The following is a 288,358-nucleotide window of genomic DNA, read 5'->3' as shown; positions in this document are numbered from 1 at the left end:
GATGTTTCTGGAGGTAATCATGGAACATCACAGCCAGAGTGCGAGTGACACAGATTTTACATTCATCTATAACAAACAACCTAGTTTCACGTCATATAGGGTAATAACAATGAAACATGGTTCAAACGTTGTAGAAATAAGTTATTCTACATGACCAAAAGTATGTGAACACCTGCTCATCAAACATCTCATTCCAAAATCATGGGCATTAATATGAGGGTAGGACTTGCTTCCATTCAACCAGAAGAGCATTAGGGAGGTTGGGCAACGTCGGTGTTCCAATTCATCCCAAAGATGTTCGATGGGGATGACGTCAGGGCTCTGTGCAGGCCAGTCAAGTTCTTCCACATCGATCTCGACTAACCATTTCTGTATGGACCTCGCTTTATGCACGGGGGATTTGTCATGCTGAAAGAGGTAAGGGCCTTCCCCAAACTGTTGCCACAAAGTTGGAAGCACAGAATTGTCTAGAACGTCATTGTATGCTGTAGTGTTAAGATTTTCCTTCACTAGAACTAAGGGGCCTAGCCCGAACCATGAAAAACAGCCCCAGACAATTATTCCTCCTCCACCAAACTGTACAGTTGGCACTATGCATTGGGGCAGGTAGCGTTCTCGTGGCATCCGCCAAACCCAGATCCATCGGACTGCCAGATGGTGAAGCGTGATTTATCACTCCAGCAAACGCGTTTCCACTGTTCCAGAGTCCAATGGTAGTGAGCTTTACACCACTCCAGCCGACGCTTGGCATTGCACATGGTGATCATAGGCTTGTGTGCAGCTGCTCGGCCATGGAAACCCATTTCATGAAGCTCCTGACTAACAGTTCTTGTGCTGATGTTGCTTCCAGTGGCAGTTTGGAACTTGTTAGTGAGTGTGCTACGCTCTTCAGCACTGTGAGCTAGTGTTGCCTACCACTGTTGTTGCTCCTAGATGTTTCCACTTCACAATAACAGCACTTATAGTTGACCGGGGCAGATCTAGCAGGGCAGAAATTTCACGAACTGACTTGTTGGAAAGGTTGCATCCCATGATGGTGCCACGTTGAAAGTCAATGAGCTCTTCAGTAAGGCCATTCTACTGCCAATGTTTGAATATGGAGATTGCATGGCTGTGTGCTTGATTTTATCCACCTGTCAGCAACGAGTGTGGCTGAAATAGCCAAATCCACTAATTTGAAGGGGTGTCCACAAACTTTTGTATATGTATTGTATATAAGATGAAGATCACTTTATTGGTCAATTAAACACAAGGTCCAACCAAAATTTGACTTCCCTTTTTAACCCAACCGAAAGACACACATAGGTTTTGGAGAGGTGCGCTGCTTTTGTGAGGGGATTAAGTGCCTTTGCAGGCAATGGCATCTAGGATTTGATACCAGCAACCCTACTGTTGCCAACTGACTTCCCTCCAGATCTTTCCCGTCGGACCCGTGATTCAACCTGCCAACCCTCTAGCTCCTGACTCGCCGCTCTAACCTCTACTCACCTGCCGCCCCTGCGAGAGAGAGAGTGAGAGTGTAAGAGAGATAACGGTTTAGTACTTTAAGATTTTTTTTTATACTCAAGCCACTTCATTTCCCTGTACCTGTAAAATTCTAATTCAAAATGTGAATATCATTAGTGCCACCAGACAATAGGCCCTCCCTGTGGATGTTAGGACCCTCCCCTTTAAGTAGTCTCTCTGGCTATTGGTAAGGTCACAGGTCAAGATCCCTGTCACTGTCTCTGCCTCCTCTCCTGTCCTGAAGCTGGAATGGATTAAGTCTTAAAGGGGAGGAGGTCTAGCAATAATTACTGTCTGACCCCTGCACTCGGCACTGGGAGATGGCTCTCTGGAGGGCCCCAGGTCTTAATGAAGGGAGTGGGGGACTGGACTGGTGTTGGTATGGGGGAGGGGAGATGCCTGGTGAGGCAGCAGCACAATGGTTCTCTCTCTATTTCTCTTTTTCTCTCATTTTCTCTCTCTCTCCGTCTCTCTCAGTCTGGAGAGACTCAGTCTGGTCTGGGTATAGGAAGAGCAAGACATCCAGGCTGAGGATCATGATAGCTATGAACACTAGGGCTCATTGTCCTTGACGCCCCCTACCCCTCTGCCCCCATCCCCTTACTTCCTTCATCATAACATACCACACCACCACCACCACCACTCCCAAACACACACACACACACCACCCTCCAATCCCCACACACATCCTCCCCAACCCACGCCGTGCCGCTCTCCTCCTGATCGGATGACATCATTAACAATCATTACGTGGACACCAGGAAGTGGAGAGATCTCCGGCTGGGGCTGGATCAGGTTAGCCTGCTGGAGATGAGAGATTTGGAAATTAAATGAAAGCTGGGAAGACCATTTTCAATACCTGGGCAGAAAATCACTTCAGGCCTGTGTGAATTGTGTTGTTATTCTGACAACCTACCATGACAATTAACATCAAGGCTATACTTTAGTTGGAAAGGAGCATAAGGGTTACTGATTGAACAAAAATCTGTAATCTTAAAGATGCTCTATGCAGAAATAGCGGCGCTAGTTGCTAAAAATCTAATAGTTTGGTGAATTTCAGTTTATGTAAAAACCAAGCAATGTGTAGTGTAGATAATTATTGTACCATCTAAACCGCTGTGAAATATATTTTCCATAACCCAATTTTTTTTTTCAGCTTTTTGAAGCTGGTGTACAAAACCGAAAGTAAAACACGCAAAAACTAAACTTAAAAACGGGAAGCATAGAAATAGTGCAAAGAGAATAGATCAACCGCTTCTTAGACTTGCTTTCAATGAGAAAGACAGATCTATACATTTTACATTTTGTCGGCTCGTCAAAAAAGTTACGTATTGCAACTTTAAGTCTCAACTGTGACATCGCCTGGAGGCATCAAGATGATAAGGATGCCTAATCAAATATTAAAGGCCATACATTAACATTACACCCCCACCCTATATTAAGTTGAGGGTTTTGACGGTGAATACCTCATGGCCGGGACTTAGGTCAGTGGGGATGGGCTTGATCCTTGTTTTCTAGCAGGCCTATTTGAACTGGATACTGGCCTGTGGCTTTGTGGCCATGCCTTTTTTTGTGTGTGTGTGTGTGTGTGTGCGTGTGTGTGTGTGTGTGTGTGTGTGTGTGTGTGTGTGTGTGTGTGTGTGTGTGTGTGTGTGTGTGTGTGTGTGTGTGTGTGTGTGCGTGCGTGATTTGGGTTGGAGTGTGTGTGCCTGAGCTATGGTGTTCAAGATGAAAGGCTTTCACTTTCAGGCTGGGGGAAAGCCGACACCCAGAAGTGAAGTCAGTCAGTCAGTTACAGGCCTGGCCTGGTCCATTGACGTTTCAATAACTGTCGTTCTTGTATGACACTAACCACAACTATTGCAGGACTGCTGCTGCTGTTACTGCTGTCACAGAGCATGCTGCCGTGCAGAGGGCTTTCTTAGAGCTACCATTCAAGTGTAGTCAGTGAGGCGTAAGGATGTGTGTGTGTGTGTGTGTGTGTGTGTGTGTGTGTGTGTGTGTGTGTGTGTGTGTGCCTGTGTGCCTCTGTGCGTGTGCCTGTGCCTGTGTGCTTGTGTACGTGTTTAATAGCATCCTGACAGGGTAGGGTATATGTAAGCTATAGAGCTCAGTGCTCTCTGAGAGAGGGGAGGAGAGAAGAGTGACACCTACTGTAAGAGTGAGGCCAGTCCTAGTGTACAGGACATCAGCTCCCTGACTATACTGTACATACAGTATGTACTGGCCCGGGATTACTACGTTAGAACACATGCTGTATATCGGTGCTCCTTATTAAGTAATAAGGCTTGGGGGGGTGTGGTATATGGCCAATATACTACGGCTAAGGGCTGTTCTTATGCACGACGCAAGTGGAGTGCCTGGATACATCCCTTAGCCGTGGTATGTTGGCCATCTATCACAAACACCCGAGGTGCCTTATTGCTATTGTAAACTGGTTACCAACATAATTAGAGCAGTAAAAATAAATGTTTGTCATAGCCAATCAGCATCCAGGGTTTGAACCACCCAGTTTATAATACTGTTTAACACATGTAGTACAGTGAAGTCCTGTGTGATACCACAATATATTGTCAAACCTTACATTACAGCAATCATATGTCATTCATACTAGCTATTATTCACATCTATCACATGAGAATCAAGGACAACATTACAGGTAATTGCAGTTGATGACATTAGCAATGTATGTTGTGTTAAAATCACTGTACATATGCTCCTAAATTGCATTCAACACAGCATATTATTTGAATAGGGTTTGACAGAAGGTGGTCCTCATTGATGAATAGGAGCCAGGTCTTGATTGGAGAAGGCTGTGCTGCACAGTGGAAGCCCTTTGAAAAGAGAAACAAAAGCTTCCCAGCTACAGTACTATGATACAGCCATCTCCAGAGACCAGGCTTGGGTGTGCTGAGCCTTTCAAACAATCAGCTCACTATACATACTAACTCTGGCCCTTCCCCTGCCAGCCATACCATTCACCTGTCCCAGCTGTACGTCATCACACTCAGGTGTCACCCCAACTAATGTTTTTTATAATTGCAATAATAGTATTAGCTCATGTTTCCCCTTTAAGAGTTGATGTCTCCCCCTGTGTCTTTTGTTGGTGAGGTCGCACTGATGTCTCTCTGGCGTCCTCCTAATTGACTGAGCGTGTCTCGTGAAGGGGTTCAGACTGAGCTGGGTTTCTTAAATCTGTGTGTTTTGGTTTGCCTTACAATGGAGACTGACTGAGGCAGTACATTACTCTTTGTTCTCCCTCAGGTGTTGAGTGGGGTGAGGGAGCTGGTCGTTGGTCGTCTCGCCTCCGGACGAGTGAGGTTTGTGTGTTTGTGTGTGTGTCCTCAGCACATTCTTTGATTCATTGTATAGACTTTAGTTACCCTTGCTGAATTTACGCTGTTGGATCTTCCAGCCAAGGAAATGTATAATGTACGTTACTTTTAATAATGTGTTTCAGTTCTTTTTTTCTTGTACTTATAATGCAATTTATTCCCTATATTTAACACCATCAGACTGAAAAACCACCACAGCAAGAAGGTAAATGACAGAATTAGTCTTCAGTGAATCATTGTGTGCTCTAAACAATAGGACTTTTGGTTCCCAAGTGGCGCAGCGGTCTAAGGCACTGCGTCTCAGTTCTAGAGGTGTCACTACAGACCCTGGTTCAATCCTGGGCTGTATCACAACTGGCCGTGATTGGGAGTCCCATAGGGCGGCGCACAATTGGCCCAGCGTCGTCCGGGTTAGGGTTTGGCCGGGGTAGGTCGTCATTGTAAATAAGAATTTGTTCTTAACTGGCTTGCGTAGTTAAATAAAGGTTAAATTTTTAAAAATCCCAGATTATTTATGACTTGTTTATTAATTGTAAATTTATGAAATCATAGCAGATGTGACAAAACAAACAAATCAGCCACAATATGGTGTTTTGAATGCTCAGGTCTTTATCTTTACAGAAATATTTTGTTTTGTTTATGAATGTAACAGCAGGATTAAATTATTTCAAATATATGACAAGAAATTGATCGGTGTTACATTTCTTTCAATTTCAATATTTTGAAAGGGGCTCAACTTCTTGAGAAGGAAACTGATTCCTTTGGGCTTCAATAAGTACCTGAGTTTTTAATCTCTCCAAAATCTGAAAAACAAGATTACTGGTCATCTATTGCATCAAAGACACAGAATCCCTTTTCTAATATTGGATCTTAACACAGGATTAAAACAATTTACTGTCACTATACAGGTCAGAGGCTCCCGAGTGGCGCAGCGGTCTAAGGCACTACATCTCAGTGCAAGAGGTGTCACTGTCGTCCCAGGTTCCATACCAGACTGCATTGCATCTGGCTGTGATTGGGAGTTCCATGAAGTGGTGCACAATTGGCTGGGGTAGGCAGTCATTGTAAATAAGAATTTGTTCTTAACTGACTTGCCTAGTTAAATAAAGGTTTAACATATATATTTTTTTTAAGACGCAGCACTGGAAGGAACATTTCAGATTCCGTACAGGAGAGAAAAATAAAAACTTGAATATTGGTATCCTTTTGGCTATCGAACCTCCTCCCTCAAATGTAAATTCTGAATATATTCATCAATTTACTGTATTCCATTTATATTGTAAATGTATAGCAAAGACAATCATTTCAGACTCATTGAGGCTAAAACTGAAATGACTCTTGCTGATAATAACTCAACCACACATGCACATGAACTCACATACAGCATAATGAATAGACAGTTCTGATTTCAAAAAATTGGGTTTAAAATTTCAGGTTTCAGAGTGTTGACTGGAGCAACAAAGAAACCAGCCTCAAATTGCTATATGTCTTGTCTTGTCACACTGAAGGAACAGCTGCTTGAAGCCACACTGATCAGTGTCAGTCCAGGATTAAACATGTGTTGAAGGGATTGTGAACAGAGCTAAAAATCAGAACGATAGGACGCAAGATTACAAATATAGATAAAATGCGGACAGTGCTACAGTTGTGAGATAATCCGGCAGTGTGCCGTGGCATAAATATCCTGGATGTGAGAACCGATTTAAGCCGAAGGGGAGTCAAAGGACCTGAGGCAGGGTAGGAAAGAAAAGATGGCTGATTTCATGACTACTCTGTATCTAACACTACTGTGTGTGTTTCTGATGTTACTCATATTCCCAATACAGTAGGTGCAGTATGGGTTTCTCCAATTCATAATGGGCTCAGTCTGGTAGTGTATATACAACAGTGAGAGCCTCAGAGGTGAATGGTTTGGAGAGAATTCATTAGCGTGTAGACAGGTGGCTAGTGTTACACTCCTCAAGTGAAAGTCTGCAGCTCAGACCCTGTCCTAGTCTCTCTCTGGCCTAATGCGGTAAGCAATACTGCAGGATGACATTTCCAAAGACAGCAGGCTGCTGATTAGAAAATGGTCTGCCCTGAAACAACAGACCCTGATCTTTATCAAAGTTTAACATCCCCTTTCTTTTTGTCTTTCTCTCTCTCTCTCTCTCTCTCTCTCTCTCTCTCTCTCTCTCTTTCTTTCTCTCTTTCTCTCTCTCTCTCTCTCTCTCTCTCTCTCTCTCTCTCTCTCCCTCTGTCTCTCCATCGCTCTCCCTCCCTCCTCCCTCCCTGTTATCTATCCATTTCAGAGACCTGTGTCTCCTGGGAGACGACTATAAGTACTCCATCAGGCAAACCGCATTAGTGTAATTTTGTCCCAGGAAATTAGCAGAGCAGAGCGGCGCCAATTAGAAGTCAATAGCTGGCTTTATTAATCGAGCTAGCCATCGCACTTGATTAGATTAGGCTGGGGTGGGCTGTGTGTGTGTGTGTGTGTGTGTGTGTGTGTGTGTGTGTGTGTGTGTGTGTGTGTGTGTGTGTGTGTGTGTGTGTGTGTGTGTGTGTGTGTGTGTGTGTGTGTGTGTGTGTGTGTGTGTGTTCGTGTGTGGACTGAGAAAAGCAGGTGCAGCTGACTTGCTGATCCTGTCTCATTGCTGCCTGTCTGCGGGTCTGTCTGTCAGAGCTCAGTAATATGTTGATATTGACCTCTTCGACTGGAGGCACTTTGCAGAGACTGCAGAGAGGACGAGAGTTAGCCTCAACAGCTATGCAGACTGACCACTCAATCAGACAAATACACTGATTGATCACCACTGCCTAGAGAGCAGCAGGTAGCCTAGTGGTAAGCGCGTTGGGCCAGTAACCGAAAGGTTGCTAGTTTGAATACCCGAGCCAACTAAGTGAGAAATCAGTGAATCTGCCCTTGAGCAAGACACTTAACCCTAATTGCTCTAGGGTCTCTGTCAATAATGGCTTGGATGTGCAAAAATCACATTTCCATTTCACACCATGCACACAGTATATGAATAAGGTGTGTACAGCAGTAGTCATATAGGATGAGCCATGACTAGAATACAGTACATGTGGGTAAAACAATACGTAAAGAACAGGAAAGCCTGCACACTGTTTAAGCTGCCAATTTATTGACTATGTTTCGATTCGAGACAGATCTTTATCTAGTCAAACAGATTGATTGCTAGTGCTCACTTCCCAAAATATATACATTTCACTGCACATGACACATGGTGGGTGTGGAAACAATTCACTTTTGCACATAGTCAAACAATAGAGAATGACATTTACTGCAGAACGGAAAACCCTTTTCGAGCAAAATCCCCCTTTTGTCTGCCCAGATACAGAAATCCCTCCCTAGAAACATACTGCAGATTGGTGGAATCAGATTCTGAATTAGAAACAAGACTATAGATTCTAAAATAATCTCCCTAAAGAACAGAGGCAAGCATTGGATGAATAAAAATGACTCCACTTGGAGTGTGTAATGCTGTTAAGGCCGGAGCTGTAGTGTTGGTAAACCTTGATGACTATGTGAATGAGATCCGGGGACAACTGAACAACACCATTTTCTATCAGAAACTGTCACGTGACCCCACACCACTGTTCAAAGATGAGATTCACTGCAAGCTGAAGTCTCTTGTTGGAAGTGGAGACATTATGCAAAAAGAATGAGTTCATGAGTAGACAATCCAATCTCAAGCGTTATCCATGCCTTACCAAAAATCCACAAACGATTGGATAAGCCACCAGGTAGACCTACTGTGGCCTACATTGGCTCATTGACTGAAAATATTTATTTCTAAAAACCCAGTGTGGCAATTCTATGGGCATGATTAACACCCTTAAGACAATGCACAATTGAGAGATGGAGAGATGCTTATGGCTTGCTTTGATGTTGAATTCCTGTATAAAAATATCACCCACCAGGGAGGCCTAGAAGCTGTGGCACACTGTCTTCGTCAATGACCCACTGGTACACTCCCTAGCACTAACTGTAATGTTGCTGAGATTCTTCTAACAACATGTTCATGTTTGAACATGACACGTTCATTCAACAGAAGGGAACTGCTATGGGAAGTAAAATGGCACCGAATTATGCCAATCTGTATGTGGGGTTGTTTGAATGGATTTGAATGGATTTCTGCAAATATGTAAACACCACAGGAGTCCTCTTACATTTGGGAACTTTATTGTCCTATTGATCAAACAACAATGAAAAGGTAGGCTCCCTCTCCCTCAGTTATGCACATCAACAACAACAAGATCAACAACTAATGCTAGCCAGGGCAAGATGAAAAACGATATGTTGGGAAAAAGTCAGTCTCTCACCTACTCCTCCAATGGCATGACATGACATCCTCGTAGCCGCTAGCTAGCTACAGTAGCTATCTAGCTAATGTTAGGCTTTGTGTTTTTAGCTTGCTACATAAACAGATACGCTAGCCAATTAACCACGTTATGCCTGACTTGGGATCATTGCCCTTGCTAGTTTGATTGTATTGACATTTCCAGCCTTAGTTACATTCGTCAGTTATGGTCCAGAATATTGAGTTATTGAAACTAAAACAGTGCATCCCAAATGGAGGCAGCAAACAATGTACCAGGACAGCTGTAATCTACCACCTGATAGCAATATTTTTACACTACCAAGAAATGTATTGGTGAATTATATGAATCATGCATTGAACTGCATCCATCTATTCTGCCAACAATGCCTTAGTGTATGCCACGGAACGCTGAGTCAAATAGAACCTATTTTTAGGCCTATTTTTAAACCTCTTATAAGGTTGGTTTTGTAGCATACACGTGGAATTTTATATGTTTTACTGATATTATGATTGTCTGTTTGTTTCATATCTGCAAAGTAGTTAAAACCCTGTCAGTTCCACTTTAAACGTTAAGTCACTGGTTACTTTGTGTGCTAAACATGAAGTGGTTTTTGCAATGGAACATAATAGTTGTAAATTGGGAAATGCTTAATGGTTGTGTTTTTATATTCTTATGATTGGAATCTACTGGCTTATTATGTCCGAGTTTATGGACTGCTTATCCTTTAACGTCATGCTGTGTGTGACTTCTGTCTTTCTATCGGCCCTCTGCAGTGGTGTAGTGGTGCCTGGAGAAGTGAGTATACTGTAATTTTGCAAATGAACTCCCAAACGGCCCCCCAGCGAAGGAAAGTCACCCTGTGTGAAAAATCCTGTTTGCTTAAGTTTTTATGAGTTTTCCTTGATATTTTTCAGATTTTCACTCTCAAAATCACACTGCGCCCCTGATGCAAACAGGAATGATGACAATTGCGCGTCACAAATACCTACGAACCAACACTTCGGACTAAACTTTTTAAATACCTGGTTTGTATACCCATTGTTACCTTAGTTAGCATTTACTGGTAGATATCATAAGTTGAATCATATTTCCTACCCTATTCCACTGAAACTAGGCTGTGTGTGGTACGCATGTGAATATATTTCACATGCTTTGCGATTGTGTAGGCTACTTTGTGCATGATTTCTCTATTGTACTAACTACATAATTGATAAGTCGTATAACTCGACTAGACAACTTTGATACGTATCAGTAGGGATTAAGAAATGAGTATAAGCAATCCCCAATGGAAAAAAGTGGATATACGGTTTATACCTGCGTATACCCTCCACTACACCACTGACCCTTTGTGTGTTACAAAAAGTGCACTCTCCTACATGAGTGCGCTGGTTTTATGGTTGCTGTCCTTTCAGAATCACAAACCTGTCACACACTGAAGACCTATAGGTTCATCACTGGACTAACCTGTAGAGTTTCTCCCATTCTTCTCTACAGATCCTCTCAAGCTCTGTCCGGTTGGATGGCAGCTTTGCTGCACAGCCATTTTCAGGTCTCTCCAGAGATGTTCGATCATGTTCAAGTCTGGACTCTGGCTGGGCCACTCAAGGATATTCAAAGGCTTGTCCCAAAGCCACTCCTGCGTTGTCTTGGCTGTGTACTTAGGGTTGTTGTCCTGTTGGAAGGTGAACCTTCGCCCCAGTCTGAGGTCCTGAGCGCTCTGGAGCAAGTTTTCACCAAGGATCTCTCTGTACTTTGCTCCATTAGTCTTTGCCTCAATTCTGACTAGTCTCCCAGTCCCTGACCCTGAAAAACATCCCCACAGCATGATGCTGCCACCACCATGCTTCACTGTAGGGATGGTGCCAAATTTCCTCCAGACGTGACGCTTGGCATTCAGGCCAAAGAGTTCAATCTTGGTTTCATCAGACCAGAGAATCTTGTTTCTCATGGTCTGAGAGTCTTTAGGTCCATGATGTTCTTCTTGGCCTTCCTTTGACACTGGGTGCTGCAGATGTCCTGGAGGGCACACACTGTGCCCCTGGTGATGCGTTGAGCTGACCGCACCACCCTCTGGGTGCAGGCGGTGAAGTTGCCATACCAGGCGGTGATACAGCCCAACAGAATGCTCTCAATAGTGCATCTGTAGAAGTTTGTGAAGGACTTAGAGGACAAGACAAATTTCTTCAGCCTCCTGAGGTTAAAGAGGCGCTGTTGCGCCTTCTTTACCACGCTGTCTGTGTGGAGGGACATTTCAGGTCCTCAGTGATGTGCACGCTGAGGAATTTGAAGCTTTTGGCCCTCTCCACTGTGGCCCTGTCGATGTCTCCTGTAGTCCACGATCAGCTCCTTCGTTTTGTTGACATTGAGGGAGAAGTTATTTTCCTGGCACCACTCTGCCAGGGCTCTCACCTCCTCACTGTACGCTGTCTCATTGTTGGTGGTAACCAGGCCTACCACTGTTCTATTGTCAGCAACTTGATGATTGAGATGGAGACATGCGTAACCACGCAGTTAAGGGTGAACAGGGAGCACAGGAGAGAGCTGAGCATGCACCCCTGTGGAGATCAGCATGGCTGATTGCCTACCTTCACCACCTGGAAGTCAGGAAGTCTAGGACCCCAGTTTCCCTGGGTTCAGTTTCCTTTGCTTCCTTGGGTAGAGGAACAATGGTGGACATCTTGAAGCAAGTGGGGACAACAGACTGGGATAGGGAGAAATTGAATATGTCCGTTAACACTCCATCCAGGTGTTGTACATATGCTCTGAGGACGCGGCTTGGGATGCTGTCTGGGCCGACAGCCTTGCGGAAGTTATCCCACAACCTGTTTGGGCTAGGGGGCAGTATTGAGAATTTTGGAAAAAATATGTGCCCATTTTTAACTGCCTCCTACACCAACTCAGAAGCTAGAATATGCATATTATTGTTCAGGTTTGGATAGAAAACACCCTAAAGTTTCTAAAACTGTTTGAATGGTGTCTGTGAGTATAACAGAACTCCTATGGCAGGCAAAAACCTGACAAGGTTTCATGCAGGAAGTGGCCTGTCTGACAAGGAGTCGTGCGTCTTGCATCTGTTTATTGAAAAGTAAGGATCTTAGCTGTAACGTGACAATTCCTAGGGCTCCAATAGGCTCTCAGAACCCGGGAAAAACCTGAAGGATGACGAGGCGGCCTCTGGCTGAAACAGATTATCGCCTTTGGTAAGTGGCCGATCAGAGGACCATTGAATGAGGCGCGTGCACGATTCGCCCCCGTGGAGAAATTTCATTCGGCTGTTTAGGCTCATTGCAGATTCCCGGTCGGAATATTATCGCTTTTCTACGAGATAAATGGCATAAAAATTGGTTTTAAACAGCGGTTGACATGCTTCGAAGTACGGTAATGGAATATTTAGACATTTTTTGTCACGCCATGCGCCATTCTCGTGACCGTGATGTAGCATTCTGATAGTGTCTAGAACTCACGAACAAAACGTTGCAGTTTGGATATAACGATGGATTATTTGGGACCAAACCTACATTTGTTATTGAAGAAGAAGTCCTGGGAGTGCATTCTGACAAAGAACAAGAAAGGTAAGAACATTTTTCTTATAGGAAATGGGATTTTGGTGAAGGCTGAACTGCGTGGGTGTCTAAATAGCTAGCCCGTGATGGCTGGGCTATGTACTTAGAATATTGCAAAATGTGCTTCATCCGAAAAGCTATTTTAAAATCGGACATATCGAGTGCATAGAGGAGTAATGTATCTATAATTCTTAAAATAATTGTTATGCTTTTTGTGAACGTTTATCGTGAGTAATTTAGCAAACTGTTAGTAAATTCCCCGGAAGTTTGCGGGGGGTATGCTTTTTCTGAACGTCACATGCTAATGCAAAAAGCTGTTTTTTGATATAAATATGAACTTGATTGAACAGACATGCATTTATTGTATAACATAATGTCCTAGGTGTGTCATCTGATGAAGATCATAAAAGGTTAGTGCTGCATTTAGCTGTGGTTTGGGTTTTTGTGACATCATATGCTAGCTTGAAAAATGGGTGTCTGATTATTTCTGGCTGGGCACTCTCCTGACATAATCTAATGTTTTGCTTTCGTTGTAAAGCCTTTTTGAAATCGGACAGTGTGGTTAGATTAAGGAGAGTCTTGTCTTTAAATAGCTGTAAAATAGTCATATGTTTGAGAAATTGAAGTAATAGTATTTCAAACGATTCAAAAATCGCGCCACTGAATTCAGGTGGCTGTTACGTAGGTGGGACGAATTCGTCCCACATGCGCCAGAGAGGTTAAATGTCTTACTCACGTTGGACATGGAGATGTGTTGATAGAATATCGGGAGCGTTTTCCTCAGGATATGCGGTTTCCAGTTTGCACAAAGTCCAGTGTGTCTCCTCTGGGATCTAGGATGCATGCTCCTGCACCTGTTCTGCAAGGAAGACATTAAGAGATAAGGAAGGAGTGGAATACAGAAGCATTGGAGGTGACAACATGTCACATGTGCAACTAGAGTTAAAAAACTCTAGATCACCTTTACTCCACACACAGAAATGCATACAAATCTCTCCCTTTCCCTCCATTTGGCAAATCTGACCATTACTATATCCTCTTGATTCCTGATTACAAGTAAAAACTCAATCAGGAAGTACCAGTGATGCACCCAATAAGGAAGTGGTCCGATGAAATGGATGCTAAGATACAGGACTGTTTCGCTAGCACAGATTGGAAAATGTTTCGGGACTCATCCAAAGGCATTGAGGAATTTACCACATCAGTCATGGCTTCATTAATAAGTTAATCAATGACGTTGTCCCTACAGTGACCGTACGTACATATCCCAACCAGAAGTCATGGATTACAGGCAACATCCCCACTGAGCTAAAGACTAGAACTTTAAGGACACTAATCCGGATGTTAATAAGAAGTCCCCCTACAACCTCCTACAAGCCATCAAACTGTAAAAGCGCCAATACAAGACTAATATTGAATCCTACTATGCTCATCAGATGAGGCAGGGCTTGCAAACTATCATGGATTACAAAGGGAAACTCAGCTGCGAGCTGCCCAGTGAAGCTATCCAACCAGCTGAGCTAAATGCCTTCTTTGCTCACTTTGAGGCAAGCAACACTGAACCATGCATAAGAGCACCAGCTGTTCTGGACGACTTTATGATCACGCTCTCTATAGCAGATGTGAGCAAAATCTTTAAATAGGTTAACATTCACAAAGCTGCAAGGCCAGACGGATTGCCAGGACGCATACTCAGAGCATGCGCTGACCAGCTGGCAAGTGTCTTCACTGATATTTTCAACCTCTCCCTGACCCAGTGTTTAATACCTACATGTTTCAAGCAGACCACCATAGTCCCTGTGCCCAAGAACGTCAAGGTAACCTGTCTAAATGATTATCACCCTGTAGCACTCACATCTGTAGTCATGAAATGCTTTGAAAGGCTGGTTTACATCAACACCTCCCTCTGCAACTGGATCCTGGAGTTCCTGACGGGCCACCCCCAGGTGGTGAGGGTAGTCAACAACACATTTGCCATGCTGACCCTCAACACAGGAGCCCCTCACGGGTGCGTACTTAGTCCCCTCCTGTACTCGCTGTTCACCCATGACTGCATGACTCCAACACATCATTACATTTGCTGATGACACGACTGTGGTAGGCCTGATCACTGACGACGATGAGACAGCCTACCGGGAGGAGGTCAGAGACCTGGCAGTGTGGTGCCAGAACAACAACCTCTCCCTCTACGTCAGCAAGACAAAGGAGCTGATCGTGGACTACAGGAAACAAAGGGTCGAGCATTGCCCCCATTCACATCGACGGGGCTGTAGTGAGGCGGGTCGAGAGCTTCAAGTTCCTTGGTGTCCACGTCACTAAGGAGCTATCATGGTCCACACACACCAACACAATCGTGAAGAGGGCTGAAAAGATTTGACATGGGCCCTGAGCTCCTCAAAATGTTAAATGTTCTTGATGTGCTGTATCACTGTTTGGTGTGGCAACTGCTTGACATCCAACAGCAATGCACTACAGAGGGTAGTGCGTGCATCCCAGTACATTACTGGGGCTGAGCTCTCTGCCATCCAGGACTTCTATACCAGGCGGTGTCTGAGGAATGCCCTAAAAATAATCAAAGACTCCAGCCACCCAAGTCATATACTTTTTCTCTGCTACCGCATGGCAAGCAGTACCGATGCACCAAGTCTGGAACCAACAGGTCCCTGAACAACTTCTACCCCCAAGGCATAAGACTGCTAAGTAGTTAATGAAATAGTTAACCAAATAGCTACCCAGACTATCTGCATTTACCCTTTTCGCACTATCTGTTTTTGACTCTTTACATACACTGCTTCTACTCTTTATTATCTATCCTGTTGCCTAGTCACTTTATTCCTAGTTATATGTTCGTACATATCTACCTCAATTACTTTGTACCCCCACACATTGAGTCAGTATTGGTACCCCGTGTATATAGCCAAGTTATCATTACTCATTGTTTATTTATTATTATTTCTCTAATTCCTTTCTCTCTGCGTTGTTGGGAAAGGCCCGTAAGTAAGCATATTACTGTTAGTATACAATTGTTGTTTACGATTTGATTTGATGGAATGAAACTGATGGTATTCCTTTGGTGCCTCTTTTCTCTTCTCTCTCTCTCTCTCTCTCTCTCTCTCTCTCTCTCTCTCTCTCTCTCTCTCTCTCTCTCACTCTCTCACTCTCTCACTCTCTCACTCGGAGACAGCGACATAGGGACAGACGTGGCGGGCTTAGTGAGATTAAGACACCGAGCCCCGGTCCTCCATTATGAGCATACTACTCGCCAATATTCAATCATTAATAAATAAACTTGACAAACTCAGAGCGAGGATTTCCTTCCAGAGGGACATCAGATTCTGCAACTTACTCTGTTTTTCTGAGACTTGACATCCAAGCAGATTATGTATCAACAGCGGGTTTTACAGTTTTTTGAGCGGGCACTCTCTGGCAAGGACAAAGGTGGTGAGCTCTGTTTTATGACCAGCAACATAAGGTGCGACCGGGGAAACGTTCAGGAACTCGCAAACTTCTGCTCTCCCGACTTGGAATGCTTGGTAATCTAATGTCGCCCTTTATACCTTCCGAGAGAGTTCTCAGGGATTATAGCCATGGCTGTGTACATCCCACCCCAAGTCGACACCTAAAATGTTCTCAAAGATCTTAATTGTTGTGGGGGACTTTAACAAAAGTAATTTGACCCTTTTCGACACGTGGGTAAGGCCCTCTCTCACCCTCCTTTCGGCAAATCTGACCACGACTCCATTTTTCTTCGCCCCACCTACAAAAAGAATACTGAAAATAGAAGTTCCGGTAGTCAGGTCTGCACAGTGTTGGTCCGACCAATCAGAATCCACTCTCCAAGAATGTTTTGATCACGTGGACAGGAATATGTTCCGGTTTGCCTCTGGGAATAGCAAATAAAATAAAATAAAATTGTATTTGTCACATGCTTACTTACAAGCCCTTAAAACCAACAATGCAGTGTTAAGAAAAAAAACGTTTAAAAAGTAAGAGATGAGAAAAACAATTAATTAAAGAGCAGCAGTAAATAACAATAGCGGGGCTATATACAAGGGGTACCGGTACAGAGACAATGTGTCAATGTGCGGGGGCACCGGTGTCGAGGTAATTGTGGTAATTATGTACATGCAGGAAGGATTATTAAAGTGACTATGCATAGATAATAACAGAGTAGCAGCAGCATATGGGGGGGGGGGTGCAAATAGTCTGGGTAGCCATTTGATTATCTGTTCAGGACTCTTATAGCTTGGTGATAAAAGCTGTTAAAGCCTCTTGGACCTAGACTTGGTGCTCCGGTACTGCTTGCCGTGCAGTAGCAGAGAGAACAGTCTATGACTAGGGTGGCTGGAGTCTTTGACACCGCCTGGTATCGAGGTCCTGGATGGCAGGAAGCTTGGCCCCGGTGATGTACTGGGCCGTACGTACTACCCTCTGTAGTGCCTTGCGGACGGAGGCCGAGTAGTTGCCATACCAGGCAGTGATGCAACCTGTCAGGATGCTCTCGATGGTGCAGCTGTAAAACCTTTTGAGGATCTGAGGACCCATGCAAAATCTTTTCAGTCTCCTGATGGTGAATAGGTTTTGTCGTGCCCTCTTCACGATTGTCTTGGTGTGCTTTGACCATGTTTGTGGTGCTTGTTTGTTGGTGATGTGGACGCCAAGGATATTGGAGCTCTAAACCTGCTCCACTACAGCCCTGTCTTTTCCTGTAGTGCACAATCATCTCCTTTGTGTTGATCACATTGATAAAGAGGTTGTTGTCCTTACACCACACGGTCAGGTCTCTGACCTCCTCCCTATAGGCTGTCTCATCATTGTCGGTGATCAGGCCTACCACTGTTGTGTCATCAGCAAACTTAATGATGGTGTTGGAGTCGTGCCTGGCCGTGCAGTCATGAGTGAACAGGGAGTACAGGAGGGGACTGAGCACGCAACCCTGAGGGTCCCCCGTGTTGAGGATCAGCGTGGCAGATGTGTTGTTACCTACTCTTACCACCTGGGGGCGGCCCGTCAGGAAGTCTTGGATCCAGTTGCAGAGGGAGGTGTTTAGTCCCAGGGTCCTTAGATTAGTGATGAGCTTTGAGGGCTCTATGGTGTTGAACACTGAGCTGTAGTCAATGAATAGCATTCTCACATAGGTGTTCCTTTTGTCCAGGTGGGAAAGGGCAGTGTGGAGTGCAATAGAGATTGCTTCATCTGTGGATTTGTTGGTGCGGTATGCAAATTGGAGTGGGTCTAAGGTTCCTGGGATAATGGTGTTGATGTGAACCATGACCAGCATTTCAAAGCCTTTCATAGCTACAGACGTGTGTGCAACGGGTCAGTAGTCATTTAGGCAGGTTACCTTAGTGTTCTTGGGCACAGGGACTACGGTGGTCTGCTTGAAACATGTTGGTATTACAGACTCAGACAGGGAGAGGTTGAAAATGTCAGTGAAGACACTTGCCAGTTGGTCAGCGCATGCTCGGAGTACACATCCTGGTAATCCGTCTGGCCCAGCGGCCTTATGAATGTTGACCTGTTTAAAGGTCTTAGTCACATCGGCTGCAGAGAGCATGATCACACAGAACAGCTGATGCTCTCACGCATGTTTCAGTGTTACTTGCCTCGAAACAAGCATAGAGGTTATTTAGCTTGTCTGGTAGGCTTGTGTCACTGGGGAACTCTCGGCTGTGCTTCCCTTTGTAGTCTATGATAGTTTGCAAGCCCTGCCACATCTGACGAGCGTCGGAGCTGGTGTAGTACGATTCGATATTAGTCCTGTATTGACCCTTTGCCTGTTTGATGATTCGTCAGAGGGCATTGCGGGATTGAATATGCCATCAGTGAACATCCGTGAATAACATCAGTGAATATGCCGAATATGCCAAAAATGCATGGCTGATGTGATACCGGCAAGGTGACCAGGGACAATAGTATGGTAAACATGTTTCTATTTATTTATATTCTTTATTATTACATACATTTATTTTAATATCACTTTGACCTGCATTGTTGGTGCTCGGAGCTTAAGATTTTCAGTATACCCTGTAATTACACCGGCAACTAATCACTCTCTCTCTCTCTCTCTCTCTCTTGCTCAAAAACCCAAAACAAATAAGCACCCAATAAAGTGTAGACAAAGGGACATAAATGCACACAAAGATACACACAGGCTGTGTACAAGATTCCTTTACAAGGAACTTACTGTACTGTATAAAGGGTTGTAATACTACAGTTTTCCCTTAGATTTGGTCTTTTGGATCAAGATGCAAGTTTTAATCACTAGTCAAGTTCCAATACCACTTAGTACAGGCCCTTCAGTACTGAGTTTCTCTTAGTGAAATCAATTTGAAATCATAGGCCCCTGGGTCTTACCAAAACATGGTGTTGAAGAACCACAACAGGGTCAACACAGCCCGCCAGCACTGAACCACAGAAACCCCACTGACTGGAATAGAAACACACACAGAAATATCTCCAGCAAGTCTCCCTCCCTCTGCAACCCAACACTGGGGCGCCATGAGAATGAAAAGCCAGTTGTACATCAGGGTGTGAATTCTCAGAGAAACCTGTTAGGGAACATGGTGGAGTTGGTCTTTTAACACCATGCATCAAGCTATCCAGCCACCAGTGTAGTGGAGGCTCCAGACGGCACCAGCAGTCTTTATTGGGCTCCACTGGCCCAGAAATGACAGCTCCCGCTGGGCCTCATCCACAGGCGTGGCTAAGCTGCTATGACAGCTACATCCTTTAACAGTTGCATTTCTCATTGACCATCCTCCTGGGCCCAGATCAGTGAGAGGGACTCTGGAGGGACAGAGCACTGCTGGGGAGCCCAGTGAACAATGCTGGCTGCTGGCAAAACATTGCCCTAGGTGATGGGTCTCAAATACAGGATGGCTGCTGACGTTAGTGACATTATTGTTCTTACAATAATTGATCAATTATATGTATTTATTATTTAGAGTCTAAAGCATATTTCAGTGTGCTTCAGTACATTTTAAGTGAAAAACAGATGATGAATACTGTATGTGAGTGATACTTCGAAGCCATACAGGTGGCAACCATTTTAAACATGGAGAGTGAACTTTGATTTGGTCATGTACAAGTATTCTTTTCAACTTCGACGTGTTGCTCGAGGTAATTAGATGGCCAAACCCCATAAACACACCATCTATATAAATCAATGTTACTGTCTCAATACATGTGCCAAAATATCTCTCTGCACACTTCTGACTCTGAAGTAGTGAGTTGAATAGGCAATGCAAACCCCATATAGTAAGGGCTCTACTCAATCTGTATCGCTGAAGCGTTACAGATTCTGGGATCGAAATGTTAAGGTAATTTCCGATTGAGCCGACATAAGCAGTGTTTACCGTGAATGCAATCTCTGCTAAAGTGGGAACATTATCTTTAAATTTCAATCACGCTGTATAGCTGAATTTCCATGATGCGGATTGAATAGAGCCCTAATACTCTAAATCTGTTTAGCGATGCTTGATAAAAATCTATTCAAGGATTTACAGCTTTTGGACTTTGTTGATAATTTCAATATGACTCCATTGTTTCCAACTCCACTCAGTGCTTTGCAAATAAATCAAATGGTCTACATGCAATCTCATTGAGCAAAATGGCCCAGTGCACTCAGCCAGCTGGACAGCTATACAGCTCCAGCCTCTGTGATCTACTGTGGGGCTGTAGCCTGCCAAGGTTACTTCTCAGGACCTGTAACCTTACACCCAATCAAAAGATCTGGAAACACCACTTCCAACCAAAATTGAATCATCGGACAACAATGCAAGTGTTGGAAAACAAAACAAGACACACTTCATATGGATCTCCCCTGTGCCCACTGGCACTGCCCAGTAAAACACATGTCTAAAAATCACTACTGCTCTGTATCAGCCTTTGTAAATCATGAAATTGTTGTTGCTTCAATAAATGTAATATGTTCTCACCCTAGTTTAAAAATACATAGAAAAATCCCCTTAAAGCTCCATCCCTGACCCATCCCAACAATGACCCCTATTCACATTGGAAAAATCATGTGAGACGTACCGCCAGTTAACACGAGGACATGGCCTACTCCTAACCCCTGTGATGTTGACTCCAATGTGCCTAGAGACACGTAGAATGTGAATAAATAAAACGCAGCGTAAACAAACAAAGCCATAATCCTGGGGTTTGAACATGATACACACTGAGTTGTGGATCTTCATAATGCTGGTTCTGTATATGTAAACTGTATATAAATCAACCAGTGATGGGTGAAGACACAAAACATACGAGGAAAGAAAAGACGTGGTCAAAAGAGAAGTAATCTTTGGGTCTCCTAAATGTTTAGAAGTCATCTAAACATGCAAGAGAAAACAACCTACCACCACAACCACAACCACAGTCAAAGCATTGGCCTACAATCCAGGGCCAGGAAGAGAGGAGATACTTTTTCTGCTGTGTTCTACTTGACTATTCTCCCTTTGAGTAACTGCCCTGTTTAGTCACCGAAAAGTCTCCCCTTTTGTGTTTGGAGTGGCTTGTTTTTGGAGTGTCTACACGCCTATGTGTGTTTTTCGCGTCCGCAACGCCACTTCTTCTCCATCAAGTGTCATGGTGTGTGAAAAGATTGTGTGTGAAGAGTTGTGACCTGCCGGGGCTAGTCGTCCTGCCTTATCTGTCACCATGCAGTCTGTCTGCTGTCTGTGGGAGGCTTGGCCCCCTCACCCTCAATACACATAGCTGCAGTTCAAGCAGGGAGAGAACAGCCGGGGTCAGCCATTAGATGACCCTGATTGAGCTGGTTGGAGGTTCCACAAAAAGACATTCTAGAAGCCCTCTAGCCTCCAGTCTAAACGAACAGAACGACACGCTTCCTTCTCCACCAATTACCAGGGAGTTTAGGAGGGGGAGGGTGGAGCTGAGGTCGTAATTGGTTAGGATTACCAGGGGATTATTCTACCAATAGAAACAGTAAAACATACAAATTGCACCAGGTTAGGGAGTTTAGGGAGGTGTAATTAATCACAGAGCAGGTATGTCAACATGAGAGCAGTGAGAGGGAGATTTCTACCAGCGTCTGCTGAAGTTGGCCATTCTTCTATAAATCATGTGATGGGGTGAAGTTTGCGTTGGAATGCGAGTGCGTGACAGTGATGAAAGCGAGTTGCCAGACGGGCGGCGGTTGAGCTGACATGTAGCGTTGCAGCCCTGTGACATGAGGAGAGCGAGGCCGCTAGCGATGAGGAGAGTCAAACAGGTTATGAAGGCAGGCAGAACAGCTGGGAGGTGACAGAAACCAGAAGCTGTCAGAGGTAGTACAAGACGTAATGTCGTCAACACGGGCGCCACCCCTTTGATGTATTCCTCCCAGACAGCTCAGGACAGCTCAGGACAGCCACAGCCCACGATCTGATGTACGACGTGTGTATTCTTTACACTGTCAAGAGTATTTACACACAACAGAAGCACTGAAGCCATGATGTTTAATAATCTTTACCAATAACATAGAACGTAGAAATACTTGTTTTGGTATTTCTGATAGACTACACCTTTGTTTTTTTATTGTTTTTTTATTTAACCTTTATTTAACTAGGCAAGTCAGTTAGGAACAGTGGGTTAACTGCCTTGTTCAGGGGCAGAACGACAGATTTATACCTTGTCAGCTCGGGGATTCGATCTTTCGGATACGGGCCCAACGCTCTAACCACTAGGCTACCTGCCGACCCAAAAATATCCTCCTTCGAGACAGATTTGTTGTAGTATTTTTCATGACAATTTCTCCACAATGTTATTTTGCTGTTTTCACTTGTTGGATAACAAAAAGTACATTGGAGAATTAATAATGACGTATCATGCTACGAGAGCAAACCCAGATCAGGCAAGGTACAGAGTGGAAAGTCTTGGTACAGTATTTGGCAGCACGTTGTTGATTCCATCATCTTCTCTGACAGTCTGTTACCATGCCTGAGGTACCATTGACGTTAATAGATAGATTGGTGGCTAACCATCGTTCATGCTGATTAGCAGATTGTTTTAGCTGTCCAGGGTTAACAGACTTGTTCTGCTCTGAAAAATGTGTTTCTTATAAGAGCTTCTCATGACAGTGGGCGATTGCAAAATATGCCTTTGTAACTTGGCCTCTAATTTCAAAGAGGGTATTGAAATCCTTTGTTTAGATGGCTTACCAAAAACCTATCATGGCTCAAATCATTTTTTTTGGTCTTTCATTGGAAATGGCAGGACTACAAATTGCTGTTATTGTGTGTTCTGTTGAGAGATGATTAGGGCTTCGTGATGAGCTGAGGTCTCTGTAGGGCAGTGGTTAGGGTCTGGAGAGAGGTTGTGTAGAGGTAAAGGACAACTATTTGGTTTAGGACCCACTCATTATCAGTGAATAACAATGACATGACATTTGGTATATTTTAATATACTTTAGATTACATTTTCCAATGTTTTCTTCCCTTTCAGATAAGATTACCACTATCTGAAATTGCAAACAATTGTATTAAGAAGAAGGAAATAATCTTAGATACATAAAAACCAGTGATGTAAAGTACTTTATTAAAAATACTTTGAAGTACTACGTAAGTTGTTCTTTGGGGTATCTGTACTTTCAATTACTATGTATATATTAACTTTTACTTTAATTCCATTACAATTCTAAAGAAAAGGTGTACTTTTTACTCACATACATTTTCCCTGACACCAAAAAGTACTTTTCGAATGCTCAGGCAGGACAGAATTATGGTCCAGTTCACACACCTATAAATATAACGCCTTGTCATTCCTACTGTCTCTGATCTGGCGGACTCACTAAAGACAAATACTTTGTTTGTAAATTCTTTCTGAGTGTTGGAGTGTGTCACGACTTCTGCCGAAGTCGGTCCCTCTCCTTGTTCGGGCGGTGTTCGGCGGTCGACGTCACCGGTCTTCTAGCCATCGCCGATTCATTTTTCATTTTCCATTTGTTTTGTCTTGTCTTGTTTTCCCACACACCTGGTTTTCATTCTCTCATTACGTGTTGTGTATTTAACCCTCTGTTCCCCCCATGTCTTTGTGTGGTATTGTTTGTTTGTAAGTGCTTGTGCACATGTTGACTGGTGCGCGTCGGGTTTTGTACCCAAGTTGTTATTTTTTTGATGCCGTTGGTTTTGGTATTAAACTACTCCGGCTACTACCTAGTTCTGCTCTCCTGCGTCTGACTTCCCTGCCACCAGTTACGCAACCCATACAGAGTGTGCTCCTGTCTGTCTGAATATAAAACAAGAAAAACAAGAAAATCATGGCGTCTGGTTTGCTTATTATAAGGAATTTGATGTGTAGCATTTACTTGTACTTTTTACTTTTACTCAAGTATGACAATTGAGTACTTTTTCCACTTTTTCCACCACTGTACTGAAGTACATTTTAAACCAAATACTTTTAGAGTTTTACTCAAGTAGACTTTTACTTGAGTCATTTTCTATTAAGGTGTTTTACTTTTACTCAAGTACGACAATTGAGTACTTTTTACACCACGGATAAAAACCTTTCAAAAAAGCAGAAACTGTATGTACAGTATCAGGATATCAGGACTTGCGAAAGACCATGGCCATCTCAAATCATCATGACACCTGTCAATCACATACTGCTTACTAGATTATAAAAGGTAGTAGAATATCATTTCAATATAAGTATCATAATGATTATAGACAGATCACTGGTTTGTTTGACCTATTCACTTTACGTAGACTGTAACTAGAGCGGTAAGGCAAAGCTTCACGCCTCCAGAGTGTCAAAAAGTTGTGTGCTGTGAGCTTTCTGCCTCAAACCAGGCAATTCACCTCTTGGGAAAGACAAGCCACGCAATCAGGAACATCTGTTGAACACTCTCCAGAGGCTGTAACAGTCTCTCAATTGATCAGGCCGCAGTGTCTTAGGGCCGCTTCACGTTGAGTGTGAACTTGGAGGAGTTCGCCCTCTCCGAGTCATGTCCCCACCATGCCCTTCCTTTCTGACACACACACACACTCCCCCGCAAGCACATACATGCAAGCACACACACACACCCACACAAACACACACACACACACACACACATGGAAACATGCATGCCTGTAGGCGCACACACACATGCACATGCACGGCATGTACACACCCCGAAATGTAAGCGCATGCACACACACACACGCACACACACACACACACACACACACACACACACACACACACACACACACACACACGCACACACACACGCACACACACACACACACACACACACACACACACACACACACACACACACACACACACAGCGCCCTTACCCTTTCCCCTCTCCGTGCATGACTATTTATCTAAGTCTCCATCCATGGTTTAATGGCAGTCTTTGTTGGTGACTGAAAAGTTTAATGATAGCTGCAGGCCTGATGCATTTGTATCTGTCACTGGAAGACATTCTTCTCAAGCTGAGAGTCTTCCCCATCCTGGCTTGTAGGGGAAAAGGGTTGAAGTTACGGTCAAGCCCCAAATGGGGCTGCCGTCGGTGCATTTTGACCAATCACAACGTCTCTTTCGCCCATATATCAACCGGTGTTGGTATCAGGTCAGCTGACACCAAGGGATGACACCACACTTTCAAATACACACACACACACAGACCGCACTGTACACATGTACTCTACATCTACATGTTGAGCAGTCTAGCATCTTGTCATGTGCACCAATGATCAAGTTTTATATTTGTCTGAGTGCTGACAGTTTACCATGTACTGTGACCCAAATAGAAATGCGGAAAGATTCCTTGTACTGTATGTGTTCATGCAGAAGCACCCATTGGCTGAGCTGTTAACATTCAGTAAACAGTATATACTTTAGTAGCTGTAGTTTGTCATCTCCAATTATACTGCCTTGTGAACCCTACTCTGTAGACACTGCCATGTCTTTGAACTCTTGCATACGGTATGATTCAACTCACTCACGTTGACTACATATGAACTGCCCTTAGTGATGGTAAACTCTGTTAGATGATCAACAGCAACCCAAGAATAGGGTGATAGCAAAGGGAAGGAAGAAGCAAAAAAGTGTAAGGGTGAATGAATGCGTCAGTAGGAGAGTGTACGTCATGCAGTTAGTCAATATTTACTGGGGCTCTTTTGCATCAGACAGACACCTTTCATCCAAAAACGAACAAGCATCCGTATAGAACACAACAGGTAATGTGTTAGTGCCTCCACACAGCCACGCTCACACTCCTATGGCCCAGCCCCAGACAAAGTAAAGGTATCTATCTCTGTTGATCTAAAGTCACAGGAACCATTGCCTTCACCCGCCCAGCCATTATCGTGCTATAGATCTAACCCTGTGAGTTAAGTGCCCTGCTAAAAGCATATGTACACAAACATCCCTGAGTGGAATGTGGTGCAAGGCCTTTATCTCCAAGTGAATAACCTATGAAAGAATTTGAATAGAGACAATAAGTTACAGTTGACAGTTTAGGAGGAAATTGGGGAATCGTTTCAACCAACCAGGGGTGTTGTTCAACGGAAAGTGCTTGAAGACAAAAATATCTGGAGAAATGAAAACACCAACAGAGTTTTGAGTGGTTAAATACATAGACGACAGCTGGGGATGGTAGTGGCTCCAGAGTCCCATTCTGTTGATGGCTGGCTGGGCTGGGAGCTAGGCTGGGAGCTGGGCAGGGAGCTGGGCTGGGAGCTGGGCTGGGAGCTGGGCTGGGAGCTGGGCTGGGCTGGGAGCTAGGCTGGGAGCTGGGCTGGGAGCTGGGCTGGGAGCTGGGCTGGGAGCTGGGCTGGGCTGGGAGCTAGGCTGGGAGCTGGGCAGGGAGCTGGGCTGGGAGCTGGGCTGGGAGCTGGGCTGGGAGCTAGGCTGGGAGCTAGGCTGGGAGCTGGGCTGGGAGCTGGGCTGGGAGCTGGGCTGGGAGCTGGGCTGGGAGCTGGGCTGGGAGCTGGGCTGGGAGCTGGGCTGGACGCTGGGCTGGACGCTGGGCTGGACGCTGGGCTGGGAGCTGGGCTGGGAGCTGGGCTGGACGCTGGGCTGGACGCTGGGCTGGACGCTGGGCTGGACGCTGGGCTGGACTGGGAGCTGGGCTGGGAGCTGGGCTGGACGCTGGACTGGACGCTGGGCTGGACGCTGGGCTGGACGCTGGGCTGGGCTGGGAGCTGGGCTGGGCGCTGGGCTGGACGCTGGGCTGGGCACTGGGCTCGGCGCTGGGCTGGGAGCTGGGCCAGGAGCTGGACGCTGGGCTGGGTGCTGGGCTGGGAGCTGGGCTGGGCCATGGGCTGGGCTGGGCCGTGGGCTGGGCCGGGTGCTGGGCCGGGAGCTGGGCTGGGTGCTGGGCTGGGCTGGGCTGGAGCTGGGCTGGGCCGTGGGCTGGGCTGGGAGCTGGGCTGGGAGCTGGGCTGGGAGCTGGGCTGGTGTTGGGGTGGGGTGAAAAGAAATAGAAGCATAGGGGAGATAGGTAACATGAGCCAGTGTGAATGGAGTCATTGTTTCTGCAGCTTAATTAGGCGTGACAAGTGAGGCGTGAACAGATTCCCATCATTAGGGCCCTAAAAAGCCCATTAGAATCAATGCCACGCTCCGGTCAGACTCAATGTCTGCCATAGCAGCCCGGGCCAAGCAGGCCACTGGATACGATTACAGCCGCGCGGCTAAAACAAGGCAACTCTATAGCCACACTAACACCCGAGGTAATGCAATTGACGCCGCGTTCTGGAAAAGGGATGAGAGGTGTGTGTGTGGTGCGTGGGTGTCTGCATGTGCGTGCATGTGTGTGTGCGCACATGCATGTCTGCATCTGTGTGTGTGTGTGTGTGTGCGTGTGCGTGTGCGTGTGCGTGTGCGTGTGCGTGTGTGTGTGTGTGTGTGTGTGTGTGTGTGTGTGTGTGTGTGTGTGCAAGTGGGTAGCTGCCTGTGTGTCTGTTTGTGTAGATGTGTCTAGATTGTAGCCGGCAGGGTCCTGCGGCTGATAAACTGCTGGGATTAATGGCCACTTCTGGAGCCCAAGTGGCTCTATCAATACAGGGAAGAGCTGCCCAATCGGCCCATTGATCTGTTGTCTCGCTGGGTGCTGGGTGTAATTCCGGCACCCTGGGCCTGAGTGTTCCACAGAGGGTAGGGGATGGGGGAGATTGGACTAATGGTGGCGCCATCCATAGACTCTCCTGGATTTGAGTACTCAGCGCATACTGCCTCTACTGCTATATGTGCAGTAACTGACTAGCTGATCCCGTACTGTTGGCTACAGCACAGTAAAGCCTGATCAAACTACAGCACATAGAGCTATGGAATTAATATCAATTAATACCAGTTAAACTTGCCCATGAAGGTGATATCCTTTGGGGTAAAGAGGTGTAGTTATCCATAAAGAAATTGAGGTTGTGATCCCTGTACATTATACTACATACATGGCAAATATGTTTGAGTCTAAAGAATCAATGTGGTCTCAGGGCAATTCGTATCATTCTGTATGTAAATCTGTAACACTCCATTGAGTATGATATGTTACGTTATGTTAGGTTACATTATGAATGGAATAGCGGTCGTACAACATCATACCAATTAGAGGACGTATAGTATTATACATCTTACCCTGTCGTACAATAGCATATGAATTGGAGACCAGGTTGCTTGTTGCCGTAATAACAAATAAGAATTATGGGGAAAATTACGTTGGCCGTTAGTGGAACTAATGACAAAGGTTAGGAGAATTAAAACAACAAAGATTAGATCAATTTACATAGCAGGTGGAACATGTTAGACGGTAGTGGATTACACCAACCCATCCTCCCGACCATCCTCCCTACTTTAATTTTTAATAGTAACTAGACTATTACATAAAGTACATATTGTATGTCTCTGAGGCCAGGCTGAAAGAATGAGTCTGTACAATTTTATCTGTCTGTTTTTTCCATGTGAAATATGCCAGGATTTTGTGTGAGACTAACTGACAACAAGAATATGGCTTCTGTCATAACAACAGTAGCACTTCTCTAATCCCCATTTGTCAGAGCTAAGCCTCATACCTTTCTATATGAGGTAGTCCCCAGTAAAATCCCAATTTTATGTTCCATGGTGCATGACAGTCATGCATAGATACCATCACAGACAACAAGGGAGGGATGGAGAGGGAGAGAAATGGAGGGAGGTAGAGAAAAGGCGAGAGAGATAGAGAGGGGGGAACGAAAGAGAGGGAGGGAGAGAGGGAGGAGGGAGGCTGCCTTTATCTGCTCACCTCAGGCTGTTGTTTTTGCTCCGTGGTGGCGGTCTGTGGTGGAGGGATCTCACACACTGCCTGACTGAATGGGCCCTGGCCACACACACACACACTCATGGTTTGCAAGATACCACAGACACACACACAAGTGCACACACACACAAAACCACATCTCTCCTAATGCCCTGAAGCCACACAAGGAGAAAGAGAGTGAAAGAGAGAAGAGGGTGAGATAGGGGCAAAGAGAGTGAAAGAGAGAGGAGGGTGAGATAGGGGCAAAGAGAGTGAAAGAGAGAGGAGGGTGAGATAGGGGTAAGGAGGGTGAAAGCGAGATGAGGGTGAGATAGGGGCAAAGAGAGTGAAAGAGAGAGGAGGGTGAGATAGGGGCAAAGAGAGTGAAAGAGAGGAGGGTGGGATAGGGGTAAGGAGGGTGAAAGTGAGATGAGGGTGAGATAGGGGCAAAGAGAGTGAAAGAGAGGAGGGTGAGATAGGGGTAAGGAGGGTGAAAGCGAGATGAGGGTGAGATAGGGGCAAAGAGAGTGAAAGAGAGAGGAGGGTGAGATAGGGGCAAAGAGAGTGAAAGAGAGGAGGGTGAGATAGGGGCAAAGAGAGTGAAAGAGAGAGGAGGGTGAGATAGGGGCAAAGAGAGTGAAAGAGAGGAGGGTGAGATAGGGGTAAAGAGAGTGAAAGAGAGAGGAGGGTGGGATAGGGGTAAAAAGAGTGAAAGAGAGAGTAGGGTGAGATCGGGGTACAGAGAGTGAAAGAGAGAGGAGGGTGAGATCGGGGTACAGAGAGTGAAAGAGAGAGGAGGGTGAGATCGGGGTAAAGAGAGTGAAAGAGAGAGGAGGGTGAGATAGGGGTACAGAGAGTGAAAGAGAGAGGAGGGTGAGATAGGGGTACAGAGAGTGAAAGAGAGAGGAGGGTGAGATCGGGGTACAGAGAGTGAAAGAGAGAGGAGGGTGAGATCGGGGTAAAATGACTAAAAAGACAAGAAGTAGAGAAATAGAGACAAAAATAGGTATTAAGAGAGACTGACAGAGAGAAAAGACAGAGAACAATGAGGTAGAAAGAGATAAACAGATTGAGAGAGAGCGAGAGAGAGAGAGGTAGGTAGGTAGTTTGGCGCCTTCACTCTGCCCAGTGCCCCCCGGTGAAGGAGATAAGGGCCTGCTGAATATTTCATGTCTTTGACTGACAGCTCCTCAGGGTCTTAGGAGAGCCATGGCGCCCACTTTACAGCCCAGAGGAATCTCCCAGACAACCTCAACACACATCATGTGACAACACACACACACACACACACAAAGACAGGCATGCACACACACACAATAACGCAGACACATACACGGCAGACACACACATGCACGGATGCGCATGCAGATGACACACACACACACAATTCTCTCCAGGCCCTGTCACCCCACCGCTATGTCTGTGGCTTAGGTGTACCAGCGGTCATCAGGTTCCAGGTATGTTTGGCAATGTATGACTTTCAAATGCTCTTACAATTTTAAGCACATCCTTTGTAACTTGAATTGTTCCCACTCGTTAAAAGTACATCTGGTTAATCAATTCATTATTAATGCAGGAAAGAGTAGACAATATGAAATCAAGTCAAATAATTATTTGTCACATGCGCCAAATACAACAGGTGCAGACCTTACCGTGAAATACTTACTCACAAGCCCATAACCATCAATGCAGAGTTCAGGAGCCCGTAAAACGGTGGCCATCCCCACTGGCCCCGTTCTCTAAAATCAATAGGAACTGTTATGTTAACTATAAGTCACATGCTGGTTCTCTTGGTCTCTGATCAACATGTTGTCAAAACTACAAGCAGGTGCCTTCATCTTCACATTCCCTAAAACCACGTCTTCAACAATGTGCTATATTTACCAAGCTATCTCAACATTACCCTGCACTACAGTACGTCACCGCTCATGTTATACTTAGTAAATCACCTCAAAATACTTTCTCACCTTAAAAATCTTTCCATCGGTTACCTCCTGAGTCTTTCAGAGGTGAATGAAATTCCTTTTTGATTAAAGTTTGACCAGGAATGACAGTTATGTCTTATATAATCGCAGTTAGTGTGATCATGTGGGCTTTTGAAGGGCTAACGGCAGAGCCATGCTACAGTAGTGTGTTGTAGTGAAATTACACTTGGCAGCCATGACACATTTTCCAAAAATCTCTCTGTGATTCTCTGACAAAAAGTGTGCTCCTGAGACATTAGATCCTTTTCTTTCTTCCATATTAGGAGGGAGCTTGGGTCAAGGTAATTTTCTGACAGTACTGGCAGCACTACTCACTAGCAGGGAATCTGCAGTAAATCAAAGAGAAATCCCTCCTAACTCTCCCTCCTTGGCCTCTCCATACACTTCCCAGGATCCATCTCTTCTCCCATTAGGATGCATGGAGAGGCTCCTAAGCCTGAATCCCAAGGAACCTTTTCCCCGCCCCGCTGTCACATCTGACCACTCGGCTCCTGATGAGATCATTGTCTGCAGATTGCTTCCCCGTGAGGCCCCTTGGCACCCGGCTGTGTCTGGTGTGTGTGATGTGTGCTGCGTCTGGGGACCAGGCAGGCGGTTCCTCTAATCATCCCTGACACCAGTGGCCCCGCCCCTCCTGCCTGCCCTGGCCCAGTCTAGCCAGCCCAGCTAACTCCAAACACACCTTCCTCTTCCATCCTCTGCCCAATTGGTCTGACTGACAGATCAGCCACTCATGGGCCACAACCAGGTCCAATCACTCTCGCTCATTGATGGAAAATGGCTTCCAGAGCTGCATGTTCCCAGTGAGAGCTCATCCAGAGGTCAGATAAAATTGGTGAGGCTGAGAGGGGGTCATCCTGTACTATACACCCCCTCCCCCTCTCCCATCATCCCTCCTTCTTTACAGGAAGAGGAAGTCAGGGGTCTGGTCTAAACAAACTCAGGATGTTGAGCAGCGTGGGGCTTCAGAGCTTTGCTTCCACTGAGGATCAAATCAGTCCTGATGATGGGCTGTAGTTAGGGGGTTGGGTGCCACGCTGAAGTGGATCCATATTGAACAGGTAGACACAAGGTGAAGTAGGATGACTCTGCAATGCTACACACTGCACTAACATTTGAGGACTTTTACTTCCAATTTTTGATAATAATTTAATGGGGGAAATCATTCAAATAATGTATGTGTTAGAAAGCTAAAACATAATGACTGCCTCAAATGTTTAAATTCAGTACTGCTTAAATATCTTCCCTGGAGATCAGTGTAGCGGACTCAAGCCCAGATCAGTCACATTACAGACAAGCTCTCCTTTTTACGTAATAACAGTTGAGCTCATTGCTCTCCTGAAACGCTACAGCTACTCTGCCATGAATGGCGCCGGAGGATATGGCTTCCGTTTTACGGGCTCTTAAACAATGCTATTGTGTGTGTTTTTTCGCGTTACTTGTAACTTATTTTGTACATAATGTTTCTGCCACCATCTCTTATGACCGAAAAGAGCTTCTGGATATCAGAACAGCAATTATTCACCTTGTACTGGATGAAGATTTTTTCTTTAGGATTTACTTCGAAGGATTTACTTCAGACACCCGACAAGGCCCACATCCCCATCATTCCCAGGAGAAAGAGACAGCGATATCGGGGATGTAGGTCGGGGTGCCTTGTAAGGATCCGAAGGCGAGTGGGCAATCTGCCTCTACCATCAGTCCTATTAGCCAACGTACAATCATTGGATAACAAAATAGACGAGCTACGATCACGAATATCCTACCAACGGGACATTAAAAACTGTAATTTCTTATGTTTCACAGAGTCGTGGCTGAACGACGAGATGGATAAAATACAGTTGCCAGGGTTTACGCTGCACCAGCAAGATAGAACAGCAGCCTCTGGTAAGAAAGGGGTGGCGGTCTGTGTATATTTGTAGACAACAGCTAGTGCACAAAATTGTATATTAACCTCTTACATCTAGACGTTCCGCTAGCGGAACACCTGCTCCAATATCCAATGATAGGCGTGGCGCGAAATACAAAGTCCGAAAATAGAAAATCCGAAAACTTCCATTTTTCAAACATGACTATTTTACACCATTTTAAAGACAAGACTCTCCTTTATCTAACCACACTGTCCGATTTCAAAAAGGCTTTACAGCAAAAACAAAACATTAGATTATGTCAGCAGAGTACCCAGCCAGAAATAATCAGACACCCATTTTTCAAGCTAGCATATAATGTCACAAAAAACAAAACCACAGCTAAATGCAGCACTAACCTTTGATGATCTTCATCAGATGACAATCCTAGGACATTATGTTATACAATACATGCATGTTTTGTTCAATCAAGTTCATATTTATATCAAAAACCAGCTTTTTACATTAGCATGTGACGTTCAGAACTAGCATTCCCACCGAACACTTCCGGTGAATTTACTAAATTACTCACGATAAACGTTCACAAAAAACATAACAATTATTTTAAGAATTATAGATACAGACCTCCTTTATGCAATCGCGGTGTCCGATTTTAAAATAGCTTTTCGGTGAAAGCACATTTTGCAATATTCTGAGTAGATAGCCCGGCCATCATGGCTAGCTATTTTGACACCCACCAAGTTTGGTACTCACCAAACTCAGATTTACTATAAGAAAAATTGGATTACCTTTGCTGTTCTTCATTAGAATGCACTCCCAGGGCTTCTACTTCAATAACAAATGTTGGTTTGGTTCCAAATAATCCATAGTTATATCCAAATAGCGGCGTTTTTTTGTGTGTTCAAGACACTATCCGAAGGGTAAAGAAGTGTGATGCGCCCGGCGTGTTTCGTGACAAAAAAATTCAAAATATTCCATTACCGTACTTCGAAGCATGTCAAACACTGTTTAAAATCAATTTTTATGCGATTTTTCTCGTAAAAAAGCGATAATATTCCGACCGGGAAACCCTGTTTTCGTTCAAAGACTGAAAATAAAAACATGGAGTCTTCTCGTGCACGCACGCCCCAGTCTCATTGTTCTCAGATTGACCACTATCCAAATGCGCTACTGTTTTTCAGCCATGGCCTGCAAAGTCATCATTCAACGTTCTGGCGCCTTCTGAGAGCCTATGGGAGCGTTAGAAAATGTCACGTTACAGCAGAGATCCCCTGTTTTGGATAGAGATGATCAAAGGCCAAGAAATAGTCAGAGAGGGCGCTTCCTGTTTGGAATCTTCTCAGGTTTTGGCCTGCCAAATGAGTTCTGTTATACTCACAGACACCATTCAAACAGTTTTAGAAACTTTGGAGTGTTTTCTATCCAAAGCTAATAATTATATGCATATTCTAGTTTCTGGGCAGGAGTAATAATCAGATTAAATCGGGTACGTTTTTTATCCGGCCGTGAAAATACTGCCCCCTATCCATAACAAGTTAAGGAAGTGTTGAGGTTTTGCTCGCCTGAGTTAGAGTATCTTATGATAAGCTGTAGACCACACTATTTACCAAGAGAGTTTTCATCTATATTATTCGTAGCTGTCTATTTACCACGACAAACTGATGCTGGCACTAAGACCGCACTCAACGAGCTGTATAAGGCCATAAGCAAACAGGAAAATGCTCATCCAGAGGCAGCGCTCCTAGTGGCCAGGGAATTGAATGCAGGGAAACTTAAATCCGTTTTACCTCATTTCTACAAGCATGTTAAATGTGCAACAAGAGGGAAAGAAACTCTAGACCACCTTTACTCCACACACAGAGACACGTACAAAGCTCTCCCTCGCCCTCCATTTGGCAAATCTGACCATAAATCTATCCTCCTGATTCCTGCTTGCAACAAAAACTAAAGCAGGGAGCACCGGTGACTCGGTCAATAAAGAAGCGGTCAGATGACGCAGATGCTAAGCTACAGGACTGTTTTGCTATCACAGACAGGAATATGTTCCGGGATACACCACATCAATCACTGGCTTCATCAATAAGTGCATCGATGATGTCGTCCCCACAGTGACCGTAAGTACAGTACATACCCCAACCAGAAGCCATGGATTACAGGCAATATCCACACTGAGCTAAAGGGTAGAGCTGCCGCTTACATGGAGAGGTACTCTAACATTCACAAGGACGATTACCAGGACGTGTACTCCAAGCATGCGCTGACCAACTGGCAAGTGTCTTCACTGACATTTTCAACCTAATATTAATAATATGCATGTCAATCTCTCCTGGCTGAAAGTGGAGGAGAGATTGACTTCATCACTACTTTTTTATGAGAGGTATTGACATATTGAAAGCACCGAGCTGTCTGTCTAAACTACTGGCATACAACTCGGACACCCATGCATACCCCACAAGACATGCCACCAGAGGTCTCTTCACAGTCCCCAAGTCCAGAACAGACTACGGGAGGCACATAGTACAACATAGAGCCATGACTACATGGAACTCTATTCCACATCAAGTAACTGACGCAAGCAATAAAATTTGATTTAAAAAAAAACGGATTAAAAAAACACCTTATGGAACAGCGGGGACTGTGAAGCAACACAAACATTGGTGCATATGCACACACACACACACACGTACGATAACATACGCACTATACATACACATGGATTTAGTACTGTAGATATGTGGTCGTGGTGGATTAGGGGCCTGAAGGCACACAGTGTGTTGTGAAATCTGTGAATGTATTATAATGTTTTAAAATTGTATAAACTGCCTTCATTTTGCTGGACCCCAGAAAGAGTAGCTGCTGCTTTGGCAGAAGCTAATGGGGATCCACAATAAATACAAATACAAATACAAACCTGTCCCTTACTGAGTCTATAATACCAACATGTTTCAAGCAGACCTCCATAGACCCTGTGCCCAAGAACACTAAGGTAACCTGCCTAAATGACTACTGACCCGTAGCACTCACGTCTGTAGCCAAGAAGTGCTTTGAAAGGCTGGTCATGGCTCACATCAACACCATTATCCCAGAAACCCTAGACCCACCCAAATTTGCATACCGCACCAACAAATCCACAGAGGATGCAATCTCTATTGCACTCCACACTGCCCTTTCCCATCTGGACAAAAGGAACTCCTATGTGAAAATGCTATTCATTGACTCTGCGTTCAACACCATAGTGCCCTCAAAGCTCATCACACATCTAAGGACCCTGGGACTAAACACCTCCCTCTGCAACTGGATCCTGGACTTCCTGACGGGCTGCCCCCAGGTGGTAAGGGTAGGTAACAACACATATGCCACGCTGATCCTCAACACGGTGGCCCCTCAGCATGCTCAACTCCCTCCTGTACTCCCTGTTCACTCATGACTGCACGGCCAGGCACGACTCCAACACAATAAATTAAGTTTGCAGACGACACAACAGTGGTAGGCCTGATCACCGACAACGATGAGACAGCCTACAGGGAGGAGGTCAGAGACCTAGCCGTGTGATGCCAGGATAACATCCTCTCTCTCAACGTGATCAAGACAAAGGATATGATTGTGGAATACAGGAAAAGGAGGACCAAGCACCCCCCATTCTCATCAACAGGGCTGTAGTGGAGCAGGTTGAGAGCTTCATGTTCCTTGGTGTCCACATCACCAACAAACTATCATGGTCCAAACACACCAAGACAGTCGTGAAGGGGGCATGACAAAGCCTATTCCCCCTCAGGAGACTGAAAAGATTTGGCATGGGTCCTCAGATCCTCAAAAAGTTCTACAGCTGCACCATTGAGAGCATCCTGATAGGTTGCATCACTGACTGGTATGGCAACTGCTTGGCCTCCAACCACAAGGCACTACAGAGGGTAGTGCGTACGGCCCAGTACATCACTGGGGCCAAGCTTCCTGCGATCTAAACCTCAATACCAGGCGGTGTCAGAGGAAGGCCCTAAAAATTGTCGAAGACCCCATCCACCCTACTCATAGACTGTTCTCTCTGATACCACACGGCAAGCGGTACCCGAGCCTAAGTCTAGGTCCAAAAGGCTTCTTAACAGCTTCTACCCCGAAGCCATTAGACTCCTGAACAGCTAATCAAATGGCCACCCAGACTATTTGCATTGTCCCCCACCCAATATTTTACGCTGCTGCTACTCTCCGGTTATTATCTGTGCATAGTCACTAACTCTACCTGCATGTACAGATGAAGTCGGAAGTTTACATACACTTAGGTTGGAGTCATTAAAACTCATTTTTCAACCACTCCACAAATTTCTTGTTAACAAACTATAGTTTTGGCAAGTTGGTTAGGAAATCTACATTTTGCATGACACACGTCATTTTTCCAACAATTGTTTACAGACAGATTATTTCACTTATAATTCACTCTATCACAATTCCAGTGGGTCAGAAGTTTACATACACTAAATTGACAGTGTCTTTAAACAGCAATTCCAGAAAATGATTTCATGCTTTAGAAGCTTCTGATAGGCTAATTGACATAATTTGAGTCAATTGGAGGTGTACCTGTGGATGTATTTCAAGGCCTACCTTCAAACTCAGTGCCTCTTTGCTTGACATCATGGGAAAATCAAAAGAAATCAGCCAAGACCTCAGAAAAAATTCTGGTTCATCCTTGGGAGCAATTTCCAAACACCTGAAGGTACCATGTTCATCTGTACAAACAATAGCACGCAAGTATAAACACCATGGGACCGCGCAGCCGTCATACCACTCAGGAAGGAGACGCGTTCTGTCTCCTAGTGATGAACGTACTTTGGTGCAAAAAGTGCAAATCAATCCCAGAATAACAGAAAAAGACCTTGTGAAGATGCTGGAGAAAACGGGTACAAAAGTATCTATATCCACAGTAAAATGAGTCCTATATCGACATAACCTGAAAGGCCGCTCAGCAAGGAAAAAGCCACTGCTCCAATACTGCCATAAAAAAACTGACTACGGTTTGCAACTGCACATGGGGACAAAGATTGTACTTTTAGGAGAAATGTCCTCTGGTCTGATGAAACAAAAATAGAACTGTTTGTCCATAATGACCATCGTTATGTTTGGAGGAAAAAGGGGGAGGCTTGCAAGCCGAAGAACACCATCCCAACCGTGAAGCACGGGGGTGGCAGCATCATGTTGTGGGGGTGCTTTGCTGCAGGAGGGACTGGTGCACTTCACAAAATAGATGGCATCATGAGGACGGAAAATTATGTGGATATATTAAATCTCAAGACATCAGTCAAGAAGTTAAAGCTTGGTCGCAAATGGGTCTTCCAAATGGACAATACCCCAAGCATACTTCCAAAGTTGTGGCAAAATGGCTTACTGACAACAAAGTCAATGTATTGGAGTGGCCATCACAAAGCCCTGACCTCAATCCTATAGAACATTTGTGGGCAGAACTGAAAAAGTGTGTGCGAGCAAGGAGGCCTACAAACATGACTCAGTTACACCAACTCTGTCAGGAGGAATGAGACAAAATTCACCCAGCTTATTGTGGGAAGCTTGTGGAAGGCTACCCGAAATGTTTGACACAAGTTAAACAATTTAAAGGCAATGCTACCAAATACTAATTGAGTGTATGTAAACTTCTGACCCACTGGTAATGTGATGAAATAAATGTAAAGCTGAAATAAATCATTCTCTCTAATATCATTCTGACATTTCACATTCTTAAAATAAAGTGGTGATCCTAACTGACCTAAAACAGGACATTTTTACTAGGATTAAATGTCAGGAATTGTGAAAAACTGAGTTTAAATGTATTTGGCTAAGGTGTATGTAAACTTCCGACTTCAGCTGTACATATTACCTCAATAACCTCGACTAACCTGTGCCCCCGCTCATTGACTCTGTACTGGTACCCCCGGTATATAGCCTCGCTACTGATATATTACTGCTGCTCTTTAACTATTTGTAATATTTTTAATTTTTTACTTATCCATTCTTTACTTTACACTTATTTATTAAAACTGCATTGTTGGTTAATGTTATAGCCTCTTGTGTGCCTCAAGTTATTGTATATATTTGTCCTGTGTATCCTATAATCATCACCCTGTTAAAGTGCTAAATCATTACTCCTGTCAAAAATCATTGTTATTTACAGAAGTCAGAAAACGTAGTTTTTCGCTGCGTAAATCCTTTTCTAATTGAAATATCTAACACCTGAGTTCACTGCGCCCCTAGAGAGATTTGATTGGCTGCAAAGGGATTAACCTCTCTTCCCCTAATTCCTGGCCTCCATGTTCTGTCTGTTGGAGATGATGTTGATGGTGAATTATGTGTTGTTTGTTTTAGTTTGGGGCGAGAACATATTCCGCGCTGTGAAGGTGACATGGCAGGGTGAGTTATGTGTCGTGAGGGGAGGAAATGTGAGCCTTTAAACCTTTTGAAGTGATTCCCTCACTGTCCTGCTGGCCTCAGGCAAGGCTTGTTTGAACACACTATAGAGGGGCAAAGGGAAGACATGGAAACAAAGTGATTTGTGTGGTGTACGGTGAGACATGTGGCCGTAACCTTAACTTGTAAACCCAAATTGCATTTAACTAAACGCTTAACGTGTAGTTCTAGTGCATCGCAGTCAAGCTAAGAGATTTATCCACTAGCATGCCCTTTAATTTGGGAAGGTATAATAAAAAATGTCATGTAAATTCCTCACATATGTTAATGTTATATTGTCATTAATTGCTTGTTCTACAGTGATAACCCAAATAAACCCAAAGTAATTATTCACCTGCTATAACCTGACCATATTGTGAGAATTGCCTTGAGATATGAGTCTGGGTTAAACTAGCAGATGTCACTTGCGTAACAACAATAGTATTTTAACTAGCTGTACGCCGCTTGTGAGTACAGTAGCTTATTAACTAAGTGTACATGCTGTCTGGTGAATAACCTGACTGTACTTCCACCGATTCAAAGTTCACATTGGGGACATGACCTCAGAGGTAAATCGTGTGCACACTCTCCTCTCTGAGACAAAAGCTAATGATGCAGAAAACAGACCAGGGACTTTCCTGCCAAGCAGCCTGAGTATCTCCCAATGCTGTGGCTTGTTGGAGGGTCTGGTAAAAAGGAATAATAATAAAATAATCCATCATGCACATGGGACTGGGAAAACACCCAGTGAAGTGGTGCTAGGCTAGAGAAACAATCATGTGCACTATGGGCTCTCAGGCAGTCCCAGGGCCGGGCTGTGCTGTCTGCTGGCTGAGGATCTTGTGCCTGTCTTGGAGCCTCTCCAGAGTGAAGAAGAACCCCGGTAATTACAATGGGAGGCATGAGGAGTCATTACAAGTCATGTCCCAGGCATGGTAGACAGTGACCTCTCCCAAAACGCACCAAACAGGAACCATACATCACCCCTTCATCCCCACACCCTCTCATTTGGAACATTTAGAAGCCCTGGGGTTTTGGCATGGAGAGATGGAGCTACATGTGAGTATGTGGATGTAAAAGTACCTTGTGCTCTGTCTCTCTGTGTACCGTGGAGGGAGCCACATGAGTAAGCATCAGCATGTGTGTGGAGCGGAGCGGCACGATTCTCCCCTCCTCTCTCTGCTCTCTGTCTCCTTCACCTCATCACCCCTCTCTCTCTTTCTCTCTCATCGGAGGGAAGGTAAGGAAGCGGATGGAGCATCGCAGCCTGGTTTATTTAGCGGACAGGGGTTCAGAGTTGAAAGGGAAGTGGGTGTGTGGTGGGGAGATGGAGGGAGGAAGGGAGGAGGGGTGATGTGTGAGCAGGGGAGTGTGTGGTGTGGTGGGCGTGGGAGAGAGGGATGAGATGGGACCACATATCTCTACTGGAACGTTATGTTTGACATGGGGGCTGGCTGATGTAGGAGGAGGATGGTGGGGATTCCTGGAGTTTGGCTGACACACACACACACACTCACACACATCCCCCTGAAGTGTGCCCCTCCGTGTCAGCCGAGTGGCGCTGTGCTTTGATCTCAGCTCCGCGGGTCAGAAATATATCTCTCTCTCTCTCCCTCCAGCCATCTGCCTGCCAGGGAAGAGGCTCGACTGCCTCAGGGTGTTTAGGTTTAGGAGGATCCTAATTTCCTCTTCTAATCATGACATCATCCTGCCTGAATAGGTTAAAGATGTTGCCAGGATATTCTCCGCTTCCTCACTCCAGCAGGGCCCAAATTAGACACATTACATACTTCCCCAGTGTGAGATAATATTTAGCCCATTTCCTCGCTGAAAAACAGTAAGTGTGTGTGTGTGTGTGTGTGTGTGTGTGTGTGTGTGTGTGTGTGTGTGTGTGTGTGTTGCGAGTGTGCATATGCACGTGTATATCAGTGGAGGCTGCTGAGGGGAGGACGGGATCATAATAATGGCTGGAAGGGAGCAAATGGAATGACATCAAACCACATGGAAACCATGTGTTTGATACCATTCCACTAATTTGTCTCCAGCCATTATTATGAGCCCGTCCTCCCCAATTAAGGTGCCACCAACCTCCTGTGCTGTGTATATGACTGTGTTTGTCGTATGTGGCCACAAACTAGCATGCCCCATATGGTGGGATCAGAACCTGAGGTAATTCAATAGTGGAGAATAAGTTGAGTTGAGCTGCTCCCCCATCACAGACATGATTAAAGACTTGACTGATTAGAGGTGAAGAGTGGCCATGGCCCACTCAGCTTGTCAATAACAGTTAGACTCACCTCAATGCTGCTCTGACCAGCCTGTCTCTCTGTCCCCACCACCCACTAAACATTTTCCATCTGAAACACAACGCCTAGCTGTCATTCATTTGACAGTTTACAGTTGATACGCATATCAATAGTTCACATTTTATAATCATGTTAAGTACAGTATTTGCTAAATGTGAATACTAGTATTTTGCAACAAAACATTTTTTTTAAATGCATTGAATTGATAGGTTTTCACCAAACTTGACAGTGTGCAATCAGCCCTTCTCAGTCCAGCGTGTGTGGCACAGGTTCAAAACCCAGCGGCTTTGTTTCGACCAGAACCTCTCCAGGGCCTTGTGAGTAATGAGAGGCCTAGATTAGAATCCTAACTCTTCATTTCAGCTGCGTCTGTGCTCAGCCATCAACTAAACAATACAACAATGACACTTACATAATTCCAGCCCTGAGAAATGTGTCCTTATTGCCACAATGAGTGTGGTTCAAGAAGTAGCAAGGCCACAAGATATGTCTGTCTTTCATCCCAGATCTCATACACAATTGACTCCTGATAAATGCAAGGTCTCTGGTCGTAAATGCCTGTACGAAACCGGAGCATGCCGTTTTCCAAAGCAAGCCAAGCATACGTGATTTATTTCATTTAGCACTGATGAACTGCAATGTACTCGCATCACAATGATGATGACACGATAAAGAGATCATTGGAAATGATACATACCGATCATCATAACATATGTATAGACTCTACATCTCCTACTACGTTATCTAGATGTTGCATGAAAAGGTGTTTACGTATGGAGGAGTGGGATGAAGAATAGTACATCCATAAAGATTCTCAGCTCAAACAACCATGTGTTTTCCATAAAATCATACTTCACAGGATTTTTATGACAGGGGTGTTGCTTCGAGATCTCTCTGAGGCAGTATCTGTAGTCCGTCCCTGAAGGCAACACACAATACTCGAGGTCTGAAAGACAGCATGACATAGCAGCACCAGCTAAGGAGAGGAATGTTCTGGCTTCTTCTGCCAAACTACATGGGGAGAATCCAGTCCAGTTCTTTTTTGTAGTTCTGGTGTTTTGTGTGAGGAGAAAACACGCTTGACAACAGGAATAAATTAGAAATGGAACTAAATGAAAATGTAATGATATTTGAACGTTTGTGGTTTGTTTGATATTAATACTAGTCGATCCCAATGCGCTGCATTGAGTTCTGTGACTTCGTAATATGTTCTTTCACAAAATGGCACTTTTTGTATCATAGTTTTTTAAACACATAATTATGGACAGCATGTAGAATGCAGATCAAGTAGACTATATTCCCTAAATATTCTATATATATATATATATATATATACATACTATATTCCCTAAATATACTATATATATATATATATATATATATATATATATACACTATATTCCCTAAATATACTATATACATACTATATTCCCTCTTGGGCTAAAGATTTTCTCGTACATTATAATAAACTAGTCCAAATAGAATTACTTGTGTGCGTGTCTTGTGCCTGACAGCATTGAGAATGCTGTCTACAAATGAAGAGTTTATTTCTCAAATGGTATATCCACCAATTTTTCACATTTGGGTTTTTTGCATCAGAAATGATTGCTTATGGGTACCTTTACGTGCATGTAATATATTACTGTTCTCAGATTTGGAATTCATAGCTTTTAGAAGTGTATTAAAATCGGTTGCAAAACGCTATATCCATTTTTTAGCTGGAATGGGATGTTGTATATGCTGTATATTTATCATATAAATGAAACCCATCATAAATCCAGCCTCATGCTATCGTGCAGGGGTATTCAACTCTTACCCTACGAGGTCCGGAGCCTGTTGGTTTTATGTTCTACCTGAAAGTAGATTTCACCCACCTGGTGTGTCAGGTCCAAATCAGTCCCTAATTAGAGGGGAACAATGAAAAAAAAGCAGTAGAACTGGCTTCGAGGTCCAGAGTTGAGTTTGAGGGCTATACTGTTTAGTTAGAGATAGACCTTGTCCCAAATGACACCCTATTCCCTATATATTGCACTACTTTTGGCCAGACCCCAGATATCATATTACTGTATAGATTTTTTTTTAAATATAGATTTTTATATTGATGTCACAAATGTGAATCATTTGTCCAGTTATTTAATAAAAGAGTAATTATTTTTCAAATTTGACTGTGTGAAACCTTGCAGTGCTACTTTTTTCTCTGAGAGTGAGGTAGATATATCTTGTTTTGCAACTAAATTCGATTGTTTTTCCCTCTGAAATGAAATCATCTAGTGGTAGGTTTCAAACGAATACATGTGTCATTTAACAACTGCATGCCATGATTAGATGGGGGGAAAACACACCAATCTCTTTCATAAGTTCTTTAAACAAAAAAGAGCAAATTTCCCAAATGGATATATAGCGTTTTGGAAAGAAACTTCAAATATTTTCCAGTCATATGTGTGGCCTGATCCATTTATGTTGGAAACACACATATATATATGTGTGTTTCCAACATAAATATATATATATATATATATATATATATGTGTGTGTGTGTGTGTGTGTAATTTAGTCATGTCACATACAGCGGAAGACACTCATTCATTAGCATTGAGCAGGAGAGATAGTTTTATTGAGAAAAGCAGAGGGAAGCTTCAGTAGCATTTAGCATGTACAGTACATAACCTTTCAAGTTTGTTTTACATTAGGAAATAGGAGAATGATAGTGTGCATGAACTCTGCATGTACTAACCTTTATAGGGGGATCACAGAGAGGTACAGTGAACATACAGCCGTTTCTCAGTCTCGTCGTCTTTCACTCACTACGGAACCTCTGGAGTTTACACTCCATATGCTTTAGGAAACAGATAATCCCAAAATAACATCCAAAATGACAAACTGCTGGTAAGACCAGCCTGTTGAGCAAGTTAACATGATTCATCTATGCTAGTAAGCCGTAGTACCCACTACACATAACTTTTTTACATGCCGTCATCTAGAATCTATCGCATATACCAAACAAACCATTTATTTTGTTCCACTATCTATTTGTGTGTTTACCTTTGACTGTCGTGTGTACCCTTTGAGTGAAAGATGAGAGAAAAGGTCGGAGGGAATTGAATTCTTTGTAGCCTGCTGTTCCCGGTCTCTATGGCGTAGACAGCTGGGCGCCCTGTACAGTTAAGATCACAGGCCTTGATAACCTGGCCCTTGATTTATGGACAGCATGAGCTTTTGCAATCACCTAATGAGGGAAACTAGAGTGTTTACATGTTTATTAAATACCTAGAACCAGCTGGGACTGGTCGGGCAGACAGCATCTATAATAATATTTCTGTGTCCGTCACAGCCCACCTTAACCCCATGCTGGACAGTTTGGTCTCACTCAATCAGATGGCTTTGAATGAAGAGAGAAAGCGAGGCTGTTTGGCTGTTAGCTGTGTGGACTGGACAGAGAGGATGGTTGACTTGGAGAACACGTCACAGTCAATGTGGCACCATGAGTAATTGAGTGATGGCGTGGCCACTTTGGTGCTGAAAATACCTGTTTCCCTGTTTCATAGTTGGGGTTATTGTAAGCAGCTACAATGTCGCTATTGAAGTCACTGTTGCGAAGAGGTACTTCTGTTTACAACTGTCATCTAATTGGAGGGCTTTGCATCAAGAATGACCTCAATGTATTAGAAATAGAAATGGCAAGCAGTTTGTGCGTAATTTGTTCACTACTTTTTGTTCCAAGTAACCTTGCAGTGTTGTGTTAAAGGCTGTAGCCCCTTGTTTTCCTGCCAAAGGTACTATAAGGAAAGGGTAATGGTTCTAGGAACAGCGATAATACCAGTGATACTAAATTGGATTTTCCTGAAAACAGAATGCCCTTTGATGGGGTCAGCCTGGAAAAAAAGAACGCCCCATATCTCTGTTTTCACATGCTTAAAAAAAAAAGAAAGAAGCACAAATCGATAGAGGGGAAAAGAACACAAACCTGCAAATTTGCTTTCTTCCTCCTTGGCCTGGCATACATATTTTACGATCTCCAACAGTCCTGTTGTCGGTTTCCCCCCCCTGAACGAAATACTTTGCCGTTCTCATTACAGGAGGTCATGTAAAGTTTTCTCAGTAGGGGCCTGTCTACCCCGAGGCTGTTCTCAGCCAGAGAAGCCTGGAACTCACATGGTACTGTACTCACAGCCAGCCCTTGGCTTCAGTTACCGGGACTTAAATGTTTAACAGCTCTCAGTCGACTAACATAAACAAGCTACTTGCAGGCTCTTTTTTGGGACACGTAAAGACACTTTCAGGAACAGTGCTCGCTGGAAATGAGATCTTGTAATCCCTGCTCTTCGTGCCTCTCTTAAAAGTGCGAGTAGGAACAAGTGGGGGTCATGCTTTTTACTGCAGTGGCGACAGGGGGGCTTTCGCTGCACTCGTATCAACCCTCTCCCTCTCTCTCTTGCCTTTGTCTGTTCCCCCGGCCTGCCGAGATGAAGACGAGACCCCACCCTAGCCCTCCACCTCATCCTCCACCCCTTCTCTCCTCCTGGCCCTTCCCATCACAGTCTCTGGAATACCTCAGCACCTGGGAAAGATTCCCTGCAATCCAAAAAAGTTAATGCACAACAGACGCCCTTTCTCCATTTGGCCTTGTAAAACCTTTGCACACCAATTCCTCTTTCCATCAGAGCGATGTAATTGTCCGTTTTCTTTAAAGAAACGGGGGTAGCAGCCGAGTGGTCATGAAGGCTTCCAGAGCAGCATGTCTGTCAACCAGCCAGAACCACTGACCTACAACCACCGGCTCTGGGGGGGTTATAGAGTACGTTAGTCCACTGGCTCTCGGGGGTTATAGAGTATGTTAAACCACTGGCTCTCAGGGGTTATAGAGTATGTTAAACCACTGGCTCTTGGGGGTTAAAGAGTATGTTAGTCCACTGGCTCCTGGGGGTTATAGAGTATGTTTAACCACTGGCTCTGGGGGGGGGGTTATAGAGTATGTTAAACCACTGGCTATGGGGGTGGGGGGTTATAGAGTATGTTAAACCACTGGCTCTGGGGGGGGGGGGGTATAGAGTATGTTGAAACACTGGCTCTCTGGGGTTATAGAGTATGTTAAACCACTGGCTCATGGGGGTTAAAGAGTATGTTAGTCCACTGGCTCTCGGGGGTTATAGAGTATGTTAAACCACTGACTCTGGGGGGGGGGGGGGTATACAGTATGTTAAACCACTGGCTCTGGGGGGGGGGGGTATAGAGTATGTTAAACCACTGGCTCTGTGGGGGGGGGGGTTATAGAGTATGTTAAACCACTGGCTCTGGGGGGGGGGGGGGGGGTTATAGAGTATGTTAAAACACTGGCTCTGGGGGGGGGGGTTATAGAGTATGGAGTATGTTAAACCACTGGCTCTGGGGGGGGAGGGGGTTATAACGTATGTTAAACCACTGGCTATGGGGGGGGGTTATAGAGTATGTTAAAACACTGGCTCTCTGGGGCTATAGAGTATGTTAAACCACTGGCTATGGGGGGGGGGGTTATAGAGTATGTTAAAACACTGGCTCTCTGGGGTTATAGAGTATGGAGTATGTTAAACCACTGGCTCTGGAGGAGGGGGTGGGTATAGAGTATGTTAAAACACTGGCTCTGGGGGGGGGTTATAGAGTGTGTTAAAACACTGGCTATGGGGGGGGGTTATAGAGTACGTTAAAACACTGGCTATGGGGGGGTTATAGAGTATGGCGTAAGTTAAACCACTGGCTATGGGGGGGGTTATAGAGTATGTTAAACCACTGGCTCTGGGGGGGGGTTATAGAGTATGTTAAACCACTGGCTCTCTGGGGTTATACGTAGGCATGGCCTTCAATATGAGAGTACATTGTTACATTGATTTGACAACGTTCTTTTGTATTCCTTTGTACACAAAATACTATTGTACAATTTCACATAACTAGTTCATCTCATACTCATCCTTGAGATCTTTGTTTGACCAAATATTCCCTCTTACAGCAAAAACAGAAACATGAAAGAAATCCACTCCACATTCATCACAACTCAGTTACTTACTCAGTTAGTTTAGAAACTATAGTCACAGACCTTCACTGTCCTGCTGTGTTTTGGGTAGTCACTTTCCCTCTTAGGGATTAGCACCTAGAGCTACACTGGCTCGCTGGGGTTATAGAGTATGTTAAACCACTGGCTCTGGGGGGGGGTTATAGAGTATGTTAAACCACTGGCAATGGGGGGGGGGGGGGGGGGTTATAGAGTATGGAGTATGTTAAACAACTGGCTCTGGGGGGGGGTTATAAAGTATGTTAAACCAGTGGCTATGGGGGGGGTTATAGAGTATGTTAAAACACTGGCTCTCTGGGGCTATAGATTGTGTTAAACCACTGGCTATGGGGGGGTTATAGAGTATGTTAAAACACTGGCTCTCTGGGGTTATAGAGTATGGAGTATGTTAAACCACTGGCTCTGGAGGAGGGGGTGGGTATAGAGTATGTTAAAACACTGGCTCTGGGGGGGGGGGGTTATAGAGTGTGTTAAAACACTGGCTCTCTGGGGTTATAGAGTATGTTAAACCACTGGCTCTCTGAGGTTATAGAGTAGGGAGTATGTCAAACCACTGGCTCTGGGGGGGGGGGTTATAGAGTATGTTAAACCACTGGCTCTGGGGGGGTTATAGAGTATGTTAAAACACTGGCTATGGGGGGGGTTATAGAGTATGTTAAACCACTGGCTATGGGGGGGGGGGTTAGAGAGTATGTTAAAACACTGGCTATGGGGGGGGTTATAGAGTATGGAGTAAGTTAAACCACTGGCTATGGGGGGGGGTTATAGAGTATGTTAAACCACTGGCTCTGGGGGGGGGGCTATAGAGTATGTTAAACCACTGACTAAAGGGGGGGGGGTTATAGAGTATGTTAAAACACTGGCTCTCTGGGGTTATAGAGTATGGAGTATGTTAACCACTGGCTCTGGAGGAGGGGGTGGGTATAGAGTATGTTAAACACTGGCTCTGGGGGGGGTGTTAAAGAGTGTGTTAAAACACTGGCTCTCTGGGGTTATAGAGTATGGAGTATGTTAAACCACTGGCTCTGGGGGGGGGGGTTATAGAGTATGGAGTCTGTTAAACCGCTGGCTATGAGGGGGAGGTTATAGAGTATGTTAAAACACTGGCTCTCTGGGGTTATAGAGTATGGAGTATGTTAAACCACTGGCTCTGGGGGGGGGGGGTTATAGAGTATGGAGTATGTTAAACCACTGGCTATGAGGGGGAGGTTATAGAGTATATTAAAACACTGGCTCTCTGGGGTTATAGAGTATGTTAAACCACTGGCTCTGGGGGTGGGGTATAGAGTATGTTAAAACACTGGCTCTCTGGGGTTAGAGAGTATGGAGTATGTTAAACCACTGGCTCTGGGGGGGTATAGAGTATGTTAAACCACTGGCTCTGGGGGGGGGGGGGTTAAAGAGTATGTTAAACCCCTGGCTCTGGGAGGGGGGGATATAGAGTATGTTAAACCACTGGCTCTCGGGGGGAGGTTATAGAGTATGTTAAACCACTGGTTCTGGGGGGGTTATAGAGTATGTTAAAACACTGGCTCTCTGGAGTTATAGAGTATGTTAAACCACTGGCTATGGAGTTATAGTGTATGTTAAACCACTGGCTATGGGGGGGGGGAGTATAGAGTATGTTAAACCACTGGCTCTCTGGGGTTATAGAGTATGGAGTATGTTAAACCACTGGCTCTGGGGGGGGAGGTGATAAAGTATGGAGTATGTTAAACCACTGGCTCTGGAGGATGGGGTGGGTATAGAGTATGTTAAAACACTGGCTCTGGGGGGGGGGGGGTTTTAGAGTATGGAGTATGTTAAACCACTGGCTCTGGGGGGGGGTTATAAAGTATGTTAAACCACTGGCTATGTGGGGGGGGTTATAGAGTATGTTAAAACACTGGCTCTCTGGGGCTTTAGAGTATGTTAAACCACTGGCTATGGGGGGGGGTTATAGAGTATGTTAAAACACTGGCTCTGGGGGGGGGTTATAGAGTATGTTCACCATTGGCTCTGGGGGGGGGGTTATGGAGTATGTTCACCACTGGCTCTGGGGGGGGGGGGTTATAGAGTATGTTAAAACACTGGCTCTCTGGGGTTATAGAGTATGTTAAACCACTGGCTCTGGGGGGGGGGGGGTTATAGAGTATGGAGTATGTTAAAACCACTGGCTCTGGGGGGGGTTATAAAGTATGTTAAACCACTGGCTATGGGGGGGGGTTATAGAGTATGTTAAAACACTGGCTCTCTGGGGCTTTAGAGTATGTTAAACCACTGGCTATGGGGGGGGGGGTTATAGAGTATGTTAAAACACTGGCTCTGGGGTGGGGGTTATAGAGTATGTTCACCATTGGCTCTGGGGGGGGGTTATAGAGTATGTTCACCACTGGCTCTGGGGGGGGTTATAGAGTATGTTAAAACACTGGCTCTCCGGGGTTATAGAGTATGTTAAACCACTGGCTCTGGGGGGGGGGGGGGGTTATAGACTATGTTAAACCACTGGCTCTGGGGGGGGGTTATAGAGTATGTTAAAACACTGGCTCTCTGGGGTTATAGAGTATGTTAACCACTGGTTCTGGGGGGGGGGGGTATAGAGTATGTTAAAACACTGGCTCTGGGGGGGGGGTTATGCAGTATGTTAAAACACTGGCTCTCTGGGGTTATAGAGTATGTTAAAACACTGGCTCTCTGGGGTTATCGAGTATGTTAAACCACTGGCTCTGGGGGGGGTTATAGAGTATGTTAAACCACTGGCTCTCTGGGGTTATAGAGTATGTTAAAACACTGGCAATGGGGGGGGTTATAGAGTATGGAGTATGTTAAACCACTGGCTCGGGGGGGGGGGGGGGTTATAGAGTATGTTAAAACACTGGCTCTCTGGGGTTATAGAGTATGTTAAACCACTGGTTCTGGGGGGGGGGGTATAGAGTATGTTCAAACACTTGCTCTCTGGGGTTATAGAGTATGTTAAAACACTGGCTCTGGGGGAGGGGGTGGGTATAGAGTATGTTAAAACACTGGCTCTCTGGGGTTATAGAGTATGTTAAAACACTGGCTCTGGGGGGGTATAGAGAATGTTAAAACACTGGCTCTCTGGGGTTATAGAGTATGTTAAAACACTGGCTCTGGGGAGGGGGGGTTATAGAGTATGTTAAAACACTGGCTCTCTGGGGTTATAGAGTATGTTAAAACACTGGCTCTGGGGGGGGGTTATAGAGTATGTTAAACCACTGGCTCTCTGGGGTTATAGAGTATGATAAAACACTAGCTATTGGGGGGGTTATAGAGTATGGAGTATGTTAAAACACTGGCTCTGGGGGGGGGTTATAGAGTATGTTAAAACACTGGCTCTGTGGGGTTATAGAGTATGTTAAACCACTGGCTCTGGAGGGGGGGGGTTGTATAGTATGTTAAAACACTGGCTCTCTGGGGTTATACAGTATGTTAAAACACTGGCTCTGGGGGAGGGGGTGGATATAGAGTTTGTTAAAACACTGGCTCTGGGGGGGAGGTTATAGAGTATGTTAAAACACTGGCTCTCTGGGGTAATCGAGTATGTTAAACCACTGGCTCTGGGGGGGGGGGGGGGGTTATAGAGTATGTTAAAACACTGGCTCTCTGGGGTTAGAGAGTTTGGAGTATGTTAAACCCCTGGCTCTGGGGGGGGGGGGTTATAGAGTATGTTAAAACACTGGCTCTGGGGGGGAGGTTATAGAGTATGTTAAAACACTGGCTCTCTGTGGTTATAGAGTATGTTAAACACTGGCTCTGGGGGGGTTATAGAGTATGTTAAAACACTGGCTCTCTGGGGTTATTGAGTATGTTAAACAACTGGCTCTTGGGGGGGGTATAGAGTATGTTAAAACACTGGCTCTCTGGGGTTAGAGAGTATGGAGTATGTTAAACCACTGGCTCTGGGGGGGATATAGAGTATGTTAAACCACTGGCTCTGGGGGGGGTTATAGAGTATGTTAAAACACTGGCTCTCTGGAGTTATAAAGTATGTTAAACCACTGGCTCTGGAGTTATAGAGTATGTTAAACGACTGGCTATGGGGGGGGGGGGTTATAGACTATGGAGTATGTTAAACTACTGGCTCTGGGCGGAGGGGGGGTTATAGAGTATGTTAAACCACTGGCTCTCTGGGGTTATAGAGTATGGAGTATGTTAACCACTGGCTCTGGGGGGGGGGGGGGTTATAGAGTATGGAGTATGTTAAACCACTGGCTCTGGGGGGGGTTATAGAGTATGTTAAACCACTGGCTATGGGGGGGGGGGGGGGTTATAGAGTATGGAGTATGTTAAACCACTGGCTCTGTGGGGGGGGGTTATAAAGTATGTTAAACCACTGGCTCTGGGGGGGTTATAGAGTGTGTTAAAACACTGGCTCTGGGGGGGTTATAGAGTATGTTAAAACACTGGCTCTCTGGGGTTATTGAGTATGTTAAACCACTGGCTCTTGGGGGGGGTATAGAGTATGTTAAAACACTGGCTCTCTGGGGTTAGAGAGTATGGAGTATGTTAAACCACTGGCTCTGGGGGGGGGGGGTTATAGAGTATGGAGTATGTTAAACCACTGGCTCTGGGGGGGGGGTTATAGAGTATGTTAAACCACTGGCTATGGGGGGGGGGGTTATAGAGTATGGAGTATGTTAAACCACTGGCTCTGGGGGGGGGGTTATAAAGTATGTTAAACCACTGGCTATGGGGGGGTTATAGAGTATGTTAAACACTGGCTCTCAGGGGTTGTAGAGTATGTTAAACCACTGGCTATGGGGGGGGGGGTTATAGAGTATGGAGTATGTTAAACCACTGGCTCTGGAGGAGGGGGTGGGTATAGAGTATGTTAAAACACTGGCTCTGGGGGGGGGTTATAGAGTGTGTTAAAACACTGGCTCTCTGGGGTTATAGAGTATGTTAAACACTGGCTCTCAGGGGTTGTAGAGTATGTTAAACCACTGGCTATGGGGGGGGGGGGGTTATAGAGTATGGAGTATGTTAAACCACTGGCTCTGGAGGAGGGGGTGGGTATAGAGTATGTTAAAACACTGGCTCTGGGGGGGGGTTATAGAGTGTGTTAAAACACTGGCTCTCTGCGGTTATAGACTATGGAGTATGTTAAACTACTGGGTCTGGGGGGGGGTTATAGAGTATGTTAAACCACTGGCTCTCTGGGGTTATAGAGTATGGAGTATGTTAAACAACTGGCTCTGGGGGGGGGGGTTATAGAGTATGGAGTATGTTAAACCACTGGCTCTGGGGGGGGGGGTTATTGAGTATGTTAAACCACTTGCAATGGGGGGGGGGGGGTTATAGAGTATGGAGTATGTTAAACCACTGGCTCTGGGGGGGGGGTTATAGAGTATGTTAAAACACTGGCTCTCTGGGGCTATAGATTGTGTTAAACCACTGGCTATGGGGGGGGTTATAGAGTATGTTAAAACACTGGCTCTCTGGGGTTATAGAGTATGGAGTATGTTAAACCACTGGCTCTGGAGGAGGGGGTGGGTATAGAGTATGTTAAAACACTGGCTCTGGGGGGGGGTTATAGAGTGTGTTAAAACACTGGCTCTCTGGGGTTATAGAGTATGTTAAACCACTGGCTCTCTGAGGTTATAGAGTAGGGAGTATGTTAAACCACTGGCTCTGGGGGGGGTTATAGAGTATGTTAAACCACTGGCTCTGGGGGGGTTATAGAGTATGTTAAAACACTGGCTATGGGGGGGTTATAGAGTATGTTAAACCACTGGCTATGGGGGGGGTTAGAGAGTATGTTAAAACACTGGCTATGGGGGGGGTTATAGAGTATGGAGTAAGTTAAACCACTGGCTATGGGGGGGGGTTATAGAGTATGTTAAACCACTGGCTCTCTGGGGTTATACGTAGGCATGGCCTTCAATATGAGAGTACATTGTTACATTGATTTGACAACGTTCTTTTGTATTCCTTTGTACACAAAATACTATTGTACAATTTCACATAACTAGTTCATCTCATACTCATCCTTGAGATCTTTGTTTGACCAAATATTCCCTCTTACAGCAAAAACAGAAACATGAAAGAAATCCACTCCACATTCATCACAACTCAGTTACTTACTCAGTTAGTTTAGAAACTATAGTCACAGACCTTCACTGTCCTGCTGTGTTTTGGGTAGTCACTTTCCCTCTTAGGGATTAGCACCTAGAGCTACAGGCACATTTATGTCTCATCCAATCACCAACGGCGCTTAATATATCCAGACCTTGGGTGTACTGAATCCAGAAATACACTCCCCCTATGGATCTAACACTAATGGTTCCTACAGGCCCCCACCCCCTATTCACACACACACACACACACACACACACACACACACACACACACACACACACACACACACACACACACACACACACACACACACACACACACACACACACACATAACACACACACACACACACACACACACAGCAGCCATGGCAGCAGATTAACACAGGCTCTGTTCACGGCAGTGCGACCTTGGGACACCACCAGCGCCAGACCTAGTCTCCAGCTACTCCCTCAGAGGTGGCGTGGAAAGGCAGCCGGCGCTCCCAACAAGTCTCTGCCCCAGCAAATCACTCATTTTCATACAATTACCTCCCTCTCCCTTCCTGCGCATGGCTGGGTGCGAGTGTCGCCCGTCTGCCTGCCATTGTGTGCTAATTTTAGGCCCATTATTTGAAGTAACAAATGTGTGCCGGGCAGAGTCACTTTCACATTAATACATTGCACTCGAGGGGAAGTCTTCCCCCAGCTATGGATCAAAGGTCCCCTCTATTGTATGCAACTTCCTGTTTCCCTTTTTAGTTGCAGGTTGTTGTTTTTTCTCGCCCTGCTCCTCCTGTTGGTTCACAGCCCACAGCACTGAACCTCCTCAGACGACGCCATGACGGACAAGCGTGAGAATCTGACCTTTCACCCCTCGGCGGCGTGAAGGAACAGGTGATTTGTGGGAAGAAGAACAGGAGGTGACAAGAGGAGAGCTCATGATCCTCACATATATCTTGGGTCGCAGGTTAAAATCTGTTTTCCATTGTCTTATTCTCAGTGGAGGAGGTCATTTATGACAAAACACCTCATCATACTGTATATCTGTGGTTCATCGGCTGGCCGCAGTGTTTTGTGTTAGATGATTTAAGACAAAGTTGCCTTGGCCTTATGCGGAAGTCTTTTCCAAGTGAGTTTAATCTCATAAATTGAACAAGGTATGTTAGATTTATTTCTCAGTTAGTGTAAACGTTTTGTATGATCATGCGCATCATTTGCAAAGTGGTGTAGTTAGGGCAGCAGTGTGGATTTTGACAGGGCCACAATATCTTGTACAGTGCCTTTGGAAAGTATTCAGACCCCTTGACTTTTCCACATTTTGTTAGGTTACAGCCTTATTCTAAAATGGATTAAATATACAAATTCCTTAGCAATCTACACATAATACCCCATAATGACAAGGCGAAAACAGGTTTTTAGACATTTTTGCAAATGTATTAAATTTGTCCGTAGAGCTCCGAGACAGGATTCTGTCGAGGCACAGGTTTGTGGAAAGGTACCAGAACATTTCTGCAGCATTGAAGGTCCCCAAGAACACAGTGGCCTCCATAATTCTGAAATTGAACAAGTTTGGAACCACAAAGACTCTTCCTACAGCTGGGCACCCGGCCAAACTGAGCATTCGAGTGAGAAGGGCCTTGGTCAGGGAGGTGACCAAGAACCCGATGGTCACTCTGACAGAGCTCTAGAGCTCTTCTGTGGAGATGGAAGAACCTTCCAGAAGGACAGCCATCTCTGCAGCAGTCCACCAATCAGGCCTTTATGGTAGAGTGGCAAGACAGAAGCCACTCCTCAGTAAAAGGCACATGACAGCCCACTCTCTCACCATGAGAAACAAGATTCTCTGGTCTGTGAAAACCTGGCGCCATCCCTACGGTGAAGCATGGTGGTGGCAGCAACATGCTGTGGGGAGGTTTTTCAGCGGCAGGGACTGGGAGACTAGTCAGGATCAAGGCAAAGATGAACGGAGCAAATTACAGAAAAACCTGCTCCAGAGCTCTCAGGACCTCAGACTGGGGGCGAAGGTTCACCTTCCAACAGGACAACAATCCTAAGCACACAGTGGCTTCAGGACAAGTCTCTGAATGTCCTTGAGTGGCCCAGCCAGAGCCCGAACTTAAACCTGATCAAACGTGTCTGGAGAGACCTGAAAAAGCTGTGCAGCAACGCTCCCCATCCAACCTGACAGAGCTTGAGAGGATCTGCAGAGAAGAATAGGAGGAACTCCCCAAATACAGGTGTGCCAAGCTTGTAGTGTCATACCCAAGAAATCGCTGCCAAAGGGGATTCAACAAAATACTGAGTAAAGGGTCTGAATACTTGTGTAAATGTAATACTGAGTGTTTTACATTTTTTATAAATTAGCAAACATTTCTAAAAACCTGTTTTTGCTTTGTCATTATGGGGTATTGTGTGTAGATTGATGAGGCGGGGAAAACAATTTAATCCATTTTAAAATAAGTCTTTAATTATAACCTAACAAAATGTGAAAAAAGTCAAGGTGTCTGAATACTTTCCGAAGGCACTGTACATGTAATGTTGACCTTGTACATCTGTTGTTGTACTATGACCTCCCCATCAAACTGATCTATAGAATCTATTTGACCTTGTCCTCAGAAACCTTTATTTTACCAGCATCTGTCCTTTCCTATTCCACCACATACATACACTACTCTCCAGTGCCCTTCACTCTGGCCTTATGCCTCAGAGTTTGTGGGCAACAAAGAGCGATGGAGCAATTGACAGCTAAGCAGAGAGAAGTCTCACTCCCTCTAGCATCACAGAGTGACCATCACGCCATTGTGCTCGAAAGAAACGCCCTTGAAGCCTGTGAAACCAAGGACGTTGTGTGTCTGCACAGGCACAGTTCACGACATCACTTCCTGAACCCTTTGATGAGAGCTTATACGGGGGACGTTTGTGACGGATTATAGAAATGTTTTGCATTTGGGTAATACCGCTGCAATGTTGCCACTTATAAACGTCTTTATAGTTTCCTCTGTGTAGTCATTGTAGCATGCTGACTGAATTAGCAAGAGAGACGCACTGATAAGCAACTAGCGGGATATTTGGTGAGTCCGCCTTATTTCACGGAATGGTTGTTTTTTGTTTGTCATCATCTATTGAGAAACAATGGGCTCAAATCTTGCCTCGAAACCTGAGCTTTCTCGAACATTTAATAAGGGTAAATTAGAACGTTATGCCTAAAATGTATTGGTCTAACGAGCAAAGAAGCTTAATAGCGGGAAAAACATCATGATCTGTTTATAGCAGCCCTTTCAAGTGGTTCCCCTGTCCCTCATTTAGGCTTTTGTTCTCCAACGACAGAGCATAAACATGAGAGTATAAACCTGGTTAATGAGTGATGTCACAAAAGCCCTGTACCCAATGCCAGTTCACCAGACAGATCCTGAACAACAGCCTTTGAGTAACCTCCACTCACAAACAGGGTCATACACACCCACATGTATACACACACATACACATACACACACATACACACACAGAGGTAAACAAAAGGCAGGATATGAGTGCGGTGGCATAGGGGCCTGTAACTTAATGGCCAAAGACTGAAGGTGATAGGGACTCTCATCCAAACTTGTCATTAGAGAGAGGAGTAGGGCCTCGGAGGGGGTGAGGGTGGGGTGGAGGAGGTGGGGGGTACTCTACCAAAGCCCTGTGGACTCTTATGATGAGGGAGTCGCATTGCTCATGAGACATTAGGTCAAACACTCCACTTCCAGGTCTCATGAGCCTATGTGTGTCACAACTGCATTGTGGATGGTCACAGAGGAATATAGGGTTTATAAATACATGTAATTCCTTTCCTTCTTGGTATAGTAATGTATTATGCACTGTAGATGTGCAGTGATATCTCCAAAGGTGAGAGCAGGTTACATTTATGATCAATTCATGAGCCAACAAAACATCTTCATTTTGATAAGCAGAGAAAGCTGTGGATTAATGTTAGGCACACAGGCCAAATTACTGTTACCTAATAAGATTTAAAGACCAAACAAATATCATAAGAGATAGCAAAAATGATTGATTCAAGTTGGCAATCTTCCAGTAACACTCCCTACATACAGTAAGAAGATGTTTTTTTTCCTGAAAAGTGCAATGCTTCATTGAAGTCATGTAAAATAAAGTACAGATCCCCCAAAAAATGGCCATTATGAATGTAACTGTTATACATTCATTTGCAGTGCGGGAGATGGATACTGACCAAGTGATGGCTCACCCATGGTTTGTCAACCTCTCTGCTGGACCCTGCATGTTTCTCCCGTATCAGTCCTGAAGCAGACAAATGTCTCACCCTGTTACCGAGCTGACTCCCTGTAAGACCACAATCTGTTCTGAAGAACAAATACAGATAAATTGACTTTATCCTCTTTTTCTAAAGTTCAGAAGCCTGACACACACAAAGGCACAATGTCTTTGAGCATGTGCGTGTCGCGGAGGGGCTTAAGGGGACATGGGTAGATGATGGGAGGGTGGAGTGGGGAAGTGGGGGGTAGAGGGTTACTGCGGGGAGGGGAGAGTGGGGGTCACCGTGCCCCGGGGCCCAGGCTCTGCGTTTGGCCACAGAGGCCAGCATTGGGGATGGGGGCTCTGGGAGTTAATTGCTAGTTTGGAGGCTGAGGCTAAGTGGTAGTGACAGTATATGTGGCTGGAGCCAGTGAGCTCCTGCTGCATATTCACTCTGTCTAACAGCATCGCAGCATCTGTCAGCGCTGCGCAGGCGGCGGGGCCGGCCGGGGTCCTACAGTACACCGTTCAGCAGGGAGAGACAGTGTGGGGAGGGAAGGAGGGGACATGGAAACAGACATGGGGATGGACAGGGTGATTCAATAGGACTGGATAGACTTATAGATGATGGTGTGTGTGGGGGGGGGGGTTACACTTGACAGAAACATCTGTCAGAAAGAACAGTGAAAAAAGCCACAACAGATCTGCAACACCATTACAGCCATCTAGGTGATGAAAGCTGAACTAAAAAGATACTGTCAGTTGTCATCTGAGATGCCCACATGCATCAACAGGAAGTTGGCATACCTGGGCAGTGGGCACGCAAACCAGGGGCTGCGGTGGTGTCATTACAGCAAGAACAGACATAACATAAGTAGAATTGAGCAGGGTTAGGTTACAACCAACTGCATTTGTTGCAAGAAAAACTGTCTTTGAATCTACTGGATCAGACAAATGCAATTAGTCTATAAGTCTTTTCATCCAAACCCATCTTCTCTAGTCCATTCCTTTGTCCTCCTGCTATATGAGACAACTCAAGGCTGGCCGTGTGGTAGCATCTGGCTTCATGCCAGCGTTCACCTGCCCTTGGAGCATGAAGAACATGAGGTCTAGGGGCAGGAGGAGGGGGTCAGGGAGGGGAGGGCCAGACAGCAGTGGGGGCCCAGTGGAGGCCGAGGGGGTCTGATGCAGCGATGGCTGACTCAGTGCGGCCCTCGTGCTAATTGTGGCCCTGAGATATTATTGCACCCCGGGTCCAGGTCAGGCCTGGCCCCAGTAAGGTTACACTGGCCCTCTTAAACCTGTTGTTGCCCGCCGCTCCATAAAAATAACACCTCATAAATATGGCCCACTTGGGGGTTGGTTTACCTTGGAAAGCGTCAACTCTGAACTCTGCCCTTTGAACTCCTAGTCACCTTGGTCCAGCCGCCTGCCTGCCTGTCTGCCTGCTTACCTACTAACTACCTAACTTCTTTCCTGACTGCCTGCATGCCTGCCTGCTAACTGCCTGCCTGCTAACTGCCTTAATGTCCCATCAGTTCAGTGTCTAGTTTTGATGTTTCATTTGATTGAGTTGTCCACTAACGTGAATTCAACATGAAATCAACAAAAAATCATTGGAAAAAATGTATTCCTTTATGTTGATGACTTTTTACACATCCAATCGGTTGTGCACATTGATTCAACATCGTCACATTAGCTAGGTGGTTAGGTGGCTAACATTAGCTAGGCTAGGGGTTAGGGTTAGGGGTTAGGGGTTAAGGTTAGGGTTAAGGTTAGGGTTCAAGTTAGGCTGAGGAGTTAGGGGTAAGGTTAGGGTTAGGGGAAGGGTTAGCTAACATGCTACAGTGAGGGAAAAAAGTATTTGATCCCCTGCTGATGTGGTACGTTTGCCCACTGACAAAGAAATGATCAGTCTATCATTTTAATGGTAGGTTTATTTGAACAGTGAGAGACAGAATAACAACAAAATAATCCTGAAAAACGCATGTCAAAAATGTTATAAATTGATTTGCATTTTAATGAGGGAAATAAGTATTTATAAATAAGTATTTATAACATTTTTGACATGCGTTTTTCTGGATTTCTTTGTTGTTATTCTGTCTCTCACTGTTCAAGTAAACCTACCATTAAAATGATAGACTGATCATTTCTTTGTCAGTGGGCAAACGTACAAAATCAGCAGGGGATCAAATACTTTTTTCCCTCACTGTAAGTAGTAAAAAATTAAGTAGTAACAAACAAAAAAGATCAACTTTTTAAGAATTTGAACAGGAACACCGTACAGTACCCTGTGAATCCATAGGATTAGCTAAAATCCTTAAGTTAACCGTGATGTGATTCGTACACGCAACCTTTGGGTTACCAGACGTTCACGTTATGCACCCATCCATCCTCCCAGATCAACTTCCCTTGTTCTGTTTTTGGCTTAAGTAACCTTCTGTCTTACATAACCATACCAAACATAACATCATACTCATTTGAGTGTCACAGATTTACGTTTACTATGTTACGTCTAGTCGTTGAGGCCAGCCTGGCCCAATGGGGTCTGCCTGTCTGACTGCCTGACTACCTGGGGAGCAGGGGAACAGAGGAGAGAGTCAGCTGTATGCGTCTGGCCCTTTGTCTGACTACTCTGAGAGGAGCGGTGTACAGGTCTTGTGATAACTCTCTAACCTGTCAGTTGTGAGTACAGTCCTTTGCTGAGGTACTCATGGTAACATCACAAGTAACCTTTCAGATATTGGTATTTATTTTTTCCATTTGGTCTTTAATGCTTAGGGAAAGGTGTATTTATATATTATTTGTATATCAAAATACATGACATTTGAGAAAATCCCATTCAGGTTCCATGCCAATGTATAATGCAAAAGCATGCAATTCTTCAACACAAACTCTAACATTCTGCAATACTCAACATTGGATACTGTATTCCCATTGAAAATTACTGAGAGTCTCTGCCAGATTATTCTCCACAATTGTTGGAGACAATCCCCATTGAGAAACGGTATACAGACCATAACCAGTAATGTTAAACCGCAGTCATACCACAGCATCCCAGACTCTTCAAAACTGTATTGTATTAGCAGGCCTCCTGTCAAATCACAGCCATTGTTTTTTCCTGTATCATAAAGATGAGGAAAGTATGAGGTTGTTTTGTATCATACATGACTCCCTGAGCAATTGTGGATCACAGACTTATTTCAAATGCACACATAAACACTCTCTTACTCTCGACCTCAACTAATGAAAGAGCCTGGGTTTGGCCATAGCATTCATGCGTGCCCTATCCTTGTAACAAGGCTGATTTTAATAAGGCCTTATTTGTCATTAAGGTGAGTAATGAGTATACTGGCCGAGTGGGCCCAGAGGGAGGCATCAAAACAGTTCATATTGTTTTAGACCATATTTATTCAGCTGCAGGAGCCTCATTACCAAAGCCCTATTCTCCCCCACTCTCTCTCCCTCCATTTTCTCCTTCTTTTGCTTCTTAGGGTCCTACATAGGAACAATAGGTGTACAATTAGCCAGGGCCGGCAGGGCGAGCGTTTGATGTCCCCCTGGAGTGGTTGCTGTGGTGGTGAGGCTAGGAGAGCCAGGGATGGCTGCATGGGCTCCTGCTTTACTGGTTTCTCTGAAGCCTTATTTGCTCCCAGCACACAAAAGCCAGGCTATAAATAAGCTGCTGGCGGCCACAATATGCCAGAAATAATGTTTATCTTTCCCTCCTAAAGCACAGGGCCCTCATTAGCTCCCGGGGGCGCGGAGAGAGAGGCGGGAGCCGCCATTCAGCCACTTTACCCCCTCTGCCCTCTGCTCCTCTTTACTCTCATCCTCCCATCTCTCACTCCGCCTGTCATTAGACGCCTGTAGTGTAGTGTAGTGCTGGGAGTAGTGGTGCTGGTGTGGTGCACGAGAAGTCTCTGTGGTAGGGGGTCTGTGATGGTGGAGATTCTCTGTTATTCAAACATTCATATATCCAAGAGAAGAACCGCATTTAATTGATCAATAAAATGCATTGTCATCTTGAAGTGCAGTTCAAGTACAGGTACCATAAAACCATTGGTAAGCATGGCATGCATTTTCCTGCCAGAAGTACTTGACAGAATAATTCCGCATGTAATTTGGATTTAATATTACTCCCAAACAGTACCATCTCCCTCAACTTACACAGAAAGCTTTATTACATCAAAAGTATAGTTATTTATTTTGTTTGTAAACAAAAGATGCTCCCTATAAATTAAATCTGACATTTAATTTAATCAGGATGTCAACTCCTTTCCAATCCTTACAGTCATTTATCCCTGTGATTTGCGCCATCACTATGACATCAGTAAGCCATCACTGTGGTAATAAGACTCTACTAACGGCAGCCGGCCCTTACAGGCGCTAATTTGATTCAATGTAGTTAAATATGTTAGGACAGACAGTAAAGCTACCACCAAATAACAAACTCAATTTGGTCTATGCTGCTAATCTTCTCAGCTCCAGAGCATTAAAACAAATAATAATAATAATTTCCTGCGGGATCATGCTTTCCCTTGGAAATTCGATCATTTGATAGGCCTACCATGAACCCATGTCACCCACAACTTAATACATGCCTGTAGCAGGGCAAGGTCAAATCTTTAGGCTAAACCATTTCATATTGAATTGGCACAGAAAATGATTTGGTTGCAAATGCAATTGAGGTCATGTAAATAATTGTTAGGCTACTCATTTTATATCCCCAGGTGCCATGCTGTGTGACCATGAAAGCCTGCATCTGGACCTGCGCTGTAAAATTATGTAGCTGCCTACTACACCATGGAAGGCCCTTCACCATTGACATAAAAATGACTAATGTGTTGCATAATTGCAATTTGGAATGCTCTAAGGCACTGCATCTCAGTGCAAGCGGTGTCACTACCGTCCCTGGTTCAAATGCAGGCTGTATCACATCTAGCCGACTGGGAGTCCCATAGGGCGGCGCACAATTGGCCCAGCGCTGGCCGGGGTAGGCCTTCATTGTAAATAAGAATTTGTTCTTAAATAAAGGTTAAATAAAAAAATAGAAAATAGAAAGTTCAGTCAAAGAGAATTATGGGTAATGTAGTCATTCTAGAGTTTACAAATTGGCCATGAAAGCACGATTACCCATAACAACGATCATAAACACACAAAAACGGGAAAATAACACGAAAAACAGAGGAATATAAAGATGTCCCCGGACAACAATCTTCTTTTGAACATAAACTGAAGAAAATTGGCACAAAGTTGTAGGAGAAGACCCCACTGCAAGTTTGTGGCTTACTGTATTATAATATAGATCATTATCTCAACCCCTTTTAAATCCTTTCTAACATAATTTATCGCTGTGATTTACACCACCACCATGCCATTACTGTGGTAATAAGACTCTATGTTTGAATACTAGTCACACTCACCTGCTGACAGCCTGATCAGTGGCTACCTCTCTCAGTACCCATGTCCCTGTGGGGCTCAGATGGCATGCGCTGCTTTGACGTCCCCAATACTCCCCACCAAAAGGCCAACCATTCAGAGCTAAAGGCCAGGGTGGGTCCCAGCCAAGGGGGTGGAGCGGGGGTTTCTCGAATGGAAACTCAGGCCTGTAACAGGGCCAATTCATGGGTGAACATGAAACACAGAGCGGAAATTTAATTGCATGCATGCTTTGTGAACGCACAATGGAGTCCTGTAACATTTTAGGAGCCATATGAATTGGTCTGAAGCGGGCTGTTGAAAATGTGCAGTGTTCAGTCCCCATCAGCTGCCCTGGCAACGGAGCGCCGGAGCATTTCCATCGTGATGGAGGCCAAGTCCGTGGGATTTGTTGCATGACAGAGGCTGTAAGTTTACTATCATACACATGCCGCATTTCTTTATATGTGAGTGCGCGTTCGCTGACATTCAGTGTTACTGGTTAAACAGGGTACGATCAGCACTGACAGTTTTATTGTCAAATTTTTCACCACTGTGACCACTTCATTGTGGAACCGTACTAACACGGATTGGAATGCTCCCATCACTATGAAGTCAACTGAAATACTAAAGGGAGAGAGTGTTCTCTATAACGAATATTTTTTCTGAATAGGTGAAAAGTAGTGTTTGAACATAAACATCAAGCAAGTGATCCATCCCTGATCATATCATACTGTATCTTGGCTGGTTCTGCCAGTGCAATGACATGCTACATGCTAATGCAGTGCACGAGGAAAACATGTTCTGTGGGCATTTGATCATGAATTTGACATTGATGATAATCTACGCCTGGCATGACGCTCCGTGTGTGTGTGTGTGTGTGTGTGTCTGTGTCTGTGTGTTCATGTGCATGCGCAAGGTAGTGGTAAGTGCAGTGGCGTTGTTTCATTTATGCTGTGACAGAGCTGTTCTAATTGATTTCTGTCTGAAAAAGCCCTGCACTTATTTTAGCGTCTCTTTGTGTAGTGGCGGAGTGACAGAGTCAGCTCCAAAGAGCTGAAGGTTGTTTTTTGGCTGAAATAAAGAGCCCTGCAGTGTGCGCACACACACACACACACACACACACACACACACTTAAGGTTTAGTGATGCCGGGTGTTTGTTATAAATTTCACTCTAACTTCACTGTGACTTTGATCTGTGATGCTGCTGACGGGAGACGGTGTGGGGGACTGTTTGATTTCGTAAAGGATGAAGGAGGATATAGAATATGGTACATAAAAGCGTATTTCTTTGTTGGGAAAGCAGAGGGAGATAGAATGGTGTATTGAAGTGCTGGAGTGATGAGGAGGGTGTTGAATCATTCTTCTCCTACACATACTCAGACACACTCACACACACTCACACACATTGGATAGAGACCCTATTGAGGGGAATATTATAGATGGACCTAGTGTTCACAGACCAAGGACTGAGCCTACCTACCTCACAATGCCACCCCACACAAAGCTTCAGTCGCCCTCAACACAAATTGATAGTTTTTTTCACTGATGGTAAGGAGAACATGCATGGCAGGAGAGAATGCAATAAAGGCCACCGTGGATGATCACAGAAAGTGGGATGACATTGAAGGAGATTAAACATTTCACTGCACGGCCCGCAGTGGAGGCATTATTTTATGGGGTGAATGCTTTTTTTAACATGGTCCATCTCTTAAGGCTGCCTAAGAGTTTCCATTCCCCTGTCACATTCTATCCTTTCTTCTCCTCCTTCCCACCCATCCACTCTGGATGCTAATCTCTAGGCTGAGGTGTGGCCCTGCTTTGGCATATGGGTGGGGTATTGGGGGTCAGGCAGGCTGGTAGTGTTGAATACCTCCTCATGACAGGCTTTTTAATGCAAGTCAGGCAAGAGAAAGTAGTGGGAGAGAGAGAGAGAGAGAGAGAGAGAGAGAGAGAGAGAGAGAGAGAGAGAGAGAGAGAGAGAGAGAGAGAGATCTCAGTACCTCTATACTTATGGTATAAGGTATGAATGCACACACACAATACAAACTATGACAAGAGGGCCAAAGCACTGGACACGTGTATACTGCAGTCTTATCCACAGCACAACAAGACCGCTTCCATGTGCCAAGTTTTTCTTCATTACCAGGTGAAGGAGGGGAGAAGGAGAGAGAGAGAGAAAGAGAGAGAGACAGAGAGACAGAGAGAGAGAGCAAGAGAGAGAGAGAGAGCGAGAGAGAGAGAGAGAAAGGGAGAGAGAGAGAGAAGTGGGGAGGGGGGAGAGGCTGCCCCCACTAAGGCAGTCTAGTCCAGTCCAGTAATATCTCTATAATAAATCAGTGCGCAGCATGACAACAATAATCCCAATGAGAGGATTGATTGGTAGGGCCCAAACAAACTAGGAGATTGAAAAACAATGATGTACTTTGCATATGTTTTAATGAAACAAGTGCTATTTGTATTGTTGGTGCTAGCTTTTGGACTGTGTACAGGAGTATGAAGGAGGAGTCAAATGCCAATACACACTAGCCAGATCTCTCAACCTGATGAAACACAAGAATAATCAGATTTGGACAGAGGCTTTTCGGAGTGGCAGTTCACGGTTCCTAAATCCTGGGTGATGATATGTCTGTAGACAGAACAATAAGTATTTCTAAGGATGAAAGTCCTGGCTAGGTTTTCCTCCGAGGGGGTGTATTGTGACTTGTCACTACATAATCCAAGCAACTTCCAAGAAAACAGGGAAGGGAGAAAGCAATGATGTAGCAAGCACAGCACAAGCTGAGATTTTGTGTGCAGAAAGTAATGGTGACTTCAAGTTGAGTTTGTGTTTTTGAAAATATGCACACTGTACAGGGTGTATTTGTGGGATATGTCATGTTCTATGCGTGTGTGCGTGTGTGCGTGTGTGCGCGCGCGTGTGTGTGTGTGTGTGTGTGTGTGTGTGTGTGTGTGTGTGTGTGTGTGTGTGTGTGTGTGTGTGTGTGTGTGTGTGTGTGTGTGTGTGTCCCACATTGTCCCTTGTAGAGGAACCCTTGGGTGTCAATCAGTCAGTAAGTCAGGGAGGTTAAGAGAAAGACAGTGAGTAGGATAACAACAACATGGATTCTCCTCTGTCAACCACAACTCAGCTAGGACATCCTGTCTGTCATTATACACATGAACACTGCACAGCACTTAGGAAGAACTCCTCTTTTCTCACTCTCACTGCCTTTCTAGCACTGCATTGTTGTTGTTTGTGTAACAATATTACAGTATATCTTCCATGTTGATGGAAGCTTTTTCCACTTGTTGGTAGTGGGATCAACTAGCTCTCACAGTCTCACATCAGAATTAGACGTTCATCCATGTTTCTTAAGCGTCACATTTCAAAGTTGTTGTAATTGTCGAGTTTGTTTAAGGTTAAGAAATCTCAAGGTTAGGCATTTACTAAGAATGGTTAAGGTAAGGGTTGTTTGGAATAGGCTTCAAACCCGAAATATCAAAAACCACTTTCTATCACTGCATTTGAACTTGCATCCTTTGGAATCAGAGGCAGATACTGACGTACATCCAGAATCCCCGTCCAGCAAATCCCAAATCTACTTGAAGGTAACAGCGCTCGATGTTGCCCCTAGTGGCCGGTTTCCACATCATCTCCCGACATCCTCAGACATGGATGGACGTCGAATACTGACTTGTATAACGGGTGACCTGGCTGGGTGGGATACCATTCAGTTAGTGGAGGATTGAACCCCTTATGCAGATGAAAATTGGTTATGGTTCAAGGGTCAAATTATTCATAAACAAAGGACTGAACTGTACAGGCCAAGTGTAGCTTGTTATAATCATTGTGAACATGGCCTACATCATTTTTCATATAGGTACCTAGCCAATACATTATACAATTGTCCTTTACCTATTGCAGGATTTGACCTCCTTGGAGCACATTAGCAGGGGTCTAATATATGAGGCAAATTCAACTGAATATAAACTTGAGCTCTATTCATTTCAATTGGGAAGTTTTTTTGGAAACACATAACAACATGTTTTTCTCACTGGCAGAATATTATTTTGCCTTATCTTAGAATCTTGAGAATAACAGTTACTTTACTGAAGAAGATTGGGAGATGCTACACAATGTGACAGTCTACCATAAAGCACGTCACATTCAGGAGAGATTTTCAGGTGATGGCAGAGCAAATGTCTGTGTAACCAATATTGATCCATACTGCTTAGCTTGATGAATGAGAGAGGAGAAATATAGGATAGAGAAGAGGAGGAGGAGGAGGAGGAGGAGGAGGAGATGTGAGGGGAAGTGAGTGAGTTAGAGCGATTCCAGACGATTGTAATTCCAGGAACTCCATTTCGTATTGGTGATAACATCTGTGGAAAGATGATTTGTAACCTTGCCCATATCTCTCACCCCAAAGTTACTGCACCACTGTACACTTTGATGTTAGAGAGGGGAGGGCATTCTAGTTTTTCGGTGTGAGCGTGGTGTGCGTGGTTGTGTGAAGGCGAGCAGTATACTATACAGCAGCAAAGCAACAGAGCAGAGAAGGTCTTGGCTCATAAAAGCTTTCCTGTGGAGGAGTGAGAGAGAGAGAGAGGCAGATACTGAGAGAAAGAACTCCATCTAAAATGTATTTCTGAGGTGACTCAAACCTGACTGGTTTATAAAGTCATATAGCAATAGGCCTACATAAGACAAAAGAGATTTAGAACTTTGATGATCAATAAAAACGAATGAGCAACTTTAAATGAGTACTGAATATTGTCACTGCTATAATAAGAAATAGCCTAAAAGTTCAGAAAATACTATAATATAGAATAAATGTCCGATACAATCAATAAGATTCAAATCATATTATTGCCATTGTCAAGATAAAAACAGGATCAAAGGTCATGTAAATTCAATTCAAAATGCATTATTTGTCCGAAAAATATGGCGTGTACAGTATGCATACGGGACTACACTGACCTACCACACGTCTGGGTTCAGCTGCATGCTGATAAATTGCAGTAGTCGATGGTACTCGTTTTTCGGCATAGACCAAAATGTGTCAACTTCGTAACGTTTCTGTCTGACAAACAAGTGCATTTAAAAAGTAGCTAGCTATGTTAGCTAACAAATTAGGTTACTTGGAAAAGTGTGGACGTAGCCGAAATGTATACACCTAATTGGGACATAAAAAATAAAAATTCAGTAATGAACAAAATTACACTATTATTTAACACACTGTTTAATTTCGATTATACATCAGGCTTTTATTTCAAGTTTAAATAAACAGTAACATTCCCTAATATTTTAAAAACAAATATCAAACTTAAAAGGCTACATAATCTATACAATGACTGCCTTCATTTCTGCCACTTTTATAAGATTCCTTAAAGGTTATCAAACAGTATTGTAATTAGTATTATTATGCTTTTCATATATCCTATGTGTAGGCCTATTGTCATAAATATGTGTGAATATGATTATGATAAAACGGTGCCTTAGCGCCATGCAGTGGTGGAATACATTTTCTAATAAAATACTTGTGAACCTAGAGGGTCAGAGACTACTGTACATGGAGCTAGTTGATTTATTGAGCACCGTGTGTAACCCGTTTCTCACTGTTGTCATAGGAGTTGTAATTGTATAACATTTTATTCATTCACTTTAATAATGCTATTCTAAATTTGATCTATTGCGTGCTGATGTAGACCTATCTAAATAAATATTTATTAGCAAAAGTTTGTGTACATTTTTAGACAGTATAGCCTATAGCTTAAACTATTTGTTTGATGAAAAATGCGCTATGTAATGTAGTTGGGTGAAATGTCTACACTTTTCAGTTAATTATAATAAGAGCATTGGTCCATTGACATATTCTCAAGTTTTAAGGGTATTTAAATGTCCGTTATTACGTTATTACATGTCTCATGAAAATAATCTAAACAAACTTTAATTCATCCCAAAAGTCTACATTGATGTAGAAAATGTAAAAGCTACAAGTCTGTAAAAAAAAAAATCCATCTGAGAAAAATGGGGTCGATCAGGTAAAATTGTTAGAATAACTTCCGCTCTCCTCGCCAATTGCTAAGAAAACTCAGAACCCCCTGCCTCCTATATAATGACCCAGGCAATTTTAGCTCCACGAGACATGTGCTGGGGAAAGTAGAAAATGTTCAAGGAGACCTTTTGATAATATGTTTTTTCTCTCAAAAAGTTTGAACAAGTTCAGATGCCACGCTGTCGGAGATGGTCTTCAAGTAATGACGGCTGCGGTGTTGGTGGGCGACTGGCTGGGGGTTTCACCAACTCTGGGTTTTCATTTTCACACAAGCACTTCTACATAACCCGTTTTTTAAATGCTTATTCATTTCTGATGTAATATGTTCTAATATAATAACGTTATGTATTAATTGTTCGTTTTTTCTAAAAACATTTATGTTTATACATCTTTATTGTAGGCTATTGTATATTTACTTATTTTTGCATAGCCCAATGAAGGACTTTTTCCTCGTTTATTTTGCATATCCTGATTGTTAAATAAATAAACAGTGATGATATCAAAATGTCAGTGAAATATCTTCTCACACAGCAAATATCAAAGTGTCCGTCTAAAATAAACAGATGAAATAAATAAAACCAACTACATTTCAAAGGAATATATTATTTAATTTCGTTGTTTAGGCATATTCAATGATAGGCTGTGAATTAACAATTATAAATTACCAACAACTATCTAGTGTAACCTAATTTAATTTTTTTCTTGTATATTTCATGGTATATATATTTACATTATTGAAGATGATTTAATTGGAAAGCAGTGTTAGTGATAATGAAAAAGAACAATCTCACCGTGGAATATCATTTAGCTCCCGTAGTTCTTGTCAAGTCAATAATGTATGCTGGAGTCGCTTATCTCTGTCCGCGTGCCTTCAGCAAAGATTTTTCTGCAACAGTTTCAAAATCAATTGCGGCACAGACATTCAGGTATCTAATATCACTTCCACGTCTTTTGAACTGTTTAGACATTTAGGAGATACGGGTGTGACAAGTTTTCAAAATGATGCTTGCAAAATAGGCTAAATCAGTTGTAGGAAAAATATAATTTAATCTGTTTTTATTATTCTATTTTCACACTAAAGAAACAGAAACAACGACATAGACTATGAAGTGAAATTATGTGAATTGTGCATAGTATAATACTTTTTTGGAAGGCTTTCAAGTTATGTATACAGCAGGTAGAAACAATCCCTTTGTTAAAATCCTATGGTGATTAATTTTCTGAACAGGTCAGGGTGAAATCAAAACAACAAACTGTTTGCCTTTATCTATCTTCTCTTATGTTCTACCATTCATTACAGCCAAACATATCCTGCAACATTATTTATTCTCAGCTAACAACAGCATGCACTCTCCACAGGTTGTGAGGACCCACAAAACAACCCAGGGCCTGTGTATACACTGCATATACAGTATGAATATAATGTGCATTAAATACACTGAATTCATACTCTGCTATGAGCTATGGGGTCATACAATAATACCCTCCAATCAACATCAAATGCCTTCACGTTTTTCTCAGAATTCCCTCTTTGTTGGAGATAGTCTCCATTCGTTGAATGAATCATCAAACTGGCCACAGACACCATAATAATTCTCTCTTCTTTCTCTTATTTTTCAGGGTATTGTTTCATGGAAGTTTTGCACATGGAAAAGCCATCAATTAAACCTTTTTTCCCACCATTAGAATTAGATATGGAATGAAGCAGAGGAGTCTAGAGTGGTGACTGTTCCTCACTAACGCCTGGCCGGCCGGAGGAAAGGAGAAACCCCCATGTGCAACTGTTTAAAAGAAGAGAGCGCTCTCCATCTTCCTTTGTCAGAGGCCCTACTGACAGTGGGACACATCTGTTGCATAGAAATAGAGACTGCTGACTAAAAGCATAGGCAGTCAGAGGGGCTGCCAGCTTAAAAAGAGAACGTAATGGTAGAGTAGGATGTCGAAAACATTAACCTCACTCTCCAACAGGAACAAGATAAGAAGCTTGGATCTCCAAAGTCTCTCCTTTACCCCTCAGTGCACGGCATACTGTACCTTATCTATCAAGCTGTATCTGTCTGGGTCTGTGTCTGTCTGTGTGTATGCACATACGTGTGTGTCTGTTTCCGTGCGTGTGTGTGTGTGTGTGTGTGTGTGTGTGTGTGTGTGTGTGTGTGTGTGTGTGTGTGTGTGTGTGTGTGTGTGTGTGTGTGTGTGTGTGTGTGTAGCTCATGTATGTGTGAGCAACCGTAGCTACCACGTCTACAGTACAGTTTCTCTTCTGTCTCCTTGCCATTTGATCTGGGAGCAGAGAACCTTTCCTTTGTGTTCCTTGTTGTGTTTGTCCACTTGAGTGAAAAAGGAATTTTTAGGGGCTCATTTCTCCTCTCAGTTTACCCTGCAACGGCTGCTTGGTGATGCTTTTATGATTAATAAGGCCAAATTAAAGCCAGAGAAGGCAGAGAATAGAGAGAGGGGAGCTACAGTGGTCTGCTAGAAAGCATGAGAAACAAGGCAGGATCCGTGGGACGGCTATTTCTGCTATCGATGACGTGCTCTTCTCTAATGAAACCTGTCGAAAAAGACAAATGGATGTGGCGTTATTGTAATGAGTGTACAGACTTCCACTTTAAAGTGCTTTTAGACAAACAGTGGGCCGATAGCACAAGGAAACAATGCATTTTTTGGTTGCATGTCAGTCATTGTCGTCATCAAGGCATGCTAGCAACAGTATTAGTCTATCAGTTGAAATTATTTTGCAAACATTAGTGTTGTTTTACAGTGCAATGCCAAATGCCAACCCAAATGAGGTAGAGAAAATAAAACATGCAAATTCTCTGCTTTTAGTCATGCATAGTTGATTATCTTTTAAATATAGTTCTGGGGAATATGCAAGGATAGAAAGCTAGTTAGTAAATCATTATGTCTTCCTTGTTGCCTATCTATGTAATGATCAAGAGAAGATCCTGGCTTTGATTTCAAGCACGTTTTCAAATGAAACTTGAATGGACTAGCAGAGAGACAGAGAGACAGAGAGACATATTTTCAGGAGATTGCAATGTAAGTGCCTGCAGCAAGACCTTGCATTTATGTGGCACTCTGAAATGGTGCCTCGCTCTGTGGGTGTGTGCCCATGGGTGTGTGCCCATGACAGTTTGTGTGGTTACACCCATTGTTAATTTCAGATCCCATTAATTAAGAAAGAACATAATGTGAAATAACCTGAATCCGAGCTACTGCAGTGTGGCTTATAGAAATGTAATGGCTCATCTGTCTCTGTGTGATCTGTTGGACAACAACTCTCCCTTGTGGAGAAATAAAGCACTGCTGGAGTACAACACAAGGAAATCCTCCTGTGGTCTCAAAAACATAACCTTTAGGATCCAATTTCATATGTCAAATCCTTTCTAATACTAGAGTTTAATTGAGTTTGCCTGGAACAATGGTGTCAATAGACGAATCCCAAAAGTGCAAACCCCAAACTATATCAAGCTCGTTAACGTATTTGACTGTTGTTTACTAATAACAGGCCTTGTATTGTTACTGACTTACAGAGTTTTAGAGGGGTTTCACTTAACATCTGTGGAAAGCTGGATGTTGAATGTAAAGATTTACTGTAAAAATGTGCTCTAATCTAGAATCCTAATGTTCACCCATCTCAGGAGCACACACTCAGGACTATCCTGATCAAATTATTTGTGCTCGGCTGTTTGATTAAATCCATGAAAACAAAAAATTTGCTTTTTGGTCTTCATTTAAGGTTAGGGTTAGGCATTAGGGTTAGCATTGTGGTTAAGGTTAGGTTTAAGGTTAGGATTAGGTTTCAAATCAGATTTTATGACTTTGTGTCTGTGCCAACTAGTGGACACTGCAGAGCTGCCTCCAGAACAAGATTCATAATGAAACACTAACCTGCGGGTTTTTTCATCACATACTGTACATCCCCTCATGACTACCACTTAACCCATTTCAATAACACCAGGAAAACAGAAACCATCTCTTTTGCCAAATGTGCAACCCGAGCCCCAGATTCCCCTCAGATGTGTCAAATTCCATTCAATAAGAATCTCCACATCCCAGCTGCCTAAGCGCTCTCAGGTAAATCTTCACTCGGTGCATTATCAGAGGGGATTAATTCGCTTCAATATTTTATTCCCAGAGGAAATGACAGATTGTTTTTGCGTGGAGCCTATTTGATGTTGGCTCAGAAGAGACTAATACTCTGGGCTTTGAAGTCCCCAGTGCTTTTATCTCTCTCTATTTACTTTGGCTGAAGTGTTAAGTGGAGTTTTCATTTGGCCTGAAGGATGTAATAGCCTGCGAATGAGAGATTTACAGGAAGGGAAACTGCAACTCTGCCGCTGCGCACTCCTTTTAGGCCCCGGAAACAAAAACGATTTATGCAAATGTAGAACAGAGTCCGAAAACACTTGCAGACAAAATCAGATGTTTTCCAACAGGCTGCCAAATTGGCAAATTTTCCATCGCTTCAACAGGGAGCCTATAAACAAAAGCTTTTGATGGCTCTCTGCTTGGAGAGGAAGCTTTGCAGGAGCTAGTCCTTGTAGCCATCTGGAAGATAACACAGGCTTTAGACAGCCTGGCTGGCAAGCCTCACACAGGGAGACTGGAGATCGATCTTAGGAAATAATATTAGGGCTAATATAAGGTTCAGTACTTGCTCTTAGAAAATAGTGATGTTTCACTAGGATTTTGGGTGTGTTGTTCTTTTTCTGACTCAATGGGAGTTAAACGTAGGATAATTAGTTTACAGAGATGAAATATCATTACACTTTTGAAGAATAAGACATCCATGTTGATAATCTTTTCTCATATTATAGTTTATAGACAGGTTTCCCCATGGCAGCCTGCTGGTTGTTATATTTGCCCCCCCTAGTTTTCTGAGCAAAAAAAGTATATATGTGTGTTTATTATTATTTATTTTTTCATGTCTGTGCATAAAAGACAGTAAAAACACCAGGATATCAGCTCCAACTGATTAAAATGTTGGAAATCTGTTCCCAAGTTTTCCCACACACAATACAGACACGTGATCGTATACAAATGTAAGCAAGGTTTGAAATTATTATGTTTTAGTCAAAATGTTATCTGTTAGGGCTTCTTGTGGTCAATTTGCGGTCTATAAATTATTTGCAAATTATGTTCCAGCCCCCCGTCCATCCACTCAAGAGAAAATTGGCCCGCGGCTGAATCTAGTTGATGATCCCTGCTATAGAAGATGCCGAGGTCTAATCGTTTAAGGTGATGCTTTACAAGTTGATGGCTGACCATCTTACAACAGGTCATGATTTTAACTGTACACATCAGTAACTGAGGCACATAGTAGACATGTGGTCAAGGTGAATGGCCAGCAGTGGAGGCTGCTGAGGGGAGGACGGCTCATAATAATGGCTGGAACGGAGCAAATGGAATGGCATTTGATACCATTCCACCTATTCCACTCCAGCCATTACCATCAGCCTGTCCTCCCCAATTAAGGTGCCACCAACCTCCTGTGATGGCCAGCCCCTGCCCCAGAACGGGACTGACTGACCCTCTACAGTGGTCATAAATCTTCAGACCATTCAAATATGACCTTCTGGGGCTAACTGCTTTTGAACAGCAACATCTAAAACGTGTCTGTGCAATAAATATGAAAACAATGTGAAGCACGGAGGAGAATCCTGCCATGACCCTAAGCAGCAGACCCTTCAGATCATAGCTCCAGTCGCAGTCAAGTCCAGGGTGTCTGGCGGGGTGCGACTCACAGAGACCAGAGACCCCCTTCCAGCCATTGCTACCCTGACGCCGTGCCTCAGTATATGTGTGTCTGTCTGTCTGTCTGTCTGCGTGAGCGGCCCTTTGGTGTTGAACTGATGATGAATCAAAGTCTGCACCTGTCACCTTATAAACCCCACAGACCCCCAAACTACTCCAGCCCAGACTACCCATGCCCCCCTAAAATGCTATGAGCATCAACCCTGACCTACCGCACGGCTCCAGTCCCTCCCCTGACCTCTCTGTGACCCCCAGAGTATCAGGACTCAGCTCCAAATCGGACCCACCACGTTGTCCCCGGCCATGACAGACGCCACACAGACATTCGGAGCGGGGGAGACCCCTGGTCCTGGACAGACAGACAGACAGACAGACACACAGACATCCGGAGCGGGGGAGACCCCTGGTCCTGGACAGACAGACAGACAGACACACAGCCAGCCAGCCAGACAGACCACCAACTCTAAAGTGTGTGTGTGTGTGTGTGTGTGTGTGTGTGTGTGTGTGTGTGTGTGTGTGTGTGTGTGTGTGTGTGTGTGTGTGTGTGTGTGTGTGTGTGTGTGTGTGTGTGTGTGTGTGTGTGTGTGTGATGGGGGGGGCATGTTCATCCCAGGTTCACCACATGACGGAGTCCACACACACACACACACACACACACTATCTCCATATCCACACCAAAACAGTGAAGCTACAGCCCCCAGCTGCCTCCACATCTGAGGAAGAGGAGATGTCAACACAGCACATGGCTCTCTCACTAAAGTCACACCTGAAACAGTCTCACAGACCATCTGGAGCGACAGCCTGCCTGGCTGAAGAAAGGACGGCTTGATGAGCTCTGTTTGGGAACAATGTACCAGGCAGGAGTACAATGTGAGAAGAAGGACACAAAAGTTGTTGTGAAGAAAACACTTGAAATGTGAATGTCAGGGCAGTCTGTCTTATCTTCACCTAGCTTTTGACAACAAACACTATTGTAGGTAACATGTATAAACCTAGGTCCCACTTCAATCGAACAGTCCCCAATGGATGTTCTATAGATGATAATACTATCAACAAACCACTAACTGCAAATCTGTTGACACCCAACAGCTTGGTTAGGGTTAGTTTAGGCATTACTGCTGTAAGTACAATGTATTACCATAGGGTTAGGGTTGAGGGTGAGGGTTGAACTGGGATGCGGACATGAAGCTACGGTATGGGTTAGTGGACACTTAGTTGTAGAGGACTATCCAAGTGTTACCCTTTCTTTTTTCAGAAGTCTTTCCTTGTTTTCCCTGCAGCCCGCACATTTATAATCTAAATACACTAAATCTATCTGCAAATTGACCTGGCCAAGGCTTTCGACTCTGTTAATCACCACATCCTCATCGGCACACTCAACAGTCTTGGTTTCTCAAATGATTGCCTCACCTGGTTCACCAACTACTTCTCTGATAGAGTTCAGTGTGTCAAATCGGAGGGCCTGTTGTCCGGGCCTCTCTCAGTCTCTATTGGGGTGCCACAGGGTTCAATTCTTGGGCCAACTCTTTTCTCTGTATTCATCAATGATGTCGCTCTTGCTGCTGGTGATTCTCTGATCCACCTCTACGCAGACGACACCATTCTGTATACTTCTGGCCCTTCTTTGGACACTGTGTTAACTACCCTCCAGACGAGCTTCAATACCATACAACACTCCTTCCGTGGCCTCCAACTGCTCTTAAATACAAGTAAAACTAAATGCATGCTCTTCAACCGATCGCTGCCTGCACCTGCCCGCCAGTCCAGCATCACCACTCTGGACGGTTCTGACTTAGAATATGTGGACAACTACAAATACCTAGGTGTCTGATTAGATTGTAAACTCTCCTTCCAGACTCACATCAAACATCTCCACTCCAAAGTTAAATCTAGAATTTTCTTCCTATTTCACAACAAAGCATCTTTCAGTCATGCTGCCAAACATACTCTTGTAAAACTGACAATCCTACCGATCCTCGACTTCGGCGATGTCATTTACAAAATAGCCTCCAATACCCTACTCAATAAATTGGATGCAGTCTATCACAGTGCCATCCGTTTTGTCACCAAAGCCCCATATACTACCCACCCCTGCGACCTGTACGCTCTCGTTGGCTGGTCCTCGCTTCATACTCGTCACCAATCCCACTGGCTCCAGGTCATCTACAAGTCTCTGCTAGGTAAAGCCCCACCTTATCTCAGCTCGCTGGTCACCATAGCAGCACCCATCTGTAGCATGCACTCCAGCAGGTATATCTCTCTGGTCACCCCCAAAACCAATTCCTCCTTCGGCCGCCTCTCCTTCCAGTTCTCTACTGCCAATGACTGTAACGAACTACAAAAATCTCGAAAACTGGAAACACTTATCCCCCTCACTAGCTTTAAGCACCAGCTGTCAGAGCAGCTCACAGATTACTGCACCTGTACATAGCCCATCTATAATTTAGCCCAAACAAATACCCCTTCCCCTAATATATTTATTTATTTATTTAGCTCCTTTGCTCCCCATTATTTCTATTTCTACTTTGCACTTTCTTCCACTGCAAATCTACCATTCCAGTGTTTTACTTGCTATATTGTATTTACTTTTTGCCTTTACCTCCCTTATCTCACCTCATTTGCTCACTTTGTATATAGACTTATTTTTCTACTATATTATTGACTGTAGGTTTGTTTTACTCCATGTGTAACTCTGTGTTGTTGTATGTGTCAAACTGCTTGCTTTATCTTGGCCAGGTCGCAATTGTAAATGAGAACTGGTTCTCAACTTGCCTACCTGGTTAAATAAAGGGTTAGGGTTAGGGTTTAATAAATAAAAAATGATTCATATTTTGTTGGGGGAAAGGATACAGAGGGTTAACATTATTGAACCTCTAAAGTGACCTCTATACGGTACCATTATAGAGAACTTGTCCCTCATTTAGGCAGACGTTTTTCAGAAGGGGATAAAATGTAATTGAGTGCTAATTGTATTTGCGCTAACAGCCACATTGTCAGGGCAGGTCCTCGTTTGTATTGTACAGTCTGGAGGCCATTTGACTGCAGCCGCGAGTGGCGGTGAAGCACATACTGTAGCAGGTGAATGAACATGTCCTAATAGGCCATCTGTGGATAGCGCAACAACTCAATTAGTCAACTTCCTCTCGGCGCGGCCGAGCAGTAGCCATTAGACAACCTTGCCACACCAGGAGTGACTCTTCAGTGCTTTTCACCAGACCTCGTTGTCCTCCTCCTCCCTGTGCCTGCTGCCTTACAGCTTGACATTTCATTTGACCCTGAGTCTCTGACCTCCACTCTGGCTGGAGGGAGAATCATTAGGCAACACTTCCGTGCACTCATGCTCCTGAGTCCTGCACTCTCCGAAACACAACAGCACTCCTCCCTTCTAACCTGCACTCTAAAGCCATAGGATGTGGTGCTTTAAAAGAATTAGATACGCTGACACAAAAAGGGTACACCTTGAAAACAGCTGGTCCTACAGAAGGTATTTTCCTTTCATCTGATTGATTAGAATATATCTAATAGACATGCTACTAAGCACATTTCAACAGCTGAGCTGCACCCCGCGGCATTGCCCCCGATGGACCCTCCTTTGTGTGATGAGTTGAAGACATGCAAAGGCAGGACAACGTCTCAATCAGCACGAGGTCGACTTAATCAAATTCCAGTGTTTCCGCTGGCCTGGAGCTTACAGTAGCCTTCTGCTGGGTTGATAGATGGCTCATTAGGTAAGTTGTGATTAAGAGCTGGCATTTTGATGGGGCACCTTGTTTTGCATACAGAGCGTGTGGCACTGCCCGGGCCCCGGCAATCTGTCTCAGTCTGTCACGGACACAGACAACTGTCTCTGAGTGTCACTGCTAATGTGAAGGTCAATGTGACCACAAGATATTCCCCAAAAAACATGAATTACATAGGAAGTGTCACCTATACTCCCTCTCCAGCCTCTAGGTCATCAGGCTGCTGATTATCCTGCACACCTGTCACCATCATCTCGCGCACCTGCGCCTCATGACACTCACCTGGACTCCATCACCTCCTTGATTATCTTCCCTATATCTGTCACTCCCCTTGGTTCTTACCTCAGGCGTTATTGACTCTGTTTCCATGTCGGTGTGTTGTTTGTGTTTTGTGGTCATTGTTTCTTTTATTTATTAAAACACTTACTACCTGAACTAGCTTCCTGACTCTCAGTGCACTCGTTACAGAAGTCCTGACCTGTGGCACAGAAAAACAGATCTACAATATGTGTACAGTATGCGCTGTGTATATACACAGATATATTTATGAATGAAACCAGTGAGGTGCAAGGCAACTGACACTATCAGTCATGTTCTGTTTTGTTTCATTGAGTCAGAAACAGAACTATATTTGTTAGAACAACGGTGTCATACTGATAATCATCTCTGATAAGAGCTGATGAAGATATGGTGTTAATGAGAGAACAAGCTGTGTCTGGGCTGGTACTGTAACACTACAGAGCAGCTCTCAGGATGTCTCCCACATGGTCTGTAATATGGAGGGCAGCTCTCAGCATGTCTCCCATATAGTCTGTAATATGGAGGACAGCTCTCAGCATGTCTCCCACATAGTCTGTAATATGGAGGGCAGCTCTCAGCATGTCTTCCACACAGTCTCCAATATGGAGGGCAGCTCTCAGGATGTCTACCACATAGTCTCCAATATGGAGGAGAGCTCTCAGCATGTCTCCTACATAGTCTGTAATATGGAGGGCAGCTCTCAGCATGTCTCCCACATAGTCTCCAATATGGAGGACAGCTCTCAGCATGTCTCCCACATAGTCTGTAATATGGAGGGCAGCTCTCAGCATGTCTCCCACATAGTCTGTAATATGGAGGACAGCTCTCAGGATGTCTCCTACATAGTCTGTAATATGGAGGACAGCTCTCAGCATGTCTCCTACATAGTCTGTAATATGGAGGACAGCTCTCAGCATGTCTCCTACATAGTCTCCAATATGGAGGGCAGCTCTCAGCATGTCTCCCACATAGTCTGTAATATGGAGGGCAGCTCTCAGCATGTCTCCCACATAGTCTGTAATATGGAGGACAGCTCTCAGCATGTCTCCCACATAGTCTCCAATATGGAGGGCAGCTCTCAGCATGTCTCCCACATAGTCTGTAATATGGAGGACAGCTCTCAGGATGTCTCCCACATAGTCTGTAATATGGAGGGCAGCTCTCAGCATGTCTCCCACATAGTCTGTAATATGGAGGACAGCTCTCAGGATGTCTCCCACATAGTCTCCAATATGGAGGGCAGCTCTCAGCATGTCTCCCACATAGTCTGTAATATGGAGGACAGCTCTCAGGATGTCTCCCACATAGTCTCCAATATGGAGGGCAGCTCTCAGCATGTCTCCCACATAGTCTGTAATACGGAGGGCAGCTCTCAGCATGTCTCCCACATAGTCTGTAATATGGAGGGCAGCTCTCAGCATGTCTCCCACATAGTCTGTAATATGGAGGGCAGCTCTCAGCATGTCTCCCACATAGTCTCCAATATGGAGGACAGCTCTCAGCATGTCTCCCACATAGTCTCCAATATGGAGGGCAGCTCTCAGCATGTCTCCCACAGTCTCCAATATGGAGGACAGCTCTCAGCATGTCTCCTACATAGTCTCCAATATGGAGGGCAGCTCTCAGCATGTCTCCCACATAGTCTGTAATATGGAGGACAGCTCTCAGCATGTCTCCCACATAGTCTGTAATATGGAGGACAGCTCTCAGGATGTCTCCTACATAGTCTGTAATGTGGAGGACAGCTCTCAGCATGTCTCCCACATAGTCTGTAATATGGAGGACAGCTCTCAGGATGTCTCCCACATAGTCTGTAATATGGAGGACAGCTCTCAGCATGTCTCCCACATAGTCTGTAATATGGAGGACAGCTCTCAGGATGTCTCCTACATAGTCTGTAATATGGAGGGCAGCTCTCAGCATGTCTCCCACATAGTCTGTAATATGGAGGGCAGCTCTCAGCATGTCTTCTACATAGTCTGTAATATGGAGGGCAGCTCTCAGCATGTCTCCCACATAGTCTGTAATATGGAGGACAGCTCTCAGCATGTCTCCTACATAGTCTGTAATATGGAGGGCAGCTCTCAGCATGTCTCCTACATAGTCTGTAATATGGAGGACAGCTCTCAGCATGTCTCCCACATAGTCTGTAATATGGAGGGCAGATGTGAGAGGGGGTCTGAGGTGTTGATCTAATTCACAGGCCCCTGTGTTGACAGAACAGAGGGAAAGCGTTGAAACATGCTAACAGGCCCTCTCCTCCCTTCTCCTCTTTTCTACTTAAAGGCAGATAGCAGAACATTGATACGCCACACCATTCCAACCACTTGACATATAATCAGTGAGACAACATGCCAATGGAATCAATGTCTGGAGACTAATTACGCAGGCTGTCTCTGAGTGCTCTGAGTGGGACTGTCCCAAATCATATAAAGATATCAAAAGATTAAAGAATCCAGTGTCAAATAGAAGAACACACACACTCAAAGGGAATTTATTTGTCAAGAGTTTTAATAATTTACTAAAAAAAGAGTGTAAAAGTCACAGATCTCTTCTCCAAGATTGATCTGTCTCATATTCAAAGTGATGGCAGATGTAACAAATTTGCAAACTTGTCCTCTTTTGTACTTTAGTGTACAAGTATTGGCATTACACCCTTGGCTGTATTTGAATGAGACTTCATATGCATATATTTATATTTGAAAAAGCCAGAGCCAAAAAATACTTCATAGGAATCACTTAATATAAAGTAAATCAAACCGGCGTGAAATGTACAGCTTTGAGAAATTCCCAAAACACAGCTGAAAAGTGTATACAAACATGCTAGGAATTGTACAAATAGCAGGGCTGTTTGAGTGGAGGAGCTCAAGAAATAGGCTTTTCTGATGGTTTGCTTGACATCATTTGGGACCACCACTGAAGTAAAGCATATTAGTTAAATATACAACACCCAAGTAACTCTCAAATACATAACATTGAAGTCTATTGCCTATTTCAAGTTTATTTAGCAGGAGAAGAGAGACACTTTATAAATATATCTTTGCAGTATTAAGAACCTTAACTTAAACTGATTCAATAAAAAGGCTAAAAGTCAACATTTCAATAATTGAAAAAGTTTAAAAGTATAGAACTAAAATGCATTGTCTTTAATAAAAGATGTATACTGTATTTGCCTCTTCAAAAAAGAACGTTATGTATAAACCCCCACCACCATCACCATCATGTGGTTGTTTTAGAGGTAATATATATATATATATATTTATATACATATATATATTTGAATTTATATGCATTATATACTATGTATAAATATGGCATTTTAACAATTTTTGTTACAATTTCCTTTAAAAGGACAATTTCCATTTCCGACCCAAAGGCGACTGATATTAAATTTGGAAAGGGCCTTGATTATTTTTCTGTGTTCAAAATGTCGTTTTAAATATTAAAAATAAGTCTCAATTCTTTGCAAATTAATTTTTTTACACTATAAAGATTTGTCAAATAGTATTCAGTGTGTTCATATCTACAGCAATAGAACCGTCACTTCCAAAAGTAAGGAAAAAGTGCCATTATCAAATGCTTTTCCCCTCATAGGAAATTGTGTTCTTCACCCTCTTATGAATGTTGGTATGAATTTCATTACTAAACTTTCAGCCATTACAACCAGAGTTCTATACAAATGTGTCAAATTGAAGGTAAGAAGCTGCTGTGTTGCTGTGGGCAGTTGGTTCCCTGGTTGTGCAGTGTGGGGCAGATACAGGACTTTTATGCACGTGACTCCCAGGCTCCATCCTACATGAGGCTTTTATAGCTCCCAGGGTATCACTGTCATGGCTGGTAAGGGACATGGTCCAAATCTTCATGCAGGACCATACTGTAATTCAGTCCACCCTTTAACATCTCTCCTCCATGGCTTCAAAAATCTTCAGTCTCACAGGAACAAGGTGAAAAGTCCTCCTGTACAACAATGCTGATCTGATAATGACAAGTGTAACACTGAAATGACAATAAAAAGGGCATAGTTGGATATCTCCATCTTCTCTCTCAGGCTGTATGTGCCTTTTCAATGTACAATGGTTGTTGGCACATCACCACATCTTACAAGAGACGTTTTCTAAAGGTAAGAATTGCACTAGGCTGGTCTCACGGCTGACCAAACTGTTCATGTTCAAAAGTCTCTGTACTGTACATAGGCGTTTGTTTGTTTTCCCAACCAAGGACCATCTGTTGTTCTCCTGCCACCATTTTGGCCATCAATCCACTGAAATATGGCCACGATTCGATCACAGATCGCATGATAACACCAGGTGTAAAAGGTTTCTATAAATCTCGTCCTATGCGTTCATTCGTCAAAAGGAAACAGACCTCTAGCGCTCTCTGGTGTCCAGGCAGAGGCATTGCAGGCAGGCAGGCACACATGACCTCAGAGGCCATGGATTGTACAGTACTCAGTTTCCTCAGCTGTCCATTAGTAAGTCCCATCGCTAGAGCATGTTGAGGACGGCATTGTACATCTGTGTGAGCACGGCCAGGTGGACGGGCAGGCAGGAGCGGCGGTCCTGGGTGGCAGGGTTACACGTCAGCCACGAGAGGGCGTTGTACTGCTCCAACACAAACCTACAGCAGGACGCAAGACATGAGCACCAGGGTTTGGGGTTAGAGAACACATAACATGAACATACATCATAGTAGATGAAGTGTTGTCCTCTACAGCCTACACATGATGCAGGCATTCAGCTCCTACTTCACCATAGAGGACAAGTCAGTGACAATGACAACCTACGTGTCGGAGTGAGAGAAGAGGAGATGTTGGGGTGTTACACAGTAGGAGAAGGTAGGATGGGATGGGCAGTGAGTACAGGGCATACAACAGAGACCTACTAACCTGAGCACGTCAGAGGTGGTCTTGGAGTCCAGAGGGTGAGGCGTCCTCTTAGTGGTCTTGTCTGAGCTCGTCTGATTGGGCTCGTCTGATTGGGCTGTGGCGATGGAGATGTGGTGGTGTAGCGATGCCTGGAGGGGGAAAACACACAGTAAGCGGCTGAAGACACACAGACGTACACACACACACACACACACACACACACACACACACACACACACACACACACACACACACACACACACGCCCCCCAGAAGCACAAACAAAATCAACGAGTACATGGATCCCTTACCTTGAGGAAGAGTGGACACTGGTTCTGAGCCTGAGGGCAGGAGGCCCAGAACCAGTGAGGCAGGCTGTCGGCCTGGGCAGTGGAGACATAGTATCCCAGGGCTAGAGGCTGCTGCTTCAGCTCCTCCGGAGGGTTCTCCCTGGACAGAAGCCTCTCTCCCTGACTCTGGAGGTGCACATGGGACAGACGGAACATTAATACTGGGGGCTGCCAAAGACCAGACCACACAGCTGCTCTATTCTCGACTATAACAGATGTCTGTGTACTGAACATTACAAGTACACCATAGGATTTTAGTTATGGACCATAGCGCCACACCATAACACAGGCAAAAACTCACCCCGCTGAAGCGTAACAGATTCCGTGATGGAAATGTAAGGTCATTTCCGATTGAGCCTGCATACGCAGTGTTTCTCGTGAATGCAATCTCTGCTAAAGCCGGAACATTGCCTTCAAATTTGAATCACACTCTAAAGCTGATTTTCCGCGATACAGATTAAATAGGGCCCTCACTGTTATTTTAAAGCAGGATTCTAGAACATTCCAATGTCCTAAAGGTCATATGGCCACCAACAGTATCAGGAAAAGTTCTGCATAATTCAAATGAATCGAGTCCCAGCCTGGTTCCTGAACTCACCCTGTTATGCTGGAAGTGTGAGCTTCCCCCCATGCCAGAGGGGGAGCCAGGGGAGGGTACGGGGGAGGTGTTGGGGGAAGGGTGCAGGTTGAGAATGTCATGTCCTATGTCATTCTCCAGCTCATCAGGGAAAGGCAGGTCGAACATGTCATCTGGAGACAAACACAGCAGATAGTTTGTTATCTAGTCAGCTATAGACGTACACATGTAACCTGTCATACACAAGAGGTGTAGACTACACCGTGTAGTCCAGTGTATCGTCTTCTGAAACCATTAAGGCAGTGACAGTTCCAAAGGGAGCATGCAAACAATCCTTAGACAATTGTGCACCCTGGTGGGTTTTCATTTTTCATTTTTATCAGGTTTTTGCTTTGGCGGACGTTATTTTTATATTGACACAAACTCACGAATGCAGCTGTTTATGTCAAATTGTTTTGTTTTCTACTTGTAGCCCTGTTTTTCCTGAAAATAAAATGGTAAAACACTTCATTGTGAGGTTAAATATAAGGGCTGGTAATGCGGATAAATGAAGGTTCGATAAATGAAAAGCCTATTTTTGCTGGGGTCTTGGGACTGAGAGGGTTAAAAATAGATGACATATGTGTAGATAAATGGGTAGGCACTTACGTGTGAACTGCACATAATATGAAATCCAGCAACAGCTACTGTAAGATACTGAGTAAACAATACCTAGTTACTGATATTAAACCTGGCGATTTCCAGCTCAAGTATATAGTTTTAGATATTTTTATTGTCTCTAACATCTAGGTTGTATTGAATAACCTTGCATCTAAATACACTCTGCACTATGCTACAGTATGACACTCCCAGTTAGGGAGTGGCAACATGGAGGTCTAATGTGGAGCCCTTACCGGCGTTGTCCTCTGTGGGGTAGGAGCTGGCGGCCAGCTGGGTGGTGGCGGAGGTGGGGAATACCAGGATGTGGGTACAGGAAGCATCCTGAGGGGTGTTCAGCTGGGACGTCTGCAGGTTGAGGGCCGTGCTGCGACCAAACACCGAGCCCATTGTAACCGCATCTGCACACACAAACAATTTATTATCAATATGTTATGTAAGGTTGCATTGTGATTTACCTCAATGGAGCTTGCGGTGTGTCTGCAAAGAAATCAGTTGAGTGTGCTTAAGTTTGTACTGCTGTGCACAATGTCCTGCAGTGCAGAGTGTCTGTACTGTAAAATCCACTTGGCAGAACCTTGCAATCTCTATTACGTCTGCATTACTGTGTGCTGTGAAGTGAGCGTGGCAGCTCAAAGTGCTCCCTCAATGTGTGGAAGTGTAATGTGTTCCCTGATTACTACTGCCATCTCTATTAAGATCGTACAACCTCTGTACTGTACTGTGCATTGGGGCTAAACACACTATTACACTGTTCACCTCTGCGTCATAACATGGTGTATCTGAAACCCCAGGGCTCTTAGAGTGAGCTTCTAAAACATCTATTAATTATGTCTGTTCCATTTTTAGATCTGAAAGGTACATTAAACACATCATCAATGGGCCGGCCCAGCGTGCTGATGCTGCTGTTGCTAACCTGGCATCACCACGATGGAGCCCTGGGGCTCCATGGCAACCAGGCAGGCGCTGAGGATGGAGGGGGAGTCCGCGGAGGAGATGCCGCACATATGACACGCCTCCTTCAGCTGGCGACTGATGGAGTGGAGGGAGTGCTCCCCCAGGAGAACGCTCCAGTCTGGAGGGAGGGAGGCATGGGAGAGGGGGGGAGAGGGGAGGAGAGAGGGGGAGAGAGTTAGGTCAATACAGGGAATGGTTCTACAGTCTATTGTCATCTCCTCTGGATCAACTGAAATGATGTGGCTGAAAATATAGAGATTTGAAAAATCTGCCCTAAACAATATCAGTAAGAATATCACCAGCTTCAGCTTAACTTAAAACGTTGTCAGGATCCACCTTGGACATTTCTACAGCAAACAGCAAGGACAATGAGACAGAGTTAGGCATTCTATACTGTACTATACTGAACCCACCTTTCAGTTCCCCGTGTCCTAGTCTGCCCAGCCGACCAATCACGATCCTCCATGGCAGTGAGGTCATCTGGATGATGCCGACACACCAGTCCCATAACTTCTGCAGCCCCATCTTCCTGGCCGAGACCTTGGGCCGCCGCACTCTGAAGAGGAGCAGAGAGAGAGGAGAAGAACGTTTGGTAAGGTCTACATAGCATTACCACAGCATAACCTGTATTAATTCAACAACCAAATAGGTGCATGCTATTCTCCTGCAGATTGTGAAATGCTACAATAGTGTCTGACTTTACTCAATTTAATATAGCCTAGCATACTATGAAGACACAATGAAGGACAAAAAAGCCCAGCGTATGTTTCACATTATCACAACTAGCACATTATCACAACTATCACAACTGGCACATTATCACAACTAGAACATTATCACAACTGGCACATTATCACAACTAGAACATTATCACAACTAGCACATTATCACAACTAGCACATTATCACAACTAGAACATTATCACAACTAGCACATTATCACAACTAGAACATTATCACAACTAGCACACACCTCTCCATAAATATCCTCCACTCTCCCAGGCCCTGAGTAACTGAGTGACTGAGTGACTGACTGATTGACTGACTGTACCTGTTGGGCACGTCGATGTTGATGATGCAGGTCTCCAGTAGCTCTCCCTGTTGGTCGGTGCAGGAGACCAGGATCCAGCGCTGGTCGTGGGACAGGCAGTAGCCCACAAACAGCACGTTGTACCTAGGAGGGATCTCTGCCCACACCTCCCCTGGCTCCGGCATCTTGGCACGGGTAGGACCTAGGATGTACGGGGGAGAGTAGCCCTGTAGAGGGCTGGGGTGCTGGGGAGGGGACAGGGGGAGAGAGAGAGAGAGAGAGAGAGAGAGAGAGAGAGAGAGAGAAAGAGAGAGAGGGAGAGGAAGAGAGTGGGATTATGAGAGAGTTGAAGTGTTTATTTACAACTTAACCCAATGAGTCCCACCGGATTTCTAAACCCTTCTAAACATTGTGTGTGATACCAACCATAAGTCTGTGTGATTACCGGGGGCTGATTACTGGGGGCTGATTACCGGGGGCTGAGCTAGAGTTGTGTTTGTGAGACAAGGGCGGATCCCGAAGGGGCCTGGGGCCGAGTCTTTTATACTAAATCTGTAGAGTCCAAATGGTTTGAGCTACAAACGACTAAAAGCTATCTATGAAAAGCTGAGACTCATGTTCAACATGTTCTACTCTATGATGCTCACAAGCTACACAAGAGTGGTTAGAAGGTAAGGAAGGGGTTATTCTACATAGATCATAGGAAATCCCAGGACATAGTGTCTATAGTACTGTAATTAGCTCACATAGTTGCTGTCAAACTCCAAACACTTGTCACTGACTAGTTGGACATTCATTTCCCAGTGAGCAAACAATTTCTCTACTTACAGCATTCATATACATTCATTTTTATAAGGTTTTTGCTTTGGCGAACCTTATTTTTATATTGACATTTGCCATTAAAACTCACGAATGCAGCTGTTTATGTCAAGTTGTTTTGTTTTCTACTTGTAGCCCTGTTTTTCCTGAAAATAAAATCGTAAAACACTTAATTGGGAGGCTAAATATAAGGGCTGGTAATGCGGATAAATGAAGGTCAGATAAAGACGAAAAGCCTATTTTTGCTGAGGTCTCGGGACTGATAGGGTTAAAAATAGATGAGAGATGTTTAGATAAATGGGTAGGCACTTATGTGTCTAAAGCCTGTGTCTGTTTAAATGGGTGTCCATGTCTCAGCCCCCGGTAATCAGCCCCCGGTAATCACACAGACTTATTGTTGGTCTCACACACAATGCTTAGAAGGGGTTAGGGGTAGCAACACATCTGCCACGCTGATCCTCAACACTGGAGCCCCTCAGGGGTGCGTGCTCAGTCCCCTCCTGTACTCCCTGTTCACCCACGCCTGCATGGCCAGGCACGACTCCCACACCAGAAATTAAGTTTGCAGACGACACAACAGTGGTAGGCCGACAACGACGCGACAGCCTATAGGGAGAAGGTCAGAGACCTGGCCGGGTGGTGCCAGAATAACAACCTATCCCTCAACGTAATCAAGACAAAGGAGATGATTGTGGACTACAGGAAAAGGAGGACCAAGCACGCCCCCATTCTCATCGACGGGGCTGTAGTGGAGCAGGTTGAGAGCTTCAAGTTCCTTTGTGTCCACATCACCAACGAACTATCATGGTCCAAACATACCAAGACAGTCGTAAAGAGGGCACAACAAAGCCTCTTCCCCCTCAGGAGACTGAAAAGATTTGGCATGGGTCCTCAGATCCTCAAAAGGTTCTACAGCTGCAACATCGAGAGCATCCTGACTGGTTGCATCACTGCTTGGTATGGCAACTGCTTGGCCTCCGACCGCAAGGCACTACAGAGGGTAGTGCGTACGGCCCAGTACATCACTGGGGCTATGCTGCCTGTCATCCAGGACCTCTACACCAGGCGGTGTCAGAGGAAAGCCCTAAAAATTGCCATAGATTCCAGCCACCCCAGTCATAAACTGTTCTCTCTGCTACCGCATGGCAAGCGGTACCAGAGCGCCAAGTCTAGGACCAAAAGGCTTCTCAACAGCTTTACCCCCAACCCCTCTTTTACATTGCTGCTACTCTCTGTTTATCATCCATGCATAATCACTTTAACTCTACCTACATGTACATATTTCCTCAATTAGCCCGACTAACCGGTGCCCCTGCACATTGACTTTGTACCGGTACCACCTGTATATAGCCTCGCTACTGTTATTTAGGTTTTTTTTGTATTTCTTTACTTATCTATTGTTTACCTAATACCAATGTTTTACTGTTGGCTAAGGGCTTGTAAGTAAGCATATCACTGTAAAGTCTACACCTGTTGTATTCGGCACACGTGACAAATAAGATTTGATTTGATTTGAAGCCTTACCTCTGGGCTCTTGAGCACAGATTCTAGGGTGGAGGCGGGGCCGAAACCGGTCAGAGACTTGATGTGTGTCTTTGTGGGTAGGAGGCGTCTGCACTGGGAGTAGGCTGAGAAGGCCAGGGAGCGCAGGTGCTGCAGGTACAGAGGGCTCTCACCACTGGCTGGCTGGAGCAGGTACTGACAAGGCACCACCTGGACAACACATAGGGAATGAATGAACACTGGTATGAGAGCAGCTTGACCTGGGCAGATATTCATTACTGTTGACCTTGATAGAACACGCCAGAATACGTCTGAAATGGAACCCTATTCCGTATATAGTACACGTCATTTGAAGGCTCTGGTCAAGAGGAGTGCACTGTACAGGAATGATATAATATTAAACGATACAGAAGCTATAGAGAGTACAGTAGGGTATATGAACCAACCTGTAACACCAGAGCTGGTCTCATGCTCTCCGGCAATGTCTGTAGCATCTCTGTGTAGCAACGCAGCAGCCCTAGTAACCACACACTGCCTGCCTCCACCTCTTCTCCCTCCTCCTCCTCTCCACCTGCTCCGCCATCCCTCGCTCCGCCTGAGCACAGGAAGGGGTCCACCACATAGATCACAATGGCCGGGGGGTGGGCGTGGCTATCGGCCGAGTCCGCCAGCGTGGGGATGCCGATTCGCTCCCGCTCCGCCAAACTGATAAATTAGGCGGATACATGATTAATATCCCAATATCATAATAACATAGAATACTGAATAATGACATAGAATACTGAATAATAATATAGAATACTGAATAATAACATAGTAATACAAAAGCAATATAGAAGCATATATGCCCTAGCATAGATTTTCACCTCTCAGGGGTCTCTGCTGGCTGGCTGGGTGGGGGTGGTGGTGGTGTGGCATTGGGGGTAGTCTTGGCCTCAGCGGCCCCTCCTTGGGTAATCTCTGCTGGACCTGGTTGGTCCAAGGCTGCTGCCGTGGGGGTGGTGGTGCTTCCTGAGCTAGGGGCTGCCGCTGGCTCTCCCTCAGCAGGGACCCCGGGGCCAGAGGGGGGCTGGCTGGAGGAGGGGGCAGGCTGGGCTGAGGAGGGCGTAGGGGCTAAGGGAGGCTGATGCTTGGGGGGTATAAACAGACTACTGTCCAAAGACAGGGCAGACAACTGTGGACCTGGGTGGAGGAAAATATAGAGGAGAAGTTAGAGATGAAATGCACGGAGTAGTTTGTGTAATACCAATTTAGTAAGACCTGAAATACAGTACATAACAAAAAGTATGTGGACACCTGCTTGTTGAACATCTCATTCCAAAATCATGGGCATTAATATGGAGTTGGTCCCCCCTTTCCTGCTATAACAGCTTCCACTATTCTGGGAAGGCTTTGCATTCACCCACAAGAGCATGCACTGATGTTTGGCAATTAGGCCTGGCTCGCAGTTGGCGTGCCAATTCATCCCATAGGTGTTTGATGGGGTGAGGTCAGGGCTCTGTGCAGGCCTGTCAAGTTCTTCCACACCGATCTCGATAAACCATTTCTGTATGAACCTTGCTTTGCACACATTGGCATTGTCATGCTGAAACAGGTAAGGGCCTTCCCCAAACTGTTGCCACAAAGTTGGAAGCACAGAATCATCTAGAATGTCACTGTATGCTGTAGCGTTAAGATTTTCCTTCATTGGAATTAAGGGGCCTAGCTCGAACCATGAAAAACAGCCCCAGACCATTATTCCTCCTCCAAAGAACGTTAGAGTTGACACTATACATCGGGAAAGGTATCATTCTCCTGGCATCCACCAAACCCAGATTTGTCCATCGGACTGCCAGATGTTGAAGCATGATTCATCACTCCAGAGATGTCTACTGCTCCAGAGTCCAATGGCGGTGAGCTTTACACCACTACAGCCGACGCATGGTATAGCGCATGGTGATCTTAGGCTTGTGTGCAGCTGCTCAGCCATGGAAACCCATTTCATGAATATCCTAACAAACAGTTCTTCTGCTGACATCGCTTCTACCGGCAGTTTAGAACTCGGTAGTGTGTGTTGCAACCGAGGACAGACGGTTTTTTACGCGCTACACGCTTCAGCACCCGGCGGTCCTGTTCTTTGAGCTTGTGTGGCCTACCATTTCGCAGCACTTACAGTTGACCGGGGAAGCACTAGCAGGGCAGAAATTGTATGAACTGACTTGATGGAAAGGTGGCATCCTATGAAGATGCCACGTTGAAAGCCACTGAGCTCTTCAGTAAGGCCATTCTACTGCCAATGTTTGTCTATGGTGATTGCATGGCTGTGTGCTCGATTTTATACATCTGTCAGTAACAGCTATGGCTGTAATAGCCAAATCCACTAATTTGGAGGGGTATCCACATACAAAGGTAAATATAGTGTCTCCATAGAGAGTTAGGTCTATATCACATAAACATCACAAGGGGAGGGTTAATAGGTACAGTAGCATAAATGGTAGAATAGAATAGAATGCAATCATAAAGCTCAGTTTCTTACCTAGCTGCCTTCTGCAGGCTCGGGCATAGAGTTTAAGTTTTCTGAGGTTGTCGATGTGTTGCTGTCCAGCCCAGGGCCCTGTGAACCACTGGTCTACCTGCTCCTCCTCCTGCTTCTCCTTCTCTTTCTCCTTCTCTGTTTCTGTCTCTGTGTCCACTGCCCCCACACGCACCAGGCCATCTCTGGACACCTTGGCCAGGGGTCTGTGTTTCCCCAACCGGCATGTCTGAAAATGGACACAGGCAGGGGTCAAGGGTTATAGATCATATACGCAGTATCTCACCTTGTTTTCATACATCTTCACACATTTAAACATCTACTGGTAATAACTGTATATTCTGAAAGAAACAAGTAAGAATTTCCTGGACGAGAGGGTTGTGATACAGTAGATGTAGATGACAGGACCTACCTCGTAGACAGCGCTGAGCTCCTGGAAGAAGACTTGTGCCCCAGCCAGCAGGGTGTCAGAGTTGGGGCAGAGCACCAGGAAGGCCACGTCTCTCTGTCCCCCGTACGGTTCCAACAGCAGCTTCTCCCAGAAGGGCAGCGCCAGGGGCGACAGCGCCAGAAAGTTACGGTCGTAGTAGTCGTAGTAGCCCAACAACAGGGTGGGAATAGGCAGAGGCTCTGGCGACTCCTCGGACCCTGGTCAGAAGAAAGATGATGCATGTGAGACAATGTACTGCATTGTGGGATGCTTGACTGGACTAGCTAAAGGTGAGGTCTAATTTTCTAAAATTCTTATTGGATTACATTTCACATGTCATCCTTTGTACTGGCAATATCAATATAATAAGGGCTGCTAAGAAACATTGCAAACCAAATCAAATATCTTTGTACTGACAATATTGATAATATAACGTAGAGCCTACTCTGTCAGGTCGACTCCAAAACTCCTAATCTTAAATTCACATCTCACATCACATGCTGAAATCCAAACAAAAATCAGACCCAAAGACATCCACAGTTAATGTGGCTGCTAAAATACACTACAAAGCAAATCACTAGAGACATCAAATGAACAGTGTCCCTGGTGGCTTACCGTAGGAGCCCCGTCCAGCCATCTTGTGGAACTGTTGCCATGTGAGCGGTCCTTGTACGTGCTGGATGTTCTCCCATGTCCGGCCCATCCGTTTCTTCTGGATGGCGTCCTGGAGGTAGGGCTGCAGCGACAGCAGCATACGCACCACGTCCTGGGATGACAGCATACTGATGTCCAGCACTGGGGAGAGACAAGGAGACACACACACACACACGAACGAGAACACACACAAATACATACATTACATAAATACACATCATACACATTGAACGTCACATCACACAACAGTCCGAAAATAACAAAGAGAAACATGGATTTAAACTTTGAGTGAATGGATTGATCTTGCTTGTTTTTCCATGATAAGAAATAAAAGGCATTTGTCTCTATAACTCTCTGCAATCAGTTCACCACAGATAGACATCACCACTGGCACCCTCCTACTACTACACTCTTAGAAAAAAGGGTTCCAAAAGGGTTCAGCTGTCCCCATACGATAACCCTTTTTGGTTCCAGGTAGAACCCTATGGGGACAGCTGAATGAACCCTTTAAGGTTCTAGGTAGCAACTTTTTTCTAAGAGTGTATCATCCCTTGGCATCCTTTTATCATCCCAGCCAGATCACTCCTCCTTACTGTTGGTGTGAGGCCAGGAATGTAGAGCACTGCTCCTCACAACAGCCGGATCTACTTTCCCTCCGGCGGGGTTATCCACATACTGCTGTCCCTGTACCAGCGCGTTGTAACACTCCACACACGCATCACTGCCATCCGCCCACTGCTTATCAGCCATCCAGCTCTGGAGCAGGGCCCCCTGGCGGCCGTTGCAGGAGCAGGAAGGAGGGAGGTGCATGGAGGCCAGGGAGGAGATGGGCTGGGAGCACTGCTGCTGGAGGAGCACCATAACAGAGGAAGGGGCAGGGGAGGAGTCCTGGGGGCGCTTGGCCCGGGGGTCTCCCATGGGTGGGTCTCTGCGGCAGAGCGCCAGTCTCCTCTCAGCCGCCTGGCCCACCTCCGAGCCCCTCCCAAAGATGTCCAGCTCGTCCTCCAGGAAGAGGCCCGTGCCGTGGGCCAGCCGGCGGTTGACGATGGCGCTGAAGCCGCACATGCAGCGGTACTGGTCCTCGAGCGTGGAGTCAGGGATGTAAACGCCCACGTCGGCGCCCTTCACATTCATGTTGCAGGCGCAGATGCAGCAGCTGTCAAAGTTGCGGTCTTTGAAGACGTTGAGGACCGAGTCAGAGAGGAGCAGGGCGGCGTATAGGCTGTGGGCCTCGGGTATTGGGGGGCTGGACGTATGGGGCTCAGCTACGGAGCTCATAGGCAGGCTGGTGGAAGGCGTGGAGGTAGGGGAGCTCAGCTCTGTCCCGGTGCCCTCCTGCTTCACCGAGCCCTGTCCGCTGGCCGTGCCAACGCCTCTGGGGGTGCGGGGGGTACGAGGGGTGGGAACAGAGAAGCGGGGGGTGGCAGGGGAGGGCGAGGGGAGGATGCCACCTGTGGTGCCCACGGACAGGGCGCTGGCACTCAACTGGGCATACTCCTGGTCCCCAACACTGGGGATGTTGCTGGAGGACAAACACACAAAGAGGAATTGGTGATCAGACAGACCAAAATACTTATACCCAAACCTTCAAATTATACTGTCCATTAAAACTCCAGAACAGTTTATTGATAGCTGTAAATTCAGCATGGTAACGCTTAATAAATATTTTATGAACATCCATCCACCTTTAATAGAACTGGTACAGTACTTACACATATCCATCTCTGATGAATGGGGTGTGATGAGAGGGTGGCAGGGAGGAGTAGTGCTCCATCTTGGGCAGCAGGGCCCAGGAAGGCCGGTAGTAACACTGGTCAGGCAACTTGAGGGGGGGCAGACACTGGCTGGGGAGGGTCCGCAGCGGAGCAAACATGGAGCAGCCCATCTGTGGCTGGACGGAGGGGACACGGTACACAAATGAGAAGTCCTGAAGAAGGGGATGGGGAAGGAGAGCTCATTGCAAATGGGTCCCCACAGTAACAGGTCACAATGAGAGACAATTAGCACTTAATTAACACTGTCATGAGTTCAAACAGGCTGTGTGAGATTTGAGGTGTATTGAGAGGTTCAGGTATTTGGTTCCACATACCAGTAAGTCCCCTAGCAGGCCAGGTCAGCAGGTACAGTATAAACATGCTACAGCAACATCAGACAAGATCAAACCAGGCAGTAAGGTTTACATTAACACTGGTAGGCTGCATAGTGCCCTGTAGCTACTTTATTTTAAAGGCCCAATGCAGACGTTTTTATATCAATTTAAAATAATTTATGGGTAACCTGTAAGTACCTTAATAGATTTCCATAAAAATTGATTTTTAGCAAATAACCTTTTCTCAAGCAAGAATTTTGATAAGACTGTCTGGGAGTGGTCTAAGTGGTGAGGCAAAACTGAAAATGAGATGTTATATGGGGAGAGGTTTGGAACTCTCTTTGTTATTGGTTTATTAACCAATTTACCGCATGGTGATGTCACCATGGAAAGCCGAAAACTCCCGACCATGCAAACCTGCTGATTAGAAGGTCCTGTGTAGATTATATTTTCAACCAGCAACTATAAGGTAATAACACTGGTAAAAAAAATCACACTGTAAGCATTAGTTTCATCACCTGTTGTACAATATGATACAAAAACAGGAAAATTGAATTTGGACTGCACTGGGCCTTTAAGCCTTTTCACCATTCTATCATTAACCATACCACTAACCATATCTACCAATTTGACAACATCAATAGATTACATGGTGTCACTTTTATGGGACTCATCTCACTTTACAAAGTCAAACATATTCTTTTTTAACATGGTAAAGTAAAACATAATTGTCTGTAATCTACAGTAGTTTTTCTGCACATACTACAGACTTAATCATGTCCATTCCCATTGCTTCTGTGAGGCCTCACCTTGATGTCCTCAGGTTTGGGACTGGCCATGCCCTCTTCCACCTCCATCCGGTACTCCTGGAGCTGGGTGGAGGACAGGGGGCCCAGGGGGTGGTCGGAGCCCGCTGAGGGGGCTGGGGGCTCCTGGCTGGGGGTGTCGCGGTATGTCATGATGGGGGAGAAGGCCGGGTGCTGCTCCAGGGAAGGGGGTGTGGGAAACATCCGCTGGAGGTCTGCTACTGCTGAATGGAGAGAGAGAGGGATGGGGGGAGGAGATGAGGGGTGGAGAGAGAGGGAGAGAGAGAGAGAGAGAGATGGACAGCGAGAGACAGGCAGCGAGAGATGAGAGAGACATAGAGAGTGATGATGTGAGAGAAGGAGTAGAAAAAACAAATTATTTTTCCCAGGTCACGCTAAACTCAGCTAAGATAACATGCATAAGATAACAAACAAACTGCGGGACATGTGTACATGTAAAGCTGGACTCACTTGAAGGATAGGGCACAGCCACCCTCCCTTCCCTCCGATCTTCACTTCCTGATACCAGAACCCTGGCTGTGTGCTGGTTGGGGCAAGCAGTCTATACATTATTATAAAACACAGATGTAAGTAGCCTTGGATAAAAGCGTTTGCTAAATAACATATATTATGTATTATTGTGATGTTGAATGTATTACATTTTTGTGTAAAGCGGGAATGAAAATGGAACAGATTTTAGACATGCAGGAATTCTTAGAATGTTTCTCACCCTAAGTTCCTCCTCATCCTCATCGAAGATGTTCTCCAGGTCTGAGATGAGGACCACCAGATCAGTCTCCCTGGTTAGAGAAGGGTTTTGGGCTTTGGCCGCCGCATCATCGTCCTGCGGTGAGTCATCATCTAGAAACGCACAAACAAGACCATCAAAGACAACGCTCAGAACACACACTGTGATCAACGTGTTGGGGAACATTTTTCATTTAGAATAGAATTTGTATATGGTGTCAACATTCAATTCCTCACCAGCTTTGGGAGCAGAGCTAAAGATGGACATTGCGTCTTTCCCATCAGGCAGTGCACCGTTGCTGATCTCCTCTCCCTGGAAGACAGACATATCGTATTTAGTTTCTTCGCCCTTTCTAGCTTGGGTGTCAATCAACAAATGTAACTTTCACTGGTAACAAGAGCCTTACTTTGGGGCCTCTTTTGCTGTGGTCTCGGCCCTGGCCCTTCAGTCTCTTGGAGGTGGGGAAGCTGTACTCGATGTCTCCCTCCTTGAAGTCGTAGGGGTCATCCCCGGGGTCCCCAGGCTGATGCAGGAGACCCAGGGTCTGGATGTGTTCCCTAACGCACTCCTCCGAGATCTTGAAGCGCTTCTGTGTCTGCATGAATAGTCTGGAGGGAAATAAGAAAGAAAACTTAGAGTGATCAAGTCTGTGCGTGTGTGTGTCTTTGAATTAATAATTAATGCACTGATCTCACTCTCTCTCACCTCTTCAGTGCAACTCCCTCAGTGGCCTGCGTCTCTGTCTTTACTTCCACTCTGTCGCTGGGGAGCTCTGGAGGCCTGAACTCAGCCTTATCAGCCCTGGGAGTCCTGAAGCCCCTCCACCAGCCTGCCCCAGCCTCCCTCTCCCTGGGCCCCAGAGGGGCTGCATACAGAGCCGTCTCACTGGGCTCCATCACCCCCATCCCTGACGCCCCATCCGGACAGGGGGCCATGCCCACAGAGTTGTCCAGTACCTCAGGGTCCTGTCCCCCCCGTGGATGGGGGCTGAGCGTGGGGGGTAATGGGGAGACAGGGGAGTGGAGCAGGGACTCTGGAGCTTTCCTGCCGGCGGAGAGGGGCTTGGGGTACTTGCAGCTGGGCATGGGATCCAGGGGAGGGTCCAGGCTGACTAGGCCGAGCTGGGACCCTCCAGATGAGTCTTGTTCCAGGCAGGCCTCCTGGCCCACAGAGAGGCGGTGGTGGAAAGGGGTCATGGCGGCGGCTCTCTTCGGCTGTTTGTCGGCTTTCTCAGGCTTGTCCGTGGCCTTGTGCTTGGGCAGGGAGGGAGGAGGGAGGGCCGGGCCAGAGGAGGGGGTGGTGTTGGCACCAGACGGAGGGTTGGCAGAGGAGGTGTTGGTCTGCTGCTGCTGTTTCTGCTGCTTTAACCTTCAGGAAGAGAAACAGGATCAGATGGCAGACAGAACTGGAGTGGCAGGTGAGGATGCTGTTTTTAAAACTCTCCGTATATTGTACACGTTCAACTTGTGATAACATATCTGAATCATATCATATAGAAAATACCAACATTCAGAAGACAAATAAATATATTTTCACCATGTTCACATTATTTCTACACAATCTATTTCAATATGCTTCACATAAGTAGCACCAGACTTTTGGTTAAAAGCAGTGAAATGCCTAAAAATGAAGCCCAGATGTCTAGCTGGCTGGTGCCATGCTGCCGTGCTAAACGGCTGGGGCACTACCCCCAGATGCCAACCCCCGTGCCAACCTGGAGCAGCTGCATGGTGCCCTCTCCTCTGGGTCGGTGAAGTCCCAGGTGGGCACCCCATTTGGCGCCTCCTTCTTTGGTGTCACGCTACTGGGCCCACTGCATCTATGGGCACACAGAGAGGTGTGAGGGCGCCAGTCGTGTCACCGCACATCAACAATAACAATCCCACAGCAGATGCCAGGAGATAAATAGTGCTGAGTCTGGATCAGGGCCCCGGTTAGCCAGCAGCCAATCTGGACACTCACTTGTGTTGCAGTTGGTTGAGATAACACTCCTTCCACGCCTGATGCACCACCTGATTGGTCAGTTTCTTCCCAGAATGCTTTGGGCTGTTGGTGACCCCCATGGCACTCTCCTGGGCAGGGAGGACGCTGGACACTGTTGTCACAAAGCCACTGTCCGCTGAAATAAAAAACAGATTACATTATTCAGTGGAGTTTGCTCCCTTTGGCAAGGCTGTGGGTGGATGTTTTAATAGTGCATAGCAGGAGACACTTTACTAGGACTCTTCAGCTATTGAAAAATTGCAATAAGACACTCAAGATTTACTCTGCAGCTATAGCGGTGTTTGTTTGTTTGTATCAGCTGTTTTATCTCCTAATTTATAAGACTTTCATTAAGCAGACTTAATTGAATGTGGATTAGGATGCTGAGGATTCAGTTTCAGTGAGTTACAAACCAATCTCATTTGTCTGAGGTCTTACATCTTCAGCAAAATATCTGTATGTTCAGCCCAATTCTCAAAGACTTTGTCCTAGATGAGGACTCCATAATACACACAGCAATCAATATAGTAACTTCTATGTGCGTTATTTCATATGAAGCGTATGGATTGAGTAATGAGGACAATTATATGGATTGTATTGCGTTTAGAGTTGAGTCATGGATTGCAGTATTGAGTTGTTTTGTTGAGTAAATAGCGCTGATTCAGAGATTATTTTATTCGTTTTGGGAATGCAATTATTCAGGGTGAATTTCTGGAGTTTTTGGTGGTGACATGGTGTGTGTGTGTGTGTGTGTGTGTGTGTGTGTGTGTGTGTGTGTGTGTGTGTGTGTGTGTGTGTGTGTGTGTGTGTGTGTGTGTGTGTGTGTGTGTGTGTGTGTGTGTGGGTGCGTGCGTGCGTGTGTGTGTGTGTGTGTGTGTCTTTCAGTACCTGAGCAGGGCTGTTCAGGTGAGGTGGGGGGTGTGAGGGGGATGCTGCAGTGGGATGGGTCTCTGCTGCCCCCCTGGGCTCCCGGTGCAGGTGGGGGCTCCTCCACAGGCAGGTCGCCTTGGGCAACCAGCACAAAGGCTGCTGGGTAGATCATCCTCACACCACCTACAAGAAGACGGAAGAGTTGAGTTTAAATCCTTCCAAACACTCACACCTATACACTCTTATACACGTCACATGCTTTTCCTGTAGCCTATACACCCAGGGCTGCAGTGCATTAGCTTATCCTTGCATGGCCTACAGTTGCTGGCTGGTGCTGGGGCTTAGGGAGGTCTGATTTCAAGCAGTCCTAATCAATGATGAGGGGTCAGGCAGCCAGTCAATGGGTTGATTAGACCGTGCTGTGTGTCTGTCACTCCCTGGAGCTTCCTTGAAGTCTCCTCTCCTTTACTCCCCTGTCTTCTCTTCTCCTTTCATTTTCTCTCCTCTCCCCTTTCCTCCCCTCCTATCCCCTAGTCTTTCCTCCCCTCCTATCCCCTAGTCTTTCCTCCCCTCCTCTCCTCTAGCCTTTACTCCCCTCCTCTCCCTAGTCTTTCCTCCCCTCCTACCCCCTAGTCTTTCCTTCCCTCCTCTCCCCTAGTCTTTCCTCCCCTCCTATCCCCTAGTCTTTCCTTCCCTCCTATCCCCTAGTCTTTCCTTCCCTCCTCTCCCCTAGTCTTTCCTCCCCTCCTCTCCCTAGTCTTTCCTCCCCTCCTCTCCTCTAGCCTTTACTCCCCTCCTATCCCCTAGTCTTTCCTCCCCTCCTCTCCCATAGCCTTTACTCCCTTCCTCTCCCCTAGTCTTTCCTCCCCTCCTCTCCTCTAGCCTTTACTCCCCTCCTCTCCCCTAGTCTTTCCTCCCCTCCTATCCCCTAGTCTTTCCTCCCCTCCTCTCCCCTAGTCTTTCCTCCCCTCCTCTCCCCTAGTCTTTCCTCCCCTCCACTCCTCTAGCCTTTCCTGCCCTCCTCTCCCCTAGCCTTTACTCCCCTCCTATCCCCTAATCTTTCCTCCCCTCCTCTCCTCTAGCCTTTACTCCCCTCCTCTCCCCTAGTCTTTCCTCCCCTCCTATCCCCTAGTCTTTCCTCCCCTCCTCTCCCCTAGTCTTTCCTCCCCTCCTCTCCTCTAGCCTTTACTCCACTCCTCTCCCCTAGTCTTTCCTCCCCTCCTATCCCCTAGTCTTTCCTCCCCTCCTCTCCCCTAGTCTTTCCTCCCCCCCTCTCCCCTAGTCTTTCCTTTCCTCCTCTCCCCTAGTCTTTCCTTCCCTCCTCTCCCCTAGTCTTTCCTTCCCTCCTATCCCCTAGTCTTTCCTCCCCTCCTCTCCCCTAGTCTTTCCTTCCCTCCTATCCCCTAGTCTTTCCTTCCCTCCTATCCCCTAGTCTTTCCTTCCCTCCTATCCCCTAGTCTTTCCTCCCCTCCTATCCCCTAGTCTTTCCTTCCCTCCTATCCCCTAGTCTTTCCTTCCCTCCTATCCCCTAGTCTTTCCTTCCCTCCTATCCCCTAGTCTTTCCTTCCCTCCTATCCCCTAGTCTTTCCTTCCCTCCTCTCCCCTAGTCTTTCCTCCCCTCCTCTCCCTAGTCTTTCCTCCCCTCCTCTCCTCTAGCCTTTACTCCCCTCCTATCCCCTAGTCTTTCCTCCCCTCCTCTCCCCTAGCCTTTACTCCCTTCATCTCCCCTAGTCTTTCCTCCCCTCCTCTCCTCTAGCCTTTACTCCCCTCCTCTCCCCTAGTCTTTCCTCCCCTCCTATCCCCTAGTCTTTCTTCCCCTCCTCTCCCCTAGTCTTTCCTCCCCTCCTCTCCCCTAGTCTTTCCTCCCCTCCTCTCCTCTAGCCTTTCCTGCCCTCCTCTCCCCTAGCCTTTACTCCCCTCCTATCCCCTAGTCTTTCCTCCCCTCCTCTCCTCTAGCATTTACTCCCCTCCTCTCCCCTAGTCTTTCCTCCCCTCCTATCCCCTAGTCTTTCCTCCCCTCCTCTCCCCTAGTCTTTCCTCCCCTCCTCTCCTCTAGCCTTTACTCCACTGCTCTCCCCTAGTCTTTCCTCCCCTCCTATCCCCTAGTCTTTCCTCCCCTCCTCTCCCCTAGTCTTTCCTCCCCTCCTATCCCCTAGTCTTTCCTTCCCTCCTATCCCCTAGTCTTTCCTTCCCTCCTCTCCCCTAGTCTTTCCTCCCCTCCTCTCCCCTAGTCTTTCCTCCCCTCCTATCCCCTAGTCTTTACTCCCCTCCTCTCCCCTAGTATTTCCTTCCCTCCTATCCCCTAGTCTTTCCTCCCCTCCTCTCCCCTAGTCTTTCCTCCCCTCCTCTCCTCTAGCCTTTCCTCCCCTCCTCTCCCCTAGCCTTTCCTCCCCTCCTCTCCCCTAGTCTTTCCTCCCCTCCTATCCCCTAGTCTTTCCTCCCCTCCTCTCCCCTAGTCTTTCCTCCCCTCCTATCCCCTAGTCTTTACTCCCCTCCTCTCCGCTAGTCTTTCCTCCCCTCCTCTCCCCTATTCTTTCCTCCCCTCCTCTCCTCTAGCCTTTACTCCCCTCCTATCCCCTAGTCTTTCCTCCCCTCCTCTCCCCTAGTCTTTCCTCCCCTCCTCTCCCCTAGTCTTTCCTCCCCTCCTATCCTTTAGTCTTTCCTCCCCTCCTATCCCCTAGTCTTTCCTCCCCTCCTATCCCCTAGTCTTTCCTCCCCTCCTCTCCCCTAGTCTTTCCTCCCCTCCTATCCCCTAGTCTTTACTCCCCTCCTCTCCCCTAGTCTTTCCTCCCCTCCTATCCATTAGTCTTTACTCCCCTCCTTTCCCCTAGTCTTTCCTCCCCTCCTATCCCCTAGTCTTTCCTCCCCTCCTCTCCCCTAGTCTTTCCTCCCCTCCTATCCCCTAGTCTTTACTCCCCTCCTCTCCCCTAGTCTTTCCTTCCCTCCTATCCCCTAGTCTTTACTCCCCTCCTCTCCTCTAGCCTTTACTCCCCTCCTATCCCCTAGTCTTTCCTCCCCTCCTATCCCCTAGTCTTTCCTCCCCTCCTTTCCCCTAGTCTTTCCTCCCCTCCTCTCCCCTAGTCTTTCCTCCCCTCCTATCCCCTAGTCTTTACTCCCCTCCTATCCCCTAGTCTTTCCTCCCCTCCTATCCCCTAGTCTTTCCTCCCCTCCTCTCCCCTAGTCTTTCCTCCCCTCCTCTCCCTAGTCTTTCCTCCCCTCCTATCCCCTAGTCTTTCCTCCCCTCCTATCCCCTAGTCTTTCCTCCCCTCCTCTCCCCTAGTCGTTCCTCCCCTCCTCTCCCCTAGTCTTTCCTTCCCTCCTCTCCCCTAGTCTTTCCTCCCCTCCTCTCCTCTAGCCTTTACTCCCCTCCTCTCCCCTAGTCTTTCCTCCCCTCCTCTCCTCTAGCCTTTCCTCCCCTCCTCTCCTCTAGCCTTTACTCCCCTCCTATCCCCTAGTCTTTCCTCCCTTCCTCTCTCCTAGTCTTTCCTCCCCTCCTCTCCTCTAGCCTTTACTCCCCTCCTCTCCTCTAGCCTTTACTCCCCTCCTCTCCCCTAGCCTTTCCTCCCCTCCTATCCCCTAGTCTTTCCTCCCCTCCTCTCCCCTAGTCTTTCCTCCCCTCCTCTCCCCTAGTCTTTCCTCCCCTCCTATCCCCTAGTCTTTACTCCCCTCCTATCTCCTAGTCTTTCCTCCCCTCCTCTCCCCTAGTCTTTACTCCCCTCCTCTCCCCTAGTCTTTCCTCCCCTCCTCTCCTCTAGCCTTTCCTCCCCTCCTCTCCTCTAGCCTTTACTCCCCTCCTATCCCCTAGTCTTTCCTCCCTTCCTCTCCCCTAGTCTTTCCTCCTCTCCTCTCCTCTAGCCTTTCCTCCCCTCCTCTCCTCTAGCCTTTACTCCCCTCCTCTCCCCTAGCCTTTCCTCCCCTCCTATCCCCTAGTCTTTCCTCCCTCCTATCCCCTAGTCTTTCCTCCCCTCCTCTCCCCTAGTCTTTCCTCCCCTCCTCTCCCCTAGTCTTTCCTCCCCTCCTATCCCCTAGTCTTTACTCCCCTCCTATCCCCTAGTCTTTCCTCCCCTCCTATCCCCTAGTCTTTTCTCCCCTCCTCTCCCCTAGTCTTTCCTCCCCTCCTCTCCCCTAGTCTTTCCTCCCCTCCTCTCCCCTAGTCTTTCCTCCCCTCCTCTCCTCTAGCCTTTACTCCCCTCCTATCCCCTAGTCTTCCTCCCCTCCTCTCCTCTAGCCTTTACTCCCCTCCTATCCCCTAGTCTTTCCTCCCCTCCTATCCCCTAGTCTTTCCTCCCCTCCTATCCCCTAGTCTTTCCTCCCCTCCTCTCCCCTAGTCTTTCCTCCCCTCCTCTCCCCTAGTCTTTCCTCCCCTCCTCTCCCCTAGTCTTTCCTCCCCTCCTCTCCCCTAGTCTTTCCTCCCCTCCTCTCCTCTAGCCTTTACTCCCCTCCTATCCCCTAGTCTTTCCTCCCCTCCTCTCCTCTAGCCTTTACTCCCCTCCTATCCCCTAGCCTTTCCTCCCCTCCTATCCCCTAGTCTTTCCTCCCCTCCTATCCCCTAGTCTTTCCTCCCCTCCTCTCCCCTAGTCTTTCCTCCCCTCCTCTCCCCTAGTCTTTCCTCCCCTCCTATCCCCTAGTCTTTCCTCCCCTCCTCTCCCCTAGTCTTTCCTTCCCTCCTATCCCCTAGTCTTTCCTCCCCTTCTATCCCCTAGTCTTTCCTCCCCTCCTCTCCCCTAGTCTTTCCTCCCCTCCTCTCCCCTAGTCTTTCCTCCCCTCCTCTCCCCTAGTCTTTCCTCCCCTCCTATCCCCTAGTCTTTACTCCCCTCCTATCCCCTAGTCTTTCCTCCCCTCCTCTCCTCTAGTCTTTCCTCCCCTCCTATCCCCTAGTCTTTACTCCCCTCCTATCCCCTAGTCTTCCTCCCCTCCTCTCCCCTAGTCTTTCCTCCCCTCCTCTCCCCTAGTCTTTCCTCCCCTCCTCTCCCCTAGTCTTTCCTCCCCTCCTCTCCCCTAGTCTTTCCTCCCCTCCTCTCCTCTAGCCTTTCCTCCCCTCCTATCCCCTAGTCTTTCCTCCCCTCCTCTCCCCTAGTCTTTCCTCCCCTCCTCTCCCCTAGTCTTTCCTCCCCTCCTATCCCCTAGTCTTTACTCCCCTCCTATCCCCTAGTCTTTCCTCCCCTCCTATCCCCTAGTCTTTCCTTCCCTCCTCTCCCCTAGTCTTTCCTTCCCTCCTCTCCCCTAGTCTTTCCTCCCCTCCTCTCCCCTAGTCTTTCCTTCCCTCCTATCCCCTAGTCTTTCCTCCCCTCCTCTCCCCTAGTCTTTCCTCCCCTCCTATCCACTAGTCTTTACTCCCCTCCTATCCCCTAGTCTTTCCTCCCCTCCTATCCCCTAGTCTTTCCTTCCCTCCTCTCCCCTAGTCTTTCCTTCCCTCCTCTCCCTAGTCTTTCCTTCCCCTCTCCCCTAGTCTTTCCTCCCCCTCCTCTCCCCTAGTCTTCCTCCCCCCCTCTCCCCTAGTCTTTTCCTTTCCTCCTCTCCCCTAGTCTTTCCTCCCCTCCTCTCCCCTAGTCTTTCCTCCCCTCCTATCCCCTAGTCTTTCCTCCCCTCCTCTCCCCTAGTCTTTCCTCCCCTCCTATCCCCTAGTCTTTCCTCCCCTCCTCTCCCCTAGTCTTTTCTCCCCTCCTCTCCCCTAGTCTTTCCTTCCCCTCCCCTCCCCTAGTCTTTCCTCCCTCCTATCCCCTAGTCTTTACCTCCCCTCCTCTCCCCTAGTCTTTCCCTCCCCTCCTCTCCTCTAATCTTTCCTCCCCTCCTATCCCCTAGTCTTTACTCCCCTCCTATCCCCTAGTCTTTCCTCCCCTCCTCCTCCCCTAGTCTTTCCTCCCCTCCTCTCCCCTAGCTCCCCTCTCTCCCCTAGTCTTTCCTCCCCTCCTCTCCCCTAGTCTTTCCTCCCCTCCTCTCCTCTAGTCTTTCCTCCCCTCCTCTCCCCTAGTCTTTCCTCCCCTCCTCTCCCCTAGTCTTTCCTCCCCTCCTCTCCCCTAGTCTTTCCTCCCCTCCTCTCCTCTAGCCTTTACTCCCCTCCTATCCCCTAGTCTTTCCTCCCCTCCTCTCCCCTAGTCTTTCCTCCCCTCCCTCTCCTCTAGCCTTTACTCCCCTCCTATCCCCTAGTCTTTCCTCCCCCCTCTCCCTTAGTCTTTCCTCCACTCCTCTCCCCTAGTCTTTACTCCCCTCCTCTCCCCTAGTCTTTCCTCCCCTCCTCTCCTCTAGCCTTTACTCCCCTCCTATCCCCTAGTCTTTCCTCCCCTCCTCTCCCCTAGTCTTTACTCCCCTCCTATCCCCTAGTCTTTCCTTCCCTCCTCTCCGCTAGTCTTTACTCCCCTCCTATCCCCTAGTCTTTCCTTCCCTCCTCTCCCCTAGTCTTTACTCCCCTCCTATCCCCTAGTCTTTCCTTCCCTCCTCTCCCCTAGTCTTTACTCCCCTCCTCTCCCCTAGCCTTTCCTCCCCTCCTCTCCCCTAGTCTTTCCTCCCCTCCTCTCCTCTAGCCTTTACTCCCCTCCTATCCCCTAGTCTTTCCTCCCTTCCTATCCCCTAGTCTTTACTCCTTACCTCAATGCACCCTGAGAGACAACACTATTCCCTTAAGAACTCTGGATCCACCACTTATTAACCACCTCCAGTACTATTTATCCTCATACAGACAATGGCTAATCGAAGCTGAGACTAAAATCGCTGTTGTTTCCTGTTGTTCCCTCTTTTGGTCTGATAACAATAATACATTTCAGTAACACAAGAAAAAATACTCTTGACCAATAGCCTATTCTCACCTAAAGCATATTGTTCATATACAGTGTATATATAAACAGCAATGTGTGTCCATTCAGTTACATGCAAAGGTGGCAAGAGTTTTTGGAGTGTCACCGTACTTACCTACGATGACCTCAACGGCCACATGGCTGTGTGGGTCATATGGTCGGTCAGTGCCCTCCCTCTCTGCGCCCATGCCCCCCGTGCCTGCACCCCCTGTGCCCCCTTCTCTGTGGCGCTGAAGCACCATGGGGTAGAAGTAGCTCCACTCCTCCATCAGTTTTCTTACAGCTGGGTCACTCATCTTATAGGCTTGGCCCGTCAGGGAGCCCGCCAGACCGTACGGACTCAGGATCACTGCACAGGTAACGGGTGGAAGGATGGACAGACAGACAGAGAGTCAGATAGATGGACTACAGAGGTGCAGTATATCAGAAAGGTCCATTGTCAGGTTCAGATTCAGAGATTTGACTACACATAGTTATGACAGTGATGCTCAGGCTAAAACAGAGGCGGATAAAGACATCCAGTGGTCGGTGGGCTCCTATGTCTCTCTGTCCTCCCTGAGTATCTCACCTTGTACGGGGGCTGAAGAGATCTGGGCCAGGCGGGTGTGGTCGTCAGTGATGTGGTAGGCAGGCTGGTGCTGGGCGACTTCTACGCTGGTGCACACGTTACTCTCCCCATGCAGGAAGAAGGTGAAGGAGCACGACAGGTGCTCACTGTAGGGACAGAGAACACACAAAGACAACATCAGTCATAGTCCTACAGCATAGAACCCTGTTCGGAGCTGTCAAGTACAATCAAGTAACATGGCAAAGTTGCTGGCCAGAGATGTTGGCCAGAGAATACTGGAAATACTTTCCAACATGTTGCTGTTATAGCATGTAGTTACTTGATAACTAGGGTAACTGAAATACATGGAAAGTACATATTAGTCAAATGTGCCTTACAGATTTCTACATACAGTAGGTTAAAAAAAACTACGTATAATTTGTCTTTTAAAAACCTTGGCTTTTCATAAAAGCATATAGGCTTATTGTTCATCTTCCAACCTATAGGTCCTTATTGTGGGGATAAATCCTAATTTCCCTATGATTGATTGTAGTAATGTTTATGTATGGCCTCTACTCTTTACAACACTTCCTGGATGCAGTTTATCACGGTGGTCTTTCCTTTATCACACATGTGTAATAGCTAACCCATTACTGCGATCTACTGTATGTCTGAGGGTGGGCTGGACATCATTAACCACGAGATTGCTCCATTAATGTACATTTTTTTTATCTATAAACCCCATCGCCTGGCTAGCCATATTTATACATCAGCAGTAAATAAACCCAGCATGTAACCTCCATGTGATTACCCTGCTGCCTTAGTGCCTATGCAATATCTCTGTACCCCGAGGAAACTGGCCTATGTTAGAGCCGTAATGGATCATCAATTCAATACACTGTCCAATACCAAAGCCACAAATTTGGAATATAATGTTTTGGAATAGAATTAAGGACAATATCTCAGGGAGCCTGAAGGTACTGTATCTTGTTACAGTAATGTTATTCACTGTTGATGTGACCTGAAGATGGCGCTGAGCGATTGGGGAGAGAGGCCAGTTTCTCTCCTACATAAACATTCCTCACGCTCACCAAGAAAAACATAGCGTCATAACAGCAGGCGGATCCAGCACTGCTATCCAGACTCACACACACTGAGGCACACACACACCACACATTTCCTGATTTTCCTGTTGCTGCATCAGGCCAATAAACTCCCACTGGCCTCTGTTCTATAGTACTACACCTCCCATCTCAATCCTTTCAGTCTCTGCAGCAGATGAGTCCCCCTCCACCCCCTCACTGAATGCCATATGAAGAGCTATTTATAGCTGTGAGGGGCGCCTTTGGGGGACAGTCTGTAGTCAAGAGTTCAGTCAGCCCGCCAACAACACACACACACACATAGCACGCACGCACACACCCACAGACACAAACTCACACACAGTCGGTTTGGGCCTAGCATTGGCCCTACTGTATGAAAAGCATGCTTTGTTGTCTGATGCTGCCTCCCTATGGTGACCGTGCATCACTGACCAGTGTGAACTCATCCATAAGAGTGGGCAACAGCTAACAGGCGTTTGGGATGTAGTCATGTACAGAAGAATGCAGTATGGGCACAATACTTCCCCTACTGTAGGATACCTCCCTTACTGTAGGGAACCGTATAATGCACTATGGGAACAATACTTCCCCTACTGTAGGGAACAGTATAATGCAGTATGAGCACAATACCTCCCCTACTGTAGGATACATTCCCCTACTGTAGGGAACAGTATAATGCAGTATGGGTACAATCCTTCCCTACTGTAGGGAACAGTATAATGCAGTATGGGTACAATCCTTCCCTACTGTAGGGAACAGTATAATGCAGTATGGTTACAATCCTTCCCTACTGTAGGGAACAGTATAATGCAGTATGGGTACAATCCTTCCCTACTGTAGGGAACAGTATAATGCAGTATGGTTACAATCCTTCCCTACTGTAGGGAACAGTATAATGCAGTATGGGTACAATCCTTCCCTACTGTAGGGAACAGTATAATGCAGAATGGTTACAATACTTTCCCTACTGTAGGGAACAGTATAATGCAGTATGTTACAATACTCTCCCTACTGTAGGGAACAGTATAATGCAGTATGGTTACAATACTTTCCCTACTGTAGGGAACAGTATAATGCAGTATGTTCCAATACTCTCCCTACTGTAGGGAACAGTATAATGCAGTATGGGTACAATACTTTGCCTACTGTAGGGAACCGTATAATGCAGTATGAGCACAATACTTCCCTACTGTAGGGAACAGTATAATGCAGTATGGGTACAATACTTTGCCTACTGTAGGGAACCGTATAATGCAGTATGAGCACAATACTTCCCCTACTGTAGGGAACAGTATAATGCAGTATGGGTACAATACTTCCCCTACTGTAGGGAACCGTATAATGCAGTATGAGCACAATACTTCCCCTACTGTAGGGAACAGTATAATGCAGTATGAGCACAATACTTCCCCTACTGTAGGGAACAGTATAATGCAGTATGAGCACAATACTTCCCCTACTGTAGGGAACCGTATAATGCAGTATGAGCACAATACTTCCCCTACTGTAGGGAACCGTATAATGCAGTATGAGCACAATACTTCCCCTACTGTAGGGAACCGTATAATGCAGTATGAGCACAATACTTCCCTACTGTAGGGAACAGTATAATGCAGTATGAGCACAATACTTCCCTACTGTAGGGAACAGTATAATGCAGTATGAGCACAATACTTCCCCTACTGTAGGGAACCGTATAATGCAGTATGAGCACAATACTTCCCCTACTGTAGGGAACAGTATAATGCAGTATGAGCACAATACTTCCCTACTGTAGGGAACAGTATAATGCAGTATGGTTACAATACTTCCCTACTGTAGGGAACAGTATAATGCAGTATGAGCACAATACTTCCCCTACTGTAGGGAACAGTATAATGCAGTATGAGCACAATACTTCCCTACTGTAGGGAACAGTATAATGCAGTATGAGCACAATACTTCCCCTACTGTAGGGAACAGTATAATGCAGTATGAGCACAATACTTCCCCTACTGTAGGGAACAGTATAATGCAGTATGAGCACAATACTTCCCCTACTGTAGGGAACAGTATAATGCAGTATGAGCACAATACTTCCCCTACTGTAGGGAACAGTATAATGCAGTATGAGCACAATACTTCCCCTACTGTAGGGAACCGTATAATGCAGTATGAGCACAATACTTCCCCTACTGTAGGGAACCGTATAATGCACTATGAGCACAATACTTCCCCTACTGTGGAGAACCGTATAATGCAGTATGAGCACAATACTTCCCTACTGTAGGGAACAGTATAATGCAGTATGAGCACAATACTTCCCTACTGTAGGGAACAGTATAATGCAGTATGAGCACAATACTTCCCCTACTGTAGGGAACCGTATAATGCAGTATGAGCACAATACTTCCCCTACTGTAGGGAACAGTATAATGCAGTATGAGCACAATACTTCCCTACTGTAGGGAACAGTATAATGCAGTATGGTTACAATACTTCCCTACTGTAGGGAACAGTATAATGCAGTATGAGCACAATACTTCCCCTACTGTAGGGAACAGTATAATGCAGTATGAGCACAATACTTCCCTACTGTAGGGAACAGTATAATGCAGTATGAGCACAATACCCTCCCTACTGTAGGGAACAGTATAATGCAGTATGAGCACAATACTTCCCCTACTGTAGGGAACAGTATAATGCAGTATGAGCACAATACTTCCCTACTGTAGGGAACAGTATAATGCAGTATGAGCACAATACTTCCCCTACTGTAGGGAACAGTATAATGCAGTATGAGCACAATACTTCCCTACTGTAGGGAACAGTATAATGCAGTATGAGCACAATACTTCCCCTACTGTAGGGAACAGTATAATGCAGTATGAGCACAATACTTCCCCTACTGTAGGGAATGTAGGAATGTAGGAATGAATGACAGTAAGAATGTTTGGTGGATTTGCTAAACTTCTTCTGAATTGTCACCTCTAGTTTTCATATTTCTATTTTCTTAGCGGCCAAATGAAAAATAGTTAAGACAAAATAGACTATTTTTTATTGTTCCCCTTAGTTTTACATACTGAAAATAAACACTTTATCAACCAATCATAAATACAATCTACATCTTAGTCATTTAGCACACAGAGTGCATACATTTTTGGGCTTTTTCGTACTGGTTCCCATGGGAATCAAACCCTGGCATTGCAAGTACCATGCTTTACCAACTGAGACACATGGGACTCTAAACTATAGACTCTACAACTTTGACAATTGTCCTCTCATACACTTTCTATCACCTCTGGAGTGTCTCCAATTCCACTGCCTCTACACACCGTTAATGAGTGTGTGTGTAAGCGGCTCCCACAACTACCTCTTCACGTTGGTCATTTTATTTACTCAACAGTCAACCTCCCGGTTTATACTCAAAAGGACATTAGTCCTTTCCATGACTCCCCCATGACCCTTTCTCCTGACCACAGCCAGAGCAGGAGACCGAGGGAAATCTCCATGAAAAATGTTCAGACCAAAATATCACCGCCCAGCTAACTAGCTGGCTTCTCCCCTCCCTCCTCATCTATACTGAGGAAGTGAAACATCCAGCAGTCAGAACACTGGCTGAGTCTTTTCCTATTTCAACAGCGTGGCAGCGGGACGTGAGCTGAAAGTCTACAACCCAGACAGACTGGCTAACTGCGCTTACTGCTGCACATACAGCTGTTACACTGTTCCAAATACTTCCACAACATGGGGCATGATAACAATAATGACAATACATGTAATCACAACAATCATAAGATAATGCTTTGCTCCATTTCAAGCAACAACCCAGACCGACAAGATCAAAATGGCACTTGACTGACCACGAGAGCAACTACACAACTAGAGGATCTTATAACCGCGAGATTGATGCAGCCTGTCCTTTCCAAAGGACATTTTCCTGCAGAGTAAGCGTGTGTGTGTCAGTGTGTGTGGACACTGGGTTCCCTGCCTGCTTCCTAGGGGGTGCTTACACAGTACCGTGTGCCATACGATGCTCTAGTGGCAGGCAGGCAGGAAGGCAGGCTAGGCGGAGATGTGCTTTGTGCTGTATAAGCCGGGTATTAATAAATGATGGTGAAGCCTAGCCCCAGGGCTGACAGCACTGGAGGTAGAGAGAGGGAGGTAGAGAGAGCGGAGAGGGAGTGAAAGCAGCAAGGAGAGAAAGAGAGCGCTAGAGAGAGGAGAGAACAGGTGAGCGATTGAGAAAAAGAGACGAGAGCGAGAGAAGGAGCGAAAGAGGAGAGGGGGAGGTGAATAATTCAACGCCACACACTCTCAGATTCCACCGCACTTAAAGCTGAGATCACAGCTAGGTTTAATGGCTTGGTAGTGAGCACAATTAATGCTTTTATGCTCAAAGCAATCAGACACTGCAGAGCAGGATAGGACCCATACACAGCCACTTCATCTGGGTTGTTCCACGAAATGAGTGCCTTTTGAGTCCCTTTGATATTTTAAGTAAAAATTGTGCACCAATATTGATTTTTTAAAAGCCTCTTAAATTAAATGAAGTGCCTTTTAATATAGAACACATGTAGAATTAAATCAATCTGATTTTCTATATGAATAAAGCTAAACTGCCAAAATACTGCACCATCTGTGACGTCTAGGAAGATTTTAACCCACTTGACCCCAAGATTTCTCCTCGTTTTCACCAACATTGTAAAGCCCTTGTTATTTTGTTGCTTTGAGAAAGTCATCTGTGAAGATTATTTATTTCATGTGATAAGTGATTCACATACGTCTGTCACTCCTTTTAAGGTCAACCCTGTTACGTAAACTGAACTCTCGTTTTAATATGGTGAAACTATTCCTTTTTTTGAAAGAAATTCAAAAGAAACATTGAACATCTAATAGTAATGTCTAGTGTAAAACCAGGTGAGCTGGTTCTAGTCTTTTTGTCAATTTCTAGTGTTTTGTGGTGGAAAACTGAGTGTGCTGAGCTTAACACTGTTACCCATAGATAGAAGGTTACATTCAATTGCCACACCCTGTTGCACAAAACAAGCTTCCATTCCCCCTGTCGCAAGGGGATTCACTGCTATTTGTATTTGACTCCTTTTGTGTAACTTAAATAATTAAATGTTTACAAATGCTTACGAGCCCTTCCTAACAACGCAGAGTTAAAGTCTAAACCCGTTGTATTCGGCGCATGTGGCACATTTCATCTGATTTGATTTGATTTAAGATGAACTCGTCAACCCTGTTACTTTATTTGGCCCTTACAGTTTAACAATCACTTTGGCCCTTACAGTTTAACAATCACTTTGGCCCTTACAGTTTAACAATCACTTTGGCCCTTACAGTTTAACAGTCACTTTGGCACTAATTTCACAACCTTGTGGTCATTTTTCAAAACTCTAGACACAAAACGGTCATCACTTGTAACACAGGCTGTCCAATGTTCAAAACATTGCATTGTGCATTCATATCTTTAAAGAAACCTTGCACTTGCAGAATCATTGGTTCAAATAACTAATTTATCAAGAAATACCATAGGAAAATTAATGTAGATCACCCACACATAAGATACCGATACTTTCACTGTCTAGTTGTTCGTACAATCATTAAATATTGTAGTACAAAATATGTGATACATGTTTCATTATGCTACTACACGTAAATACATCACTGTAAAAGGACTAGTAGAGAGAATACTACAGACACAGTGGAATCATTGAACAAAATATGAAATGTATTCATGAAATACAATAAAATCGCAATATACATTTCTTTGAATCAAAGATAAAATGATTAGCTACAAAAAAGAAAAAAGCGTTAAAGGTCAACTGCAGTGTTCCTGACCTGGCTTACTGTTAAAAGCAACAAAAAAAAGAATGATTACTGTATTTCTACTGTACTTCCATCAACCCTGTCTTGTGGATTTGGCCACAGGTTTTCATCCACATCACAATGGATATTTTCATTCGCCAAACATCTTGGGAAGAATCTTCGGGCATGGTGAATCCAGGCCTGACACTGGTCTGCCGTGATGTCATTGCATGCGTCATCTATGGCCTGGAGAAGGGTGGCTTGTTCGTGAGGGTGCCTATTAGAGGTCGACCGATTATGATTTTTCAACGCCGATACCGATGCCGATTATTGGAGGGCCAAAAGGCCGATGCCGATTACTCGGCCGATTATTTCTATTTTCGTTTATAATGACAATTACAACAATACTGAATGAACACTTATTTTAACTTAATATAATACATCAATAAAATCAATTTAGCCTCGCATTAATAATGAAACATGTTCAATTTGGTTTAAATAATGCAAAACAAAGTGTTGGAGAAGAAAGTAAAAGTGCAATATGTGCCATGTAAGAAAGCTAATGTTTAAGTCCCTTGCTCAGAACATGGGAACATATGAAAGCTAGTGGTTCCTTTTAACATGAGTCTTCAATATTCCCAGGTAAGAAGTTTTAGGTTGTAGCGAATCAGGTGGCTGCCTGCAACTCAATATATAGAGTATATAGAGTAGAGAGCTTTAGATGTTGTTTGACCAAACATTAGAACGGGCAAGATGCGTAATCTAAGCAACTTTGATCGTGGTATGATTGTTGATGCCACACATAGTGATTCCAGCATGTCAGAAACAGCTGCCTTCCTGGGATTTTTACGCACTACAGTCTCTAGAATTTAGAGAGAATGGTGCGATAAACAAAACACATTCAGTGAGCGGCATTTCTGTGGGCAAAACCCCTTGATAATGAGAGAGGTCAGAGGAGAATGTCCTGACTCATTCAAGCTAACAGAAAGGCCCCAAATGTTCAAATAACAGCTGTTTAAAACAGTGGTGTGCAGAAGGGCATCTCTTAACGTACAACACCGTGAATAATTCCGGTTGTTGTGGAGGCAAAAGGGGGTCCTACCCAGTACTAGATATGTGTACCTAATAAAGTGGCCAGTGAGTGTACAGTGGCGTCATATCTGAAAACATGGTCTGGTAAAGTGGTACATGGGACCATAGAAACAGTGTCTGATAAAGAATGATGATTATATATTACATCCGTAGATAATGTAGTCCATTTGTTCATGTTCCTCGGTAATTGGTGTCAATGGATCTCGTTATCCTGAAACTTTCATGATCTAAACATGGAATATTGTTTGTCAGTTTCCATAAAACTATGCATTAAGAGTAATGCAACAGTTACTTATCATTTTGATCAGTTGTATCAATTGATAGTTAGATCATTGTAATGAAATGAATAGACAGTCTTTTCAGATGTAATGTGTGAATTTCATTTTGAAATGGTAGTACTTTGATGTTAAGTTGTGTCATTTTGAACAGGTGATTTTAGTTCAATGAACAAAGGATTTTAGCTTTATGTGTATTGTATCCAAGCAATTGGAAAAAGTGTTAGAGTTTTGCAAAATTTGCATTTTGATCATTGGTTGTGAGTTTTGTGTCTAGAGTTTTGAAAAATGACATCAAGGTTCCGAAATTAGTGCCAAAGTGATTGTAAAAAACTGTAATAGGCACTTACTATAGTATTATTATTTTTTTACCTCTTGAGATGGGAAAACGTGTTTTTAATGAAGTTGAACATGTGCTCTTTATGATAGAATGCTAAAATTAGGTTACACTTCTCAAAAGGCACCGAATTGGTGGAATGACCCATATACTGTCCCCCGGGACCGTGTGTGTGTGTGTGTGCGTGTGTGTGTGTGTGTATGTGCATGTGTGTGCGTGCGTGTGTGTATGTGCATGTGTGTGCGTGCGTGCGTACGTGTGCGTGCGTGTGTGTGCGTGCGTGCGTACGTGTGTGTGCGTGCGTGTGCGTGTGTGTGCGTGTGTGTATGTGCATGTGTGTGCGCCAACATATATTTGTCTTAGCTAAGAGCCCTACATATCAAAGGTTGTTTGAACACATGTACGTATGATTCAATGCGCACACAGAGCATGACTTTGTTCCGTACGAGAGCCACTGATGATGTCTACGAGGTGACAACATGTGTTTCTGTGACATTGGCACCACACTGAGCAGCCTGCCACACAACACGGACCAGCACCACTGGGGGGTTCTGAACAATGGCAAGTAAATGCATCAGAGAGCACTGTGTTAATATCAATAGCAATCCATTCTCTTGCAGATGTTTAATGTAAAGGATTGGCTTTGAGACTGGGAACTTCTGAGAGAGAGAGAGAGAGAGAGAGAGAGAGAGAGAGAGAGAGAGAGAGAGAGAGAGAGAGAGCAATAGAAAGCGAGAGAGCGAATCATATAGGGGAGAGTAATGAGATTGTGTTCTGGCTAGATTTCATTATCCACACTCGTATGCATATTAAGCACACCTTGGGCATTTATACTGACTAGCGAAATGTGAATCTCCAGCCGATGAGCCCCACTAATCGGTTCCACCACTTCACTGACCTGACTTTGGCTCTCTGTGCCACTGCGGAATCTCAATTGTGAATTATGCTAATCTGTCTGGGTGATGATGACTGTTACTAGACGACCGGGCCGCTCCAATCTGCTCTGACCTCTTTACAGACTAACAGAACGACACTGGTGCTCGTAACCTGACAATGACCAATAGGAAGGCCCTCTGTCTCCTCTCCCATCCCATCCTTTCCCAACGCCTCTCATATTAACCAGGAAATCAGGAGAATGCAGCCACCTAACCTTCTGCATTATTCATTGGCTGCCTGGTGGGTGGCCTTAGCCTGTGTTGCTGCTAGCTAGCACAATGTTAGCGCTTAAACACACAGAGAGCCATTTATATGGCTGCTGCTGTCCATTGAGGTGACTCCTGGTTCAAGGACACATTAGTTGTACATGTCATGTACATACACAGTACACACACCGGTGTCCTTTCGAATTATAAAAAAAAGCACCACACATTTAGCCTGGTTGCCATCTCTGTTCAGCTAGCTATTACATTACATCTCTGTTCAGCTAGCTATTACATTACATCTCTGTTCAGCTAGCTATTACATTACATCTCTGTTCAGCTAGCCATTACATTACATCTCTGTTCAGCTAGCTATTACATTACATCTCTGTTCAGCTAGCTATTACATTAAATCTCTGTTCAGCTAGCTATTACATTACATCTCTGTTCAGCTAGCTATTACATTACATCTCTGTTCAGCTAGCCATTACATTACATCTCTGTTCAGCTAGCTATTACATTACATCTCTGTTCAGCTAGCTATTACATTAGATCTCTGTTCAGCTAGCCATTACATTACATCTCTGTTCAGCTAGCTATTACATTACATATCTGTTCAGCTAGCTATTACATTACATCTCTGTTCAGCTAGCTATTACATTACATCTCTGTTCAGCTAGCTATTACATGACATCTCTGTTCAGCTAGCTATTACATTACATCTCTGTTCAGCTAGCTATTACATTACATCTCTGTTCAGCTAGCTATTACATTACATCTCTGTTCAGCTAGCTATTACATTACATCTCTGTTCAGCTAGCTATTACATTACATCTCTGTTCAGCTAGCTATTACATTACATATCTGTTCAGCTAGCTATTACATTAAATCTCTGTTCAGCTAGCTATTACATGACATCTCTGTTCAGCTAGCTATTACATTACATCTCTGTTCAGCTAGCTATTACATTACATCTCTGTTCAGCTAGCTATTACATTACATCTCTGTTCAGCTAGCTATTACATTACATCTCTGTTCAGCTAGCTATTACATTACATCTCTGTTCAGCTAGCCATTACATTACATCTCTGTTCAGCTAGCCATTACATTACATCTCTGTTCAGCTAGCCATTACATTACATCTCTGTTCAGCTAGCCATTACATAACATCTCTGTTCAGCTAGCCATTACATTACATCTCTGTTCAGCTAGCCATTACATTACATCTCTGTTCAGCTAGCCATTACATTACATCTCTGTTCAGCTAGCCATTACATTACATCTCTGTTCAGCTAGCTATTACATTACATCTCTGTTCAGCTAGCTATTACATTACATCTCTGTTCAGCTAGCTATTACATTACATCTCTGTTCAGCTAGCTATTACATTACATCTCTGTTCAGCTAGCTATTACATTACATCTCTGTTCAGCTAGCTATTACATTACATCTCTGTTCAGCTAGCTATTACATTACATCTCTGTTCAGCTAGCTATTACATTAAATCTCTGTTCAGCTAGCTATTACATTACATCTCTGTTCAGCTAGCCATTACATTACATCTCTGTTCAGCTAGCTATTACATTACATCTCTGTTCAGCTAGGTATTACATTACATCTCTGTTCAGCTAGCTATTACATTCCACTCCTTGCCACTCTTGTCATCTGACCAATGACAGGAGTGAAATGTTAGCTAAAAAGACTGGTACCCAGACTACCACACATTGATATCAAGTGGAAATAACGCTCATTACTATTTTATTTTAGTGTTTTTAGTGGTCAGTGCTTTAGATAGACCTGGAATAACAGACATTATCATATGCTGCATTTAATATATTAAAGGAACCAGGGGCTTAAGGAAAGTCTCTGTAGATGGTAAATAGTCTACAGTCAAGCTAGACAGAATTTGGAGAGCCTAGCTATGAAACAAGGATGCGGTGGCTGCTGTGCTGGTGTGATATATAATTTGTATTTCTATTGATCCTCTCTCTCTGCTCAGTGACTGAGGTGTTTACTGACGCTATAAGAATCACTGAGGATAAAGGAAATGTTTCCCTCTTTTTGTCACTCAATAAACGGGCCTATTAAATGATTGAGAGTGTGGTGGTGAAGGAGGTAGGCAGCTAGGGGCCATATCATGGGACAACGAGGGCACGATACGGGAAAAGAATACTGACAATTATTGTCCACATTTTGCATGTAAGAATTTCCACCAGAATTTCTGCTAGAAATGAAACAATTCTGACCCCAACCCTGATGGTGTCAAAAACAAGTCTAGCGTTATCACAGGTCACATCGTCTGGTATTGTTCCATTCCCCAGTGGTGTTGTTGTTCAGCTGAACAGTAGTATGTCTGTGAGTCATCATGATGCATTAAGTCACTAAGTGGTAAATTGACGAGGCATTACTCTGACATGATCCTCTTTGAGAAATAAATCAGTGTGTGTTTTCTATGCTGCACTCCTCCCATCCTTTACAATGCTTATGTAAACCACAAGGAATTAACCTGTTCACATACAAATGAAGAGAAATAAAGAGAAAATTCTGATGCCATTACTAGAATTCCTAAGCAGCGGTATGCAACATGCTGGTTGGTGAATCACTGGCAGAAAAGGGCATAGTGTGTCCTCTGCTTCTTTCTCTCCATGCTCTTCAGTCATCTCCACTTGAAAGGGGGCTAAGCTGAGCAGTATCCCACGAAGAGAGCCCGGCGCTTAAAAAGGAGGGAAACTTTGTGTGACGCGACTGATCCACACAACTCTACCCTACACTTAGAAAAAAAGGTTCCAAATGGGTTCTTCGGCTGGTCCCATAGGATAACCCTTTTTGGTTCTAGGTACAACCCTTTTGGTTCCAGGTAGAACTTCCATGTAGAGCACTCTGTGGAAATGGTTCTACATAGAACTCAAAAGGCTTCTACTTGGAATCAAAAAGGGTTCTTCAAAGAGTTGTCATATGGCAGTGGTCACCAACCAGTTGATTGCGATCGACTGTTTGATCTCCAAGGCATTCGTAGTCGTTCACCAAACATTTCTGTAAAAAACAACAATGATAAAACCTAGCATTCCTATTTTTGTTTGTTTGTTTAGCGCTGTTGCTGATAGGGGCACTTGGTTCAGCAGCCCTAGCACCACAAAGTCAGTGTTCCCATTTCGAACCATTTCATGTGTCTGAAGGTAAAACTCTGGATACTTGGCAGGCCCAGAGAACAAATATATCTCAAATCACCATGCCTGTGCAAATGTCCTCGAGCCATAGGCTGTAAAATAGAAGCCTCGAGCGCACAGCAAAGTTGACACTGTGAGATTTCAAAACTTTTTAAACCCTGACTAAAGAGAGACTAAATGAATACAGCAAAGAGCTGCTGTTTTTATAAGTAAATTCATGTTTAAGTTGCTATTCAGGACTGTCAACACTATTATAAGCCATAAAATGCATGCTCTCCCTACTTCCACTCACGCTACAACCAGCACTGCAGTTACAATGAACGAGTAGCCTATTGCAAAGTGTTTCCATAAGCTTGAGTTGTTATTATTAGCGGCTGTGTCTTTTTTAATATTGAGGAATATTTTACTTTCTCTGGTCCTAGGAGTAACATGAACTGGTGCATGAGGCAGAAATAATGCACTGCGAATTGAGTTTCGCCATCAACTTGAAGACTGTGTACCCTTTTCTTAGCAGAGGGAGGAAGAGAGGAGGGACGTGAGTCGGGTGAGAGGCAGTTTCATCGCTGCTCCCTCCCTCCCTCAGGCTGACCATCAGATCCAGGCCATCAGTCCAGTAAAATTTAAAAAGCTAATTATTATGCTCATTGTCACAGAAAATGTCATACTCTTCGGCGAATATGTCGTATGGGAGATAGAAGGACCAAGGCGCAGCGGGATTGTGGACACTCATGTTTATTAAAGGAAACATGTAAGGCATCCACTTGAACAAAAAAAACAACAATAAACAGTACTTACAATGTGATGGTGTGGCAGGCTAAAACCAACGCAGTACACACAAACAATTCCCCACAACCCCAAAGACAAACACACACACACCTATATAGGACTTCCAATCAAAGGCAACTATACACACCTGCCTTCAATTGGAAGTCCCAATCATCAACATTAAACAAACACAAACCACCTGCCACATCCTGACCTAGACTAAGCAATATGCCCTCTGCTGGTCAGGACGTGACAGTACCCCCCTCTCAAGGTGCAGACTCCGGGATGCACCTAAAAAAGAAAAACACAAGAAAATCCCCAATACCCCAACAAACAATACCCCCTAAACAAAAAGGGAGGGAAGGGAGGGTGGCTGCCGTCACCGACGGCACTGTGCTACACCCTCCCTCCCCAACCCACCTATCCTGGAGGTGGCTCAGGTGCTGGCCGTTCCAGGCAGTCGGGGCAGTCCGGCCAGTCTGGCGGCTCGGGACAGTCGGGGCAGTCTGGCAGCTCGGGGCAGTCTGGCAGCTCGGGGCAGTCTGGCAGCTCGGGACAGTCGGGGCAGTCTGGCAGCTCGGGACAGTCGGGGCAGTCTGGCAGCTCGGGGCAGTCTGGCAGCTCGGGACAGTCGGGGCAGTCTGGCAGCTCGGGACAGTCGGGGCAGTCTGGCAGCTCGGGACAGTCTGGGCAGTCTGGCAGCTCGGGACGGTCTGGCAGTTCAGGGCAGTCTGGCCACGCCGGCAGTTCAGGGCAGTCTGGCCACGCCGGCAGTTCAGGGCAGTCTGGCCACGCCGGCAGTTCAGGGCAGTCTGGCCACTCCGGCAGTTCAGGGCAGTCTGGCCACTCCGGCAGTTCAGGGCAGTCTGGCCACTCCGGCAGTTCAGGGCAGTCTGGCCACTCCGGCAATTCAGGGCAGTCTGGCCACTCCGGCAGTTCAGCGCAGTCTGGCCACTCCGGCAGTTCAGCGCAGTCTGGCCACTCCGGCAGTTCAGCGCAGTCTGGCCACTCCGGCAGTTCAGCGCAGTCTGACCTCTCTGGCGACTGTTGACTGGCGGGCAGCTCTGGCGACTGTTGACTGGCGGGCAGCTCTGGCGACTGTTGACTGGCGGGCAGCTCTGACGACTGACTGGCGGGCAGCTCTGACGACTGACTGGCGGGCAGCTCTGACGACTGTTGACTGGCGGGCAGCTCTGACGACTGTTGACTGGCGGGCAGCTCTGACGACTGTTGACTGGCGGGCAGCTCTGACGACTGTTGACTGGCGGGCAGCTCTGACGACTGTTGACTGGCGGGCAGCTCTGACGCCGTTAAACAGCCCTTGTGCCCCCCCCTAAAAAAATCTTGGGGGTGCCTCTCGGTCTCCCTTACCCGTCGTGTCTCCCAGTCCTCATACCACCGCCTCTCTGCCTTGGCTGCTTCTATTTCCCACTGCGGGCGGCGATACTCCCCAGCCTGATGCCAAGGTCCGGCCCCGTCCAGAACTTCCTCCCAAGTCCACTTCTCCCGCCAGTCCAACTCGAACGCCGTCTGCTCCTTCCTCTGCTGCTTGGTCCTTGAGTGGTGGGGAATTCTGTCACAGAAAATGTCATACTCTTCGGCGAATATGTCGTATGGGAGATAGAAGGACCAAGGCGCAGCGGGATTGTGGACACTCATGTTTATTAAAGGAAACATGTAAGGCATCCACTTGAACAAAAAAAAACAATAAACAGTACTTACAATGTGACGGTGTGGCAGGCTAAAACCAACGCAGTGCACACAAACAATTCCCCACAACCCCAAAGACAAACACACACACCTATATAGGACTTCCAATCAAAGGCAACTATACACACCTGCCTTCAATTGGAAGTCCCAATCATCAACATTAAACAAACACAAACCACCTGCCACATCCTGACCTAGACTAAGCAATATGCCCTCTGCTGGTCAGGACGTGACACTCATTCATTCAGCTGTGCCTCACAAGTAATACAACAAATGATTTATTACCAGTGTGATAATTTACCTAAAATAATTTTGAAAGATAATTTCAAAATGGTCTGAAAATATCAACGTTGACAGGACAATTCAAGCAGAGCCAATATGCAGTGATAATCTATTGGGCCTATGTTAATGTTGCATAAGCTTATGTTTTTTAAGTCATGATTTTAAAAAACTCTGAGCGGTAGAGCTTGGCTTGCTTTTGGGCACGGAAAGTGATCTGAAGTCAGAAAAGGTTGGTGCCCCCTGTCCTATGGGGACAGCTTAAGAACCCTTTTAGTTTCTCGGTTTCTGTTCTAAGAGTGTACGAGTGTATCACCACGAAAACCGTTGCATGCACATGCCTGCGCTGCTCCAGGAGCCCTACACACACACCTGCACATGTACACACACACTCAAGATCACACACACTCAAGATCACACACACACAAACACACGCCAGGCTTATCTCAGAGCGAGCCCCCCTCATCCCTTAGCAGTGTGCCACAATCACTGAGGCAGTCAAGCCAGCAGAATGAACTGCCAGTGATCTGTTCCATCCTCTCAGCCACACGCAATGGGAAACAATTAACATGCCACTCTGAGATGCATCTCTCTGGATGTGAAGCGGAGGGGGAGGAAGGATGCGGGAGAGAGAGGGGAGGGAGGGAGAAAGGGACGAGAGACAGAGGGGCGAGAGACAAGGGATGGGAGGGAGAGAGCTGGGAGACAGATTTGGGAAGGACGGAGGGGAGAGGGAGAGGAGAAAGAGGGGAAGAGAAGGGGAGGGAGAGAGTTCTTATTTTTTTTTTACTTTCCTGAGGTAGCGGCATGACCTTGTGATGTAGCCTGACAGCAAATGTCCGTTGCCAGGGAGATGGCTAATGTCTCAATGTCATTGGCTCCCTCCTGGCCGAGGGGAGAGGGGAGCGAGGGAAGCCATCCAGACAGCCTTACACCAGGAGCATCACGCATGCACACACACACACTGTAAAGACACATGCACACACACTGTAAAGACACATGCACACACACACACACACACTGTAAAGACACACGCATGCACATGCACACACACCAATATTTACACACACATTTGCAGTGTTGGTATGCAAAGAAAAATGTATTCTCACACACTACAAAACCCACATTGTACAGTACCTAAAAGGGGAATTCTTTGTCTGGCAAACAGAAACAGACAGTGAGTTGAGAGGACCAGAGAATAACTTTGCCCCTCACCACTGAATCGTGAACATACTGTACAGCATGCATATCACCATAAGCACAGAAAGAAATGCATATGAATGAAGGTAGTGCAACTGAATAAACGTCTATGTTTAGCATGCGTAGAGTACAGGAGAGGAGGAGAAGCCCTGCTGCCTGAGTCTTCAATACGCTCCAATCATTCAGCTGTCTCTGGTAATGCTTCGTTCTTATCTATGTCTTAACTCTCCACAGATATCTCTCTCTCCATCCCTCTATCTCTCCCTTTCACTCTCTCCCTTCTTCTCTCTCCCTCTCTCTGTTTCTCTTTCTCTCCCTCTCTTTCTTCCTCTCTCTCTCACTCCCTCGCTCTCTCTTTCTCCCTCAGCATCTGATGCAATCCGAAACCAACACACAATCTCTTCCTGACTCTCAGACACAAAGAGAGAGAAGAGAGGGAGTGTGTGCCATGCAAAGGGAGGGGGGCATATCTCCATAGATTTGCCAATCCTTCCCATGCCCTACAGGCACACAGGAATAAACACCAGAGACTCTGACAAAGCCAGCACCAAAGCCCGGAACACGGGCAGACAGGCGGATACAGCCCATTAGCGCCCCCTATGAGACAGAGAGGGGATAGCTTCTCAGTGGACGTGTATACAGGACAAGGCAGAGTAGGCACAAAGGAGACAGCAGCAGTAGCACACGCTCAACTGAGCAATGCTCCAATGTGCATGATGTCACTGATAGATGGGCCATGTGAAGGCTGAACCCTGTGAATTGTTTTGTGGGTTGGTCATGTCCAGTGCATCTGTCTGTGTGTGTGAGTGTGTGTGTGTGTGTGTGTGTGTGTGTGTGTGTGTGTGTGTGTGTGTGTGTGTGTGTGTGTGTGTGTGTGTGTGTGTGTGTGTGTGTGTGTGTGTGTGTGTGAGTAGGGGGGAGAGTAGTGTGTGTGCATGTTTTTTTTATTGGAATTTTAATTTCTGTTCAGACATGCCATTGTTCAATTGTTTGTGATCACCATTAAGAGTGAGTATATCTAGATGTGTGCGTTTGTGTTTGTGGCTGTGTGTCTGTCTGTCTTTCAGACTGGATGTTGAGGAATGGTGCAGTGTCCCCCCCCCTCTTTTTTGTCTCTCTCTCTCTCTGTCTCACTCTCCCTCTCTCTCTCTCTCTCTCTCTCTCTCTCTCTCTCTCTCTCTCTCTTTCTTTCAGTCTGTTCAATAATTCACAGGAAGGCAGTGGGGCAGGCTTGGCAGGGGGTGCGCCAGCTGACAGTGTGTTCAGACAAAGCTGTCAAACTGGAGAAGAATCACGTGGATGCAACAGTGGCTAACCCCCCCTATCCTCCTTATCTGTCCCCTCTTCACTAGCCATTCCTATGGCTGATTTCTGCCCCCCTTAGGACCCTCCCTCACACACACATGCAGATGTACGCAAACACACACACAGAGAGAGAGAGAGAGAGAGAGACACACACACACAAACACACACACACCCTGGCCTCTCAGAGCCCAGCATGGGGGTTAACCAAATTTGGTCTCTCTGGGAAAGGCCTGCACTCTCGAAGCCCCAGCCCCGCCCTCACAACCCCCTCCCCTTCTCAGGGGAAAGACAGCTCCTTATTGTTCTAAGGAGTGTCAAGCGGTGTCACATTTGTCCAACCCCCACAGCTCCAGCCCCCTTTTCAAAGCTTCAAAGAGCTGTATCCACCCTCCACTCTAGACACACATCATCATCATCACACAGCAGCAGCAACACACAGATTCCATCACTGTAACTCAACACATCTACCATTCCCCTTGTTCAGGACAGTTTCCTCTCCTCCTCCTTCGTCTCACTTCTTCACTCACTCACTTACTTGCTCCCGCTCCCGCACTCCTTCAGAGTGACAGAGTTCCTCCTCCTCCTCTCTGTCGTCCAGCTCTTCCCCAGAGCGGAGGCACGCAAGTGTTTTTCTTTTCTCTTTTCTGCTCTCCTCTCTCTGTCTCTCTCTCTCTTTCTCTCGCTCTCGCTCTTCTCTCTCATCATTTTCTCGTTGCACAGTCAAAGCAAAGACAATGCCGTCTTAATAGGCAAATTAATTAGCACGCCGCAATTTCACTCATTAAAAACTGAAACTAACTGCGGCACAATGAAGACAATGTTGGCACTAAACGCAGCGCAGAGGAAGACATGATTTAGAGAAGACATCCAGGACAGTTTAGGACTCCCACACACTTGAATTGTGATTGATTGGTGGAGCTGCCATAGCTCAAATGACTACGAGGCAATGCCAGTGTTCTTTTGTGAGGCTCGTTTTCTCAATTGGTTAGTTAGAAGATGTGTCTAAAACCATTACAACAAACAGAGGCTAAATGCATAGCCGTGGGAAGTAGGGGTGCTGAGGGTGCTGCAGCAAATATGTTTTTAGACAAATTTGCAATTTTATATATTTTTTTTAAATAGAAAGACCTTATTTACATGAGTATTCAGACCCTTTGCTATGAGACTAGAAATTGAGTCCTGTTTCCATTGATCATCCTTGAGATTCTTCTACAACTTAATTGAACTCCACCTGTGGTAAATTCAATTGATTGGACATGATTTGGAAAGGCACACACCTCTCTATATAAGGTCCCACAGTTGACAGTGCATGTCAGAGCAAAAACCAAGCCATGAGTTTGAAGGAATTGTCTGTAGCTCTGGAGAAGGGCACCAAAACATTTTTGCAGCATTGAAGCTCCCCAAGAACACAGTGGCCTCCATCATTCTTAAATGGAATCTCATCCTAGAGCTGGCCACCCGGCCAAACTGAGCAATCGGGGGAGAAGGGCCTTAGTCAGGGAGGTGACCAAGAACCCGATGGTCACTCTGACAGAGCTCTAGAGTTCCTCTGTGGATATAGGAGAACCTTCAAGAAGGACAACCATCTCTGCAGCACTCCACCAACCAGGGCTTTATGGTAGAGTGGCCAGACCGAAGCCACTCCTCAGTAAAAGGCACATAACAGCCCGCTTGGAGTTTGCCAAAAGGCACCTAAAAGACCCAGAACATGAGAAACAAGATTCTCTGGTCTGATGAAACCAAGATTGAACTCTTTGGCCTGAATGCCAAGTGTCACATCTGGAGGAAACTGGCACCAACCCTACGGTGAAGCATGGTGGTGGCAACATGCTGTGGGGATGTTTTTCAGCGGCAGGGACTGGGAGACTAGTCAATATCGAGAAAGATGATCAGAGCAAAGTACAGAGATCCTTGATGAAAACCTGCTCCAGAGCGCTCAGGACTTCAGACTGGGGTGAAGGTTCACCTTCCAACAGGACAATGACCCTAAGCACACAGCCAAGACAATGCAGGAGTGGCTTCGGGACAAGTCTCTGAATGTCCTTGAGTGGCCCAGCCAAAGCCCGGACTTGAACCCGATCAAACATCTCTGAAGAGACCTGAAAATAGCTGTGCACCTGACAGAGCTTGAGAGGATCTGCAAAGAAGAATGGGAGAAACTCCCCAAATACAGGTGTGACAAGCTTGTAGCATCATACCCAAGAAGACTCAAGGCTGTAATCGCTGCCAAAGGTGCTTCAACAAAGTACCGAGTAAAGGGTCTGAATAATTACGTAAATGGAAACAGGATGCACCTGAGCTCAATTTCTGTTTTTTTTTTTTATACATTTGCAAAAAAATGTAATTATTTTTTTTTAAATCGCATTGTCATTACGGTGTGTAGACTGATGAGAAAAATAAATAATTTCTTCAATTTTAGAACAAGGCTGTAACGTAACAAAATGTGGGGGTCTGAATACACTGTATATATAATGAGCACCCAGATGCTGCGTAGGCAACACAATAATATCAGACAGAGACAAGGCCCGCATTTATTTTTTGCGGCCGCCTTCCGCGTTGCCTACTATGTTGCAATATTAACATTCTCGACCTCTTGTTGATGCAAAATGTTTCAATATTCTCAGAATGTTTCCCAATTTTGGTAGGAAGCGCACGAGACAATGGCATTGTCATAGTACACTGTATATGCCATTCCTTCATATAGCCTATAGCAGGGGGTTGGCAACATTTTTCATATGATTCATATGATTGCCAATTTACAATTGATCCTACCATTTCTAAAGAGCTGCATGCCAGTTATGATTTTCATCTAAGCATTGTAGGCTGCTCAACTGTGCCCCCAAAAATGTCTAACTGCCCACAAACGGAATAATTGTAGCTGGCTACCTGTATCGAGGCGCTGATCATTCAGCGGCCTTAATGCGTAGATTTTCCTTTTGAATTTCATGATTTTCTTCATTCCTTGGTCGAGTTTGTTTGTCTTTATGTGTCCTCGTCGATTATAGGCCTAAGTAAGTCCTTTGATGTATGCCTTTTATTTCAATGCATTTACAGGATTTATCTGGCATAGTTTGCATTCACAGTCAGCTGTTTTTATGCTCCGGTTACTTTCACATTGATGTCGGTATTTGAAGTCGGCCTTGATAGCGTGTTTTATGCATCTATTTCATGTTGCACTGCATGCGTGTTCCACAAGTAAATGAGTTAATATAGCCTACTTCTCGCGGCTATGGCTGAGTGGGCTTTCTGGTCTCTCTCTCTCTCTCTCTCTCTCTCTCTCTCTCTCTCTCTCTCTCTCTCTCTCTCTCTCTCTCTCTCTCTCTCTAGTTCATATTTTCTGCATGCTGTGTCCTAGCCCTTGAAGGTGTCACACTCAATTCTTTCAACACCTTTGGAATTGTGCCACAGCGTGCATCTTTATCACTGGGAACCTCTCCACAGCTACATACCGTAGGAGAGGATCTCACTCCTAAAAACATGGATATGGAGAGTTCTCAAACTGCAACTCAATGTATTTGCATAATTGTAACTAATTAACAACTTAAGATGTGTCATGATCATCTCAATCCCTCTTGCGAGATGTCGTTGAGTTAAATCTTTCCTGTAACCAAGCAGATAGGAATATGTGTCTAATTTATGAACAGATGGAATTAAATCCATCTTACATAATGGGTATTTTTTTAAACCGTCAATAATGCACCAAACTTCAAGCTAAGCAAAAAGCGGAGTTAAAACAACAATTCCCCTCTCCTGTGCTCCTCTGCTCTGTATGTCTGACACGCACGCACGCACACACACAGCCACAAACCCCTCCTCTGCTCAGCTCTCACACCTCACCAACGTTCGCTACCCCTCTCTCAATAGTCTGACACTCAGGCAGTCTGGAGGACCAGTTCTCGCACTCTCACACACAGGAGCCGAACCGTCGTCTGTCTCACAGCACGAGCCTTTCCCACCTTTCCCACCTGCGAGCGCAGTGACATGATCCCAGGGGCTCACAGCCAGGTGCCGCGAGGCAGTCAGAGGTGTCACCACATCCCAGGCGGGGTGGGAGCAGCCGGCGCATGGCAACCATTCACACCGCCTGTCTGTCACACCCCCGGACCCAGCATCCCCCCAATGTCAATCTAGTTATCACCGTGTCAGAACAACGTGGCGGCGATGCTGTGAGGAGGTTGTGTGCGGGATTGAGAAGGATGGTTAAACTCACCTGGTGCCCATGTGCTTCTCCTCCAGCTCGTATGGCTTGACAAACCACTTCCCGATCCGCACAAAGTCCTTATCCATCAGACACCTGGGGGATGGTAGACATTAAACATCTGTATCACAGTATATATATATATATATATATATATATATATATATATATATATATATATATAATATACACACAAATGTACATGCACATAGACACATACTGTACATAGAGATTGGCACACACATACCCAATCAGGGAAGAACAGAGAATGGAATAGAATAGATTTGTTTTCATACCTGAACACTCACATCAATGGAGTTACACAGTACCATTAGATGACGACTCTATTTAAGGCTTTATGACAATGCAATATAGTGCAGAGGTATAGAGTTGGAAGAGAGGAGGAGGTAGACTCAAGGTAATAAGAAGGTTCATTCAGCTTGCCCCCCTATGATGATCATTGATGTTTAACTTAATTGAAACCAAATATGTGCTGGTTCATTTAGCAGATAGGGAGGCTTTACTGGAGTTATTGATTCAGTTCAGGTTTTAATTTGATTATTACTTCAAGTCTTTTAATCGTTGGTGGTCTCTATTTTTGTCAGCATTATTTCCTTAGCAATTGGTGGGAGTAGAAATGGTTATATGAGCAGAAATAGCCTATGACTAGAATGGGAATATTCAGCTTACTTTATGTGATACTTTACATATGACTATATGACATGGGATGAGCTGACAAGTCATTTTCAAAGTGGCTCATGGGAAATGTAATTGTACTGTACCTCTCCAGCAGGTTGTGAATGGCCTTGAACAGGAGGGTCCGGCATTCATATGACAGCCCACACTCCCATAGTCCCTCCTCAGCCACTGGAAGACAGGAAGAGAAAATGGATGGGTTAGCAACTGGTGGATACAGTGGAGTCAACACATTTCATACCATAGAAATGGAATGAATAGAATGGGCCTGGAACCTCTAACCCTGGCAATTTGACTGGAAAACAGATGGGTACACTCGCAATGGCTGCCTGGTATGGTGATGCAATCATTTCCATGGTAATATAGAACGTTCATTCAAATGACGCTAACTGATTTGCTCATGCAATGGAATGTATTTTTTGTCATGTCAGTTGAGTTGATTCAACAAATCTCAGCACAGATTGATGGGTACACTTCCTAATTTACTTCTTGCTTTGCTCCTACGTAAAAACTCAAATACAGGTTAAGAAAATGTAACGATCCAGGCGGCAGGGTTTGAAAATAAACAAATTCATTGGACCAGCGCCATTGATAACTACTACTAGTGCTGTTACTAACTAGCAATGTTAGTTGCATGTTTGCAAAGAGTTATGGTATATTAGAATCCCCTTGTCTTAACATGTGTCATTTTGAACTAAATTTCTTCCACAGAGAAAGATAGAGGACTCTTCTTTATATCTGTGCCAGTAATGGGTCTGTGACAGCATGGGCATTGCCATTGAGGCTACAACCCCTGGGAATCCCCACCCAGTTGACTATGTTAACTACTTTAAAATGGCAGAGGCATGGTGGAAGCTCTCAATGGCAATGTCCATGCTAAAACGGGTTATATCCATAATGAGTCCTCTATCTATCTCTATGCTTTGCTCCTATGGGAACACTCGCAATGGTCACCAGTCCACCCATTACCATTATGACTTGAATGGGGATGCCCGTTCTATTCATTCTATTTCTGTTCATACACTCAAACACATTGCACAGACACACAGGAGACATTCTCTATTGACTGTAATGCATGCCAAAAGCAGAGGAGGCTTCTAGGAAAACAGATGAATTTTACCCACAGACACAAGTATCTACATGTACTGTACACCCATCCACAGTCTGACTCATCAGATGCCCTGAACCATAGTTACAGTATCTTCCATACAAGTTAAACCACTGTGGAAGAACCTAGAAGTACACTTGCGTGCGCTGCATCTGTGTTTGTGTATCTGTGTGTGTATCTGTGTGTGTGTGTGTGTGTGTGTGTGTGTGTGTGTGTGTGTGTGTGTGTGTGTGTGTGTGTGTGTGTGTGTGTGTGTGTGTGTGTGTGTGTGTGTGTGTGTCTCTCTGTAAAGCTGTCAGGTCCACTGCACCAGCGCCACTGTCAACCCGTGTGCAGCTGTCAGCTCCAGTTAACCAGCGCTGGGAGAGACAGTGTGCTGCAGAGTGTGTGTATGTGTCTGTGTGTGTTTGTTTGTATGTGTGTGTCTGTAGGCCAGAGGCCACGCAGGGAGGCAGGAGAGGAGAGACAAGGAGAGGAGAGGCGGGCAGCACCACGCGCAGATGCCAGCCCTGACAGCCCAGCAGCGCTCAGGAGAGTCGTCAGGGCGACAGCGCTTAGTTCCAGTTCTTGCCATGTCAGCAGCCAGCTTAGAAGTGACTTGTGTGGAGTAGTGGATGGATCCTACCACTACTGGTTCCCCCGTTCTTCCTTCTTCCCAGAAGAGGAACGGCTACTGATAGCTCTAGTGTTTTTTGTTCTCTGCCTTACCTGGAGGGCGATTGGCAGGGATGGGAGGCTTGTGAGTGGGTGTTGTGTTTACTTACAGGGTGGTGGCAAACAAAAAGCACCGGGCGGGTACACGGGGGAAGGGAGCAATGGATGGGGGGAGGGAAAAAGCGACAGAGCACAGAGGAGGGGTGGAGGGCACATGGAGGATGATATTTATTTTTTCATTGGGGGTTGTGTTTTCTTGCTTTTTTGATATTTCCCTCCCTTTTTTCACACTGGAGTGAATGAAATTTCCTTACTCGCCAGAATTCCCGGGTAACCATGGCAACACTGGCTGTGAGAACACAGCTCCCCGGTATTCAATTCCACCGCCACCCCCCCTCTCTCTTCCTCCCTCCTTCTATCCTCTCCTTCTTCATCTGTTCTATTGCTTCCAACACCCCCACCCCCTTTCCTCCCTGTCTCTCCCTCCCTCCTCCCTCGTTCATTCCCGATCCAGGGCTCAAACAGGAAGCTTAGCTCCAGCCAGCTATTCTACAGGGAAGAGTGCTCCATGAGCGGAATGCCAACTCTCCAGAAAATCCAGCTCATTAGCTCGCCCCTTTCTCTCTCCAATCCCTTTTTCACAATGCCAATTCACCGCCAGTCGTCTTCATCTATCTACCCTACCACTTCCCCCTCTCCCTCCACTCCTTTCCCCCTTCTCTCCTCCTCTCTCACGTTCACTCAACCCACCACCTCCACGGAGCACGCCCAGGTTCTCAACCGTTCTTCACCCAGGTTTGAGTCACCCTGCCTGTGGAAATTCTCTCTCCTGCCCTGCCACATCCAGTCACAGCCACACAATGAGCTCCTTACCTCTGGGAGCCACCCGTAAGGAAACTGAACTGATGTGATCAACTCGTTGGTTATGTATTTCTGACTGGTTTAGATTAAAACCCTGACAACAGCAAAACATCGCTCCTCAGAGTGTAGGTATCAACTGATGCTATTCCCGAGATTACTACTTGCAAAAGAAAAATCAGGAATTCCTTTCACCACTCCCCGAGCCTCGTGAATGTCATTACAGCTATTGTTTACATTCCAGTCACCGAGGAGCTCGAGCTGCACCTTATCGAGCCTTCAACACAAGGTGTGACTATTTCTGTCTTGTGCACACACACACACATACACTCACAAACGCACACACACACACACACGCGTAGAAACTGGAGTGTGAAATCTGATCTGAGATATTTAACTATTCAAATCCTTCCTGGTAACAGTGGGCTTATGTTTGACAAACATCTGCAAAGTAGCAACAAGTCCCCGCCATGGTATGTGATTGCTGTGCTTAAAGAGTTGAAATGTGTGGAACAGTGAGGTGAAATGTATTGATCCTTATCTAGATGAGTGTTACATTATATCTGGTCCTCTCCTCTCAGCAGGGCCTCAGCAGGGCCTCGTCAGGCTCCTGGGAAGTGGAGGGAGCCCCACCTCACAACGTCAGCTGTGGATGATAACCGCCAACGTTGTCAGGGTGGCCGCATAGTTTAGTTTCACTTCTCCATTTCAGTGTGCGTGCAGCTCTCAGATGTGTGACTCTCAGATGACACAGATAAGGAGAATGAGAGAGAAAAGGGAGGAAGCATGTTTGGTGTTTCTGTGTGCTCAAGAACTGAACTGAGTGAAAGTGTGAGTACCTGTTTTGCTTGTGCGTGACCACTGTCACTTTGTTTGTTGTGTAGCAGCGTTTGTATCATGTTGTGCGAACTTGTCTGTGTGCCTGGGCTCATTTGTGTTGTGTGGATTTGTGTGGGCTGCATGTGTGTGTGCATCTATCTGTGCATGCAGGTGTGTGTACGCGCATCAGTGTGTGCTGTGTAGGGAATGAGCGCTGCTTTAGTGCGTGATGGCTTCATTCCCAGTGCAAACACGTGTTAATTTCACACGTCCCGCCTCCCTCGCCACAATGCTGCTCTGCTGCCCCCCCAATCTCTCAATCAATCGCTCTTTTCTCCCTTCCCCTCTACCATTACATCTATATAAACTGAACCTTCCCCTCTACCATTACATCTATATAAACTGAACCTTCCCCTCTACCATTACATCTATATAAACTGAACCTTCCCCTCTACCATTACATCTATATAAACTGAACCTTCCCCTCTACCATTACATCTATTTAAACTGAACCTTCCCCTCTACCATTACATCTATATAAACTGAACCTTCCCCTCTACCATTACATCTATTTAAACTGAACCTTCCCCTCTACCATTACATCTATTAAAACTGAACCTTCCCCTCTACCATTACATCTATTTAAACTGAACCTTCCCCTTACTCAGATTGACAGATACTACAACAGCCCTATCTATGCCTTACTTTGTGAGGCTGCTTAATGCTACTTAACTGTTATATTGTATACTACATCTCATATTATTCTGTATGCCTATGTATGCTGCAATTCAGCTTTAAGCTGCAAATGTGTACAATTCAAAATAAACCTAAATTCCACCCCCTGTCTCTTCCTATCTCTCTACCTCTTCTTCACTCTCTGTCCCGCTGTCCTCAGTCTCCCCCTATATCGTCCTCTCCCCCCTCCTTGCCTGGTCCAGCCTGTCTGACTGCATTAGCTGAACACCACCACTAGAGGGAGTGTCCACTGTCCACACACAAAGATGCTATTGATCCAGGAGAGAGAGAGAGAGAGAGAGAGAGAGAGATGGCATTCTATGCCATAAAAAGGAACATAAATTCAACATACCAATTAGGATCCGGCTAAAAATACTTGAATCAGTTATAGAACCCATTGACCTTTATGGTTGTGAGGTCTGGGGTCCGCTCACCAATCAAGAATTCAAAAAATGGGACAAACACCAAATTGAGACTCTGCGTGCAGTATTCTGCAAAAATATCCTCTGTGTACAACGTAGAACACCAAATAATGCATGCAGAGCAGAATTAGGCCGATACTCGCTAATTATCAAAATCCAGAAAAGAGCCGTTAAATTCTACAACCACCTAAAAGGAAGCGATTCCCAAACCTTCCATAACAAAGCCATCACCTACAGAGAGATGAACCTGGAGAAGAGTACCCTAAGCAAGCTGGTCCTGGGGCTCTGTTCACAAACACAAACACACCCCACAGAGCCCCAGGACAGCAACACAATTAGACCCAACCAAATCATGAGAAAACAAAAAGATAATTACTTGACACATTGGAAAGAATTAACAAAAAAAACAGAGCAAACTGGAATGATATTTGGCCCTAAACAGAGAGTACACAGTGGCAGAATACCTGAACGCTGTGACTGACCCAAACTTAAGGAAAGCTTTGAATATGTTCAGACTCAGTGAGCATAGCCTTGCTATTGAGAATGGCTGCCGTAGGCAGACCTGGCTCTCCAGAGAAGACAGGCTATGTGCACACTGCCCACAAAATCAGCTGGAAACTGAGATGCACTTCCTAACCTCCTGCCCAATGTATGACCATATTAGAGACACATATATCCCTCAGATTACACAGATCCACAAAGAATTCGAAAACAAACCCGATTTTGATAAACTCCCATATCTACTGGGTGAAATACCACAAGAAAATGTTTACTGTTCATTTTTATTGTTCATTTCACTTTTGTATATTATCTACTTCACTTGCTTTGGCAATGTTAACATATGTTTCCCATGCCAATAAAGCCCCTTGAATTGAATTGAGAAAGAGAGAGAGAGAGTGTGTGTGAAAGAGAGCAAGAGAGAGAGAGAGAGACTACAGCACTATTAGGCAGTTTCCTGGAGAACGTTGGAGAGGTGGGCTCTTTCGGACTCTCTCCCTCACAAATTTTTCTTGGATCAATAGAGCCAAGTGTCTGTGTATCTCTCTGGCTGTGTGTGTGTGTGTGTGTGTGTGTGTGTGTGTGTGTGTGTGTGTGTGTGTGTGTGTGTGTGTGTGTGTGTGTGTGTGTGTGTGTGTGTGTGTGTGTGTGTGTGTGTGTGTGTGTGTGTGTGTGTGTGTATGTGTGTGCGCATGTGACACACAGCAGCTTTATCAATGACCTGTCGGACGCTATTGTACGCCTAAACAGATGCAGAAGAGAGGGGAGGGGAGAGAGAGAGAGAGAGAGAGAGAGAGAGAGAGAGAGAGAGAGAGAGAGAGAGAGAGAGAGGGGCTCATCTCATGGTCATTGCGTGTCAGTGTGTGACCCCTCATTTACTAATGGGCCTACAATGCCATTAGAGCAGCTCACCCGTGAGGGTAATGGGACAGTACACACGGTGTGTGTGTTAGGGCTGGCACAAGTACCATATAACCATGTAACTGACGGTTATGGATGAAGACCGTCATGAAATAAAATAACCGTCATAACCGCAAACATATTTTTTAAAGAAGATTTGACTGAAGACGGGACGGCCAGGCATTCAGGCATTTGAGTTCATTCGTGTGGTAATGTGGACTCTGTTGCTCCTTGCTGAAACAAGCAAGATGTTGTAGCAAATGAGTCTCCCCTGCAGCAGCAGCACACATAGAAATAGAATGAACAGAACGGGCTTGGAACCTCTAACCCTGGCAATTTGACTGGTAAACGAATGATTAGTGCTATTAGTGATGGGTAGTCCGCGAACGATTCATTCTTTTTTAACGACTCTTTTTACTGACTCGACAGTCATGATACATTTTTCTGAGTGACTCTGCTGAGGCCCTGCTGAGAGGAGAGAACCAGAGGCTGATTTTTCTGAGTACATTTTTGTCGTTCGTGTGACTTGCTGGCTACAATAAATTCTACATCAGTATTAATACACGCTCCTTCGGTGACTCTGGAGACGTCCTCCGACCAACATCTGACCTGACATACAGTTTACAGTGCATTCAGAAAGCACTCAGATCCCTTCATTTTTTCCACGTTTTGTTACGTTACAGCCTTATTCTAAAATGTATTACATCATTTTCCCCCCATATCAATCTACACATAATAACCCTTAACGATAAAACAAAACAAGATTTTTTTATAATAACAAAAAACAGAAATACCTTAATCACATACAGTGGGAAGAAAAAGTATGTGAACCATTTGGAAACCTGGATTTCTGCGTACATTTGTCATAAAATGTGATCTGATCTTCATCTTGGTCACAACAATAGACAAACACAGTGTGCTTAAACTAATAACACACAAATGATTGTATTTCTCTTGTCTATACTGAACACATCATTTAAACATTCACAGTGTAGGTTGTAGCACAGTGCAGAATGCTCCATTTATTTCACCTTGATTGAACCAGGTAGGCCAGTTGAGAACAAGTTCTCATTTACAACTGCAACCTGGCCAAGATAAAGCAAAGCAGTGCGACACAAACAACAACACAGTTACACATATTCAAATGTACAGTCAGTAACACAATAGAAAAATCTATGTACAGTGTGTGCAAATGTAGAAGAGTAGGGAGGTAAGGCAAAAAATAGGCCATAGAGGCGAAATAATTACAATTTAGCATTGACATTGGCGTGATAGATGTGCAGATGATGATGTGCAAGTAGAGATACTGGGGTGCAAAAGAGCAAAAGGGTAAGTAATAATATGGGGATGAGGTAGTCGGGTGTGCTATTTACAGATTGGCTGTGTACAGGTACAGTGATCGGTAAGCTGCTCTGACAGCTGATGCTTAAAGTTAGAGAGGGGGATATAAGACTCCAGCTTCAGTGATTTTTGCAATTTGTTCCAGTCATTGGCAGCAGAGTACTGGAAGGAAAGGCGGCCAAAGGAAGTGTTGGCTTTGGCGATGACCAGTGAAATATACCTGCTGTAGCGCGTGCTACTGGTGGGTGTTGCTATGGTGACCAGTGAGCTGAGATAAGGCGGGGCTTTACCAAGCAAAGACTTTTAGATGACCTGGAGCCAGTGGGTTTGGCGACGAATATGTAGTGAGGGCCAGCCAACGAGAGCATACAGGTCGCAGTGGTGGGTATTATATGGGGCTTTGGTGAAAAAACGGATGGCACTGTGATAGACTACATCCAGTTTGCTGAGTAGAGTGTTGGAGGCTGTTTTGTAAATGACATCGCCAAAGTCAAGGATCGGTAGGATAGTCAGTTTTACGAGGGTACGTTTGGCAGTATGAGTAAAGGAGGCTTTGATGCAAAATAGGAAGCCGATTCTAGATTTAATTTTGGATTGGAGAGGCTTAATGTGAGTCTGGAAAGATTGCATAGTGGAGAAGGTACGGTGGGATTCGAAATGGTTGGTGATCTGTTTGTTAACTTGGCTTTCAAAGATTTTAGAAAGGCAGGGTAGGATAGATATAGGTCTGTAGCAGTTTGGGTCTAGAGTGTCTCCCCCTTTGAAGAGGGGGATTACCGCGGCAGCATTCCAATCTCTGGGGATCTCAGACGATACGAAAGAGAGGTTGAATGGGCTAGTAATAGGGGTTGCAACAATTTCGGCGGATAATTTTAGAAAGAGAGGGTCCAGATTGGCTAGCCCAGATTTTGCAGCTCTTTCAGAACATCAGCTGTCTGGATTTGGGTGAAGGAGAAGCGGGGGGGGGGGGGGGGGGGGGGGCTTGGGAAAGTTGCTGCAGATGATGGCCGTGGTGGAAACGGGGCTTTGGTGACAAAACGGATGACACTGTGATAGACTGCATCCAATTTGCTGAGTAGAGTGTTAGAGGTAATTTTGAAAATGACATCGCCGAAGTCAAGGATCGGTAGGATAGTCAGTTTTACTAGGGTATGTTTGGCAGCATGAGTGAAGGATGCTTTGTTCCGAAATAGGAAGCCGATTCTAGATTTAATTTTGGATTGGAGATGCTTAATGTGAGTCTGCAAGGAGAGTTTACAGTCTAACCAGACACCTAGGTATTTGTAGTTGTCCACATATTCTAAGTCAGAACCGTCCAGAGTTGTGATGCTGGATGGGTGGGTAGGTGTGGGCAGCGATCGGTTGAAGAGCATGCACTTAGTTTTGCTTGCATTTAAGAGCAGTTGGAGACCACGGAAGGAGAGTTGTATGGCATTGAAGCTCGTCTGGAGGGTAGTTAACACAGTGTCCAAAGAGGGGCCAGAAGTATACAGAATGGTGTCGTCTGCGTAGAGGTGGATCAGAGAATCACCAGCAGCAAGAGCGACATCATTGATGTATACAGATTAAAGAGTCGGCCCGAGTATTGAACCCTGTGCACCCCCATAGAGACTGCCAGAGGTCCGGACAACAGGCCCTCCGATTTGACACACTGAACTCTGTCAGAGAAGTAGTTGGTGAACCAGGCTAGGCAGTCATTTGAGAAACCAAGGCTGTTGAGTCTGCCGATAAGAATATGGTGAGTGACAGAGTCGAAAGACTTGGCCAGGTCGATGAATACAGCTGCACAGTATTGTCTCTTATCGATGGCGGTTATGATATCGTTTAGGACCTTGAGCGTGGCTAAGGTGCACCCGTGACCAGCTCAGAAACCAGATTGCATAGCAGAGAAGGTACGGTGGGATTCGAAATGGTCGGTGATCTGTTTGTTAACTTGGCTTTTGAAGACCTTAGAAAGGCAGGGTAGGATAGATATAGGTCTATAGCAGTTTGGGTCTAGAGTGTCTCCCCCTTTGAAGAGGGGGATGACCGCAGCAGCTTTCCAATCTTTGGGGATCTCAGACAATACGAAAGAGAGGTTGAACAGGCTAGTAATAGGGGTTGCAACAATTTCGGCGGATAATTCTAGGAAGAGATGGTCCAGGTTGTCTAGCCCTGCTGATTTGTAGGGGTCCAGATTTTGCAGCTCTTTCAGAACATCAGCTATCTGGATTTGCGTGAAGGAGAAATGGGGGAGGCTTGGGCAAGTTGCAATGAGGGGTGCAGGGCTGTTGACCGGGATCGGGGTAGCCAGGTGGAAGGCATGGCCAGCCATAGAAAAATGCTTATTGAAATGATCGATTATCATAGATTTATCGGTGGTGACAGTGTTTCCTATCCTCAGTGCAGGGCAGCTGGGAGGAGGTGCTCTTATTCTCCATGAACTTTACAGTGTCCTAAAACTTTTTGGAATTAGTGCTACAGGATGCAAATTTCTGTTTGAAAAAGCTAGCCTTAGCTTTCCTAACTGACTGAATATATTGGTTTGTGACTTCCCTGAAAAGTTGCATATCGCGGGGGCTATTCGATGCTAATGCAGAACGTCACAGGATGCTTTTGTGCTGGTCAAGGACAGTCAAGTCTGGGGTGAAGCAGGGGCTATATCTGTTCTTAGTTCTACATTTTTTGAATGGGGCTTATTTAAGATGGTGAGGAAAGCACTTTTAAAGAGCAACCAGGCATCCTCTACTGAATGGATGAGGTCAATATCCTTCCAGGATACCTGGGCCAAGTCGATTAAAAAGGCCTGCTCGCTGAAGTGTTTTAGGGAGCGTTTGACAGTAAGGAGGGGTGATCGTTTGACAGCGGACTCATTACGCACGCAGGCAATGAGCCAGTGATTGCTGAGATCCCTTTTTGAAGACAGCAGAGGTGTATTTAGAGGGCAAGTTGGTCAGGATGATATCTAAGAGGGTGCCCATGGTTACAGATTTAGGTTTGTACCTGGTAGGTTCCATGATAATTTGTGTGAGAGGAATAGATTCAAGGCATAATGTACAGACAAGGGTATGGTAGGATGTGAGTACAGTGGAGGTAAACCTAGGTATTGAGTGACGATGAGAGAGGTTTTGTCTCCAGAGGCACCATTTAAGCCAGGTGAGGTCACCGTATGTTTGGGGTGTGGAGCAAAAGGGGTAGCTAAGGCATATTGAGCAGGGCTGGAGGCTCTACAGTGAAATAAGACAATAATCACTAACCAAAACAGCAATAGACAAGGCATATTGACATTAGGGAGAGGCACGTGTAGCCGAGTGATCATAGGGTCCAGTGAGTAGCTAGGCGAGCTGGAGACACGGCGAATCAGACAGCTAGTGGGCTGGGGCTAGCAGGCTAGCAGATGGGCCTCTGGGGGACGTCGCAACAGAAGAGCCTGTTGAAACCCCCTCGGACAGTTACGTCGGCAGACCAGTCATGATGGATCAACGGGGCTCCGTGTCGGCAGTAAAGGGTCCGGACCAATTGTCAAAAGAGGTATTGTAGCCCAAGAATTGGCTAAGGGACCTCTTTGGCTAGCCAGGAGATGGGCCCAGCTTGCTTCGGGACACAGACGTTAGCCAGGAGTAGCGACTTGGGTAGCAGCTAGCTAGCTGCGATGATCCGGTGTAAAGGTTCAGAACTTGCGGTAGGAATCCGGAGATGTGGTAGAGAAAAAGCAGTCCGATAAGCTCTGGGTTGGTATCACGCTGTGCAGACTGGCAGGAATTGACCGGACTGAGGCTGGCTGATGTCTGAGTTAACGGTGATGACCGCTAGCAGTGGCTGACTACTAGCTAGTAGCTAGTCAGCTAGCTAGCTTATGATTGGGGTTTCCGGTTCTAAAGTTTAAAAAATAGCAGATCCGTACCACATTGGGTGAGGCGGGTTGCAGGAGAGTATGTTCAATCCGTAGATGGAAATTGAGAAAAAAATATATAAAAAATATATACAAAGAAAACGATATATACACGGGACGGGACAAGACAAAACAGACGTCCGACTACTACGCCATCTTGGTTGGAAGTTAAGAAGAATGAGGTTAATGAGGTTAAGAATTATCCTAGAGTGTCAGCTAAAGACTTACAGAAATCTCTGGAACATGCTAACATCTCTGTTGACGGGTCTACGATACGTAAAACACTAGACAAGAATGGTGTTCATGGAAGGAAACCACAGAAGAAGCCACTGCTGTCCAAAAAAAAAAACATTGCTGCACGTCTGAAGTTCGTGAAAGATCACCTGGACATTCTGTCAACAGATTAAACTAAAGTTGAGTTGTTTGGAAGGAACACACAACACTATGTGTGGAGAAAAAAAGGCACAGCACACCAACATCAAAACCTCATCGCAACTGTAAAGTATGTTCGAGGGAGCATCATGGTTTGGGGCTACTTTGCTGCCTCAGGGCCTGGGCAGCTTGCTATTATCAATGGAAAAATGAATTCCCAAGTTTATCAAGACATTTTGCAGGAGAATGTAAGGCTATCTGTCCGCCAATTGAAGCTCAACAGAAGTTGGGTGATGCAACAGGACAGTGACTCAAAACACAGAAGTAAATGAACAACAGAATGGTGTCAACACTGGAGTGGCCCAGTCAGAGTCCTGACCTCAACCCGATTTAAAATGCTGTGGCATGTCCTCGAGAGCGGTTCACACCAGACATCCTAAGAATATTGCTGAACTGAAACAGTTTTGTAAAGATGAATGGTCCAAAATTCCTCCTGACCGTTGTGCAGGTCTGATCCGCACCTATAGAAAACGTTTGGTTGAGTTTATTGCTGCCAAAGAAGGGTTAACCTGTTGGGGCTAGGGGGCAGTATTTGCACGGCCGGATAAAAAACGTACCCGATTTAAACTGGTTTCTACTCTTGCCCAGAATATGCATATAATTAGTAGATTTGTATAGAAAACACTCTAAAGTTTCTAAAACTGTTTGAATGGTGTCTGTGAGTATAACAGAACTCATATGGCAGGCCAAAACCTGAGAAGATTCCATACAGGAAGTGCCCTGTCTGACAAGTTGTTCTCCTTCTGTGGCATCTCTATCGAAAATACAGCATCTCTGCTGTAACGTGACATTTTCTAAGGCTTCCATTGGCTCTCAGAAGGCGCCAGAAAGTGGAATGACGTCTCTTCTGTCTCTGGGCGAAAAACAGCAGCAGAGTTTGTAAGTGGCCTGCCTGGGGACAGTGAGACTGAGATGCGCGTTCACGAGACTTCTCCATTTTTTTCTTTCAGTCTTTGAATGAATACAACGTTGTCCGGTTGGAATATTTTCGCTATTTTACGAGAAAAATTGCATAAAAATTGATTTTAAACAGCGTTTGACATGCTTCGAAGTACTGTAATGGAATATTTTGAATTTTTTTGTCACGAAATGCGCTCGCGCTTTACCCTTCAGATAGTGATCTGAACGCACAAACAAAACGGAGGTATTTGGATATAACTATGGATTATTTGGAACCAAAACAACATTTGTTGTTTAAGTAGAAGTCCTGGGAGTGCATTCTGATGAAGAACAGCAAAGGTAATCCAATTTTTCTAATAGTAATTCTGAGTTTAGGTTGCCCCAAACTTGGTGGGTGTCAAATTAGCTAGCCTGTGATGGACGAACTATGTACTCAGAATATTGCAAAATGTGCTTTCGCCAAAAAGCTATTTTAAAATCTGACATAGCGTTTGCATAAAGGAGTTCTGTATCTATAATTCTTAAAATAATTGTTATGTTTTTTGTCAACGTTTATCATGAGTAATTTAGTAAATTCACCGGAAGTTTGCGGTGGGTATGCTAGTTCTGAACATCACATGATGTAAAAAGCCCTTTTTTGAAATAAATATAAACTTGATTGAACAAAACATGCATGTATTGTGGTGTTGCCATAATGGTGTTGCCCATGCTGTCACAGATGCTATAATGGCACAGATACAAAGATGACTCCTCTATCTAGCTCTTATGGGTATTACTGACTCAAATTAATGAAAAGTGAGTCGTAAGTTTAGTTCTTCTGACTTAACGAGTCGAAAATATCAGAGTAAAAAGATCCAAACTTCCCATTACTAAGTGCTATGTGGAATCTTTGGGATGTCCATACTCTAATCCCTTACCCTAACCCTAACCCTGACAATTTCAACTTCAATGGGGTAGGGACATCCCAAGGATATTGGATAGCAAGTTGTAACGTCTGCTTCCTACTCACACCCTCAAACACCTAGATCCCCTGCTATTTGAACCGTATATATTGTGCTATTCAAATGGTTATTACGGTGACCATGGTCATTTGGCTGGCCGTGGTCATTTGGCTGGCCGTCATGCAAAATTCCATGACCATCACAGCCCAAGTGTGTGTACATGTGTGTGGGGAGGGGAATCCGCCATCCCATATTTTAGCAGACAATGCACACTGGCAGGTGTGTAATGTTCTCTCTTCCCATCGCTGGGATAAAGACCCATGTGTAACGGCTGTCTTTGGAAGAAGAGGACCAAGGCGCAGCGTGGTGAGTGCTCATCATTTAATATATATTCTGAGAACACAATATACAAAGCAAAAACGACAGCCAAACAGTTCTGTCAGGTCTACAAAACACTAAACAGAAATTAACCACCCACAAAACCCAAAGGAAAACAGGCTACCTAAGTATGGCTCCCAATCAGCAACAACGATGTACAGCTGTCCCTGATTGAGAGCCATACCAGGCCAAAACAAAGAAATACAAACACATAGAAAAAAGGACATAGAATGCCCAAAACACACAGAAAAACACCCCCTGCCACGCCCTGACCAAACTACAATAACAATTAACCCCTTTTACTGGTCAGGACGTGACACCATGCTGGGGTTTTGACTTCACAGAGAAGTTGTAGCTCGGAATGTTCTCTTATAATCTCATTGGATGCTCAAAATCTGGTTGGGTTGTTTCACAATCTTCTGAACTGTAAAGGATGTTGACCATGTGTGACCACTGAGACTCCGTTCAAAATGAATGAATCAAGCAGATAACATTAACCTGAGTAGGATCTCTATGGATGGATATGACATTTCATCCACCCGTCATGTCTATTTGAGACTGTACTGACTAACTAGTCAGTGTTAAATGAGGATCCGTGGTTTTAAATTCCAAAGTGGTAAACAGTGTTGGAACAGTCTGTTGTAATAACAGCTTTGCAGGATAACACAGGTACTGTTGGAGCGAACACAAAAAAATGTATGCAGTGACTGTATATCCCTTTGGCAGTGGCCCTGTGTCACTGGTTACACTATAGCCCAGTGATGTAACAAGCACCAGACAACCACTTATAAAGGAGACAGAGCGCAAAGCAAAGCTGGCCAAAGGACAGAGACTGAGGGAGAGGAGAAGAGGTGAAGAGAAGAAGAGAGGAACTCCCACTCCTCCTCTCCTTTCCTCTCGTCTCCACTCCGGTGTGTGATCCACCAGCTCTTCAACACTGAGCTCAACAGCAGCGAGGCTTAAACCAGCAAACAATTGAGTGCAGAGCAAACAGAGCGCTGCTCCCCTGACAGAGAGAGGGAGAAAAAGCAGTGGCTGCTGGCACATGCCCAGAAGCGCTGACGACAACAACGTCACTTAGATCTGTCTGGCCTCCAAAATACACCACTTTTTAATTTCCAACAGGAATTAACTGAGGATTTAAGTTCTCGCCGGCTTTCCCCCAGCACCTCGGCGAATGAAGAGACTCTATCTCTCTTTAGCTCTCTCTTTAGCTTGGACGCAGCCCCCTTTAAACACCAATGCATTTGTTTCAGGTGGGAGTTTGGCATATTAATGCCGCATATTGGGGCGGCAGGTAGCCTAGTGGTTAGAGCGTTGGACTAGTAACCGAAAGGTTGAAAGATTGAATCCCAAGCTGATAAGGTAAAGATCTGTCGTTCTGCCCCTGAACAAGGCAGTTAACCCACTGTTCCTAGACCGTCATTGAAAATAAGAATTTGTTCTTAACTGTCTTGCCTAGTTAAATAAAGAAAAATAATAAATTGGACTCGATCTGTGAGGAGACGAAGGGCAGTCTGATGGTGGTCCAGATGACTGGGGTGGCTGACACTCTGCCTACAGCCCCTCACCTGTCACAGTGAACAGTGACAGCGACAGGAGGTCAGGGTGTCACAGGGTCCTCCCCCCCACTAGCAACCCCTCAACTCCCCACTACACACACACACCCTCCACCCCTGTCTCTGACATCACTACAGACACATATGTCCAGCTGCAACAGCACAGCCTTCCCAGCACAAGCTGTCCTCTTGTACCATCTCTCCCTCTCTCCCTCTTTTTTCTGTCTTTCTTTCTCTCCCCCTCTCCCTCTTTTCTCTCTCCACAGAAACAGGCAAGCAGCAGCTCCTCCGAGCATCTGTTCTTTCTGGCTCGTCCCCCAGTTGTTGCTGCGGCTGCAGCTTTTCTCAAAAGCATTGTGCAACAACCGCTCTCTCTGCCCTTCTTTCCTTCTCTCTCTCTCTCTTACTCTCCCTCTTTCTCTCTTCCTCCTCCTCGGGCCCCAGGACCGCAACCACCCACTGCTGCCTGGCTAGCATGAAAGGTTGTCATAACGTTTCTGACACTCCACAATGCTACCCAACGGCAGTGTAAAAAACAAAAACATCACTCTCACATGTTTTTAGTTTGGTGTCGCAGTTCTAAAAGAAATCGTGATTCCTAATGGGAGTTTTCCTGGAATGGGATAACACACAGCTATACTGTCATTTTCCAAACAGTTATTGCGCTGTTGAGGCTAGCTAAATAGTTTAATTATAAACAACATAGTTTTGATAGGAATCATTCAGATCGTTTTATGGTTCCGACTTAGGAGGAAACAGTGTAGCCGTAGGGAGATGACTTAAGGGGGTGCCAGAGGGGCGACTGCCTGACGTGGAGCTGCAGGGAAGGGCTCGCTCCATTCTGTTCTGTTCTGTTCTGTTCTGCCAATACAAGGGCTGTCTCATCTATCAGGCCTGACCCACAGTCAAGACCTTTCACAGGGAAATACCTCTCTCTCTCGCCTCTCGCTCTCTCCCTCAATTTCAATTCAATTGAAGGGCTTTATTGGCATCGGAAACATATGTTAACATTCCCAAAGCAAGTGAATAGATAATAAACAATAAAAATGTACGGTAAACATTACACAAAAGTTCTAAATTAATAAAGACATGTCAAACATCATATTATGTGCAAATAGTTAAAGTACAAAAGCAAAAATAAATAAACATAAATATGGGTTGTATTTACAATGGTGTTTGTTTTTCACTGGTTGCCCTTAACTTGTGGTAACAGTTCACAAATCTTGCTGCTGTCATGGCACACTGTGGTATTTCACCCAGTAGATATGGGAGTTTATCAAAATCGGGTTTGTTTTTGAATTCTTTGTGGATCTGTGTAATCTGAGGGATATATGTGTCTCTAATATGGTCATACATTGGGCAGGAGGTTAGGAAGTGCAGCTCAGTTTCCAGCTGATTTTGTGGGCAGTGTGTGCATAGCCTGTCTTCTCTGGAGAGCCAGGTCTTCCTACAGCGGCCATTCTCAATAGCAAGGCTATGCTCACTGAGTCTGTTCCTTAAATTTGGGTCAGTCACAGTGGTCAGGTATTTTGCAACTGTGTACTCTCTGTTTAAGGCCAAATATCATTCCAGTTTGCTCTGTTTTTTTGTTAATTCTTTCCAATGTGTCAAGTAATTATCTTTTTTTTCTCATTTGGTTGGTTGGGTCTGATTGATTTGGTTGGGTCTAATCGTGTTGCTGTCCTGGGGCTATGTGGGGTGTGTTTGTGTTTGTGAACAGAGCCCCAGGACCAGCTTGATTAGGGGACTCTTCTCCAGGTTCATCTCTGTAGGTGATGACTTTGTTATGGAAGGTTTGGGAATCGCTTCCTTTTAGTTGGTTGTAGAATTTAATGTCTCTTTTCTGGATTTTGATAATTAACGGGTATCGGCCTAATTCTGCTCAGCATGCATTATTTGGTGTTTCACATTGTACACAGAGGATAGTTTTGCAGAATTCTGCATGCTGAGTCTCAATTTGGTGTTTGTCCCATATTGTGAATTATTGGTTCAATGGGTTCTATAACTGAGTCAAGTATTTTATGCCAGATCCTAAATGGTAAATCAAATTTCATATTCCTTTTGATGGCATAGAAGGCCCTTCTTACCTTGTCTCTCAGATCATTCACAGCTTTGTGGAAGTTACCTGTAGTGCTGATGTTTAAGACGAGGTATGTATCGTTTTTTGTGTGCTCTAGGGCAATGGTGTCTAGATGGAATTTGTATTCGTGGTCCTGGCAACTGGACCTTTTTTGGAACACCATTATTTTTGTCTTACTGAGATTTACTGTCAGGGCCCAGGTCTGACAGAATCTGTGCAGATCTAGGTGCTGCTGTAGGCCCTCCTTGGTTGGGGACAGAAGCACCAGATCATCAGCAAAAAGTAGACATTTGACTTCAGATTCTAGTAGGGCGAGGAAGGGTGCTGCAGACTGTTCTAGTGCCCTTGCCAATTCGTAGATGTATAAACTCAGCAAAAAAATAAAACGTCTCTTTTTCAGGACCCTGTCTTTCAAAGATAATTAGTAAATATCCAAATAACTTCACAAATCATCCTTGTAAAGGGGTTAAACACTGTTTCCCATGCTTGTTCAATGAACCATAAACAATTAATGAACATGCACCTGTGGAACGGTCGTTAAGACACTAACAGCTTACAGACGGTAGGCAATTAAGGTCAGAGTTATGAAAACTGAGGACACTTTCTACTGACTCTGAAAAACACCAAAAGAAAGATGCCCAGGGTCCCTGCTCATCTGCATGAACGTGCTGCAAGGAGGCATGAGGACTGCAGATGTGGCCAGGGAAATAAATTGCAATGTCCGTACTGTGAGACGCCTAAGACAGCGCTACAGGGAGACAGGACGGACAGCTGATCGTCCTCGCAGTGGCAGACCACGTGTAACAACACCTGCACAGGATCAGTCCATCTGAACATCACACCTGCGGGACAGGTACAGGATGGTAACAACAACTGCCCGAGTTACACCAGGAATGCACAATCCCTCCATCAGTGCTCAGACTTTCCGCAATAGGCTGAGAGAGGCTGGACTAAGGGCTTGTAGGCCTGTTGTAAGTCAGGTCCTCACCAGACATCACCGGCAACAACGTCGCCTATGGGCACAAACCCACCGTCGCTGGACCAGACTGGACTGGCAAAAGTGCTCTTCACTGACGAGTCGCGGTTTTGCCTCACCAGGGGTGATGGTCGGATTCGCGTTTATCGTCGAAGGAATGAGTGTTACACTGAGGCCTGTACTCTGGAGCGGGATCGATTTGGAGATGGAGGGTCCGTCATGGTCTGGGGCGGTGTATCACAGCATCATCGGACTGAGCTTGTTGTCATTGCAGGCAATCTCAACGCTGTGCGTTACAGGGAAGACATCCTCCTCCCTCATGTGGTACCCTTCCTGCAGGCTCATCCTGACATGACCCTCCAGCATGACAATGCCACCAGCAATACTGCTCGTTCTGTGTGTGATTTCCTGCTAGACAGGAATGTCAGTGTTCTGCCATGGCCAGCGCAGAGCATGAATCTCAATCCCATTGAGCACGTCTGGGACCTGTTGGATCGGAGGGTGAGGGCTAGGGCCATTCCCCCCCAGAAATGTCCGGGAACTTGCAAGTGCCTTGGTGGAAGAGTGTGGTAACATCTCACAGCAAGTACTGGCAAATCTGGTCATGAAGAGGAGATGCACTGCAGTACTTAATGCAGCTGGTGGCCACACCAGATACTGACCGCTACTTTTGATTTTGACCCCCCCCCCTCCTTGTTCAGGGATATATTATTCCTTTTCTGTTAGTTCCACATTTCTGTGGAACTTGTTCAGTTTATGTCTCAGTTGTTGAATCTTGTTATGTTCATACAAATATTTACACATGTTAAGTTTGCTGAAAATAAACGCAGTTGACAGTGAGAGGATGTTTCTTTTTTTGCTGAGTTTATGTTGAACAGGGTGGGGCTTAAGCTGCATCCCTGTTTCACCCCACGGCCCTGTGGGAAGAAATGTGTGTGGTTTTTGTCCGCACATTTGTTAACCGCACACTTGTTGTTTGTGTACATGGATTTTATAACGTCACTTTCCATCAATTTGTATAGCAGACCCTCATGCCAAATTGAGTCAAAAAAAGATTTGAAATCAACAAAGCATGAAAAGACTTTGCCTTTGTTTTGGTTTGCTTGTTTGTTAATTAGGGTGTGCAGGGTGAATACATGGCCTGTCCTACAGTAATTTGGTAAAAAGCCAATTTGACATTTGCTCAGTACGTTGTTTTCACTGAGGAAATGTACGAGTCTGCTGTTAATGATAATGCAGAGGATTTTCCCAAGGTTGCTGTTGACGCATATCCCATAGTAGTTATTGGGGTCAAATTTGTCTCCACTTTTGTGGATTGGGGTGATCGGTCCTTGGTTCCAAATATTGGGGAAGATGAGCTAAGAGCTAAGGAGCTAAGGATGATGTTAAAGAGTTTAAGTATAGCCAATTGGAATTTGTCTGTATATTTTATAATTTCATTGAGTATACCATCAACACCACAGGTCTTTTTGGGGTGGAGGGTTTGTATTTTGTCCTGTAGTTCATTCAATGTGATTGGAGAATCCAGTGGATTCTGGTAGTCTTTAATTGTTGATTCTAAGATTTGTATTTGATCATGTATATGTTTTTGTTCTTTGTTCTTTGTTCTTTGTTATAGTCTGTCTTTCGCTGCCTCTCTCTCTCCCCACTCACCCTGTGTTTGAAGCCTATAGACGGATAGGGTGGGTGCCCCAGCCAAAGATCCCATACACACACACAACACAGGCACAAAGACCCAATATAATGGAGGAGAAGGACGAGGAGGAGAGGGAGGTAGAGGAAAAGGAGGGAAAAGAGGGGGAAATCTGGAGTCAATTAGGGGAGCGAGCAAGAGCTCTCACATAGTTGTGTGTCAGTGAGGCGGCGTAGAGTGGAGAGGAGAAGTGGAGGGGGTCTGTTCTCTCCTAACTCTCCACCCACTACTCAGAGCCACACGGCACCACTCTGGATCAGGGGTAGTCACATTACACACAACCCCTGGCGCTGCCCTTCTGAACAGGGGTCAGTGCCGGGGTTGAAGGGTGTGGCTGGCTCCCATCCAGGCCATGTCAACACAACAGACCTGAATCTGCTTTTAAATCACAGTCTTTTAACTCAAATATGGTACCTAGCCTTGCCTTCTAGAATGAGCCTTGTTCTACCATGTTTCGTTTAGTGTTAATCTGTTTTATCTCCTACTGAGAAATGTGTCTCGGATCAGATCCCTTACCAAACAAGCAGCGTGAAGGAACTGCTAGGCTACAAAGCTGCCATGTGAAGCCTACCAGGCTAGAGAAAAAATACGACACTTACAAAGCAATAGGTCTTCCACATCACCTCTCTCTCACACACACACACACACACATTTTACCAGGCTGCTGTGTGGTAAGGCTAGCTGAGAGGCCCCCTGGGGCCCGGTCTCTTCACCTCTGACTGGGAGATCTATGGAGTCCCCCTTCAAGAGCTAATGTTGTTTTATTCATATCACCATCCACACTGCCATGATCATTCTCCTACAGTAGAAAAAGAAAGCACTCCCTCGCTCCCTCAGATAAGCTGAACACTCCATGTGAAAGGAGGGATCCATTATGCACAACCAGCTGTACATTACACACACACACATGCACACACACACACACGATGAGAGGATCATTACACAATAGCTACAGAAAAGACACAGATCATGCATGAAACCAGGAGCGTAAGTGTATAATTGAGAACAACATAGAAGATTTATACAGTACAGGGCGGGACTACACTCACTGGGATTCTACATGACTACAGTGTATGTTTGATAGTCTTTCAGTTTCATTTTACCAAGAAGCTTTAATGGTTTGTTCTGCTTATTATTTTAAAGCAACATAAACCTACCGCAGGTCAAACCCAGCACATATTTGAAGAAACATATTTGGTGTACCATAATTTTTATCATAAAAATACATAATAATAATTCCTTCATTCCAATAATTATTACATTTTTCAAGCTTGTCATTGATTCTTAACATTAACAACCCTACGGTGAACTCATTCAACATTTGTCAAATTAAATGTGGCAAATATTGATCCTCTCCGATACAATCTGATTTCCGCCATGTTGGGACTCTCGAGTGGCGCAGCGGTCTAAGGCACTGCATCTCAGTGCAAGAGGTGTCACTACAGTCCCTGGTTGGATTCCAGGCTGTATCACATCCGGCCGTGATTGGAAGTCCCATAGGGCGGCGCACAATTGGCTAGGCGTCATCCGGGTTTGGCCGGGGTAGGCCGTCATTGTAAATAAGAATTTGTTCTTAAATGCAAATATATAAAATGTTTTTAATATGCAGTACTATATTACAGCCACATTGAGGCCAGTCTTAGAGCTGTGTAATCTTACCAACTAGCTGATCTAGTTAGATCTGACCGCATTAAACAAACAGCAGAGGGATGGAAGGATTAAACACTAATGTAAACAGTTAATACAGCAGGCCAGCCTGACTCCTGTGTGTGTGTCAGAGAGAAAGAGAGGAGGGGGAACTCAGAGGGAGGGATGGAGGAAAAGAGAGTGGGAATATTAGGGCAGAATAGAGACAGTAAAAGTGAGCAACTATACAGAGAGAGTGTGGATGAGAGGGGGGGAGTGTGAGAGAGATTGTGATTGACTCTCTCTATCTCTCTCTCTCTCTCTCTCTCTGTCTCTCTCTCTCTCTCTCTCTCTGGAAGAGCCACTATGGACCTAGGACCCCAGCCAACCCTGCCAATCCAGAAAAGAGGAAAGCCAACAGAGTTATCCAACACGGTTACATCATTTGACAGTCACTTATCTGCTCTGTCCCAGCTCAGCGCAGATGACAAAACAGACACACACACACACACCCCAGAGTGACCCAATTTCCTCTAGAGCTGGGTGTTGAGTGTAAATCTCGCCATTTACAGTAAATAAATCAATGCAACATAAATGCCTGTTTTGACTGACGAGGGACATTAAACTGTGATAGATCAAGATCAGCGTTTCCCAAACTCTGGTCCCCAAGGGGTGCATGTTTTGTTTTTTCCCTAACACTAAACAGCTGATTCAAATTATCAAAGCTTGACAATTAGTTGATTATTTGAATCAGCTGTGTAGTGCTACAGCAAAAACCACATGCACCCTTTGGGGTCCCGAGGACCGATTTTGGGAATCCCTGATCAAGATATATATATTTCTAGATTCTTCTTATGTAATTATAATAAAAGGAGATAAGAACAATTTTAAAACGTGTATATTTCCATATATAGACACACCCTATGTTTGAATAAAGTCAATTATATGTAGGCTACTAAGGTTGTCGGATGCTTTAAGCACTGCGATTCAAAACGAAGACACACAAATTACTAAAGAGGCGTTTACAGATTCTGCCGTTATGCTCCTGAAGTTGCTGGTAACAGGCAACCTTTTCCATTTGGAGTGCCAAGTTAACTTACCATTTCTACTGATCTGCGTGCTGAGTCATCATCTACTGATATTTTCCATATGCACATTTTTGTGGAACAATTTAATTTAATTTATAATAAAGTCTTCATATCTCAAAATCAATGTCATGTGGTTAATGAAAATTATACAAATCTAAAAGTAACTTCTATTGCCATTGCCAATATGTAAAAATAGCCTACAAAAAGCCAACAAATAAAAATGTTGGAGCCTGTAGGTAGAAAATATCCTGATAAAAATAAATATCCTATACATCACATTGGCTACGCATGGGCTGTCTGCAAGGAACTTCAAACATTGTATTAACTATTAACTTGGTCCGGCCCCAAGCTTGCAACAACATATAAAATATTCTGGGCCCTCCAGAGTTTCCCGCACCAGTGAGCTCCGGACAGACAGACACAGCTATAGGCTATTTGCGCAAGGGATAAGAAGTAATCAGGTAGGCCTTTCTATGACGTTTCCACTGGATCAGGGCATGATATTTCTCCTTTCACACAGTGGTTATCGAAAGGGAGAGAGCAGGAAAGATTATTCAAATAGGCTACGATGAAGAACTATTGTCATTCTCAATGGATGGAAAAACAGGCTTTGTTTACTTGCTGTTTGAGGCGAAGAAAAAATGGCTTTGAGAAGCTCCACAGTGGTGGTGAGTTAAGACAATCAGAAAGAGTATCAGATCTCCAAATGGGCACATTTATAAGCCTACATTTGCATGCAGGCCAGGTAGCCTAGGCTTACTTTTATGCGTAATCAGGTGCGTGTCCTTACTCAAGATTGACAGGAGTGCTCTAAACAAAAGACAATGAATACATTGACAACTGGTGAATGGAATGAAATAAACCCAAACTATTTTCTCACAAGTGTAACATAGCTTCTGCACTCTGCAAACAACGTGTCCGCTCCTACAATGAAGACGGTAAGACTGTAATAATAATATATTGAATGCATTAACAGAAATGACCGTAACCACCAAACATTGTAGATTAGAAATGATGGTAATTAACGATAAATGTACTACTGGTGATACTGGTGTGGCATCTGGCGGCCTCCACAATGGATTAGTCCACTCAGACAGGTGTGAATCAGACGGGTGTCTTGTGTACCATAAACATTTTTTATATATTTGCCACTGCTCGACTGAAAAAATATTGGTCGACCAACAGCCTTTCGACCAAACAATTGACCAGTCGACTAAATGGGGTCAGCCCTAAATCATATACAGCCTTCTGTGACAAGCCATATGTGTGGCCAAACACACACAAGCAACGCACGACGATGTGGAAAGTCAATGGCACTCAATCAAAGTCCCATCATGCCATTGACATGAAATAACAAGTCAGGGAGTTTTTAGACTAGCACACCTTACAACCTGCTCTGGATCTAATACGCTCTGTGTTCTAACTCATTTAAGCCATGACATTAATTCACACACACACACACACACACACACACACACACACACACACACACACACACACACACACACACACACACACACACACACACACACACACACACACACACACACACACACACACACACACCTGCTGATGCCTGATCAGGCCAGGAACCAATCAAATTTCTTTTAAAGAAGGTGTGAGAAGATGCTCCTTGCCAACAGGCCTGAGTCCAACAGAAGAAACTACAGGAATTGTAGTATTTAAACCTTAAAATATTGTGTTTAACACTTGGCTCTTGTGCTTTGGAGGAACTACATGTGAAGTGAGAAAGTACAGTGGGCTTCTTTTGTGTTGAATACCATCTTGACCATGTCACAGCTTCAGCCTTAGTCAGACTCTTCATATCCAACGTTGTTTTGCAGAGTGAAGTGATGCTTTCTTCAACATCCACTCATCTTGACGTTCCAGACACACATGGAGAGTCAAGTTCTTGTCTTAAGGCACTAATGGACATGCACAGACCTGATTCTCCACGAGGACCGCAGTAATACCGCAGTCATTATCAAGGCCACACAGTAAACTCATTCTACCTCCGATTAAGAAAGTTGGCTATGTTCATAATGCAATGGCTTCATGTCTACATCCCAGGAGTGGTGGGCAAAGCCACAGGTTTTGTGTCCACATGCAACATTAACGCTATGTAAATATTACATCTGTGTAACTACAGTGAGGGAAAAAAGTATTTGATCCCCTGCTGATTTTGTACGTTTGCCCACTGACAAAGAAATTATCAGTCTACAATTTTAATGGTAGGTTTATTTGAACAGTGAGAGACAGAATAAGAACAAAAAAATCCAGAAAAACGCATGTCAAAAATGTTATAAATTGATTTGCATTTTAATGAGGGAAATAAGTATTTGACCCCCTCTCAATCAGAAAGATTTCTGGCTCTCAGGCGTCTTTTATACAGGTAACGAGCTGAGATTAGGAGCACACTCTTAAAGGGAGTGCTCCTAATCTCAGTTTGTTACCTGTATAAAAGACACCTGTCCACAGAAGCAATCAATCCATCTGATTCCAAACTCTCCACCATGGCCAAGACCAAAAAGCTCTCCAAGGATGTCAGGGACAAGATTGTAGACCTACACAAGGCTGGAATGGGCTACAAGACCATCGCCAAGCAGCTTGGTGAGAAGGTGACAACAGTTGGTGCAATTATTCGCAAATGGAAGAAACACAAAATAACTGTCAATCTCCCTCGGCCTGGGGCTCCATGCAAGATCTCACCTCGTGGAGTTGCAATGTTCATGACAACGGTGAGGAATCAGCCCAGAACTACACGGGAGGATCTTGTCAATGATCTCAAGGCAGCTGGGACCATAGTCACCAAGAAAACAATTGGTAACACACTACGCCGTGAAGGACTGAAATCCTGCAGGGCCCGCAAGGTCCCCCTGCTCAAGAAAGCACATATACATGCCTGTCTGAAGTTTGCCAATGAAAATCTGAATGATTCAGAGGACAACTGGGTGAAAGTGTTGTGGTCAGAGGAGACCAAGATGGAGCTCTTTGGCATCTGCTCAACTCGCCGTGTTTGGAGGAGGGGGAATGCTGCCTATGACCCCAAAAACACCATCCCCACCGTCAAACATGGAGGTGGAAACATTATGCTTTGGGGGTGTTTTTCTGCTAAGGGGACAGGACAACTTCACCGCATCAAAGGGACGATGGACGGGGCCATGTACCGTCAAATCTTGGGTGAGAACCTCCTTCCCTCAGCCAGGGCATTGAAAATGGGTCATGGATGGGTATTCCAGCATGACATTGACCCAAAACACACGGCCAAGGCAACAAAGGAGTGGCTCAAGAAGAAGCACATTAAGGTCCTGGAGTGGCCTAGCCAGTCTCCAGACCTTAATCCCATAGAAAATCTGTGGAGGGAGCTGAAGGTTCGAGTTGCCAAACGTCAGATCTGCAAAGAGGAGTGGGACAAAATCCCTCCTGAGATGTGTGCAAACCTGGTGGTCAACTACAAGAAACGTCTGACCTCTGTGATTGCCAACAAGGGTTTTGCCACCAAGTACTAAGTCATGTTTTGCAGAGGGGTCAAATACTTATTTCCCTCATTAAAATGCAAATCAATTTATAACATTTTTGACATGCGTTTTTCTGGATTTTTTTGTTGTTATTCTGTCTCTCACTGTTCAAAAAAACCAACCATTACAATTATAGACTGAACATTTCTTTGTCAGTGGGCAAACGTACAAAATCAGCAGAGGATCAAATACTTTTTTCCCTCACTGTATGTAAATCCAAAAAAGGATGAATATTCATAAGTATGATGTTAGATTCTAGCTTGAAGTGTACTTATTCATGTTACCATACTATAACTCATTAATTACTTTACATGTTTAAGGAATATCTATGTTTGGGGTTAATGAAGGGTAGATGGGAACTAGGAATATGGAAAGTTACTGAGAGTAGAAAGTTCATATTCTGTTTCTAAGGAGGGAGGTGAAGGGCAGTTGTTCGTCTCTGATAAGGCAGGCTGGCTGCGGAACTAGGGAGGAGCAAGGAATGTGTCTCGAGGTCAAATCAACAGAGGAAGTGAGAAAAAATCTCTAGGAGGGGGGTCAGAGAGGCCCACCCCAATGACTCTCATACTACAGTCCTGTCTAACACATACACTTCCATGCCCACAAAGCTTTTAGTAACAGGCAAATCTGTGACCACACCTGTGAGAGGAACCAATTCAATTCCTGCCTAGCAACAGAGATGTATTGGTTGTCTAGATGTGTAAGGAGCCATGAACACCCTGAAGAAGGCCTTCCTGTATTACTAATTCCAAAAAGTTTTGGGACACTGTAAAATCCATGGAAAATAAGAGCACCTCTTCCCAGCTGCCCACTGCACTGAGGATAGGAAACACTGTCACCACCGATAAATCTACAACAATCAATAATTTCAATAAGCATTTTTACACAGCTGGCAATGCTTTCTACCTGGCTACCCCTACCACGGCCAACGTCTCAGCACCCCCTGCAGCAACTTTCCCAACTTTCCCATGCTCTTCAACCGATTGCTGCCCGCAACCTCCCGCCCGACTAGCATCACCACTCTGGACGGTTCTGACTTAGAATATGTGGACAACTACAAATACCTAGGTGTCTGGTTAGACTGTAAACTCTCCTTCCAGACTCACATTAAGCATCTCCAATCCAAAATGAAATCTAGAATCGGCTTCCTATTTCGCAACAAAGCCTCCACTCATTCCGCCAAAAATACCCTTGTAAAACTGACTATCCTACCGATCCTTGACTTTGGCGATGTCATTTACGAAATAGCCCCCAACACTCTACTCAGCAAACTGGATGTAGTCTATCACAGTGCCAACCGTTTTATCACCAAAGTCCCATATACTACCCACCACTGCGACCTATATGCTCTCGTTGGCTGGGCCTCACTACATATTCGTTGCCAAACCCACTGGCTCCAGGTCATCTATAAGTCTTTGCTAGGTAAAGCCCCGCCTTATCTCAGCTCACTGGTTACCATAGCAACACCCACCCATAGCACACGCTACAGCAGGTATATTTCACTGGTCACCCCCAAAGCCAACACTTACTTTGGCTGCTTTTCCTTCCAGTTCTCTGCTGCCATTGACTGGAACGAATTGCAAAAATCTCTGAAGCTGGAGTCTTATATCTCCCTCTCTAACTTTAAGCATCAGCTGTCAGAGCAGCTTACCGATCACTGTACCTGTACACAGCCAATCTGTAAATAGCACACCCGACTACCTCATCCCCATATTATTACTTACCTTTTTGCTCTTTTGCACCCCAGTATCTCTACTTGCACATCATCATCTGCACATCTATCGCTCCAGTATTAATGCTAAATTGTAATTATTCTCGACTCTAGGGCCTATTTACTGCCTACCTCCCTACTCTTCTACATTTGCACACACTGTACATAGATTTTTCTATTTTTCTTTTTTTTGTGTTATTGACTGTACGTTTGTTTATGTGTAACTCTGTGTTGTTGTTTTTGTCACACTACTTTGTTTTATCTTGGCCAGGTTGCAGTTGTAAATGAGAACTTGTTCTCAACTGGCCTTCCTGGTTAAATAAAGGTGAAATAAAAAAAATATTTAAAAAAATGCAGAAACATTGGTGTTTTACCCAATAAATTACTGGGTTTATACTTTTGGGGTGTATGACTCTGTTTGTTTTTATAGTTTAGTTTATTCGCTGTTAGTAAGCACCTCCACACTAAATAATTTTCTCTGGGTGTGCGCCAGCTCATGCTTTTATAAGTTGCTGAGCCCACCTATTAGAAGGTTATTAATATATGTGCTTGTGTAATCATGCCTTGTCTTTGCAGCTGTATGACCCAGTGGGTGAATAAACTTGGTTTGAGATTTTTCTAGTTGTAAGTTTGAGTTTTTACTCAGTTTGTTAAGAGCCTAACAGTTGGCGTTGTCGGCAGGATTCACCACGATTTACAGTCGAACTAGAGAGTTCGAATCAGTGGAGCAGGAGCCGGCACCAAAAACAAGGTAGGCACAGTTCCTACACCTGTTACCGTTCATTCTGACATATTGGGGAGATGAGAGTCATAAGCTGAATACAAATGATAGGATATGGATCTAGAAAGCCTGAGTTTATTCAGTAGGCCCATTGTGTTACGACCGGTCGTAGATTTAGGGTAAGTCCCGAACAGGGCGTTCCCTGCGGAGGGTAAATCCCAGAAGGGTAAGTCCCGAACAGGGTGGTCCTGCGGAGGGTAAATCCCAAAATGGTAAGTCCTGAACAGGGTGGTCCTGCGGAGGGTAAATCCCAAAAGGGTAAGTCCCGAACAGGGTGGTCTTGCGGAGTGTAAATCCCAGAAGGGTAAGTCCCGAACAGGGTGGTCTTGCGGAGTGTAAATCCCAGAAGGGTAAGTCCCGAACAGGGCGTTCCCTGCGGAGTGTAAATCCCGAGTGGGTGAAAGCCGCAGTGGCCTTGACGCCATAGAGTGTGTGTGTGTATGGATAAATTCTGATGCTTGTGTACTAGTATGATAGGTTATAGCGAAGTACTACATTTTTTAAATGTTGTTTAATGAGTAGATCTGTCTCGATGTGTGTGAAGCAAATAGTGAATATCCAACGGAGATTGGTAACAGTATATACAGGAAACGTTGGGATGGATTAAAACACAAACGATTAAAGAGTGGAGGGAGGACTGTGGCCTCCCTGTGAACAGAATTCATCAAGTTTTGTTTTGTCTTTCACTAAAATCTTTCTGTTAGTGATTAAGATTTGGCAAAGTGAAAACTAACAAAATGTTCATTTTCTCTTTTAGGAGAGGATAGGGAGTCCCTATCTCTCCCTTTGAAATGTTTCCCATGGCTGTTGCCTTGGGAGAGCAGTTAGTGAAATTCTGTAGCTATTTTAAGTATAAAGGTAACCAGATCTAGCCGTAAAGGGAGCTCACAATTAAGTAAGGCCTGGCCATTTGTTTGTTTTTGCCCTACATTTTACCACACAAGCCAGCACACATACACAACCCACCTATTATGAATATTTGTTAGTGATGTTAATACATTGTCTGATTTATTGTGTGGGTTCTTCACAAGTTAGAAAGGATGCACCTTAAAGGGCACACAAATGACATTTTCTGAAGTATCTATTGTCCAAATTTTGGTTGCTCACATGAGTTCTCCTGATAATTAATACATTGAGAAACCCAATGTAAACCTGGTACACAGAATGTTTGAAATGTCTTCAAATAATGAGTCTGAAGTACAGGGAAAGAAAAATGGAAAGAACACTAACTTAATGGTGTTGAATGACCTCTGACCTCTGTTCTTACTTTCTGATGAGGCCTGATCACCCTCGCCAGAAAGCCTAGAGACATTGAGTGAGATTTAAGTATAATATGTAAATGCTGGTAAATATGAAGAAGTGTATTGCTGTTGTTTTGTTTTTGTTTTTGCTTCAATACCAATCTGACCAGATTGGGTCTGCTGTATGGTCGGGATGTCTCCCTAAGGGTTAGCCCTCTAACTCCCTGACCATGTAACTCTGCGGTGAGGTCGCCAATATGATAGGGGAGTATAAGCCAATTTGCAAAATGGTTATGCTTTTGGGAGCACAGGACATTAAGGGTGCTCCAAGTGCTTTACATAGATGAAAATAAACATTGCAAACGTTAAATGGTGAAACAAAAGTCATAAAAAAAAGTGAAAATAACATCATTATAGAGTTTTATTAAATAAAAAAAATAATAAAGAAACACCATTAAGCTACACAGTCCAGCTTTATGTGCTGCAGTCCAATGTAATGGAAAGCCCTTTCTCCCTCCACATTAACCTTCCTGTTAAACTAGAGCCACTACACTCCTTCATTACCTCACAATGGGCCTCAAGGTGTGATCCAGGGCACAAGGGCACCAGGGCAGCCATTGAGAAGCTCAGTGATTCCACAGGTATTCCCTGTTCCCCTCTCTCCACTATGGCTGGGAGGAGCTCGACAAGAGAACTCAGCCAAGAGGAGAGGAGAGAGATAGAGAGGAGGGGGGTCCAGAGAGAGAGAGACGGGAGAGGGATACAGAGAGAGACAAACACAGAGAAAGAGAGGGAGAAAAAGAGGGAGAGACAGAGAAGGGGGGGAGGTGCTGTACTATCCTCTTGCCAAGACTCCCACTCATTCCCAGCAGAGCGGAGCGCCAGGGGAGGAGAGGAGAGCTGGCCCCTCGACAGGATCCACTCAGACACACAGCATGTTCACTGCCCAGACCGGGACCCAGACCCAGGCCTTGCCTACTTAGACAACACCAGCCAACAGATAGACCTCTCTGGACAGCACCGGTCCTTCTGGGTCTCCCTGCTGCACTCACATTAACCTTGTACTGTAAAACACCTACAGTACTAGCGCACTGCAGCAACAGGCAAGGAATGATGGTGCCTGTCTACCACTGTTTTTCCGGGGAAATGGGTTTGCCCATTTCTGGCTGCTCATTGTGGTTGAGGTGTAAAATGAACAGCTGAGTGATTTAGCTTGGATAATAATAGCATGACATGCAGGCACATCTTTAGATGTTCACTGTTTGTGTAATGCATAAAGGATATCAATGAAGTACCCTTATGCAATTGTTTGAATGCATTAAAGAGCACCACTGATTACACACTTACAGCATAAAACCTCAGCCATGAGTGTGTCGGCTTTCGGTATCCATTGGTGTAAATTATATACTTTATCGTAATTACTGTATTCATGAACAAATTACTGCAGTATATTTGAGGGACTAGTCTGATATGGTAGAATAGTTTCTGGTGATATTAATGCCTTAGAATAACTGTTTTTATTATGTGATAAACCATTAATATTGACTTGTGGGGAAATCAGTGGAGCTGTTATGGCACATTCTGGCTGAGGAGCTTATAAGGTACGTCCACTCCACCTGGCAGCCGACCACTGCACCGGGATCAAAGGCAGGTGGAGTCTAGGAAATGCAGTGAAGCTGAATTCCTGATTTTGGACACCGTTAGAATAACTATACACAAATGCATTGATTGTGTAGCTCTGGCACTTTGTAATGTACGATGAGGAATGCAATGATATACACAAATCTGAACATGATAGTATCAGAACATAATGATAAAATAAATAATTTGGTGGGTGATAATATTTGTCCACATGTACAAATGTGTATTATACGCATGTGTGAACTGTAAATTCGTTTTTTTGCATATCCCCCCGAGACACCCTCGGAGAGTGGGGTCATGGCCAGGGTCAGCCATTATCAATGCCGACCCTGGAGCAATTACATTTACATTACATTTAAGTCATTTAGCAGACGCTCTTATCCAGAGCGACTTAAGAGCCTTGCTCAAGGGCACGTTGACAGGTTTGTCACCTTGTCAGCTCAGGGATTCAAACTAGTGGCCTTTCAGGTAATTGCCCAACGCTCTAACACCTGATATATACTTGTAATGAATACTCAGGGAGAAAAAGGTGTAGATTTACGCGCAGATCGCAGCAGATGTTTTCAGGAATCGTGGTCACAGGCAGGCAATGGTCATACACAGGTAGGCAAACAGGCAGGTGAATCAAAACTAGGACTAAAGGCTATAACTGGTTCTCACAAACGAGCTAGGAAAAGGCTTAGCAGAGTCAAAACGAACAATCCCTCACAAAGGCACAAACAGACTGAACTGAACTAAATAAGGAGCTGATGAGACCAGGTGAGTAACTAACACAGGTGAAATCAATGAACAAAAATGAAAGACAGGGCTACGTTCAAGAACACAAAGAAACAGGGCTATGTTCAAGAACACAAAGAAACAGGGCTATGTTCAAGAACACAAAGAAACAGAACACAAGGTTGACTAAGAAAATAAATACAGAACCTTGCAATACTCTGGACTTGTAAAATGGTATACAGTATCACGCCTCTGTCCAATAATAATTCTGTAACAAATTATACATTGATGTCAATGGCTGATTTCTGCGAAAATTGGAAGTTAGGACTAACCCTAACCCAAACCCTAACCCTACATTACAACATTAAAAACCTATGACATTTTGAAACAGTGAGAACCACAGTCGATTGATTCATTGAAATTACACATCAAATGGAGTACAGATCACTCAGAAGTCTGTTTTATTTGATGGTAAAATGTTCTGTCAGAATAAATGGGTAATATTTCTGAAAAGGAACACAATGACAAAAACATTCACAATGTGTTCCTTTGCTGTCAGATTAAGCACATTTTGGATAGATGTAGAAAGTGTTCTCTAGATTGGCAATCTCTCCAAGACAGAGCATGGAGAGAAAAAAATGTAAGTACAGCAAGTACTGTAAACATGGGCCCGACCACACATACAGATGCAGGATCTTAATTTGAGCCAGTTTGCTACAGCAGGAAAATAATCCTGCAGCAATGGGAAATGTGAATTATTATGTGGATTACATTTTTTTGTACGGATTGATACATGTTTTGTTACGGCAAATCAAGTAGACATTTTAAAGTGGAAATTACAAACTTTAGAAGCCTTTCAAAACCTTGAATACACTACACGTTTGCATTTCCTGCTGTGCAAGAAAATGCTCAGCAACAAAAGAATGATCAAATTAAGATACTACATCGGTACTTCCACCCAGACACTGGTAGACAAGCAGCTACACACCACCATGTGGGCTCTCTCCCACTCCCTCCCTCCATTAGTCTGTATGTCCGTCTCTCCTCCCTCCTCCCTGTCTTTCTCTCCTCCCCCTTTTCCTCTTGCCATTCCCCTCTCCCAACTTGCACTCCCTTTGCCTCGTTCTCCCGCTCTCGCTCTCACTCTCTCTCTCTCTCTCTCACACACACACACACACACACACACACACACACACACACACACACACACACACACACACACACACACACACAAAGCCCTCATTCTTTCAGTTGGTGGCTTTTCTTTCAAAACCGAAGGCTTGTGGAGGGAAAATTTACACTCCCCCCTCTGTGCAGCTGGGAACAGTCTCCCCCTCTACTTTGTCATCACACACACACACATTCTCTCTCTGTCTCTCTCCCTCTTTCTCTCTCGCTCTCTCTGTCTTTCACACAGACACACACTGCTCGGGGTCAAGGGGGTCACAGACCACGCCCGTGAAGCCTGCGAGAGGAGGAGAGGATGGGGGAGGAAATCAGAGACACAGTCCCTACTCGCAAATGTACGTACAAATAAACATCACTGAGGCTGTTTTTCCTCAACTTGCTCTGCTCTTTTCACTCCCTGCTTTTCTTTTCTCTCTCGGTCGCTCTACCTCCCTCTCACTCCTCTCGCTCACTTAATACCCAATTCTTGCTCCCTACCTACCTCCCTCCCCCTTCTCTCTCTCCTCCTTCTCCACCTTCCCCCTCTCACTCTGTCTTTTTTTGCTATCATGGAATTGGTATTTTCCAAATGTGACTCATTTTTTCACTAGCCAGGGCCAAACTGTAAAAAGTCTGAGGCTTCAGGCAGCAGATTCACTCCTCTCGGCAGCGTGCATTCCTTCAGGGGGCTCTCAATTATCTCGGGCAGGTTCTGTTTGTTGGGGACAATTACCCGTAGTTAATTTTTTCTACATGACTGCTCGCTCAAAGTCCCATTGTAACATGTGTCAGAGAGACCTAGTTCACAATTCAGGCACAAACTCAAGGTATTATTCATCCCTGTTCTGTAGCTCCCCTCACAGTCACCGACGTTTGAGTCAGCCTCCAGGAACAAACATGGCCATGTTGTTAAATGTTATGAGGGTGCCCTGTTCCGAGTATACCCTGTCACTTAAAGCCCCAACATCACAGAGAACCAAAGAACAAGGGAGGAGGAAAAAGAAAGCATGAAAGAGCACCAGCCTAAAAGAGGAGGGAACGATCAGCAGGCAGAGAAGCCCACGTGGATGGATGCCAAGTAAAACTCATTGACACAGAAAAGTCTGAGGAGCAATACTTAATCAGAGGAGGCCTTTATTAAAATCAGATTAAAGGGGCTAGTCTCTCGCTGGGTTCCCCTCAGCTCAAGAGGAGGAACAAAATGGAGTAGTATATCTACAGATGTAGGATCTTCATTTGAGCCAGTTTGCTACAGCAGGAAAATAATCCTGAATCATTATGTGGATTATAATTTTTTTGTATGAGGTTGATACAGTACATTTTTTGTTAGAGCAAATCAAGTATGACATTTCGAAGTGGAAATTACAAACTTTAAAAGGCAATACACTACAAGTTTAATTTCCTGCTGTTCAGGAAAATTCTCAGCACAAAAGAGTGATCAAATTAAAATACTACATCTGTACTGGTGACTCAAGGGGTCCACAGGTACTGAGGGGGTTGAGGAGTTGTTTAAACCAGGCAGAATATGCCAGCCTTAAAGCTATCACCATAGTTTTATTGCCTTTATTTATTATATACTCTGACATCATTTTGGAGACCAATTTAAATCTGGATTTCCAAGGTCTAGGGGTTTTAAACTATAAAGACTGTAACAATTGCAGGAACTCTGGTGACACGGAATGTCAGTCATTCATGTGTATGATGACTAATTAAATTATTTATCATGAATAGATACAGAACTAAAAACAGATGTTCACAATGAAAAAACATAGGCATTTCTCTCTCTCTCAAACATACATTTTGTTTCAGTTTCATTTCTCTGCATAAGCAAAGCACAAAGCTAACCACACTGTACATGTCATTGTTATTAAAAGGAAGTTCTTGAAACAGGACTTGAGATCGAATTACAAGAGTTCTTCCACTGATGGACATTTGCCAAACAGTGGTCATTTTCAATAAGACATTGCATATCCTGAACATGTTTCTTTCCTGTCCATTCTGCAGCAGTAGTTCCAACCCTTTCAGCCCCTTCCTGGGGTTGACCCTCTTTACCCCTATTGGACAGTTGCCTTGTTGACCTAATCTCTTACATCCAACCTCCACTCCCCTCTTCACATCTCAAGTCATACCTGGACTTGAAAAGCTACCGGTAATTTACCAAAGTTACCGGAATCTTCAGTAATTTTGGTAATTAACAGAAAATAAATGCCAATCTATCGTAACTTTGGTCATTTATACTTTAATAACTTTTTTTTAAAATGCATATTTAGTATACAATTTTAAATCTGTGTTCATATTGTCCATGAGTTTGTATTATATAAACAATATGGTTCAAGAGAAAATAGCTTAATGAATTGCAAAAAAAAAGCATTTAATCAATAATGGCATTATTTTCAATTAACTCCGCAACTCTTGAAATTTCTCACAACTGTCACCAGTTTGATGCCAAAACATTGAAAACAAATACATATTGACATAGCAAAATAAATAAAAGTGTGTAAAAAAATATATATATATATATTTCATGCTTAAACACCAATGGTATTCACAAAGTTGATGGTTTATTTTTAGGATAACGCTTTAAAGCTTTGTCATTCTATGTTTTATTTTAGAATCATCTTATTTAATTATGTTATATGTTTGACATGTGATAAATCCACACAGAGGGACAGAGATAATTACAGACACCTGGGATAATCTGAAGAACCCAAAAGGACCACAAAATGTATTGTGATCGATTACATAAAATCCTTGAAAGATACCAAAATTCTGGTCGCTTACTGGTAAACTTAGAAAATGTCCAGTAACACACCCTCCCTTTGCAACTCTAGTCATACCTTCACTAAATGCTTTCCTAACAACACAACAACACTTTTCTGAAATCACTCTCACACACACACCCTATCAGGCCCCAGTCAGAAACATGAACAGGATATTCTGCCAAAGCACACACACCATTCCCTGTTAAACATTCAATGTGCATCCAAGATCTGTTTATAGTGTTTAGACTGAATGTAATTTGTTTAGGGGTATCAAATCCCACCTTGGCTATGTGTGTAGGATCATATTTACCACACAGCCGGTAAAGTGCGGCACGCTATGACTAGGAGATTAGGAGGGGGAAAGCAACACTGTCTGGCGTTTCACCTCTATAATGCCTAGGTCACATCTCCCAGCACCTGTCTATAACATTCAACTAGCTGGCAACTTGTGGATGGAAAGACAAAAGAACACATTGAGGGGAAGAAAGAGAGAAAAACTGTCAAAAGGGAAGAGCCCAGTGTTTTACTTCCTCCCTCCATTCATTGGCTCTCTCTTTCTTTCGCTCAGGGAGCTATATTTAGCACATGATGTATGGCAGTGAGATCATTGAAACAATGGCAATGTCTCAGACAGCAGGACAGAGGGAGAGAAAGGAGGACAGAACAGTAAGGTATGGAGAGAGAATAATAAGGGACGCTCTGGGGGATGTACATTCTGTCCATACAGATGTAGGATCTTAATTTGAGACAGTTAGCTAATGTGGGAACTTAATCCAGCAGGAACAGGAAATGTGAATTATTATGTGAATTATAATTAATGGGCATTTTTTGTAAGGGTTGATACATTTTTCCTTAGGGCGTTCTGACATTACAAACTTTAGAAGCCTGCTGTGCAGGAAAATTCTCAGCAACAAATGAGTAATCTAATTAAGATCCTACATCTGTACACTCTTAGAAAAAAAGGTGCTATCTTGACCCTAAAAGGGTTCTTGGGTGTCCCCATAGGAGAACCCTTTGAATAACCCTTTTTGGTTCCAGGTAAGACACTATTGGGTTCCATGTAGAACCCTTTCCCTAAAAGGTTCTACATGGAAGCCAAAAGAGTTCTACCTGGAACCAAAAAGGGTTCTCCTATGGAGACAGCCGAAGAACCCTTTTGGGAGCCTTTTTTCTAAGAGGTAATTGTTGGTGTAGACACCAATGCAACGCCTATCTGTACATTCCAACATGCAACAATGTTGTGACCCCTCCATACTGTATATTATGTAAATCTAATATTTATACCAACTTAACACTTTTATCAGAGACACTAGCTGGGTAGATTTAAGTGAATATTTAAACAATGAAAAATAACAGAAACCTTATCTTTTATTTATTTGTCCCTTATTTACATTTTTACATTTAAGTCATTTAGCAGACGCTCTTATCCAGAGCTTATAAATACAGATGATCCCAATTGAGATAAAATAACAATTTTTCTAAGGATTTTCAAGGGAGACATATTCCAGGACGGCAGAATTTTTTTTTTTTAACTACTAATAGAATCCTAGCCAGCACAAACAAATATAGCCAAAATAATCATATGCACTGATGCCATTCTGGCTAGTGGAGCAGGTGGTGGGAAGGACCTTGGTACAGTACAGACTACACACAAGAGATTATGTGATCACAGTGAGACAGTACAGGTGGAGGCAGAGGTGAGGCTTCCTCCAGCGCTCAAGTACACACAGAAATTTGGCATTGTTAATTTCAGTGAACAATTACCTGGGAACCTTACAACCTCTGGCAGCACAGAAACTCCTGCCAATTACAGACACACACACACACACACATCCCTTATGGCTTCACAAAGCATGGCAGGTAGCTTTCTCCCGAGGGCCATAGCCCCTAAGCGCTCTGCTCTGACAGAGGAAACGTTTCTGTCTGCTATCTTGCACAGGTTTCCATGCTGTTGTTGTGAATGACAAGCCTCCAGTCACATCAGTTCTGTTCATTCCTTCTCTCTCTTTATAAGAGATTTAATTATCACAGATTATTTTCTCAACATTGTCAGTCTGATCCACTTGTTGTGTTGAGATCTTTATTACCCCATCCCATCCTACTGATAACAATCTCTCTTTATTAACTCCTTTCATGACCTACTTTCCATTTGCTGCTTTATCAATTTGCTCTCATTTCCAGTGAAAATTGGTGGTGGAATAAAAATACACCGGATTAGCCTGGAATGAATGTTTCAGTCAGATAATGAAAAGTGTAGTGTCTACTACAGTCTATTTACAATTAACTTTCATTTGAGCATAATAATTTGGTTAAAGTAACACTGGCCTAATCAATAACCACATAAAATGAAATGATGTGATGAGATTTTCTTTCCAGAATCATAACACTTGAATGCCCTGATGTGGCTCCTGATCCTGACATGACGAGGTGATTCATTGCGTTCCTCTCCCCCTCTCCGTTCACCTTGGCCACATGCTGTTCAGGTGCTGGAGCAGGAGCAGCACTGACTGGTGCTCAAAGTCAACCATCAGGTCATAGTGCCCTTCAGCAGTCTGCCAGAACCTCCAACACAGTGCAACCCATCATGAGTGGAATGGGTTCTCCTCTCCTTGGCAATCAGCAATTAGTACTGGGAGGTGTGCTCTTCACCTCTGCTAGGCAATTAGCAATTAGTCTTAGTACTTCAGTCCCGTTTTTTCAGTGGCAGCTGTAAGCGCCGGTCGTATCAGTGGTGGTCTCGTCGCTGAAACAAAGACGGTTCTGCCAAGTTGTTCTGCTGAGTTATTAGAGGAAGGAAAGAGAGGAAGGCTCCACACCATTCTATCACTTGAGTATCTTACCTAGTTGTTTTCAGATGATCTCATTTTGCTATTTTGTAGCTTTGTCAACGATGTGTGTGTCACGCCTTGATAGTGTGTGTGTTTTCTATACCTGTTCACTCCTCTCCCTGTAGGCTTTACAGACGCTCCCCACCCCTTGGCTACAACCCTTTGTGATTGGAAATGTTATGTTTGTGCTTTTCTAATAACCAAATCAATTGGGTTCACGCAAGTGACTGATAGATTGTGCCTGGGAGGAATCCTCCCTATTAGTATCTGCAATTTGGCAGTACGCCCAGAACCTTGTTTTGAGAACGAAAGGGATATCTCAGTTTCAAGGTCTCAGCTTAGAGAGAAGAAGCCTTGTGAGGTATTGGTTGGTCACATGCATGAACCAAATGTTAATGATGAAATAATTATGAATAATGAATAAGCTAAATCATGCAAATATCACTTGTCTGTGTAAGCGGTATATAAGAGAACTAACGGGACTGCCCCGGGGGAGCTCCTGACCGGCAGGTGTACTATGGTGCATTGAGTTGGTTGGAACCTCTCCAGCGCGCTGATAATAAAGATGATTCATTTAACCTTTTCACACATGAGTTTCAGATATCTCTAACAGTCACCCCAGCAATAGTTGTTTTATGCACGTGATGTTAGAATGCACTCACTCTTACAAAATGTGATAGTTACGCAACAGGACAGTTAACATGCGCTGCCTGCTAATTATCTATAGGCTATGTTTCAACTTGTCAATTTCAAATTATATTCTAACTAGTTTAATTTTCTAACAACAGTTTGAATTGAGGTGTGTTCCGCCTTCACATAGAAGTAGCCCATTTAAACGTTGCGGACAATTTATGTTTGAGGCATTACTGAACCGGACAAAATTCTCTCTTCGAGGAGAGCCCACGCACTCCACCAATGTTTCCACAGATCAGGTATGCAGACATTTGCACTGTCTGGCACGAACTGGCACATTTTCTGGCTGGCGCTCGCATTGCCATCCTTGTTGATTTCCTTACGAATAATAACTTTGGACATGTGTGCGTTCCTATCAAATGTTTCTGTGAAAAAAAAGTGTGGCTAACTTAAATACTGACTGTTGCATCACCTGAAACTGGACGTTCTATATAAGCATTCTAATCACACCGGTTTGAGCGTACGATGCAGGAACGACTGTAGAATGATCACACCCGTTTGTTGTTACCTGTGAAAAGGTTAATATTGACTTCTCGTGTCCCTGGAGGTAATTTCCAAGTCATGGTGTTGAATCGCCACGACAATTCATTGTTGGGGAAATTACCACCAGGGACACATGAAGTCAATCTTAAATTAATAATTATTTAACAGCAAGCTGGAAAGGTCACAGTCAAACATAGATGCATAAAATACCAGTCTGAAGTGAGCTCCACCGGGGCAATCATGTTCTCTTATACACTACCGGTCAAAAGTTTTAGAACACCTACTCATTCAAGGGTTTTTCTTTATTTTTACTAATTTCTACATTGTAGAATAATAGTGAAGACATCAAAACTATGAAATAACACAAATGCAATCATGTAGTAACAAAAAAAGTGTTAAACAAATCAAAATATATTTTATATTTGAAATTCTTCAAATAGCCACCCTTTGCCTTGATGACAGCTTTGCACACTTTTGCATTCTCTCAATCAGCTTCGTAAGGTAGTCACCTGGAATGCATTTCAATTAACAGGTGTGCCTTCTTAAAAGTTCATTTTAATTTTTCCATCTTAATGCATTTGAGCCAATCAGTTGTGTTTTTATTTAACTAGGCAAGTCAGTTAAGAACAAATTCTTATTTACAATGTCAGCCTACACCGGCCAAACCCGGACGACGCTGGGCCAATTGTGCGCCACCCTATGGGACTCCCAATTACAGCCGATTGTGATACAGCCTGGATTCAATCCAGGGTGTCTGTAGTAATGCCTCTAGCACTGAAATGCAGCGCCTTAGACCGCTCCGCTTCTTGCTGACAAGGTAGGGGGGTATACAGAAGATAGCCCTATTTGGTAAAAGACCAAGTCCATATTATGGCAAGAACAGCTCAAATATGCAAAGAGAAACAACAGTCCATCATCACTTTAACTTCTTTGGGGTAAGGGGCAGTATTTTCACGTCCAGATGAAAAGTGTGCCCAGAGTAAACTGCCTGCTACTCAGGCCCAGAAGCTAGGATATGCATATTATTAGTGGATTTGGATAGAAAACACTCTAAAGTTTCTAAAACTCTTTTAATGATGTCTGTGAGTATAACAGAACTCATATGGCAGGCAAGAACCTGAGACAAATCCAACCAGGAAGTGGGAAATCTGAGGTTTGTAGTTTTTCAAGTGATTGCCTATCCAATATACAGTGTAAATTTGGTCAGATTGCACTTCCTAAGGCTTCCACTAGATGTCAACAGTCTTTAGAACGTTGTTTCAGGCTTCTATTGTGAAAGGGGAGCGAATAAGACCAGTCACAGTAAGAGCCTCAGCTGAAAGCCTTTAGTTGTTGATTGCGCGCGACTGTGAGCGCAAGCTCCGTTCCCTTTCCTTTCTAAAGACAAAGGAATTGTCCGGTTGGAATATTATTGAAGATTTATGATAAAAACATCCTAAAGATTGATTATATACATCGTTTGACATGTTTTTACGAACTGTAATGGAACTTTTTTGACTTTTCGTCTGGACTTGCGCCTTGTGCATTTGGAATAGTGAACTAAACGCGCAAACAAAAAGGAGGTATTTGGAAATAAAGATGAACTTTATCGAACAAAACAAACATTTATTGTGGACCTGGGAATCCTGGGAGTGCATTCCGATGAAGATCATCAAATGTAAGTGAATATTTATAACACTATTTCTGACTTTTGTTGACTCTACAACATGGCGGGTATCTGTATGGCTTGTTTTGGTGGCTGAGCGCTGTACTCAGATTATCGCATGGTGTGCTTTCACCATGAAGCTTTTTTGAAATCTGACACAGCGGTTGCATTAGGGAGAAGTTTATCTATAATTCTATGCATAACACTTGTATCTTTCATCAAAGTTAATGATTAGTATTTCTTTAAATTGATGTGGCTCTCTGCAAAATCACCGGATGTGTAGGCAAAACATTACTGAACATAATGCGCCAATGTAAACTGAGATTTTTGGATATAAACTTTATCGAACAAAACATATATGTATTGTGTAACATGAGGTCCTATGAGTGCCATCTGATGAAGATCATCAAAGGTTAGTGATTAATTTTATCTCTATTTCTGCTTTTTGTGACTCCTCTCTTTGGCTGGAAAATGGCTGTATGTTTTTTTGTGACAAGGCGCTGACCTAACATAATCGTATGGTATGCTTTAGCCGTAAAGCCTTTTTGAAATCAGACACTGTGGCTGGATTAACAAGAAGATTATCTTTAAAATGGTGTAAAATACTTGTATGTTTGACGAATTTTAATTATGAGATTTCTGTTGTTTTGAATTTGGCACCCTGCAATTTCACAGGCTGTTGTCGAGGTGGGACGCTAGCGTCCCACATATCCCAGAGACATGAAGGTCAATCAATACATAACATTTCAAGAACTTTGAAAGTTTCTTCAAGTGTAATCGCAAAAACCATCAAGTGCTACGATGAAACTGGCACTCATGAGAACCGCCGCAGGAATGGAAGACCCAGAGTTACCTCTGTTGCAGAGGATAAGTTCATTAGAGTTACCAGCCTCAGAAATTGCAGCCCAAATAAATGCTTCACGGAGTTCAAGTAACAGACACGTCTCAACATCAACTGTTCAAAGGAGATTGTGTGAATCAGGCCTTCATGGTCGAATTGCTGCAATGAAACCCCTACTAAAGGACACCAATAAGAAGAAGAGACTTGCTTGGGCCAAGAAACACGAGCAATGGACATTAGACCGGTGGAAATGTGTCCTTTGGTCTGGAGTCCAAATTTGAGATTTTTGTTTCCAACCGCCGTGTCTTTGTGAGACGTGGTGTGGGTGAACCTATCATCCTGTCACTTCCTCCTCTCCACCTTATCTTCCTCTGTATAAGCCACTGTCTTTCACTCTAAATTTCAAGCCTCTGCTAGGAAACTCTTTTCCACCTTCTCCTCCCACCTTAATCGTCCTCCCCTCCCTCCTCCCTCTCTGCAGACGACTTTGTCAACCACTTCGAAAAGAAGGTTGAAGGCATCAGCTCCTCATTCACTCAGCCTATTGAATCCACTGGTCCCACTCCCACAGAACTACCCTACGCTTTGACCCTTTTCTCCCATCTCCCTTGATGAAATCCTGCAACTAGTGAGGACCGGCTGCCCGACAGCCTGCCCACTCAACCCCATCCCCTCCCTCCTTCTCCAGACCATCTCTGGAGTCCTTCTCCAATTCCTCACTTCCCTCATCAACTCATCCCTGGCTGCGTCCCCTCTGACTTCAAAATGTCTAGAGTCGCTCCCCTCCTCAAGAAACCAACACTCAACCGCTCTCACATCAAAAACAACAGATATCCTGTATTTATTTTCTTTCCAAAACACTTGAGCTTGCAGTCTCTGATCAACTCTCTCGTTAACTCGCTCAGAATGATCTTCTTGACCCTAATAAGTCAGGCTTCAAGACGGGTCACTCAACCGAGACTGCTTTCCTCTCTGTCACGGAGGCTCTCCGCACTGCCAACGCGGACTTTCTATCCTCTGTTCTGGATCTAGATCTATCTGCTGCCTTCGACACCATGAACCATCAGATCCTCCTCTCAGGGTTCGGCATCTCAGGCTTTGCACACTCTTGGATTGCATCCTACCTGGCAGGCCGCTCCTACCAGGTGACGTGGAGAGGATCTGTGTCTGCACCATGTACTCTCACTACTGCAGTCCCACAGGGCTCAGTTCTAGGCCCTCTCCTCTCTATACACCTAATCACTCCGCTCCATCATATCCTGACATGGTCTTTCCTATCATTGCTATGCGGATGACACTCAACTACTCCTCTGGCACCCAGGGGGCGGCAAGCATCTCTGCGTGCCTGGCAGATATCTCAACTTGGATCTCGGCCCCCCACCTCAAGCTCAACCTCGACAAGACAGTGCTGCTCTTCCTCCCGGGAAAGGCCTGCCAGCTACAAGAGCTACAAAACCTCTCCATCACAGTTGAAAACTCCACGGTGTCCCCCTCACTGAGTGCAATGAACCTTGGCACGACCCTGGACAAAACCCTGTCATTCTCTGCAAACAGTGACTCCCTCCTGCAGATTCATGCTCTACAATATCTGTAGAGTACGACCCTACCTCACTCACAAAGCGTTGCAGCTCACACAGAAACGTATCTGTAATGCCGCAGCCCGCCTGGTGTTCAATCTTCCCAAGTTCTCCTATGTCACCCGCTCCTCCGCACTCTCAACTGGCTTTCAGTCGAAGCTTGCATCCACTACAAGACCATGGTACTTGCCTATGGAGAAGCAAGAGGAACTGCCCAGCCCTACCTTCAGGCTATGCTCAAAACCTACACCCAACCCGAGTACCCCGTTCTGCCACCTCTGGTCTCTTGGTTCTCCCACCCCTAAGCTCCCGCTTAGCCCAGTCAAAGCTCTTCTCTGTCCTGACACCCCAATGATGGAACCAGCTTGCTACTGAAGCTAAGACATTAAAGTCCCTGCCAATCTTCCGAAAACATCTGAAACCCAACCTTTCCAAAGAGTATCTTAAATACTCCCACAGCACCCCTTCTCGCACCTAGCTATTTTAAGATGAATGCACTAACTGTAAGTCGCTCTGTATAAGAGCTTCTGCTAAATGACTTACAGGGTAGGTAGCATAACCGTAACCACATGTAACATATGGATTTGCAATATAATACGCATCAAAAATCCCAATGCAAAGTTACACCTTACTTTTTATTTTCAAGTTATTACATAAAACTGATCAGAATGCAGAAGTCATGCTGGAAAAAAAACATTTGCGGGGTGTAACATAATATGGAGGACCCAGCAAGCCAGCTTATTCCCTAAAATGTCAACTCCAACAGAAATAACTTCAAATGTATAACTCATTTGCACTCACTACTACTGGTTTTAATAACATTTTCAGCCAAATTACAAGTAAATGCTTTATGAATTTAATGTTACAAATAAGCTTGCAAGGTTGTTAGCCTGCTAAACTAAAGTTTTGGAAATACATAACGCCATCTGCGCCATCTGCATAACGCCAAACACCCTACTCACACTGTCCCCTTTCCTCCTGGAACAATTTCCATGACAGCTTACACTCGCAATCAGTGGAGGCTCCTCAGAGGAGGAAGGGGAGGACCATCCTCAGTGAATTTCATTTTCTTTAATGTAAAACATTTGAAATTATCCTTTTTAGTTAAACTATACTAAATATAATCACGTCACTAAACAATTTATTTAAAATACACTATTTTGCAATGAAGGTCTACAGTAGCCTCAACAGCACTCTGTAGGGTAGCACCATGGTGTAGCCGGAGGACAGCTAGCTTCCGTCCTCCTCTGGGTACAATGACTTCAATACAAAACCTAGGAGACCCATGGTTCTTACCCCCTTCCATAGACTTACACAGTAATTATGACAACTTCCGGAGGATGTCCTCCAACCTATCAGAGCTCTTGCAGCATGAACTGACATGTTGACCACCCAGTCAAATGATCAGAGAATGAATCTAGTACTAAAAGCATAAGCTACAGCTATCTAGCTAGCACTGCAGTGCATAACATGTGGTGAGTCGTTGACTCAAAGAGAGAGAAAGACAATAGTTGAACAGTTTTAAGAAATTAATTTCTTCCAAAATGAAGGAGAAGCAAAAAAGAGAGACAGATTTTTTTTTCTCACTTTGTTTCACTTACTTAGCTAACAAATGCAGCTAGCTAGTTTAGCCTAATCAAACACCCTGTGCAAACAGCAGGATGTCAACTAACTAGCTAGGACTATCCAACACAACACTGGAACTGTTCCAATCTTGTTTCTCATGGTCTGAGAGTCTTTAGGTGACTTTTGGCAAACTACAATCAGGCTGTCATGTGCCTTTTACCTGAGGAGTGACTTTAGTCTGGCCACTCTACCATAAAGGCCTGATTGGGGGAGTGCTGCAGAGATGGATGGAAGGTTCTCCCATCTCCACAGAGGAACTCTAGAACTCTGTCAGAGTGACCATTGGGTTCTTTGTCACCCCCATTTAAGAATGATGGAGGCCACTGTGTTCTTGGGGACCTTCAGTGCTGCAGAAAGGTTTTGGTACCCCACGCCAAATCTGTACCTCGACACAATCCTGTCTTGGAGCTCTACGGACAATTCCTTCAACCACATGGCTTGGTTTTTACACTGACATGCACTGTGAACTGTGAGACCTTATATAGACAGGTGTGTGTCTGTGGCTCAGTTGGTAGAGCATGGTGTTTGCAACGCCAGCATGGTGTGTGCAACGCCAAGGTTGTGGGTTTGATTCCCACGGGGGGGGCCAGTACAAAAAGAGAAAAGGGTGCATGAAATGAAATGTATGCATTCACTACTGTAAGTCGCTCTGGATAAGAGCGTCTGCTAAATGACTAAAATAAAAATGTGGCTTTCCAAATCATATCCAAACAATTGAATTTACCACAGGTGGACTCTAAACAAGTTGTAGAAACATCTCAAGGATGATCAATGGAAACAGGATGCACCTGAGCTCAATTTCGAGTCTCATAGCAAAGGGTCTGAATACATATGTAAATAAGGTATTTCTGTTTTTTGACATTGTGTGTATATTGCTAAATACTTTCTGAATGCACTGTACCTGAAATTGTCCAATAGAAACTCTTGTTTGCAACTGTTGGACTAATGAATACACCCTATATCAGCTAGATGCAGGCAAGAGTGTGCAAGGCGATATTGAATGTCACCTCAAATTTTTCTCTCGACCTGTGTGCACCTACGTTGTAAACTTTAATTCATAGGTTAGGTTGTAGCAACCTCATGACGGGTATAGGGAAAATATGTGTATCATGTAGTTGCCTAAACCTATCCATGTTACATTGAACTGGGTGAATGGAATATGAATGACAGTCATCCAATATGCTGTAATAGAAATAAGATCATACTCATGAAAAAAACGTCCTAAACGGCAGTGACCGCCACTGTTCGCAACATACTGGTAGGTCGGTAGGAAATAGAGGTTGCAGGCTTCACATTCAAGCTCACCTGGTTTCAGTCAGTCTCATTCTGAACCCTGCCATTCATTGGGTATACTAAGCCATCAAAGTCCTCTGGGGTGTAATGAGCACCGCATATAGTAGAAATGTGCATAGTTCCCATACTCCAATCCACTCGCTTCAACCAGACAAACTGTTCCGACTTCGAAGCTTGCTTCTCGTATTTGGGCCACAAATGAGTTGTAACCCCGACCTTGTGGGTATTACTTCACTAAGCGGGTATTACTACACTAGCTACACATGACGGAAAACTACTACAATACTCGCTCGCTCGACTACCACCACCAAACGCACAGGAGAAAAAGAGTTGCCATTTTTCACATTAAATTGATATGGTTTCTTCTTCGTGGATGTACATACAGTGAGGGAAAAAAGTATTTGATCCCCTGCTGATTTTGTACGTTTGCCACTGACAAAGAAATGATCAGCCTATAGTTTTAATGGTAGGTTTATTTGAACAGTGAGAGACAGAATAACAACAAAAAAAATCCAGAAAAACGCATGTTAAAAATGTTATAAAATTATTTGCCTTTTAATGAGGGAAATAAATATTTGACCCCTCTGCAAAACATGACTTAGTACTGGATGGCAAAACCCTTGTTAGCAATCACAGAGGTCATAAGTTTCTTGTAGTTGGCCACCAGGTTTGCACACATCTCAGGAGGGATTTTGGCCCACTCCTCTTTGCAGATCTTCTCCAAGTCATTAAGGTTCCGAGGCTGAGGTTTGGCAACTCGAACCTTCAGCTCCCTCCACAGATTTTCTATGGGATTAAGGTCTGGAGACTGGCTAGGCCACTCCAGGACCTTAATGTGCTTCTTCTTGAGCCACTCCTTTGTTGCCTTGGCCGTGTGTTTTGGGTCATTGTCATGCTGGAATACCCATCCACGACCCATTTTCAATGCCCTGGCTGAGGGAAGGAGGTTCTCACCCAAGATTTGACGGTATATGGCCCCATCCATCGTCCCTTTGATGCGGTGAAGTTGTCCTGTCCCCTTAGCAGAAAAACACCCCCAAAGCATAATGTTTCCACCTCCATGTTTGACGGTGGGGATGGTGTTCTTGGGGTCATAGGCAGCATTCCTCCTCCTCCAAACACGGCGAGTTGAGTTGATGCCAAAGAGCTCCATTTTGGTCTCATCTGAACACAACACTTTCACCCAGGTGTCCTCTGAATCATTCAGATGTTCATTGGCAAACTTCAGACGGGCATGTATATGTGCTTTCTTGAGCAGGGGGACCTTGCGGGCGCTGCAGGATTTCAGTCCTTCACGGCGTAGTGTGTTACCAATTGTTTTCTTGGTGACTATGGTCCCAGCTGCCTTGAGATCATTGACAAGATCCTCCCGTGTAGTTCTGGGATGATTCCTCACCATTCTCATGATCATTGCAACTCCACGAGGTGAGATCTTGCATGGAGCCCCAGGCCAAGGGAGATTGACAGTTCTTTGTGTTTCTTCCATTTGCGAATAATCGCACCAACTGTTGTCACCTTCTCACCAAGCTGCTTGGCGATGGTCTTGTAGCCCATTCCAGCCTTGTGTAGGTCTACAATCTTGTCCCTGACATCCTTGGAGAGCTCTTTGGTCTTGGCCATGGTGGAGAGTTTGGAATCTGATTGCTTGATTGCTTCTGTGGACAGGTGTTTTTTATACAGGTAACAAACTGAGATTAGGAGCACTCCCTTTAAGAGTGTGCTCCTAATCTCAGCTCGTTACCTGTATAAAAGACACCTGGGAGCCAGAAATCTTTCTGATTGATAGGGGGTCAAATACTTATTTCCCTCATTAAAATGCAAATCATTTTATAACATTTTTTACATGCGTTTTTCTGGATTTTTTTGTTGTTATTCTGTCTCTCACTGTTCAAATAAACCTACCATTACAAATATAGACTGATCATTTCTTTGTCAGTGGGCAAACATACAAAATCAGCAGGGGATGAAATACTTTTTTCCCTCACTGTAGTAGCTCACCAGCACATTGTCAAACATTATGAGCTAAACAACCAATCTGACCCTGGACCAGTGAAGGGGATCAGATACACAATGTGAGTCCAAGGTATGGCAAAGCAGAGCCTAGTTGTTCTAGGTCACAGATAAGGCAAACCCGAGTCATTTTAAGAGAGCTCGGCCAGGTTTTAGAACGGATGCCATGTTAACACATTTTTTCTCTAAATGTTGGTGATGTAACCAATGACATGTATTAGCCCTAGATGACAGACGGGGCACTGTTTTGAAGCCACCGTGCAGCCATTCTGGTACTCCTCCATTGTAAAAAAATATATATTTGATTTTAGAAGCTTTATAAATAACTAGTATATTCTATTAGACACCTTAATGCATACTTTTAAATTATATTATGTGAATTGAACATAAACATTTTTTAGAGAGTACTAATGATACTGTCCCCACTATATCAAAGAAATACATAAATACATGTCATTTTGTCCTTGAAACATTTTATTGAAATACTGTAGAATTCCATTAATTCCTATGGAGGACTGCTCCTTCTGAGGAGTAGCAATATGGCGGCCGGTGGCTTCATTTGCCATTAAATAGCATCAGCCATCGAGGATTTATGCACATCATTGGATGCAACAATAAGACAACACCTCCGACAATTCCCTTTGAAATGACCCGCTGTAAACAAGCAAAAGGGTATGTGAATTGAACAAATGTTTTTATTTATTAGCATTACGAATAATGTGTTTCCAAGTCGGCACTGTGTTGTGGTGTCAACACATTGCATATCCGCTTTCACTGGACATCTTCACAGGCTTTGAAAACTATCAGAAATAAACAGCACAAGGTGGAAGTGTCAATTATCGCTTAGCAACGGCTATGGAGGAAAAAGTGGCACTCTCAGAATGTTCAGTCAGAATCCGCATTGGCCCAACTCTCTATATACTGTACATGACTCTGGGGCAAACTGGGTTATGGTAGTCATGACAACACTAACATCAGTAGTCCCATCTAATAACCACACAGTCAAATGTAATCATTACAGTACCTCCATAGGTTAAAATAGTCAGATTGCCATGAGGTCTTGACCGGTTATCCGTGGACACAGATTGACTCATCTTACAGTACAGCACGTCACAGCCTCTCAGGCTGCTTACTGCACATGCATGACACAGCCCACACTGTAGGGCACAGGCACAGCACATACTGATAAATAACTTCTCCTCCACAGCAAACGGCCAGAACTAGATCAGATTACCACCCTTCCAAAAAGAGTCATCTCAGAAATAAAGAAATAAGAGATTTTCATAAAGCAGTACTACTGAGATAGTGAAAATATAGGGCAATTCCACCAGGTCTTAGGACCCTGGGGAAGCTAATCGCAGAGCCACATGCATTGGGCATGATGTTTAAACACTCCACTGGTTCGACATTGAGCCAATGACAATGGCATACAGAGCCGGGCTGAGAGAGAGCCCGAGACACTGATACCTGAACACAGATGGAGCATGTGTGGACTATTGTCTGAGGTACCCGATTTATTGAGATGTTCTGCCACAGCAAAGATTACACAGCTCAATTGAATATCAGAGCTAAAGCACGAAAGTGTATTTTTTCAGGTACCTTTGCAGTAACTTTCCAGTGATGTAAAAGCTTAGTACATCTGGCTCACAATGAGTATGTATGTATCAGTTTTTAGTGCTCAGGGGGAAAGGGCAGCTCACAGCACACCACACAGTGACCATGGGCTAGGTCAGAGGACAATCCTTCTGGCAGATTGCATAATCCAGATTAAACAGAGAAATTATATTACTGGAGCTCTTTTTTCACTTAGATATTTACTGAAAACCATACACTCCATACTGTAAATACAAGCTATGAAATAACGCCATTTTCATTAAATGTGATACCACATTTAAAATTAAAACTCGAACATATGCAATGGTATCACTGTAATTAATATTGCATATAATTATTTCATAATATTGTACTGTAAAAAATATTCTGTATAACAGGCAGCCAAGGAATTAGACCTTATTTCATGACATCATCCTTAGGTACACCGTATCTCCTGAAATTTAGCTACACCACATCAAAACACGAGTCAGTTAGTCAGGTTTTTTCCCCTTTAAAGCATTATCTCTGGTCTCTGTGTTCCTGTTCTGAGGTGCTCTCCCTCCCAGAGACAGAGGTCTCCCAGCCAGCCCATTACAATGTAACCAGGTCTTTGTCCTGTGCTCTATTCAGCTCCCTCGACCTTTGGCTCCCTGTGCCTCCCGGCCAGCTGCACAGAGGTCCCTGTGTGGAGACATGCCAGGGGAAAATGCAGGAATAATTGGAGGGGGAAAAGAGGAGGTTAGAGGAGGGGACAGGGTATGGTGGGGCACCCAGGGTCTGGAAACCCTCGTGCTCTTGGTGAGTTCAGAGCGGATTCTAAGGAATGGAAGGGTGAGGGGGGTTAAGCATGTTTGGTTTGTGAGTGACTGAGTGAGGGAGGGGACTGGATGTCTTGGTAATGGAGGCCACAGTATAGCAGTCCTACGCTCTGGGAAAAAAAAACACTGCATTTTTTCTCCCACGCTTTATCTGTTAAGCAGGAAGCCCTGCCTTCCCTCCCTGTTCTCTGCCATAAAACACACACACATACACACCAGCCTGCTAATTCCTGCTCAGACCAACAGCCAATCAAAAATAATTTAAAGAAGGTGTGACTTTGGCCTCTTAGGCTGTTCACTTTGAGAGCATGTGCTGTGCCAACTGTACAACAGAGGTGAAGAAACTACAGGAATTTAAGAATTTAAACCTGAAATATTGTGTTTAATATTTGGCTCATGTGCTCTGGAGGGACAACGTGAGAAAGTGGGAAAGTACAGTGGGCTTCTTTTGTGTAGAATACCATCTCGACCATATGACAGCTTCAGCCTTAGTCAGACTCTTCATATCCGATATTGTTTTGCAGAGTGAACACAGACGATCCAGGCTTCTCCTGCTGAGTGCATACGCTGGCGGACTGCCTCTGCAGCGGTAGAGAAACATCAGCAGCAGTGAAATCTTGCAGAGGTTATGCAATCAGCAGCAGCACCACAGTGTTTTCTCCTGCATACACTTTTTTGGACAATGACGAGAATCGATAAGTGTGGCCCAGTGGCGAGGAATGACAAGCCTGGGGAGATTAGATTAGTGGACTAGCCCCATGCTGCCCCCCCCCTCCTCCTCTCAGCTGTTTTATGTAACTCCGGGTCAGGAGAGAGATACAGTGTGAACGTTTCTCTTGCTGTTGCTTTTGATTTTCATAAATAATCCTCCTACAACAACAAACCCTTTGTTTAATTTGGCATGTCAAGAGGGTCACAATTGTTACTAATAATCCAGATGCTCATAAATATCAATAGTTGTAATTTTGCACATATTAATGCATTTCACTACATTTCAAAGACGGACACATTTCTGAAGTTTGGATCTACTGAAGCATTCAATATCTCTGGGACTCAAATAGACTCACACTTCCTACAGCCCACAACAACAATTAACCAGTAGTGGTTACACATCTGTGCATTCAATATGAACAGTAGGTCTCCGACCACAGACGGGAAGACACACACACACAAGATCCAGCCACGCTGACCCATGCAGAAGCATTCCCACTCATTAGTGTCACCGTCCATTAACAAATGAAGACGAGAAAGCGGGAAGATTGCTCTCGCTGCTCCTGCCTTCTCATCTCTATCTCTCCACTAGACCACCCCTTCTCCTTTCTACTTGTTTTCTTCCTCCTCTCTCATCCCTTCTCCCTCTCTCTGCTTTACTCATTCCCCCTCTCTCATCCCTTCTCCCTCTCTCTGCTTTACTCATTCCCCCTCTCTCATCCCTTCTCCCTCTCTCTGCTTTACTCATTCCCCCTCTCTTATCCCTTCTCCCTCTCTCTGCTTTACTCATTCCTCCTCTCTCATCCCTTCTCCCTCTCTCTGCTTTACTCATTCCCCCTCTCTCATCCCTTCTCCCACTCTCTGCTTTACTCATTCCCCCTCTCTCATCCCTTCTCCCTCTCTCTGCTTTACTCATTCCCCCTCTCTTATCCCTTCTCCCTCTCTCTGCTTTACTCATTCCTCCTCTCTCATCCCTTCTCCCTCTCTCTGCTTTACTCATTCCCCCTCTCTCATCCCTTCTCCCACTCTCTGCTTTACTCATTCCCCCTCTCTTATCCCTTCTCCCACTCTCTGCTTTACTCATTCCCCCTCTCTCATCCCTTCTCCCACTCTCTGCTTTACTCATTCCCCCTCTCTCATCCCTTCTCCCTCTCTCTGCTTTACTCATTCCCCCTCTCTCATCCCTTCTCCCACTCTCTGCTTTACTCATTCCCCCTCTCTCATCCCTTCTCCCACTCTCTGCTTTACTCATTCCCCCTCTCTCATCCCTTCTCCCACTCTCTGCTTTACTCATTCCCCCTCTCTTATCCCTTCTCCCACTCTCTGCTTTACTCATTCCCCCTCTCTCATCCCTTCTCCCACTCTCTGCTTTACTCATTCCCCCTCTCTCATCCCTTCTCCCACTCTCTGCTTTACTCATTCCCCCTCTCTCATCCCTTCTCCCACTCTCTGCTTTACTCATTCCCCCTCTCTCATCCCTTCTCCCTCTCTCTGCTTTACTCATTCCCCCTCTCTCATCCCTTCTCCCACTCTCTGCTTTACTCATTCCCCCTCTCTCATCCCTTCTCCCACTCTCTGCTTTACTCATTCCCCCTCTCTTATCCCTTCTCCCACTCTCTGCTTTACTCATTCCCCCTCTCTCATCCCTTCTCCCACTCTCTGCTTTACTCATTCCCCCTCTCTCATCCCTTCTCCCACTCTCTGCTTTACTCATTCCCCCTCTCTTATCCCTTCTCCCACTCTCTGCTTTACTCATTCCCCCTCTCTCATCCCTTCTCCCTCTGTCTGCTTTACTCATTCCCCCTCTCTCATCCCTTCTCCCACTCTCTGCTTTACTCATTCCCCCTCTCTCATCCCTTCTCCCACTCTCTGCTTTACTCATTCCCCCTCTCTCATCCCTTCTCCCACTCTCTGCTTTACTCATTCCCCCTCTCTCATCCCTTCTCCCTCTGTCTGCTTTACTACCGAAACCTTTCCATAAACCAATCTTTCACTTCTTCCTCTCGTTCCCCCTCTTATCTCTCTCTTCCCCTGGCTTAGTCAATAAGCTAGTTCCCTGCTGCAAGCGTGCAGCCAGATATTGCAAATGTTTCTATAAATAGAGGAGATAGTGCTGACAGTGGCACTCTTTCAGGTGAGATATCTCTCAGTAATGCACGCACACACACACACACACACAGACACACACACACACACACACAGACACACACACACACACACACAGGATCTAAACAACAGCAAGAAAAATCGCACGTAGGGAGTCTTACTGTGTGCTTCATTACAGAGACTTTCCTGAGCCAGCACAATGCCACACAACACAAGACAGTAAAACACGGACCACACAACGCTACACATCACTAAACATAAAGCCCCTTTTCCCCCAAGTCACTGACCCCACAGCACAGCATGAGCACTTTTAATTAAATGCCTATTCAACTGTCACTCTCAAGGTCCACATGCAACAAACCCAGAGGGTGGTGGTAGCCTACTGGAGGGATGGGGGGATAGAAAGAGGAGAGCAAGGGAGGTCAGAAGAAGGGGGAGAAGATGAGCGTATGACTGCGCAACAGCGATCAGCAGCGGCGGGCTCACCTTCCAGCTCGTGATGGATGACGTCGGAGAGGTTGGGCTCGTCACCCCACCAGAAGATCCACAGCTCCTTGGCGTCAGGCTTGACTTTGCGGCGCCACACACACAGCAGGTTGGCCTGCACACAGCGTATAAAGCTGCGCAGTACCGGGTCATCCTGTGCCGGCGCTGAGATCACCGGTCCGTACTCGCCACCGCCGCGGAAGCTGTAGCACCGCCATTTGATGCCCGTCAGCTCTGCCTGGAGAAGAAAAAGAGAAAGAGTGTGTTATTATTATTTCTGTATACTGTCATTATTTTGTGTTATCATAATTAGTATCAATAAAGTTCATTTAATTGAATTGGAATACATAGAGAAAGAGACAGAGAGCTTTGAATTATTGTATCTGAATACTGTAATTATTTTTGCATTATCGTAAAAATGAATTAGTATCAATAAAGTTGGTTGAATTGTAATTGAGTGGTGGATTACTGTAATGAAGGAGATGAGTAGCCTCAATATGACCTAACCAGGATATAATACACAAGGATTGGTCCTGCTATAATTGAACATGTTCACCTCAATGACTTTGCTCTCTAAACAGTATTGGAAACCTTTGATTATTAGAATCGAATGACATTGACATGATACATTTTTTTATAAGACCCTAATTTGATTATCTGCTTGTAATCTGAGACAATTTAGGTCTTGTCTGATGCCCTGTTTGTAGCTCTTCACATAATGTTAAATATAACCCTAGAGCTCTATGGCCTTCCTTCCTGGGTTCTGATTGCTGCCTTGTAAAATGTGAATAAATCCACTGCTACTACTATTATTCTATTCACATTATTCATATTTTAATTTCACCAGAGCTGTTGTAAAAATGTATATACTGTATAGTATGACAATGAATAAGCAGGTGTGAGAGAGAGAGAAAATGAGAGTGATTAAGAGAGCAACAGAGAAAGAAAGAAAGAAAGAAAGAAAGAAAGAAAAAAAGAAAGAAAGAAAGAAAGAAAGAAAAAAAAAGAAAGAAAGAAAGAAAGAAAGAAAGAAAGAAAAAAAGAAAGAAAGAGAAAGAAAGAAAGAAAAAAAGAAAGAAAGAAAGACAAAGAAAGAAAGAAAGAAAGAAAGAAAGAAAGAAAGAAAGAAAGAAAAAAGAAAGAAAGAAAGAAAGAAAGAAAAAAAGAAAGAAAGAAAGAAAGAAAGAAAGAAAAAAGAAAGAAAGAAAGAAAGAAAGAAAAAAAAAGAAAGAAAGAAAGAAAAAAAGAAAGAAAGAAAGAAAGAAAGAGAAAGAAAGAAAGAAAAAAAGAAAGAAAGAAAGACAAAGAAAGAAAGACAAAGAGCGAGAGAAGAAGGGGGGAGAAATTGTGTCAGGGTCAATCACCGCAGCATAGCCAGTATCTGACATCTTCTCAATTTCATTTGATGGAATAAAACGCATTTATGTTGTCTATCAGAGGGATGGGGGAGCGAGGCAGCAGACAGCCTTGTCAAATAGGACGTTTGTTCAATCTATCGATGAGCAGTAAAAAGGCTCCCCCACTGCACTGGGGAGAGGGATCTTTAAACAGATGTGAAGACACACCAATGACACCGAGGATACATTTTCTCAGACAGGAAAAACAGTCTGGCTTGGGTGGAATATTGTTGTCATGTGTACAGTCTGTCTTTTCCCTTCTGTGGTTTGGGTTTTATTTAAATACAATAAACAATGGGGTCATTGATCCACATTAGGGAAGTTATGGCTGAAAACCCTGAAGTCCCTACAAGAGACATTGATTTTGCTTTTGAACGCAACTCAATAACAGAGTCGTCAAATTATGCTCCAGTGTGGGTGTCTATGAAGAACAAGGCTGAAAATGAACATCTCACAAAGGCTGTGTTCAATACCCACAGAAGCAGATTTGGCAGGATAAGGGAGATCGCTCGGTGAGCCACACTGCCAGGGCTAGGCTCCTCTCCTGTGTTCAGCAAGCTGTGAGGGCCTAGCTTGGCACGCCGTCCTGGCTGGCACCACGCCACCCCTCGCCAACTTGGAGATAATAATACTATCTGTCCTATTGGAGTTTGATGGAAGAACCGGCCAAATGGACAGGCACACGCAGCAAAATGGGGCACCTGGCTGGAAAAATGTATCTCAATGTGCTTATTTGGTTGGCGAGATAGCGGGGGGGTTACTGTGTGTACTGTGTGTGTACTGTGTGTTTGTGTGTGTGTTTGTTTGTGTGTGTGAGTGCATGCGTGCATGCGTGCATGCAAGTGTGATTGTCTGTCTGTACAGTATAGCATACGAATGTGTCACAGACAGCCCTTCTGAAAAAATGGACCTCGTAATTACAAACCCACTCCTCCATAATGACAGAGTGTGTGTAATCTGAGATATAAACATTGACACGTCGATAATCTGGCCTAGAAATAGTCCCGCCGGAGGTCAAGGATGTGCTTCTCCCAAAGCAGAGGAGAAGAAATCCGACATCCGCCCGAGGAGGAGTCACTCTCTGTGAATGTCAAAACCTTAGAGAGAGTCTGACAGGGGTCACTTCTAAACCTGAAACAGGATCACTGGGAGGCCATGTAGTGGCTGAGACTGCACTAGACTCCCCCTACGCATCACATATCAATAACCCCCATGATGACCCCATTGAAACGTGAAGGAAACTCTTGCTATAAGCTAATCTAATGGCACAGTACCTCACACACACACACGCAAATACACACACACACACACACACACACACACACACACACACACACACACACACACACGCACATGCACACACACACAAGCACACAGTCCAGAGCTGTGATGCAGACAGGGCGCTCAATTTTAGGGGCCCATTTTCTGGTTGACAGTCGGCGAGAGTCATTTTGTCCAATGATAACAGGCATGATGTGATAATGAGGTGTGTGTGTGTGTGTGCAGGCCCTGGGCAGGTTGCTGTGCAGCCTGGGAGCCAAGGAGCGTAAGTGAGAGGGCTAGTGCCACTTTATCCCTCATACATCGAGGGAGCATAAATCACTCACAACATGCGCAAACAACCAGAGTTTCCTCCAAATCTATTTTTTCCACAAGTAATAAAAACAGAACTGTTTCATGCACCTTGTTTACTGACCCTCTGCTCTCTCATCTCTTAATGAACACAGTCACAGAGAGGACCTTCCTCTAACCTCCATTACCTCTCTTTTTTCTTCTCTCGTCTCTTTCGCTTTTTTCTCTCTCTTTGTGACAGTGCTGCCTATTAGAGGTCGACTGATTAATCGGAATGGCCGATTAATTAGGGCCGATTTCAAGTTTTCATAACAATCGTTAATCGGTATTTTTGGCCACCGATTTGCCGATTAAAAAAATATATATATATAAATATTTTTTAACCCAGCAAGTCAATTAAGAACACATTCTTACTTTCAATGAAGGCCTAGGAATGGTGGGATAACTGCCTTGTTCAGGGGCAGAACAACAGATTTTTACCTTGTCAGCTTGGGGATTCAATCTTGCAACCTTACGGTTAACTAGTCCAACGCTCTAACCACCTGCTTTACATTGCACTCCACGAGGAGCCTGCCTGTTACGCGAATGCAGTAAGAAGCCAAGGTAAGTTGCTAGCTAGCATTAAACTTATCTTCTAAAAAACAATCAATCAATCAATCATAATCACTAGTTAACTACACATGGTTGATGATATTACTAGTTTATCTAGCCTGTCTGCGTTGCATTTAATCGATGCGGTGCGCATTCGTGAAAAAGGACGGTCGTTGCTCCAACTTGTACCTAACCATAAACATCAATGTCTTTCTTAAAATCAAAACACAAGTATATATTTTTAAACTTGCATATTTAGTTAATATTGCCTGCTAACATGAATTTCTTTTAACTAGGGAAAATGTGTCACCTCTGCAACAGAGTCAGGGTAAATGCAGCAGTTTGGGCCGCCTGGCTCGTTGCGAACTGTGAATACTATTTCTTCCTAACAAAGACAGCCAACTTCGCCAAACGGGGGATGATTTAACAAAAGCGCATTTGCGAAAAAAGCACAATCGTTGCACGACTGTACCTAACCATAAACATCAATGCCTTTCTTAAAATCAACACACAGGTACATATTTTTAAACCTGCATATTTAGCTAAAAGAAATCCAGGTTAGCAGGCAATATTAACCAGGTGAAATTGTGTCACTTCTCTTCCGTTCATTGCACACAGAGTCAGGGTATATGCAACAGTTTGGGCCGCCTGGCCAGAATTGTACATAATTATGACATAACATTGAAGGTTGTGCAATGTAACAGGAATATTTAGACTTATGGATGCCACCCGTTAGATAAAATACAGAACGGTTCCGTATTTCACTGAAAGAATAAACGGGATAGTTTCCGGATTCGACCATATTAATGACCTAAGGCTCGTATTTCTATGTGTTATTATGTTATAATCAAGTCTATGATTTGATAGAGCAGTCTGCCTGAGCGGTGGTAGGCACCAGCAGGCTCGTAAGCATTAATTCAAAACAGCACTTTCGTTTTGCCAGCAGCTCTTCGCTGTGCTTCAAGCATTGCGCTGTTTATGACTTCAACTCTATCAACTCCCAAGATTAGGCTGGTGTAACCGATGTGAAATGGCTAGCTAGTTAGCGGGGTGTGCGCTAATAGCGTTTCAAACGTCACTCGCTCTGAGACTTGGAGTAGTTGTTTCCCTTCCTCTGCATGGGTAACGCTGCTTCGAGGGTGGCTGTTGTCGATGTGTTCCTGGTTCGAGCCCAGGTAGGAGCGAGGAGAGGGACGGAAGCTATACCGTTACACTGGCAATACTAAAGTGCCTATAAGAACATCCAAAAGTCAAAGGTATATGAAATACAAATCGTATAGAGAGATAGTCCTATAATTTCTATAATAACTTCAACCTAAAACTTCTTACCTGGGAATATTGAAGACTCATGTTAAAAGGAACCACCAGCTTTCACATGTTCTCATGTTCTGAGCAAGGAACTTAAACGTTAGCTTTCTTACATGGCACATAATGCACTTTTACTTTCTTCTCCAACACTTTGTTTTTGCATTATTTAAACCAAATTGAACATGTTTCATTATTTATTTGAGGCTAAATTGATTTTATTGATGTATTATATTAAGTTAAAATAAGTGTTCATTCAGTATTGTTGTAATTGTCATTATTACAAATAAATAAATAAAAATCGGCCGATTAATCGGTATCGGATTTTTTGGTCCTCCAATAATCGGTATCGGTATCGGCGTTGAAAAATCATTATCGGTCGACCTCTACTGCCTATGGTATTATACATCCTGTGATTGACAACAGCAACAAGTGAGAAGTGCAATCTCTCCCTAGTCTGTGGAGAAGAAGAGAGAATCTAACTGTGAGCTTTCAGTGCATATCTGTGATAGTATACAGACAGCTGAATGACACAGTACTGTATCTGTGTTTGAGGTATCAACCAATAGAAGATCCTGCACAGAGGTCATACAGAAAACACTAAGCATCTGGTTGTAATCAAACACATATGGGAGTCAAAGCTTCTCCTCTGGTGAACCTTTGGCACACACATAGCTGGAATTGCAAGTAGTGTCCAGAGTCAGGCACATACAGTACAGGCACACTTATATAATGTAGTAATGTAGATGTTACATCTACTGGTTTGGGTTCACTGTATTACACCTCAGCAAACCAGCACATCTCAGAATGTTGATAGTGAGTATGCTGTGTACAGTAAACATAGTGTACACAACCCAATAAAAACCTATAGACTCTGAACAGGAGATACATAATAACAGGTAAAGCCCCATAACACAGGTTAAAAGGTTTCCACACAGACAGGAAAGCACACTTGACTCAAGCTTCATCTTTGAGGTCAGCGACCGACAGAAAGGTGAAGCCACAAGAGTGCTCGTGGAGCGAGAAAACATTCAGCTTATTGTCCTGCCTTAACCTTTTACTGCAGTGGGCTAAATCAGGGTCACACAGAGTGTTTCTTGGTAGTCTTAAACAAATCTACTTTGAAACAAAAGTATCCACCTCACACACCTGGTTATGGGCTTAAAAAAAAGAAGACACCTGTACCATGTCAGATATGGAGTTGAAATGTATTAAATTTAGAATTTGCATCTCAATATTACACTTTATATACATCACAGAAGACTGAAATATAACAACACCGTTTGACATAGAAAACCCGTATTTTGGCAGTTTAAAAGAAAGTATGTTTATTAATTATGAAATTATAAAAAATATGAATAACATTCCACCCATGAGGTCACTAGGTCATTTGACTGCAGGAAAGGGCTAGCAACTTGGAGCGTTGCGGAAAACCTCTACGAGAAGCAGGGAATGGATTGTTCGCATTTTACCTCCATGCCGCAAAGGCCATTTTACCTCCATGCTGAAAGACACGCATGCTCGTGCACACAAGGCACTGCAACAGTCTGGAACAGAAAAGTGTGCATTGAACACAAGGTCATGCAAGACAACACACGCAGAGGCATGACTGTATAGTTGGGGAGAACACTTCCTTCCTTCCCCTTACATGACAAACAACACTGTTAGGGCACTCCAGTGTTTCTTTACACAAACCCACAGGTAGCCATTCATAAAAAGCAGCCTTTTGTAAGCAGCGACAACAGAAATATAGTACAGAGCAGTGTGGAGATCTACAGGAACCCAGAGGACTTCACCATACACTCTGACTTATTATCAACACACAACGCCATTTAGTATTTTAGAATGTGGGTGTCTTAAACAGGTGGGTCTCCTCGCCAGTTGGGAGATGAGAACCTGGTATCAAAGCGTCACAATCTGAATGATGAGAGAGTGCAACACAGATACCACTCTGGGATTCTTGTAGCAATGTAAGAGCGATAGAGTTGGACAGAGGAGAGCACTTTAGGCAATAGAGAGACAGCTTATATCAGCAGCTTAACCTATCAAAGCTTCTGTGAAACACTTTCTGTCAGGGTGGCATTTTCAGCCCGTCAAATATCTGAAGACACTTGCCATGCTGCCAATATGTGGGGTTTGTTTAACTAACAAGCTGTTTGATAGGTCTACAATACTGTAGACATGACACTCACATATCATCCAAAAAGACTCTACAGAGTCAAATCCATTTAGCTCAAATGTAGAAACTATTTTCTGAAATTCAAGTCATAAATAGATTTCACATTAATTGGAAAATATTTGTATTATTTTCATTAAATTATTGCTCAACTCCTGAAATTATTTGATTTGGAAATTGAAATTACCTTTACCCTGTAGTCTGTTCTAAAGCAGCCCAGTGTTGAAAAATGGAACTATTTTGAAAACCAGAAAGAATCTCTTTTCCGCATGGGGCAGGGAGGGTGGCAGACACTGGAAGTGCTGACAGCCTATAATGATCAGTCTGATTGACTACGAGAAATCAGAACAGGCTAGATCCCCCTTCTTCAATTAGCCCATTGAAATCAAATTAACCCATATTACCGCCTGCTTTTTCCCCTGTTGCATTTTACAGTGCACAGGGAGCTCTGCAGATATGAGCATAGCAGAGGGGACAAGACAGGAACACAAAAGCACCAAACAGGTGCAGAAAATGGCCTCTAAGGCTCTCGGCACTAAACAGGTGCTTTTATTCTGCCCTCTGCCGGCACCTCTACAAGGCCCTACAAAGGAAGGGGCGCCATTTGATCGTGTTTCTGTTGTAGGATCTGGCCCTAGGAGGCAGGCAAGCCAAGCGACCTAATTAGAGCTACACCCGTCCCCGGGGGCAGAGTGACGGATGGACCTGCCAATCAGCTGTGGCTCACACTGCGGAGAGCTACAATCAACCTCTGACTTCTCACCTGATACAAGGAGAGGGGCGGGACATGAGAAGGAGGAAGACCAATGAAGAAGGGGGAGAGAGGCCGCACATAGCCAGTGTTTGGTGTGGCAAACAAATGCTGACAAACAAAGACATGGGGCCATGCTGTTGGGTTCAATCTTAAACGGAGGACCAACCTAAAACAGTGGCCCTGCTTAACGTGAATTATTAATCAGCAAATACATTTACCAGAAGTGTGTCTCCAGCGCAACTTAATTAACTGTGACAGGCCAGAAAAAATACACCAGGAAGAAAAAGGGAAGTAAAAACAGTTGCTAGGCAACATACACCATCTGTAAGACTTCGGCAACTTATTCAATTTTCAGGATTCTGTCTCCAGGGTTACGGCAGAAAGATAACATTTCAAGCCGTTTAGGGGTCTGTTCCGTTGACTGTAAATTACAAAGGGATGTAATTCTCCATCTCTTGCCCTCCCCTCCTTCTCTCTCTCCGGTAACACCTCCATTGGCTACCATGCACCTGGAATTCACTGTCTCTGATTGGAATAATTATAATAATGACTATATCCAGCACAATATAAATGTCAGGAAAGCCCCTGACTTACCAGAAGCAACACATTAATATCCAACTACACTGAACAAAAATATACATTTTCAGTAAAACGCAACATACAACAATTTCAACGATTTTACTGAGTTACAATTCATATAAGGAAATCACTCAACTGTAATAAATTCATTAGGCCCTAATCTATGTATTTCACATCACTGGGCAAGGGCACAGCCATGGGTGGGCTTTGGAGGGCACATGCCCACCCAATTGGGAGCCAGGCTAACCCACTGGGGAGCCAGGGCCAGCCAATCAGAATGAGTTTTTCATCACAAAGGGGCTTTATTACAGACAGAAATACTCCTCAGTTTCATCAGCTGTCCGGGTGGCTGATCTCAGACAATCCCGCAGGTGAAGAAGCCGGATGTGGAGGTCCTGGGCTGGCGTGGTTACACGTGGTCTGCGGTTGTGAGGCCGGTTGGACATATTGGACATACATTCCTGCAGTTGCACGCTCACTCAAAACTCAAGACATCTGTGGCATTATGTTGTGTGACAAAACTGCACATTTTAGAGTGGCCTTTTATTGTCCCCAGCACAAGGTGCACCTGTGTAATGATCATGCTGTTTAATCAGCTTCTTGATATGCCACACCTGTCAGGTGGATGAATTAACTTAGCAAATGAGAAATGTCCACTAACAGGGATGTTAACAAATTTGTGCACACAATTTGAGAGAAATGCGTTTTTTGTGTGTAGGGAAAAATTCAGGGATCTTTTATTTCAGTTCATGAAACATTGGACCAACACTTTACATGTTGCGTTTATATTTTTTCAGTATATAAGGTAACTCTGAAGATTATGACTGTGCTTTTGTTTTGAACAATTTGACATTATCCAGATGTACTGACTTCATTGAGCACTGCAAGGAGGCAGCAGAAATGTGTTCAACATTTAAATTGGACAGATGTAAATGAAAGTCTGAAATATGATATAAATAATTGGATGTAGCCTATGTAATTAAAAGTGAATTAAAATTGAATGACTACAGAAAAAATAACAAGTCCTATGTATGAACCTAACATGACTTGCTTCATTACACTAAGTAAACAACAGAAACAGACATCAATAGCCCTCCTCTCTCTGTCTGCAGCGCTGGCAGTACAGAACCACGCGCTGACACCTGAACAGGTTTAGACCTGCAGCTCACTTCTCTTCTGCCTGTAATCTGCTGTTTGTTTACCAAGTGGGAGTGGCAGCATGGAATCAGAGCCCTTCAAGAGAAGAATCAGAGAAGTGACTGCACTGACTGAGTGCCTTGACTTCCTGTCTCTCGCAACATCTTAACACAGCCTAACATGACCTTCAAGTACTCCAGTACAACTCTGGGCTGCTTCCCTTACATATACATAGTTTCTCTTGTTCATAAGGGAACATCCAACCCTTTAGGTTCTAGATAGCACATTTTTTTGTATCATCGCTGAGGCTCAATATGCACTGCATGACTATAGGCATCGTTGACTATATTGACTCCAACGTGTCTCCACATTATATTGGAAATCCCATTCACTGTGTGTGCCAGGGCTGAGATTGAGTGGTGCAAATGTTCATTACCATGTGAAAAGGCCGGATGTCTGCTAATTTAAGATGAGAGCACGCTTGTGGCAGCAGCACGGCGCAAATCAATGCGTTGCGATGGTTTTCAAATCAACAATCTGGACCTAGCGTGTTCGCTTCCTCGAGAGTGCACCGCTGATTCATTGGGGATCATTTCTCAATAGGACATGACCGCATCGTTATTAGACTTCACAACCGCACAACAACAAGTATTTCGCCTAGCTACTCTTATCCCAGACACACGTCTGTGGCTTTAAACAGTCTTTAACTTGAGTAGAACTGTTATTGAATCGCAGCAAAGTACCATATATTGGCTAAGCTGTCAGAAGCACAAAAAAATATTAGCCAAGTTACAAGCCGAGAGAGATAGCTCCTTTAAATGGAAAAGCTCTCTCTATCAAGATTGCTGGGTCAATTATGGTAATTGCAAAAGGCTTCTCAGTGCTGCAGTAACAAAGACCACAACATCTGTAAGACGTCCTTACAGCATCTCTGGATGACACCTAATGCTCTCCCAGTCACAGCGTGTTGATATCCAAACAAGCAAGCTTTTAAAACACAGTATCAAGTTCACATATGAGAAATCGCATCATGGAAATCATGATAACAGATTTCCAAAAGACAGCGTTATGGTGGGAAACCAGTGTGGTGAAACTCTATCGAGCCGTGTGAAATACTGTGAGGGAAAAAACTAAGTGTCACTCAAACAGTTTGTGTCCCTTTGATGGAGATAAAGAGGGCAGGCTTGGCTGAGGAGCATCACAATGTTAGACACCCCCTCAGTAGCAGCCACAGCATCGGCCTCGCTACTGCTCATTCCTGCCAACTCCCCTTTCCCACTCTCCCTTCTGTCGCCCTGTATGCAGGAACACCAGAGGGCTAAGAATAGCACACAGCTGGCACTGCAGGGCTGACATGTTTCAAAATCAAGCCACTGTTCTCCAAAAGATCTCCCGCCTACCCCATTCATGCCGTCCCCATCGCCGTCCCACTCCCTGTCCCCATCCCTGTCCCACTGCCTGTCCCCATCCCTGTCCCACTCCCAATCCCGCTCCCTGTCCCACTCTCTGTCCCCATCCCATCTCCCTGTCCTACACCCTGTCCCACACAGGACCAAGGTGGCTACCTCTCCCCTCTTTTTCAGTCGTACTTCAACTCTCTGGCAGGGCTGAGACAGGTCCCGCTCAGACAAGATCTATGGCTCACCACCCAGAATTTATATCAAGGGATTGGTAGCAAAGAGAGGCCTCTTTCTTTGCCTTCCCCTAACCTCAATCATCATGCCCCACCCATGTGAAAAGTGAAAAGGCTCGTTAATAGATTGATTTGTAGTGGAGTAATCTATTGGGCTGGTGTGTGTGTGTGTGTGTGTGTGTGTGTGTGTGTGTGTGTGTGTGTGTGTGTGTGTGTGTGTGTGTGTGTGTGTGTGTGTGTGTGTGTGTGTGTGTGTGTGTGTGTGTGTGTGTGTGTTTGGGACAGAGCAGTGGGGGTAAAGTGGGTCTGTGTTGAGCTAAGGATGTTATCCTGGAAGGATGATATGGGGGGGACAAGCCCCCACTGAGTTGAGCCCTGTTGTGATGACAGGGATCCCCATGCAGTGACAGAGGGAGATTAGCTAACTCTACACACAGCATTTCCAAGTGAGGCCAGGGCAAACTGTCACTACACTAAAGCAAGAAGACCAGCCAAGGAAGGCTGGAGTTGGTCTTGGTTTGGCTACTAGAGCCCTGATAGACGGAGAGCTATAGCTGGCCAGATGGAGAAAGACCACAGGGCACTGGACTGGAGATCTACACTCTTAGAAATAAAGGTGCTATATAGAACCTAAAAGGGTTCTTCGGCTGTCCCCAAAGGAGAACCCTTTGAAAAACCCTTTTTGGTTCCAGGTAGAACCCTTTTGGGTTCCATGTAGGACAGCCGATTAACTCTTTTGGAACCCTTTTTTCTAAGGGTTAGCATCCCAGAATTCCTGGCTTGATTCTCTTTTAGTACTTAAAGAAAAAAGACCTGGTTGAGCACATAGTAGTAATCCTCTAACATTTGAATACTGGCCATTATTCTAGCTCCTTATGAGCAGGACCACTGAGTAACCTAAATACAGTGGGCCATCCTGTTCAATTGTATTAACCAGCTCATCTCTTATCTTATTCCCCTCTCTCTCCATCTTACACGGTTGGTTATCATTATACATGCATGGACCTCTATTGGAATACAGTTTGTCTAATAAGCACCTCTTAGCTGATCACATTATACCTCCACTTGACGACACTTAATTACCAGTGTTTCACTCCGAGCAGCCCTGTCTGGGGGACAGGAGGACGCCATTAATTAAAGCAAGAAAATCCAACCTATGTTTGTACAAGCGTACATGTCCCTGTGTGTGTGTGTAAATATGTTTATGAGCATATTCTGATACGTTAGTGTGTTTTTGCAAGCGTGTGTGTGTGTTTGCTTCCCCCTGTGTGTGTGTGTGTGTGTGTATGTGTGTGTGTGTGTGTGTGTGTGTGTGTGTGTGTGTGTGTGTGTGTGTGTGTGTGTGTGTGTGTGTGTGTGTGTGTGTGTGTGTGTGTGTGCGTGCGTGCATGCGTGTGTGCGTGCGTGTGTGTGTACATGCTGCTGCTCCCTGCGTCATGGGCTGTGCAATCCTTGTGTTTCATATTTTAGCAGTGACTCAAGCATGAGTCAGTATAAAGAACCTGCCCAAACTATAGAGGGACAGCCATGATCTCTCTCCCTCTTTCTCTCTCTCTTTCTCTCTCTCTCTCTCTCACTTTCTCTTTCTCTCAAATGGGCCGAGGCTAGCGCTCAGGAAATACACATCACACATAATACTTCCCTCAAACGAAAACAGATTCCCCTGCTCCACTCGTTCACTCTCTAACTGCTTTTATCCAGCACTAGAAAGAAAGACAGATTCTTCTGCCTCAAACAAGACTGCTTAAGTTCTTTCTTCATACCCCTCTTTCTTAGGCTCCTGTTCGTTCTTTTTCTAGGATTTTTTGGGGTCCTACAAGTCATGATGATACTGAGATGAAAGTATTTTACATTTAACAGCCTTTCTCTCACAGTGCAGTTGAAATAGGCTGACAGTAATCTGTTTCTAATGAAGACATGCTGCTTAATGCTAAACCTTTTAGGTGTTCTATTGACATGGTCAATAATAATAATAATAATAACATGTAGTAAATCATTCAGACAAGGTTACTGCACAGTGGAATGGTGTTCAACAGGCTGTCAGAACATTACTTTCACTGGCAAAGCACCAACTTTACATAAACTATGCTGCACATACATGACCCTGAGACCGAGGTGTGGACATATTTAAATATAATATACGTACAGGAACTGTCACCATGTAAACACAATGACAAATATGCTACACAATAGTCATTCTAGAAGTATTAGTAGTAATACAATAGTAATAGCGCGTGAAACATGACTCTAAATTGCGGCTTTTCTGTTTGACCTCAGCACTCTGCCGTGAGCGATCTCCCCATCTCTCTCCCACCTTGACAAGACACTGGTTTGTCATTAGTGTTCGTCTGACTTTGACTTCCTGACAGCCACCACAGTAACTAACTGCTGTGCCTCTAACCACTTATAAATATTCAGAGCAACAAGCAGACATTCCTCTTCTCTCTCACCTTTCTGTTCACACAGACAGAGAGAGCGTGGAGCCTTGCCAGCCCTCTGCACAGCATAGCATAATAATGCAGGGGGAGTCTTTTGGAGGGAAAACACTGTGCATAGAAAGTTGACCAAAAACATAATCACTGTTTTACTCTGTTTCCACAGGCCCACTGAAAGAGACCTGACAGGGGAGCTCTGGTGACTGCACTAAACGCACTTAGATATGATCTGATTAAATGAATGTATACCAACAGAGAGCACTAAATCAATCAAGAGGGCTTCCCTGAATTTGCACGGCATTGGATAAATCTCCTGCAAAGGTTTTCCTCCTCTCCTCCCACACTCGCTGGCCGCATTGGTGGAAAGGTTCACCTGCTGCCGCGGACCCTCACAAACAGAGGCACAATGCTACTACAGATGAACATGACTACCAGCATCATAACCTAAAATGCCCCCAAGACCCCTATTGTTGTTGTGGCTCCTGACCCCATGCCCAAACTCAATCCACATGCCTTTCCACTTCAGTGCATGTAGTAGTAGTGCGACGTAGTTAACTCTGTGAGTGCAGGGTCAAACTCAGTGAAGTTGAGAAACGTTTGGGACATGGAGGGTTGGGATGGAATCGAGGCAATAACAGAAACTTGTGAATTCCGCTAATGCATGGAAAATTAAAGGTTTGTTTGATAATCTGAGCAAAAGTTGCATATAATCTTCCAATAAGGACTTTGAAAGTGGAAATTCTGTTGTTAACTTGAGACATGCTACTGGCAGAAAACTCATGTTTCCTTTCTAGTACGGAACACATTACTTCACCTGCACTTTGAGCAGGGGGTAAAGGCTGGAATAAATAGCTTTTGGATACCTCTTATTTCATATCAATCCAGGTATAATAATTGCTTTGCGTACCCTTCGGTGTCATAACCTGCTGCTCTTCAGTGCTCTGTTTGAGCAGTAGCCTAGGCCTATGGTAGCCTTTGCATTGCTACTGTTACAAAATGATTTTCAGAAAATCAGGAAATGCCTCACATTTTTCCACCAGCTCAAAAAATACTTGAGAGGCTACAGTGGAACTGCTTTTTCCAAGTGAGTTGTTGAGAAGTGCAGTTCAGAGAAAGTGTTCCAGATTTTAGTGTAAGTCTTAATAGGCCTAGTTATTCTTCGTTATTTTGTCTGTCTTGATTTTTAAGTATGTCTGCTTGTTCAATCTATCTACACAATGTCACATTACTAGGCTACCACGCTGTTGGCTATGAAAAAGCAATAGTGACATAACCTGGGTAATTTAAAATAAATTATTGGCCTAGAAATTAAAGTGTGACATAAACAATAAACTGGCAATATTAGGCTACTATTTTTTACGAGGCTGTATATATTTGAACAAGCTACATAACAATGTAGGCCTAGTGTTAAAGCCCCTGAAGTATAATATAGTATCATAATACGTTTAGTAATAAAAATACAGTAGTTTTCCTGGACCAGTGGCTCGCGTTAATGATTGGTTAATAACAGCCCCGACAATTGGTTCACCTTTGTACTGCGAGTGCAGATCTAAAGCTTGCCTACTACGGTCTTATGACTTGTCGCTCACGCCTCGCTCATGTCTTTATGTGCACCCATTATTTGTTCTACTGTACCAGAGAGAAGAGGTTGGAGTGGCAGTCTTCAAGGCTTGCCCCGTTAGCCACCCAATTCGCTGCTGTAGTCATAATCGTCCGCCGATCGGGTCGTCAGTGTAGGGCATTTCGAAATCCTTGATCGGTATCAAAACCGAGCAGTGGTGGCAAATCGGTTCCCTCACAAGTCTGCCACGCCACCGCCAAAACACGAGAAATTGTCAAACAGATCAACAGCTAACCTCAAGTAGCCCAATTATTTTGTCAACAAAGAAAGAATTCAAAATGTATCAATAACCCGCGTTGACTGTATATCAAACTAATGGTTTGTTTTCGTACATCCAAGTGGGTTCGCAAATCAGAACATTGTTACAGTCCAGCTCAGGCGATCCAAACCTGATCATTGTCAAACGCAGAAAGCAGGTAGGCTAGGCTAAAATGTATCCGTGTCTTAATCCATGGAGAGAAATGTCAATCCGTTTCCATTCCAGTCTTTCTGATGATAGCTCTACTTTAATGATTAATTTAAAAAAATGTATATATATAATAGTGTAATCCATGTGAAGTCGATCTATTATTTTCTTCCAGAGCGTAAAACCCCATCAAAATGAGTGCTTAGTCCGAGAACTTCTAGAAAAACGCTGTAGTTTATTACGCGTTTATTATCCCCTAATTGAACACGAAATCGACCGTTTAGCTGTTGGAGACCAGTCAGCTGCGAATTGCATGCAAGAAATCTCAATTCGATTCCGTCAACCGCACAAGCTAATGCACCAGTTGTGATAGTTTTCTAGAATTGCATGAGCTATTAATAGCTTTCTTTCTTACCACCGTCCCCCTCACAATGTAGCCTGCCACACACAACAGGCAACTGTGAACAGGAATGTTTAATCCTTGTTTCACTTTGCAAATAACATCAGACTGCAAAATAAAATATTGCTCTTTGGTCGGGTAACCCAAGGTGGACAGCAAGAGTCGATGGTCTCGCAAACAAAAAGTCAATTCAATATGTCAATGTTAAACGTTTTCTTATTTCTTCCAACGAAAAGTATACTCAATCCACCAGAAGGAAAACGGCAGCAGTAGAACGAGTTTTTTTTTTTTAAATCCATCCTTCCTTTCTGTTTTATATCATTACGAAATGTCCTCCCAGTTTCCTAGTAATTAGACCTCGAAATATTTATTTTGCTTGAAATAACAATAGCTGCAGTAATGTATCCAAGAACACGTTGACAATCCAGTAATGGTGACAATCCCTGTCTGACGTTATGATTATGAAATAAATGCTGCACACTGGTCAGATGAGTCTAGTCTCCTTATTTCCCTCTAAAAAAACAGGAAAAATAACGTGTTCCATCGTAAAGCAAGATTTATGATGTAAAAATCAGACATTAAACCGTCGATGATATGCGGTGTTTCTCATCAAGTAATTCACAAGCAGCGAGTCCCTTTCCAGGCATTGTTTATGTCTCAATCAGTGTCTTTGCTGTAACATTCGTAAGTGAGCGTATGTGTGTGTGTGTGTGTGTATGTGTATGTATGAATATGTGTGGCTCTCACTATGTGTGTATGTGAGTGTGTACTTCTGAGTGCTTACGCGAACAGCAGCCCACCACGCATAGAAATGTAATGGCGGCCGGCAGGCTAAGAGAGACTCGCTTTCCCATTTGGCCAAGTAGAGTCCTCACGTGATCAAAGCAAGGGATTACAGCACTGTTTAGATTAAAATCTTTGATACAGGCCTTGATGCGACGCTAGAGGCGCCAGTGGCTCTCACTGACAATCAGCTGTCATCTAACCACATCACACATCATCTCCCCTATTGTTACAGTGTATTGTTGCGTTGTTACATTGTTACGCTTAACAATAGAACTGTTGCAGTGAATGTATGAATGAAATCATTACCAGGCCTACACATGTTATTGTTACATCACTGTTGCAGTTCCTTCATTGGTAATAGACTGTTGCATTATGATTATTACATAATGTAACCATTCACAGCAGAGCCTTCTATTTACAGTGTTCCCAGGTGATGTCATTAACAAGGAGTGGAAATCAGAATCACCCAATGACTAGTCCATGATAGTGTCACAATCAAAGGTTTTAATGTCACATGCACAAGTACAGTGAAATGCCTTTCTTGCTAGCTCTAAACCCAACAATGCAGTGATCAATAACAATGTAATACTAAAAATAACAAGGTAGAACAAAAACACAGGAGATATAGAATAAGAAATAACTGACCCTGTATATACCATATTTACAATGTTTAGGTATACTGGATCGAGGTAGATATGTATATATATATATATATATATATATATATATATATATATATATATATATATATATATATATTGTATTTAACCTTTATTTAACTAGGCAAGTCAGTTAAGAACAAATTCTTATTTTACAATGACGACCTACCCCAGCCAAACCCTCCCCATAACCTGGACGACGCTGGGCCAATTGTGCACCGCCCTATGGGACTCCCGCTGACGGCCAGTTGTGATACAGGCCGGGATCAAACCAGGTTCTGTAATGACGCCTTTAGCACTGAGATGCAGTGCCTTAGACCACTGCACCACTCGGGAGCCCGATGCCTAGTCACCTTATAAGGGTAAGGTGACTAGGCATCACGATATATGATAAACGGAGTAGCAGCATGTGAGTGGGGGTGCGTGTGTGTAGAGTCATTATAAATGTATGTGCATATTATGTGGTTGTGAGCAAATGATAGTGAGTGTTTGTATGTGTGTTGGAGTATCAGTGTGAGGAGTGTGTAGGGCCCTGTGATTACATAGAGACAGGGCAAAAATAAGAATAAAATACAAGGGTCAACACAGATAGTCCGTGTAGCCATTTTGTTAGCTTGTTAGCTATTTTGCAGTCTTATGGCACAATGATAGAAGCTGTTCAGGAGCCTGTTGGTGTCAGACTTGATGCACCGGTACCGCTTGCCATGCGGAAGCAGAGACAACATTCTATGGTTTGGGTGGTTGGATTTTCCAGGGCTTCCTTTCACACCTCCTGATATAGAGGTCCTGGATGGCAGGGAGGTTGGCCACAGGGATGTACTGGGCTGTCCACACCAACCACTGTAGCGCCATGCGATTGAGGGCAGTACTATTGCCGTATCAAGCAGTGATCAAGCAAGATGGTACAGCTGTATAACTTTTGGAGGATTTGAGGACCCATGCCAAACCAAGAAAATGGTTTGGAATGCATTTCCTGCTTCTACTTATACAGGAAAATAAAAGTAAGGCATTTGATATATCTGACATTGTTTAATAGAAATATTGTCAGCCCCAAATATTGTTATATAATTATAATACAGTTTATACAGGTTTTATACACACTTTCCGTATAAAATAACCTCTAACATATATGTAAACAGACCATAAATGTCTAAATGTTTGTTTTCTGTGAGTGTAATAACATGAAATAATATCAGTAGTTGTTGCATGTACAACTTGTCTATGTCCTATCATCAACTGATTCCAGCCACTGTATGGCTGTGGCTGTTTGTATGGAATGTTGGCATATTGGCAGTTAACTTTTTTTTTAAGTATGTAATCATTACTCTAGAACTGACTGGCTAGCTAGCTAACACACATAATGTGTAGATAATCTTCAAATGTATTGTTTTACACAATATCGTAACACATCACTGTCTGACCATGGTTGACATACTCCCACACCAAAATGGCTGACATTTATACTGTCATAATAGTCCATGAGCCAGGGGGGTCGGTCAGGCTCGCCTGGGGTGAAGAAGATATTTTTTTTGAATGTCTATGTCCCTAGAGTTGGAAAGTGTGTGATAACAATGCAGCAATAGCAGCTTTTTCTGTGTTATCACTCTTTCTTTCATCCCTCCATCCCATTCATTCTTCCCATAGGGTATTCAACAAGTTATTGCTCATGTACTGTATATCCTTTGATCATATATCATTGGAACGTTTAGATTCACAGCTATCCATCAGACACCGTTTCGGAATGTTCAGATCAACCAAACGTTGACCTTTGACCTCTAGGGTACATATCAGGATGACCTGTATAAATTGCTTTAAAAAGGACACTGATACATTTAAACTTAGTTTGATCAGTGGTTCTGAAAAGGTCATGGAAAATGATATATAATATAACCAACTTTGAAAGCACCAGCTACAACTGTTGTTTAAAAATCAACCATATTCTGTATAAAAGTGCTATATATATATATATATATATATATATATATATATATATATATATATATATATATATATATATATATATATATAATAAATATATTATTATTATTCAAATTGCGAATTTGACATGAGAATGCTGGAAGCTTAGCCATAGATTTCCTTATGTGGGGTGGCTATGTTGTTGGATTATAACTTTGGTGAAAGAAGCCCCATATTTCACACACACAGCTATTACAGGGGATTAAAAAGATGTGTAGATATACAGTGCCTTCAGAAAGTATTCACACCCCTTGACTTTTTCAAAATGGTGTTGTGTTACAGACACAGTTTAAAATGGATTAAATTTAGATTTTGTGTCACTGGCCTACACAATAAGTTTCATGGACTCAGTCTGTGTGCAATCATAGTGTTTAAAAATTTTTAATGACTACCTCGTCTCTGTACCCCACACATACAATTATCTGTAAGGTCCCTCAGTCGAGCAGTGAATTTCAAACAGATTCAACCACAAAAACTAGGGAAGTTTTCCAATGCTCCGCAAAGAATTGGTAGATGGGTAAAAATGAAAAAAAGACATTGAATATCCCTTTCACCATGGTGAAGTTATTAATTACACTTTGGATGGTGTATCAATTCACCCAGTCACTACAAGATAAATGCGTTCTTCCTAACTCAGTTGCTGGAGTGGAAGGAAACTGCTCAGGCATTTCTCCATGAGGCCAATGGTCAAAGAAGCTTTTACAGAAAAAAAATATTCCAAAACATGCATCCTGTTAAAAACAAGGCACTAAAGTAATACTGCAAAACAATGTGGCAAAGCAATTCACTTTTTATCCTGAATACAAAGTGTTATGTTTGGGTCAAATCCAATACAACACATTACTGAGTACCACTACATATTTTCAAGCATAGTGGTGGTTTCATCATGTTATGGGTATGCTTGTAATCGTTAAAGACTAAGTAGTTTTTCAGGATAAAAAATAAACGGAATGGAGCTAAGCACAGGCAAAATACTACAGCAAATCTGGTTCAGTCTGCTTTCCACCAGACACTGGGAGATGAATTCTGTCACGTCCTGGCCAGTATATAAGGTTAATTGTTTTGTAGTTTGGTCAGGGCGTGGCAGAGGGTATTTGTTTTATGTGGTTCAGGGTGGTGTGTTTGTTTAAAGGGTGTTTGATGTAGTATTTCCGGGGTTTTGGTTTATAGTCTGGTTATGTATTTCTATGTGTAGTCTAGTGAGTGTGTTTCTATGTTGTGTTTGATTGAGAGTCCCATATATTGGGGTGTGTTTGTTTGTGATTCGTGGGTGATTGTGCTGTGTTTGAGCTTTGCTTGGCCAGACTGTTTGTAGTTGTTCGTTCGTTTCTTTGTTATTTTTGTATGTTCAATTTTGAGAGTAATTAAAACATCAAGATGAGCATACACGCACCTGCTGCGTTTTGGTCCTCTTTCACCGACGACAACCGTGACAGAATTCACCTTTCAGCAGGACAATAAATTAAAACACAAGGCCAGCTCTACACTGGAGTTGCGTACCAAGAATACAGTGATTGTTCCTGAGTTGCCGAGTTACAAATTTGTTTTGAATCTACTTGAAAATCTATGGCAAGACCTGAAAATGGTTGTCTAGCAATGATCAACAGCCAATTTGACAGAGCTTGAAGAATTTTGAAAAGAATAATGGGACAATATTGCACAATCCAGGTGTGGAAAGCTCTTAGAGATTTACTCAGAAAGAATCACAACTGTAATTGCTGCCAATGGTGCTTCTACAAAGTATTGACTCAGGGGTGTGAATACTTATGTAAATTAGCTATTTCTGTATTTCAGTTTTGATAAATTTGCAAAAATGCCTCAAAACATGTTTTGACTGTGTCATTATGGGGTATTGTGTGTAGATGGGTGAGATTTTTTATTTATTTAATCCACTTTGAATTCACGCTGTAACACAACAACATTAAGTCAAGGGGTATGAATACTTTCTGACTGCACTGTAGAGCCATAACAGGATTGACACATGAACCGTTTGTGGGGCATTTAAGCTCTGAACAGCGCCTGAAAGGCAGCACTGTCTCCCAGGCTGCGCTGTCTCCCAGGCTGCGCTGTCTCCCAGGCTGCGCTGTCTCCCAGGCTGCGCTGTCTCCCAGGCTGCGCTGTCTCCCAGGCTGCGCTGTCTCCCAGGCTGTGTGCCACCCCCAAGACCAGAGCCAATCGCATGCAAGGAACAACGATCCATTGAGCCACATTCAAACAGAGCCAGACTGGTTTGTTGTAGATGAGCAATCTTTTTATGTTCGTTAGCTAGCTAGCAGGGCTGCTTTTCAAGCTCAATTGGCTAGCTAGTCTTGCGAGCTAGTTAGCTAGGTTGTCTTGTTAGCTAGCTAGAAAGCTAGCTAGTTATCTATGCTGGTTGTTAGCTTGCCTAACTAATATGTGTATAATTATAAGGGGCACTTCATGTTTTGAGGATAATATTTACAGAGCTCCATTCCTGACAGGCTGATCAGATTAGCTTTCAGCCTCAGAGCTTGATCAGATTCAATATCAGCTTCAGAGGCTTATAAGTCCGGATGCTGTCTTGTAGGCTGTTTCATGAGCAACGCTCCTAAGTCAAAGTGCCTTATAGGCTGATGCATATGATCCAGTGGCTGAGCTGTATTACTGCCAGTCTGATCAGATTCAATATCAGTCTCGAAGACTGATGCAAGTCAGGATGCTGCCTTGTAGGCTGTTTCATGGGGAAAGCTGCTTGCAGGCATACAGTATTAGCTATCAATGTGCCTTACAGGCTGATACATATGATCCTGTGGGTGAGCTCTATAGCTTCCCAGGCTCATCAGATTCAATAGAAGCCTCAGAGGTTGATAAGTCAAGATGCTGCCTCGTAGGCTGTTTGATGAGCAAAGCTCCTCGCAGGCATATTAACAGTCAGTGCCTTATAGGCTGATGTATATGATCCAGTGGTTGTGCTCTATTCTTTCCAGGCTGATCAGATTCAATAGCAGCCTCAAAGGCTCATAAGTTAGGATGATGCCTTGTAGGCTTTGTCATGAGCCAATTTTGTGTCTATCCATACGAATTGGGTCAAGACTGCTACCTGACCTTAATTGTAGTCCTTCTTCAATCAATGATTGGATGTACTACTTTGTTTCACTAATGCTTTTTTTTTGTCTAATTAGATGTGTGATGGTTGACCGTGACATTAAATAAACCAAGTAAATCAATTCAGTCCACAGTGTAACTTTGCTGGTTCCATGTACTACAAGTAAGTATCCCGAAAATATCTGACAGCCTCCTTTCAAAATTCAGCATTACAATGATTAATTGAAATATTTACATATGAACATGCTTGCCAGGCTAATTGGCATGCTAATTGGTTTACATAGGACTACAGTGATTGCCATTTGGAAGCAATTGAAAGGGTAATTTAGTCCTGAAAAGAAATAGTAACAGGTTATACACCGTTGGCTAGTAAGACAAGACAGGGGACATGTTAGGGTTCCATCAGCAGGGAACACTGTGATAGGAGGAATGGTGTCACTGAAGCATTGCAGTACAGTAAGTGACGCATCTGATATTGTGTAACATAATATTGATTCAACTTAAATGGTGCAGTCCTTAGTCCTAATGTAAACATATTGCACATCATTCTACTAGTACATAACGGCCCTGACACATCATTCTGAAGACTGAGGTTGGACAAATGTTTACCTCTGTCAAATTCATAGTCATTGGAGAAATTCCCACCAATGACGAGACAAATCCAGATGTGATTGTAACTAATTCACATATGTCAAAGTAGTGCATAAAATACATGATAAGCCATTTGAGCAGTTGGTGTGACAGTGCTGATTACAAGCCCTCATTAATTCAACTGTTAAACGTGCACCAACTTGTCTTTGGAAGTTACGCGACAGGATGTAGAATTCACAGGAGGTTGGTGGCACCTTAATTGGGGAGAAGGTGCACGTGGTAACGGTTGGAGAGGAATCAGTGGAATGCTATCAAATATAACACGGTTTCCATGTGTTTGATGCCATTCCATTTGCTCTGTTCCAGCCGTTATTATAAGCCATCCTCCCCACAGCAGCCTGCACTGGTAGAAAGGGGAAAACTGAGAGTAAACTATAGTAAACATATTGAGTTGTCCAGCATTCAGTCCATTTAGGCTTTGTCAGTGCTGTGCTTATGCTGCAATGTCAATCAGAACAGAAAACATGGGTGCATGTTTCAGTAAACTGTTGATTTTCCCCCAAATAATTCAATGAATGTTATTGTCCAACAATACAACGTTTTAGTCCAGAGAAGGTACATTTACCATAGATGCATTTATCTGTAGATGCATGGACAAGTTATTTGACTCTATTCTATCTCACTCGCTATGTTCTTTAGGTGATAAAGGTTCTGCCTGAGGGGGAGCGGTCCAGAATGAGAGCTGAGGGGGGAGTGACCCCTTCAGACTAAAGCTGCAGAGCTTGACATGTGGCAGAATGGATAACATTTATTTGTGTTAAAGTTGATGTGTTTCTATTCTTGTTCATATTTGCCATTTCAACCACTAGAAAGCGAAGGTGGAGCCGGCAGCGCCCCAGTCGAAGGGGAGGGGACAAGGCAGAGGGGAGAGAAGGGGAATGACTAGTTGCCCTGAAAGAGCAGAGAGGACTCAGAGTACGTATACGCTCCTTTAGACAAGATGCTGGGAACCAACTACATTAGAGGAGAGGGGTTTTATATTAGCAGAGCAAAGCAGTTTTATTTTTAAGTCAACGTGGCTGGAGAAGTACCGACAAGAGAACCATAAAAAAATCTGACAATTTTGTGAGGTGACGAAACCCCTCTTTCTAGAAGCATGGAAAAAATCTGCATTAGAATACTATCCGCTAACACCACTTACAGTATGTTCATATGTCCTGTTGTGCTTCTCTTCGGGCGTATGTCCTAGCCCCAAACCCAGACCAGCCTGAGGACTTACCTGCCTTAGGTGTGGGGAGATTAGTTTTCTTATCAAGACTACAAAGGATTCCCCCTGTTTACATTTGCCTCCTGGTGAAATGGGTTGCACTTCAACTCTTATTTAAGCACTGTTGTTTGTTTTTTTGCTATTCCAACACACTGGTTCTTGTGTACATTTTGGTGTTATTTCTTCTCCCAGCTTGTGTTCTGATAGAAGCACTGTGGAGGCAATGTTGAATTAGACCTGTGACAATAGATGCACCGTTGAAGATGATGGCTTGTCTCGTCTTACTCTACCATCATTTATATCTGGTGCTAACATGGGTGTTTTGTCCTGACCTTGTCCATATCCTGATTGAGCCCATATTTCTAGTCCCTCTTTTAAGAAATGAAAGCAAAATCTACATTTGCACGAGCTGTAAGTAGACTGGACTCCTGTAGAACTCCTTTCGAATTCCAGAAACCCCGGCTCAGCATAGTAGAGGAGCTCCAACTTTGGGTATGGAGTGACTGAAGGGACCAAATGCACACAGTTACACCCAGGCAGAAAGAAATGGGACATACAGATCATTCACAGCAAATCCTCAATAATACTACATCTGCTTCTTTTCGTTAAAGACCCTAAAGAGGGATTAAACGCAACATGCAACAATTTCAAAGATTTTACTGAGTTACAGTTCATATAAGGAAATCAGTCAATTTTAAAAATGCATTAGGCCCTAATCTATGGATTTCACATGACTGGGAATGCAGATATGCATCTGTTGGTCCCAGATTCCTTAAAAAAAAAGGTAGGGGCGTGGATCAGAAAACCAGTCAGTATCTGATCTGACCACCATTTGCCTCATGCAGTGAGACACATCACCTTCGCATAGAGTTGATCAGGCTGTTGATTGTGGCCTGTGGAATGTTGTCCCACTCCTCTTCAATGGCTGTGCGAAGTTGCTGGACATTGGTGGGAACTGGAACATGCTGTAGTACACGTCGATCCAGAGCATCCCAAACATGCTCAACGGGTGACATGTCTGGTGAGTATGCAGGCCATGGAAGAACTGGGACATTTTCAGCTTCCAGGAATTGTGTACAGATCCTTGTGACGTGGGGCTGTGCATTATCATGCTGAAACATGAGGTGATGGCGGCGGATGAATGGCACGACAATGGGCCTCAGGATCTCTTCACGGGAATCTCTGTGCATTCAAATTGCCATCAATAAAATGCAATTATATTTGTTGTCCGTAGCTTATACCTGCCCATAGCATAACCCCACCACCACCATGGAGCACTCTGTTCACAAGGTTGACATCAGCAAACCGCTTGCCCATACGACACCTGTCTGCCATCTGCCCAGTACAGTTGAAGAGCACACTTCTCCAGCGTGCCAGTGGCCATCGAAGGTGAGCATTTTCCCACTGAAGTCGGTTACAACGCCGAACTGCAGTCAGGTCAAGACCCTGGTGAGGACGAAGAGCACATCGATGAGGTTCCCCGAGACGGTTTTTGACAGTTTGTGCTGAAATTCTTCAGTTGTGAAAACCCACAGTTCCATCAGCTGTCCGGGTGGCTGGTCTCAGACGATCCCGCAAGTGAAGAAGTCGGATGTGGATGTCCTGGGTTGATAGGGTAACATTGAAATTGTTTGATGACTAACAAGACTATCTAGGCAAGTGAGCTTGCTAGCAGCCCTTCAAAAATCTAACTAACAAACACAAAAAGATTATTAATCCACAACAACTCAATCTGAAATAATATCAGTGATATATCAGTATAAAGCAAAACATGTGAAAGATGCTAGCCTAGCTTACATTCTTTCCTCTAGGCTTCAGCTTTCTTCAGCTTTCTTGCTCTGTTTGAATGTGACTATATGGCTCGTTGTCCTTTGCATGTGACTGGCTCTGGTCCTGGGGGCAGCACGCAGCCTGGGAGACAGTGCTGCCTGGCAGGCACAGTTCAGGCTTAAGCGAGTGCATTAACCCCACAGTGCATTAACCCCACAGAAGCCTTTTTCCAATATGGCCGCCAAACAACTCAACGATACATTTTGCATGACCATACGTATGAAATATAATTGTAGCCCAAAAATATCTTAAAATGCTTATAGTGATGTAGAATACACAACCAAATGAGCCAGGTGTGCCAGATTTATAAACTTTAATATCCATCATTTTGAATTTGAAATCAAATGTTTTAAATGAGGTGATATAGAATGTCACCTTTTATTTAATGTAATTCATACATATCTGTTTTACCATTTAGAAATGAAAGCACTTGAAGTACACTACATGATCAAAAGTATTTGGACACCTGCTTGTCGAACATCTCATTCCAATATCATGGACATTACAGTTTTTCTCGATTGTTTACACACATTTTCTGAAAGCATGCCTCATATTCTCAGAACTCTACACACAAATCAAAAAACACACACACACACACAATGGGCAAAACCCCTCAATTCTCCAGCAAAATGAAACTTTACATTCAAAACAATGTTATTTCTTATCAAAATGGTATTTTAGACAAAACAGAATTTAAGAAGAATTTAATGTATACAGTTATAGTAAAAAAAATAAAAAATAAAAATAAACTATGCTGCATCCTCTGTTCTGTTGCGGTCTGGCCACAGCACCTCATCCACATCACAAGCAATGTTTTCCCTGGCCAAGCAGCGGGGGAAATATCGCCTAGCATGGCGATTCCAGCCATGAAAAGCATCAGCTGCTATATCTCCACATGCGTCTTCCATAGCTTGGAGAAGAGGTATACGCGTTTGTGGATTTCGGTCATACACTTTCCATCTCCAGGCAGAAAAAAATTCCTCAATAGGATTGAGGAATGGAGAATATGGAGGGAGATAAACAACTAAAAAGCGTGGGTGGGCAGTGAACCAGTTACGAACCAGAGCAGCCCTGTGGAAACTTACGTTGTCCCAAATGACAACGTACCTGAGCTGCTCTGGACCATCTACCTGATCTGGTGGAATGAGTGTGTTGTGTAGGGTGTCCAGGAATGTGATCAGATTGGCGGTGTTGTAGGGGCCAAGGGTAGCATGGGGATGGATGACGCCGTGATGGGTAATCGCTGCACACATTGTGATGTTCCCTCCGCGCTGGCCAGGGACTTGAACAATGGCACGCTGGCCGATGATATTCCTTCCTCTCTTTCGTCTTTTTGTGAGGTTGAATCCAACCTCATCAATGAAGATGAACTGGTGCTCCACTGCAGCCACCTCTAGCTCAAGGACTCTCTGAAACACACATGACAATATCAGAAATAGACATGGAGTGGTCACTATTGTGAAGCACAATCATTATGATTACAATACTGAAATATGTATAATTTATACAGTGTTGAGAGTATGCATCAATTGTGGGATTGTATAGGACTCACTTGCACATAGTTATATCGCAATTCTTTGACTCTTTCTGAATTGCGTTCAAATGGCACCCTGTAGACCTGCTTCATCCTGAGATTATTTCTGCGCAAGACACGGTCCAGTGTTGATAAGCTTACCCTATCAATATTTTGAAATCTCATTGTTTTCTATTATTTTTCTTTGTATTTGCCGTAATGTTATGGCGTTATCTTCTAGGACCATGTTCATGATTTCAGTTTCCTGTTCAGGAGACAGAACACGTTCCCGACCACCTTGTGTTGGTAATCTTTCAGTTCTGCCAAACAAATAGTAAAATACTGTAAATACAAAGTAGGAATACATTTCCCAAATACTTGAAACATACTTTATTTTTACAGTCCTACAGAACAGTCCACAGGCAATACTGTACTACTGTACTATTGATGTGCAGTACTGCAATTTTCTAGTGAGAGTAGATTTCTTACCTATTCTCATTTCGGAATGTCCGGATGATGGATGCTACAGTGTACCGGCTCAAATTTGGCTGTACTCTTTGCCCAGCCTCCCTCATTGTTAGACCATGGTTGACCACATGATCAACCAAAGTGGCTCGGATCTCATCAGAGATTACGGTCCTTGGCCTTCCTCGTCCTTGTCCTCCCCGTCCTCCTCCTCCTCCTCTCACTCCTCTGGCTCTGCCTCTGCCTCTGTTTCCAATGTTGGCATCCATTGCTCCAAAACAGAAGAGCTCACCTGTTGCCCTTTTATGCTAAAGCTCTGATTGCTAATTGTACGACTGTGTGACGGGTGTTTGCCCATGTGATGAGTCAGTGTGCATATTTGAATGGCAGTGTGTTCATAGTGAAAACAAGAGATTTTCTGCATGAAAATTGTGCCAAATGCAAAGAATTGTGTGTAGTGTTTTGAAAAAAGTGTGTTTTAGAACTGCAATTTGAGTGTAAAGCAGGAATTGTGCTTGTAGTTTAGCAGAATTGGTTCAGGGGGTTTGGTGCATGAGTTACATGTTGTGGTCATTGTGTCTCAAGTACCAGTATTTGTGTGTAAACAATTGAGAAAAACTGTAATATGGAGATGGTCCCCCCTTTGCTGCTATTACAGCCTCCACGCTTCTGGGAAGGCTTTCCACTAGATGTTGGAACGTTGCTACAGCGACTTGCTTCCATTCGGCCACAAGAGCATTAGTGAGGTCGAGCACTGATGTTGGGCGATTAGGCCTGGCTCGCAGTCGGCATTCCAATTCATCCCAAAGGTGTAGGGGCGTGGATCAGGAAAGGGCCTTCCCCAAACTGTTGCCACACAGTTTGAAGCACAGAAACGTCTATAATGTCATTGTATGCTGTAGCGTTAAGATTTTCCTTCACTGGAACTAAGGGGCCTAGCCCGAACCATGAAAAACAGCCCCAGACCATTATTCCTCTTCCACCAAACTTTACAGTTCACACTACGCATTGGGGCAGGTAACGTTCTCCTGGCATCCGCCAAATCCAGATTCGTGTCAGACTGCCAGACGGTGAAGCGTGATTCATCACTCCAGCAAACGTGTTTCCACTACTCCAATGGAGTCGAGCTTTATACCACTGCAGCCTACACTTGGCATTACACATGGTGATCTTAGGCTTGTGTGCGGCTGCTCGGCCATGGAAACCCATTTCATGGAGCTCCCGACGAACACAGTTCTTGTGCTGATGTTGCTTCCAGAGGCGGTTTGGAAGTCATAGTGAGTGTTGCAACTTAGGACAGGTGATTTTTACCCACTACGAACTTCAGCACTTGGCGGTCCCATTCTGTAAGCTTGTGTGGCCTACCACTTCACGGCCTAGACGTTTCGACTTCACAGTAACACCACTTACAGTTGACCGGGGAAGCTCTAGCAGGGCAGAAATTTCACAAACTGACTTGTTGGAAAGGTGGCATCCTATGACAGTGCTACGTTGAAAATCACTTAGCTCTTCAGTAAGGCCATCCTACTGCTAATGTTTGTCTATGGAGATTGCATGGCGGTGTGCTCGATTTTATACACCTGTCAGCAATGGGTGTGGCTGAAATAGCAGAATCCACTAATTTGAAGGGGTGTCCACATATTTTTGTATATATAGTGTATCTAGTCTCCCCATTTGAAGGTGTTATAAGTATTTAGACAAATTCATTTAAAGTGTATTACATTTAGTCAAAAGGTAGTATTTGGTCTCATATTCCTAGCACACAATGACTACATCAAGTTTTACAAACTTTTTGGATGCATTTGCTGTTCCTATTGTTTGTGTTTTGGATTATGTTCTGCCCAATAGAAATGAACGGTAAATAATGGTTTGTGTCATTTTTCAGTGACTTTTATTGTAAATAAGAATATCATATGTTTCAGAACACTTCTACAATAATGTGGATGCTACCATGATTATGAATAATCATGAATGAATTGTGAATAATGATGAGTGAGGAAGTTAGAGGCATAAATCTTACACCCCCAAAAAATGCTAATCTCAACCTGTTATTGGTAATGGTGAGAGTTTTGCATGTTTTTGGTGGCATGAATATTAAACTTCTGTCTAAATGTAAGACACTATAAGTGAATTTGTCCAAATCCTTTTGACACCTTCACATCGGGGGACTAGATACTGTACATGAAGTGCATTCATTTCGAAATGTTAAAACAGATATGAACATACCCTAAAATAAAAAGGGACATTGTTTAGTCTACTGTCGCCTCATATAAAACATTTGATCTCAAATCTAAAATGCTTGAGTATAGAGCCAAATTAAAAGGTGTAGCTTCACTGTCCAAATAAATACGTAGGGGAGTTTACATCATGAGATGGTGATAGCTATTGTGTTTAATAGCCTGGTCATGTTGTTATTCATGCTGCATGTGTTGAGGAAACACCTGATATATCTGGCCAGCAAATATACCACTTTGGCGTCTTGCCTTGTGTTTCGAGCTGAAGAGCAGAAAAAAACGAAGATATGAATCAGATGGGTGAGAGCTCAGCCTCCTCGCTGTTATTGATCCCCTGCTTAGAGAACAAGCCAGAATTCATTTGTACTTTTTTTCTCTCCTCGTTCAATACCTCCTCCAGGCCTCCAAAGGACTCTCCCATGTAGCGTTACACTACACATTTGTGTTTACTAGCTAGACGGCTCATACAGTGAAGTGCTATCCACTTAGTTTAATCTATTTCAGTACAACACATTCCTAATCACAGGCAGCGTATCTCAGTGGCATGAGCTAGATTAGAATGGAAACATGCATTACTGTAATGATTGCATCTAATGCCTGTGTCTAGACTCCTGTTAGTCTTGTTAAGGTGTGTTTGTGTGTTCCCTTCTCACACCCAAAAACACCTGCAGAGACAGTGGACATAAATCCTTGGACTCACTGCTATCAACAACTACTCTAATAATTGGAACGGAAGTGCTTTTCGTTTTGGTGTGTTTTGATAAATGTAGGACATTAAGCCACCTGTGTCTACAAATAAAGACATGGAACTTTGTGTTTCACTTGCAAGCGTTACCTCGTAGAAAAGCTTTGCTTTAGGTGGAGAAACCATCATGAATCATTTATCGTTTCAATAGTTTTATAGGCATGACCTACATAAATCTCTCAGACAAACACAACAGCGTAATGGCTGTGTTAGTTGGAAGGTGACACAGTGTGTAAAGCGAGCCCTGAAAAGGGTTGTAATCATGGCATAGTGACTGTGCTTTAAGTGCCCTAAAAGAGTACAGAAGAACACTATCTTCATTACTGATTGATTGATCATCACTAGGTGGTAAATCAACAAAAGCCTCAGCAGATTCCTCTATGAGCAGACGTTATTTTCTCTTCCCTCCCGAGCCCAATACCTCTCTGGCATTTCCTGGAGTACAGGTTGTCTCACAGAAGAATAGATGGTCTGCATTATAATGAACACAGGCTGACACCAGCTCATCCATCATTCCACCCAAGAAAATTATAGTAGTCCAGCGAGAGCGAGAGAGCGATAGACAATTCGAGCCACTTCCCCAAGCCCTGCTGTGGCTACAGGTCTCCTGATATCTCTGCAGGCTGTCGTCACCTTGTTGTTTTCTCGTATATTATCTACAAGGACCTGCCTGATTGTTTGGCATTGTCAATTTATTACTGTGTAATATATTTTCATGTTCATCATACAGTTATGTTAGTAGTTATTTCAGTATTTGTTCCAGAATATTTGATGTGTTGTGACTGTTCTCCTTTTGTTGTACGTGCCGGGTCCCTTTACCCTTCCTGGTTTATGTGGCGCTACTACTGATTAATATGCTGCATGTCTGTGTTAGTGAGAAGAATGTAGCACCCTCGCCAAGGTCCTATCTCCCCCTGCATGAGTCTACTGTGCCAAATATACTGTAATTCTCCCTAATCTGGCATTATTTTCCAGCATATGGCGCTTCCATGATTTTATGTGCTTTCCACATGCCCCTGTAATGCTTGAAAGCTTTGTCTTTGGGCACTGAAACACAATTTAATAACTCATTCACTGCTTTAGAAGAATTTATTTTGGCCTTATTTTAGCGTTATGGTTTGGTACACATCCCCGTGTTTGGCTTGTACCAACATACTGCATCAGAAAGGGTACTAGGCTGTGGTGTCGATGGGCTTCTCTGTGATTTGGAGGGATAAGCTCAAAGGGCTTTGTAGGCTCTGTCATGTGATAGTTCATTCAAAGCAGTATCAAGCATTATTACATGTCCATTTCAAGGACAACAACTATGTTAATCAAACTGGATGTTAGATATATTCCAGCAAAGAGAACTGCATAGACATGGCTTGTAGGCTCTGTCATATTTGACCCTTGATTATTTGAGGCAGAAATCATTTACTTTTGTTAGGTGTTTTTTATTGACTTAATTAAACTAGAACATACTGTCATAGTTTCAGGCTGATTATCTCGCTTTATTTCTGTATGCATATTTCATATTCATAAAGAAATTGACAACTTCATCAATGTTTTTCCCTGAAGCCCTTAATTATTCATGTAATCCCTATTTGGCAGAAACTAAGCAAAGTCGTGAAATATGTTATGAAAATGGCTTAATTTCTTTCTCCAGGCTAGTTAAAAGTATTTAAGACTCCAACTGAAATTAAGAGCTGTTCCATCCCCAAACAGAAAATCGAATTCAAAATTAAATGTGATTTGGTTGTTTATGTCAAGCATATTTTCTCCATTGACTAGGACATTTGCTTTCAAAAACAACCCAATAACCCCGAAGTATATACATGTACAGTACCAGTCAAAAGTTTGGACACACCTACTCATTCAAGGGATTTTCTAAATTGTAGAATAATAGTGAGGATATCAAAACTATGAAATAACACATATGGAATCACCTAGTAACCAAAAAAGTGTTAAATATTTCATATATTTTAGATTATTCAAAGTAGCCACCCTTTGCCTTGATGACAGCTTTGCACACTCTTGGCATTTTCTCAACCAGCTTCATGAGAAATGCTTTTCCAACAGTCTTTAAGGAGTTCCCACATATGCTGAGCACTTGTTGGCTTCTTTTCCTTTCACTCTGCGGTCCAACTCATCCCAAACCATCTCAATTGGGTTGAGGTCGGGTGATTGCGGAGGCCAGGTCATCTGATGCAGCACTCCATCACTCTCCTTCTTAGTTAAATAGACCTTACACAGCCTGGAGGTGTGTTGGGTCATTGTCCTGTTGAAAAACAAATGATAGTGGGACTAAGTGCAAACCAGACGGGATGGCGTATCGCTGCGGAATGCTGTGGTAGCCATGCTGGTTAAGTGTGCCTTGAATTCTAAATAAATCACTGACACCAGCAAAGCACTCCCACACCATCACACGTCCTCCTCCTCCATGCTTCATGGTGGGAACCATAAATGCGGAGTTCATCTGTTCACCTACTCTGCGTCTCACAAAGACACAGCAGTTGGAACCAAAAATCTCAAATTTGGACTCATCAGACCAAAAGACAGATTTCCACTGGTCTAATGTCCACTGCTCATGTTTCTGAAGTGTCTTCTTATTATTGGTGTCCTTTAGTAGTGGTTTCTTTGCAGCAATTCGACCATGAGGGCCTGATTCACGCAGTCTCCTCTGAACAGTTGATGTTGAGATGTGTCTGTTACTTGAACACTGTGAAGCATTTATTTGGGCTGTAAATCTGAGGTGCAATTAACTCTAATGAACTTATCCTCTGCAGCAGAGGTAACTCTGGGTCTTCCTTTTCTGTGGCAGTCCTCATGAGAGCCAGTTTCATCATAGTGTCTGATGGTTTTTAAGAAACTTTCAAAGTTCTTTAAATGTTCTGGATTGACTGACCTTCATGTCTTAAAGTAATGATGGACAGTAATTTCTCTTTGCTTATTTGAGCTGTTCTTGCCATAATATGGACTTGGTCTTTTACCAAATAGGGCTATTTTCTGTACACCACCCCTACCTTCTCATGCTGAAACGCATTAAGAAGGAAAGGAATTCAACAAATTAACTTTTAACAAGGCACACCTGTTAATTGAAATATAGTTCCAGGTGACTACCTCATAAAGGTGGTTTAGAGAATGCCAAGAGTGTGCAAAGCTGTCATCGAGGCAAAGGGTGGCTACTGGGTCACTACATGATTCCATATGTGTTATTTCATAGTTTTGATGTCTTCACTATTATTCTACAATGTTGGGGGCTCCCGAGTGGCACAGCGGTCTAAGGCATTGCATCTCAGTTCTAGAGGCATCACTACAGACCCTGGTTCTATTCCAGGCTATATCACAGCCAGCCGTGATTGGGAGTCCCTATTAGGCGCACAATTGGCCCAGCGCCGTCTGAGTTAGGGTTTGGCCGGGGTAAGTCGTCATTGTAAATAAGAATTTATTCTTAACTGACTTGCCGAGTTCATTTTTTACAAATGTAGAAAATAGTAAAAATGAGGAATAACCCTTGAATGAGTAGGTGTGTTCAAACTTTTGACTGGTAGTGTATTTTGGCAACGCTGAATCTGTAATGATAATTCTCCTATTTAACAGAGAGATGAGATAACCAATGTATGTTTTGTAGTCAGTGATGTAGTGGTAACAAAAACATGGTGGGTAAACTTTGATCGCTGGTCTCGGTGAAAAAACAAACAATGCATTTTTCTGCTAAAGGTGGGTAAACTGTCAAGAAAAAAAAAAGTGGGTAAACTGCATTTACTTGCGTTTACCCTCCACTACACCACTGTTTGTAGTCGTACTGTATAACCACATCAGACATAGTGCAAGATGAAAAAGGCTGAATCCCCATCTCAAAGAGTAGGTACAATGATAAGCATGGCTGTGCTGCTTTTATGTAGAGAGATTACCACAGATAGTGGGCCTTAAGTGAACGGGCAGAATTTCCACTTGGCTGCCCCTTATGATGCCACCTGAACAAAATCCAGCAGGAGTTCCTCATACATAATGTAACGCTTATGGCCAGCTCACTTTTTAACTTCTCCAGACACATTTAACAAAGAGAGCAACACTGAGACCTACAGAGCATTCCAGACACATCGTACTTTACAGCATAAAAATCAACTATCACTATAGTATCACAAAACTCAATCTGTTACACTTTTCCCACCTTAGAATGAAGGCGAAATGGTTCTGTGATAGAGGCAATATGGTTAACCCTATCAGCCCAAGCCAGATTATTGACATTTGACCCTTTGTTGTTTTTGCTCTAACCTCTGAGGGCATTTATTAAGCTAACACATATTGATCCACCTGTGTTTGAAGTATTACTCCTAGCACTTTGTCTATTTTTAGATTCTGTTCTCTACTAAGCAGTTAATGGTTGTATTCCTGGTTATTGATAGAAACATATTTTCAGATGAAATGTACAGTATTGGACATTCTGTTCAAGACCATTGTTGTTGATGTACTGTATGTGTACATGTCCAGTAATTTCCAATTGCAATAAATGACTGTATACTCACAATGACAGCAATTTTTATATACATGTACATATACAGTGCATTCGGAAAGTATTCAGACCCCTTGCATTTTTCCACATTTTATTACATTACAGCCTTATTCTAAAATTGATTAAATTAATGTTTTTCCTCATCAATCCACACACAATGCCCCATAATGACAAAGAAAAAAAACAGGTTTTCAGAAATGTTTGCAAATTTATAAGACAGAAATACCTTATTTACATAAGTATTCAGACCCTTTGCTATGAGACTCGAAATAGTGCTCAGGTGCATCCTGTTTCCATTGATCATCCTTGAGATGTTTCTACAACTTGATTGGAGTCCACCTGTGGTAAATTCAATTGATTGTACATGATTTTAAAAAGGCACACACTTGTCTATATAAGGTCCCACAGTTGACATTGCATGTCAGAGCAAAAACCAAGCCATGAGGTCAAAGGAAGTGTTCGTAGAGCTCCGAGACATTATTGTGTTGAGGCACAAATCTGGGGAAGGGAAGCAAAACATTTCTGCAGCTTTAAAGGTCCCCAAGAACACAGTGGCCTCCATCGTTCTTAAATGGAAGAAGTTTGGAACCACCAAGACTCTTCCTAGAGCTGGCCGCCCGGACAAACTGATTAATCGGGTAAGAAGAGCCTTGGTCAGGGAGGTGACCAAGAACCCGATGGTCACTCTGACTGAGCTCCTCTGTGGAGATGGGAGAACCTTCCAGAAGCACAACCATCTCTGCAGCACTCCACCAATCAGGCCTTTATGGTAGAGTGGTCAGACGGAAGCCACTTCTCAGTAAAAGGCACATGACAGCCCGCTTGGAGTTTGCCAAAAGGCACCTAAAGACTCTCAGACCATGAGAAACAAGATTCTCAGGTCTGATGGAACCAAGATTGATCTCTTTGGCCTGAATGCCAAGCGTCACGTCCGGAGGAAACCTGGCACCATCCCTCCGGTGAAGCATGGTGGTGGCAGCATCATGCTCTGGGGATGTTTTTCAGCGGCAGGAAGTGGGAGACTAGTCAGGATCAAGTGAAAGATGAACGGAGCAAAGTACAGAGAGATCCTTGATGAAAACCTGATCCAGGGTGCTCAGGACCTCAGACTGGAGTGAAGGTTCTCCTTCCAACTGGACAACGACCCTAAGCACACAGCCAAGACAAAGTAGGAGTGGCTTCGGGACAATTCTTTGAATGTACAGCCAGAGCCCGGACTAGAACCCGTTCCAACATCTCTGGAGAGACCTGAAAATAGCTGTGCAGCGACACTCCCCATCCAACCTGTCAGAGCTTGAGAGAATCTGCAGAGAAGAATGGGAGAAACTCCCCAAATACAGGTGTGCCAAGCTTGTAGCGTTATACCCAAGCAGACTCGAGGCTGTAATCACTGCCAAAGAGATATTTCAATAAATTTGCAAACATTTCTGTGTAGATTGATGAGGGGAAAAAACAATTTAATAGATTTTCGAATAAGACTGTAACCTAACAAAATGTGGGAAAAGTCAAGGGGTCTGAATAATTTCCGAATACACTGTATGTATAATTATAAATTTTTTGAATAAGCAATGAACTTGAATAAGCAATGTACCCTCAAAGCAGCCTTATCCAGTTGATGATTCTTGTTCGGTCACCATTTCAAAGATGTAACTGAAAGTGTATTAATTTAGACTTCTGGCCTCATTTTTCTAATTTCCTTCCCCTATTTATTTTATGGTTTAATTTGATATGCTCGGTTTCTTTTTGTTTTCACTTTTGGTCTGAGGGAGAATCATTCATGAAAATCAATCTACACATACACTGCCACTGCTACCCAAACGTAGACTTCAGCTGACCTCAATAAATCAACCAGTGTGGATAAAACACTTTAATTATTGCCCTTAATGTGACCCGTCAATGAGCTTAACCATTTATAAATCTACCGTGACCAAAATGTTTTCTAACCTACTCCACAGAATGATTTAGTATCTTGCGTCAGGGTAGGCCTATGTGGTACTTGTAACATTCTGTAAAAATATGAAATGCCAACATCTCTGCTCTGTGTATATTCTTCAGTCATTTTAGGTACGGTTGTTGATTCCTGGTCAACTCATGGGAGCGGAAGGGACCTTCATTTTCCCTACGAACAACAGAATTACACTTTGGGTAATTAATGTACAAATAAAACATACAAGTAACTGCCAAAATAACGGAAATACCAACATAAAGTGTCTTAATAGGGAATTGGGCCACCACAAGCCATAACATCAATACACCTTGGCATAGATTCTACAAGACGTCTGGAACTCTATCGAAGGGATGCCACACCATTCTTCCACAAGAAATTCCATAATTTGATGTTTTGTTGATGGTAGTGGAAAACACTGTCTCAGACGCCGATCCAGAATCTCCCATAATAAGTGTTCAGTTAGGTTGAGATATGGTAAATAAGATGGCCATGGCCTCCAGAGCCTTCAAAGTGTTCACACCCCTTTCCTTTTTGCACATTTTGTGTTACAGCCTGAATTTTAAATGGATTACATTTAGATTTTGTGCCACTGATCTACACACACAATGCCCCATAATGTCAAAGTGGAATTTTGTTTGAACATTTTTGAAAATAATAAAAATATGTAAACCTGAAATATCTTGGGCCAATAAGTATTCAACCCCTTTCTTGTGGTTGCCTAAATAAGTTTAGGAGTAAAAATGAGCTTAACAAATCACATAATAAGTTGCATGGACTCATTCAGTGTTCAATAATAGTGGTTAACATTATTTTTTTATAACTACACCATCTCTGTACCCCACACATAACTATCTGTACGGTAGTAAAAAAGAACACTAAGGTAACCTGCCTAAATGACTACCGACCCGTAGCACTCACATCTGTAGCCATGAAGTGTTTTGAAAGGCTGGTCATGGCTCACATCAACACCATTATCCCAGAAACCCTAGACCTACTCCAATTTGCATACCGCCCTAACAGATCCACAGATGATGCAATCTCTATTGCACTCCACACTGCTCTTTCCCACCTGGACAAAAGGAACACCTATGTGAGAATGCTATTCATTGACTTCAGCTCAGCGTTCAACACCATAGTGCCCTCAAAGCTCATCAATAGGCTAAGGACCCTGGGACTAAACACCTCCCTCTGCAACTGAATCCTGGACTTCCTGACGGGGCGCCCCCAGGTGGTAAGGGTAGGTAACAACACATTCACCACGCTTATCCTCAACACAGTGGCCCCCTAGGGGTGCGTGCTCAGTCCCCTCCTGTACTCTCTGTTCACTCTCATGACTGCACGGCCAGGCACATCTCCAACACCATCATTAAGCTTGCTAATGACACAACAACGCTGCTACCCTGTTGTTCTCATTTATGCATAGCCTGATCACCGACAACGAGACCTGGCCTTGTGGTGCCAGGACAACAACAACCTCTCCCTCAACGTGATCAATACAAAGGAGATGATTGTGGACTACAGGAAAAGGAGGACCGAGCACGCCCCCATTCTCATCGACGGGGCTGTAGTGGAGCAGGTTGAGAGCTTCAAGCTCCTTGGTGTCCACATCACCAACAAACTAACATGGTCCAAGCACACCAAGACAGTTGTGAAGAGGTCACGACAAAACCTATTCCCCCTCAGGAGACTGAAAAGATTTGGCATGGGTCCTCAGATCCTTAAAAGGTTCTACAGCTGCACCAGAGAGCATCCTGACAGGTTGCATCACTGCCTGGTATGGCAACTGCTCAGCCTCTGAGCGCAAGGCACTACAGAGGGTAATGCGTATGGCCCAGTACATCACTGGGGCCAAGCTTCCTGCCATCCAGGACCTCTATACCAGGCAGTGTCAGAGGAAGGGCCTAAAAATTGTCAAAGACTATAGCAACTGAGGATAGACTGTTCTCTGCTACCACACAGCAAGCGGTACCGGAGCGCCATGTCTAGGTCCAAGAGGCTTCTAAAGAGCTTCTACCCCCAAGCCATAAGACTCCTAAACATCTAATCAAATGGCTACCCAGACTACTTGCATTGTCCCCCCTCTTTTACACTGCTGCTACTCTGTTGTTATCATCTATTCATAGTCGCTTTAATAACTCTACATGTACATATTACCTCAATTACCTTGACTAAACAGTGCCCCCACACTGACTCTGTACCGGTACCCCCCCCCCCTGTATATAGTCTCACTATTGTTATTTTACTGCTGCTAATTAATTACTTGTTACTTTTATTTCTTATTCATATTTTTTTTTAAACTGCATTGTTGGTTAGGGGCTCGTAAGTAAGCATTTCATTGTAAGCTCTACACCTGTTGTTGTGCCGAATACGTGACTAGTACAATTTGAATTGAAATGTCAAGCACAGATTCAGCCACAAAGAACTGGGAGGGTTTCAATGCCTCACTAAGAAGGGGACCGATTGGTAGATGTGTAAAAGAAAGAAAAAAAGCAGACGCTGAATATTCTTTTGAGCATGGTGAAGTTATTATTTACATTTTAGATGGTGTATCAATACACCCAGTCACTACAAGATAAATGTGTCCTCCCCAACTCCGTTGCCGGAGAGGAAGGAATCTGTTCAGGGATTTCACAATGAGGCCAATGGTGATTTTAAAACAGTTCCAGAGTTTAATGGCTGTGATAGGAGAAAACTGAGGATGGATCAACAACTTTGTAGTTACTCCACAATAATAACCTAAATGACAGAGTGAAAAGAAGGAAGCTTGTACAAAACCAAAATATTCCAAAACATGCATGCTATTTCCAACAAGGCACTAAAGTAATACTGCAAAAAATGTTGCAAAGAAATTTACTTTTTGTCTTGTATAAAAAGCTTTATGTTTGGGGAAAATCCAACATCACCGAGTACCACTTTTCATATTATCAAGCATGGTGGTGCTACATCATGTTATGGGTATGCTTGTCATTGGCAAAGATTCGTTTTTCAGAAAAAAAACAGCTGTCAGCACAGGCAAAGTCCTATAAGAAAACCTGGTTTAGTCTGCTTTCCAACAGACTCTCAGAGACAAATTCTCCTTCCAGCAGGACAATAACCTAAAACCCAAGGCCAAATCTACATTGGAGTTATATACCAGACGAGATTGAATGTTCCTGAGTGGCCTAATTACAGTGTTGACTTAAATCGGCTTGAGAATCTATGGCAAGACTTGAAAAGGGCTGTCTAGCAATGATTAACGATCAACATGAACATTTTTAAACGAATAACGGCCAAATATTGTACAATCCAGGTGTGCAAAGCTCTTAGAGACTTCTCCCAAAAAAGGTGCTTCTACAAAGTGTTCACTCAGGGGTGTGAATACTTACGTAAATTAGGTATTTCTGTATTTGCAAACATTTCTAAAAACATGTTTTCACTTTTTCCTTTATGGGGGAATTTTGTGTGGATGGGTGTTTTTTTTTTATTTAGGCTGTAACACAACAAAATGTGGAATAAGTCAGGGGGAATGAAGACTTTCTGAAGGCGCTGTATGGTTTACGTTGTTTTCATGGTCACCAAACCATTCAGTGACCAATCGTGCCCTATGGATGGGGGCATAACCATGGTAGCCAAAATACCGGCATGCCCAGCCTTTCTATACATGACCCTAAGGGATGTTCATTGCTTAATTAACTCAGGAAACACACCTGTGTGGAAGCACCTTCTGTCAATATAGTTTGTATTGACAGCAGCGTTTCCATTATTTTGGCAGTTAACTGATGACCTGTAGTTACTACAGTTAACATGATTGATAGTCATTTTCATTCTACATGCCATATTCTATTTTTAACATAAGCATTAAGTACTCATAACTTTAGTGCAGAAAATGATCAGTACAATTTTAATACTGCAAGTTCGTAGAAAATTCTGTTTTAGTCATTTAGATATTAGGCTACTTAAGAAATAACGTGACTATAAGAAAGGAAGTATATAAAAGTAAAAGTACCGAATAAAAGTACCAAATAATTGTGTTGGCTTGTCTCATGTTTTTGACTGTTCCCTCTCTCATGCATTGTTATGAGTGGAACGGCTGGGGTGTGGGGATTGGGTGGGAGCTGAAGGGGTGGGGGGGGGGGGGGTTCTCTTGGCCACTTGTGGCCTTCACTACCCAGGCACAAATCAAAGAGGGATGTGGCTATCAGAGTGACAGAGGAACAATACTCCCCTTTTCCCAACCCCCGTGAACACCCCAATCCATCACGTACGGGGAAATTAATTCAATTCATCAGCTCTCCTTCGGCCTCTTAATACCACCTGATATTGCTCAAGGGAGCCAGCCTCATAACATGTATGTGTATTTGATCTGGGGCCGGTCCTCTCACAACCCTGAATTAAAACCTTACTATCCCGCTGTGTACCGATACACCTCGCTCCAACCTGCCAATCAGAATATACTTCTGATTATGATCATTAAGAGGGGAATCTAGACCATGGTGTGAAAATGGATTAGAGGGAAGGAGAAACAGGTACTGATTGTTGGTTGGTGTCTGATGCTTTGTATACAGGTAACTCTAAAAATAAAGGTAACACCAACATAGTGTCTAAATAGTGCATTGGACCACAGGGTCAGATTGGTCATCTGGCAATTCTGGAAAATGCCAGATGGGCTTGATCAGTTTTTTGGGGGGTGAGCAGCTCAAAATTGACACACACAAATATATTTGTTACATAAAAAAAAAAGATGACATGGCCTGTTAATTTTTTTAAATTATGATTGCGCAATTTCTCTGTTATACTAATCTATAATGAGCCTGATCAATGGGCAACGGCCAACCCCCCTACCAAGATGGGCCAGACCAGTTTTCTGATAGGCTGAGCTGTCAGGCAAACTCACATTCAAAGTCAAACACAGCATCAGCAAAGAGACCTGCTCCGATTCTGTCATCAGTTACACAGCCAAACGGAAAGGGTGCCTACGTAGAAAGACACATTCTACATTGTCACCTTACTCAAAACGTCCTGTTTTGGACAGGTAAAACCATGATTTGGTCAAACAGTAAAGTGCATTATCATCATGCAATGAAAGTGTCTGCTTTGCTGGGGCATGCTGATGTGATGAGCGAGCCACTCTCCTCTCCCCCCATGCAAAATTACCTCTGATCATATTACATTTCAAAATGTAATTGTGTGAAAAAAGCTTTAGAAGCTTTGTCCTTGAAGAATCGATGGTTTCAGCTTTCTGTAGGTATAATATATAATTTATTGACAAGATATTTATGACTGAGAAATGGAGGTGCGTGCACGCAAAACGCACAGCAGCCACTGCGAGGGCAAAGGCCTATACTGTAGGTCTCAGGGTAGTAGCCTACAACCTTTTAGGACATGACATTTACTGGATGTGAAGATGTAATTCATCTCTATTGAACAAAAAACTAGTCTGGAAATTCTGGAGTCCCATTTCAACAATAATATAAAGCAATTATAGTCTAATAGTCAACCCGAAATATATGTCAATCACTAGAATAGGCTCAAAATACAGTGAGCTCCAAAAGTATTAGGACAATGACAGTGTTGTTTTGGGTCTGTACTCCAGCACTTTGGATTTGAAACGCTACGACTGAGGTAACTGCAGACAGTCAGCTTTAATTTGAGGGTATTGTCATCCATATCATGTGAACCGTTTAGAAATTACAGCACTTTTTGTACCTAGTCTTATCCCCCCACCATTATAGGGTAACAAAAGCTTTGGGACAAATTCACTTGTGTAATAAAGTAGTACAAGTATTTGGTCCCATATTCATAGCACTCAACATCTACATCAAGCTTCTAACAAGCTGCATTTGCAGTTTGTTTTGGTTGAGTTTCAGATATTGTGCCCAATAGAAATGGTGTCTTGAGTCACTTATTGTACATGCTTTTAAATACTTCATTCATGTGGACAATACCATTACAGATAGTCCTGAATTAACCGTGAATGGAGAAAAATATCATACCCCAAAGACATGCTAACCTCACCACTACAACAGAAGTTAGCATTTTTGGGAGAGTATGATAGTCATGCCTCCAAGTCATTTTCACACTTCTTAAAGCTTTATGAATATGATTGATCAATTTTGGGTCTGACCAAATCATGGAATAGTCCCACCAACTGTAAGTTAGTGGCACCAGTGGAAAACAATGTCTGGAGCCCTGTAGTAGTTGAGACAGTCAAACAAAATGATTAGAGCAGAAGCAGTTCTGGTGGTGAGTTGCATCTCGTGTTTTACATAAGTAGTTTTAAACTAGCTGGTTTAAAAAATTAAAAATAAAAAAAAAAGTCTTGTCAGTCGCTCTGGTACAGAAATTGTTGAGTCGCTATGCTGTACTGCCAATGTGTGTCAGCACTACTGGCTGTCTAGGTAGGGTCAGGGTGAATGTGTAGGGATGGGTGTTTGCATGGCTGGTGGCCTGCCGAGGGGGGCGGAATTATTGTCCCACCAGAACAGCATAGCACCATTTGCATGTGAAAGCATCATACACCAACAAATCAGCAGCCATTTCTCCAGTCTAGATTAATTTCTCCTTCCTCTAAACCATTTTTGTGGTCTAGATTCCCCATGAATTAGCATAATCAGAACTATGGTCCGATTGACAGGTTGAAGAGAAGTGCATGCACACAGTGTTAGTAAGGTTTTAATTCAGGGTTGAGAGGACCAGCCCTAGAGCAAACACATGAGGCGCCCTTGACCAATATCAGGTGGCATTAAGAGGCCAAAGGAGACAGCTGAGGAATTGAATTAATCTTCCTGTATGTGATGGGGCATTCACAGGGGCTGGAAAAAGGGGGGACATTGTTCATCCGTCACACCAATTGCCCCTTTCCTCTGATTTGTGCCTGGGTAGTGATGGTCTCATTGATACTACCACAGAGAGCACACCACATGTTAATGTGACCCCTAGTGGTATGCAAGTGTAGATCAATGAGTGTGTCCTAAATGACAAACTACCAACCCTAACATGGGAGACAAACATAACTCATCCAAAGGACCGCCTTTCTGACCGCCTGGAATCTCCTAGGTCCAGATTTCAGATGCATTGTGGCATATAGAATTCCCAGGGAATTGCAAGGCCCTCTTGTGGACATTTCATGTAATCTATTTACACATCAGTATAGGACTTCACAAAGGCAGGAGGAAACATTTATGCAATCATTTATTGTCAAACCAATCAGAATGGAAAGCAAATGTTAACATTTTGTTAATAGGTCTCTGCTGGGCCAGTAGCCTATTCTACCACCCCTCCACAGACACATGTAGTAGCCCACAGACAAAGCTCCCATAGCAGTCAGCAACACTAGAGGGACCACCAGTAACAAAAGCCAGACTGGAGACACCTTCAGTTCACCTGGAAAAAAAACCCCAATATATTTTAATTGAGTCAATGACCTACTTAGACCTTACAAACAAGGCTAAGCAATAATGTGGGCAGTGTGAAATATGGCTCGTAAACATACCTCAAGTCCAGGGATGGAAGATCTTTGTACGCCTTACTACCCGAAAGAACAAATTGAAATACTGCTAGCTTTGAACTACCCTTTGCATCCTCATGCTAGGCGAAAGTAGCCAATTGGATTACATGAAAATGCAACGCCTAGCATTGGGGTAGCTGTTATGGAATCCAATGGGTTGTTATAGCCTAACTTTAGCTAGCTTGAGGACAAAAATATGCAGTATTTCAATCTACAATGTGTCAGTTTGGATTATAGAGTTGTCTTCCATCCCTTGATTTAGGCATGTTGAGACACATCCGGGGCCACACTGACCACATTATGGCAGCCGAGCATTGACCCAAGGATTTAGGGGTGTACTCATTAGGCCAAACAGTTGCAAAGAAGTACAGTGGACAAATTAGGTCCCTCCCTGTTCATTTCCATTTAAGAAATATTTCACAACAGAATGAATACACCACAGATGTACTCCTGGCCCTCAGATCAAAACAATGTCTATACAAACTCACAAAAAAGGTGATTACTGAATGAGTGACATCAGCTCACCTTGTTCCTCTACACCAGGAGTCTCATCCGAGTCATAGGGCTGCAGCTCATCCGAGTCATAGGGCTGCAGCTCATCCGAGTCATAGGGCTGCAGCTCATCCGAGTCATAGGGCTGCAGCTCATCCGAGTCATAGGGCTGCAGCTCATCCGAGTCATAAGTCTGTGGAATCTCCACAGAGATGGTCCACTGGTCTACACTGTACCTTAATTGTGGAACTCCTAGAGGTAGTGGAGGGAAGAACAGAGCTGAAACAGGTCAGAGGCACACCTAACTTCACTGCTTTTTGTAAAAAAAAAAAGTTTTACTTAGATTCCAGATTAGCAAAAGGAAAATGAACGCAAGCTTTAAAAATGGTAAAGCCAGACTTAAATAAACATTAAGCAAGTTATCAAATTGGTTGACATACCTGTTTGGGCCACAGTTGTGGCCACAAGCATCAAAACCATAGCACTGTGGATAAACAACATAATTCTGACTACATGCCTGCACTCAGGCCACCTGGACTTTTTATGTGAGTAGCTAATGCACAAAACAATTGCTGTCAGCTGTGGAACGCTTACTCAATCAAGACGAATTACTAACACTAGTTTAACTCGTTGAGCTCTTTGATTTGATTGGTTTTGACAGTGGCACTCTAGGCATTTTATTGGTTAATCTCTGTTGTGTTGCGTTGTTGCAGTACAATCTGCAGGGAATGAAAGAGGTGACTGCACCATAGACATAGAGAACTCTGTATCTTTGTATATGTGCCATTGAGGCTATCTCCATTTTCAAGTAGTACATTTTCTTCTTCAAGATTGGCAGATCCCTCCTGATGAGCCGGTTGGACATGACTCCAACAGGGTCACCAAGAGGGATCAGCCAATTGGAAGTCCCACCCAGTTGACTACATTAACATCGAGGAAGCCATCAATGGCACGCCCCTGCTAACATGGCCTTTTGGCCACTAGAGGCCTCTATCATTCTCCATTGACTGCACATATTTTTCTAAATGCACCCAATGTCGTTTAAAATGAATGCAGAAATTTGTCCAACTTGTTAGACCCTAGTGACTAACCCCAAACATTCAACAATATCTCTTGGCAAGAGTTATCAATCATAATTCTCCAGAGGAACGCTACTGAGACAGTTCTGTGCTACTTGTTGCCAGTGAGTGTGTTGTCATAACACATCCATAGTTACTCCTTTTTTTCTGACACTGCAGCATAAAAGGAATGTTATGCTGTGATATGGATTTTTGAAAGTTAAATTACTCTCTGCAACAATGTTTTGGCTGTGTATGAAGGGTTGCCCATTCATTAAAACAAAGAATCTTATTCTCGCTTATGAACTGTTAAAATATGTAGAACATTGTTTGCACATACCTATGCTTGAGGAAAGAAATACGGAGACATTATTGATTCATTCATTTATACAATATAGGATATGTTGTTTTTTTAAAGTATATTTAAAAACAGTTTCAAAATAGGGGAATAACTAGATAGTGGCACATTACGGTATATCTTTCAGTTTCAATGATAAATTACTATATTTTGTCAAAGAAAATATGTTTGAACTTTTTTTCATACTAAAGAAAATGTCAAATGTTTTCAGTAGCTGGTTTGAAAACATATTTCAATGTTAAGGCTAAAACATTGGAAATAAAATATGTTATAAAATAAGTGTCTCTTAAAAATGTTAAATCTTTGAGGAAAATGTTGTGGAAACAACAGTTAAATATTCCCTTATGTTTCCAGCATGAAAACAAATACATAAAAAAATGACATTGAAATACAGTATGACATTTCATTTTGTGACTATGTGGACAAATCATCTGAAAGAGAAAACGTTCACAAACTATCCCAACGCTGTTGCGTTTTGGTGCCTTTGGCTTTTTCACATTCACTAAGAATTAAACAATATATAACAAACACAGAAATTGACTTAACAAAATGTAAATAACAATTTTTGCTGAATGTTAGTTCTGGTGTATGAACAATTGGCAACATTTCCCAGTATGTCACATTAATTTACACATTCCAATCGCAATTCCCATTTTTGTATAAGACGACTTGGTTTTGTTGCATAGTGCAGCACAGCAATGTATACTGATGGGTAGCCTTGGCAATAATTACAGTATTTTATGCATAATCTTTTCATATGCTTTCTGCATAGGCCATGTTACACAACTATTACAATACCTTCTATACCTAAAATGTCACCAAAGGAACTGAAACTTTAGCGCTAACAAAAACTTAACATATATTCTGTTCAACTCAGTATTGAATGACAAGGGGCAAAAAAGCTCTGAGGTTAATCTCAAGACTGAACATTGAAAAGTGCATCACACTATACTCTGTCAATCTTTATTCAAAGTGACAGACAACTATGCATTGTCATTCTTTCTGTAATAAACAAAAAAACGAAGATAAATGTTTACTTGTAATGAAAATAGGCTCTCAATGCCAGGTATGATGACACTGACCCGAATGTTCCCTAAATATGGCTAACAGCAAGAGCTACCTGGATACACACCAAGTGGAGGTCTGAACATGAACAGGTGGGCACTGCAGGCCAGTAGCAACCACGGGTATTCAACTCCAGTCCTGGAGGGCAACACTGTCTACAGGATCTCTATTCCCCCTGATACAATGTAATTGACGGGCCGAGGAGTCCTAAGTCCCCCTAACTTGGGAGTTGAAAATAAAAGATGACAATAGGGTTGAAAGAGAGGGGCATCGACAACTGTGGACTCTGGAGGACTAGAGTTGAGAAACCCTGCTGTGTTGGCTTCACAGTGATGTTAGTAGAGTGATCAGCAGAGGTTGCAGCTGGCCTGGGAGGAAGTCCTGTCTGGATCAGAAGGTGAACTTCCTGGTAGAGCTAACCTGTCCAGGACAGGCTACAGGATGGATGTGGTTCTTATTAGTCGTGCTTCTTTCCTATAGACTGACCGTAGACCTTACGCAGGCTGGAGTCCAGCAGGAAGTCCACTCCCCTGTGGAGCATAGAGACAGAGAAGGGCTTTAGGGTTTGAGGATAGCAAGGATGGGACCTCACCTCAGACACTGAAGACCATTACAATTTACAAAGCCACTTATGAACACAGAGTTCCATATGTTGAAAGAATAAAGGGGGAAAATTTGTTAATAAAGTGTCCTGGCTCCCTACAGCCATTACCAAGTACCAAGGCCGATAGATCTGGATTTAACTATGCACTCCGTGGGTGAGTACACAACAAATTGGCCAGCGGTGATTTTTCAGTGTAACATTTGTAGTTTTGATTAAGTAGTTAAATTTACTCTGTAAGAGTGAAATTAACACTCAGTGGTGTAAAATAACCCCCAGTTTTGGTGTTAATAACCAGAGTTATTGTTTTACACTTTGTAGTGTAAAACAGTCCCATCATTATCATATTTCCCAGCATGCTCTACTGCAGCTCAAAATTCCAACTGTTGGATATCCTAACTCTGGATGGATTCCAATAGGAATTACGCATCACTTTGCAAGCCAGCACATTGTGACTTGCAGGCCTGATATGGCCTGTAACCCAGGAATTTCCTAAAACTGTTAGGGTAAAATTAGGCCATCGAAATAAGGCTTTATGATATACAGTTGAAATCGGAAGTTTACATACACTTAGGTTGGCGTCATTAAAACTCGTTTTTCAACCACTCCACACATTTCTACTTTGTGCATGACATAAGTCATTTTTCCAACAATTGTTTACAGACAAATTATTTCACTTATAATTCACTGTATCACAATTCAAGTGGGTCAGAAATTTACATACACTAAGTTGACTGTGCCATTAAACAGCTTGGAAAATTCCAGAAAATGATGTCATGGCTTTAGAAGCTTCTGATAGGCTAATTGACATCATTTGAGTCAATTGGAGGTGTACCCGTGGATGTATTTCAAGGCCTACCTTCAAACTCAGTGCCTCTTTGCTTGACATCATGGGAAAAGCAAAAGAAATCAGCTAAGAACTCAGAAAAAAAATTGTACACCTCAACAAGTCTGGTTCATCCTTGGGAGCAATTTCCAAACTCCTGAAGGTACCACGTTCATCTGTACAAACAATAGTACGCAAGTATAAATACCACGGGACCAAGCAGCCGTCATACCGCACAGGAAGGAGACGCGTTCTGATCCTAGAGATAATGACCTTTGTTGGCCATAATGACCTTTGTTATGTTTAGAGGAAAACGGGGATGCTTGCAAGCCGAAGAACATCATCCCAACCGTGAAGCACGGGGGTGGCAGCATCATGTTGTGGAGGTGCTTTGCTACAGGAGGGACCTCACAAAATAGATGGCATCATGAGGCAGGAAAATTATGTGGATATATTGAAGCAACATCTCAAGACATCAGTCAGGAAGTTAAAGCTTGGTCGCAAATGGGTCTTCCAAATGGACAATGACAACAAGAATACTTCCAAAGTTGTTGCAAAATGGCTTAAGGACAACAAAGTCCTTGGATTGGATTGGCCATCACAAAGACCTGACCTCGATCCCATAGAAAATTTGTGGGCAGAACTGAAAAAGTGTGGGCGAGCAAGGAGGCCTACAAACCTGACTCAGTTATACTAGCTCTGTCATGAGGAATGGGCCAAAATTCACACAAATTATTGTGGGAAGCTTGTGGAAGGCTACCCGAAATGTTTGACTCAAGTTAAACAATTTAAAGGCAATACACCAAATACTAATTGAGTGTATGTAAACTTCTGACCCACTGGGAATGTGATGAAAGAAATAAAAGCTGAAATAAATCACTCTACTATTATTCTGATATTTCACATTCTTAAAATAAAGTGGTGATCCTAACTGACCTAAGACGGGGAATTTTTACAAGGATAAATTTCCGGAATTGTGAAACTGAGTTTAAATGTATTTGGCTAAGGTGTATGTAAACTTCCGACTTCAACTATAGGTAATGCAACATTTACTGTATAGGCTGTATCTCAAAGCCATGCAAGATACTCCGGTTGTAAAACAGTGGAGTCAATACAGGGAGTTGGAATTTCTCCGCTTTTCAGCAGGGCCTTTTGCTTTCAAAACAGTGTTTTTCCCACAATCGCATGTTGTCTGCTGTTTGAACTGCTGTTCCTGACAGCCGTGCAACTCCACAATCAGCTGTTTGAGAAAAGCTGTGGGCTGCCCAAATTGCAGGTTTCCCGACTGAACAAATTGCATTCAAGTGATAAAACAAAAACAGCAATTTTTTTTTTTTTAGGAAGCCAATGACCTGTAATTTCTAAATAAATGTAATGCATACCAGGGGTGGGGAAGTCCAAAGGGATGGCAGAAGCAGGGAGGGGGAATCCCTCCCATCCCCCTACAAACTGAATCCTGAATATACCTCTTCAATGACACCTCATGGATTGAGATAAATAAGAATGGTGGCTACACATCTAACATTACATAAAGTAGGCTACCAAGCCTTAAACAATCTATTACAGAAACAAAGGTGTGTGACTCCTAATATGACACTTAAATTGATGCATACATTTTAAAAAAGGGCATGTTGTTAACTAAGATAATGTGGGAATTTTTCATTTCAATTGGCTGGCGCACACACACACACAGGCAGGCTGAGACATTTAACTGCAAACTAATACCTTGGCACACTTGGGCCATAAACATCGAATTGCAAACGTCCCTAAGTACACACTCATCCCCCCTCTCACTCGCAGAGTTTCTCTCGCTCTACCTCCTTTCTTTCTCACACACGTTTATCATGCTCTCTCTCTCGAACATACACAGTCCTTCACTGTCTCTCTGACGCATACACTGAGTGTACAAAACATTAAGAACACCTTCCTAATATTGAGTTGGGTCATGGACTCTACAAGGTGTCGAAAGCGTTCCACAGAGATGCTGGCCCATGTTGTCGCCAAGCTTCCCACAGTTGTGTCAAGTTAGCTGGATGTCCTTTGGGTGGTGGACCATTCTTGATACACACGTGAAACTGTTGAGTGTAAAAAACACAGCAGCGTTGCAGTTCTTGACACAAACCGGTACGCCTGGCACCTACTACCATACCCCGTTCAAAGACACTTAAATATTTTGTCTTACCCATTCACCCTCTGAATGGCAAACATACACAATCCATGTAAATTTCACCTGGATTCATTATGTTTTGTACACTCGGTGTATATCTGGCACACATGTACACACACACACTAACCCCCCACCAACACACACACTGACCTGTCGATAGGGTGGATGATGAAGGGAATGGTGGAGAGGGGCAGGTGCCTGGTTCTTCCTAGGAGGTAGAGAGAGGCAGCACACACACGGTTGATGGTGAAGCCTGGGATAGCGACCGAGGCCAGGGCCTGCCATACAAAACATGTCCACCACCGCTGCAGCTACCTTGGTTCTCTTCCCTGGGTTGTCACCATGCTCCTACAGAACAGGGATAGACAAAGACAGGAGTATGACATTGTATGCTTCAGACCACTATGTTTCAGTGTGGGAATTAAGTTTTGTTCTATGAAACATGCTCTATGGATTTTCTGGAAACGTTCCATTTTCCTTTGGCATGTGTTGAAAAAGACGATGTCATTTGGCAGTACTCAGTGTTTTCTTCATGTTTGGAATCTCAAGTTCATAATATAAATGCTTCACAGGGCAATAACTGAAAAGGTTGGATACATACCATGACCCCTTAAAATAATGGTAGTGTACATCAATATAAATGAAGACATGGGGTATGAACGAAAGGGGATACATAGTCAGTTGCACAACCGAATGCATTCATCCGAAATTTGTATTCTGCATTTAATCCAACCCCTCGGAATCAGAGAGGTGCAGGGGGCTGCCTTAAATTGACGTCATCGTTGGGGGTTAACTGCCTTGCTCAAGGGCAGAACGGCAGATTTTTCCACCTTGCCGGCTTGGGGATTTGAACCAGCAACCCTTTGGTTACTGGCCCAACGCTCTTAACTGCTAGTTTACCTGCCGCCCCATGAGACCATAAAGCTTGGCTTTTACAAAAAGTCCTTCCTTACCACAGCAGCCTTCTTCCCCTTGTCCAAAGCATCAGCGGAAACATACACGGTGGCAACCGCATGTGTGGCCCATACAGCGCTCACTGGCACCAGGGCACGGAAGGCCTCCCCCACCTCATTGGCATAGCCTGTCGGCACAAGATTACATGCCAGGGTAAGATACGAGCGCAATAAGGCTTTAACTGCCTCGCTGTTGTGAGAGGCCTCTATACAAATCATAGCCAACCCTCACCGGAGGAGAGTTGGGGAGGTAAAACATTGTATTAGAATAATAATTCAAATTTCCCTCTTGGACCTCTGCCATATAACGGGGTACATTAATATAGACTTTTGTTCAGTGTTCTGCTTAGCAGCAATAACCCCCCTGACACAACTCTTTCCCTAGAACGGGCGGTGACCTTCGGAGCAATATGCACCGTCTGCTCCAACAGGGTTGGAATGACTAATAATGCCCTTGGTCTGTCATTAGAACGCAGCTGTTGGCTGCTGCTGAACTTGTACTGCCACCCTGTGGGCAAACATTAGGCTAACGTTAGATCCGTAGGCCTTTTTTATTTAACCGTTATTTAACCAGGTAAGCCAATTATGTATACATTTTTATCTACAATGATGGCAAGAGGCCTCATGTGGGGATGGGGCTGGGATTAAAAATAAATAAAATAGTAAGACAAAATGGACAACACAGACAGAAGATACATTTTGTACCATGTGTTGCTACCATGCTGTTTATTCACGTGTTGCTGCCATGCTATGATGTTGTCTTAGGTCTCTCCTTATTTATCTAACTAGGCAAGTCAGTTAAGAACAAATTCTTATTTACAATGACGCCCTACCCCAGCCAAACCCTAACCCCGACGACACTGGGCACCGCCCTATGTGACTCCCAATCACAGCGTTTTATGATACAACCTGCAATCGAACCCGGATCTGTAGTGACACCTCTAGTACGGAGATGCAGTGCCTTAGACCGCTGCGCCACTTGGGAGCCCGGGAAGTGTTGGGGTGTCTCTTGTTGTGATGTGTGTTTTGTCCTATATTTTTATTTTATTTTTGCCTTTTGGTAGGCTGTCATTGTAAATAAGAATTTGACTTTAACAGACTTGCCTAGTTAAATAAAATAAAAAAAAGACTAGCAACAGCACAACTGCATTATTGGTTAAGGGCTTGTAAGTAAGCACCTGCTGTTGTATTCGGCACAAAATACAATTGGCATATACAATTTCACTTGAAATACAACAGCCAACAATGTAGAATGTCGTCCCCGCGAATGACGCAGCGCCCCCCATGGATATCTATGGCAAGACATAATTCACCCACGTTTCGTCAAAATCCTGCCAGTCAAACAGATCCAGAAATAAACATGTTCCCGTTATAGCGCCACCGTGTGGTTGATATGAATGTTCTCGCATATGTTGAGTCTTGACAGTGTTTGCAACGTGTACCAAATTGAGTTACAATACGAACATCCTTTACTGATTTATATGCATTTATGTGGCAGACCACAAAACTGTTTATTAGGTACTAGTCTGGAAAATATTGCACTGAGAGATCTGTGGTCTGCCAGATAACATATGAAAGTTCATACAAATCGGTCATTCGGTGCCAGAAGATTAGCGGTTTAAGTGTTTTCCCCCCACAAAATTCAAAATGGCGGAAATCAGTGCAAGTTTGCCGGGTCGCTATGCCAAGACGCAAATCAATATTCCAGGTCGTACAGTGTTTTTGAGCATATGCGACCAAGAAGGTCGCAATTGGAGCCCAGAATACAACACTATTGATACCATTTTATTTATTTTCCTTTTTAGTGTGCCTAGAAAAATATTTACCCACATAATACATTGAATGGCAACATATTTTTGGTGTTGGAAACAAGCAGTCGTTCAATTTAGTGTGTTATGTCCGACGCGCTCCGGTTGTTGTTACAATTGTATCATATTTGGCCGGAGAGATGGTTCTATAAATTGAGAGCGTTACAGGAAACTTAACAACCCTCGAGAGTGGAATTTGATAAGACTGCTTCTTTATAGGGCGACTGCAATTTTTGATGTTTTTTTTTTTACTTCCTGATTTGGTTAATTAAAAATGCTATTGGCCATTACTGAGTTGTTTTCAGCTGTGTGTTCGCAGGTGGGAAGAGTTAGCCAAATAATTTCGCCAATTACTGTAACTTCAGCCAGCGGGTGTGCAACCGTGGAAATGTTGGTTTGCCTTTGGATAGCCTATCTCTGGGATTAGTTAGAGAGTGTCAATAAATGACACAATGTAAATAAGTCTATTTTAATGTTGCAAACCTTTTACATTTTCACATTAAATGCTTTCAATATTTGTGAATTAATTTCTACAATTTATAGTTGGTTTGAGGTTTAAGTCATTGACATTTGGATCTATTGCAATTTTAACATATTGTCCCATGTACAATTGTGTAATTTACCGATGGTCCCAAACTAGCCCCATAGAGATATCTAAAGTTAACCCAAATTGACCATAGGCATTACGATTGGGTCACATGCAGCGGCACTCTGAATTGATTACTACTTGTGTGCTGCCAGCTGTGGGCAGGGTTTAAACAAACCCAACCTTCATTCACATTGTAATGCAGTCACGACCACAAGTCTCACAAAACTCTTCTGTTATGGATGAGATTGACTTTATGACCAATTGTCCTATTTGCAATTTTGACAGTAGAATAAAATCTTTCTGACGGAAAATGTACGGGAAACGCCGCCGCTGCTTCCTGTCTGTCTAACTGTTTTTTTTTACTAAAAACAATAATCACTTTTATCAACTTCCACTGTGCTCAAAGAGTTGCTGAATTTTTCTCCTCAATTCATGCACCTTGGTTGGAGAGCAGGGTAGCAGCAGTGTTCACTTACCTTTACACTTCACCTGTGAGAACCATAAGAATGGGCAAGTCTGACTCAACTTCATCCATAGAGTTGAGTTCAGCCTAGAGTTTGTATTTTAGCAAACAAAAAAATACATGCAACAACAACAGATACACGGTTACGGTTTAAGATTTGAATGGTTTTAAGTATCGACTGCATAGCGACTCAAGGGTGTCTGAGGTTCATCTCAACTCTAGTCTGCGCTCAACTCTGTGGATGAAATCTTTGTGGAGTTGAGGTACTTGGCTACTTCCGTCATGGTTGCACCTTTACAATTATTTTTATTTTATTATTTCACCTTTATTTAACCAGGTAGGCTAGTTGAGAACAAGTTCTCATTTACAACTGCGACCTGGCCAAGATAAAGCAAAGCAGTTTGACACATACAACAACACAGAGTTAGACATGGAATAAAACAAACATACAGTCAATAATACAGTAGAAAAAGTCTATATACAGTGTGTGCAAATGAGGTAAGATAAGGGAGGTAAGGCAATAAATAGGCCATAGTGGCGAAGTAATTACAATAAAGAAATTAAACACTGGAGTGATAGATGTGCAGAAGATGAATGTGCAAGTAGAGATACTGGGGTGCAAAGGAGCAAAATAAATAAATAAATACAGTATGGGAATGAGGTAGTTGGATGGGCTATGTACAGGTTCAGTGATCTGTGAGCTGCTCTGACAGCTGGTGCTTAAAGATAGTGAGGGAGATATGAGTCTCAAGCTTCAGTGATTTTTGCAGTTCGTTCCAGTCATTGGCAGCAGAGAACTGGAAGGAAAGGCGGCCGAAGGAGGAATTGGCTTTGGGGGTGACCAGTGAAATATACCTGCTGGAGCACGTGCTACCGGTGGGTGCTGCTATAGTGACCAGTGAGCTGAGATAAGGCGGGGCTTTACCTAGCAAAGACTTGTAGATGACCTGGAGCCAGTGGGTTTGGCGACGGGTATGAAGCGAGGGCCAGCCAACGAGAGCGTACAGATCACAGTGGTGGGTAGTATATGTCGCTTTGGTGACAAAACGGATGGCACTGTGATAGACTGCATCCAATTTGTTGAGTAGTGTTGGAGGCTATTTTGTAAATGACATCGCCGAAGTCAAGGATCGGTAGGATAGTCAGTTTTACGAGGGTATGTTTGGCAGCATGAGTGAAGGATGCTTTGTTGCGAAATAGGAAGCCGATTCTAGATTTAATTTTGGATTGGAGATGCTTAATGTGAGTCTGGAAGGAGAGTTTACAGTCTAACCAGACAGCTAGGTATTTGTAGTTGTCCACATATTCTAATTCAGAACCATCCAGAGTAGTGATGATGGACGGGCGGGCAGGTGCGGGCAGCGATCGGTTGAAGAGTATGCATTTAGTTTTACTTGCATTGGAGACAATGGAAGGAGAGTTGTATGGCATTGAAGCTCGTCTGGAGGTTAGTTAACACAGTGTCCAAAGAAGGGCCAGAAGTATACAGAATGGTGTCGTCTACGTAGAGGTGGATCAGAGAATCACCAGCAGCAAGAGCGACATCATTGATGTATACAGAGAAGAGAGTCGGCCCGAGGATTGAACCCTGTGGCACCCCCATAGAGACTGCCAGAGGTTCGGACAACAGGGCCTCTGATTTGACACACTGAACTCTATCAGAGAAGTAGTTGGTGAACCAGGCGAGGCAGTCATTTGAGAAACCAAGGCTGTTGAGTTTGCCGATAAGAATGTGGTGATTGACAGAGTCAAAAGCCTTGGCCAGGTTGATGAATACGGCTGCACGGTATTGTCTCTTATCGATGGCGGTTATGATATCGTTTAGGACCTTGAGCGTGGCTGAGGTGCACCCATGACCAGCCCTGAAACCAGATTGCATAGCGGAGAAGGTACGGTGGGATTTGAAATGGTCGGTAATCTGTTTGTTAACTTGGCTTTCGAAGACCTTAGATGCAATGCAGAAAACTAGGCTAGGCGAACTGTTCAAAAGTTATGATTCATATTACTGGGTCACATTTTGTAATTTCATAAATCATGTCGTGGGCCGTGTTAAACTAGCCTCCTAGTGGGCCGCTAACTATTTGTTGACCTTGTACCTTGTCCAGTCATATAGCTGGCTAACAACCTGGTGATGTGACCAATGACCAGTAGGCTATGGTTTAAGATGGTTTTGGAAGAAAGGAAAGGAGCTGGATAGCTACTCCAGGAGATGTGTTTCAAAGATAGGATAGGCCTGATCTCCTTCTCTGGTGTTCCTATACTGTTTGGTGCTGGGAGTACCAGTGCTAGGCTGTAAACTTGGAGCACCAGTGCTTGAACTTGAGAGCACCAAAGCTATAGCCTGGGTACCCCAGTCTGTTTTTTCTAACATTCTAGTACTTGCCACTCCTTGTCATGCCAATGTCATGTTTGGTATCAAAAGGAGTTGGCATGATAGTATCTCACTAGCTTCAAATCTTGCCAATGGAGCTAGCAAACTGGTTTGTACGTTGTCAAGGACAGCTGCCACAGGTGTTTGCGATCAGAGGACCACTGGTTCGAGCCTGGTAAGGGGACAGGGACCACTGGGACCAGACTACCAGTGCTACCAAAGAAAAAGAGAATTTAGAGCCCTGCTTGTAGCCTTATTCTGCTAACACACTGGCAGCACAAAACAAGAAAAACATTCAATGCACACAGCAGCCCTTCGCTATCTTTCTTATCAGGTGAACAGGGTCCAATTCTGCCACTTCAGTTAATCTGTATCTGGAACAGGTTATGGTACTCATTATGCCAGAACAGTAAATTCTGAGCACAAATGACATATTCTGTATCACTGTATCTGTCATTTCCCTTTTTCAACTACCACACAGGCTACTGAATGTGTTTTACAATACACTGATCGACAATTGACTGGGGTTGTAATAATTTTATAAAGATGCTTCATTTGCTAAACATGAAGCTCTAGTTATAGGCTAGATGTTTATGTGGCTACATAAGGAGGCTCCAGAGCCGTTTGTGCTTCTGAGATAATAAGCCAATCAAATCAAAGTGCTTTATTGGCACAATCAAACAACCTGCATGAAAACAACTAAGATAAGATCAAGTCTATGTCCCAGAGCTGCATTCTTGATATCATCTACTGTCTGTCTGTCTGTCTGTCTGTCTGTCTGTCTGTCTGTCTGTCTGTCTGTCTGTCTGTCTGTCTGTCTGTCTGTCTGTCTGTCTGTCTGTCTGTCTGTCTGTCTGTCTGTCTGACAGAGTTGTCTACTACCACTAATACTGCTCCAGCACATCTACAGGATAAAGGTTTCAGATATCCTGCTGTTACACACAACTTCACCTCAGCAAAGGGGGGAGGTGTGTGTGTGAGTGACAGAGAGAGAAAAAGACACAGTTTTATTAGAATAACGACGGAAGAGATGGATGCCGTTTTACGGGGTCCTAAACAATTGTGCTGTTTTATGTGTGGTTTTTTGCGTTGTTTGTAACTTATTTTGTACATAATGTTTCTATAAAATAAAGAGAGTCAAACACTCCAATAAATTACTGGGAGTTTATATATGGAGTGTGCGATTCTCTTTATTTTTATATTTTATTCGCCATTAGTCAGCACCTCCACACAAAATAATTGTTCTGGGTGTGAGCCCAAAACAATCATGTTTTTTATTGTACATAATGTTTCTGCCACCATCTCTTATGACCGAAAAGAGCTTCTGGTTATCAGAACAGTGATTACTCACCTCAAACTGGATAAAGATTTTTTCTTTAACGAGTCGGACGCAAAGGATTTACTCGAGATACGCGACCAGGCCCAAGTCCCCGTCATTCGCATGAAGAGAAGAAGCTGATACAGGGGACTCAGGTCGTGGTGCCTTGTGAGAATTCGTTGGCGAGTGGGTAACCCGCCTCAACATCCGTACTATTTGTCAACGTGCAATCATTGGAGAATAAACTGGATGAGCTCCATTCAAGACTATCCTACCAACGGGACATTAAAAACTGTAATATCTTATGTTTCACCGAGTCGTCGCTGAACGACGACATGGATAATATACAGTTGGTTGGTTTAGCCGTGCATCGGCAAGACAGAACAGCTGCCTCCGATCAGACGAGGGGTGACGGGTCTGTCTATTTGTCAATAGCAGCTGGTGCGCGAAATCAAATATTAAGGAAGTCTCAAGGTTTTGCTCGCTTAAGGTACAGTATCTCATGATAGACCACACTATTTACCAAAAACGTTTTCATCTATATTCTGTCTATTTATCACCACAAACTGATGCTGGCACTAAGACCACACTCAACGAGCTGTATAGAGCCAAAAGCAAACAAGAAAATGCTCATCCAGAGGGGGCAATCCTAGTGACCAGGGACTTTAATGCAGGGAAACTTAAATCCGTTTGACCTCATTTCTAACAGCATGTTACATGTGCAACAAGAGGGGGAAAAAAACCTCTAGACCACCTTTACTCCACACAGAGACACGTATCAAGCTCTCCCTCGCCCTCCATTTGGCAAATCTGACCATAATTCTAATCTTCCTGATTCCCGCTTACAAGCAAAAACTAAAGCAGGAAGTACCAGTGACTCGCTTAATACGGACGTTTTGCTAGCACAGACTGTAATATGTTCCGGGACTCATCCGATGGCATCAGTCACCGGCTTCATCAATAAGTGCATTGATGACGTTGTCCCAACAGTGACCGTATGTACATACCCCAATCCCTCTATGCCCTCAGATGAACCATCAAACAGGCAAAGCGTAAATACAGGACTAAGATTGAATCCTACTCCACCGGCTCCGAAGCTCATCGGATGTGGCAGGGCATGCAAACTATTACAGACTACAAAGGGAAGCCCAGCCGCGAGCTGCCCAGTGACACAAGCCTAAAAGACGAGCTAAATTACTTATATGCGCACTTCGAGGCAAGCAACACTGAAGCATGCATGAGAGCACCAGCTGTTCCTGACGACTGTGTGACCACGCTTGCCGTAGCTGATGTGAGCAAGAACTCAACAGTCAACAGACGGATTACCAGGACATGTACTCTCAGCATGTGCTGACCAACTGGCAAGTGTCTTCAGTGACATTTTCAACCTGTCCCTGGCCGAGTCTGTAATACCTACATGTTTCAAGAAGACTACCGACCCGTAGCACTCACGTCTGTAGCCATGGAGTGCTTTGAAAGGCTGGTCATGGCTCACAACACCATCATTCCAGAAACCCTAGACCCAATACAATTTGCATACCCCCCCAACAGATCCACAGATGAAACAATCTCTATTGCACTCAACACTGCCCTTTCCCACCTGGACAAAAGGAACACCTACGTGAGAATGCTGTTCATTGACTACAGCTCAGTGTTCAACACCATAGTGCCCTCAAAACTCATCACTAAGCTAAGGACCCTGGAACTAAACACTTCCCTCTGCAACTGGATCCTGGACTTCCTGACGGGCCGCCCCCAGGTGGTAAGGGTAGGGAACAACACATCTGCCACGCTGATCCTCAACACGGGGGCCCCTTAGGGGTGCATGCTTAGTCCCCTCCTGTACTCCCTGTTCACCCATGACAGCGTGGCTAAGCACGACTCCAACACCATCATCAAGTTTGCCGACGACACAATGGTGGTAGGCCTGATCACCGACAACGATGAGACAGCATATAGGGAGGAGGTCAGAGACCTGGCAGTGTGGTGCCAGGACAACAACCTCTCCTTCAACGTGAACAAAACAAAGGAGATGATCATGGACAACAGGAAAAGGAGGGCCGACCCCATCCCCATTCTCATCAAGGGGGCTGTAGTGGAGTAGGTTGAGAGCTTCAAGTTCCTTGGTCTCCACATCACTATCATGGTTCAAACACACCGAGACAGTCGTGAAGAGGGCACAACAATGCCTATTCCCCCTCAGGAGAAAACATTTGACATGGGTCCTCAGATCCTCAAAAAGTTCTACAGCTGCCACATCAAGAGCATCCTGACTGGTTGCATCACCGCCTGGTATGGCAACTTCTCGGCCTCCAACCGCAAGGCGCTACAGAGGGTAGTGCATACGGCCCAGTACATCACTGGGGCCAAGCGTCCAGCCATCCAGGACCTCTATACCAGGCAGTGTCAGAGGAAAGCCCTAAAAATTGCTAAAGACTCCAGCCACCCAAGTCGTAGACTGTACTCTTTGCTACCGCACGGCAAGCGGTACTGGAGCGCCAAGTCTAAGTCCAAAAGGCTTCTTAACAGCTTCTACCCCCAAGCCATAAGACTGCTGAACAACTAATCAAATGGCTACCCAGACTATTTGCATTGACCCCCCCCCCCCCCCCCCCCCTTTATTTTCACACTGCCGCTACTCGCAATTTATTATTTATGCATAGTCACTTTACCCCTACCTACATGTACATATTACCTCGACTAACCTGTACCCCCGCACATTGACTCAGCACCGGTACCCCCTGTATCTTCCCTGTGGCTCAGTTGGTAGAGCATGGTGTTTGCAACGCCAGGGTTGTGGGTTCGATTCCCACGTGGGGCCAGTACGGAGAACAACAAAAATTTATGAAATGAAATGTATGCATTCACTACTGTAAGTTGCTCTGGATAAGAACGTCTGCTAAAATGTATATAGCCATGTTATTGTTATTTTTTTGTTGATATTTTATTTTGACTTTAGTTTATTTAGCAAATATTTTTCTTAACTCTTGTTTTTCTTAACTGCATTGTTGGGTACGTGCTTGAAAAGTAAGCATTTCACGGTAATGTCTACTACACCTGTTGTATTTGGCGCATGTGACAAAACATTTGATTTGAAGACAGGAAGAGGGCATGGAGAGGAGCGGTCGGAGACAGGTATATGAGAATGAGAGAGAAAGACAGAAGGCTGTGCATGCAGGCCGTAACAGTTACCGATCTGCAGCCGGCCCTGGCATTTATTTTAGTAACACAGTACATTTCAATGTCACCCCAGGCCAATAAGAACCCTGCAGAAAATGTCAATGCATTGCACACACCAGACAAATGTACTCTCTGCCAGTGTCAATGCCTAGTGTTATTGATCCCATAATGTAGGAGGCCCATTTAGCTTGAAATATATCTTATGAGGAGAAGGAAAGAAGTCATAGCTAATACCTGTACACTTTCAGGTCATGATGTTGTAGAACTAAAGACAGAGTCAGAACAGCTGAGCACTAACATTCAGTCCAGACCGCTCGCATGTGTGCGTCCGCCATTGCTCCATGTTGATTTTGTCCTCCCACACCATACGTGATAAGGACAAGCAGGTTGAAATATCAAAACGAACTCTGAACCAACTATATTAATTTGGGGACATGTCAGAAAAAGCATTAAACACGTCTGGCAATTTAGCTAGCTAGCTTGCTGTTGCTAACTAATTTGAGGTCCACACTCCAGTCCAGTCGGTGGTGGTAATGCACCTTCAAGTTGGTTGCCAACCGCCATATAAAGTCCAAAGAAGAAGAAGTAGCCTGAAGTAGGAGAGATTACTAGAAACAAACTCGGTTTACCCTGTTATCTGTGGATTAATTGTCAGAGTAGAGGATTTTGTGCATTTCAGGTAAAATAACAACCCGATGTTTATATCCCAGGACAAATTAACTAGCAAGAGCAAGCTAGCTAGATAAATTGCCATGAATGTTTGATGCTTTTCGATATATAGTTGGTTCAGAGTTCGTTTTGATATTTCAAAGTCCTGATTGCGTCTGGTGTGGGTGGCCAAACTCAACATACTGGGACGCACGCGAGCGAATGGTCTGGTCAGCATGTAAGCCTGTTTATCCTCTCAATGATTACACAGTCAACAATTAACCTTATGGCGCTTCATTCAAATGGGCAACACATCGCTATTATACTGATCAAATTAAGTGCAGCTCCCAAACTGATCCGTATGGATAAATGTTATTGCAATGAAGGGACAGCTATACTAACGTAGTTATTATTAGATTCCAGACATGGTATCATTTCAATGGAACTACCAGGTAAAGACAGTTTCAGGTTGGATATTCAACGGATATTCGCCTGTAGTTTTCCTTACGTCCACCAACAGCAGTTAGGGACCTTCAACATAGTGACAAATCACATTTTTCAAATTTCAATAGCTATTTAACCATTACTCCTAAAACTTTCAAAACTGGTTCTAGCTAACCCGATGGCATAGACACATTGCACACATTTATTTTTTGTCGATTTACATCTCGCACTATTTTAAATTATTTATTTACATTTTTGAATTTCAATAGCTCATTGGTCATTACTGAACTCAAACAAGGTTCAGAATCTCCACTGACTACCCTTCTATATTGCACACCCTTTAGTTTGTCCATTTTCATCTCACAAAATTTTACATACATTTTTCTAAATGTAAAATTTCAATAGCTCCTTGGTCATGTGACCTAGGGACTTCAAACAAGGTTCAGAATGTCGACCTTCATATCACATACTCTGATGTTTGTCTACTTTCATATGCCATTAGACTTAAATCTGTAAGCTTTGCAGGCCTTCATTTCACATGGGTGTTAAAAAAAAGTGAACAAATGTTCCAACCTCGCAATAACTATCTTTTACATGGACACTGAAAAGATCCGCAAATGGCTGTATGTGGGATGGATCAAGGACAGGAGAGGTGTTCGAACAGAGGTGCTTAAAGGAAGGCGCACAGGTAGGCCTCATGAAAAACAATGTTTCATATGCTCTTTTTAATCACAGTAATAGGCAGTGATTTGTCAGTCACAGTGAGCTTGATAAGGTGAAAGAATCCTTTTCATAGCATTACTTTCATATACTGTACATTAAGACAAATCCTTCTACGTTGAGTATTAGAACGCAGTTTCCATAACCTGATAATGACTTGATATTTGAGTGCATTCACAACAAGCCACCTGCAGACAACTTACAAAATGCTGTAGTGCATTTGAGGGTTTGTTTTTCTGATGAAAATAGTTATTTGATGCATGGCCTACTATTTATAACTGGAAAAATAAATTCCTACGTCTTTTGTGAGTAAAATCCTTTTTCCAAAATTGATTTAGGTACATTTTTGCGAAGAGGTATGAGGGTTGTGATACGCGTCATTTAATAGTAAAATCATTTAAGGGATCAATACATTTCTATATTGCTTCCCCAGTATCTGCATGAACCATCAGGCCAAGTGTTTTTGGTTGACCCTACTGGACAGAAAGAGATGGAGGAATCGGAACACGCTGCATTCAAATTCAGGTCTTAGTTATTCCATAGTACTGGACCTAATACATATTAGCATTTTACCTATATTCATAAGTGTAATAATTTTTTATGACATACTGTGAAAAACTCTCTTGGCTCTGTCACTTTCAGACATGCGCAGAGCAGACTGAAAGGGGAAGGGTAGCTCTTGACTTGAACCACAGGGGTTCTCTGTAAATAGAAAGTAATCCAAAAGGCACAGACACACCCCTTGACTTTCAATTGGCACCGTTGACCTGTATGTATTCTCTCCTGATTGGCTCTGTGGTGCACAGTCTGGCAGTCTGACTAAAGTGCCAGAGGTATGAGGAGAGACATCCTCCTTTGTATTTATGGGAACAAATATTTCCTAACACTTTGGATCCAATTCTTGGACAGTTAGAAGACAATGCATCAATACAACAAAACAGAAAAAATTACTAATTACTGTCCGTGAGTAACCTCAACCTTGTGGGTCTGTGGGTGTTTGGGCCAATAAAGTGCCAACTCAATTCTACCACTGACTAGTCTCTCATGCCCCTATGAACGGGGACACAGGGCAATAGTTTTTAATCTAAACCAGCCCTTTTTTATTGGAGTACACTAACCCCTAATTGGGGCTCTTTTCTTGACACATAGTAGCAGTTTACCAGATAAGAAGTCAAGAAGATCAAAAAGTAGATTGTTGTAATAGCCTCCAACACTCTACTCATCAAATTGGATGCAGTCCATCACAGTGCCATCCGTTTTGTCACCAAAGCGAGATATACTACCCACCACTGTGAGCGGGGTGACGTGAGAGAACTTGGGAAGGTTGAACACCAGACGGGCTGCGGCGTTCTGGATGAGTTGTAGGGGTTTAATGGCACAGGCAGGGAGCCCAGCCAACAGCGAGTTGCAGTAATCCAGACGGGAGATGACAAGTGCCTGGATTAGGACCTGCGCCGCTTCCTGTGTGAGGCAGGGTCGTACTCTGCGAATGTTGTAGAGCATGAACCTACAGGATCGGGTCACCGCCTTGATGTTAGTGGAGAACGACAGGGTGTTGTCCAGGGTCACACCAAGGTTCTTAGCACTCTGGGAGGAGGACACAAGGGAGTTGTCAACCGTGGTGGCGAGATCATGGAACGGGCAGTCCTTCCCCGGGAGGAAGAGCAGCTCCGTCTTGCCGAGGTTCAGCTTGAGGTGGTGATCCGTCATCCACACTGATATGTCTGCCAGACATGCAGAGATGCGATTCGCCACCTGGTTATCAGAAGGGGGAAAGGAGAAGATTAATTGTGTGTCGTCTGCATAGCAATGATAGGAGAGACCATGTGAGGATATGACAGAGCCAAGTGACTTGGTGTATAGCGAGAATAGGAGAGGGCCTAGAACAGAGCCCTGGGGGACACCAGTGGTGAGAGCACGTGGTGTGGAGACGGATTCTCGCCACACCACCTGGTAGGAGCGACCTGTCAGGTAGGACGCAATCCAAGCGTGGGCCGCGCCGGAGATGCCCAGCTCGGAGAGGGTGGAGAGGAGGATCTGATGGTTCACAGTATCAAAGGCAGCAGATGGGTCTAGAAGGATGAGAGCAGAGGAGAGAGAGTTAGCTTTAGCAGTGCGGAGAGCCTCCGTGACACAGAGAAGAGCAGTCTCAGTTGAATGCCCAGTCTTGAAACCTGACTGATTAGGATCAAGAAGGTCATTCTGAGAGAGATAGCAGGAGAGCTGGCCAAGGACGGCACGTTCAAGAGTTTTGGAGAGAAAAGAAAGAAGGGATACTGGTCTGTAGTTGTTGACATCGGAGGGATCGAGTGTAGGTTTTTTCAGAAGGGGTGCAACTCTCGCTCTCTTGAAGACGGAAGGGACGTAGCCAGCGGTCAAGGATGAGTTGATGAGCGAGGTGAGGTAGGGAAGAAGGTCTCCGGAAATGGTCTGGAGAAGAGAGGAGGAGATAGGGTCAAGTGGGCAGGTTGTTGGGCGGCCGGCCGTCACAAGACGCGAGATTTCATCTGGAGAGAGGGGAGAAAGAGGTCAAAGCACAGGGTAGGGCAGTGTGAGCAGGACCAGCGGTGTCGTTTGACTTAGCAAACGAGGATCGGATGTCGTCAACCTTCTTTTCAAAATGGATGACGAAGTCATCCGCAGAGAGGGAGGAGGGGGGGAGGGGGAGGAGGATTCAGGAGGGAGGAGAAGGTAGCAAAGAGCTTCCTAGGGTTAGAGGCAGATGCTTGGAATTTAGAGTGGTAGAAAGTGGCTTTAGCAGCAGAGACAGAAGAGGAAAATGTAGAGAGGAGGGAGTGAAAGGATGCCAGGTCCGCAGTGAGGCGAGTTTTCCTCCATTTCCGCTCGGCTGCCCGGAGCCCTGTTCTGTGAGCTCGCAGTGAGTCGTCGAGCCACGGAGCAGGAGGGGAGGACCGAGCCGGCCTGGAGGATAGGGGACAGAGAAAATCGAAGGATGCAGAAAGGGAGGAGAGGAGGGTTGAGGAGGCAGAATCAGGAGATAGGTTGGAGAAGGTTTGAGCAGAGGGAAGAGATGATAGGATGGAAGAGGAGAGAGTAGCGGGAGAGAGAGAGCGAAGGTTGGGACGGCGCAATACCATCCGAGCAGGGGCAGAGTGAGAAGTGTTGGATGAGAGCGAGAGGGAAAAGGATACAAGGTAGTGGTCGGAGACTTGGAGGGGAGTTGCAATGAGATTAGTGGAAGAACAGCATCTAGTAAAGATTAGGTCAAGCGTATTGCCTACCTTGTGAGTAGGGGGGGAAGGTGAGAGGGTGAGGTCAAAAGAGGAGAGGAGTGGAAAGAAGGAGGCAGAGAGGAATGAGTCAAAGGTAGACGTGGGGAGGTTAAAGTCACCCAGAACTGTGAGAGGTGAGCCATCCTCAGGAAAGGAACTTATCAAGGTGTCAAGCTCATTGATGAACTCTCCAAGGGAACCTGGAGGACGATAAATGATAAGGATATTAAGCTTGAAAGGGCTGGTAACTGTGACAGCATGGAATTCAAATGAGGAGATAGACAGATGGGTCAGGGGAGAAAGAGAGAATGTCCACTTGGGAGAGATGAGGATTCCAGTGCCACCACCCCGCTGGCTCGATGCTCTAATGACTGGAACAAATTGCAAAAATCACTGAAGCTTGAGACTCATATCTCCCTCACTATCTTTAAGCATCAGCTATCAGAGCAGCTTACAGATCATTGCACCTGTACATAGCCCATCTGTAAATAACCCATCCAACTACCTCATCCCCTATATTGTTATTTATTTAATTTATATTTTATATTTTGTTTGCTCCTTTCCACCCCAGTATCTCTACTTGCACATTCATCTTCTGCACATCTATCACTCCAGTGTTATTTGCGAAATTGTAATTATTTCACCACTATGGCCTATTTATTGCCTTACCTCCCTAATCTTACTTCATTTGCACACACTGTATATGTCACGTCCTGGCCAGTATATAAGGTTAATTGTTTTGTAGTTTGGTCAGGGCGTGACAGAGGGTATTTGTTTTATGTGGTTCAGGGTGGTGTGTTTTGTTAAAAGGGTGTTTGTTTTAGTAATTCCGGGTGTTGGTTTATGTTTAGGTATTTCTATGGGGAGTCTAGTGAATGTATGTCTATGTTTGGTTAATTGGGGTTGGGACTCTCAGTTGAAGGCAGGTGTTGTCTATCTGCCTTTGATTGAGAGTCTCATATAGTAGGGTGTGTTTGTGATTTGTGGGTGATTGTGCTGTGTTGAGCTTTGCAGACTGTCAGTGTATCGTTCGTTTTCTTGTTTGTTGTTTTTGTATTCGTGTTGAATTTCATGAAATGTTCAAGATGAACTCTATCGACTCTGCTGCGTATTGGTCTACCTTTTCCGACGATGATTTCGTTATATCGTCAGAAGACGAAGACGACAATCGTGACAGAATCACCCACCACCAAAGGACCAAGCAGCAGAGGAAGGAGCGGAGGAATTACGAGTTGGACTGGCGGGAGAAGTGGACTTGGGAGGAAGTTCTGGACGGGGCCGGACCTTGGCATCAGGCTGGGGAGTATCGCCGCCCGCAGTGGGAAATAGAAGCAGCCAAGGCAGAGAGGCGGTGGTACGAGGCCAGAGACGCGCTGAGGGAGAAGCTCGAGAGGCACCCCCAAGAAATTTTTTTGGGGGGGCACACGGGTAGTTTGGCTAGGTGTAGGAAGAGCCGGAGGCCAGCTACCCGTGGTTATATGGAGGAGCGTATGAGGTGGGGAGCGCCATGTTTTGCTGAGAAGCGCACTATCTCACCCATACGCACGCACAGTCCGGTGCGAGTTATTCCAGCCCCTCGAAGGTGCCGTGCTAGAGCGGGCATCCAGCCTGGTAGGAGGATGCCTGCGCAGCGCATCTGGTCACCGGTACGCCTCCGAGGACCAGGCTACCCAACTCCCGCTCTACGCACGGCTACCATCAGGCCCCTGCACAGCCCAGTCTGCCCTGTACGAGCACTCCGCTCGTACAGGGCTACTAGTTCCATCCAGCCAAGGCGGGTTGTGCAGGAGGTAAGATCTAGACCGGCTGTGCGCCTCCATAGCCCTGGGTTTCCAGCTCCTGTCTCTCGTGTGGACCCGGAAGTGCGTCCACCCAGTCCGACTCGTCCTGTTCCCGCTCCCCGCACTAAACGGCAAGTGCGTAAACCCAGCCTCGCCAGTCAACAGTCATCGGAGCTGCCCGCCAGTCAACAGTCGTCGGAGCTGCCCGCCAGTCAACAGTCGTCGGAGCTGCCCGCCAGTCAACAGTCGTCGGAGCTGCCCGCCAGTCAACAGTCGTCGGAGCTGCCCGCCAGTCAACAGTCGTCGGAGCTGCCCGCCAGTCAACAGTCGTCGGAGCTGCCCGCCAGTCAACAGTCGTCGGAGCTGCCGCCAGTCAACAGTCGTCGGAGCTGCCCGCCAGTCAACAGTCGTCGGAGCTGCCCGCCAGTCAACAGTCGTCGGAGCTGCCCGCCAGTCAACAGTCGTCGGAGCTGCCCGCCAGTCAACAGTCGTCGGAGCTGCCCGCCAGTCAACAGTCGTCGGAGCTGCCCGCCAGTCAACAGTCGTCGGAGCTGCCCGTCCAGTCAACAGTCGTCGGAGCTGCCCGTCCAGTCAACAGTCGCCGGAGTGGCCAGACTGCGCCGAACTGCCGGAGTGGCCAGACTGCGCCGAACTGCCGGAGTGGCCAGACTGCGCCGAACTGCCGGAGTGGCCAGACTGCGCGAACTGCCGGAGTGGCCAGACTGCGCCGAACTGCCGGAGTGGCCAGACTGCGCCGAACTGCCGGAGTGGCCAGACTGCGCCGAACTGCCGGAGTGGCCAGACTGCGCCGAACTGCCGGAGTGGCCAGACTGCGCCGAACTGCCGGAGTGGCCAGACTGCGCCGAACTGCCGGAGTGGCCAGACTGCGCCGAACTGCCGGAGTGGCCAGACTGCGCCGAACTGCCGGAGTGGCCAGACTGCGCCGAACTGCCGGAGTGGCCAGACTGCGCCGAACTGCCGGAGTGGCCAGACTGCCCTGAACGTCCCGAGTGGCCAGACTGCCCTGAACGTCCCGAGTGGCCAGACTGCCCTGAACGTCCCGAGTGGCCAGACTGCCCAGACTGTCCCGAGTGGCCAGACTGCCCCGAGTTGCCAGACTGCCCAGACTGCCCCGAGTTGCCAGACTGCCCCGAGTTGCCAGACTGCCCAGACTGTCCCGAGTTGCCAGACTGCCCAGACTGTCCCGAGTTGCCAGACTGCCCAGACTGTCCCGAGTTGCCAGACTGCCCAGACTGTCCCGAGTTGCCAGACTGCCCAGACTGTCCCGAGCTGCCAGACTGCCCAGACAGCCTGGAACGGCCTGAGCCGGAGCCACCTCCAAAAAATAGGTGGGTTGGGGAGGGGGGGTGTAGCACAGTGCCGTCGTTGACGGCAGCCACCCTCCCTTCCCTCCCTTTAGTAAGGGGGAAATTTTCTTTTGGGTATTGTTTGGGGGTATTTTTTTTGTTTTTTTGTTAAGGTGCTTCCGGGGTAGCACCTTTAAGGGGGGGGTACTGTCACGTTCTGGCCAGTATATAAGGTTAATTGTTTTGTAGTTTGGTCAGGGCGTGACAGAGGGTATTTGTTTTATGTGGTTCAGGGTGGTGTGTTTTGTTAAAAGGGTGTTTGTTTTAGTAATTCCGGGTGTTGGTTTATGTTTAGGTATTTCTATGGGGAGTCTAGTGAATGTATGTCTATGTTTGGTTAATTGGGGTTGGGACTCTCAGTTGAAGGCAGGTGTTGTCTATCTGCCTTTGATTGAGAGTCTCATATAGTAGGGTGTGTTTGTGTTTGGGATTTGTGGGTGATTTTCATTAAATGTTCAAGATGAACTCTATCGACTCTGCTGCGTATTGGTCTACCTTTTCCGACAATGATTTCGTTATATCGTCAGAAGACGAAGACGACAATCGTGACAGTATATAGACTTTTCTTTTGTGTTATTGACTGTACGTTTGTTAATTCCATGTCTAACTCTGTGTTGTTGTTTGTGTCACACTGCTTTGCTTTATCTTGGCCAGGTCACAGTTGTAAATGAGAACTAGTTCTCAACTGGCTTACCTGGTTGAATAAAGGTGAAATAAAAAATAAAATAAATAAGACATTCCCACATACAGAATTGTTTTATGTCCGTCCTACATGTAGTGTTGGTATATGGAATATTCCTCAACTGCATATATCATAAATTGCTACTGCAAATAGAAGTATTATGTTCAACAACTGACATTTTCAGATATTATTTTGACAAACACACTGGGGCTTAGAATTCATTCTCTATTGTCATAGATTTGGTGAGCACTGTCATCTGTAGTCTTTGATGTGACTTTCTTTAAGCACGTACTGATGAAACTGTCACTTAATATTTTTTTCTTCAAGTCTACAAACGCTCTACATTTATTCACTCTGTGATAGGGTTGGATCCAATATGCTACTTTTATTATTGTCCTGTAAATGGTTCAGTGTCTATAATTTAGGCTGTGTGTAGAACAGGGCATAAAGGAAATTACCTCTACTACTAAATTACTACTAGATTATAGTGATAAGGAAAACAGCATACAAATTTGGCTTGTATATTCATTTGCCTATAACTAATCAGAATTCCATTATGTTTACATAAAAAAGAGAATACTTCAAAATGAGAAGATCCTGCCATGGAAAAGACGATTGGGTGGACATAAAGTGGAAAGGAGGGGAAATAACTCACACCATGCAGCAGGACACCTTCAGCTGCGGGGTCTTTGTAATGCAGGTTTGATAGTTATATTTTCAATAATGAATGGTTAGCTGTTACGTGACAATTAGGTCGAAAACTCTATTTTATTTTTGGTGTAGATGGTCAAGGAAGTTGCACAGAACTTCCCCAACATCCCCTCCCAAAATGATATGGAACCTTGAAAAACACATGGAGCAACTGCGAAATGAAATGGCTGAGGATATACTAAAAATGTCTGGTATGTGATGACGTTTAAATCAAAGTAAATGTAAATTCTTTATTTTTATGTAGTTGTGTGGGACAGCCATATGTTCAGTCCATGCCTATGATTTCAGAATTCAACAAAGCCAACAACTGATTCATGTGTGCCACTGATAAACAACCTGGATGTGGCCCAAAGACTGACTGGGTTAGTAACTTTATTTAACATGTTTAGAATCTTTTGACAACAGTGATGGCATGTAAGACAATTTATGATATAACACAATGGGTGGCTAATTCGTCATACTGCATTGATATTTGATATTATTTATAACGTGTCACGCTTTTTTGTTTTAGATTGAATGTTTTGCATGCCAACGGTGGTTCCATGTGCTGTGCCTAGGAATGAAGACAAAAGAGTTCAACAGAGTGAAGAACACAAACTGGAAGTGCAGTCTTTGTTGCTGAAAACGTATGCTATACCCCATCCACACTGAAGAGGCTCTGAAATGTATATCAACCAGGGATAAAGAGAAAGTTAACACTGTGAAATGTTTTACACTTATTTGAAGTTAAGTGTCTGTTGACATGTTGGAAAAGATTAAAGGTCTACAATTTCTGTTTAATTTGTCAATATGAAATGTTGATTCATTGATTTACTGGCCACCATTACTGTGGTTACATGTTCAGTATATGTATTGACCAGCAAACTCACTGCAGCCTACCTCACTAGCTCACTCTCCATCCCTGCTTTGGACAATTAATAGCATGACTCTGTACTTTGCCCTTTTCCTTTATGGTTGATATTAATGACGAAAGGAGACATTATCTGTCTCTCTCCTATTGTGTACCACTGTTAAATACTGTGGAAAAATAAAAAACTGGGAAAATAAGTACTTAGAACTACCAATTATTATAGATAAATATTAAAGAAAAGGGTAAACACTGGACTAAACCTCCTAATTGTCAAACTAATATTAATGTACAACAATATAGAAGAGACATAACTAGAGGTTATGCAATATGGGTGTATATCCACTGCACGCTTCTTAGGTGTGTAATTGACATGACCAAGGAGCTATTGAAATTTAAAATGATGAAAAATGTATGTTAAACCGTGTGATTTTACAGTGCACAAACAAGAGTGTGCAATATAGAAGGGTACATTCTGCACCATGTTTGAAGTCAGGTCACATAACCAAGGAGCTATTGAAATTTTACATTTAGAAAAATTCATGTAAAATCATGCGAGATGAAAATGGACAAACTAAAGGGTGTGCAATATAGAAGGGTAGTCAGTGGACATCCTGAACCTTGTTTGAATCAAGTAGGTCACATGACCAATGAGCTATTGAAATTCGAATGTAAAAAAAGTTATAATTCAGCTAGGAATACAAAATGCTGCTCACATTTCCACATGTTTGTTATCTTTGGAAAGCAAATTAATGTCCAAATCGTGAAAATAAGACCTGTGCAATGTTGTGCGCAATTTTCCAACATCATGACACTTATTTGGAGTCTGTGGCTCAAGTGGTTTGAAAGCTATTGAGGTTTGAAAGCGCGAATATCCGTTGAATATCCAACTTGAAACTGTCTTTACCTCGGTAATGGAACTGGTGCATATGTTATGGGCGTTTAATTATTTGTCAATAATGAGTCACGTAGGAAGTACCATGGAATTTAACCCAATCCCACTAGGCTAGCTAGCAAGTTATAGCTGTTTGAAATAACTAGCTATTTGACTACAGTACTATTTGATGGTTTTGCCATGTTTTGAATTGGTCGAATGCAACAATAACAAAGCAATACCACGTATAGTACAGGTGTGCTATTTATAACTAAATCAAATTCATACTAGACCAACTGGCTAGCTAGCAACCCAGCTCGAGTTACATCTTTTTCCGATTAGTTACCTAGCTACCTATGCTTGGTCTGACAATGATGAGAGGGTTGAGACAGGGACAATCCCTCGTTCAAGACATCTATAAACAACTATTATCGCGGACCCATGTGTCACGATAAATGTCGACCTCCTTGCTCTGTTTTTCTTGAATGGGATCCATGCTTCTTCTTTACACAATGTATAGAATTTTGTCTTACGTATATAACGTTACTGTACATTCGTGGCCAAAAGTTTTGAGAATGACACAAATATTATTTTTCACAAAGTCTGCTGCCTCAGTTTGTATGATGGCAATTTGCATATACTCCAGAATGTTATGAAGAGTGATCAGATGAATTGCAATTAATTGCAAAGTCCCTCTTTGCCATGCAAATGAACTGAATCCCCCAAAAACATTTCCACTGCATTTCAGCCCTGCCACAAAAGGACCAGCTGACATCTTGTCGGTAACGAGAGATGTGGCAGAGATGTGGTGTTGATGAGGACAAGGCGGGAGATCACTCTGTCATGCTGATTCAGTTCAAATAACAGACTGGAACTTGGAATCATTGTTCTTCCTCTGTCAACCATGGTTACCTGCAAGGAAACACATGCCGTCATCATTGCTTTGCACAAAAAGGGCTTCACAGGCAAGGATATTGCTGCCAGTAAGATTGCACCTAAATCAACCATTTATCGGATCATCAATAACTTCAAGGAGAGCGGTTCAGTTGTTGTGAAGAAGGCTTCAGGGCGCCCAAGAAAGTCCAGCAAGCGCCAGGACCGTCTCCTAAAGTTGATTCAGATGCGGGATTGGGGCACCACCAGTACAGAGCTTGCTCAGGAATGGCAGCAGGCAGGTGTGAGTGCATCTGCATGCACAGTGAGGCGAAGACTTTTGGAGGATGGCCTGGTGTCAAGAAGGGCAGCAAAGAAACCACTTCTCTCCAGGAAAAACATCAGGGACAGACTGATATTCTGCAAAAGGTACAGGGATTGGACTGCTGAGGACTGGGGTAAAGTCATTTTCTCTGGTGAATCCCCTTACCGATTGTTTGGGGCATCCGGAAAAAAGCTTGTCTGGAGAAGACAAGGTGAGCGCTACCATCAGTCCTGTATCATGCTAACAGTAAAGCATCCTGAGACCATTCATGTGTGGGGCTGCTTCTCAGCCAAGAGAGTGGGCTCACTCACAATTTTGCCTAAGAACACAGCCATGAATAAAGAATGGTACTAACACATCCTCTGAGAGCAACTTCTCCCGACCATCCAGGAACACTTTGGTGACGAACAATGCCTTTTTCAGCATGATGGAGCACCTTGCCATGAGGCAAAAGTGATAACTAAGTGGCTCGGGGAACAAAACATCAATATTTTGGGTCCATGGCCCAAATCCCATTGAGAACTTCTGGTCAATCCTCAAGAGGCGGGTGGACAAACAAAAACCCACAAATTCTGACAAACTCCAAGCATTGATTATGCAAGAATGGGCTGCCATCAGTCAGAATGTGGCCCACAAGTTAATTGACAGCATGCCAGGGCGGATTGCAGAGGTCTTGTAAAAGAAGGGTCAACACTGCAAATATTGACTCTTTGTATCAACTTCATGTAATTGGCAATAAAAGCCATGTAATTGGCAATAAAAGCCTGCAGTAGACTGTGAAAATTAATATTTGTGTCATTCTCAAAACTTTTGGCCATGACTGCAGATGGACAGTCCCACAACTTGCAGTTGTGCGAGTCAAGTCTTGCCTTGCGACACACTGAGGGAGTGTCTAAAATTGTAGGGTGCTATTCAGAAAGTGAAAAAAGCCTACTGTAGTCTATTTGTCTGACTTCAAAAGTACTGGTACATTATTAGGACTATTAATTATCATGAGATTCAACCACTATAAACTCAAAAATATAATATTTCACAGAAGGATAAAGTCCAAGTCCCGTGACAAAAGTAAAGAATTTATAGATAGTCCCTGATGATAATTGACTTCATACACTGACAGTTAGTGGTCTTTTAAACCTAATCTTAACCACACTACTAACCTTATGCCTAACTCTAACCTTAAATTAAGACCAAAAAGTGAATCTTTGTTTTCATGAGGTTTTAACATATAGCCAATTTTGACTTTGTGGCTGTTTGTAACTAGTGACAACCAAGATTAACACATAATTGAAATTGGGATTTAGCGGAATATCGGTCACACCGTTCATATAGGCAACCTCAGTGGATCACACTGTAGCAGAGGTACTGGATCGCCTCTTCCTTTCTGACTGTAGCATCATAAATAGGCATCATACATAGTCCTAGATATTGATCTGATTTAGCCAATCTCTGCATGTTTCTATTGACAGTATCAGAGGAAGGTCAGAAAAATTGCCAAAGACTCCAGCCACCCAAGCCATAGACTGTTCACACTGCTACCGTCTGGTAAACGGTACCGGAGTAATGGCTCTCGGCTCAGAGACAGCTTCTACCCCCAAGCCACAAGACTGCTAAATAGCCAGACTGCTAAATAGTCGGCATTATCATTAAACAGGTGCACCTTGTGCTGGGGGCAATAAGAGGCCACTCTAAAATGTACAGTTTTGTCACACAACATAATGCCACAGATGTCTCAAGTTTTGAGGGAGCATGTAATTGGCATGCTTACTGCAGGAATGTCCACCAGAGCTGTTGCCAGATAATTTAATGTTCATTTCTCTGCCATAAGCCGCCTTCAACTTAGTTTTAGAGAATTTGGCAGTATGTCCAACCGGCCTCACAACAGCAGACCATGTGTAAACACGCCAGCCCAGGACCACCACATCTGGCTTCGTCACCTGCGGAATCGTCTGAGACCAGCCACCTGGACAGCTGATTAAATTGTGGGTTTACACAACCGAAGATTTTCTGCACAAACTGTCAGAAACCGTCTCAGGGAAGCTCATCTGTGTGCTCGTTGTCCTCACCAGGGTCTTGGCCTGACTGCAACTTCAGTGGGCAAATGCTCACCTTCGATGGGCACTTTCAAGCTGCAGAAGTGTGCTCTTCATGGATTAATTAAGTTTTCAAATGTACCGGGCAGATGGCAGACAGCGTGTATGGCATTGTGTGGGTGAGCGGTTTGCTGATGTCAACTATGTGAACAGAGTGCCCCATGGTGGCGGTGGGGTTATGGTATGGGCAATCATAAGCTATGGACAACGAACACAAATGCATTTTTTCGATGGTAATTTGAATGCACAGAGATACGATGACAAGATCCTGAGGCCCATTGTCGTGCCTTCATCTGCCGCCATCACCTCATGTTTCAGCATGATAATGCATGGCCCCATGTCGCAAGGATCTGTGCACAATTCCTGGAAGCTAAAAATGTCCCAGTTTTCCCATGGCCTGCATACTCACCAGACATGTCACCCATTGAGCATGTTTGGGATGCTCTGGAGTGACATGTATGACAGTGGGTTCCAGTTCCCGCCAATATCCAGCAACTTCACACAGGCATTGAAGAGGAGTCAGACAACATTCCATAGGCCACAATCAACAGCCTGATCAACTCTATGCAAAGGAGATGTGTCTCACAACATGAGGCAAATGGTGGTCACACCAGATACGGACTGGTTTTCTGATCCATGCCCTACTTCTTTTTAAGGTATATGTGACCAACAGATGCTTTTCTGTAATCCCAGTAATGTGAATTACATAGATTTTTGGCCTAATGAATGTATTTCAATAGACTTATTTCCTTATGAACTGTAACTCAGTAAAATCTTGTTTTTGTTCAGTGTACAAACTATATACACACTCACGCACACACTCTACATTGACACTCCCACACAAAACCCATACACTACATACACACACACATAGACCGACACAACACATATATACATTACATACGTACATTCACATACACTTTTGCACTCATCATTTGCTGCTGCTGCTCTGTTTATTTTACTCTTATTATTATCTATCACAATGTCACTTTAACCTGCCTTCATGTACATACTGTATCTACACTCTTAGAAAAAAAAGTGTTATCTAAAACCTTAAAGGGTTCTTTGGCTGTCCCCATTGGGTAACCCTTTTAACAACCGTTTTTGGATCCAGGTAGAACCCTTATGGGTTCCATGTAGAACCCTTTCCACAGAGGTTTCTACATGGAACCCAAAAGGGTTCTACATGAACCCAAAAAGGTCCTACTTGGAACCAAAAAGTGTTATCCTATAGGGACAGCTGAATAACCCATTTGGAACCCTTTTTTCTTAAGAGTGTATCTCAAATACCTTGTACCTCTGCACATTGATCTGGTACTGGTACTCCCTGTATATAGCGCCATTCTTGTGTATTTAATTTTATTCCTCGTGTTAGTTATTATATTTATTTTTATTGTTTTTACTCTGTATAGTTGGGAATGTTTCGTAAGCAAGCATTTCACTGTAGAGTCTACACCAGTTGTATTCGCCGCATGTGATAAATAAAAATGTATTTGATTTGGAAAGTGTAAAGTGATTGACAGCCGAGTGAACAAATAACCAGACGCAATGCAGCCCTACAAACCAATCACAAGCCATAGGGCGTTGAATGGTTGAATGGGAGGAGTCGTAATCTAAAATGGCCGCCGCCACAAACAACAACTGACAGATATTTAATATTCTCTCCGATATTTTTCTTCGTCAGACCATGGCTCTAAAAACATATAGGACGTTTGTAATCATTCTTATTACAACTTGTCGAGCTTTTGCCGACGATGATAATCATGAAATGGAGGAGTTTCTGAAAAGGGAGCATTCATTGTCAAAACCCTATCAAGGTAACGTTAGCGCCATTGTACCACCCTTTATTATAGTATAATGTGAGAACGCTGAAATGAATGCTGTATATTCGACATTGCAACAATGTTATACTGACTGTGGAGTGTTGATGCTCGTAAAATCGTTTTTTGCTCCCACTTCATCAAGGCTCTACGCTATGTACAACTTGTTTTATATAATATGACAACGGTCCATCAGTCTTTTCTGTTCTATGTGTGTTACAAATAATGTGTGCTCAGGTGTGGGGTCGTCCAGCTCCTCCCATTGGGAATTGATGGGCGATGCCATGGTAACCACAGAGCAGGTGCGCCTCACAACAGACATGCAGAGCAAGCAGGGGGCAGTGTGGAGCCGCATTGTGAGTACAGAACATTGCACACTGTTAAGTCTACATCACTGTTACTGATTCTCTCTATCAGAGGAGGCTGGTGGGGGGAGCTATAGGAGGATGGGCTCATTGTAATGGCATTAATGAAACGGAGTCAAACATGGTTTCCATATGTTTGATACCGTTTCATTGATGCCATTCCTCCCACCAGCCTCCACTGCTCTCTATGCATGTCACATTTTGCATGGCTTTGCCAAAATGGTAATATCTATCTATGTATGTTTGTGTGGCCAGCCCTGTCACCTAAGGGACTGGGAGTTACAAGTGCACTTTAAGATTCATGGCCAAGGCAAGAAGAATCTGAATGGGGATGGACTGGCAATTTGGTACACCAAGGAGCGCATGCAGAAAGGTACTGTCCCACAATGTAGTTCCAACAGAAATACCAGAGTGTAGGTACAATGCAATGCAACTGTATAAATGCATTTCTGTCATTGTGTAGGTCCTGTGTTTGGGAATCAGGACCTTTTCACAGGGCTGGGTGTATTTGTGGACACGTACCCCAATGAGGAAAAACACCTTGAGGTACAGTATGTGCATATACCCGTCAACCTCTTCTATGTGTTTCTGTGGAGGGAAGGAGTAGCTACAATACTGTTACATGTTATGTCACAAATTATAGGACTTTATCTCAACCACTTCCTTTTTATTTTATTGTACTGTCTGGCAGCGGTGTTTGTGTCATATCCTGTCAAATCTGGGTCAACATGTCCTGATCTTCCTGTGCTCTGAGAGGGGCCTTAGCTAACTGACAACCAACACCTCCCACCACAAAACAGACCTGAGTCATACAAGCAAGCCAATACAGTGGAATATTTATGAGGTTTTGTTGGGAGTGCTTGTTTTGGGCAGGGCTCACAGACCTGTGTAATGGGCCTTGTGTTGTGCTTCTCTGTTTTGTGCATCCCAATGGAGACAGGCACAGAAGACGAGGTACACCACACGCACACAGGTACTCCATGTTTGGACCACCCATACCAAATGCCCCCCATACCCCTCTCCTTAGCTACTCTCATCAACCCCTAATGAACATGCTGCCCCACGTTGTTGTTGTTTACTACCTATTAACAATTGGTTGCACCTTGAATGTAATTTGCATTTGAATAAGTAGGGGATCAGATGGAGAATGAGGTCACTACCAGCAGTATTGTACTGTTGTGGATGCTGCATCTTTTACCTGTTGTTCTGATTCTCTCTCTCACTATTTTCACACCTTCCACCAGAGGATCTTCCCCTTTGTGTTGGCCATGGTGGGGAACGGAAGCATTAGTTATGACCACGAACGAGACGGGCGTCCCACTGAGCTGGGCGGCTGCAACGCCATGGTGCGCAACCTCAACCACGACACCTTCATCTTCATCAGATATGTCCGTCGCAGGCTCACGGTGAGAGCAGGCACACACACACACACACATTTTAACGACTCTACGATGTTATCAATATCCAAGTTATTGTGTAATAACTAAATAATAGTGTAATGCCTCATTTCATCCAAGATGCATGTTGGGTCACTTCTATACAAACAGAAATCTGTTGCGTTGAAGTGAATTGTTTCATTCACACCCGTTAACTCAACTTTGCAGGAGAATGTCAGTGATATGATGCTTTGACTGTGCTAGGTAGTGCCTGGGCATACTCTGTTCGACTAGCTCGCACAGTCTCACGTCAGAATTAGATGTTCATCCATGTTTCTCAAAATGTAAAATATCGTAGTTGTTCCAAATGTCAAATTTCAAAGTGTTTAAGGTTAAGTTTAGGCAATAACTCTGACTTTTGAGGTTAGGGTTAAGTTTGGGCATTAAGTCCGAATGGTTAAGGTTTGGGATAGACGATATATTGCTGGATTCGAACATACAACCTTTGGCACCAGAGGCAGATGCTTACTGGCTTGCTGTATTGGCTTGCTTGTATGACATCCCTGTCCACAGTACCCTAGCAAAACCAAAACCCACACTGTACTTGAAGGTAACAGCGCTCGCTGTTGCCCCTAGTGGTCGGTTTCACGTCATCTCCCGGCGTCCTCAGACATAGATGGATGTCGAATACTGACTTGTATCACGGGTGACCTGGCTGAGTGGTGAACTTACTAAATGACTGAGAGGTTGACTGTGTGATATTAGGTTGCTTCTTGTGTAAATATTTTCTGTCTGGATTTGAATGATTTGTATGGCTGACCCTGTTAACCATACTATCTCTACTAGATTATGATTGACATTGATGGGCAGCATGAATGGAGGGACTGCCTGGACATACCGGGGGTACGGCTGCCCCAGGGCTACTACTTTGGAGCCTCGGCCGTCACTGGAGATCTCTCTGGTAGTACTCCCCTCTACTGTGCTTTACATAGTAGCATTAATGAAATCAGCTGTTTTATTGCCATGAATTAGCGCCTAGTTTTCATTTACTTCATCTACTTGGTGTTTCATTGAGGTCTCTAATTTCAAGTGAGATGTGACCATCCCAGATTATCACTATCATTTATTTTGATCTAATAGGGAACTAAGATATTGTATTTTGGTCCATTTGAAGGTGTTTTTGCTGCAGTTTTCTTTGAATGACTGAAACGTTCTGTTACACAGACAATCACGATGTGATCTCCCTGAAACTGTACCAGCTGACTGTGTTACGCAGTGAGACAGAGGAAAAGGAGGAGGAAGATGAGATCACACTACCCAGTGTAGATAACATGGACCTACTAAAGAGTAAGGCTCACTACCTCACACAAACAGAAGAACATACACTTTCATTGGCGTTACTCTACTCAAATAAGAGTTATTATTGATAAAAAGCTAAAATACATATGCTATCAAATTATGTTATACTATTAGGGCTCTTTAACCAACTCAGTGGCATGTAGAGTCTGCCCCGAGACTGGCAGAAGGTTTGGGATTCGATCCCTGGTCATACCAAAAAGAAACTAAAAATGGGACCTGATGCCTTTCTGCTTGTCACTCAGCATTAACAAGATGGATTGGGGGTGAGGCCATGTGATATACTACCCTCCTGTCCAGGGGGTGTACTTGTACATCAAGCTGCCTCACGCTACAGAAACAGGAGATGGGCTGTTCCGGCTCAGACAAGGCGTACTTGTCTAAGGCCTACTTATTATGGCTCCTTGTCACTATTTTTCACTTTCTATCCATACTAACATTTCTCTCTCTGTGTCAGTGGGTGAGAATGAAGAAGGGTGGAGTAGTATTGCTATGTTCTTCACCATCCTCTTCTCCATGCTGGGCTGTTTCCTGCTCATCGTGGTCGGCCTCATCGTCTACAGCCACTGGAACGAGAACAGACGCAAACGCTTCTACTGAGACGGAGAGAGGGGAAAAAGAGCGGGAGGGAGGCCTCCCATCATAACCACTACTGTAGTCTGACGACAACTGCACTGAGACGCTGAAATGACTGACAAGATGGAGACAATGTAACTGACCTCCCAGTGTAGACCAATATGCTTGACGGACAGAGGTACCCTTGAGACAACACTAATGAATCCTGGGAAAGACTGAGTAGCGGATGGATGCATTTCAACTACAGTAGCCAACCACACTGACCCCTGCCATGAGTAGACATACAGAAAGTTGTAGTCTGTCCCCACCCCTACTCTCACCAACCAGGCCTTACTCTACACAAGTATAGAGAGCATATTATTATTATTATGTACTTATTGTGTGAAAATGACCTCCGTGTTGTCAGAGTGCCATTGCTGGTTAATAGTTTGGTTGTCCTTTTAAGGGGCTGGGAAATGGATTTCTACTCAGTTTTAGGGTTTTGATAGTCAAAGGGACAAAGTAACCGATGTGTTCTAACTCTACAGCCCACATGACCAGGTCACATCAGCGCTTGAACCGTGTCACACCAAAGATGTTTTCAATGGCCTATCTGGCTATTGATCCGTCGCTTTTCTGCTTCGCTCTAGAAACAGCATCATGTCATATTTGCCTCTATGGTGCTTGCGATCAATGTAAGTCTTTGTGCATTTCAATCGATTGACGGTTTCAATGAATTCTCATACTCAATTTTATTAGTTTGAAAAATGTATGGTTGCAGAGAATATGCTTTTGTTGTCAAACTGAATCTACAGTAGAATGCATGAAGGTGCTAGACTAGTCATTTTTTTACAACTATTTATGTCAAGATTGATTAGGTGTTTTTTCTTTTATTCTGTATATGAAATGAAAAGGTGACCAATCCCTCTCCTTTTGGTTGCATTCATTTATTTGAGTTGCCTGATCCAGACTTAACTTCAAGTTAGGGTGTGCTCCTTTTGCTTTTCTGCACCCACCCAAACTGTTTTGGTTTTGTGGCATATTACCAGAGTGCCCTAGCCAGTGGTTTCGATTCCAAACCAATGTGTACTTTACTGTTTTTCCCCAGACCTGACCTCAGAATTGTAACCATGAACATTTCAAAGGAATTTCAATAAATGATAGCAGTGGTTCCAAACCAGGAGTACTAGGACCCCTAGGGGGTACTTAACTCATGAGACCATAGGCCTACTGGTAAAATGCACGACGGGGTACTCCGGGCAGAACCAAATTCAGTTGGTGGCACAGTAACCGAAAAATGTTGGGAACATTGAATTATAGCATCCCTCTGAAAGGGATCGTTTGGAAATGGGATACTGCAGACACAATCCATTTTAATTCCATGTTCTGAGAAAAACAAGCCAATCCACTGCGCCTCACACTGCATCTAAACCGCGTCTCATCTCCTCGTGAGCAGTGTTTGAAGACAGTGCATTGCAGATGCTGCCTTTTCCCCACTGTATGACAGCCTTTTACTCCTGTTAGGCCACTCGGTCTGTGCCTCATCTTTCCACAATATGTAAAATACAGGAGCTAGTTTACTATATTGATGGTAAACTTGTTTTTCTTGCCATTAAGTTACAACCCTTAGTGATGCTGTTTACTCACTCGTCGGCTCAGGATATGGGAAAGTAGGTAATTAAAATGGATAATGATCATTAAGATGTACCGTAGATACGAATGAGTCCCATCATATCTTTGGCCTAGTTCCAACGTAGGAATGATAGCAGGTAATGTTGTATTACCCTCACTGAAGGTTGAAGGAAATATTCTACTCAAGTCACGCGATTGTATATCATGAAACCACACATGGTTAAGTTTGTGTTCTGCACTAATATTATACTTAAAGGATGGGGGCAAGGCTTCAAGGCATATCTGGCAATGTGGGACTACATTTGTGACTTTGTCCCTAAAGAGCATGTTAGAGGCTGTCTTGGGTACTCCTCAATAATGACTGAGCCAAATGCCTCAGGCACCATCTCACTCTGCCTTCTGATGCTCTTCAAGAGCAATCTCTCAACTGGTTCAGATGCCTGGGTGGGGAACCGCTTACTGTGGAGTATGTTATGCTCTCAGGTAGTCTATCAAAACGCCAACACTACAGGCTTGAGAAACAACAGCAATCAACTAGAAAGTTCAAAGCAAAACAACAGTACAACTTCAGTTGAGTGCCAATGTTTGTTTTATTATAAAAAATAAAATACAAATGACCCCGAGAGTACACAGCAGACCCCCACTAAACCAAAGCATTCAAATGTACCACACATTTCAGTGCATTCCTCTGTCTTTTTGGCTTGTTCTAGGTGATAATGAAAGGGGTATGCGCTTCTGGACAACCCCTTTTCAAGCGTGGGTATTTGTTTTGGAAAAGTCCTACCACGTGAATCAATATCCGCTTGACATTATCCAACTACAGTTGAGGGAGAAATGCAAGAAACATCTGGGTTACAAGTGGGTAACAGAGCATCCTTGGATTATGGGGCGAGTACATTGTTGCCTTGGTGATGTATAATTCAAGTGCAACCCACCCCTAAGTGAGACCATCAAAAAATAAAACCTGGGCTAGCTGAGGTGTCGCCACTCCGCCGTCTAACATTGGGTTATATTGGCTTCCATACTTGATAAAGGTCACAGTCTATCTTCTATATCAAAGGTTGGGCAATCGAGGAGAAAAAAGGCAAGAACTTATTACTATTTAGTCATTGAAAATTCCTCAAACTAAAAACAATGACAGAGGTGCTGCAGTTTACAAAGACACCCAATGCGCCATGACAGTGCAACACACAAGGGGTGGACCAGTGACAAAAGTACCCACAGAGCAAACAGAATAATGTTAGTCTGAGGAAAGATTAAATGGCATTAATCCCACAAAAAGCATTCAAAACACTCCTTTAACTTGGAACAACCAAAACAGATGTATTCCCCCCCCCCATAATAATAAAAGCAAGAGTAATATTCTTAGCAGATTAGAATGAGAGCAACCCATTCTATCCACTATGTCACTAAAGATGAACAGAAAGAAAACTGAAAAATGTACTAGAATGGCTTCACCTTTACTCCCCTCCACACACACCAAGAGGTAACATGTAGATACACATTTACTTTTAAAGCATACACACAAATGACATAGTAGCAATAATAACCACTCATTTTTGTTATATATATTTTTTGTTGTTGTTGAAACAAAGACATTACACATACCAACTGAGGTACAGTGTGACAGAAATATTGCTTGTACTGGCAACTACAGACAGAGGAGTTATTGCAGCATACATCAGTGGGTTTATGTTTTTGCATAGCCTAGTCAGGTACATTACAGAGGCGTATGTAGCTGAAATGCTGAAATGAAGAGGAACACTTCAGGTGAAAGGAGGATGACATTCTACAATGACAGAGCTTTGGCCTAGTGAGCAAGGTAAATTAAACTTGAGCTGACAACTGATGGCACTGGTGCCAATAGTAGATTTCTGATCAGTGTCAAATACAGATGTCCATAAAAAACAGCATGTTTGCTATTCATGACAATAGGACAGTATGCATATGTAAGTGAGACGTCAAGTGTGGGTTGAGTACATTAATTGTTTGGTACTGGCAAACAATCTCAAAATATAATTGTGCACTGTGCCTGCAGTACATGCGTGGGCAAGAATCCTGCCTCAAAAAAGACAAACATTGGTGAGGGTTGCCACGCACTATCTGTTACTATGTTCGGTATGGTCGGGCCCCCTGGAGGGGGAGGGGTTCCTCATGATCCAATGGGATGCAATGAGCCATGACTCAAGCCCCCCCCCCATCATCACACCCGGGGATAGTTACCTCACCAGGGACCATATACCCAACCTGCCACTGAACCTAGCTTGTGCCCTCTTTGCTGGTATACCGGAGCAGCCATGTGGACCAGGTGGGGGGCTTGAGAGGAAAAGAGAGAGAGATACAAGCTTCTGAACATTGAAACCAAAAGAAAAGATCAATCTATTTTTTTTTAGATTTTTTTTTTTACAAATAGCCTATTATTTACTACAGAAAAGATGTCTAAACAATTATGTTCAGATATTACCGTGTCTGCAACTGTAGGCAAAGAGGAAAATTACAGAACAGATGAATGGAAGGATGTTTGTCCATGATTGACTAATAGCCCTTTATCTAGATAAACATGTGAAAGCCAAAGGAGTTTGTTTGGGAATAATCTTGCCCAGTAAGCAGAGTGAGCAATGGGACTGAAACTATGGTTGGGGAAAATCTCTACAAATGTAGTTGGGAGATTTTATCCTCATTTCAAAAACAAGAAAACACCTTTTCAATTTCCATTACCTTCATCAAAATGAATGCACTTTAGCCTCTACATTTGTAGTTGGGAGATTTTCCCCAACCATTCAAAAAAACAAACATATCATATGAATCACAAGAAAACAAAACAAGCATTCATGTACATTTTTTTTCTTCCATTTTCTAATTCAACATGCTTTCAGGTCAGTTCAAATATCAAACTAATGTCCATCATATTCTTTAACATTTTTTTTTGTTATCTACGCAAAATAGGGGTACCTAAGAAAAAAATTTAACATTAACCACAGATAACAAGGGAATTTCTCATACACGTTTTCTGACTAAATAAACGTTGCCTATTCTACAGACCAGTTTCTGCAACATATAGGAGTCATGATCTTGTCTTGTGGTTTCACTGAGTTTACCACATCCTAGAACAACAAGTTGAGCTGACCAATACATGTCAGACGCTTACACTTCAGACTCCATTTGTATAAATGACTCCTCTGGACTACCAAGGGGGGGGAAAAAATACATGCTCAAACATTTTTGCCATCTTCAAAAAGCATAGGTCTGAAATATAACCGCCAACTCATCAAATACAGAAGCCTAAAACACATCTAGTATACCTGTACCCAACTGACCACCGTAGTAAGGCATTTCCCTATGCCTCAGAATGACCTCTAAACGGAGTCTGTTCATAGGTCTTCTGCAGCTCGATCCTCATGTCTGTTCCCTAGCAACCTACCAAGGCAGCTTAAGGTGTCTTATCAAAAACATGTCCTAATGTGAGAATGCGAACAGGAGTGTGTGTGCGTGACTATGCTCTACGACTTTTAAAACATTACTTTTACAGTATCAAGGCTTCACACTGTTGAAGACAGACAACTTAGATGTAGGATCTTACATTTGAGCCAGTTTGCTACAGCAGGAAAATAATCATGCAGCAACAGGAAATGTGAAAATATAATTCATGGACATTTTTGTAGGGGTTGATACAATCATGTCTGAAATTTCAAAGTGAAAATTACAAAACTGCAGAATCCTTTTTAAAATCTCAAATACACAAGAAAAAAAAAGTACCACTGCTCTTTATTAAGCTTTACGTATCTGCTTCAAGACAATTTTTTCCCCAGAGCTTTTGTATTTTTAATTTGCACCCTTATGTAGACATTGCTCCACTCTACCCAGTACAATGCATCGAATTGGGTTGGAGTCGAGGGAAAATAAACGTGTCACCAAATATAACAATGTGCATTTCATAAGTATTCTATTAAAGTGTGTAGTACAAAAGAAGGCCTTAAGGCTGATATATAAAGCTTAATAAAGAGCAGTGATACTAGCCAGAGCACTGTGCAGGTTTCTTATTTTTTCTCAACTGTTGCCATGCACCTGCAACAAAGATAACTCAGATGTGTGAGTGCCTTTTGAATTTTAAAATCTCAAATGCACCAAATGTTTTACATTTCCTGAATTGCAGGAAAGTTCTCCTGCAACAGAGTGATCAAATTAAGATCCTACATATTTATGGACTGATATTCAGAATAAATCTGTGTCAATTTCCTTTTACATTAGACGTTAATAATAAACAGTGCATCAGTCCATAACCTAATTGATCAGTGCTGTATGACAGCAAATCAATACATTTAAACACCCCCCCCCCCCCCCCCCCCCAAAAGCAGCTGGACTTGTGTGGTGCTTCTTCTTCTTCTTGGTGGAACTGCACAGTAAGATCACATGCACTCCACACCCGATTCTACAACTACGCTTCGACACACATGCTTAGGCAAGCGACGCACAACACTGAGGAGGAACATGCAGTTTATCAGCGTGCAGCTGTGCTAACACTACACACACAGCAAAGCCACACCCACCCCACTAAATGGAAATTACCATCACAAATCTTTAGAACTGCTCCTACAGGGTTCACACCACCGCAAGCCAAGGGAGTACGCAACAGCACACTGCAGGCCCAATGTAGTCATAACATGATGAAACTAGGTACAGGGTGTCTATACTTAAAACCTTGGGTCACTCAGTCCGAGCCGCACACGACCAGGAGATTCGTGGTGAAGCTGCGTCACTATCGGGCTCTGGCTGTCGCTGGATCAAAACAGCAGCCGATTCGTCAGCTTGGGGACAATGGCCTGGGAGTGTTTCGCTATATGTTGCAGACACAACGAATCAGAACACACTACCTACACACAGACAAAAACAAATGACTCATGCCTTCTATGCAATATCCTAGTGCATTGTTTATAAAAGTGGTCTAAAGCCTGGTGAGGTGAGTGCATTACACCAGGGGCCAGGGCACTTTGTGGCTATGCTAAATAAGACCACTCCTCTACACATCCTATAAAACACACAATACACCCACAGCAGCACCTTGGTAGAGCTGTGTTGCTATTAATGTGGGTAATAGTGGCCTCAGCCAAAGCTGGTTTTAGAGAGAAGTAATACAAAGACAAGAAAATGATAAAGGAGCAAAGTACTATAGAGCTGAACCTTCAGTATTCCTGGTAATATCACTGCCAGGCTGGGACACACACGGTCGACCACCGCGAGGCTTTTTATAGACACCAAGTTGCAGGCACAGCGATGGGATAATGTCACAGCTTACAGTCTTGAGTTCACTTGGCCACAGACAGAACTTGGCCGCACATCAAAACGTCTGTCCCAGTCCATTCGATACACTTCAGTCTGGCCAAGTGTTGACCGGAGTACTGGTGGAGTCACGAGGGATGGGAAGCGGGGGGATTCAGGGGGAGGAGTCTGATGTTACTGGGACACAGTCCAGAGAGGGAGAGCCTATAAGAGACAGGCACATCTTCACTTCCCCTTCCCAGCCTCTTCTCTGGATGCAAATAGCCCTGCTGTCACTCCGCAAGGAAACCAGGTGCAGGCTAAGACGACTCAGGGGTGACATCACTTTGCAGCTGTCTCCTAGATTACACAGTACACACCCTTACAAAAACAAAACAAGTTCCATTTGTCACAGTTGGTACACCTTGTTCAGTCCCTTCAGGTCAGGATTGTGTCTTAAATCATTATCTTCTGTTTTGACCCTTATGTGCTGGGGCCTAGAAGCCTGTTGGTTGGTGACTGTTGCAATATACTGTCCTGTCCCCATGTAGGTGAAATGTTACAAGGACCAGAAGAAAATGTCCAGGCCAGACAGTGGGGTGGGTAGATGTAGTCAATTCTGTGCCAGCGTCAACACCTCTTCTTACCACCTGGTGGTCTCTAGAAGTTTTAGCCACTCCCCCATCCAGGAAGACTTAGCATTTTTCCTCATCATCCCCATGTTAAGAACTAAACAAAGCAGAGGGACCATGGGTATTAAACAATTAGCCACACGAAAAATCATCTTTCTCAAATAAGAGCTTTTCTTTTTGTCATCATCGTCATTATATGGATCATAACTGAGAAGGATGTTCAACAACAGGACAACCTGGTTAATTTGGTGAGTTATTGTGGGGCATTTCATTTGCTGGTGGTGTCGGAGCTATTGTTATGATGACAATGACAAGAGCTCTCCTGGGTCTCCCTCCCTAAAGCGCAGATCCGGCAGCAACAGCAGCCTCTGGGATGGTAGGTGGTGGAGCTCAGACCAGGCGGTCTCCGGTGCTGGTGGTCTGACCCTGGGGCTGAGGTTGGGGCTCAGGGGTTCTCGCTTTGTGTCTGAGGGTGTGATCAGAGGCAGAGCAGCAGTCCCCCGTGGCCCCCTGACACACCCGCTCCTCGTCCTCCTCCGGCCCAGAGCCCTCATCTAGTTGGCAAACACACACCTCAATCCCTGAGTCACCCGTCACATGCCTGCGCCGGGTCAGCAGCTCCTCCTCCAATGGGCCTTCAGGGTCCACCTCCACCGGTCGCTCTGATTGGCTGGGCACAGACGCGGCTTCTTGGTCTGATGACGAATTGGCGGTCTGCTCCTCTCTTGGCGCGTCCTCTGTTGGGGGCTCCAGCACCACGACCGCTTCTGATTGGATGGATGGCAGCAGGATGACAGTAGTGGTCTCTGGGGTAATCTCGGAGTAAGGCGGAGGGGGAGTCGGGGGATGACCCACCACCTCTTCATAGTCAGGAAGCTTGCAGTCTGTCCAGAACCCTGGGCGTAAATAAACAAACAGGAGTCAACCATCTTAACCCTTTACACTGGTACCCATATACGGTTTGAAAATTGCAGATTTGGGCACCGATACCGCCTGAATTGGAATGCAGTGGCTGTACAGTAATATGCTATAAACGACGTCAGAGCTCAGGCTCTGCGCTTCACGGCGCTGTATAGGTTGACTGACCGCCGTTCTGAAAGTTGAGCACAGCACATGACAAGTTGCCCCCATCCCTCCTGCAAATTGTGCAACTTTTGCAACATTTTTTTGTTGTCTGAGGGAAAAGCTGTAAATTAAAAGGACTCTGTATTTTGAAAGATGAGACGTTGATTATAATAAATACCGTTTCGATGTCATACAATCAAGCCAAACAGCCATGAGTCCTTTCTATGCATATCAAAATTACGATCTGTTTCTCTGAATCGCCCTGTCAACGCCTGACACTAAGATCGTATTTTATAACTTAGCTTGTAGTGTTTTCGGTAAACCAAAACTTCTGTACTTTTTCGATAGTAGAACATAAAAAATACAAATCTAGTACCGAACCATTTTTCTTTTTACTTACGGTACTTCTGTCAAACGTGTCAAGCCTGTCTATCAGCGCAGCCAACACCTTATTATAGTGCGCACCGTGCCTGCTCCACTTCATTGCTAGCCTGCACTGGGAGTCTAGGCTGCATCATGTTAGCTCCCCGCTTATGCTCCACAGAAGTAACCACGCTTGAATAATGTGACACAGCATGTAGAAACTGTTAATTACTGTTCGCAAAACAATGTCCATACAGGCTACAACCCTTACAATGGACGAAGATACCAGTAGTTTCCAGCTTCGTAGGCAAAATTTCCTTGCTAGCTGACAGCTAAAATCAATTCATTACCCTAGTACTTTGTCATAATATGCAAACCCTAATGCAAAATATGCTGATTGCCACCAAAAACTTTATTCATTCACTTATTCGGTCTCTCTCACGTCTCTCCCAAAGATGATCTATTGCCTCAGCGAACTTGCCTCGCAAATGACGTCATTACTAGCTAAAGAGACAGCGCACAGTTTTATAAAAGAAGCTACGTCTAGGCAAATGTTGTTGATCAGTACAATAAAATTCCACATGGAAGGGAAACAGCTTGTCAACTGTAGCCCCATGAAATCAGCCAAAACAAGCTCAATAACTCCTATTGAATATAAAGTCCCCTGTATTGTGGATAGGCCTAGGCTACATCTCGATGTACCTACTTTATCAATAGAGATGTACCATTCAAATAAATGATTCCCATTATGTCATTAGATTGGTAAAAACTAAGTAAAATTGACTGTATAATTGACTCATTAATGCATACACAGAAGTCTCAAAACTGTTGATGTAAATAAATGCAACTGTAATGATTTTAAACTCAAAAGATGCACAATGATTGAACAGAGCTGTAGCTGACAATCTGTCTGGATCAAGTGCCATTCTGTGACTTTGGCTAATATGCCTTATTTTTTTGCAGTGGTATCGTTTTGGTATTGGGAATTATGATGCTATCGCGTATTGCGATACTTAACCTGGTATCCAAGTAAAACTTCTGGTATCGTGACAACCCCATAAACTTGTCATGTTGGTAATAGAAGAAGCTTTCAAATGATGCCCACCTGACCCAATTGGGATTTATATAAAATGGGCCGTTTTTGGATTGTGTAAACAGTAATTGTGTGATGGCGGGGATGCAGTACTCTAAACAACGAGAAGTGTGGTTGCTCTAGTTCAACGACACAGCTAGGAGAGCAAAAAATATTACTTTTTAGTTGAAGACTCTTCTTTGAGTCAAAAGTGCATTGAAATGACCTAGGAACTGTTCACACTTTGGAGAGGTGTTTGGACACTTGGAGACACCAGTTAGTCCTCTCACTCAAACCCTTGTAGTTCCTTTGTCTTGTGTTGCACCTAACCCACATTTTCCAGGAATATTTTTATCACTTTGCTGAATGTATCCAGAGTATTTTCAGATTTCATTATCAACAAATACAGTAAATATAAAAATGCACATAAAATCAACAGTATAATGTTTGGATTCAGTCTGGTTTCAGGTGATCTGTTGTGTCCTCAACTTTGGTCTAATCCTTTTCCCGTAATCTCCAAACTGTTCCCTTTCAATGCTACCATGCTTATGCATTTAATATTTCTTCTGTAAGAAACATTTCAATTTAGCCCTAACCACTTAGGCCAATTCCCACAAGTATAAAGGGTTAACACGGTCTAGATAGGGTTAGCTGGTGTTGAACTAAATAACTAACTGTCAGGTGTGGTTCTGAATCTGCTAAGAACCATCTCCAACTACCAGGCCTAGTTACACTAAACAGTTAACTCAGAGGGACAAGGTCATGTAATAAGTGGCCAGTTGGAGCTGAGAGACTCACTCAGGTTGAGAGGTGGAGGGGAGATGAAGGAACTAGAAGCTCCCTGGTAGGCCATAAGGCTGATTTCGCGCTGGCGCTGCTCCTGCTGCAGCCGCATCTTGACCCGACGGTGACGGTAGGCACAGCAGCAACTCAGCATTATGATGAGGGTCCACACCAGCCAGAACCCTGCACAAAATCATGTAGTTACATTCTCAATCAACTCATTTTGGCCAATGATTTTGTTTCAGCGCTATTGATTTCAGCATTACTACATGATTATTTGTCAAATTGGAGTGAGTCAAAGAAAGTGACAAATTCAGAGATTCCCATAAGAACACATCATTTCAAAATCGGAGGAAAATAAATATTGGGAATCGGGACAGAGTGATGCTAGAAAGGCAAGGATAGAAGAGGACACTCAGAACATACACCACAGCTCGTAGTAGTAGGTGCAGCACTCCGTCTCACCGCAGCAGTACCCCATCTCACACCGGTATTGCTCATTGTTCACTCCGAAACAGAACTCCTTACCCTAAACACAAACACACAGGCAGGCATGCTATTCAGTGACATCTCTCTCACACACACAACCGGGAAAAAAATCTCAGGATTATGCATACATGCACAGCTGTTTGACAAAGTTATATTGGGATTTACTGCACAAAACACTAACAAGCAAGCCTGCAAAGTCACTCACTTTCGCTGTGGATGAACGTTCAAATAGCATTCAATGCATTGAAAATCAAATGACAAAATACAGTGCATTCTGAAAGTATTCAGACCCCTTCCATTTTTCAAATAAGTATTTGTTCTTAACTGACTTGCCTAGTTAAATCAAAATTAAAAAAATTTAATAATGACCATGTGAAAACAGGTTTAGACATTTTTGCAAATAAAAAACTAATCGGAAATACCTAATTTACATAAGTATTCAGACCCTTTGTTATGAGACTCGAAATTGAGCTCAGGTGCATCCTGTTTCCATTGATCATCTTGTAGTCCACCAGTAGTAAATTAAATTGATTGGACATGATTTGAAAAAGGCACACACACACACCTGTCTATACAAGGTCCCACAGTTCACAGTGCATGTAGCACTCCGCCAATCAGGCCTTTATGGTAGAGCGGCCAGACGGAAACCACTCCTTAGTAAAATGCATGACAGCCCGCTTGGAGTTCACCAAAAGGCACCTAAAGGACTCTCAGACCATGAGAAACAACTCTCTGGTCTGTTGAAACCAAGATTGAACGTCTAGAGGAATCCTGATAACATCCCTACGGTGAAGCATGGTGGTGGCAGCGTCATGCTGTGGGGATGTTTTTCAGCGGCAGGGACTGGGAGACTAGTCAGGATCGTGAGAAAGATGAACAGCAAAGTACAGAGATCCTTGATGAAAACCCACTCTGGGAGCGCACAGTACCTCAGACTGGGACGGAGGTTCACCTTCCAACAGGACAACGACCCTAAGCACACAGCCAAGACAACACAGAAGTGACTTCGGGACAAGTCTCTGAATGTCCTTGAAATTGCCCAACCAGAGCCCGGACTTGAACCTGATCAAACATCTCTGGAGAGATCTGAAAAATAGCTGTGTAGCGACGCTCCCCATCAAACCTGACAGAACTTGAGAGGATCTGCAGAGAAGAATGGGAGAAACTCCCCAAATACAGGTGTGCCAAGCTTGTAGCGTCATACCCAAGAAGACGGCGAGGCTGTAATCGCTGCCAAAGGTGCTTCAACAAAATGCTGAGTAAAGGTCTGACTACTTATATAAAATGTGATATTTTAGTTTTTTCTTTTTGATAAATTTGCAAACATTTCTAAACCTGTTTTTGCTTTGTCATTATGGGGTGTTGTGTAAATTGATGAGGGGGGAAATTATTTTGATCAATTTTAGAATAAGGCTGTATACGTAACAAAATGTGGAAAACGTCAAGGGGTCTCAACACTTTCCGAATGCACTGTAGGTGTTGCATTGACAGGTAAGTGACATCTCCTGATTATACAAACATATCATAGAAGCTGCCAAATGCACTCCAGTTGTTTTAACTAAGTTTAGAAGAGCAGCATTTTAACCAGGTACTGTGATAGGCTAAATAAAACAGGTTTGTGGCCAGTAGCTAGCTAACAGTTACAGCAAGCTATATGCGTCGCTACCAACAAATACATCAAAGGAAAAATGCAGTTACTTAGCTAGAAAGCTAGCTAGCCAGCTAACCAGTAATTTTGCATGCTGTGTTTACTGGTGGTAGCTAGCAGCCAGCTATCGAAGTGACTTGTTGTATACTTCAACAGTAAATTGTCCAGTAGCTACAGATAAAATATCACACTGTTATGTCTACAAAATATTATGCTTGCAAACATTAGCTAGCTATTTTAATGGACCGCCACATTAAATTTGTTTTCAGTTTGGATATTCGAAGTTTGCTTGTCAATACCTCGCCCACTGAAGGTCCTAGGAAGATGAGTGATATAAGTAGAATCAGATGACGGTAGAAAGCAAGGGTTAACCTTTTTTCAAATCAAGAAGTGACTTTGTTGGTTTAAAAATGGGGGAATATTATACATTCGCGGCTAAAGGACCATCTTAAAAGTGCCATCAGCAGAACCTGGTGTTTACAGGATTTATTCAATTAAAGCTGCAATATATGTTTCTTTTTGGAGAACTGAAAAATCTCACATAGAAAAGTGAGTTATAGATCTGTCACTCTCATTGAAAGCAAGCCAAAGAAGCAGTAGCTCTGTTAAGTGCGCTATTTCTATGCTTCCAGTATAGTTTTTTCCCCCGTCTCACTTTTGTACACCAGCTTCAAACAGTTGGAAATACAATATTTTTAGTTATGGAAAATATTTCACAGCGGATTAGATGGCACAATTATTCTCTACACTATACTTGCTTGTTTTGTAACAAACTGAAATTACTGTAGGCGAACATGCATAGTGCATCTTAAATGATCTAGAGCACTTAAGCCAACTTTGTCCCCCCCAACAACAATTACATTTTGAAATTTGATACTTTATTTTAAATGTGTTATGTAAAAATTACAAGATCATAAACCATGAATAGGCCAACGATCTTCAGTGTTTCCCCTAGGATATTTTTCAGCAGCGGTGGGAAAGTTAGGGGTGGGTTCTTTGCTGGGGGAGATTTTTATAGAACGACTGATAAGGTCACTTCTTGTGACTTAAAAATAAAAAAAAACATTCTACTCTCAAAATGTCATTACGTTGACACCATCTGAAATAACTGATGTGCACCATTAGCACTGTATGGAGATGAGGCGCAAGCGATGGCTGTACGCTCATGGCTCTCATTTGCGCCACTGCTCATCGTTTTCTACAAAATACCTTCCTATCCATATGAGCGGTGGGTTCCTTTACCTCTCATGAAAGGTACACCTTTAGTTTTTTCCCCAAAATAATTCCCCTTAGATGTTATACATATTTAATCATATTACAATTGTGGTTATTTGTTCACGTACAGATCAAATTTTGTATAATTTCTTATCTAAATTTTAGACCCTTGACATTTTCCACATTTAGTTATGTTACAGCCTTATTCTAAAATGTATTAAATTGTTTTTTCCCCACATCAATCTACACACAATACCCCATAATGACAAAGCAAAAACAGTTACAATTTTGCTAATTACAAATCAACTGAAATGTCATTTACATAAGTATTCAGACCCAGCATGATGCTACCCTCACCATAGGGATGGTGCCAGGTTTCCTCCAGACATGACGTTTGGCATTCAGGCCAAAGAGTTCAATCTTGGTTTCATCAGACCAGATAATCTTGTTTCTCATGGTCATGGTCTTTAGGTGCCTTTTGGCAAACTCCAAGTGGGCTGTAACGTGCCTTTTACTGAGGAGTGGCTTCCATCTGGCCATTCTACCATAAAGGCCTGATTGGTGGAGTGCTGCAGAGATGGTTGTGCTTCTGGAAGGTTCTCCCATCTCCACAGAGGAACTCTGGAGCTCTGTCTGACCATCGGATTCTTGGTCACCTCATTAACCAAGGCCCTTCTCCCCGATTGCTCAGTTTGGCCAGGCGGCCAGTTCTAGGAAGAGTCTTGGTGGTTCCAAACTTCTTCCATTTAAGAACGGTGGAGGCCACCGTGTTCTTGGGGACCTTCGATGCTGCAGAAATGTTTTGGTACCCTTCCCCAGATCTGGGCCTCGACACAACCCTGTCTCGGATCTCTATGGACAATTCCTTCGACCTCATGGCTTGGTTTTTGCTCTGACATGCACTGTCAACTGTGGGACCTTATATAGACAGGTGTGTGCCTTTCCAAATTCTCTCCAATCAATTGAATTTACCACAGGTGGACTCCAATCAAGTTGTAGAAACATCAAGGATGATCAATGGAAACACCAGAGCTCAATTTTGAGTCTCATAACAAAGGGTCTGAATGTAAAAGTATTATTTAATAAAAATCGGCAAAAAATTCTAAAAACCTGTTTTTTCTGTGTCAGTATGGGGTACTGTTTGTAGATTGCAGAGGAAAAACATATTTAATCCCTTTTAGAATAAGCCTGTAACAAAATGTGGTAAAAGTCAAGGGGTTGGAATACTTTACTAAGGCACTGTACCTGTAAAACCATTTGATGTTAAGTCAGACCTCCCTCCTTCATAGTACACCCACTAGAATTTCCATTGCACCGATTTCATGAATATTTCCAACTGTTGGTCCTTTTTTCAATAACTCACTGTCCATGAGCTATAACCTGTCTTAAGGGTACACCTTTTCTTTTTTCCAAATAACTCTTTTTTTTTACAGATATTTATACTACTACAGCTGTGGTTATTTGTTCACGTACATATCAACATTTCTGTAGGTCTATATGAAGATGGTTTTGAAATCTAAAGCTGAAAAATACTTTCAATATTGCACATATTTAACATCATGTATGTACCACTAGGTGGAGCCATTGACCACAATACCTCTTACTCTGTGGACCTCCTTGTATTGACAGACACCTCTTACTGGCATCGCCAGCTGATTGTCTTCCCTTATCCCCATGTACTTGTCCATTCCGTCTGTGTCATTGTTTTGATGAAGGCCATTGATGAAGACCAATACGTAAATATTTTATTAGTAGTTTAAATAAAATAATTATTTTTTAGCATCCAACACAAGTGTTAGTTGCATAGGTCGGAGAGTTGATTAAATGAGCTATAATTACTTGTCAGAGGAATGATTACAAACATTATGGTATTGTCCAAATTGGGAATTTAGCCAGGACACCAGGGTAAGAACCTATTCTCTTACGAGAAGTAGGCCTACCATGTTAAGCTATTCAATAACCAGAGCCAAGATACCCGTTTCTTGCCCCTTCTGAAAAACTACATCTTCCACAGGAATGTCATGGGCACAAAGACCTAAAACATATGCACTTGTGGAGACTGGTATAAGCAGTTTGAAACTTCCACCTAGCCTATAAGAGGGCAAGTTGGAGGGACTGACCTAACGTCAAGTGGTTTTACACATTTTACATTTACATTTTAGTCATTTAGCAGACGCTCTTATCCAGAGCGACTTACAGTAGTGAATGCATACATTTCATTTTCATTTCATACATTTTTTTTTCTTCGTACTTGGCCCCCCGTGGGAATCGAACCCACAACCCTGGTGTTGCAAACACCATGCTCTACCAACTGAGCTACGGGGAAGGCTACACATATAGGTCATTTGGATAAGAAACTATTGAAAATGAAATCTGTATGCCAACAAATAACCACAGCTATAACAGGATAAATGGCTTTTAAAAAATGAAGGAAAGGAATTTTGGAAAAATTAAAAGTGTACCTTTCATACAAGAGGTAAAGGAACCCAACACACTTGTCTGTAGATCATATGGATGGGGAGGTATTAACATTTAGAACTATCACAAAAAATATTAATATATTATTTTAAATAAATCAGAGAAGTGGTGAACTGGAAATATCATTAATACAGCATGGATGGGGGGGGGGGGGGGGGGGGGTTAAATATAACACTCTTAGTAACTAAACGTAACACCAACAAAATATTGGGCCTTCAGCTACTGGAGGCCCGATGCAGTGTGTATAATCTTTATATTAGGTCTAATTCTCCTCAATGGGAACGCAACAATGTATATTGTTGCTCAAGGTCCTAAACGACATCATTACCGCCATCGATAAGAGACATTACTGTGCAGCCGTTTTCATCGACCTGGCCAAGGCTTTCGACTCTGTCAATCACCACATTCTTATTGGCAGACTCGACAGCCTTGGTTTCTCAAATGATTGCCTCGCCTGGTTTACCAACTACTTCTCAGATAGAGTTCAGTGTGTCTGTTGTCCGGACCTCTGACAGTCTCTATGGGGGTGCCACAGGGTTCAATTCTCGGGCCGACTCTCTTCTCTGTATACATCAATGATGTTGTTCTTGCCGCTGGTGATTCTCTGATCCACCTCTACGCAGACGACACCATTCTGTATACTTCTGGCCCCTCTTTGGACACTGTGTTAACTAACCTCCAGACGAGCTTCAATGCCATACAACTCTCCTTCCGTGGCCTCCAACTGCTCTTAAAACGCAGGTAAAACTAAATGCATGCTCTTCAACCGATCACTGCCCCCACCTGCTCGCCCGTCCAGCATCACTACTCTGGACGGCTCTGATTTAGAATACGTGGACAACTACAAATACCTAGGTGTCTGGTTAGACTGTAAACTCTCCTTCCAGACTCACATTAAGCATCTCCAATCCAAAATTAAATCTAGAATCGGCTTCTTATATCGCAACAAAGCATCCTTCACTCATGCTGCCAAACACACCCTCGTAAAACTGGCCATCCTACCGATCCTCGACTTCGGTGATGTCATCTATAAAATAGCCTCCAACACTCTACTCAACAAACTGGATGCAGTCTATCACAGTGCCATCCGTTTTGTCACCAAAGCCCCATACACTACCCACCATTGCAACCTGTACGCTCTCGTTGGTTTGCCCTTGCTTCATACTCGTCGCCAAACCCACTGGCTACAGGTTATCTACAAGTCTCTGCTAGGTAAAGCCCCGCCTTATCTCAGCTCACTGGACACCATAGCAGCACCAACTAGTAGCATGCACTCCAGCAGGTATATCTCACTGGTCACCCCCAAAGCCAATTCCTCCTTTGGCCGCCTTTCCTTCCAGTTCTCTGCTGCCAATGACTGGAACGAACTGCAAAAATCTCTGAAGCTGGAGACTCATATCTCCCTCACTAGCTTTAAGCACCAGCTGTCAGAGCAGCTCACAGATCACTGCACCTGTACATAGCCCATCTGTAAACAGCCCATCTATCTACCTGCCTCATCCCCATACTGTATTTATTGATTTATCTTGCTCCTTTGCGCCCCAGTATCTCTACTTGCACATTCATCTTCTGCACATCTACCATTCCAGTGTTTAATTGCTATATTGTAATTACTTCGCCACCATAGCCTATTTATTGCCTTAACTTACCTAATTTGCACTCACTGTATATAGACTTTTTGTTTTATTTTGTTCTACTGTATTATTGACTGTATGTTTTGTTTATTCCATGTGTAACTCTGTGTTGTTGTATGTGTCGAATTACTATGCTTTATCTTGGCCAGGTCGCAGTTGCAAATGAGAACTTGTTCTCAACTAGCCTACCTGGTTAAATAAAGGTGAAATAAATAAATAAAATATATATTTTTACTTTCACTTAATCACCGGTACTGTACTTTTACTAAGGTCCCCTAAACCACCGGAGCGCAAGAAAACAACATATTTTCTCATTTTTGGGAAAAACCCAACTATCAGTAAAAACAAAGTGTGAACCTTCTTCTCCACCATCATCTGATTCGAACTGTCATCATCCTAAAAACAAATTAGCAAATTCAAAATATCGAAAGCAAAAAAAATATACTGCGGTGCTCTACCGGACAAAATAACCTGCCGTTAGGGTAGCTAGCTATGGGTGGTTTATCAACTAATCTTACCAATACTTTCAAAACGTCGCATGATATCTTAGGTACTTCATGCTATAAACATAGTAGTTATAAATATATCAACAAACACACGATTTGCCCAAACTGACGTCACCCAAAGTTGGAGTTGCTAGCGAGCCATGCCCAAGTTCCTTTGTGGGGAAACAAAAAGGCACAATAGAAGGCCTAGGATCCAGCTGCGATCCACGGGCTTGGTTAAAAGCGCTTACCGCGCTGTGAACGCAAACTGCAGCTTACCTGTACCAAACAGGTCCCGGTGCAAAGCAGACCTACAATGGATCCCAGTGTTTTCTGTGGCATCTTTCTGGGTTGTTGGCCAACAACACGACGGGAATCATATAGCAGTTGATCCACAACTTGTGAAATGAACAACTAATTCAAACCGTTACGTACGTGACATGTTTTGTCTCTGTCGTAAGGCGTTCAGTGACTCAAATCTCAACCAGAAACAGAGATGTTGCACTAGCCACTGGATGGCAGTGTTGTCATACAACTGGAGAAGTATTTTTGTGCAACTTGTATAGTGGCACTCCTGTCTCCTTTTCACCTCATTTAACATCGGATTTACTTAAAAGGTGTTTGTAACAAAAGGAACATCTCAATAGGTTGTCCATGTAAGTCATGACATATTAGGGAAAAAGGCCGATGACATTACGACTTCCCATCAAACCAACTCCTTGAATGCCCTACTCCACATGTCCAACTCATTCCACAGAGGGCCAAGTGTGTGTGTTTTTTTTCTCCCCCTTGTACTTGATTGATGAATTAAGGTCACTAATTAGTAAGGAACTCACCTGGTTTTATAGGCCTTAATTTAAAGGGATAAACCAAAAACCTGCAGACACTCTGGTCACCATGGAATGAGTTTGACAACCCTGCCCAACTCCTTGAAATTATCAAAAAAATATATACTTTTTTGCTTAAAACATATATTTGTTTACCCTTAATGTGTGTAATATCAGTTTTCAAACAGGAAAAATAAAATAAATATTGGAGGACATAATATGTACTGGTAGTAAAGTTCATGATTTTCAGACAAGCAAAAATAATAGCAAATGCTTTGGGAAAAATCCCCAAATTTTAGCGTTACCTGTAGACCAAGGGTGAGCAACACTGGTCATGTTTTTTATTTAACCAACTTGGAAGACCAGGTGTGTTGCATTTAGGAAATCACTGAACTGATCAATTAGCTGAGTTGATCAGGTGGGGTACCTAGTTGGAATAAATACGAGAAGGGGGTAGCTGCCACTCAATATGGCGACCGGAGTATGGGCGAGTGGGTGTGTCGAAAGGAAAGTAGTGGGCGTGTCAAAGATTGGGTGTGTCGAAAGGAAAGTAGTGGGCATGTGGAAAGGAGTTGTTTAGGAGAGGCTCCAAGATGGCAGCTTGAGCGCACGCGTCCTACCGAGCTCTGCATACCAACTTTTGAAAGACAGTGAAAAGTGTATTATTTTGAACTACCAAATTAATACTTCGCTTGCTAAAAACACCAGGCTATTGATGATTTAAGATTATATTTTCCAAAATGTCACAGCGCACTGACAGAAAGAGAAATTTTATGGCTACCTCCTCAGCTAGCAATGCTCCGCCATCATCCAATGTCGTTACACAGGAGGCAAATGCTTTCATTGACAACTGCCACAACTATACTGGTCTGACAGATTCTATGACACT

General features: G+C 44.0%; 3 protein-coding genes, 1 long non-coding RNA gene and 1 pseudogene across 10 annotated transcripts; 1 reads left to right on the top strand and 4 right to left on the bottom strand.

The window, feature by feature from the left end:
* Window positions 1–81,628: 81,628 nt before the first annotated feature.
* LOC115204065 (mediator of RNA polymerase II transcription subunit 13-like) lies at window positions 81,629–202,285 on the bottom strand. Of its 5 annotated transcripts, none has more exons than XM_029769335.1 (31): window positions 200,721–202,285; window positions 185,507–185,744; window positions 130,466–130,550; window positions 129,696–129,779; window positions 107,342–107,487; window positions 106,889–107,122; window positions 100,001–100,165; window positions 99,092–99,248; window positions 98,844–98,948; window positions 97,835–98,497; window positions 97,536–97,737; window positions 97,366–97,441; window positions 97,112–97,242; window positions 96,853–96,943; window positions 96,385–96,602; window positions 95,199–95,413; window positions 94,080–95,008; window positions 93,448–93,627; window positions 92,815–93,050; window positions 92,406–92,631; window positions 90,757–91,072; window positions 90,337–90,595; window positions 89,912–90,100; window positions 87,590–87,813; window positions 86,953–87,095; window positions 86,499–86,657; window positions 85,819–85,983; window positions 84,947–85,098; window positions 84,310–84,474; window positions 84,021–84,148; window positions 81,629–83,752 (listed from the first exon to the last, which is right to left on the bottom strand). In XM_029769335.1, the coding sequence occupies exons 1-31, from the start codon at window positions 200,790–200,792 to the stop codon at window positions 83,620–83,622; spliced, it is 6,486 nt and encodes a 2,161-aa protein (XP_029625195.1). In that variant the 5' UTR covers window positions 200,793–202,285; the 3' UTR covers window positions 81,629–83,619. The 5 variants fall into 5 exon arrangements, with proteins under 5 accessions (XP_029625195.1, XP_029625194.1, XP_029625198.1 ...); XM_029769334.1 differs by having other exon boundaries at window positions 96,385–96,605; window positions 200,721–202,284; XM_029769338.1 differs by having other exon boundaries at window positions 95,199–95,377; window positions 96,385–96,605; window positions 200,721–202,284.
* A 27,954-nt stretch (window positions 202,286–230,239) lies between these two features.
* LOC115202753 (uncharacterized) lies at window positions 230,240–231,179 on the bottom strand. The gene is made up of 2 exons (XR_003880044.1): window positions 231,100–231,179; window positions 230,240–230,450 (listed from the first exon to the last, which is right to left on the bottom strand). It is a non-coding gene; the product is annotated as an uncharacterized LOC115202753 (long non-coding RNA).
* Window positions 231,180–233,539: 2,360 nt separating this feature from the next.
* On the bottom strand, window positions 233,540–238,815 carry LOC115202606 (mitochondrial fission process protein 1-like; annotated as a pseudogene).
* A 25,199-nt stretch (window positions 238,816–264,014) lies between these two features.
* lman2la (lectin, mannose-binding 2-like a) lies at window positions 264,015–268,820 on the top strand. Of its 3 annotated transcripts, none has more exons than XM_029769332.1 (9): window positions 264,015–264,235; window positions 264,476–264,594; window positions 264,859–264,976; window positions 265,067–265,149; window positions 265,544–265,576; window positions 265,848–266,009; window positions 266,826–266,940; window positions 267,204–267,326; window positions 267,899–268,820. In XM_029769332.1, the coding sequence occupies exons 1-9, from the start codon at window positions 264,106–264,108 to the stop codon at window positions 267,979–267,981; spliced, it is 966 nt and encodes a 321-aa protein (XP_029625192.1). In that variant the 5' UTR covers window positions 264,015–264,105; the 3' UTR covers window positions 267,982–268,820. The 3 variants fall into 3 exon arrangements, with proteins under 3 accessions (XP_029625192.1, XP_029625190.1, XP_029625191.1); XM_029769330.1 differs by having other exon boundaries at window positions 267,793–268,820; XM_029769331.1 differs by lacking the exon at window positions 265,544–265,576 and having other exon boundaries at window positions 267,793–268,820.
* Window positions 268,821–270,093: 1,273 nt separating this feature from the next.
* On the bottom strand, window positions 270,094–287,208 carry LOC115204063 (WW domain-binding protein 1). Its single transcript, XM_029769329.1, has 4 exons — window positions 286,922–287,208; window positions 279,120–279,222; window positions 278,709–278,876; window positions 270,094–276,306 (listed from the first exon to the last, which is right to left on the bottom strand). Exons 1-4 carry the CDS (start codon window positions 286,982–286,984, stop codon window positions 275,801–275,803), a joined length of 840 nt encoding a protein of 279 aa, XP_029625189.1. The 5' UTR covers window positions 286,985–287,208; the 3' UTR covers window positions 270,094–275,800.
* Between the last annotated feature and the right edge of the window lie 1,150 nt (window positions 287,209–288,358).

Source organism: Salmo trutta, chromosome 12 (genome assembly GCF_901001165.1).
Source record: "Salmo trutta chromosome 12, fSalTru1.1, whole genome shotgun sequence".
In the NCBI taxonomy this organism is placed as follows: Eukaryota; Metazoa; Chordata; class Actinopteri; order Salmoniformes; family Salmonidae; genus Salmo; species Salmo trutta.
This window is presented reverse-complemented; position numbering and strand designations above follow the sequence as displayed.

Excerpts from the sequence above, each read along its gene's own strand:
- LOC115204063 (XM_029769329.1), bottom strand. The coding sequence starts at position 286,984 with ATGCCACAGAAAACACTGGGATCCATTGTAGGTCTGCTTTGCACCGGG. Across the intron at positions 278,877-279,119 it reads CTACTACTACGAGCTGTGGT|GGTTCTGGCTGGTGTGGACC; the intron begins GTATGTTCTGAG and ends GATTTTGTGCAG. Across the intron at positions 276,307-278,708 it reads CCCTCCACCTCTCAACCTGA|GGTTCTGGACAGACTGCAAG; the intron begins GTGAGTCTCTCA and ends ATTTACGCCCAG.
- LOC115204065 (XM_029769334.1), bottom strand. The coding sequence starts at position 200,792 with ATGACTACAGCAGCGAATTGGGTGGCTAACGGGGCAAGCCTTGAAGAC. Across the intron at positions 96,606-96,852 it reads GGCTGTGCCCTATCCTTCAA|CAGTAGCAGACCTCCAGCGG; the intron begins GTGAGTCCAGCT and ends CTCTCCATTCAG. Across the intron at positions 91,073-92,405 it reads AGCCTGCAGAAGGCAGCTAG|GTCCACAGTTGTCTGCCCTG; the intron begins GTAAGAAACTGA and ends TCCTCCACCCAG.
- lman2la (XM_029769330.1), top strand. The coding sequence starts at position 264,106 with ATGGCTCTAAAAACATATAGGACGTTTGTAATCATTCTTATTACAACT. Across the intron at positions 264,236-264,475 it reads ATTGTCAAAACCCTATCAAG|GTGTGGGGTCGTCCAGCTCC; the intron begins GTAACGTTAGCG and ends ATGTGTGCTCAG. Across the intron at positions 266,010-266,825 it reads ATGTCCGTCGCAGGCTCACG|ATTATGATTGACATTGATGG; the intron begins GTGAGAGCAGGC and ends TATCTCTACTAG.